Below are 283,378 nucleotides of genomic sequence, written 5' to 3' on the forward strand. Positions count from 1 at the left end.
CGATGTACGATTAAGTTAAACGAAATGAGCTGCGGCAGATCATGCTTGAACATGGTTTTTCAACAAAACTGACTTAGGCTGATACGTGCTTGATGGTTCAAAATCAAGCGTCACGATAGCGGGTAGGACATCGGACTCGTTTGTGACGTTAGATGGTTTGAAGCAACGTGACGGACTATCGACTATTAGCTAGTCAATATTGCATTGGAGGGTACTATTCGAAGGGTTTGCGGATGATATTGAAATCATCAGTACCGGTAACCGTAGAGCTGTGAAAGAAACGTATACGCGTCTTAAGGAGGATCCTAAGCTGCGAGGGTTTGGCTTATCATAAATTCTACCAAAACAAAGTATATGGTGGCTGGTAGAGAGCGTAGCCCTTCGGGTGATGGGAGTGCAGTGATGATAGATGGACATACTTTTGAAGTGGTGGACGAATTTGTTTACCTTGGTACGCTAGAATTATGTAACAACGATATGAGCCGTGAAGTAAAAACACGGGAAGCGGCAGCTAACAGGGCTTTCTGCAGATTGAGGTCCCGTAGCCTGCAACTCCACACAAAACTCGCGCTCTATAAGACGCAAATTCTTCCGGCGGTACTCTATCGTCACGAAGCGTGAACTTTGAAAGAGAGCGAAGATCCTGCGATCAATTCTTGGCGGCATATTAGAAGATGGAGTGTGGCGCAGGCGCATGAACCACGAAATTTTTCAAGAAACCAAAGATGCGGATATTGTGAAGCGAATAAAACACTACAGGCTACAGTGGGCTGCTCGCGTAGCAGGGATGCCGGATGAGAGATCAACGAAAATAATATTCAGCGGAGAACCCTACTGATTGGTATTGGAAAAAATAATAATGTCTACCTGATTTTCACGCTAGCGCGTTAGTATGCGTGCGAACTACCTTAAATTGACGTAAATAGTACATAAAAAGCTAGATGGAAAATATTCACACAACTTTTCCTATAATTTCGACGTGAAAATTATTTTGAGTGTAGGTATTTTGCGAAATTGTTTTTTTCAATTCCTCTTCGTTCCAATAAGAATGAAGCACAAAATAGGGTAAAACAGCGCTTCAACCGATTGCACACACACACACACACACACACACACACACACACACACACACACACACACACACACACACACACACACACACACACACACACACACACGCACACACACACACACACACACATGGTGCCATTCTACCCCAGAAACATCGCTTAACCTCGCTCGTCGTCGACTCTTTCCATAGAAAATACCATCACGGAAATTCGGAAACCGTAGTCAACGAGATTAGACAGCAGTTCTACGTTCCAAAGCTTCGCACGGTCGTGAGAATGATTGCCGGAAGGTGTCAGTGGTGCAAAATCAAGAACTCAAAGCCGAGGATTCCGCGGATGGCTCCGCTCCCGCTTGCTCGTCTAGCGTCGTTTACGAGACCATTCAGTTACGTAGGGCTGGATCTGTTCGGGCCACTCAATGTCAAGCTCGGACGAAGCAACGCCAAGAGATGGGTTGCCCTATTTACGTGCTTGACAATCCGTGCCGTACACGTAGAAGTCGTGTATACACTCTCAACCGAATCATGTATAATGAGCATACGCCGATTTGTAAGCCGTCGAGGAGCATCCTTGGAAATCCACTCTGACAACGGGACGAACTTCCAGGGAGCCGACAGGGTACTACGAGAGCAGATGCGGAAAATCCACGGAACGATGGCAGTAACATTCACCAACACATTTACGAAATGGGTATTCATTCCACCTAACGCCCCACATATGGGAGGATCATGGGAACAGATGGTTCGTTCCGTGAAGTCGGCGATGGAAGCAGCTAATGGGGGACGGAGATTGGATGATGAAGGCTTACTCACTTTGGCGATAGAGGCAGAAGGAATCGTCAACTCCAGGCCACTGGATTCCGAGGAGGCGGAAGCGCTTACGCCCAACCACTTCCTCCTGGGCAGTTCAAGCGGTGTACGACAACCGGCAGCTTAACCTACGGAAGAAGCAGTTGCACTAAGAAGTACTTGGGGCCAAGTTCAACAGCAGATGAATACGTTTTGGAAACGCTGGACGCGGGAGTACCTGCCAACCATAACGCGGCGAACAAAATGGTTTGGGGACGCGAAACCTGCGGAAGTCGGCGATCTCGTCTTCATCGTTGAGGAAACGAGAAGAAACGGTTGGGTACGCGGTCGAATTGTCAAGGTCTATACGGGGCATGACGGTCGAATTCATCAGGCAATGGTTCAAACAAACAGAGGTCTCTTTAGAAGACCAGTCTCAAGGTTAGCAATTTTGGTTGTGGCGCAGGTCGGTAAAACTGGGCACGAGGGTTCCGGTGACCAGTGTTACGTGGGGGAGGATGTTGATACTGGGTGCACTGTTCTGATGTCGCGCGCAGCGCCACAGCGCAAAATATCTGCTGACAGCAAAACTACATGCGAGGTGACTTCCGTCTAGGAGAATTCGACACTTTTTCGATGAGCAGCGAGTAAGAAGGACGCGCCATTGAGTGAAAAAAATAAAAGTTAAAATTTGATTATATTACCTAAAGTTAAAATTGATTACATTTACCTAAATTTGATCCTAATTAAAATTGTTCTACTCAAAACTAATTGGAAGACCGAAATTTGTAAGTTACTACTTAATCTAAAAGTGAAAATTTATTCTAAAATATAATGCATTCGCAGCTTAAAGCTTGCCACACAACATAACCTATGCCTGCTGTAGAGAGCGGTCATCCGAAATACATTGTCCGGTAGAACAATCATAAAACAATAAAATTTAGTACTATCCTGCATAGTTGACGTAAAAACCAAAATGACCAAAATGTACTTTTTCGGTCCTACGCACTCTTAACTATGTTGTTCACATGCCCAATACTCAAACAACATGTGTTTGTTCGAAAATATTCGAGAAATTTAGGAAAATTGAGCTACTCTGCTATTGGTTTCACGTAATGCTAATGGTTGATGTAATTTCTCGTATAATCAATCAGCATGGTAACCCATTTGTTTTTGTAGCTTTACGCCAAGTTATGTGAATAATAATGTGAAAAAACAGTCTGTTTATTCGCATAAACTGGCGTTCATATTTTTTTAAACACAATAAAAATGAGGAATGAATCATAAAACCCCATCAGTCCTGTTTTGATTAATAAACTCTACTAAATTGACAGATTATTGCTGGTTGCTGGTGCTGGTCGTTACGTCGACTATGCATCCATGGGCAGTATCTACGTCGGTTCTAATCTAATGTCTTGTCCAATTTCATGTCTAATTTCAAAACTAGTCCTAAGTCCATTTAAGTCCATTCCCAGCATGCAGCATGTGCGCAGTTTTCGCTATTTAATGTAAAAAAATCATCACGGTGTAATCTGGAAGCTCGAAGTTTTTAATCCAATTGGTCAGTATTTATGCGATAGGTAAAGTAATTGCGTTAAAACGGATTACTTGATTTTTCTACAGGTTTTGGAAAGGTTCTGTTTATGGATGGTCACACCAGTGTCACCAATGATGCCATTTTATTCTATTTCATTGACCAATAGCGTCACACAAAAGACATAGTTTACTTCATTAGACAAGGTTTCTAATAAATTTACTCTTTTTTGTGCAGTGCAAATGAAATGAAAATAATTAATTCACGATAGTCAACTATGTTCAGCAGTGTCTCCTACCCTCCGATGGAAAACTGCCACGAAAATTCCGCTGGTAGAAAATTTCTTTTTTCATGAACGACCTTCAACATCGGTTGAATTCCGGCGGAGGCTGCTGCCTCCATTTGACAAATCCAATCTGACTCAGCCTGATTACTCGTTCCACCATCAACGAAATAATGTGTAATGGGTTGCTCTGGCAAACAAGTTCGCATCGTTTAAAATTCAATGCACGTCGCCATGCGTTCTAACTATGTACATACATACTTACATGCACGGAACAAAGCGCCCCCTTTGAACCCCCCTCAATTCGTTTCCGCGCCACGCAGCGGAGCGGAATTACAATCCTCCTCGCATCGGCAGCAATCGTCATCGTGTTATCCGCCAACAGGGAGGCACAAACCAGAGACACGGCGGCGGCAAGCTTTTCGGTTTGCAGCCAGCGAAATAGAGACAGTGAACGAGGAGCACTCACGCAGCAAATACACACGCACAGCACAGCACAGCCAGACCAGCAGCGCTTGGATGCTGCGACCAAGAATGCGACGACATCGCTCGCCAAAAGATAGGAGTTAGCTTAGCATGTGTTGGCCTTGTCACTCGTGAGTGAGCGCCGCTAACCCCGACCCCGAAAGCACCCACCCGATACAGTGGCTTCCATCAATCGCCCGCTTGCTCCACAGTTCGTAACGAATGATTGATTGTCGTGATCGAGATGATTCGGGTGTGTCCCATTCCGAACCATACACGAGGTGCTACTGCTTGATTGATTACACAAAACATGCATCGGTGTACCTCTAGAGGTTACACAAAGTAACACTGTTGCTGTCGGTGAAGTGACATCTCGATAATGAAGGTTTGTTCTTCCATGGGAAGTACGAAATGGTGAAATTGAACCAGTATTCTTATCGTTTGCTTGTGATTGACAAAATACTAGTACAATTCAGTAATTTAATTCTGTTTGAATAACACTGATGAACAACCATGCGTTACCTCTTTTTGTTGGATTTGATGGAGACGCCTTATTGGCCACAATAAACACGTCCTAGTATACATCCCATTCTGAAAAATGGTGATAAAAGTGGTCCTGGCAATAACGTTTTCTGCCGTGGCACAGTTTTTCCACGTAATTTACTGCAATTGCTTGTTGAGAACGTTTTCAGTTCTCCCACACACCAAGACGAAATCCATCAAAGCACATCAGCAGGTCCGGCCAGCTGCTCCGGCAGCGCACCAAACACGATAGCCACAGTCTGCAAGCAATCAGCTGAGATTTTACGACGAAACATCTCACGCTTCTCGTCTTACGCTTCGATGCCTGTTTGATGAGATTTATGTATAGTAGAGATGCTGCCCACTCGTAAATTCAATCCATTAAGATCACGAAGTTTACCGGCATAGCCGCCAATCGGTGGCGTCGTGGTCGGGCAACAGGAGAGTCAGTCCGTGATTACCGTTCGGACATGATGCTAAGCAGCTGAAGACCATCGGAGCTGCTGTCCTCAAGCGTGACCTCAACGCGTTTTGGAAGTGGGAACGAAATTTGCTTCGATTGAGAAACCCTGCGACGGTCGTAAAAAAACCGACACCGCAGCAGCAATGATGTCCACATTTGCAAACCATTTAATTTAAGTTAAACGGTTCACGGAACGTCAACCAAGCACCGGTGGATGACTTAATTCCTCGCGAGAGTTCACGCCAGTCAAGCAACCAGTTTGTCAGCGAAGAACACGACACGCTTGTGTCCGTCAGTCACATCACAATGCAATGGTTACTCACTGGCGGCTCTTTTTTTTCTGTGTACGTAACGTCAGTAACAAAGTCGCTTGACTCGCTTAACGCTCCGGTGAACTCTGCCCTCGCATGATACTGACTGCTAAATGGCGTTCATATAGGATGCGGGTGGCAATTTTAATATTTTTTTCCAAATTTAACAGCAAACACGTAAAAAGATTGTTTTTTAACGTAGCACTACGTCTTACAGCAAGGTTTGGGATATGGTGTCTTTCCAAAAAATCAAAAAATGCGAGCAGCACGAAAAAATGGTAGGTTTTGAAAAATGGAAGTTCTTCTACGCATCCTCACCAATAAAGAAAACTATTAAGATTTAAGTGCTCACTATTGAAAAATTGCAAATAACTCTAACTCGGTCTAACTGGAAATTCTCGCTACGTGATTGCTTGGAATAATTTCTAATTATTTTCGAACAAGTCTTTATACAATTTACGAATCAACGAGAAAGTTGAAGAAATTTTTTTATTTAAATCTTCTATAACGGAGTAACAGCACAATTAAATGGAATTTTACTTTTTCTCGTTGTTTTATCTTAATAATACCATTACTGCTATGTTGTTCCACTACGGGCAACACGAATGCTTTGACGGTTAAGAGCCGCTTTTGACAATTGTTACATTCCAAAATCTACTGATCTGCTACGAACAAGTGTAACAAGAATGTAACATTCATATAGGAATGTGTTCGTTCTTAAAAGAACGGTTGTCGGTTATTGACGAAAATTTAGGAAACTTGAAACTTGGGCTTTCTTCTCGGTTTTCTTTAGCAACATCACCTTTGGCAAAAATAACCCCATTCATCAATTGCTTGCCGTTCCTTCCAGTTCCAACACTTTAGTAACTCAATCCTATCACAAATGCTAAATAAACAGGTACAGCTGCAGTAGCGCGTAGCATAATTTCTCTTTGGCAGAAAACAATGAACGGGAACACAAGCGACACGAGAATAAATTTAACATTAACTTTGCCTCCTTTGCCCAGGCTGAAATTGAAAATGCATCAAACTCGCTCGTATTGTACCGGAGGAAAAGGAGTGTTCAACGTAGTAATGGAATGACGGACCATGAAAAATAGGACGGACTAAAATTATGCCTAAAACGTGTTGGTAAAAAACAAGGGATAGCTCTCCGGAGCGCTATCTGTTGGTGCGGAACGAGCGTACACAAACCATACGTGTGGCACAAAGGAACAAAGAAGGGAAGCAACACTACGCGGAAGCAAATCCACCCGGACTGCTATTTCATCGTGACTCACGAGTGTCAATAACGGCTTTTTCGATAATATTTTGGATCGCATAGCTGTTGAAGCTTTCCCGTTGGCTCGCTACAACAAATCGTCTGCCTGGTCTGCAGTTTTCGGTACAGCAAAGTGATGTGTTATCAAACATTCAAGTCGATCTGTTGCCGGCGAAAACAGAAGTCTAAATTCCTAACAATTTCAATTATCAGAAACCGTCCTTTTAAGGACGAAAACATTCTTAAATGAAGAATTAGCAATTTTTCTTTGTTCCGTTGTTCTAGTGTAATTTGTAGATTTGTGGATAGTATTTCATGTAAGTTTAGGTCAACAAAATTATTCACACGATTTCTCCAAACCTGGAACTAATAACCCTCTGCTCGGAAGAAGTGACGGTGTAATACAAGGAAAAGAAATAAAACTTCCGTTCGTTCCGTTGTTGCTGGGTGAGTTGACGAAGCACGCCGTCTCGGAAGGTACCAAAGCAGTCAACAAATAGCCCAGCTTCAAGTAAATGTGTTTGGTCAGACTTTCTATAATCATCCAATAGTTGGCTATTTTCAAGGCCAAATATGTAAATATTGTGAGTTTCAAACGTGTATTCAAAATACGCGTACTGAGTTCAGTGAGGTAATTTTACAAGAAAAGTTTTCTAGGCGCAGTAAACTTTTCTCGAGATTGCAATTCTCGAGATAAATACCGAAAATATATTAAGTGTGTTGTGTACCATATGAAGACATATGAGATCCCTTCTAGTAAGATATTTGGGTAGGGTAAGGCGAGATGCTGTAAAAGCGCTAATTGTAAAGGACGAACCACTCGTGTAGTTATGGTTGGGCCACCATAATTATAAGCACAGAAAAGCAATATTGGCTGGAGAACGTTAGTCACGTGAAATGTGATTAAATAAAGCAAAATTAATGCGATAAAACCCAGGATTGTTGTTGTTTTTTCATTGTAGTGGTACATTTCGGACATGGCGATCGTAAAAATATTTATTTTGCAAGATCGCCAAAATTTCGCAGAAATGTAATTAAAAATAAGGTATTTGTACTCATATGAGTCGTTCACAGAATTCATTCTTTTCATGTCTCTATAAAGAATTTTAATACATATTTCCAGGATTTTCAACGGTGGCCCAACCTGTACAACATGACCCGACTCTGACAACATATTTGTCTTCGCGTACCTTTGTTATTTTTCGAGATTTTCCTAAAAATATACCTTAGGTATTATCAACGCTTCTATTGAAGCTACTAGGCCGTATGAATGAAACAGTTCACTTTGCTTTTCCCGTGTAAATCTTATGGGAGAGCTTGCTCCAACTCTTTTATTCATACGGCCTACTATGTTAGGAAATTGAAGGATATTCTTCTATACAGGATGTTAGGCAGCTTAGTGCAGATATTTCAGGGGGTAATAGAGGATCACTTTTGACGAAGAAAAATCCTTCTACGCATATGGTTAAATGTCAATTGTTAGAGATTTATTAAATACTAGCTGACCCGACAAACTTCGTATTGCCACAAATTAACCTGTGTTGTACATAAATCATGAATCTCGGATGATCTTTGTCACAATCTCGAGTTTTGCAAGCCCCCCAGTGGGCGGCGCTTCCGGCGGCGGGTCACCGGCAACACTCGCGACCGTCTCGTCCTGAATGATCTAGTGTTACTATAGATAGTTTTTGTGGTCTTGTATTGACTAATGTTTTATGGAAGAGTCTCGAATTTCTCGAGTTCGATTAGTTTTTGAGTTTTGCAAAAATTTCTGTTTTATTTGTATGAGAGTCCACATCCCCCTACCACAGGGGTGAGAGGTCTCTAACTATCGTAAAATAAATTCAAGGCTCCAAAATCTCCCACATGCCAAATTTGGTTCCATTTGCTTGATTAGTTCTCAAGTTATAAGGAAATTTGAATTTCATTTGTATGGGAGCTCCCCTCTTAAAAGGGGAAGGGGTCGTAATTCACCATAGAAAAAATTTCTGCCATCTAAAACTCCCACATGCCAAATTTGGTTCCATTTGATTGATTAGTTCTCGAGATAAGAGGAAATTTGCATTTCATTTGTATGGAAGCCCACCCTCTTAAAGGGGAGATGGGCCATAACTCGCTTTCTAAAGAAGAGAGGGGTCTCAATTCACCATAGAAAATATTCTTGCCTACAAAAACACCCACATGATAAATTTGGTTCCATTTGCTTGATTAGTTCTAGAGTTATGAGGAAATTTGTAATTCGTTTGTATGAGAGCCCCCCCTCTTAAAAAGGTAAGGGGTCCTAATTCATCATAGAAAAAATGGTTGCCTCCAAAAACACCCACATGCCAAATATGGTTCCATTTGCTTGATTAGTTCTCGAGTTATGAGGAAATTTGTATTTCGTTTGTATAGGAGCCCACCCTCTTAAAGTTGGGAGGGGTCCTAATTCACCATAGAAAATATTCTTGCCCTCGAAAACTTTCACATGCCAAATTTGGTTTCATTTGCTTGATTAGCTCTCGAGTTATGAGGAAATTTGTATTTCATTTGTATAGGAGCCCACCCCCCCTCCTAAAGTGAGGAGGGGTCCCAGTTCATCATAGAAAAAAATTTTGTCTCCAAAAACACCCACGTGTCAAATTTGGTTCCATTTGCTTGATTAGTTCTCGAGTTATGAGGAAATTTGTATTTCGTTTGTATAGGAGCCCCCCCTCTTAAAGTGGGGAGGGGTTCTAATACAACAATGGAAAATATTCATGCCCTAGAAAACTTTCACATGCCAAATTTGGTTCCTTTTGCTTGATTAATTCTCGAGTTATGAGGAAATTTGCATTTCATTTGTATAAGAGCCCCCCTTCCTAAAGTGGGGAGGGGTCCCAATTCATCATAGAAAAAAATTTTGTCTCCAAAAACACTCACGTGCCAAATTTTGTTCCATTTGCTTGATTAGTTCTCGAGTTATGAGGAAATTTGTATTTCATGTGTATAGGATCCCCCCCTCCTAAAACGGGGAGGGGTCCCAATTTATCATAGAAAAAAATTTTGTCTCCAAAAACACCCACATGCCAAATTTGGTTCCATTTGCTTAATTACTTCTCGAGTTATGAGGAAAATTGTGTTTCTTTGGTACAGGAGCCCCCCTTCTTAAAGTGGGGAGGGGTCCTAATTTACTATAGAAAATATTCTTGCCCTCGAAAACACCCACATGCCAAATTTTGTTCCATTTGCTTGATTAGTTCTCGAGTTATGAGGAAATTTGTATGGAAGCCCCCCCTTTTAAAGAGGAGAGGAGTTATAAATCCCCTTATAAAGAGGGGTGGGGTCTCAATTTGCTATAGAATAAATTCTTGTCACCGAAAACACCCACATGCCAAATTTTGTTCTATTTGCTTGATTAGTTGTCGAGTTATGCAGAAATTTGTGTTTCATTTGTATGGGAGCCCCCCCTCTTAGTGGGGGGAGGGGTTTCTAACCATCACTAAAACCTTTCCTGGGCCCAAAAAACCTCTACATGCATATTTTCATGCCGATTGGTTCAGTAGTTTTCGATTCTATAAGGAACATACGGACAGACAGACAGACAGACAGACAGAAATCCTTCTTTATAGGTATAGATTTTTAATTTTCCTTAAATTAACTCTATTACAAAAACTTTGCTAGCTAGTTCAATTCTATTACCTTCATTCGAAGGCTGAGAAAATTTTGTACCAAAAATCGGTCTTAAACGTGGCAGGTTCATGAAATTTAGTAACTTTTCAGAATCAAAAAACTTGGAAATAAATGATTCTCATGCCATTTTTATTAAATTTCTCCTAAAAATGTGTAATAAAACTAATTACTTTTACTCGCCAATTTAAAGCGCTGGTACTGTTCATCAATTCGTTTTTTGACGTAAAATGTCTATCTCGTTTAGTTTCGTTGCAATTTAATTTTAAACGAATCAGGTGTTAGGTGTTGAATTAGTAACTGAAAACTGCAAGAATTAATACATCGCGCATAGCACACTAGATTACCGCGTGCGATGAAAAACAACAATATCATCAGTAATGTTTTTCGTAAATTGAGGGTTCGCCTCTACCCAAGTAACTAATAAGCATTACCAATGCTATTTAAATGCCAGCCAATAAGGATTTAAGTCACCTTACATGCTATATAAAAACTACTTTGGCAAAATATACATCTGATAATGCTTATTCGCAGCTGATTACCGAAAAGCACAAATTAAATAGAATTTTAGATGCCAAATTAATGCGAGTAGGCTGTCAAAAAGCTACTAAACAATAACGCGCAGTATAACATTCCACATATGCTAATAAGCAGCTGATTTACTGCTTATGTTAATGCTTATTGGTTACCTGGGTACTTTTGCTATCATAATCTTGTAAAACTCAAGCCGCTTAGGTTCATTCGCAGGCAGCAGCTCTTAGATCTGTAGTGTGAAAAGGATGCATTTTTATACGGTTCAGCATGCCTCCAGGGTGACATATGGGACTGTGGCGCAATTTACCTTGTGTTTGGCTTGAGATCATTTCCCATGATTCCAAAATTTTATGTCGTTGCTACACAATTAGCGAAGCCAGAACATAAGTGAATGGCGAGTCCTTCCAGAGAATACATTTTAATACTGCAATCGTTTTCACAGCCATCCCAGAGAGACCCGAGAAGTCTGTTTCGTTATTGTTTTCCATATGCGTCTAACCGTGTCCGTCACACGCGGTGCTAAGTGCGTGTGCTATGCGTGATGTATGGATTCGAGCAGTTTCTAGATACAAATTCAACCTCCAAAACCATACATTTTAAATGAAATTGCAACGAAACTAAAAGAGAGAGGCGTTTCACGTCAAAGAACGAATTGAAGAACGGTACTAGAGCCTTAAATTGGTCAAAAAAGCAATTAGTTTTATCATACCTTTTTAGGACAAATTTGATAAAATTTCCTTGAGAAACACATTTTCAATTTCATATTGCTTCTAAAAATTTACTAAATTTCATGAAGTAGGAGGTTTAAGAGCAATTTTCAATAAAAAAGTTTCTCAGCATAGTTTTTGTAATAGAGCTAATTTAAGGCAAATAGAACCGTAAACTAAAAATATTTGACAACACTGTAATAATTGAAATTTGGCCATATGCGCAAAAGGATTTTTTCGTCAAATGCGATCCTCTATCACCCCCTGAGTAATATCTGCACTAAGGTACCTAACACCATGTATTTAATACATTTTCTTAAATAATCGCCTTGCCATACTGAATTACCGTATCAGCCTAATTCTGGACAGCTGCAGATTCTTAAATATTAACAAAGTCTTAGCCAGCTAAACCATTTTAATAGTAGAAAATCATCAGTTATAATGAATAAATTAATTAAATAGAGTCAATGTAGGGAAGGATCCTACTTCTATCTATACCTATAAAGAAGGATTTCTGTCTGTCTGTCCTGTGTTCCTTATAGAATCAAAAACTACTGAACCAATCGGCGTGAAAATTTGCATGTAGAGGTTATTGGGGCCAGGAAAGGTTTTAGTGATGGTTAGAGACCCCTCCCCCCACTAAGAGGGGGGGCTCCCATACAAATGAAACACAAATTTCTGCATAACTCGAGAACTAATCAAGCAAATAGAACCAAATTTGGCATGTGGGTGTTTTCGGTGACAAGAATTTATTCTAGGGTAATTTGAGACCCCTCCCCTCTTTATAAGGGGAATTATAACTCCTCTCCCCTTTAAAAGGGGGGGTTTCCATTCAAATTTCCTCATAACTCGAGAACTAATCAAGCAAATGGAACCAAATTTGGCATGTGAAAGTTTTCGAGGGCAAGAAAATTTTCTATGTTGAATTAGGACCCCTCCTCACTTTAAGAGGGCGGGCTCCTGTACAAATGAAATACCAATTTCCTCATAACTCGAGAACTAATCAAGCAAATGGAACCAAATTTGGAATGTGTGTGTTTTTGGAGACAAAATTTTTTTCTATGATGAATTGGGACCCCTCCCCACTTTAAGTGGGGGGGGGGGCTCCTATACAAACGAAATACAAATTTCCTTATAACTCGAGAGCTAATCCAGCAAATGGAACCAAATTTGGCATGTAGGTGTTTTTGGAGGCAAGAATTTTTTCTATGATGAATAAGAACCTCTCCCCACTTTAGGAAGGGGGGCTCCTATACAAATGAAATACAAATTTCCTCATAACTCGAGAACTAATCAAGCAAATAGAACCAAATTTGGCATGTGGGTGTTTTCGGTGACAAGAATTTATTCTATGGTAAATTGAGACCCCTCCCTCTTTATAAGGGGAATTGTAACTCCTCTCCCCTTTAAGAAGGGGGGCTTCCATACAAATTTCCTCATAACTCGAGAACTAATCAAGCAAATGGAACCAAATTTGGCATGTGAAGGTTTTCGAGGGCAGGAAAATTTTCTACGGTGAATTAGGACCCCTCCCCACTCTAAGAGGGGGGGCTCCTGTACAAATGAAATACAAATTTCCTCCTAACTCGAGAACTAATCAAGCAAATAGAACAACATTTGGCATGTGGGTGTTTTTTTTGGTGACAAGAATTTATTCTATGATGAATTGAGACCCCTCCCCTCTTTATAAGAGGAATTATAACTCCTCTCCCCTTTAAGAGGGGGGGCTTCCATAAAAATTTTTCCTCATAACTCGAGAACTAATCAAGCAAATGCAACCAAATTTGGCATGTGAAGGTTTTCGAGAGCAAGAAAATTTTCTATGTTGAATTAGGACCCCTCCTCACTTTAAGAGGGCGGGCTCCTGTACAAATGAAATACCAATTTCCTCATAACTCGAGAACTAATCAAGCAAATGGAACCAAATTTGGCATGTGTGTGTTTTTGGAGACAAAATTTTTTTCTATGATGAATTGGGACCCCTCCCCACTTTAAGTGGGGGGGGGGCTCCTATACAAACGAAATACAAATTTCCTTATAACTCGAGAGCTAATCCAGCAAATGGAACCAAATTTGGCATGTAGGTGTTTTTGGAGGCAAGAATTTTTTCTATGATGAATAAGAACCTCTCCCCACTTTAGGAAGGGGGGCTCCTATACAAATGAAATACAAATTTCCTCATAACTCGAGAACTAATCAAGCAAATGGAACCAAATTTGGCATGTGAAGGTTTTCGAGGGCAGGAAAATTTTCTACGGTGAATTAGGACCCCTCCCCACTCTAAGAGGGGGGGCTCCTGTACAAATGAAATACAAATTTCCTCCTAACTCGAGAACTAATCAAGCAAATAGAACAACATTTGGCATGTGGGTGTTTTTTTTTGGTGACAAGAATTTATTCTATGATGAATTGAGACCCCTCCCCTCTTTATAAGAGGAATTATAACTCCTCTCCCCTTTAAGAGGGGGGGCTTCCATACAAATTTTTCCTCATAACTCGAGAACTAATCAAGCAAATGCAACCAAATTTGGCATATGTGTGTTTTTGGAGACAATTTTTTTTCAATGATGAACTGGGACCCCTCCCCACTTTAGGAGGGGGGGCCCTATACAAACGAAATACAAATTTCCTCATAACTCGAGAACTAATCCAGCAAATGGAACCAAATTTGGCGTGTAGGTGTTTTTGGAAGCAAGAATTTTTTCTGTGATGAATTAGGACCTCTTCCCACATTAGGAGGGGGGGCTCCGAAACACATGAAATACAAATTTCCCCATAACTCGAGAACTAACCAAGCAAATAGAACCAAATTCGGCATGTGGAGGTTTTTGGAGGCAAAAATATTTTCTACGGTGAATTAGGATCCTTCCACACTTCAAGAGGGGGGGCTTCTACACAAATGAAATACAAATTTCCTCATAATTTGAGTACTAATCAAGCAAATGGAACCAAATTTAGCATGTAGGAGATTTTTGAGTCTTGAATTTATTTTATGATAGTTAGAGACCTCTCACCCCTGTGGTAGGGGGATGTGGACTCTCATACAAATAAAACAGAAATTTTTGCGAAACTCAAAAACTAATCCAACTCGAGAAATTCGAGACTCTTCCATAAAACATTAATCCATAACAAGACCACAAAAACTATCTATAGTAACACTAGATCATTCAGGACGAGCCGGTCGCGAGTGTTGCCGGTGACCCGCCGTCGGAAGCGCCGCCCACTGGGGGGCTTGCAAAACTCGAGATAGTAACAAAGATCATCCGAGATTCATGATTTATGTACAACACAGGTTAATTTGTGGCAATACGAAGTTTGTCGGGTCAGCTAGTTATTGATAAGATAAAATGTTCTTGACACGTGTTTATGTGCGTTTCAATACATTGAGAAAACTTTTCGTATAGTTTCTATGTGTCTCATATATGGGTTTTTGCAATGTGTCCAGTAAATGATTTTTATGTGTAAAACAGTTATCATTTATGTGCACGCGAAAAACTTGCACATACATATATTTTTTATTCGTATAATTGCACATACTATTCATACACGTATAATTTTTATGTGTATTTCTGGGAGGATTGTGTTTATATTCGGCTCATGATAATCATATGGAATTTCATAGGAAAATTTACTATTAGTTATGTGCAGAATATTTTGAGTGTAGGCGCATTGGTCTAAAATTTACTTGTTTGGTTTGTTTATCGGATATCCCTAACCTTCCAGGTATTGAGGAACGCGAGAAAAATGGATAGGAATTCATTGAAAAAACAATTTGTTGATGAGTTAGAAATTTAGATTTTTATTATGTATCAAATAAATTCCACCTAAAGAAGGATTAAAACTGATCCAAAATTTCTCCACGATAGTCACCGTCAAATAAATTGCCGTGCCTACTGGTCGCAATGTACACTAGAGGAAAGTGTTTGCTCGGCGAATGGAACTAGAATAAGATAAAACGAAAAAAACTTGACAGTCAGTTTTTTCGACTATAGGTACCATCGCAAATATTCGGAAAAATCGGATTTGAGGTATTCTTCAACCGCTGCGCTGGCTGCTGTGAAAAAAGAAAACCACTTTGGGTTTCGCTTTTCACTTACCATAGCAACAGCAACGGGTCTGGTCTGGTCTGTGTGTGCTGTGAAAGCGTTGTCGCTGCTATCACATTTCAGGTAAATGTCTGGCGTACGCTTTTGGCAAACAACACCACCGACCGCCGTGCCAGTTTCGAGCCATCTCGGCGTTAAACTAAGCCGGCACAGAGACAGTAAGTAATGTACATCCACTGGCTGGTGCCAAGGATCAGTGCCGGTAATGAAGACGACGACGACGACTGTACGGTGGTGTGGACGTGCGATTTGAAGAATTAGTGTGCTTTAATTTAATGTCACTTTTCTGTTGTTGTGTTTGTTGGTCACATCTTTTCATTCTGCAAGCACATCTCGGTTTACTACGATGACAGCAGTAGTGTTTATTACAACCATTTTGCCTCGAAAAAGCACGCTGGTGCTTTTTAGGCATAAACCAACCTTAAATTAAGACCCTCTCTCCCGTCACTGGCACACTGACACCGGGGAGACATTCTAATTAGGTTGAAGTTTTACGAGACGTTTATCGTGAAAGCTGATTTCCTCCGGGCTGATAGGGGGGGAAATCGACACCGAAAACGGAGCGGTTCGTTTTCGTTCTGTTTCACCCAAAATTGGCCCGAAATTTAGTACGTACGATGATTCAATTATGATCTGTTAGCAATAATCAACTGTGAGTTTTCGAAATCCATTTGTTTTAGCAGCTGGCAATAAATTTTTCAACGAGTACGAACTTTTCAACGCCAATGCAAAGTAAAATCGCTTTATGTACGCTGCAGTAGCCTAGGAGATTACACCAGATAAAATTTTATCTTTGCGCAAACTTTCAAAGAAAGTTTTCCTGAAATTCTATTATTATCTTTTCAATAGAAGTCGATTTCATAAAGATCACCAGCATTTGTTTTAAGAGCATACGGTTTCTCGGTTAATTCAAACGTTGGTTTCGTGTCGGTTATTTTTCCCGTGTTGGAGACTTGAGGCCCAGAAACAGTGCATACGGATTTTTGTACCATTTTTTCCATGGATTTTCTGTCAAATTTCCGCTACGTATTAAAACTCGTATGCATTGGATCTGGGCTGGGATATTTTCGTGGATTTCAAGATAGCATACGATACAGTCGAGCACCAACAGCTATTTGGTAGGTAATTCACGAGTACGGTTTTCCGTACAAACTGACGAGTAATGTGCTACGTGCGTGTTTCGGGGGCACTCTCAAGTCCTTTCTAATCGTGCCGAGGGCTGCGGCAAGGGATCGACTGTCCTGTATGGTATTCAACATCGCCATTGAAGATGTGACCCGACGTGTGGGCTTTGCAACGAGTCGAACGATCTTCAGTAAGAGTAGCTAACTCCTAGCCTTCGCAGACGACGTCGACATCATTACTAGAAAACTGGGGACGGCGAAAGCAATCTACGCCTAAAAACTAAAAACGGAGCCTAGGAGGATTGAGTTACAAATCGGCGCATCGAAAACCAAATATATGGAAGGGTGAGGCTCCAGAGAAAACAACGTTCGTTTCCCACGGACAGTGACTATTGACGGCGATGGGCTGGAAGTGGTTGATGAGTTTATATATTTTAGATTTCTGGTCTCTGTTGACAATAATACGAGTAAGAGGAATAAACGACGCATTCAAGCGGGAAGTCGAACCTACTTTTCCCTCCGCAAGACACTTTAATCAAGGAGTATACGCCGCCGCACAGAGCTGACGAATACTGTAATCTTCTACGATGAGCGTAAAACAAAGAGACACGAAGAGAAACTCTCATTTACACATAAGTTCTTTGCACATGCTACGCAAGACATAGGCTATCTCTAGCTGTAGCCTATCCCTACAATATCGAATCGCTTCAAAATTTGTAACAATAAGGGTCTAGAAACTATTTCAAACATGCGGAATATAAAAGGAAGGAAACCGTTGCAGAGATAAAGAACAAAAACTGGCATGAAAAAAAGAAAGAAACTTCTTCAGTTAGCTGTTAAAATCAATCTTTTTGTAAAAACCACAGAATATGTACACATTTTGTGAATCGATTTGTATGCAAACCATCTAAATCCGTACAGAACTGACTGAGTTATTGTCGTTCAAAATCTATCACTTTTTCGTGTCACGATCAGTTTTGTTTTTGAAGGATGCCACCCTATTAAAATAAGACGTAGTCCTACGTCAAAACAAGTAAAACAAGGAAAATGAGCCTGAAAGTTAGGAAAACGGAACAGAAAAGAGAAAACCAAACTGAAAATTAGGACTCAGGAAAAGTGCGAAAAACGGGACAGCAAAAGAAAAGAACAGCGCGGTCAGTAAAAAACCAGAGAGCAAAAGAAGTTGAGAAACGGAAAAGAAACAGAGGAATCGAAAACAACAGAAATCAAAAGTGGAAAGTAGACTAGTGAGAGGGAAAAGAAACCCGATAGAGGAAATGAGGAATACGTGAAAAATTGATCAACCAGGATACAAAAGGAAAAATATGGGACATAATGAAATGGGAAAATGAGACAGAAAGAAAAGAAAAAAAAGGTACATCGAGAGAGAGAGAGAGAGAGAGAGAGAGAGAGAGAGAGAGAGAAGACGAAACAACGGGAGATAAAAAGCAAACCCGATGAGCAAAGGGTAAAACGAGAGCCAAAAACATAATAAACGTGACAGAAAAAAACGGAGCATCTAAAAGAGAAAAAAACGAAACAGGTGAAAACGAAAATCGATAAGGAAAGGAAATGAAAAGAGTTGAACCAATAACGAAAACGGGAAAAAGGTAAGAGATATGACGAAAAATGGGAAAGAAAAACACAAAAAAAGAGTGAATAATAAGAGAGAAAATAGGACTGAAAATAATAGAAAATGAACAGGAATCGAAGAAAAGCAATGAAACATGACAACATGAAACAACAAAAAGGACAAAACGAAAGAAAAACGAGAAAAAGAGGAAAAACGGAAGGAAAAAGAAGAAATGGGGAGAAGAAAATGGTACAAAAAGAAAAAACGGAACAAAATGTGAAAAAACGGGACTATTAAAAGAAAAAGAGAAACGTAAAAAGCTAAAACGTGTAAACTTCCAGCAGTTAGCTGTAAAAATCCATCGCTTTGTAAAAACCACAGAGACGAGAAATTTCAATACAAATTTCAAGTAATTATTCATGTCTGTTTAAGTCTAATTTACTGTCCAGTGTTAAGTTCAATTTCTAGTCCAAGTGCATGTCTGATTTTAAAGCTAATTTCAAGTTTAATTTAATTTAAAATTTTAAATTCATTTTAAGTCAATTTTAAACGCTGATTTCAAGTCCAAAGTCTAGCACAACATAACACCAGATGAACCGTTGCTTTCCGAAAGATGGCGTTTTTCTAGTGGCAGTAAAATCAAATTTTTTCACTTATCTCTTCCCAAAAGATAATGGCTAATCACATATTATTTGTGGTACAGTTACTTTTCTATGTTTAATTTGCATAACTTCTGCCCAATATGACACCGTCCGAACCGTTGCTTTTCAAGAGATGGCGCTTTTCTAGTGGTATTAAAATCAAAATTTCTCACTTATGTATGTTGACCTACCTGAAAACAATCATTAATCATATTTTATTTGTGGTACAGATACTCTGTTATACTTAATTTTCATGACTTCTGCCTAATTTTGTTAAAAAACAAACTTTTCCTATACCTCTCCATAGTATCTTACTACCATTCATCCGAGAGCCCGGAAAAGTGATTTGATACCGTACGAGAGCCAGGAGATGTTTACCAACTATTTATTGGTTCAGGTGTCACAAGTTATATTGCGATTAGCGATAAACACAAAAGAAACTGAGATGCATGAGAGAGTACTGTTGCTGCGCTGAGCAAATTTATTGTCGCGCGAAATTGGGCTGTTTCCAATATGCGTTACAAAGTAACAACATTTTTTGTATTCAACAGGGAAAAATTGATAGTTTCAAGCGTACTCTTACGCATGGCCCATGATGAAACACCAACTTTTGTTATTTATTATCAGAAACTAGAGGCGGTGTCCTATTTTAAATTTAATTTCAAGTCTAATTTCAAATGTAATTTCGACCTCAATGTATTCTAAATTCCAATCCAATCTACGTCCAATTTCTATTCCTATTTTAATTTCAATTTCGAGTTTAATTTCAAATCCAAATTCAAGTCACGAATGACCCAAACTATTAAAATGACTATAATGTAACAAAAAAATCCAAATTCCAATTATAATTATAACTTAATTCCAATTGCAAGTCCTACTTCAAATAACAATTTCAAATTCTCTTTTAAGTTCGATATCATGACTAAATCCAAGTAAGATTCCAATCCGAATTACTCCAAATTTAAATCCAATTTTAAGTTCAATGTCCAGTTTGATTTGCAATAAAGTTTCAAAGTAGTCCAAATTGAAGTCTAATTTATTGCTTTATATTAAGTCCGATTTCAAGTCCAATTTCTACTGTAATTCCTAGCCCTGTTCCAAGTATAATTTCTCGTCTAATTTCAACTTAAACAATTGCACCTCAAAGGCCGGAGTTTTCAACCCAATCAGCCGGTATCTTTGTGATAAGTATTAATGCCATCGTATGCATAAAACCACTAATAAGCTCTACCAGAACTGCCCGTTGACCGTTATAAAACTTCTTTACGACCAAGTGGCTCACTCTTCAGAAGGGTTTTATAACCTCTTTAAGGATCAGGTTATAAGCTCAAGTATTCGTATCATGCTTCGCTGAAAGCAACAATAAAACCGATTAAGCTTTCGCTGCTTGACAGCCACCGCCATAATTTAATATTACTTTCCGCTTTTCACTCTGGTGAACAGCTAAATATCAGTTCGCCAGCTTCGTTAACTTGAAAATGCATCCGTGAGCAGAAAAGTTAAATTTTACTGTCAGTTTTACTGGGAGTAGATTGGGATGATACCAATTGATTTGGTTTATAGCGACCATAATAAAATATTCCATAAATAAATTATTTATTTATTTATAATACATATATCATTGTAACACGCATAACCTCCTACTGGTTCTCAAAGCTTATGTACAATGTGAGAAAAAATTCCTGCAGATCAGCTTTATGTGGGAAAGAACAATTTACAACAATTTAAACTCCAGGCATTTTTACACACTGTTGGTAGACGGTTCCATTAATAAATTTTGAGCAATTTCCGTTGCTTTGCAGCATACGCGTACGCGCATTTAATTTTATCGTGCATATTGATATGTTAAGTGGTTAATCCATTCATCGCGCCATTAAAATTTTGCAATTTTCGAAAGCTGGTTGTTTATAGGTTTTTAGTAAAATTGAACTATGCATAATTTCCTGCAATGTTGTTCTATTTGATTCATATCAATAAAGTATTCTTGAATAAATTTTATCTTATGACCCTACGTCTTACGGCAAGCTTTGAGATAGGGTGTTATTCCAAAAAATCGAAAAATGCGAGCGTCACGAAAAATAATAGGTTTTGAGCGCTAATAGCTCAACGGTTTTCCGATCGTACTATAACAAAGTTAAAAGAGAACTAAATGGAATCCTATCCTTTCTCGTTGATTGCTAATTGCCTTGATAATTCCTTATTGTGATGTATCCCCAACGGCAACGCGAGCGGTACCGCAGTTTTTTTAATTTCAATAATCGTCACTTTGAAAAATTTTCTGCCGTAAATAGGTGATAGTAATTAAAACCAAGTTAACACTAAATTAAACATTAGTTCACCGCAACAAATGCGCAGGAAAACGCATTAGGATTAAACCGAATGTTTTGTTTTAATAATTATTGCTGGCCTAATAAACTTTATTGTGATCAGCGGAGAACAACAAACTTTTATATTTTCATACAAGCAGTATTAGTATTATGCAGTTTTAGTGACATCTTTTGCATCTTCATATAAGAATTTGTTCGTTCTTAAGAGAACGGTTTTCGGTAATTGATGAAACTTAGGAAACTTGGAACTTAGGGATTTTCACTCGGTTCACTCACAGTAATACGTAGCGTAAGTTTCCTTTGGCAGCAAAAGATGAACGGCTCACTGGTAACTTTGCTCTTTTATTCAGACGGAAATTGAAATGCTCCTGTTTATTCAACGTATTTGATGGAATGATGGATCATGAAAAATAGGAGGGACCGATTCTTGTCGCTTGCTCTGGTATATAATACGAAGTAAGCCGGTGAACAGCATTATTCAAACGCTAACTGAGCTCCTGCCAACATCTCACTGGCATGTCTTGACGCGACGAAGGAGGAAGCATCAAGGGCAAACAAAAGTAACGCTCGAGTCGCGCACGTCTGCAGTTTCCGGCCGGTCGTGTTCATCGGCTGCTGAGGAAAGGAAAGTATGCTGAGCGTTTTGGAGCTGGAGCACTCGTCTCGCTGCCGTGATGGCATATCTGGCTGCTGAAGTACTGGATTTGGCAGAAAGTCGACAACAAAACGACCAGAATTATCCCACGTCACACTTGTACGTCCCACGTCACTTGTTGTAGCATTCAGGGTTATTAAATCGGTTAGCTCCTTTAGTTTCGATAAGCTTAGTAATTAGAGCATGTGCCACTAGAAATTATGGCTGGTTGGCTACGCATACGCAATGCATCTTGCGTACAAGTTAGCCGAGTTTTCTCTTTCCTAGAGTCGCTCATTCGCTATTCGCAAAACTCAAATTTCGAAGCACGAAGCGTAGACTTACTTGCCATGTTCTTCTTCAAATTATCCCGAAGAAAGTTCAATAAACTCTGGGAAATGAAATGGTTAGATGCATAAAACCAAACGGAAAAAGAGAGATTTGTTCGCGTTTAAATTGGTCGCAAAAGTTCGTTACAAAATTCCGCTTTCAAATTTAAAAACCTCGTTCCTATCTGAGGGTTTTCCTAATCTCGCCACGATCATTTCTAGTTGAACAGTCGAAGAAGTCACAGTGTGTAATTTTGTGTTCCGCGAATTAAAACGAGGTTTGGGTCTAGTAGATGTGAGAGTATTTTTAAATTAGTTAGCTTTATTAAGTGTCATTTCATTAGATAGGTAGCGCATTCAGGAGTTGCAAATAGTGGAGACTTTGCAAGCAAGTGTGAGGCACAAAAAAGGTAGGGTAACCAACGTATTTTGGACCCCCTCAGCAACTGTACATAATATGGACACTTACAGCAAAATCAAATGCAAGTGTCCAAATTATGTACAGCTGCTGATGGGGTCCAAAATAGGTTGGTTACCCTAAATTGGAAATTTAAAAATTTGGCTGTTAGAATAGTTGGCTTACAGCGTCGAACAGCAGTTCGACGGCCCGCGCAGAACATCAAACCGCTGTTTGGACTAACCGGCACATGCTGAGGTAGACGCCATTTTGTTGTTGGGAAGCCAGCATAGTGCAGTTCCGAACATAAACCGCTTCGGGCGGTGCATTACTGTAGCCGGAATACTGGAAAAGCAGCATCCTGCGGGAGTGTGAATCTTCGCTAATTCGAGTGAGTACGCTATAAATCCCTGCGCAGGGTGATGATATAAAGTGCTATAGATCCACACACACAGCCATATACTTAGTGAAAGCTCGCGAGCCAAGCCGATCTAAAGTAGAGCAGTAGGTCGAACGTAAAGCCTAAATGTAGGCGCTTTAATCAATTCTCCACCCACGCTTGCATACGAATGTAGATAGTATTAGAATAGTTCAGAATCCTAGGAAAAGTAAGCATGCTAATAGAAAAAAAATGTTAAATCGTAATCTCTGTTTTGTTAGTCCTATTAAAGGAGTGATATTTGATATGGTCTAAAGGTTCTCACGTCTCGCGTTCGTCGTAGTTGTTTGATTTTGTTTGTTTAGTACTCCAGGTTGGACTGCTTGGGAAATCAGTCCCCGCACTCGGACTTTCGAAGCTAGTCAGTGGTCTGTTCGTACAGAGTTTGGACCAGTGATGAGAAAAATGCGAGTCGGATTTTGATTTGGGGATTCCTAAGGAACTTCTGAGGCTTTAGAGACACTTCCGTTCGTAAACTGAGTACCTTTGTCGGATTGCGTCTGCTGGTTTATTTCTCCCCTTTGAGTTTATTAAACTGACCCGCCCTGAGGCAGAGTTTCTGGCCGGGCAAGCCTGAACGCGGCAAGTAACCCTCTCACGAGGTGGCGCTTAAGTCACTTGCTTCAGAGATTTGGGGAAGCGAATAGTGGACTGAATAGGTGGCCATATTATGGCAAGCTACACATACACGAACGGCTAGCTACTGTGGCTTTCCGGTTGGTCAGTTGCAACAAGCGGTGCCTGGTTAGCGGTTATCGGTACTCCAATTTTCCGAAAAGAGAATTACGTTAGGTGCCTTGCACTAACGCACCTTTATTGGAAGCTTGAGTTATGATAGTCAAACAATCGGTCCTTTTAAGGGCCACATAACAATTGGAGAGTTTGTTATATTTTCTTGCCCAGTTAATACCATAATAACACAGGCAACGAGGGAAAACAGACCAAACGTCTGTAACTTGTAAATGCTTTATTATCAGTGTTCTTTTGTAAGCCGTAGAAAAGTTGCGCAAAATTTTCAACTTTTTGAAAACTCGCGCATACCGTCTACCGATACCAGAAGAAAAACACTATTCAACGTAGAAACAGATGATGAAAATTTATTTACTGTATGGTTTAGTGTGACTTCGATTCGTTTTAATAAAATAGATTCAATCAATTCATGGATATAACTCTCGGATTTTTTTCTCGGCTTCAGGATCAGGATATAACTCCAAAATCTGTTAAGGATTGAACGTATACAATGTTACTACTTTGATAAACGTTAGGTATGTAGCTTGTACACATGAAGATTCGAAGAAAATTTCAATGTAAAGGATTACGTTTCACAGAAAGCTTTTTCACACTAATTTATATTTTTTCCATCTCGACTGCTTGCATCTGTTTCACTTACACACAAAGCCGTTTGAGCATAGTTGTAATTCATATATATTGAGCAGTGATTGACATACAATATCAATATCATTAAGATCCTGTTGATATCATTGAGATGCTGTGAATATCATAAATGTTTAATATTAAATGCTGAAAAATTAAATAATTACAAGTTAAATTAACAGTTAAATAATATCAATGAAAATGATATTTGACTTTTTAATTTCAGGCATTCAATATCATCAGCGGCTTAGTGATATTGATATTGACAGCACCATTTAATACGTGATAGAGCCTAGTGAATGAACTCGCCACTACCAAAATAATTTTGAGTGATTGAACTGAAATAAACCTTCACTCGGGTTCAGCGCGTTGTTTTCTTTTTCGATTAGTGTGCTATAATGCCGGTTTTGACTAATAGTTGCATTCATTTTTATCGGAATTTTGATATTGAAATTGAAAATTCGCAGTCCTTATTATTACATACTTGGATACATCCTATTATCGCTACAGTGAGACTTACGTAGTCCTACGTCACCTATGCGTTCGTGTCTTGTGCACAACCCCTCTGATTTTTTAAGGGGGGCCCTACTCTAGAAAGTCGGAAAATCGAATTTTATCTTTTTGCTTTTTCGAGACGCTTATACCTTCAGAAATGTCATGCCAAAAGGTTTTTTTAATATCTGATCTCGTTGAAAACTTTCGGCAAATATTGTGGAGTCAGCTCAAGGGAAGTCCATTACTGTATGAAACTTTGAACGCGTTTTCTCAGAAACTAATAGACTAGCGGACCGATTTGGCTGAAAGTTTTTTTCAACATGTAAAAATGAATTATCTAAAATGGTACGTAGCCGTAGCTTTTGACATAGGACTACGTCTTACGGCATGCTCTGAGATGAGGTTTTGAGCGCTAATAGCTCAGCGGTTTTCCAATCGATTTTCAATATTCTTACACCAATCGATCGGAAAATCTTCTAAGAATTGACCCAAATGAAGAAAAGTATGGATTCTTGATACTGAACTATGGAAAAATTGAAAATAATGAACCTATATTTTACCAGAATACTCGCTTCGTGATTGGTTGTTGGAAATGACGTCATCAATTGATCGGAAAATCGATTTGAAAAATATTAAAAATATAGAAAACTATTGATTTTCAATACGCGTCATTAAAAAATTGAAAATAACTCTAACTCGGTCGTACTAGAAAAGTTTTGAGAGAATTAAATGGAATCCTACCCTTTCTCGTTGATTGCTAATTGGCTTGAAAATTCCTTATTGAGATGTACCACCAACGGCAATACGAACGGTGACGCAGTCGTTGCTGAGGTTGCTGAGGAAAGGAAAGTATGCTGAGCGTGTGTTGGAGCTGGAGCACTCGTTTCGCTGCCGTGATGAAATATCTGGCTGCTGAAGTTCTGGAATTGGCAGGAAATATGCTGCACGCGACAACAAAACGACCAGAAGCATCCCACGTCACTTGCAGCTGGCCACTTGGAGTGGTATTTCATCGTGATTCAGGACCATACACGAACAGTTACCGTCGAACAGTCTGGTTACCGGTTATCGGTACTCCAATTTACGGAACAGAGAATTACGTTAAGTGGGTTAGTGCAAGTTTATTGCAAGCTGGAGTTATGATAATCAAACAATCGGTCCTTTTAAGGGACACACAACGATTGAAGAGTTTATTATATTTTCTTGCCCAGTTAATACCATAATAACACAGGCAAAGATGGAAAAGTTGAATTTTTCGCCATTGCGGACGACCAACAAATGACGAAAATAAGTTTTCTGGCCACGGGCGACATTTTCTGCGACTTCCAAAACGTCTGCAGCTTGTTAATGCTTTATTATCAGTGTCCTGTAAGCCGCAGAAAAGTTGCGCAAAATTTTCAACTCTCGTGTACCGTCTACCGATTAACTGAGGCACTATTCAACGTAAAAACAGATCATAAAAATTTATGTACTGTTTGGTTTAGTTACTGACTTGGTTTCGTTTTAATAAAATAGATTCAATCAATTCATGGATGTAACTCCAAAACCGGTTGAGGATTGAACATATACAGTTTTACTAATTTGATAAACGTTACGTATGTAGGTTGTATACATGAAGAATCGTATTCTTACATACATGGATACATCCTATAATCGTTACAAAGAGACTTACGTGGTCCTACGTCACCTATGCGGTCGTGTCTTGTGCATAACCCCTCTGATTTTTTGATATCTCAATTTTTCAATATTTTATGAGCTTTTAATTGGCGATTTTTGATGAAGAAAAAAACATTTCTTTTGGCAAAATTGCCGCCATTTTGGTAATTTTTCGAATTTTCGCTACGTAACAATTTAGGTATTAACAAAATTTACCCGGAACCCGCACCCGTACCCGTACCCGCCGGATTCGCGTCGGGTTCGGGTATTGAAAAAAAATTATTTGCGGGTTCGGGTCGGGAAGGAGTTCTTAATTTTTGTTTTTGAAGCCGGGTACGGGTGGGGTGGGGTATCTCTTTTGACCACATTTAACACTAAAGATGATCGGGTACCCGAGACCAACGACGGGTTTCGGTCGGGTTCGAGTATCAGAAAAAAATAAACTTGCGGGTTCGGGTCGGGCACGGGTTTTAAATTGTTTTTTCTTAATCGCGTACGGGTCGGGTTCGGGTATTCAAATTTCCATACCCGACCATCTCTAGTATTAACCTAAAGCTTCAAAATCATCCTTAAAATCCGTTCTACGATACTCCATTGGTTCCCGGCATGTACCGCCAGCAAGGAACTATTTTCTAGAGGGCATTCACGGGCCCGCCTGCCACCAGCATAATAATCGCTATTTTGGAATCCAAAAAATACAAAATATATCTTCAAATATACCTTTACCAATAACCAAAATATCCCAACACTTAACTATAATTCTAACATCTTAAAAAAATTTACGAAAATCTATTATTTTTCGGTCGTCCAGAGTAGGGCCCCCTCTTAAGCATAACTTTTAAACTACTACGGTGGCATGGAATCAAGAAAAAAGTTTAAACTACTTGTTTGTTTTTAATAAAACTTCCTAGAAAACTTTATGATAGTACGAGATTTTATTTAGTACTAAGATCGTTGAATTCGATTGTGCGGTTCCGGAGAAAATCGTGTCACGTAGTTTTCACGGTTTTGCTTACAGCTTTCAAACGAAACGTCGGACCACGAAACAATCCAACATTAATCTACTAGATAATAATACATAGACAAAAAATATTAATAAAACTTTCCAAACAAAAGTTACGGCGGACGAATCGATTTAGTCATCTACGAGAACTAGGCGATAGAATAAGTATTACATGCATGCACACACAGACATTGTTCAGTTCGTCAAACCCCATCGATTGGAACATGTGACGAGGCCTAGGACCGATTTGATATTTTTGAACCAGTTCCTAAATTTTTGTTATAGTATAACAAAGGTAAAAATAGTAAAACCGTTTTGAAAAACACAGAATCAATTATGCGAAATATGGTTTCCCATAGAGGCTTATCCACATGTTTTTTGTATCCCTTCGAAAGTCGTAAAAATTGTGTACTTGCAAACTTCTACTGATTGACTGAAGTTTTTGGAGCGTCTTAGTATAATACGAAACCTGGAATTAACCCTCTAGTGCCCAAATTTTTGATTTGCTTGTAAAAATTTTAAAATGCTCATTTCGTGGCCAGAATAATGGAAAAAATATTCTCTAATTGCTAAGTTCAGGAATAGTTTGATTATTTATAAAAATTCGTAACCCGCCAATTGGCGGGGTTGGGCACCTGGGCGCAAAAAAGTTGCGAAATCAAATTTTTCGATTTAATTCGAGACATTCATTTTAGAACATCTATAACAGTGCTAGTATTTATGGAACTAGTTATAATGGGCTTCAACTGAAATTTTTGGCCATATGGCCGATTCAAGGTCCCGGACAAGTTCCTTCGAAATCCGTTCCATGCTTGAATCAGAAAAGAAACTCTCCCCAGGCCCGGAACCGGTCATACGGCCTCTGAGAGACATGAGATGATCGCCGATCGCTATTCTGTCGAGTGCTGATGTTTTTTGACATGTGACATGACATCTCACCGTCAATGTCCCTTTATGGGAACCGGTTCCGGATTTATGGTGTCCCCCCGGATTCGGATGGCGCGCACCACGGCTTATAACTGCGGCAAAGTAACTGATATGTCCACAGTAGATGATATTTTTACACAAATCAACAGATTTCAAACAAATTTTAAATATTTGGCAATTTTATCCAAAAAAGACATGTCACGGTCCCCTAAGGAACTCCGAAATAACTCCGGGACCATATGACATATAGCTATCTATACCTATAAAGAAGGATTTCTGTCTGTCTGTCTGTCTGTCTGTCTGTCTGTCTGTCTGTCCTGTGTTCCTTATAGAATCAAAAACTACTGAACCAATCGGCGTGAAAATTTGCATGTAGAGGTTTTTGGGGCCAGGAAAGGTTTTAGTGATGGTTAGAGACCCCTCCCCCCACTAAGAGGGGGGGCTCCCATACAAATGAAACACAAATTTCTGCATAACTAATCAAGCAAATAGAACCAAATTTGGCATGTGGGTGTTTTCGGTGACAAGAATTTATTCTAGGGTAATTTGAGACCCCTCCCCTCTTTATAAGGGGAATTATAACTCCTCTCCCCTTTAAGAGGGGGGGTTTCCATACAAATTTCCTCATAACTCGAGAACTAATCAAGCAAATGGAACCAAATTTGGCATGTGAAGGTTTTCGAGGGCAAGAAAATTTTCTATGTTGAATTAGGACCCCTCCTCACTTTAAGAGGGGGGGCTCCTGTACAAATGAAATACCAATTTCCTCATAACTCGAGAACTAATCAAGCAAATGGAACCAAATTTGGCATGTGTGTGTTTTTGAAGACAAAATTTTTTTCTATGATGAATTGGGACCCCTCCCCACTTTAAGAGGGGGGGGGGGGGCTCCTATACAAACGAAATACAAATTTCCTTATTATTCGAGAGCTAATCCAGCAAATGGAACCAAATTTGGCATGTAGGTGTTTATGGAGGCAAGAATGTTTTCTATGATGAATAAGAACCTCTCCCCACTTTAGGAGGGGGGGCTTCTATACAAATGAAATACAAATTTCCTCATAACTCGAGAACTAATCAAGCAAATAGAACCAAATTTGGCATGTGGGTGTTTTCGGTGACAAGAATTTATTCTATGGTAAATTGAGACCCCTCCCTCTTTATAAGGGGAATTGTAACTCCTCTCCCCTTTAAGAGGGGGGCTTCCATACAAATTTCCTCATAACTCGAGAACTAATCAAGCAAATGGAACCAACTTTGGCATGTGAAGGTTTTCGAGGGCAAGAAAATTTTCTACGGTGAATTACGACCCCTCCCCACTCTAAGAGGGGGGGCTCCTGTACAAATGAAATACAAATTTCCTCCTAACTCGAGAACTAATCGAGCAAATAGAACAACATTTGGCATGTGGGTGTTTTTTTGGTGACAAGAATTTATTCTATGGTGAATTGAGACCCCTCCCCTCTTTATAAGAGGAATTATAACTCCTCTCCCCTTTAAGAGGGGGGACTTCCATACAAATTTCCTCATAACTCGAGAACTAATCAAGCAAATGCAACCAAATTTGGCATGTGAAGGTTTTCGAGAGCAAGAAAATTTTCTATGGTGAATTAGGACCCCTCCCCACTTTAAGAGGAGGGGCTCCTGTACAAATGAAATACAAATTTCCTCATAACTCGAGAACTAATCAAGCGAATTGAACCAAATTTGGCATGTGTGTGTTTTTGGAGACAATTTTTTTTTCAATGATGAATTGGGACCCCTCCCCACTTTAGGAGGGGGGGTCCTATACAAACGAAATACAAATTTCCTCATAACTCGAGAACTAATCCAGCAATTGGAACCAAATTTGGCGTGTAGGTGTTTTTGGAGGCAAGAATTTTTTCTGTGCTGAATTAGGACCTCTTCCCACATTAGGAGGGGGGGGGCTCCAATACAAATGAAATACAAATTTCCCCATAACTCGAGAACTAATCAAGCAAATAGAACCAAATTCGGCATGTGGAGGTTTTTGGAGGCAAAAATATTTTCTACGGTGAATTAGGATCCTTCCACACTTCAAGAGGGGGGTTTCTACACAAATGAAATACAAATTTCCTCATAATTCGAGAACTAATCAAGCAAATGGAACCATATTTGGCATGTGGGTGTTTTTGGAGGCAACCATTTTTCCCATGATGAATTAGGACTTCTTACCTTTTTAGGAGGGGGGGGGGCTCCCATTCAAACGAAATACAAATTTGCTCATAACTTTAGAACTAATCAAGCAAATGGAACCAAATTTGGCATGTGAGAGTTTTAGATGGCAGAATTTTTTTTTCTGTGGTGTATTACGACCCCTTTCCCTTTTAAGAGGGTGGGCTCCTATACAAATGAAATACAAATTTCCTTATAATTCGAGTACTAATCAAGCAAATGGAACCAAATTTAGCATGTAGGAGATTTTTGAGTCTTGAATTTATTTTATGATAGTTAGAGACCTCTCACCCCTGTGGTAGGGGGATATGGACTCTCATTACAAATAAAACAGAAATTTTTGCGAAACTCAAAAACTAATCCAACTCGAGAAATTCGAGACTCTTCCATAAAACATTAATCAATAACAAGACCACAAAAACTATCTATAGTAACACTAGATCATTCAGGACGAGCCGGTCGCGAGTGTTGCCGGTGACCCGCCGTCGGAAGCGCCGCCCCCTGGGGGGCTTGCAAAACTCGAGAAGTGACAAAGATCATCCGAGATTCATGATTTATGTACAACACAGGTTAATTTGTGGCAATACGAAGTTTGTCGGGTCAGCTAGTTATCTATAGATATTATGAAAATAGAAAATATTTTTGGAAAAATTCCCAAATTTGGTGAAAAAATATTGAAAGATAAAAAAGTTACGGCCATTTTAGTGAATTTTGCGGTGCTAAAAATGAAGTGGACCTTACTGCCCATGGATGCATAGTTGACGTAAAAACCAAAATGATCAAAATGTACTTTTTCGGTCCTATACACTTCTTACTATGTTGTTCACATGCCCAATACTCAAACAACATATGTTTGTTCGAAAATATTCGAGAAATTTAGGAAAATTGAGCTACTCTGCTATTGGTTTCACAAAATGCTACTGGTGGACGTAATTCCCTGCATAATCAATCAGCATAGTAACCCGTTTGTTTTTGTAGCTTTACGCCAAGTTATGAGAATAATCGTTCAAAAAAACAGTCTGTTTATTCGCATAAACTGGCGTTCGCATTTTTTAGACACAATAAATGAGGAATGAATCATAAAACCCCATCAGTCCTGTTTTGATTAATAAACTCTACTAAATTGACAGACTATTCGATTGAAAAAGTTTATAGCAAAGATTATATGGCTTTAAACGTTTTTCACGATAAAAATGCGTTTTCTCAACAATCATGGTGTTGGTCGTTACGTCGACTATGCATCCATGGGCAGCTTAGACGGGTTAATCGAAGCGCCTTGCGGAGGAAAACTAGACTTGGCTTCCAGCTTGGATGCATCATTGAACCTCCTTACCCGTAATATTGTCGGCGGTGACCAGAGTTCCCAGATATAAACTCATCGACCACTTCCAGTTCATCGTTGTCTATAGTCATTGTCCGTGTAAAGATCCGATAAAATGTTAGAAAGGCGAACATCAACATTAGTAGCTGCTCTCAAGTCAGGATTGCCTACACCATAATATAAGTATAAGCATAAGCATAAGCATAGGATACCGCCCGTGTGCTGCTACTCCGTTATTGACCAGGACCGATGAAAATTGCAAAATGATGGCTGGAAAGAGCATACTTGGGACAGCACGCTATTCCTCATTGTGCAACCTTATCAGGTCCCTGCATGCTGATCAATACCGACGCCGGCCACGTCCGAATGCGGGTCCTGGTGGGATGGGAAGGAATGTTAGTCCAATACTTGTTGCTACTAAAGACCAGGGAATCCTCTGCATCTTCACAAGTATTTCGGGAAAGGAATTGTTGTTAGTAGATGGGGGGAGTTACATAAGACTAACCTGACTATTCAAAAATTTTCTGGTAAAGCCAGTAATTACGAAAATTAAGATACCTTTAAAAATACCTTTTAATAAATTTAACATAATGCCATTGGTGCTCATATACAACCATAATTTGATAATTTATATCTAAAAATACTATGCACATGCGAGATTTAAAATGACTCGCAAACCTCGTGACAAATTTGAATTTATTATACCTGAAAACAAAAATCAGACATAATGAAACAAGCCAATATAGTTCCTAAGTTGATAAGCATTTCCTCCTATCAACGCTAATATGCAGAGATATAGCGCCCTACACGCTTTGGATTGCCTACACCATAATATGCTTTGAAACTGTAACCATTGAAAAACCATTAAAGTCTAGAACATGAAACTTAAATCCTCATTTATGTGATTTGTTTGATAAATTGGGTTTTTCATTTTTGTTGTACACATTTGTTCACTACAATCTTTTATCGACTGATAAATCACTCAATTTGTTCATTAACACAAACTTATTAAACTGAATCGATTAAAATTTGCGGTTAAAATGGTTTATGATAGATCCCATTTTGAATAATTGTCTTGCTTATCAAGATTGTGTCCTTAAGCAGCAAAATTCGCCGGGTTTCATTGAATCTGTTTCTTGGTTATAGGGTTATGGTTTAAAATACCATAAAATGCAAAAATGTTTTATGATATAGCTATAAAGCGCTATATTGCAGCTCGTCAAAAAGGCGCACTGAAAATTATGTGATAAGTCCTATAAATTCCCCTTCCGTTTTAATGCCACTGCTTGTTTGTGTATTTTTCAAGGCATATAAAAGAAGCTAACAAGGCCTATAACAATAATTTTTAGCTTAAACTCGAAAAAATCAATAGATACAACGGAAACAACACGTTGTCAAATTACCAAAAAAAAGTTGACGTTAATGCCCAACCCCGCCAATTGGCGGTGTCAGTTCCTTGACAAAAATCGACCAGTTTCTAAACTTTTTATCGCAAATTTCCTTTTTTACCATGAAGTACAACTCATCAGCTACTAACCAATAATTTTTTGTTCATTTATTCCAAGAAATAAGCAATTTACAACAATTTGAATTTCAGTCTGCAGAGCAAAATAATTTTTCTCTCAGTTTTCCGGCATTTTTCAAGTTTCGCACATAATATCTGTTTCAAATTAACGTAATAAAACAAACACAACACTCGAATAGTTAGATTAGACCATAATGAGAAGGTATCAGTGGATACCAACATAAAACGAATAAGCATAGTAGATTTATAACGATTTTCCTGAAGCCCGCCAATTGGCAGGGTCGGGAACTAGAGGGTTAAATACACCCAATTCTTTTTTTGCACGGATTTTTTTTACACGGATTTTTTTGCACGACTTTTTTTGCACGGTTTCTCGAAATAGCACGGATTTTTTTTACACGGTTTCTCGAAATAACACGGTTTTTCGACAATTTCGCCAACAATAACTTACTTTGATTTATAAACCACTTTTAAAGCGTCCGTGGGAATTTTCCATAGATTTTTTTTGTTTAAGCTCGATTGCTTTAGCTTTACGGCTCCCGTTTTTATTGTTAGTTTTACAACAAAAAAGGGCCTAATTCTAAGTTTAGAAGTTGTTGGGCCAATTACTTGCGTTATTTATTAATGTAACGAGTATTAAAATAATGATTTTGTCACCACGGGTCAAAATGTCCTTATAAGGTCATTATAACGCACATTATGCATCTCATTTAATTTCAGTTGCATAATCTACTTCGTTATAGCACTCTTTTATCAATAGAACAAAAATTAATATTATGACACTGAAGTGCAAACATATAGATTTATCGTAAAAATGGTTTGGCTTTTTGATACCTTGTACCTGCAATTTCCAGTTGTCTGTACTAAAAATTGTCCGTATCAGTAATGCAAACAGCAGTTTGTTCTGTGGTCGCTAAGCTGTTCCCACGAGGCTCTAGACCTCGAGGTTGAGCCGCCGCGTACGTTGATCCCCTCTGTTCTAGGTGCCAGGGGAGTTGTTGAATAGAACCGTTTTCTCTACGACGTGTCCAGTTCACCGTAGCTTATCGACTTTCGCCAAATGTACGTTGGTATTCTCCCAAAGCTGTTTCTGTTACCTATGATTCATACACTTCCGCAACTCTCCGCTTTAGTCTTGTATTCTGCCAAATATCGTCCGCAAGGACGCGTAAGTCTTTCGTAAGCATTGTCAAATCCATAAAAACTATCGCTCTAATAGGGATTTGTACATTGTCGGCTTCGTACGGCGGTTTATGCCACTTGATCGTAGCGTTTTGGGAAGGGTAAAGTAGCTTCGATGTCATGCTTGAATACGTAGCTGGAACTTCTTATTGGTATTGCTGTTTGCGGCCACCAGCGCTCATACACGTATTTATCTACCACTTCTCGTTCATCGCCGTCAACGATTACCGTCCGCGGAAGGTGTACGTTCGTCTCGTTTGAGCCTCTACCATGAATGTATTTGGTCTTCGATGTATTTCTTTTAAGTCTAATCCTTCTAGCCTCAGTCTAGCGCATATGTCCTCCGCCGTGGCAAAGTTTCTGGTTTTAATATCAAAGTCGCATGCGTAGCCAATAAGTTTGCTACCTTCACTGGAAATCAAAACTCTCGTTTCGATATCTGCTCTTCGGATCACCCCCTCAAGAGATGTTGAAAACCAGGCGGGATAAACTGTCAGCTTGGCTCGACGGCCGCCGCTGCCAATTCTATAGACTCCAACAGCCTCTCCCAGCTGAGATTCGAACATACAACCTACCTCGCTGCCAACTGGAAGGCAACATGTTAACATTTGACTTCTTTTTTTTAATTTGATTTTTTTGTCAAATGTAGAACTCTCAATCTCAACCATAATAGCTCTTAACTGAAAATAATTCCTCATCCTGAATAAACTCTTCAAAGTTAGGCTTTTCTGATCCCCCCCCCCTTCTGGAAACATTTTTAGCTAGGACCGTATCTAATATTATAATAAAAACTTGAAGGAAGGATGACTGAACTTCAAAGAATTCTTTCTGAGACTTCAGTTAAGTTCTTGCACATATCCAGAAAGACTTCGTCAGAGCAACAAGAAAAAATTCTTTCAATTTTTCCGTATTTTAGCTGCCGTGTTGTTATACGGTGTTGTTATAATACTTAATAATGCAATTCCAAACTTTTAACGCCCATTACATACTAATTAGACTATGTTAAGATATTTTTACACGGTTTCTTGAAATAGCACGGATTTTTTTACACGGTTTCTCGAAATAATACGGTCTATTTTTGCACGGTTTTTTTACACGGCACGCATCCTCCGTGTAAAAAACTACAAGGTATGCAGCCCTGAGGGTTGTACGAAAGGGTGACGTAGGACTATATCAGATCATTAGATCAAGGACTAATGAAAACTGCACTTCTGGCATATGTATGTATATAAGAATCTGTTCGTGCCACTGTTTAATTGAATTTTTAAAAGAGAAGAATGAAATATTCAAATTCAATTCTTTCTTGAATGCAATGGTAGCTTTGAAAATACGTGGACGGGGGTTTATAAGTACAACGCCTGCAACCAATCAATCATAGAGATTTCTGTTAAAAATCACTTGTGTGCATCAAAGAGGTTGAAATGGTAATGAATGACCAGTCCACAGACAGATTATTGCATTGAATATGATTACGTGTAGTTTGACATGTTTCAATAGTCTTACTTTAACTCGTTTGTGGCCTTTAAAATGGCCATTGGTTACAAATAACATTAAAGCCAAAGCCCGTTCATCGCAAATATGATGTGCCATTCGAATGTCCTTCTCTTTTGACATGAATGGCAACAGGCACGTAAGTTAGCGGCGTTTACTGTCTTTTGCTCCGAGAAAATTTTACTACTTTTATAGCTTAATGCTTTTTACATAGCAGAAAATATGGCTCATACGCTAAAATTTCTGTTTTATTTGTATGAGCGTCCTTATCCTCATACCATCACAAAATAAATTCATGCCTCCAATAACCTCCACATGCCAAATTTGGTTCCATTTGCTTGATTAGTTCTCGAGTTTTGAGGAAATTTGTTTCTCATTTGTATGGGAGCCCCCCCTTTTATGCCCATCTTAAAATTGGTCTCTAACACCCCCATAAAATTGCTGGTCATTTTATCTATCCAACGAGATATAAATTGATCAGTTTCGTTCAGTAGTTCAGTAGTTATTAGCATTTGAAATCTTTCATTCCAACGTTACACTTCTATTTTCGTTTTCCCAAAGTGCTACCCAGTCCCAGTATAGTAAACAAAGACGTAGTCCTACGTCAAAAAGAATTCGGTGTAAAAAGAAAATTTAAAAATAAAAAATAAGAAAACTTATCCAATTTAATTAAATTGGATTAAATTAATACTATGTGTATTTTATTCACGACAGATACGTATTTCGCTTACGACTTGCAGGCTTCCTCAGTGTCTGATTTCGAACACAGACAAGTCGTAGGCGAAATACGTATCTGTCAAGAATAAATATACATAGTAGAATTAAATTGGATTAGTTTTCTTTTTATGTAATTCCAGGTTCTACTGATTGATTACAACAATTCATACTGAAAACTTCTCTTTAGTTTTCTCTTGCAGATAAAGACAGCAGTTGTTGACAAATCTCATGAATCACTTGTTATCAAGCGTCAGTTTCTTTACGCTGAACCTGCGATGGCTGATAAGAATAGTTTCGCATATGATAAATCTTCCAACTTTCTTCTCGTGCGATATTGCATATAACAAGGGTACTTGCTGCGAAAGTTGAGTTCCAACTTTGGGTTGTTATAGATGCCATCTATCATCCCAAATTTATTCTCCTTCATATATGCTAAAACGGCTGCTGATAATAACTGCTTCCGATGTTATCGCAAACATGCGCCCCTTAAACGAGCATCGCTATGCTACTGTACGACACATATGATTAGCGACGCGAATCAATCTGTACCACATGAAACCGCGTTCGGTCCACTCTCATCGAAACACTTGTATCCATATGAACTTATCAGGTTATCAGGTTGCAAACACTACAGCAGCAATTCACCAGCTGATTGACGGCACGCCTTGTTCTGATAGCAGCATTTATCACTGTGGCCATCCGAGGTAGAGCAGGCAGGAATCGAAACTCATCGACCAAAAATGAATTGACCTTGCGATGCGCTGGAGATAAGAGCCGTAATATCGCGTTTGGACTAAAGCGATTAACAAACAAGGAAAACCACCTCCGGCGGATCACACAATTGTTGTTTATCAATAATTTTTTTTCTCGAAAACCTACCCAAATTAAAACATCACAACAGCCTATCGCCAAGTTAAATTTCTCCACACGCACTCGCTCCGCTGCACTTTGTCTCGCAGCCACGACAAACCGTAATAAGCTGCTGCTGCTAGTGGAACGCAAAAAATTGCGACTCCGTTTTTCTCCCCCGTGCAAATGCAATTTGTAGTTGTCGTTTGGAATTCACCACCACGCGTCGCACGCAATCGTAACAACCCCCGAAAGGCGACGTCTTTTCGGCAGGCACACACTCGTACGTACGCACTTGCTGACGGACGGACGGACGGCCGTCGAACCAGCTCTATGGCAACGCTCGTCGTGACGCTGCTGCTGCTGCGTCCAAATTGTTGCGATGCCACTGCGATGACGAACGGCACCACGACGACCACGACGACGACGACGACGACGGCGACGGCAACGACAACGACCACAACTCTCTATAGTCACAACCACCGGACGGTACTGACTCACGAATGAAACTGAAAACTCTGTTTTGGAAAACGTAGAAATCGCTATACACTATAGGGTAGGTACAGCTTTACGGGTCACTCACTACGGGTGGGTTCCTGGCTCGTACACCCAGATCCAGCCCACTACACAATGAATGTCGTCTGCCAGCTTTCTTTCGCACGCGTGCATCACGACGTCGGTCGGTCGTCGCATCAGGCGTCCCGTTGCTGCTGGCTGGCACTCACCCGGTCTTGTCTGTTGGTGCCGATTCAGTGCGAAAATGAAAGCGCGCAGAAAGCGGCACATCGACGGACACACCGTCGGTCGGGACGACGGGTCGGGTCGGGTCGGATCGGTTCGGGTTGGGAAAACTGTGTGCACTCACTTTCTTCCGAAGCTGGTGGAAATCCTGCCCCTGGAGGACGTTCGACTGGAGAATTACGGTAAAGTGGCCTAATTGCAGCCCGTTGTCGATAATTTGCTGCTGCTAGTGTACGGGAAGTTACCCGCATGATGTCATCCGCTCGCGGCATCCGACTGTAAATGAAAGCCGTGGAGGTGGTTGATGGAATTCAGAATTTATTAGCAGGTGGCTAGTGTACGTAACGTGAGTTAGGCCGTGTATCTTCCTAGGTCGTGTTGAATTGAATATTCATCATCGGTTACTCATATTGAGTCAGAGATCATGTGCAGTCAAACTGGTTTATTAAATACAATATCAATTCTAGAGAAGCGTTGGCCATTGGAACAATAAGGACCAGGCAGATAAATGGAAAATGAACAATATCGCAGTTAAAGTGACATGACACAGAGAAAAAAATCTTTGAAAATTATCGTAAAAAAGAAAATGAAGAGAACTAGGTAATCTGGCAGCTGTAGGAGCTGCAAGCAATTTTGTCCTTCAAATTTCCCTTTATTTATTTAGCGTTATAACGGACCAGAGATAAGTTTATCCGCGTCCTATATGGACCTTGGTAGCACCTTGACACAGCAATACACGCTGGTTTGTTTTTATCGAACATCAGAAGCCAGCCTGAACTGCAATCGATTAGAGGCGGTGAAAATTATGCTTTCAGCATTCGGCATTGTGCTGCCGTGAGAGATGTCTACACAGCGATGTTCGCTGGTTCATCAACCAAAAGCTAGGTATTAGATTTTTTTTGTCGAAACGGTAGTAGGGCGATTAGGTTTCTTTTCTTTCCCCGGTTTCGTAAGGGCATCTAGGAGGAAGATCTTCTGAAATGCATGGCTTATGTCCCGTCTGCGGTGCATCATCGTCCATCAGTCCATAAAAACACCCTGTTTTCAAAGCTGCAGCCCCGATGGGAATACTAGATTGTAATCGTCCTCCAAAACGTCGCCGCTGTGATGTGAAGACTCCAATTAAGTTGGTCATTGGGAGTAGATCTGTTGAGAATCACGAAAAACTTGTGACTAGTTTGTCGCCTAAGTTGTTTTGATGTATTTCTCGCGTTTCCATCCCACCGTGACCACCAACGTCGTCGAGGGACTGATTCGAGATGGCCTAGAAATCCGAAGCGACAACGGTACCAAGATGCACCAAGACTTCAGTCATAGCTGTCAAACCTTTGCTTGCGGCAAGTTTATGATGATACACCTCAATACTGCAGTTGCCGGAGGTAAATCAATTACGGTGAATTATCCCTTTTATCGAAGGGACGTGAGTCCAGCAGATCTATGACATTTAATGATCATCTTTGGAACAAAATACACTCAAGTCGCTTTTCACGCGAAGGATAGGTCCCGCGTAAATCAAAATCGAGTAAATAAAAAACCGCGTAAAATCCAAAATCCGCGTAAAAAGCGACTTCAGTGTCTAAGCGTTGACTGATTAACGAGAAAATGAAAATTCAAACATATTTCGCGGTATAAAACAGTAGTCGATTTAAAGTTATGTCATCAACTCGACAAAATTACACGAACAATGTGTCATCAAAAGAATTATTTTTTATCTCTTATTGATTGCGGTAAAGATAGGTTATGCATCCGTCTGCTCATATTTCTAGTAGCAAGATGCTGTTGATTCATTCGTGACTCTGTGCACGAATAATAATAAAAAATAATTTAGCACCAACTTTTCAAACAGACGTAACTTCGAAGTATAAATAAACCGAGTGATGAGCGCAATATAATAAGCGCTTTTTGCACCATATGAGACTCCTGTGCAAAAAATTTCTGCACAGTGAATATTTTTACACACTCATACTTGGACTTTGTAATGCTTTGCACACTTACACTTGTACTGTTTTCATCTACTGTCAGACGATTTATAGAGTTGAACAAATGTAAACATGATCAACATTATTGATTGTCACCACAAATATTTAGTAACGCGAAAGTTTAACTGTCATTGGAATTATTGTGCGGAAGTCTTAGAATTCTTATTTTTTTATATTTTCTTTAGACGCTTAGTTGGTTTCGAGGTACGATGCTGGTGCAACAAACCAATCGTCGTATGTTCGAATCTCGGCTAGGCGATGCTGGTAGAAAGAGTCAGTAGGATTTTTGCACATGCACCGTAACTGTCCTGTACTCTAATAGTCGGCTGCGAAGTCAGTCGATAAAGAAGGGCCAACTCTTAGAAGTCTGTAGCCTCATGCGCTGTTACTACCAGAACGTGCGAGGATTAAAAAGGACTAAGTTTGATCCATGCTTTCTGGCTGCAAGCGCGCGCGGCTTCGATGTTATTGTGCTCACCGAAACATGGATGGACGAATGTTTATATAGTACGCAACTGTTCGGCAATGGATTTGCTGTCAATCGCACCGATCGTAACCCCACGAACAGTATAAAAACCCGTGGCGGCGTTGTCTTTCGCGTTGACTGGCAGACAATAAACGCGGCTATATGTAATGAAGCAGCCGTCGATTATTTTTTAGAGAACAATCTTGAACGTGATAACTGAGTTTGTACTCGACGCCCACTCGTCGCCTAAGGTTCCTTGCTCGGATAATCACCTATCCGGACTAAAACAACTGAGGGCTAGAGCTCTACGAAGATACTGCCAGACTCGTTCTTACCTTACAAAACAGGAATTCAACTATGCGAATAATGACTACAAGAAACTCTACAGATTTCTGTACCAACGATATGTTCTCCATACGCAGGCATCTCTGTGCAAGAATCCAAAGTGATTTTGGTATTTTAAAAAGAAAGAAGCTGCTCTGCCAGTAAAGCCGGCGATTAGGCCGGCAACGCACAGAGCCTCGCGCTGCGCGGAGAAGGGGCGGGCTCGCGCTTGATGACTACAGAAAAATGTTAAAAGAATTTTAGTGGACAATCCCTGGCTATATACAACAAATTGGCTGTTCAGAAATATTTGCATGATTTCCATTGTTTTCTTTTCTCTCTTATTTAAATGCCGAGTGTAAAGTGTTAAGCAAAAATCAATTAAATTAAGCCTCGCTGCTTCGGAACAGGTTGTTACATAATGTGTGAAAAATCTCAGAACCGACTCATGCACCTTCCAGCATTGGACAAAAGGTAGGAGTCAAAATGACTACTTGTCAAGCATAGCTACCCCCTTCCCCTCCTTCACCAAAAAAATTTTCATTTCTTTCCCCTACCGTCCCTTCATCAATTGTAGAACCATTGTTTCAAAAAACCATTAATAACTATTTATCTCATAAGTAGAATCAATATATATAGAATGCCAGTGTCGCTGTTTTTCTATAGGACTCATTGCGGTAAACATGATGCTAACTTTCTGTATCAAGTCTGTGAATCGGGAACTTCATTGTCAAAGTTACTCATCTGTTCTTTATCTGTGCGCTGGTTGGTGCTGTCATCAGTGCGTTCTCTGCTGTGTTTTTATGCCAGTGAAATGGTTTTAAACGTTCTTTTTATTTTCGTCCGGATGAATAGAATCCCACAACTGCGCTCTTTTGTACCGACTTTTTCAGAAATTTGAAGCAAGCGAAGTTTCTAATCACACTACTTGGCAGCCATATTTGAAATTTTAAACTGGTTGTCAAAGTTTGACAATGAGATTCCCCTTTTGATGAATCTCAGACACACGCACATTTGCATATATAATGTAAATACATTATCTGAACATGTGTGATGTTTACCACGCGCACAGCAGCGACACTGGCATTCTATAAATATTGATTATACTATCTCATACCGGTTCCGAAATATTATGATGTGTTAAAAAAGAGCACTTAAAAATCAATTTTGCTCAATAACTTTGCACACAATTTTATTATTGCTTTCCGGTGTTCTACGAAGTTATTCAGTATGCTAAAATACACAATTTCTCTGAAGACTGTTGGTCCCCTAGTAGCACAGTTGTTACAAACCGGTTGTGGCAACCGATTTGTGACTAATTTTAGTCGTAAATAAGTTGTTGCAACTAAAATTGCCAAATAAGGCTTGTTAGCGACAAAATCTGGACACCTCAATTTTGCAATAGAACAAATATGCTAGAAGTTTAATCCATGAAACAATTTTATATCATTTACGTGTGCATTGTTAATAATTATCAAACAAATTAACATTACTTATTTGGTCTGCATGAAAAATTGGCTAACTTTGGAGTTTACCCTTGCCATGAGGGTCAGTGCAGACTTGTTGGCAACCAATTAAGCTGCGTTTGTCCAAGATTTTCGAAATTTATCTATAGTTGTTGCTTGTTGTTTGTGCTGGGACAGCTCTCTCTTCACCAAAGCCCAATACCGTTCGATGGGGCGTAGCTCTGGACAGTTAGGTGGATTCGCCTCCTTCGGTACAATATGGACTCCATTAGCATCTTACCATTCCAAAACATCTTTGGCGTAGTGACAGGATGCCAAATCAGGCCAAAACAGCAAGGGTACATCATGGCTGTGTAGGGACGGTAACAATCGTTTTTACATTCATTCTTCACGGCATGTTTCCTTGTTAACCGTTCCCGTAGTGATGTGACTTTTGCTTGCTCGACCACAGCTGCATATGGCCTGCCATACTAAATATTTTTTGGGGAACCTGGCTTTCTTCTTTGTCCTAAAACGCTCTGAAACGCCATTCCGTTTCATGGCAGTGTAAAAAGACATACCAGGAAGCTGTTTAAAGTCTTCTAGGGCATACGTTTCATTGTCCATTATCACGCATGGAAACTTCGTTAAATATTCGCGATAAAGCTTACGAGCGTGTGTTTTGGCCGTTGTATTTTGCTTATTACAGGTATACCTCCATAGTACGTACCCTCGTTAGTACGTACCCTCGATATTACGTACCCTCCATAATACGTACATTTTGCCTCGATAGTACGTACATTTTCCAGCAATGATTTTTTTTATTTTCTGTATAAAGCAGAAACTTTTTTATGAATATTTATGAGTCAATACAAGCAAATACGTATTCAATAATTCTAAATATTTGAATAATATCAGTTATTTCTGTTATGTAAAAACCATTATTTTAAAATTAAAAACAGTTTCTAAATAGTAAATTAATCAAATATACGTTCTAAATAACAGTTATTTTTTAGCATTCTGACTTTGCAGATTTTTGCTTTTGGGGAATTAACCTTTTCTGTGATTCACAATCTTTCCAACTGCGATGGGGGGAACAGTAGGTAATGTTATATTCGTTTGTTTGCAGATACTGGTGTTCGTCAAATACGTGTAATACGATGGACAAAAGTGAAGTGTGGAAAAATGAGACTGCAAGCAACTGACTAATTTATAAATATATATGTTGTGCGTCATTATATAAGAATTATTTTACTTTCTTTGGAGGAAAAATCACGTTGCGCTAGTAATTAAACTATCCATATTAATTTTGTTATAGAGTAAAACACATATGCAAATTTTTTCAAAATTTCGAAGATTGGTCAGTTAAGCTTTTATTTACAAGCGCAAGCTGCAAAAATAAAAGCACGTCTGTTCCATAAAGCATAGCCTTGGGCAACATCTTTCTAAGATTTGACCCTTCTTTATCGACAGACTTCGCAGCCGGCTGTTAAAGTACAGGACAGTTACGGGGTTAGTGCAACAATCCTACTGACTCTATCTAGCAGCACCGCCTAGCCGAGATTCGAACATTTCAGCTTATATTGACAACTATGTACCAAACGTTTACCTAGATTTATTCGATTAAAATATGTAAATTTTCAATTTGAGAGAGAATTTTGCAAAAAACTAAATGTTTTTGGATTCCTTTTGCTTTACTTTTCAACTATTTTTTAACATTGGTAGTATTTTTTCTAAAATAATTTTGCCAAGATAATTATTTATTTTATAATTAGCTTAGCTTAGGTAGACTGCCCGTAGTTGCACTCCGTGATTGGCCAAACCAGTAAGATTGCACAAAGAACCAATTGAATGGTGCTTGGGAGTAGCATGACATACTCGTGCAATTTCTACTGATTCAATACTTTGAAAATTGACCAATAATGACGCCGGCCACGACCAAAACGCTGTACTACATGGGAAAAGGAAGGAATATTAGTCCGATACTTGTTGTTGCTAGAGACCGCGGGTACCACTGTATCTCCACAATTATCACGGGATAGGATTTATGTTAGTAGGGGAAGGTACAGATCAGGGTTCATTTTGGTAGATGATATGATCCAACGAAACAACGCGTCAGCGAATACATTTCATCTCTACTTTTCGCGATTACCATTGCAAATAAATAGTCGTTTAGAAAGCGTATGCGACGTATTTGGGCCTGAGTTCGTTTCGATGGTATGAATATTATGCCTTGGACATTTATTTCCGTAAGCAAACTAGTTCCGCGGGCGCCCACTGTGTGGGCGAATAATATTGCATCCGTCTTGTTAGATGAGGATGAGGTTTCTAGCAAAATTAAGATAACGACATCGAGGTGGTCATCAAAATAACGCGTTCTAATTCGTTTACAAACCGTTACATACAAAAATTTGCTGCTCTGCGATCTCGGCCCTTCACCTGAGTCAAATTGTAAATTGTATTGTAAATTACAATGCAAACTACTATTCCAAAGTCCAAACTACTGACTCGAATTTAAAACTGGGTAATTGTCACGGCTCCGAAAAAATTTTGTTGTCAAAGTTTTGCAATGAACGAGACACAAAAGCAAGCGATGCTGATCCCTCGCAATAAAATATTCCGAACTAGAACACCTCAAACACTATTAACGAAAACTGAGAATAAAAATTTGCTTCAATAATCATTAGAATTAAATTAGGAACATTGACCATTGCCAAACCATTCCAAATTCTTGGCAATTTTAATGAAGACGTAGATAATCACACATTGCTAACTGGTCACAATACCTGACAGCAACAACCAGGAACAGTGAAACCAATTAACCATTTCTTGAAGCAATGGGTTGAAGTATTGTAGCAATACAGAGTTCCCACGCATCATTTATTCGTTGACTTCAAAGCCGCATATGATACCATCGACCGGAAAGAGCTATGGAAAATCATGGACGAGAACAGCTTCCCCAGGAAGCTCATCAAACTGATTAAATCTACGATGGATGGTACGCAGTGCTGTGTTCGGATTTCGGGTGGATTGTCAAGTTCATTCGAATCACACAGAGGGCTTCGTCAAGGTGATGGTCTTTCATGCCTGCTGTTCAACATAGCGCTACAAGGTGTTATGACCCGAGCGGATATCAACACGCGGGGCACGATATTCAACAAATCTAGTCAATTCGTCTGCTTTGCCGATGACATGGATATTATCGGCAGAACATCTGTGGCGGTGGCTGAACAGTACACCAGACTAAAGCGCGAAGCAGAAAAGATTGGGTTAAAGGTAAATACGTCTAAAACAAAGTACATGCTGGCCAGCGGAACCGAGGCCGAACGACACCGCTTGGGCAGTAGTATATTGATCGACAGCGATGAGTTTGAGGTAGTCGATGAATTTGTCTACCTTGGCTCACTGGTAACGGCGGACAATGATACCAGCCGTGAGATTCGGAGGCGTATTATCAGCGGAAGTCGTGCTTACTATGGGCTCCACAAGCAATTGCGGTCGAGCAGACTAAGTCCCCGTACAAAGTGCACCCTGTACAAGACGCTTATTAGACCGGTTGTTCTCTACGGGCATGAAACATGGACAATGCTCGAGGAGGACCTGCGAGTGCTCGGAGTTTTCGAACGAAGAGTGCTAAGAACGATCTTCGGCGGCGTACAGGAGAACGGAGTATGGAGGCGGAGGATGAACCATGAACTCGCACAGCTCTATGGCGAACCCAGTATCCAGAAGGTGGCTAAAGCTGGACGGATGCGATGGGCAGGGCATGTTGCAAGAATGCCGGACAACTGCCCTGCAAAGATGGTGTTCGCCTCAAATCCGGTAGGAACAAGACGACCAGGAGCGCAGCGAGCAAGATGGTTAGACCAGGTGGAGCGAGATCTGGCGGAGAGTACTCGGTGTCCGAGGAATTGGAGAGCGGTAGCCCTCAACCGAGTTACATGGAGAAATTTTGTTCAACAGGCTTTGTCTTAGGACGGCAAGCCACCTAAGTAAGTAAGTGAAGCAATGGGCCCTAAGTTGATAAGCATTGCCGCTTACCAACTCAAATATGTAGAGATATAGCACCCTACACGCTCCCAAAATAATTATTTATTTTATAATATATTAAAATTTGGAAATTTTAGGCAATATTTAACATAATAAAAACAATACTTGAGATTAAAAATTATGATTCGATATAACGTACGTTTCGATAGTACGTACGCTAAACGATACGCGGGTGTACGTACTATCGAGGTATACCTGTATTACGGTTTGGCACAGTCCTCATCTTGAATGATTTCATGCCTTGTCGTTGCTTAGAAGTGTGCACGAATATTGGCAACATTTCTATTTTACGAGCAATGGTACGTACAGAAAGATCTGGTCTCCTCCGTAATATTTGTTTTACTTTCGCATCCTTGTGGTGGTTCCTTAGATCCGTTTTTGTTCCACTTCCCTTCTTCCTAGCTGTTGTCAAGCGAGTATCTAACGATTTTAAAACACTGTGAACAGTGCTTGGAGGATATCCAAGCTTTTTGGCAACTTTTCTAAACGAGATCCGGATTTTCATTGCGACCGCACAAAATTGCTTTTCGCACCTGCTCGATGCTATTTTACGCTGAGCACTAGTAATATAAACAAGTGTTATATTTTCAGAAAGAACAGACATGCGTCTACCACTCTGCAAAATATTTCACTCATTGTTAATGTATTTCCGAAGCTGTGTGTTTAGAGGTGTCCAAATTTTGTCGCGAACAAGCCTTATGTGCTGCTTGGGTCGCTAGGACGCATGTTAAATCAGTCCGACTTTCAGACTTTCTAATAAGTTTCCCGAAATTTTTTATTTAATTTCAGGCAACCTCGCCGAAATCAGACACCATTAGGTTAAAGTACTATATTTTGTCTATAAAAAAAATATTTCCATCAGGAGATTTCCAGACGAATCTCAGAAAAAATCAATTGAAAAATATTTTTTTTAACAATTTATTAAATATGCGTCTTAATGAAAAACAGTCTTCACACAGAAAATGTGTATTTTAATGTGTAGATGTTGGCTACTGTCAAACACAGATAGGGATAGGGTTGCCAGTCCCTTGGATGGAAATGAAGACGTCAATGATGATGACGAAAATGATGGAATGATGCTTGAACTAGTAATGATGGAAATTGTGATGATGGACCTGACGGTTATTGAAATAATGGAGGAAATTTTGACGAAAATGATGATGAAATGATAGTGATGGAAATGATGATGATTGAAATAATGATGTTCATGATCAAAATTATGATGCTGGAAAGAATGATGATGGAAATGATGATAGAAGCAATGATGTTGGAAATTATTAAAATGATGATAGAAAGGATGATGTGATTTTAGTTTGTTGCAGTTTTAGCGCTCTTATGTGCAGTCGCATTTTCAAATAGCGGAGTACGGTTTAGTGAGAAATTCGGTATAATAATGATAGATATTATGATGGAAATGGTGATGATGAACATGATGATGATTATGAATAAAATGATGAAGTTGATAAAAATGATAAGAATGATTTTGAAGATAGTATTGTGCTTTGCAGCTGTACCTGGATTAATCCAGATTATTTTCTCTAATGCCAATGTATATGACGAAACAAAACAGCAACATTGCAGTTGTCACTCTTTCTCTTTCTCACTCACAGCATTCCCATTGTCGCACTTTTTGTGCCAGTCGCACTTTTAGACTGCGGTGTCCAGTAAGGTGCAAAATGCGGGATAATGAAGTAAAATAGTTGAAAAAACTGTTAAATAATAATAAGTTAATTTATTTATTTATACACTCAACCCCCGCTAATATGAAAAACAGCTCGTTCAGATTGGGCGAGTTTATTTTTAATCTGAATATTTGGTAACTCTATTCATATTCACATACGCGCAAGACGCGCACCCTATGAGCTTGTTGTTTTGATTTGACGAAAACTGAAAATTTTATTGTTATGGTAATCAGCGGTGTTATAGCGGTGATGCTGGTTACACTGGCATAAAATTATATAAAAATAAGTATAATATATAAGTATAATAATAAACATAAGTATAATTTATAAACAAAACGTTACCTTTGCAAATTTACATCTTTCACAAAAAGAGTAGAGAAGGGGAATATTGAAGAGATTATAGTAAAGATTGAAATTAACTGAAGTTGAATTTGCAGTTTATTGTGGTAAGTCGTTTTAAAGTGTTAATACAAGAGCGTTAAATTCTTAACGTGTGACTATATACAGAGTGGCGACAATGTCAAAATTGGAATGATAATTATCTGTCAGTGTCATTCCAATCGAGCAGACGACCTATCTAACGCGTATGCAGGAAAGAGAAAGAAAAACCTTGGAAAAACCCGAAAAACCGCATTGCATACATTTGGGATGACTTGTCGCCACTCTGTATATAGTCACTAGCAACAATGCAGCTGCGTCTGTCAGTGTTGCCGCACGCACAGATTATTCTGTGATCAACAGATATTTGAAATAAATTACTTTTATAAAATCTGGATATGTAATTCCTTTTCATGATAATTTTACCACAGTTATTGGTCGTACCGTAAATAGTTATGCTGCTGTTGTCTGTTATTGCTAATTCTTTTGAGAACCAGCGATTTAAATTAAAGATTTCGAGTTTCTCGATGCCATATATAATAACAACATACTAGAGAAATTTTTCTCTGAAGCTTTTATTTTGAATAATACATAAGAAGCTGCTAAAAATTCAAAAAAATCTGCTCAAAAAATGTTCTTGATTTGAGATGGCGTCTCTCTATCTTTAACAGGCTCTCTAGTCGTTACTTTTTTTAGGGATCTCTAATCGGTGTTTTGACAAGTCTCCTGTTCGATTGGACTTACTTTTGACAACTGATTCTGTTCGATTGGAATTTTCGGTTTAAGATGGCGACTCTCTAAGGCTCTCTAGGGTGAGAGAGGAGGAGTTGTAAAGAAACTGACTAAAGAAACTGACTAAAGAAAAGACATTGGAGCTCAGTCACTCGCGGCCTCCTGTCATCATTAAACCTGATTTGCTCAACGATGATTGTTGTGCGTGACTCTGTTTAAAGTTGCTAGGAAAAGTTCGAACCTAGGTTCGAACAATATTTTTTCGAGTTCAACATTTAGGCGATTTTATGAACTGTACGATACAAATTTGATTGCCTGGTGTTTTCGTTAGACAGCACGGATCGATTTCGTGATGATACGATAATATTTGTTGCTGTTTGCTTGCAGTCATTATTTTCTGTCGCGTTCATCGACTGATACTCCGCAAGTTTTCGAGCAAAAGATTCAGAAGGTTTCATCGAGATTCATGCGCACTTGGTTTCGACGAACCGAAAATGAGTTACTTGCCATTTCTTTAGTCAGTTTCCTTAGTTCAGATTGGCATGAAGAATCCAGTGAATACATTTCTATGAACAGAACCCAGCTTTCGGGCCCAAAAACTGCTTCCGAAAAGTGACTTCTAATTTCCCGTTAAGAGTGTACATTATTTTAGCCGGCGAGTGACTTAATGCGCCATCTAGCTACCACTAGTAGCTTCAATTGGTAATTGAACTGTGGTCACTTTTTGTGAACACTGTGGTAATTTTTTCACAGCGTAATAAATTAAGGTCAATGTAATCAATAATTATGCAAACGTCAACGAAACAGAACGTTAATGATTTTTAATGTTTATTATTTTTAATTTATTAAATTAATTATGCATCTGTTCTTCAGTGCGCAAAGTATTGTATTATAAACGTTCCACGTTTTGTTATTTTTTTTACTCATATCCTTATCCAGACTTCGCTAAAAACTAGCTACATACTGTGTTGTTAACAGAAAATGATAAAATTTAAATGTTGGTTGCGTTAGTAAACAAAATGCTAATGGGCAAATACAGGGGTTAGACAAAATTATCGGGACAGGCAAAATTTTGGCGAAATTCAAACGGCCATAACTTCTACAAAATAAGACATTTTTAGATGAAACCAATTGCATTCGATGGGGAAATTTTTCTACTTTTTCTAAAATGTTTCAAGATTTGCAGTAGTCAGAAATATTACGGATTGTATGTTTTACGGTATGTTGCTGTTTCGTCGTAATTGCCTATTCCCGTCCTATCCAACGCAAATTATTAAAAATATCCGCGATTTTTATGACACACAATGCAAAGTTAGTTATTCCCTTATTTTAATTTGTTGACTATCATACGCGATCAATCAAAGTGAGCTGAGATCTATTGAAATGCTTTTTTTCATCAAAGAATTCCTTTGCGTCATGTCCAAAAATGGCCAGACCAATTGATGTTACTAGTTACTGATTTCACGGTAATGGCCATAATTTGGTTGTTTTTCGACGGATTACCATCCTCTTTTCACCAACCAACTGAAAATGGAGGCAAAACAGTGTTTAACATACCCGCTGACAACCCGGAATATCTCCGCACTGGCACTGTGAATCTTGAAATATTTAAGAAAAACTGGAAAAATCGTCGAATGCAATCGGTTTCATCTAAAAATGTCCTATTTTATAAAAACACTGACGAACTGACATGACACTTAGAAGAAAATCCTTTAAAAATCATCGTCCTGCACATTTTGCTTGCACACTAGCACCCTCTGTTATGCATGTTGCGGAGTAGCTTGCATTTGCAGGGTTTTATGCTGTAGGGGTTTGTACATTTAAATGGTTTTATACTGAAAACTCAAAGCAACACTTGCACGCCGCGGTGTGGCCATGTTGCGAAACATGTTTTTTTAAAAAATGAGTGGTTTTTGATTGGACGATGGAATTATCGCGAGTGTCTCGTCTGTTTGTCTGTGGTAAAAAGTTATGGCCGTATGAATTTTGTCAAAATTTTGCCTGTCCCGATTATTTTGTGTATATTCTCGGTGTCACGCCGCGTGCGATTGGCGCTTTTCCGCCCGTGAATTCCCTTTTCTGTAATAAATTATGAAAAATGTGGGGATTAAAGGATCCTCCGGACCGGTATATCGGAACAATACCCAAATAAACATCCAATTAAAATACGAATGTGGATAGTTTGCTGAAAAGCCCTAGGCAATACACCAACATAACCTACAATCAGGGCTGTCCTGCACTCAGTGCAGCTATTTCGCTTATTTAACTGTAATACCCCAACCAAGTAAAATTCGAAAATGCTTTATATGGGACGTTTATAGTCAATTATTATCCATAAGATTGCTGAACTAAATATTGTTCTATCTTAAGTATGTACGGCGCACTCCCAGTTCTTGCTGCACATCCTAGTGTGAACTGGAAGTGCGCCGTAAATATTTCGGATAGAGCAATACTTAGTTCAGCAATCTTATGGATAACAATTGACTATAAATGTCCTGTCCATACTTACTTACTTACTTACTTAATCAGCTCCAGGCCGTGGTTTCCTCTGCTGTACGAAGAAGTCGTCTCCATTCTACTCGGTCCATGGCCGCAATTCGCCAGCCACGTAGTCTACGTAGGGTCCGCAGGTCGCCTTCCACTTGATCGATCCATCTTGCTCGCTGCGCGCCCCGCCGTCTCGTTCCAGTCGGATCGTTATTGAGAACTTTTTTAACCGGGCAGTCGTCCGACATCCTCACGACATGCCCAGCCCATCGCAGGCGACCGATTTTTGCAGTGGCAGCGATGGGTGGTTCCCTAAGCAGCTGATGCAATTCATGGTTCATTCGCCTCCTCCACGTTCCGTCTTCCATCTGCACTCCGCCGTAGATGGTGCGCAACACCTTCCGTTCGAAAACACTAAGGGCGCGTTGGTCCTCCACGAGCATAGTCCATGTCTCATGGCCGTAAAGGACTACCGGTCTAATCAGCGTCTTGTAGATTGTTAACTTCGTGCGGTGGCGAATTTTGTTCGATCGCAGCGTCCTACGGAGTCCAAAGTAGGCACGATTTCCTGCCACAATGCGTCTTTGTATTTCTCTGCTGGTGTCGTTGTCTGCGGTAACCAGTGAGCCCAGATACACGAACTCTTCTACCACCTCGATTTCATCACCGTCTAAATGAATTCGGGGAGGGAGGTCAGCATTCACTTCTTTAGAACCTCTTCCTTTCATGTATTTTGTTTTCGATACATTAATGACAAGTCCTATCCGTTTGGCTTCAGCTTTCAGTCCGATGTACGTTTCCGCCATCCTCTCAAAGGTACGTGTAATGATGTCAACGTCGTCAGCGAAACCAAGAAGCTGGACGGACTTCGTGAATATCGTGCCACTCGTGTCTATACCCGCTCTTCTTATCACACCCTCCAAAGCGATGTTAAACAGCAAACATGAAAGCCCATCACCTTGCCGTAACCCTCTTCGAGATCCAAAGGGACTCGAGACTGCCCCTGATACTCGAACAACACACATTACTCGATCCATCGTCGCCTTGACCAATCGCGTTAGTTTATCCGGAAATCCGTAGTAGTGCATAATCTGCCATAGCTGATCTCGATCGATCGTGTCGTACGCCGATTTGAAGTCGATGAATAAATGATGCGTGGGCACGTTGTATTCGCGACATTTCTGCAACACTTGCCGAAGTGCGAAAATCTGGTCCGTGGTGGCACGGGCACCCATGAATCCCGCTTGATATTGCCCCACGAACTCCTTTGCAAATGGTGATAGTCGACGACATAAAAGTTGGGAGAGTACCTTGTAGGCGGCGTTCAACAGTGTGATTGCGCGGTAATTGCAACAATCCAACTTGTCGCCCTTTTTGTAGATCGGACACACGATGCCTTCCGTCCACTCCTCCGGTAGTAGCTCATCCTCCCAAATCTTGACAATGACCCAGTGCAGCGCTCTAGCCAGTGCGTCACCACCGTATTTCAGCAGCTCGCCGGGTAGCTGATCAGCCCCAGCCGCTTTATTGTTCTTCAGCCGACCGATCTCTTCTGCTACCTCCTGGAGGTCAGGGGCTGGTATTCTGTCGTCTTCTGCACGTGCTCCAAGATCTATTGCCATATCGTCACCTCCATGTTCAGCTACATCGCTGTTAAGGTGCTCGTCATAATACTGCTTCCACCTCTCGATCACCTCACGTTCGTTCGTGAGAAGATTACCGTCTGAGTCTCGACACATATCGGCCTGCGGCACATGGCCTTTGCGCGAGCGGTTTAATTTCTCGTAGAACCTCCGTTTATCGTTAGCACGGTACAGTTCTTCCATCGCCTCGCGATCCCGATCTTCCTGTTGGCGCTTTTTCCTCCGGAAGACTGAGTTTTGCCTGTTCCGTGCTTGTTTATATCGATCCACATTCGCCCTCGTACGGTATTGCAGCATCCTCGCACGTGCTGCATTCTTCTCCTGCACTAATTGCTCGCATTCGCCGTCGAACCAATCGTTTCTTCGGTTCGGATTCATTGTACCTAGTGCCGCTAGTGCAGTGCTACCGATGGCGGTCTTAATGCCTTTCCAACCATCTTCAAGAGTTGCTGCGCCAAGTTGCTCTTCCGTTGGTAGCGCTGCTTCCAGCTGCCGCGCGTATTCCTGGGCAACTCCGGTGACTCGTAGCTGCTCGATGTTGGGTCGCGGCGTACGACTTCGACGCGTGTTATGCACCGTCGAGAGTTTTGAGCGCATGCAAACTGCAACTAGGAAATGATCCGAATCTATATTCGCACTGCGGTAGGTGCGAACGTTTATAACATCAGAGAAGAATTTACCGTCGATTAGAATATGGTCAATTTGGTTTTCTATTCGTTGGTCTGGTGATCTCCAGGTGGCCTTGTGGATATCTTTGCGGGGGAAGAAGGTACTTCGGACTACCATTCCGCGGGAAGCTGCAAAATTTACGCATCGTTGGCCGTTGTCGTTCGTTGCGGCATGCAGGCTGTTTGGCCCGATTACCGGTCTATATATAGCTTCCCGTCCTACCTGCGCGTTCATGTCACCGATGACGATTTTCACGTCCCGTCGCGGACAGCCATCATACACCTGCTCCAGCTGCGCGTAGAACGCCTCCTTCTCGTCATCGGGTCTCCCTTCGTGTGGGCAATGCACATTGATGATACTGTAATTGAAGAAACGGCCCTTAATCCTCAACTTGCACATCCTTGCGTTGATCGGTTGCCAACCAATCACACGCTGGCGCATCTTTCCCAGTACTATAAAGCCGGTTCCCAGCTCGTTGGTGGTGCCACAGCTCTGGTAGAAAGTAGCAGCTCGATGCCCGCTTTTCCATACCTTCTGTCCTGTCCAGCAAAGTTCCTGCAGTGCTACGACTTCGAAGTTTCGGGGATGTAATTCATCATATATTATCCTATCGCAACCCGGGAAGCCGAGCGATTTGCAATTCCATGTCCCGAGTTTCCAATCGTAGTCCTTATTTCGTCGCGTGGGTCGACGCCGATTGTTCCGATCCCTATTTTCTTCTTCGTTGTTGGTAACTTTTAGTTTTCCAGGGCGGCTTGTTGGGCCTGCCCCTAACCCCCTGTCTCGCCGGAGGACCATCGTGCACAGCACTGTTTAGAGTCCCTGCTGGCATAAGGACGAGTATAATAATCAGCCGCCCCTAACATGGAGAACAGACGCTGTTTGAGCCGCACCTCCTTGGTGAACAGACGCTCGTGTTTGACGAAGCATTTCCTCTACCGCCATGCTATGGTTACCGCGCCAGTATTCGCGTCGCACCTCCTCACTTCGCTATTGTCAGATTGACAACATTGCCCAGGCTACGCCGCATTTGGTATCATATGACTCGTGGAGGCGTGAGGCGGGAGCTTGTGAGGACCAGAGCTGTGTTTGACGCTCCTTCCAGGTTGTCAACTCACCATTTGAAGCCCATGTCCTGTCCATAACGTTTTCGAATTTTGATTGGTTGGGGTGTTACAGTTAAATAAGCGAAATATGTCACATAGTAAATGTACTACGGATGACAACAAGGGTAGAAAACTACGAATCATTTCCATTGAATAATTTTCCTTTCACAGTAAATTTTTGTCATTTACCCCAAAAATTACGATGCGCCTCAAATGTCTGAGATTTGAGCACCGTACGGAGCTAAACGATGTGAAAAATGCACTCAAAGACACGAGAGTGACGAACAATACTATACCTGTAACAAAGCTCAGTGGGGCAAACATTGCCGATGTACAAATCAACAGATCAACAGTGCCCAGAACGAAAACACAACTCCTCCCCTCTTACTATTTTAACAGCATAGAACCGGGGTGGCTCGCTCGTGCTGTCTCAAGAACTTGTCTCCATTGTATTCGATGTCCTGGGCTACTCATCGTCGTCAATTCGTAGAGGGTCTCGACACTCGTAAATTAGCTTCAAGCTGGTGAAGTCATCTAAGCACGTTGGGCCTCGCCATTCCTGGTGCCGCGCCGGTGCGGTGGTGGGATCCGTGAAGCGAACAGATTTTACTGTCCAGTCGTCCGGCATCCTCGCGCCGTACAAATAAACTGTACAAACAAACTCATACTGCAGTTAAAATACCATAAAAAATTCCACAATTAGAGTTGGGGAGGGACTGTGATACAGCGCTTCCGCAGAGTAACCCCCCCCCCCCTCCCAAACGCCAGCAAGGAATTACTACGCGACCGATAATTTTTGTTAAATACTATTGTTCTGATTTTATTCTGACAATTTTTTTTTGTTTCGGTGTGTTTTTCTGCTGATTTCATCCTCGGTTGGTTTGGTGGTTCTTGCTATCGAAACAGTCGGCGTGTGTATTGTGTGTTTTCTTCTGTTTATTAGTTGTTTTGTTGTTCGTTTCTTTTTTTTTCTGCTGAAGTCAATTTATTTAAACCTTCTTCCATTGGTTGGTTGGTTTTGTTTTGTTTGTTTTTTTTTCTTTGTCTGCTGCTGCGCGTGAGAAAGTGGTTTGATGAAGAGAAATATTGTTTCCTTTATTCTTAATTTTATTCTGTGTGGTTTGTTCTGTTCTACAGCTGTTATAACGATTTTTCTCTTTTGTTTTTTTTTTTGTTTCCTTTATTGGTATTAATTTCAAATAGCCTGCTTTTTTAAATTTAGCTAACTTGTTTTATCTGCGGTTGGTATTTCACTTTACATTTAAATGGGTTTGTTTTCCTCTTGCTGAAATACTTTTTCTTATGCTGTTTTTCTTGTTTTTAATTAGTTTACAACAATCGGGCAGTTTTATGTGACGCGTTGCTTACTTTTTCTGCTTCCTATTTTTTATTAGACGCTTGGATTTTTCAGCTCCTTGTGTTGTTTTTATACTTTTTCAATTTTCGTTTTGTTTGAAATTGTTGCTTTATATCTGCTAAAAATCAACAATTTTCGCTTGTGTTTCATACTGCACTAATAAATAAGAGCTTGTTCATTAATGTTTTTTTACTTCTTAAAAATCGACCAACGCCGCGCTCCGCGTTATCGCGTCACCGTTCGCAGTGAGTGAAGGGGGTCGCGGGCCGTCGCGTCGGTCGGGAGTATCAGGCCGATCAGGCCAGGCCGAACTGCAGCAGACTGCCAACATGACAACATGGGTGGCTCAGCCGAAGCCTGATCGGCTGCAAACATCGTGCTCTCTAACGAGCACAGGAAGGAAGGAAGGAATGAACCAAAGACAGAAATAATATACAACATTCGTTCGTGTGGGCGGGGTTGCAACGGAACACAAAACAAGGACGGAAGAGGGAACTTTAGGGATTACCGAAACGATAGAATCGATAGGTGAAATGCAACAGAACACTTGGGGGTTGGGGTTTTGCTTTATTCTAGGATGGGACACAGTACGAGTGAGGACTTAAAACAATCATTAAAACAACTTTTATTCTCTTCTAATATATTCACTTCTTTCGTTAACAATTTTTCCTTGCGCTTATCCTTGTTTTTTTTCTTAGTTTCTTCTACTAAATTTTAGTTCTTTGTTGATTCTTCTCACTACTACTAGAGTTTCATCATTATGTTTAAATTTTTTAAATTAGCTTTGTAACTAACAACGAGTTGATTTCATTTCTTTTAATTTTAATTTATTAATAATAAGAGAATGATGAAATATAGCGGACAGTGATACGAGGACATGTAACATGCGCTGGATCAGGGTTGGGGGGGGGAAAGGTTGTTTGGGAAAATTCGTGGCAAACGATGATGCTTTGATGAAGAGGAAAGCACAGCAAGACAGCAAGAGAATTGAGAAGTAGATAGGACAGATATGGGAAGACGTGCATTACTGAGCGTGTGTGTACAGGTTTTTTTTCCTTTTTTTCGACTGTCCGTCTCTGTGTGTGTGTGTGTGAGTGTGTCATTGTCGCGCGGTGATGATATCTCGGGGTTTGCTTCGGGTGAGTGTGTGCGCGTTCATGGAAAGCGCGAACGCAGGTGCCGAAAATAGTAATGAAGATAATGCACACATATCTACTTATTGGCATTGTTTTAGTTTCTACTCTCCGATTTTTTCTTCTTCTTTCGCATGTCTTTTATGCCAGTTAAAAACTACCACACACGCAATTTATGTAACGGCTAGAGCGGCTCCGAAAAAAATGCGTAATTGCTGTGGGTGTCTGTGTGTGTTTGACTGCTGTACTTGTGTAACTGTGTGTGTGTGTGTTTTTTGTTTGCGACAGTGACTACGAACACATCGCTAGCGTTTCGTTAGGCACGCTTAATATATGGCATCTGTTTTGTCGTACAAGAGAACGTGTGTTAGTGTCAAGACTTCTATTGTTTTGCTTTTGCATACGTTGATACACGCGGGGGGTGGGGTCAGGTGGCTGCGGGACGGGGCGTGGGGGTGGCGAAGTCGCTGTGTGTGTTTGTTTTGTGCATATGTGACAGTGATGCGGAGGTGCGAGGGGACTTTGACTTGATGAGGACGGGAGATACTGCTTCTTATAATCTTCACGATTTTCTTTACTATGTTTATCTTTTTGCTTTTTTTTCGTGTGTGTGTGTGTTGTTGGAAATCATAATTTATAACTTTATATAAATTTAATAATTAAAAAAATATAATTACTTTTTTATGCTCATTTTTTGTTATTTTCACTGTTGTTTTTACCTTCTTTTCTCAGTTTTTCTTCTTTAATTAATCTTTTTAAATATAAATTTGTTGACCTAGTAGTACGTCTCTTGTTCTAACCAGCCACCCGGATTGCGTCTCAAATAGAAACGACGGATTTCATCGTACACAAAGATGGACAAGCTGAACGGCAAGGCTGGCAGCCACCAGACGAATCTACAAAGGGAAGAGTGCAGTTCGATTAGTTTGATTCCAACAAGCGCACCATGCCGTCGGATACAAAAGCCGGTTACTTACTTGAGTGGGAACATGCGCAGGCCCTTGTCCATGCCGGGCGTGTACGACAGGATGGCGGCTAGAATCGTCTCGAACACGATACCGAAGTTGAGCGCCCAATTTCTCATGCCCTGGTGAAGGATCGAGTTACGGCGGGTCTTACAAATGATCAAATCAGCCCACTGGACAATGACAATGGACACGAAGAACGCAGTGTGACAGGTGAACTCGAGCGTCTTGCGGTCACGGTAGGTCTACGGGGAAACAAAAACCGATTACTAGCTGTTGTACTAGAAGAACTAGAAGCAGACTAGAATTGTAAATTCTGTAAACAAACTTACCCATTCCTGTCCGTACGAATCGGTCAGATCGTTGACGGCCTTCGAATCCCAGTGCTTGCGGATGCCGAACAGTTTCAGTGGCAAGAATCCATTCTCGGCCATAATGACGAAGTACACGAAGAAACCGGCAGCGGCTTGAATCATACCGATTTGACCGTAGGCCATCGAAATAAGTCTGTGTTTTTTTTTGTTTTGGCGGTGACGGAGGCGACGGAAACCGAGCGGAAAAGAAAAATTTCGGATTCGCGGAAGGAAAACATAACAAGCGTCAATTTTGTGGGCATCGTTTTGTTTCTCATTTGGGCAACAAATGTATTCGAAAGCCTGAACCGTCGAGTTTCTTTTGAGTAAGCATCATTTGAATAAGCATTTGAGAAATCGAAGGTTCAGGCTTTCCGTTAAGATTGGAGTTAGTAAACCTTAAAACTATTCCATAACCAAAGCGTAACAAATTAAACTATCAGATAGAATTAATTTGAAGCAATTAACATGCAACGATTAGAGTACTTTTTTTAAGACTATTATAGGCATGCAAAAGCGAGGTTCATTTACAGGATTGCTTGTTGCTATAATCAATGCTCTGAAATTAGACTGATCAAAGTAGGTTAAGAGATTTTTCTCTGTCATTCTCTCGCACAGTATTGTAGTACTAGAGCAGACCGGAGCAGTCGGAGGTAAATTTGACAGCGAGAATGAAACAGTTGTGGCAAAAGGCAAACGCGCGAGAGAGCGAGAGAGAGAAAGAAAGAAAGTAAGGAAGAAAGGAAGAAGCTACTGTAAAAGAGAATCGTTTCGAAGAAAAATCGTAGGGTGCGTACTGAAAATACGAGAAAGGAAAAACAAAGCACGGAAGGAAGCGAATCGAAGAGGACCGCTTCTTGTCTGTATACTCACATTGTCGAACCGGGGGACACGAGAGATGAATTTTTGATTGTAAAATAAAGTTCGAACGGCGAACACAATTGATAACAACCCAAGAAATGTTACGGCCCAACCGGCCATACTTGATGAATGGGATCGTTGTGTGGATGGGAAAGCGTGAAGCTCGCGGGAAGCATCCGGGAGCAGGGATTGATTGGTTTGTTTATAACTGGAGGGAACAGCGGCATCTAATAGTTGGACGCACAACGTCCAGGTACCATCTGACAGACTTACTGTGCGCTGTATCTTGGCGATGGCACCTGGCAGGGTCACATTTTGATTGTTGGTTTTAGTTTCTTTTTTGTAGTTGATTGTGTCGTATGTTGCCAGATCTGTTGTTTTCGACTTCTAACTCTGCGTACTAAATCTATGACATGTACAGAACTTTACTACGGGGTGTGGAGTCACCGACAACCGTGGTCACTGTGTAAATAACACCTAAGGGGTACTTAAAACATGAACGAACAAACATCACAAACTACACACTGTAAAATGCTGTTCAACTAGCAGCGTTCGTATAATCAAAACATCTAAAGCTGTACTAAAAACGATTGGTTGTCTGTAGGGTGTCGTCTGCATACACTGGACTATCAAAATTGTGAAAGTGTCTGTGTCTGTGATACTATAAAAATTCATTCCTTCTACAGAAAACCGAAACACCAACTAAGGTAAACATCAATGGTGTGGTAGAAAAAAGCGAATAAATCTAGTACCTAAACAAAACTGTCAAAAAATAATTAAAACATCAAACTCTCGAGCTAGAGTAGACAGATACAGGAAGAAACATCGGCAGTCAGAGATGGGATAACATTCTAGCTCTCTAGACAGACCAGTACACGTTCTAGTACTTTATAGTTATTCGTTTGGTTTCCTAGGCTAGGACTAGGACTAGGTTATGGAGAGAGAAAAAGTGTGAGAGAGACAGGGGACTCAGAATCTAGTACGTAGGTATTCTCGTGATACGAAAACGGTTTGCCAGGGTGAAAAAAAAACTACGGAAGTTGGTTTTTGGTGCCAGTGCTGGATGCAATGCGCGGTCAAGTTGTGTGCTTTTGTATCCCCGGTTTGACACCGTTGACTCTGTGATTTGAGGCAGTGTAATTCGACATCATCTGGCAAACTATGAGCAGTCCAGACGGGGCAGGTGGTACTAGATGAGGGGGGGGGGGGGGTCAGTTTTTCGGTCAAACGGAATCCGGAACACATTGTGTGTGGTCAGTGATAGTTTTATGGAAAATACACGACTTTGAAGCTGACAGTACTAGAGAGCAGGTGGTCGTCGGAGGGACAAATATCAGAGAAAAAAACTGTATCATATTTCCATCGAGATATAGAGAATAAAAAACACATAATTTTTTTCTGTTGCGAAAATAAGATAAATCAAAACCGAAAAAAGGTGTTGGCAGACACGGCGGAAAACGACTGACGAAGCCGATTCCCGAACCTAGGTACAGCACGTTATCACTACCACAAAAGTTACAAGGAGAAAAACTCTTTTGAAGACACTGCAAAAGAGATTTCCTGTGTGTATGTAGTTTGTTTTTAAACATTATTTTTTGTTTTGTTTGGTGTTCAGTGAAACAAATCGTAAACTAACAGAAACAAAAAGGAAAATAAATTAAACGAAAAAAACGATAAACATTGCATTGAAAGTTTTTGTTTTGCAGTAAATTTGGCATTTTGACGTTTGGTGTCCTGACCTGCGGTTGACCAAGTTGTCACGGTACGGATCTCTCGGGCGGCGCTTCATAATGTCGCTCTCGGGTGCTTCGTAGGCGAGAGAGATGGCCGGTACCTGCGGTGGGTACATTCGGAGGTTCGAAGGTTCGAGCGTCGTCGCACGCGCAGTATTTGTGTCGAACGGTCAGTAAAGTCAACACCCGCCACACGACGAGCGCGTTCGCGTACGGGTGGTTTGAGATTTTATTTTTGTAGTTGTTTCGAGTGTGATGACATTAGCGATTGTAGTAGTAGAAGAGACGCGGTGGTGGCAGTAGTAGTAGGTTGTTGTTGTAGTTTGTTGTTGGTTGACGGTTGAGTGATGATGATGGTAGGTAGTAGAAGTAGTTAGATAAAAAACGACCGAAAGAAAAAAAAGTGATGTTTTGAAAAGTATTCTACTACACAGCATAAACGTTCGACAATTTAGTACGATACGGCACGGTAGAATCAACTTGTTCCGCCTTGGAATAATTCGTTTCAGCGTGTTCGACAGAATGCTAATAGAAACTTCAGCCTAGCGACGGATGAAGGTGCGGAGAGCGGTAAAGTAGTAGCAGATTAATTGTGCAGCACACGCGAGAGCGCACTCTATAGAGAGAGAGAGGAGAAAACTAATCCACTATGGCAGTAGTAGTTGGACTCGCATGTAGGAGAAAACTTCATTCTATTCTAGCATTCACGGTGGTTACTCCACCCAACCAACAGTTGATAGATACTGGAAAAATGTCTATTCTAACCTCAAAAATTAAACGAAAAACTGGTTCTAGTTTCATAAAAAGTAGTTTTTTTTTGTTGTCAAAATTGTACATAGCCACAGGCTAGTGTTTGCTGTTTTACTACTACAAGAGAGAAGGAAAAATGTAGCAAAAAAGTATGTTTGACTATATTCAACTCGAGTTTCAATCAGTTCCCACGAGGCTTTTGTGTAAACAGTTAGTATCTGCGAGTGTAAAGGACTGGTTTGGGTGTTCTCTTGGTGACGGGTAAGGGGTGGGGGTTTCCAAGGGGGTGAGGGATTGTGCATTAAAAAGAGTGACGTTGCTTGGGGATGGAACTTAAAGATGAGTCTTTATGACAGATGATGGTCGCGCTGGCGAACGACAAATTAAAGGACTTACCTTTTCTTACAAGCATTAGGGGGGGAGAATGATGTGCTCATAGTGCTATCATCAATATTTTTTTTGTTTCAATTGTTGAACATTCAACTACTATGGAGACGTAAGAGATAAGGCTACTAGGACTATACCAACAAGCAGTTCTGGATTAGTTTGGATTTGACATTGATGAAAGATGTGTGAAAATATACAGATGATTGCAATTGAAAGATATAAGAGAAAGGTCTGGAGAACTTTAGTATACTGATTATTAGATGGTTTACACAATACACACGCACACAACACCCAAAAGCTAATAACAGCTTCGCTGGCGATCGATCAAAGTGGACTTGAATTCCGGTAGCCTCTGATCGAGCACCACGGAAGAACTAACACAGATGACCATGAGAAGTAAAAACTAAAGCTAAACTTCAACCGAGTGTAAAAGAGATTGAAAGTAGAGAGTTCGAGTAAAGAGGACTACAATTAACTAGGAGCTGAGAAAGTGAACCAATCAATTGGTATTGTTTAAAAAGAAGTATCGAATAAGTGAACAATTGAACGAAACGGAAAAGGGTAGCCAATTCTTTATTGTTGAAGAAAACAATAAAAAAGCAAAATTAACTTCATTACTCGGCGCAGTGGATGTGTTGTTTGTTTTAATTTTTTAATAAAAAAAAGATTGGTTGGCACGGAAAATGGACAACAGAGAAAATGGTTTATTGTGCTATTGAAAACTATAGCGCATCTGTCGAGTTTCAAAACTGACGATCACGGTTTTTAAGGATTAATTTGGCCAAATTTGTCTAAACAGTAAAGACAGGTTTAGTCGCCTTTGTTTGTTTGATATCCAGACATATCTGGAAACATCAAGATCCTCTCCGGACCCTATCTGTAACCCGTTCGAACACATTTGGACACATCTGAGTACATCTAGACACATCAGAATACTTCCGATCGCATTTTGACTTATCTAGACCCTATTAGGACCCAGCTAGATCATATCTGGACGCACCTGGATGCTACTGGACGCAGCTGTACCCCATCTGGACACAAGTAGGAAACATCTGGAAGCATTTGGACACATCCAAACGTTATGGACAAACATAAGGTCTCACCAGGATATATCTGGACGCCAGCTGGATCCCATTTGAACACACCTGGATGCATTCGTAAATACCGGACACATCTAGCCACATTTGGACATGTCTGGATCCTATTTGAACTCCAGCTACATCCATTTGGACACAGCTGGACTCTATCTGGAACCTATTAGAACATATCTGGACACATCTGAACCCTATCCGGACTCCTTCTGGATCTGATCTGGCCACTGGACGCATCTGGACTCCGTCCGGGTGTCATGTCAATCCTATCTGAACCCCATCTGAATTCAGTCGGACACATCTGCAAATATCTGAATCCTACGTGGACTCCATTTCGATCCTATCTCGTCACAACTGGACACAGCTAGCCGCATCTGTACCCAATTGATCGCATATGGATCCCACCTGGATAGCATCTGAAGCCCTCTGGACTCATCAGAATACATCTGGTAATATTTAAACATATTTGCCTAATTCCTTCTAGACACTGCTGAAAACAGGGACATGCCAGCGGAAAAAATACCGTCTGGACCATACATTGATAAGTCTGGACATGTCTGTGGTCATTTCTAGGCAAATTAGTAGACATATCTTGACAAATCTGTGAACACATCTGCACTCAACTGGACACATTTGGACATATCTGGATATATCTAGACTCTATCCGAAACCTCTTTTTCAGATATTTGGATGCATTTGAACACATTGGGACACATTTGGACAACATCTAGTCACATTTCGCTAAATTTCGAAACATCTAGACGCATTTCGACGTATCTGGGCCATATATGAGTTTCAGCTAAAAGCATTTGGGCACGACTGGCCTCCATCTGGAACCTATTAGGACATATCTGGACACATCTAAACTCTATCTGGGCTCTAACTGGATTCGATCTGGTCACTGGACGCATCTGGACACATCTGAGTACATATAGAATTTCAAGTAAAATTTGGATACATCTGGACACACGTGAGATACGTCCGGATGTCATCTGGATCCTATCTGACTTCTATCTGGATTCATTTGGACGCATCTAAACTAATCTACACACATCTGAATCCCACCTGGATTCCGTTTTTATCCTATTTGGTAACATCTGAGCTCAGCTAAACGCATCTGTACCCAATTGAACGGGTGTGGACCCAATCTGGATAACATCTGTATCCATTTGACCTTATCTGAACACAGCTGTACGCATCTGGTAACATTTGTACATATCTGGATTCCCTTCTAAACACTACTGGAAACTTGGACATCACAGGAATAATACAATGTGGAATCCTTTTGGATCTTGCCTTGATAAATCTGGACATTTAAATATGTCTGTCTCTAGTTACATCTGGGCATTTGGACATATCTGAACACAGCTGGACCCTATCCGAAACGTCTTTTCCATACATTTGGACCACAACTTTATTCCAGATAAATACATCAGGGCATGGGAGGACTCTATCTGAACTCTATCTGGAACCTATTGGGACATATCTGAACCCTATCTAGACTCAATCTGGACCCGATCTGGTTACTGGACGTATCTAAACACATCTGAGTACATATGTAATTTCAAGTTGAATTTGGAGACATGTGGACTCTGTCCACATGTCAACTGGATCCTGTCTAAATCCCATCTGGGTTCATTTGCATCCTATCTCGTCAAATCTAGACACAGCTAGCTGCATCTGTGCCCAATTGAACCCATATGAATCCTATTTGGATAGTATCTGAATCCGTCTGGATTCATCAGAACACATCTGGTAACATTTGAACATATATGGAATCCCTTCTAGACACAGTTTGAAATAGGGTCACACTACAGGAATAATACCAACTGGAATCCAGCTGGATCATACCTTGTTACAACTGGACATCTGGATAAATCTGTGGTCACTTCTAAGCAAATTTGTGGACATATCTTGACGTATCTGTGAACACATCTACATGCATCTAGACGCATCTGGACCATAGTTGAACTCCAGATCAACGCATCTGGACACGTCTGGGCTCTATTTGAACCCTATTAATCTGGACATATCTAAATCCTATCTAGACTCAATCTGAACCCAATCTGGTCACTGGATGTATCTAGACACATACAAAATTTCAAGTGAACTTTAGACACATGTGGACTCCGTCCGCATTTCATCTGGACGCATCTGAACCATTCTATATGCATCTGAACACATTTGAATCCCACCAGGACTCCATTTGGATTCTATCTCGTCAAATCTGGACAGAGCTAGATGCATTTGTGCCCAATTGAACGCGTATGAATCCTTTCTGGGTAGTATCTGGATCCATCTAAACTCTATTGAGGCTTTATTTAGCTCCGATCTAGTCGTTGAAAACATCTGCATACATCTGAGTACACATGGAAGTTCAAGTTAAACTTGGACACATGTGGATTCCATCCGGATGTCATCTAGAGCCTTTCTGAATCCTATCTGGATTTCTTTGGACGCATCCAACCCATTTTATACACATCTGAACCCTCCAGAATCCTACATGGACTTAATTTGGATCATACCTCGTCACATTTGGTCGAATATGACCCTACCTGAATACCATCTGGGTAAAACTGGACTCATCTGAACACAGCTGCACACATTCGGAAACATTTAAACAAATCAGGAATCCTTTAACACTGCTTAATCCATCTTGATCTTTCCTGGATAACTCTGGCCATGCCTGTAGTCACATCTAGCCAAATTTGTTAACCACATCTCGATATATCTCTGGATCTAGACACATTTGGACATACCTGGGCAGAGTTGGACCCTATCCGGAACCTCGTTTTAAAACATTTGGATGCATTTGAACACATCTGGTCACATTTAGATATATTTGGACACAACTGAACCTTATTTAGACTTTGTCTGGTCTCGTTCGGACGCATCACACATAAGGTATTTCAAGACAAAGTTGACATCTGGTCACATTTGGACATATACGGACACATGTGGACCCCGCCTGGACCCCGTATGGGCAAATCTGGATGCATTTATACCTATCAAATCCATTTGGACGAATCTGAACATAGTTGGACTCCATCTGGACTCTATCTGGAACCCACCTGAACTCTATCTAAACATTAACTAGAACCTGTCTGGTCACATCTGAGCAAATATGGACTTTCAAGTTAAATTTGAATACATCTGGCTACATTTGGATATAACTGGGCACATGTGGACTCCGTCCAGATACTATCTGGATCCATCTGGACTCATCTGAACACAACTGGATACATTTCAACTTAACTGGACACATCGGGATCCCTTCTAGACGCAGTTGAAAATATATGAACAGCCTAGGAATATCTTAGATACACCTGACTACCATCTGGATCTTAACTGGACAAATTTGCACGCATCTAGACCCATTTGGACATATCTAGATAAATCTGGACACATCTAAATACATTTAGATGCATTTGGACCCCTATCTGACCCCTATCTAGACTCCATCAGAATACCACCTGGTCACATTTGGACGCATCTGGGTATATCTGAACACAAATGGAACTTCATGAAAATATCTATTCACATCCGGACACATGAGGACTCCATCTGGATCGCAAATGGATTCATCCGAACTCATCTATAAACATCCAAATTTCATCTGAACTTCATTTGAATGGCGTATATAACGTATAAACTACGAGTTGCAGGCACAGCTTGGAGAGTTTTCCACCGTACACTTGGCGAAAGTTGCGAAACTATGGTGAGCCGGCCACATCGCATAAATGCCGATCGACTGTGCAGTGAAATCCGTTCTTTTCAAGAACCCCAACAGCAACAGGAATAGACGGGTCCAACGTGTTAGTTAGCTAAGCAAGGTTGAAGCCAACTTGCGTGTGTCGAGACGCCCGCAAGTCACCCACCTCCCTCCCCCGCTCTCTGCTGGTAGAAGTAAGAAGTACTCCTATCTGGGTTCGTTTGGGTACAGCTATCTTGATCATCTTAAACATCCGGACCCTATCTTGATACCATCTGACCACAGCTGGACAAATTTGGACACATCTGGCATCCATCTTGAACCTATCTGGGAAAATCTGGACACGTTTTTGAACCCATTCGGGCACATTTGTGAACACATCGGTAGACACACCAGGACGCATCGGAGGGCACCTCTATGAGCACATCTGGATGCATTTGGTCTGCAACTTGACAGATCTGGACCCTATCTGCATGCTATATGGATTATTCTGGATACACACGTCGACACGTGTGGACGTTTCGACACAACTGTGGAAACAAATGGGACGTCTGTAACCATATTTGAACATGTCTGTTGACAATTTTTTTTTGTTTTGTAAAATGTAGTTCAGAAGTAACTTGCTGGATGGCCCTCTAGAGCAAATAAAGATTATAAGAATATAGGATGTTATTTTCTTGGCAAACTTATTTTCAACCAAGCAAAACGTATGTGATAGCAATGTTGCAAATCGAGCGAGAAGCAAACGATGCCGAAACGTACATGAGCGAGTGTGAGAAACATAGTATCTCATGCTTACTCCACTGACACCACGTACGACAAACAACCGCTGTTGCTGTGGGCATACATTCTGCTACCGACATGCTCGTCACAAGCATACAGCCTCGTAGCGTCGTTCTACCCAGTCCACTCACGAAACCAGCAGCTCATGAGATGTCGACAGCCCGTGAAGCTGAGTAGGATGTGTGACCGCAGATTTTTCTTTACTGCTTTTTTTTCTATTTCATCTCACTCCATCGCTTCATTTGCGGGTAAGAGTGCTTGGGTTGCAATTAAATTACACACTCGCAAAAAGTCGTCGCAAAGCATGAAAAAATAAGAAAGAGAGTCCGAAAGAGATGCTCATGCCAGAGCCTGTTCGTTAGAACGAGTACGTGCGTGTGAGAAAATCAGATCAGATCAGATCACACGATTGTGGGCCTCGCAACACTGTGTGATAGGATAACCGGAAGTCAAGAAACGAGGCATGGGACTAGCTCTCAGTTTCGTGAACCTGACGAACGAACTTATCATATGCGAAATAGATTTGAAAGTAAAGGAGTTTTCCCCAAAAAGAACAGAGAATATGCCAAAAATAAAATCTGGCTGAAGAAATCGGTTCCGGGCGCCCTCGATGACTTACAAGTGACCAAAACAATTTTTTTTAGTTTTTTTTTTCCAGTAACTCAGCTCTATTGCAACTTCGGTAAAAAAAGCAACTTCCTATCTCATTACGAGAGATTACCAAAATATTTTCACTATACCATCAATGGTTCTTAGTAAATTAGTTCTAAACTACTGTTTTGTGCGAGTCCAAACACATATTACGGAGAATGTGATTATTTGTTACTCATAAGACCACTACAAATATTTTATAAAATGTTTGCCCTTCCGGTGTTGGGCACTTGAAGGCGGGGTGCAAAAAAACGAAACAAAGAAATTTTATTAATCGAGCAAAAATAATGCGTTTTGAGCATTTTTACTCTAAGGTGAAAACAAAATCTATTCTTGCTTTTTACATATAGATACGTTATTATTTTCTAGGTAAAACCTACAAAAAAAAAAACAAAATTGAACGAAAAAAAATTTTCTGCCGATTTTCGGAAACTCCATTGCTCGAATTTCCATTTCTGCTTCGTGTTAGAAGCGTTAATACTCCGTACACTAATTTTTCGAGTTCGAGGCTGTAGAGCCTACAAACAATGGATTTTATAACAAAAATTGACTGAATTCCCACAAATTATATTTTGCCCCCCGATTTTTCAAGCCAGTTTCAGACACTTTAAAAATAATTTGCAATGGCCTAATTAATATGTACGTACGTATGGCAATCTTATTAACTGTTTGACGGCAGAACAAATATGTTGTTCAACAACCAAATGTTAGGTAATACAACTTTTAAATTTTTCACGTAAACAACACATCCTTCACTTAGTACCAATAGAAACGATAAAAAATAAACAAACCCGCCACCACCCAGTAAATGCTAAGTAGTAGTCACTAATTAGAACAGAACGGATTAGAACCCAGATACCGGAGGAAACGAAAAACAGGAAAAGAAAAAGCAAACAGAACAAAACAAAACAAAACAAAAACAAACAGAGCAACAGACGTGTTCCGTCAAAACGTTACTTGGGCGACGGGGGACACAGATAAGACACGGCGCTTCGTTTGGTTTTTCGTCAGTTTTTTTTTTGTTTCTGACGAAACCTTCCGAGCGTAACAAGAGAGGGAAGTACTAAACTTATGTGGGTCGGGGTCGGGTTTTTTTTTGTTTGTTTGTTTGCTTTATTTTAGTTGTGTGTCGTTTTTTTTCGGGGGTTTTTACCTTTCATTGACCAATTTATCAGTGAACGGATTTCGGGGCTGACGTTTCATGATATCGGACTCGGCTTCCTCATAGGCTAGCGAAATGGCAGGGACCTGTACGTGTGAGTAGGCAGTTGTTGTGTAATCTTTTAGTTTCGTTTTTTCTTTCGTTGGATGCCGAAAATATGAGAGGGTGATATGAGCGTTTTTTTTTCAAAAAAGGGGAGATACGATTTTTTTTTTGGTTTTGCTGTGGGCTTTTCTAACGTATATAAAACACATTGATAGCAAACTAAATGCAGAGATCGATTTTCTAGCTGAACGGCAGAACAAAGCGTTGTTAATGATTTTTAACAAATGTGCTCCTGTTCAGCGATGGGAACACGTGTGAAGGCCGAATATGACGGATGAGAGGTCAAAGATGGCGGCGCGTTTTGGTGAGAAAACAAAATATTTTGCATTGTTTTTTTGTTTTATCGTGGAAGTAAACTAACAAGACATAAAAATATGACAAAGAACTTAAACGAAGAAAGTGCAGGAACAGATGACTTGTCAATTCTCCGAGGCTGGGAAGGAGCAGCTTGTTGGATTTATCAGTTGAGGTGTGTTCTCTGTACTGTTTGTCTGTGTTTTATGTTTTAGCGAGAGGGTGTTGTTCCCAAATGTGGGACTGTAGAGCTTATTTTTGTACTATTTTACAAAAAAAGAGAGTGATTAGTTTGTATATATACAGCGCTTCGGCATCGGTTAGTTTTTGCTTGCGCCAGAATATTTATCGGCGCCATTCGCATGCACTTTCGAAACTGCTGTCGGGTTAATTCCTCGGGCGAAAGTTTTTTTATATAATCCACCTTAACGCTAGGGATTAGTTGGTTGCGTCAATGCTTTTTCATTCTCGCGAACTTCCGTTTAGTAGAGCAGGCAAGAGTTGCTAGGCGTTTATTGTTTGGTATATTTGCGGCAAACCATGAAACAATAGGAAAAAATATAGAAACCTTTCGTTCACGAGTTTGTCGTTGAACGGATCACGTGGCGGCCGTTTCATGATGTCGGATTCGGCGTGCTCGTAGGCCAACGAAATGGCGGGTACCTACAGGTGGTTGAACATTTAGTTTCCGAAACAGCAAATCGAACATAATCGTAAGTGGTGATATAATAAGGAGCATGTCGAACGAAACGTAAAATGGCACTTCGAACTGAGAAGGAATCACAATGTTGGAGGATGAGATAATTGAAACTTTCTTTTCTTGAATAAAAACCATTAAAATAATTTAGCTGGAAAAAATGTGCTGGAATCTTTAGCAGAAGAAAACTACTCGAAAGAAGAGAGAGAATAAAAAGAGTGAAATAAAATAAACTGTGTTCTAAAGGCAAGCGGAATTGTTTTTTTTTTGCTTGGTTCGGTAGTTGCTGTTTCACTGAATTTTACTTCTGCACAGGAATTACACATTCTAGCGAGAATCTTATAGAAATAGCGATACCACGATAGGTCACTGGCGCGTAGAGAAGATGGTACTCGAGCAAATTTGGTTTTTGTTCATTCTGAGAGTTGCCAATCGTCGATACAAAGGTGGCAGCAAAAAGGATCAAGCTAGTGAGTAATTGGAAAAAAGTACGTAATAAATATATGGAGAAGATAATAATATCAAGTACAAAAGGCAAAATAAGTGGTAGTTCAACAAACTGGCCAGCGTATTGAGCTCGCACAGCGATAATTTAGGGTAGGCCGTTTGCTCAGCCTATGGAGTACCTTTCGTTGACCAGCTTGTCTTTGTACGGATCGCGCGGCCGGCGTTTCATAATGTCCGATTCGGATTCTTCGTACGCAAGAGATATGGCCGGAATCTACCGAAAAATTAGGTTACCCGCAAGTCGGTGTTTTGTGTTGTGACAGGCCACAGTTTGGGCCAGTTTTTTTTCGATTCCCAGTGTGTAAGTGTATATTCAAAACAGAACAGAAAAAATTGATTAGAATTTGAGGTTAACTTTCTGTTTTCGAAATATTTGCTCTGAGCAATCGAACTGAAGGGCCTTAATCTGATTAAATAATGTTCCTCGAATAAACCCTAGTTTGTCGAAAAACTTACAAAACAACCTGGCTTTGTAACCGTGTCTTTTCCACATCGAGGCAGACACAAGTAAGACAAAGTAAGGAAAGGTACGACGAAATTCAACCGCAATGTGTTTTTTTTTCTTCATTTTATCATTTTTTCGGGGTGGAGAGAAGAAACGATGTGAGAGTGAGGCAGCAGAATGGAACGTCTTCTTGCGGCGCGGCCGGGTTCAACCGGGCTCGCCTAAACTTACCATGTCAGTTCCCAGATCGATGCACAGAATGGTGACGGTACCGAGCGGGAGCGGAATGTCGCACAGGATGAACGCCAGGAAGGGCGAGATCTCCGGAATGTTGGATGTCAGCGTGTACGCGATCGACTTCTTCAGGTTGTCGAAAATCAGACGGCCCTCCTCCACGCCGGTAACGATGGAAGCGAAGTTGTCGTCCAGCAAGATCATGTCGGCGGCCTGGTTCGTTCGGGTTGAATCGTTGTTTTTGGTTTTGGAAATAGAAAACATTACCGGAATTAGAATGGGTTTATTATAGAACACCACGAAGAACGAAGAATCGTTTTGTTTCCGAACTCGAAACAATACAATTCATCGCCCGACATCGACAACAGCTAGGTAGCCCATTTCGTAGTAGGACGTAGTTGAGTGTGTTATTGAGCAACATTGGAGGGCCGGCACCACGACCTCGGTTATTGTGCAACTTGTTAAAAGTAAGGATGCTCCAGTTTAGCCGAGTGTACCTATTTACAGTAAAGTTAGTGATCGTTATGATGAAATCTTTCACTACACTATGGTGGTGCGCATTTGATTAAAGTGGTGCTTTAAAGCGGGGAGCGAACGAACTGGCGACAAACAGTATTCCATCATCGTTAGTAACGTTAGTACGGTAGGAACCAAGCAGGGAAGCGACTGGTTCAGGGAAGCTTCCTTGGTCGGCCCTGGCAGAAACTGTGTTTGTGTGTTTTCTACTAATGAGCTGCGAATTGGATAGCGTCATTATGCGAGCAACACTCACCTGTTTGGACACGTCGGAACCGGCGATACCCATGGCAACACCGATATCGGCCTTCTTGAGAGCAGGTGAATCGTTCACACCGTCACCAGTTACGGCAACAATGGCACCCAGTCGCTGGCAACCTTCAACGATGATCAGCTTCTGCTGCGGTGAGGTACGAGCGAACACAATTTCCGTATGGTAGCGTAGAATCTCATCAAGCTGTTCCCCGGACAGATCACGCAGTTCTGAACCATGCACAACGGCGGCCTTAGCCTCACGTGGATTAACCTCCGAAACCGGAATGTTGAGACGCTGAGCAATGTCTTCAACGGTTTCGTTACCCTCCGAAATAATACCCACCGATTTGGCAATAGCCTTGGCAGTAATTGGGTGATCACCAGTGACCATGATAACCTTGATACCGGCAGAGCGGCACTTAGCGACGGCATCTGGTACTGCGGCACGTGGAGGGTCAATCATGGACATGAGGCCGACGAAGCGCAGGTTCTCGACGGGGAAGTTCACATCGTCCGCATTGAATTTGAAACCGTGGGGAAATTTATCCGATGGCAGCATGAAATCGCAGAATCCGAGCACACGTTCTCCGAGACCTCCCAGCTCCAGGTAGGCATTGTTGAAGGCTTCCTTCATCTCTTCGTCCATCAGCTTCTCCTTGCCGTTGATGAAGATAGTCGAGCAGCGTTCCAGGATACGTTCGGGGGCACCCTTCATGACCAGCAGATAGCGCGGATCGCTAGGGTCCTCAGTTTCGTGGATCGATACTTGGTACTTGTTGGTTGAATTGAACGGAATTTCACAGACCTTCTTGTTGCGCTTACGGATGCTCAGAATGTCTCCGAGTGCCAACTCCATACATTTCAGCAAAGCAGCTTCCGAAGCGTCACCGCTAACTTCCTTCTTCAGAATTGGAACACCATCTTGACCTCCCTTGAATTCGGCGCGGTTGCACAGCGAAGCAATTCGGGACAGGGCCTTGAATCCGGGGCTAGTACGATCATACTGAACGCCACTCTGATCCTCAGTGGTATCGGCTTCGATGATTTGATTATCGAACCACATGTGAGCGACTGTCATACGGTTCTGGGTAAGTGTACCGGTCTTATCGGAGCAAATGGTCGAGGTCGAACCGAGGGTTTCTACGGCTTCCAAATTCTTGACCAGACAATTCTTCGATGCCATACGCTTGGCAGTCAGGGTCAAACATACGGTGACGGTGGCGAGCAAACCTTCCGGTACGTTGGCGACGATGATACCGATCAGGAAGATGACAGCATCCAGCCAGTGGTAGCCGAGGATGAAAGCAATCACGAAGAAGGTGACACCGAGGAACACAGCCACGCCGGTAATGATGTGAATGAAATGGTGAATTTCCTTGGCGATCGGAGTCTCGCCGGTGTCCAGACCGGAAGCGAGACCGGCAATACGTCCCATCACGGTGTGATCGCCGCAGCTGATGACGACACCCTTGGCGGTACCTTCGACGGCATTGGTCGAGAAGAAGGCCAGATTCTTGGTTTCCAGTGGATTATCGTGGGTGAATTCGGGACCGCGCGACTGGGGTTCGGACTCGCCGGTAAGGGACGAATTGTCAACCTGTGGGGGGAAGCAAAACGGAAGATGTTTAGTTTAGTATAATGAGTAACACGGACAGCAGGTAGTTTTAAAATTCTAGAAATTATCAAATAACACCCCCGTCTGTTAGTTTGTCTATGGTGATTGACGACGCGTTTATACGTGCAACGTGCCAGTTCGTTGCCAGACTGCCGCCGCCGGAGTTTGAGCGATGATACCGGGCCATAAATTAAGCCGAATGATTTGTGTGATGAGTGTCACTGCCATCTGGGGGATGGGATTTACCAGGCTACACCGCTTAATGCCAACTGATAAGGGTGAGAAAATACAAATAGTACTGACTGCCGGCAGATAAATTTTGCAGCGGAATGACAAAGTTGTTTTCCGGATCAGATTTCTGCTGAACCCTGTTAGGTTAAAATAAAATATTCCAATGAAATATTCTTGTTTTTAAAATTAAAATTCTCGTAAGAAATGTTTCATTATTTAGCAAAATCTAATGATTCATTTAACGAATTAAAATAGTTCAGTTTTGATGAAAGACTACCACTTACAGGGTTTCTTCCGATTCCATAAAATCTAAAAATTTGAGCACCAAGAAAAGTGGTAAGGTTTTGAGCATAAATAATTCAGCAATGTTCTGATTTTCAAACTTTTTTTAATCACGAAAATTCATGATTTACCATCATGATTGTATTTAAAAATGCAATATTATTTTCTTGTATGTTTTTTTTTGCAGGAGAAGAAATATAAAGATACGACAACAGAAAAAGAGGAAAAAACGGGACAGAAAGAGCAAAAAAAAGAGAAAAAGAAACATAAACTGAAAATAAAAAGAGATAAACATGATAGAAAAAGAGGAAAAGCAGGCCATAAGAGGGAGGACGGAACAGGCGAAATCGAAAAACGAGAAATTTAAAAAGGAAAGAATATGAAAACTGGGATCGAAAAAAGGCAAAGACGAAACGTGACAGAAAATTAAAAAAAGACGAGACCTGTTGCTCTCCAAAAATAAATAAAAAAGGAAACATGAGACAAAAGGAGAAACCCAGGAAAAGCGTATGGGGGAAAACGAGACCAAAACTGGATACACGGAATAGAAAAACAGTAAATACACGAGAAAGAAAAAGAGAGATAAAATTCAAACAAAAGAAAAACGAAACGGTACATACAGAAAAAGAAATGAAACTAACAAAAATACAAGACAGGGAAATAAAAATGGAATAAAACGACGGAACAGAAAAGACAAAACCAAGAGGTCATAGGACTTTAAAGGGTGAATACGAGACAGGAAAATAAGAGAAACGGAACAGGGAAAGAGAAGGAGGCAGACAAAACGGAAGACGATAAATAGAGGGACAGAGATAAAAAGAAAGACAACAGGACAGGGACAAAAAAGAGCAAAAACGCCACAATAAAAGGAAGACGGAACAGTAAACAAGAGAAACCAAAAGGAAAAAATAGAATTGTGTGAGATAGAGAAAAGAAAACTCGATAAAGAAAACAAAGAAATCCCGAAAAAGAGGTCAAAAGGGATGTGAAATAGAGAAAGATGGGACAAAAAACGAGAAAATGGAATAGAAAGTAAAGTAAAGAAAAATAAAAAAAGAGCCTAAAGAAACAAGTTAAACGAGAGCAAAAGACAATAATGGAAGGGAAAGAGAATAACAAAAAACAAGTAAAAAATCAAAAGGAAAAACCTGATACAGGAACTATACTAACCTGATACAGGAACTATAACTAACGAGACTATAAAAGAAAACCGTTAGAAAAAGAAAAAAAACTGAAACAAAAGGCTGTCTGTCAGGTATGTTTGTCCAATCTGTCTATTTTACTGTCTCCGTTCGTCTGTCTGTCTGTCTAGCCTTTCTATCTAGTCAGTATGTTTTTTCTATCTCTGTCTGTCTAATTTTTCTATCCAGTCTGTATTTCTTTTGTGTCTGGCTGTTCTGTCTGTTTGTCTAGCTAGCCTATCGGTCTGTCCAGTCTGTCTCTCTGCCTGTTCAGTTTGGCTATTTGTCCAGTCTTTCTGTCTAGTCTGCCTATCTGTCCAGTCTGAAAAGAATTTGAAAACAGGGACCAACAAAAAAAAAGAAGAAGACGAAACGGAACAGACAAAAACAGGACGGAAAAAGAGGAAAAACGAGCCTGAAAACGAGGAACAGCGAAAAAGAAAAAATGAAAATCGGGACAAAAAAGAGCAAAACAAGAAGACAATCCTGAGTAAAAAATCAAAAAGTCTACAATAAAAATGGAGAAAAGGGATAAACACGGAACAGGAAAAGAAAAGAAGCGGAACAGAGAAAGAGCAGAAAGAACGAAAAACTAGAGGAAAAAAGAGGTACAACGAGACAAAACGAAGGAAGACAACAAACTGGGACAGAAAAAGGAGCAAAAATGGAAGGAAAAACGGGACGAAAAAAAAAACGTGACAGAAAGGAGATGGGAAAATGAGAAAGGAAAAGAGAAAAACCAACAATACAAGAAAAACGATAGAAAAAGAAAAACAAAAGATACAAAAGTCTGTTTTGTCTGTTCAGGCTGTCTGTCAGGTCTGTCCAGTGTGTCCATTGTCTTTAGTCTTTCTGTTTCGGTCTATCCGTCCAGTCAGTCTGTTTATCTGTCTGTTTAATTTTTAATTCAGTCTGTTTTTTCAGTCTGTTGTTTCTATGTCTCCGTTTCTGTCCAGTCTGTCTCCCTATCTGTCCAGTCTGTCTGTTGTCTGCTTCTTCTATGTCCAGTTCGGAAAGAATATAAAACAGGAACCAAAAAAATAAAAAAAAGGATGAAACGGGACAGAAAATTACAAAAAGCAAGACATTAAAAGAGGAAAATGGGTCTGAAAACGAGGAACAACGAAAGAGAAGAGCCGAAAATTGGAACAGAAATGAGAAAAAAAGAGAACAATTCAAAACCAGAATTGCCAAAAGGGGTTAAAAGTGGGACAGGAAAAGAAGAGAAACGGAACAGAAAAAGAGGAAGCGTTACAAAAAACTTGAAACGAGAGAGAAAAGGAGGAAAGGAACAAAAACACAGAAGAAGACGAAAACGGAAGGGAAAAAGGTAAACAATATAGGGTAAGGTAAGAAACATGACAGAAAAGGCCAAAAAGTATAAAAAGATTAAATAAAGGAGGACAAAAACGGGACAAAAAGGAGAAATACAGAATAATAAAGAGAATAATGCGGGAGAAGGAAAATAAAGAAACAGAAAAAGTGGTTTCTTCGTTTTCTCTATCGATTTTCTTTTCTTTCTTGTTCTTGTTATTCTTTTTTCTTTTGGTCACTCTTATTTTATGTTTCGTCTTACTTTTGTTGTGTTGTTAAACGTAGGAAAAGGAGAAGAAATAATGTGACACAAATTTTACCATTTGGAAAAGAGAGCATAAACGACACAACAAAAGTAAGACGAAACATAAAATAAGAGTGACCAAAAGAAAAAAGAATAACAAGAACAAGAAAGAGAAGAAAATCAATAGAGAAAACGAAGAAACCACAAAAAAGAGGTCACGGGATATAACGACAACGGGAAAATGGGACAGAAAAATGAACAAGAAAACAAGACAAATAAGTGAAACGGACGCGAAAAACGAAAAAACAAAACGGATAACAAAGAGATAACAAAACGGATAACAAAAAAAGGAGCCAAAAACAATGAATGGGACAGAAAAGAGGAAAACAAGTCTGTAAACTGAAAAGGATGGAACAGAGAAACCTCTCCTTTTTCAGAAAAAAAAATGATGATAGTTTTAACTTTTAAAATAGTCATTTGAGTCCGTACAGAATAAGTAAAAAAAAACGAGACAAAAAAGAAGAAGGACCGGAAAAAGACGAAAAACGGAAGGGAAACGTAGGAAAAAACGAGGAAAACTACAAAGAAACATGACCGGAAAGGTGTGGAAACGGGAGAAAGAAAAAAACGGCACAATTAAAGGTACTGACAGTACAAAAAACAAAGGAAACCGACAGGGAAGAATAGCGCCAAAGAGAAAAAAGAAAACGGATAGAGAAAACGAGCAAATCGCAAAAAGTGGTCAAAGAGAAAGATGAAAAATGGGACAAAAAATGAAGAAATAAGTATAACGAACGGGATCGAAAAAGCTTGAAAGCGGAAGATAGAAAAGCCATACCGGAGAGGAACGGGAAGAAAGGAAACAGAACTAGAATAAATGTGACAGAACAGAAGGAAAAACGGGGAATTCATAAGATGAAAAACAGACGAAGACGAGAAACGAGACAAAAACGATATAAAAACAGTTAGGAAAAGACAAAAACTAGGAATGTTAAAAGGAAAAAGAAAAAAGAGAAGAGACGGAAAACTAGAAAGTAACAGAGAAACGACTGAAAAATCAGCGAAAAAACAGGACTGAAAATAAGAAAAAGGCTACAATAAAACAGGAAACACGAGAAAAAGAAGAATAACGGTATGAAAAGAGGAAAATAGAAAAAAGAAGTAAAGTTTAAATGAAAACTAAGGAAACGGTACAGCAAAGAAGAGAAAAAAACGGGACTTGACAAAAGAAAAAGTTGAACCGAAAAGTGGTAAAATGTGTGACAGAATAATACGAAAACTGTCAATCCTAGTTTAAGTAAAACTTCGTATCCTTGTCCAGTTTGAAGTAAAACTTCAAATTCAAACTGCAATATGATGCCATGTTCAATTTCATGTGTAATTGATTGTCCGCTTTTAAACCTAGTTTCGAGTCTGATTTAATTTCACTTTTAAGTCAAATTTACACTCTGATTTCTAGTGCAATTTATAATCCCAAGACCAATTTAAATCCAATTTCAGGCCTAATTTCAATTCGAATTTAAAGTTTCAAATTTCAAATGAAAACATCTGTTTTTGGCCTGATTTCATGTCTAATTCCAAGCAAAACTTTCTGTTAAATTACTGTACATTTAAGTCCAATTTCCAGTTCAATTCGAAGTAAAGTTTTAAATCTCAGGTTATTTTAATTTAATGCCGTATATCATATACGATTTCATGCCCAGTTTTAACTCTAATTTCTAGTTTAGCTCAAAGTCTGCCTTCTAAGCCAATTTCGACTTAGATTTTAAATCCAATTGCACTCCGATAGTTCGGACTTGTCAACCTTTGCCAAACCTAGGATTCCTCGATTTTTCCAGTCTAAAACATTCTTCTGAAAGATCGGGTCCCCCACCTTTTGTTTATATCTGGTTTTACACCTTGTTTTTTACGCTTAGTAGGAAATGAATCGCACAATCCAGTCCAAGAACATTGTTTTTATTATAAGTTACTAACGTCAGGACATGAGGACTGTTCGTGAGGCTAGGTTTTCCGGTGTCAACGAAATAAATCACACGATTCACGCAAGCCAATTCAAACCGATCGAGTGGGTGTCTCATCGTCAACCTTGTCAACTCAATTTAAAGACAGCAATATGCAATCGTAAATTCTCCTGCCTGGCATTGCGCCCGGCACCGGATGCTTACTGGTTTTAAGGTATAACGAGAATCGTCACTTGAAACCACACACACACACACCCACATTCTCGCGGACATGGACACGGACACGGAGACGGCTCAATTGCTTTGTGTTCTACATTTTCGTTTGTGAATTGAATTTAGCGCGCCTGCAATTCCGCGGAATGAAATTCAATTTATGGACTTACAGCAGCAACGTACGTACCTTGAAACTGCGGGCTTCGATGATGCGAATATCAGCGGGTATCCTGTCGCCAAACTTGACCTCAACGACGTCACCGATTACGAGATCCTCGGCGCGCAGCGTCAGCTTCTCGCCTTCACGCAGTACGGTGGCAAATTGGGGCACCATGTTCTTGAAAGACTCCATAATCTTTGAACTTTTCGATTCCTGTAAGGCAAGGCATACGAACGAAACGTTGGTTAAGTTTTGTTTTTATTTATTTGAGAACGACTGAGCCTACCTGATAATATGAGAAGATACCGGTAACTATCACGACAGCGGACAGCACAATGCCAAGGTACAGGTTATCGTCAGCCGGCTCCTCGACGGTACTGGCCTGAATCGAGTAGGCGACGAAGCAGAGGACAGCGCCGATCCACAGTAGCATAGCGAAGCCACCGAAGAGATTCTTGCAGAACTTGACCCATTCGGGTGTCTGTCTAGGTGGGGTAAGTGCGTTTGGTCCATCTCGCTCTAGATTTTCCTTTGCTTTCGCATGGCTGAGACCCTGTGAAGCGGAGGTAAAATTTAGGAAAATAAAAAAAAACTTAAAAGTTTGGCCTGAAACTTACATTTTCTGGGTGCGTCTGTAGCCGCTGGTACAGTTCTTCTGGTGTGATTTTATGAAAATCAATATCCAACTCCTGCTTCAGGTCATCCAAATTATCTCCTTTCTTCTTTGGTGGCATTTTGCGTCTTGTCTGTTGATCGAATTGAAAAAATCACGAAATAATAAGTAACGGGTATGGGTATGGACTAGAAATAGAAGTAGATCGAACGAGATCCAACCGTTGATTGTCACAAGCCGGATACTACTCAATGCACGGCTGGTGTAGGCTCTTGATTGACTTGCCCTAGAACACACGCGATAAGATAGTGGCCGCCGATGATGGCAATCAGGCTGGCTTTAATTGGGCTTTCTTACTGGCGACTCGAGTACGGTATTACCTTCACCTTGTTTTCGAGACACGATGTAACACTTGAAAATAGCAAACGCTAATAACAAGTACGAGCGTGCATGTGACGTTGATGCAAGACATTTTGAGAAGCCTTTCCCGGGGGAAAGACAACCAGAACAAAATTGTATAAAACAATGAATATCTAATCGTAATTGAACCAATTACGCAAGGGCGCGGATCAGCTTGAGTAGTTTCACGTGCTGTGCTTAGCAAACCGGATTGGATTTCGTTCGTCCTGTGCTCGTTCTGCAAATGTGTCTTATTGATACCAATCACCAAGTATTGCGAAAGATAGTGTGTGCCCCAGCATTTCTGTGTATTTTTGTCTTATATATTTTAGGAATAGGTTAGTAAATTGCTGTTCACCAGCGCAAGGCAAGCCTTTTTGAGATGGAAATACTCGTCCTAAACTGCGAAATTGCCAGGCGCTAGTGATTGCAATTGACCATCAATAAGTTCCGAAGAGTAACAGGCCAAAGTAGAGAATTTACTGTTAGTTGGATGGAAACCATAATCATAAGATAAGGTTAAATAGGATTTATTCAACTTACAGGAACCATAATCCGACGATAAAGTGAAGCTTATTAGTTAGTTACAATTCATAGTAGCAATAGAAAGATGTTTGATATAAGCAGGATGTCCAGATAATTGAATGATTAATTAAACGACCGTCTTACTGATGGTGAATAATGAAATTTTTCACTTGGTTAGATTTTAAGAGACTAGTTACTCAGAGCTGGAAGGAAGTTTATTGATTATTTCTTCCAATAAATCTCAATTAACCCTGTTGTGTTACAGTTAAGCTACCGGAAATGTAGGCATTTAAGCGCATCACATGCAATACTTACAAAACAGTATTACAATAGCTGCAAAAAATACAGCCATTTTCGATGTTGAAAATCGAAAAATACGTTATACAGATTGTGAAAAATAATTGACTGGGCAGGTGCGACTTGAACCCACAATGTCGACTGTTGGTAAACTGCGCGGTGGTGTAATTAGAGACGCACTCGACCGGCAATCATGAAAACAAAACTTCCATTTTTCCTCAATAAAACTCAATTAGAAATAAAACATGGTATGCGTATTTTTGGTCACTTCTGTTAATTATAATATGCGAAACTTTGTAAATTTAACATTAATCTGATAAGTTTGTTATTTTTATAACAATTTAATTTTATTTCTTTTTTATTAAACCTATACGGTGCTGTGTCATTTCTAAACAAATTTCAACCAATTGATCGTGGCATAGTCGCAAAATTTCACCAACCAAGAGCTAAAGGGGGATCAAGCTCGGTGGATCTATCAGTAAATGTGTATAAACTTCTTTACACTGTATTTATGTGCAGGATCGAAGCTACTGGAGACTTTCGTAAAAAAGCTTCAATTTCTAGAAGTAAATCGCCATATCTCCTGTGACCAGTATGGATTTTTTCCAGGACGGTCGACTTCGACAAATCTCACGCAGAGTTCACATAATTCTGCATCCAAAACATGGAAAACGACTGAGATCATAACTGGTTCTGCGGCGTCTTCCTGTGAGACTGGGCAGCGCACATTCGAATCAATTTTGTAATCGCTCTGGTGTCCCGCAAGGGAGCAATCTTGGACCTTTGTTTATTTTTCACTATTCTTTAACTATATATGCGCTATGTTCTCTCTAGAATGCAGATTTCTGTATGCGGATGATTTGAAACTTTTCCTCAGTGTAAAGTCTATCGAAGATTGTCGCTAGTTTCGAAAGCCATCAACATCTTCGTTGACTGGTGCAAAACGAACGAGCAGTCCTCATCAGTGTACGTAAATGCTCGGTCATGCTCTTTTAACCGCAAAAACCCCGAAACACTGGAAGACCAATATCGATGGTGAGTCACTGGATAAGGTCTTCGTTATCAAAGACCTCGGTCGTCAAAGACACCTGGACGAGAAGCTGTCGTTCCTTTAGCATTACTCGTACAGTCGTACATAATAGCGAAGACAAATAAAAATCTGGGATTTATCTTCCGAATCACCAAGGAGCTTCGGGATCCCTATTGCTTGCGCACTCTTTACTACTCTCTCGTGTGATCCGTAAAGCAATACGCAGCTGTGGTGATGTGGAGCCCTTATACAGGTATTTGGCCGTCTAGTTTGGAAGCCATTCAACGCAAGCTTCTGATCGTCTTATTACTGTCAAATTTTAACTATTCTATTCTGTACGCCGACAAAGATCGTTCTTAGTACTCGCCCATTAAAAACTCCAAACTCTGACAGGTTCTCCTCGAGCATTGTTCACGTTTCACGCCCGTTGAGAACAACAGGTCTGACAGGCACAGTTTTTTCGACCGTAATTGTTTGTGCAGCGTACAGTACAGTGGACTCTCGGAAAAGTTAATCGATTGGGGAATGGGTCGATTAACTTTTCCGAACTATTAACTTTTCCGAGTAGTCCTAAAAATCACTGAAAATGATAAATACAAAAGCGAAAAATACATTCTGGGATATCTAGCTTTTCACGAGCCATAATGGCGGACGTGTTCGTAATATTTGAACTGTATTTTTGACATTTCCCTAATACATCGCACGTTTTCTTTCCGTACATTCCTCTAGTTTTACAGTGAACGTGCGGAAAGAAAACGTGTGATGTATTAGGAAAATGTCTAAAACGCTGTTCGAATATTACGCCATTATAGCTCGTAAAAAGCTGGATAGGATACACATTTTTATGTATTTGGAAATTGTAATGGAAAGAAATATGTAGCAAGATCTTTATGAAACAATACTTAGTTCCTTTCAGTAAGTTCAAAATAATCGGTTACACAAGTTTACTTTTGTTTTTTCTGCGACTACGTTTTGATAATGTTCGCGCTTATTTTTAGTTCCTTGCTGTTCCTTCTTTGGCATTTAAAATTCATCTGAGTTTGCGCTTTTCCAGTATGTTATCAATAATCCTGAAGTAACTATGTGCACGTATTGAACTATTGTTGCGACTGTCCGGTACAAAAGTTTAATTTAATCCCAGTTATGATGCGGCTCTTTATGAAACTGTTGAAAGGCGACAATAAACTGAAAAATGAGAAATAATGATAGAAGTGTGTGAACGAACACTTGGACAACCAATAAATTCAAACTCTCAGAAAAGTTAAGGCAAAAATTAACTTTCTAGAGCGTTGCATGAGAGCTGATATTCGCTTAACTTTTCTGAACAATTAACTTTTCAGAGAGTTAACTTTTCCGAGAGTCTACTGTAGTATGACATTCACCAGTTGTCCGTCGTTACATTGCTGTCCACGCAGCGTCGGTCGTCCTCGGTTTCGCCGGTCAGCCTCTACTTTGTTTTAGACTTATTTATTTTTAACCCAATCTTCATAACCATCCATCATAGATTGAATCAGTTTGATAGCCTCCTGCGGAAGTTGGTCGCGGCTATGATTTTCCATAGCTCTTTTCGGTCGATGATATCATATGCGGCTTTGAAGTCATCGAACAAATGGTGTGTGGGAACTCTGTAGTCAGCCTTTTCGGAAGATCTGCCACAGTGTAAATATGTATTTAATTAGTTGTTGACCGTCCTTCAACGAATCCGGCTTGATAAATTCCCACAAATCTGTTCGCAATTGGTGATAGACGACAGAAAATGCTTTGGGACAGCACTTTATAGACGGTATTGACAACGGCGATTGTTCGGCAGTTCTTACAGTTCTTCTTGTAGATCGGGTTGAGCAGATCTGGTCCGATTTCGTTTTCCCAGCCGGTTTATTGTTCCTTAGCTGCAGGATGGCCTCCTTGACCTCGCCTACCTGTGGGACTGACACCTTTTCTCCGTTTGTCGCACCGTCGAAATTGCGTTTCCCGTTGCCATGGCGCTTCGTCTGAGTGCCATTCAAGTGTTCATCGAAGTGCGGTTTCCAGCTTTCAGTCACCTCACGTTCGTCCGTCAAAATACTGCCACCCATATCCCGACACATTCCGGCTCGCGGCACAAAGCCTTTGCGGGATCCGTTCAGTTTCTGATAGAACTTTCGTGTTTCCTGAGAACGATGTAGCCGCTACAACTCCGTATACTCCTGCTCTTCAAAGCAGTGCTATTTCTACCGGAAGATATGAAGTCGCTGCATCTTCTTCTGTTTGTGTCTTTCTACGTTCCGACGTGTGGCACTGCGGATCGATGCCGCCTGCGCAGTGTTCTCCTCATCCATCACCCTCCGACATTCATCGTCAAACCAATCGTTCCGTTGATTGCGTGTCACACACTCGATGAAGTTCTCCGCTACACTGTTTATGGCTGTTTTGTTGATGTTTCAACAGTCCTCAAGAGAGGCGTCATCTAGCTCGTCCTCTTCCGGCAGCGCAGCTTCCAGTGAGTGCGTGTGGTTTACGGCGACATCTGGTTGCTTCAGCCGCGCTGGCGTCGGTGCCGAATGTTGTTCATAATGGGCGAATCTTGAGAGCATGTTAATCATCACTATAAGGTAGTGGTCCGAGTCAACGTTAGCACTTCGAAAGAATCTGATGTCAATGATGCCTGAGAAGTGTTGACAGTCGATCACAACGTGATCGATCTGTGATTCTGTCTGATTTGGCGAACTCCTGGTGTACTTGGGTAAGAATCTATGCTGGAAGAAGGTTCTACCTTCGACCGTGCCCTTAGAGGCGGTAAAGTCGATTAGTTTTAGGCCCTACATGTTCAATACCTCTTGTACTCGGCGACAGTCTTCATCGGATCATAATCGTCGGCGTATTGCGTATACAAGTTTTACGCCAACACCTAGTACAGTAGTATAACATCGTAGAATAGTGCGAATAACAGAGACCTCATGTTACTGCCTTGTGGGACACCAGAATTACTGGTAAACTCTCAAGAACGAACTCAGCCGTACAGTAAACTTCTGGGATGCACCAGGCCGCGACATTTTCTTAAACAATATGGGTCTATCCGATCAAACGCCGCTTTCAAGTCGGTATAAGACTTCATCACCCTGAGTTATCTGTTCCATGTGACGTCTGGCTGCTTCAGCAGGCGCGAGATTTAAACAAGGATGGCGTCGGTACTGAATATGGTTCACAACGGGTGAGTTTTTGGTGCACCTTTACCATCACTAAGTAGAGTGATCCGAGTCAACGTTAGCACTTCGGTGATGTCTGAGGAGTGCCGACAGTCGACCAAAATGTGGTCGATCTGTGAATCTGTCTGATTTGTCTGACCTCCAGGTGTACTTGTGTGGGAGTCTTTGCTAGAAGAAGGTTCTACCTATGGCCGTGTTTTTGGGGGCGGCAAAGTCGATAAGTTTTAGGCCCTCCTTGTCCAATACCTATTGTAATCGGCGGCAGTCTTCATCGGATCATACAACCAGGTAGAGTTTCTAATCAACACCTAATAAGAGTGTAACATCGTTTAAACATAGTGCGAATAACAGAGGTCCCATGCTGTTACCTTGTGGAACACCAGAATTATACGTAAACTCCGTAGAACAGCATTTGTCGAGATTTGCACGCAGAACTCTACGCCGTTAGTACGACCTCAGCCATACAATAAACTTCTGTGATGCACCTAGCTGGAAAATTTACTTTAACAATACGTTACGGTTTAACAATATGCCACGCATAAATTCGTGATGACAGTCGAGAAATATGTTTTTATTCGGAATAAAACGAAAGTGCTTACAATTCTTTCGAACAGCTTCCAAGTAGCAGAAAGTCTAGTAATGCCACGATAATTCCTTACATTCCAACGACCACCTTTTTCAAATATCGGAAACATAAAAGACTCCTTCCAGATTGTAGGAAATATGCCTTGCTCAAACGATTTGTTGAACATAAACCGCAGAGGATCAGCCAATAAAGGTGTACATCGAGAAATACTATCCGGTCCGGCAGAGAACGAGCGATATCAGTAGTTATATCAAATGTGTACGCATCAGCATCATGCCAAACAGCGGCCCCTCGTGATGATTCGTGCGGCCCGCGGACTGATTTGAGAAATGGCACACTTATGAATAATTTTTTTGATGACACATGGGCCAGTCGTAGCACCTCGTGCTTTCCGGTTAGATCTTGTGGTAATTCCTAAAAATCGGCTTTTGCGGCCGCCTATTTTACATTTTGGTTTGCGCAAGAATGGCCAGAGGTCATTACGGCCCGCGGACTCATGGGGAGATCTGATTTGGCTCGCAGCACGCTTATGCCTGGGCACCACTGAGCTAAATCAACAGGAACAGACTGTGAATCCATCTCAGATTTCACCTCGGATGCAGTATCAGAGACTCGAAAATAATTCACACGGATTCAAATTCGACGTTAATTCCGTGTCGTCAATTATGTTCAGAAAGCAGGCATGAGAGACCATCATCTTGACGATGGAATGAACTCGACAATCCGCACACAGCCTTATGTAATCAGTCTGCAATGTTTCCCGGATAAGCCGCTCTCCTTCATGATTTTCCATAGCTTTTTTCGGCGGATGGTATCATATGCCGCTTTGAAGTCAAAGAGCAAATAGTGCGGGGGTACGTAAATATCTAATCCATCGTTGACCGTCCTTCAACTAATCTAGCTTGATAAATTTCCGCAAATCGGTTCGCAATTGGTGATAGTGGACGTCGTCAGCAAGCTAAAGCCGAGGACCACAGAACAGAAATGGAAGAAATGGTAACAGAGTCTTTTTTGCTTTTATTTTTCTTTGGGAAGGTTTCCGCATAGAAGGGAATAACAGCAATATTAGCAGAACGCTTGCTGCCTATCGCATAGCAGCTTCCACATGCTTTCGTGTGCATTCATTTGCGTTCGTGTGTTTTCGTGGAAAAAAGTGACTCGCTACCGCCAGGTTCGCTAGTATCTGTAGAAAGTAGCATGTATGTGTTTGGATTTCTCCTTCCACTTCTGTTCTGTGCGTGTTCTGCTCGTGCTGTATTAAGTAGTCGTCTCCATTCAACTCGATCTTCGGCTACTCGTCGCCAATTTCCCAGTCATCTCAGAAGCCGCAAATTACTTTCGACGTGGTCAAGCCATCTTGCACGTTGAGCCCCTCTTTTCTTGATGCCGGTGGGATTGTTGAAGAGAACTGTTTTCGTCGCACTGACATCCGGCATCCTTACGACGTGTCCGGCCTACCGTATCCTATTGACTTTCGCCAGATGTGCAAATGGAATCATTCCGAGCAGTGCCTGGAACTCGTGATTCATACGCCTCCGTCACTCTCCGCTTTGAGTTTGTACTCCGCCAAACATCGTCCGTAGTACCTTCCACTCGAACACGGCAAGGGCGCGTATGTCCTCCGTGAACAACGTCACGGCTTCAAGTCCAGAAAGCGCTACTGGTCTTCTGGGTCTGGACTGGGCTTGTACATCGTCAGCTTCGTACGGCTGCGTATGCTTTTTGATCGTAGCGTTTTGCGAAGGGCAAAGTTGGCCCGATTTCCTGCTTGAATGCGCCGCTGGCTCTTCTTACTAGTGCGGTTGTCCGCGGTTACCAAAGCAAAGCAAAGCCTAGGTGCGACATTCCGTTATCGACACTTGACCTTCTGTTTTTTATACGACAGAGTTTGCAGCCAGCTGTTAGAATACAGGACAATTGCAGGGCCACTTGCTAGCCTGTCCGCGGTTACCAGCGATCTCAAATACACAAACTCATCAACCACTTTCAGTTCATCGCCATCAACGGTTACCATGCGTGGGAGCCAGGAAATTGTTTTCTTTGAGCCTCTTCCTTTCATGTATTTGGTCTTCGATGCATTTATCTTTAGCCCAATCCTCCTAGACTCCGCTTTCGGTCTTTCGGTCCGCCGTCGCTAAGTTCTTGGCCTCGATCATCTGCAAAGCCTAGGAGTTGACTACCTTTAGGAAAAATTGTGTCTCTCGTTCAGATGCCCGCTGGTTGGAACACCCTTTTAGGAGCGTTGTTGAATAGCATGAGCATAAGTGGTCAACTTGTCTCAACACTCGCCGCGTCTCAAATGGACACGAGAATGTCCTCGAGATTCGCACGAAACACATCACTCGATCCAACGTAGCTTCGACCAGTCGCGTCAGTTTATCCGGAAAACCGTGGATTATCTGCCATAGCTGCTCTTGATCGACTGTATCGTATACAGCTTTGAAATAAGATATGATGCGTGGGCACGTTGTACTCCCACGTGCTGCTGTACATTTCTGCAAGATCTGTCGGATGGTAAAAGTTTGCTCCGTAGTGAAACCCGCCTACGGTAATTCCCCACGAAACCCTGTCCCTGTAGGCGGCGTTTACCAGCGTTATACCACAATAATTGCGGTCACGTGTTTTGTAGATGGGACAAACCACTCCTTCCATCTATTCTTCCGGAAGCTTCTCCTCTTCCCAAATCTGGGAAATAACCCAATTGTTAGCGTTTCTTGGCCATGCTCATAAAGCTCTGCCGGTAGACGGTCTTTACCAGCAGCTTTGTTGATCTTCAGCAACTCGATTTCTCCTTTGACTGTCTTGGAGATCAGGTGCTGGGACATTACTATTTTCCATGGGCACTCCCAGGTTAACTTCCGTTCCGCCTCTTTCTGCAACTTCACCATTGAGGTGTTTATCGAAGAACTGCTTCCACCTGTGGACCACCGCGCAGAAGTGGCTCTCCCCGTGTCCAAAACATTTTTTATTCAATTTCTTGATTTTTTCGTTGTTTAGGTTTCACCTGCAAAGTAACGTATATATTTATCAAAAAGAAACCAAGCGTATTCGTTTCTTTTTCAGGTAAAAACAAACCACGATGCGTCTCCATTGTGTTATCGAGACTTTTTTAAAGAACTGTATCTCAAAAAAGTAGAACATATATGTCTGAAAAAATTTACGAGATTAATTTCCCCTTTTCCCAGCATCCTACCTGGATTAGATCAGCGATTTCTGTGCAAGTAAGTACAGTCAGTTTGGGTTAGTGGAAAATTCAACACAACAAGCCGGGTTAGCTGCGAACATCCCCCCGCAGGCGGGTCAGAACACTAAGCGAACACACGTTGTTCGTTACTACTACAAACTATCCTACCTTAAGCTGACCGTCAGCGGTGAGGTTGTCATCCTTCAGCGGTGCCACGGTGGCGACTCGGTACGAGTCTGTTCTACCCGTCTACTCGCGGACACACACAGGAACACACGGCAGGCGTCACGCATGTCACGATGATGTTGATGGGGCAATGATTGGGTATGTGCGTGTGTTTGTGTTGTGTGAGTTTTTTTTATGTATTTTAATACGTATGCACAGGCACAGGTCGAAGGAATGCAAAATTATATGCAGGAAAATGTGGCGCGTAGCAAACCAAATCACAAATCAAACAATCAAGGACGATGTATAGTAGCGGCGATAATGAAGATGATGATGATGATGATGATGGTTGTTGTTGTTGTTGGTTGTTGATAATATACACGAGCACACGTACAAAACAAACGGCAAACAAATGCATGAAAATAAATAAAAAATTAAAGAAAATCATCATGATTAGCGTTTTTTTCTACTTGGATCTAAACATAGAACAATGCATTAACAATTAAACAGTTGAAAAGGAGTTTCGGGACGGGAAGCAAAGGAGTAAGGATTTTTCGAGATTCGAGTACGATGTCAGTTTGATCTATGGGGGGTGCTTTTGAGAGAGACCTGCACCCGCAATGGCAGCAGGACTGCGTTGAAAATCGATTTCCCATGATCATCCGCAAACTTCGAAGTGGCAGCTGCACGCTTTTGGATGGACTCATTCTCACAGAAGGACTTTTCCCCTATTTTCGTGCACAGCACAACGCCAGAACTCAGAGCCACTGAGTGTGTCCGTCGTCGTCGTCGTCGTCACTCAGCTTCCGTTTCGAGCCATGGAGAGACACATGCGCAGTCCAGATTTTCACGTTACATAATAGAGCGCGACTGCGGCGGTTACGCCGTTTCGGTGGGGGGAGGGAGGAAGTTGGAAGTGTATGAGAACTGGAGAAGGTGTAGTCCCGTCTTAATTAGACGACCCACGAGTCACGAAGGATCCATTTTTCACACCGAAAACCAGCTGGCATATGCATTATTGAGCATCAGCGTAAATCAGGTGAGCAGCGATTACGTAACAGAATCGGCTCCCTATATGTCCTTGGCACTTATTGAGCGAACCAGTCTGTAGGGTAATAACACGAATGCAGTAGCATTTCCTGCTAGCTAGCTAGCTAGCTAGCTAGCAGATTAATCGAACATGCAATGAATACAGTAGAAAAAGTATATATAACAGCACCTCGAAGCTTAAGGTCAGTGGAGGGAAATATGATTAATGCTCTGTGCTGGCGTGTATTCTTGGCCGATGGCCAGTAAAATATTTGCCATCCGTCCTGGTTGCTTCACTAGCCAGTGATGTTTATGTAATCCTATCTCTTTCTGACAGGCGTCTCGGGTCGCGCGTGTGAGTGTGCAAGTGTACGCTACTGCTCGCTGTACAATTAAAATGACAGTTCCGACGCAACGCACGATGCGCCGTGTGCTGCCGGTGGAGACGCACGGTGGCCCGAGACTTTGAAAATAAAATTTTTGTTATTAGTACCTACTGGTCGTGACGAGATGAATGGCAAGCACGTAGGTATGCCGCCGCGACCCTCGAGGAAAGCAAGAACGTGCCTCGGGCGCGGGTGTGAAACCGAACCTAGTCGCGAAGAGGAGGTACTTTTAGACACAGCTTTTACGACTCTGAACTGACATCGATTCGTGCTGAGCTGAGAGTCTCTACATCTATTAAGGAGGATGGGTGTTGGCGTAGCAGCTGTGACCTTAGGGAGGATTTTCAGTGAACCGATCAATTGTTTCGCACGAGCGATGAGGTGTTTTCTTCCAATCATTAGAGGCAGTTAAACATTTTTCATACAAATCTACTACGCGAACGAAGTCGCGTCCATGATGGATGATAAGCGAAACGGTGAAACGTGATGTTCGTACTATTTTCAGCAAAACGACACGATCACTGATTGGATTTTATTGGCTTTGTATCTAAGTGAACAATAATCTAAAACAGCAAACCTTAACTTATCGCAGGATGCTTGTTTGTTTAGATTCACCCGATCAATCAAAAATACCTGCACTTGAGTACGAACCGGATCTCACCGCCAGCGGGTCAAGTCATGCAGCCAGCCGAGCTTGCGATAAGACACTCTCTAATCTACAACCTAAATTTTAGTCGGGTAATCGACGTAATAGGAATTTTTCTGGTCAGTGATTCTTCTGGGGCAAACGACGTCAGTTTCTTTGCTATCACCGAATTCGAATTCAGTTCAAGGAAATACAGCTTAAGTCGAAATAGAAAATGAGAAATAAACACGAGAAGGGCAGAAATATTTTCGTTTTCACTCGAAAAATCTTTTGTTTATTTACAAAGATATTAACCCTCAAATCAGGACGGGGGGTAGCGAACGATTTACACCTTTACTGTCGATCAAAAACAGAAAATAAAAGTATTACAAGCCGTGCCAGACCCTTGGCTTGTTTAGCAGCAGCAGCAGCATTCTACAAAATTCGCACCGAGATCTTCTGTTTGTTTTTAGATTATGACGGGAGAATGTGTCTATCTGTTTGCTTAGGTGAGTTTATCACCCACCCAGAAGGCACGCGAAACGTTGGATGACAATTCAGCTTTTTTTTTTTCTTTCAGATAAAATCAAATACAATAAAAAAGTGGTTGCAATTCTGCTGCTTGATAGGATTAGTTAAGCTGATTTACTGTAGGACGAACTGCTTTTGATAGTGTTGACGACCGACCGCTGCCCTCCCCCTGCTTTACACAGCGTACAAACTGAATCTGGACCGTTACGAGAAAATGACAGAATTGTTTGTCTAGAAATAGAAATAGGAAAAAAGGTTTCAAGTTTTCACCGGTTCACAGCGCAGCGTAGGAAAGCAGCCCGTCTGTTTACGTCTGTTTGTTCGGAAAGGCAATAACCACGGTTGTTTATTTTTAATCTGCTACAGCTGATGGGAAAAATATTTCCACTTGCCAATAATGTATTATACGTATTGATACGGACGGTGTTTGAAAAAAACCTGGAGACGAGTTTGCGAACTAATGAACAAAAAAATTTCCAGAAGCAGGGTTTAGTGCCCATCTCCATCGTAGTAAAGAAAGTCACATCAATTTTCACCATTTCTTGGGTGGATTTTAACGGATAACCCGAAAGTTTTTGTGCTGATTTGACTCAAGCACACTTACCTTCCGATCCGTGGATTTTAATTTCACCAAAAAGATATTATTATAAGCATTTCATCAAAATTATGCAACTGACTTTACTTTTTAAATCCGTCTATCGAAACTTTCCTTCGTTCGAACCAAAAATCACAACAATGCATGTTCCCCCTGGATTTCCAGGAAGGCGTATTTGCATTTTTGTAATCTTTTATGTAATCACTAGTTGAGCCCGAATCTTACGATCCGGAAAATTTCCGTGTCTGTCAAGAAAACTGCAGATAAATTCCATTTGCCAGTGTTTGCGAAGATGTTTAACCTTTGTATTATTTTTTTTGTTAGATTTTACAGTAATGTTCAGATTTTGTCAGCTCCCGATTTTATCAGCTTTTTATCCTGATTTTGTCAGCCTATAAATTTTGCTTAACTTTTGTGCTTTTAAACATGATTTATAATACTTTTAAACCTGCTTGAAACTATTCTGATCCTCTGGGGAGAGTTTTTGAATAAAATGATGCCTTCTTGCGAGTTAATCGGGGTCAAAATTAGGGTATTTTTATAGTAAAAATTCTATAGTTCCTAAACAAACAAAGATACAGGTATACTATATTCAGCAATGTTGTGTATTTGTACTATTTGTATAACTTTATAAAACAGGAAAAAGTCATCCAATCCCAAGCAACAATGTGAGTTTTATTGTACTCTTAGGGCGGTTCTCATGACCAATTTTGGTCCTAAATGCCATCATAAGAGTGTAATAAAATCCAAATTGTTACTTGGGATAACTACAAAAACAGCTAAAATAGAAAAACTGATTTTATGATTTTTCATTTATGAGAAATAGGATTTTTCTATCTTTGCTGAAGGGATAGAAGGTTACTGTCTTCAGCAAAATTTCTTGTAATAACATACTGTAAAACTTTGCAGAACACATTAATGTGTTACATTGAAACTGAAGAAAAAAAATTTTTTATTGCACTTTTAGGGTGATTAATCAAAATTTGAATTGCGCTGGACGATAGGACGTTTAATTTTAAGAAACTCTTCTAAAGCTTCCATTAACCTAAAACCAAGTTTTCCCACTCAAAGCTAATGTGCACCAAAAAAGGTTCCAGGCCAAAATTCAACATGGGGCTGACAAAATCGGACTGTAGTCACTTCAACAGCTTGGGTCATTCGCGACTTCTGTGGGGTTGGGATTTGAACCCGGCTCCTCGGCGTGAGTGGCGTGCATGCTAACCACTACACCGGGACTGACCCCATAAGCTTTGTATTAGTTCTTTGAGCTTTATATTAAATTTATTTGCATCACGGCATGCGATGATCTTACGATTACAATAAAACAGCTTTAAGAAGTTGTACATAAGAGTCACAGCCTGAAACTGAAACGAATAATTTTTATGCTCGCATTGGGTTTTATTTAACTGAATAAAAACCTTATCTCCACTGTGCTGCTTTTATCCAGCTTTTTACGAGCCATAAAAATTGACATTTCATTAAAACATTCGCTCGTTTCTTTTCCGTACGTTCCTTTGGTTTTACGGTGAACGTGCGGAAACAAAACGTGAGATGTATTACTGAAATGTCAAAAATTAGGGCTCGTAAAAAGCTGGATGGGTGGGCAAAATGGCTCTTTTGTGTGAGTGACTGTAAGCCGTCCATTTTCTGCCGCGAACCGATTCAAATGATATCGTGACGAGCAATCGAGTCGAACAGTCGAATCAAGCTGTCGAGCCAAGCCGCTGAGCTGAGCAGTCAACTAGACTAATCTAGTCGAGCAGTTGAATCAAGCGGTTTAGTCAAGCAGTCCAGTCGAGCTGTTTAGTCGAGCAGTTGAGTCGAGCTGTCAAGTCAAGCAGCAAAATCGAATAGTCTAGTCGAGCAACCGATTCAAATAGTAGAATCGAGCAGATGAGTCGCATAGTACATTCGAGCAGTTTATTCGAGCTGTTGAGTCAAGCAGTTAAATCGCGAAGTCTAATCGAGCAGTTGATGAAGCAGTTCATTCAAGCAGTCGAGTCGACTGGTTAAGCCGAGCAGTTGAGCATCGATCATGTTCAGTCAAATAGTCCAGTCGAGCAGTTAAATCGGGTAGTCTAGTCAAGCAATCTTGTAGAGTAGTTGAGTCGAGTTGTTCAGTCGAGCAGTAGAATCGAGTAGTTGAGTCGGCTAGTCCAGTCGAGCAGTTGAATCGGATCGAGCTGTCAAATCGAACAGTTTAATCGAGTAGTCTATTCGAATTAAGCAGTTGAGTCAAGCAGTTAAGTCGAGTAGTTCAGTCGAGCAGTCCAGTCGACCGGTTGAGCAATCGAGCAGTCGACCAGTGAGGTGACTGAGAATAGAACCCATTGCTATGAAAGTATGACGTCCTGTCTGGGGTATGTTTTTAGTTACCGATAAGCCTCTTATGACGTCCTGTCAGAGGCCTGGTTTTGGCTACAGACAAGCCTCTAATATATATAGATTGGTAATCAATATGATAATCAATGATAAGCTTAGGTAATCATTAAGGATCATTATAAATTTCTAGTAATCGTTCGAGCATGCCCGGAAAAAAATAACCATAACACGAAGATAAAAATTAGACAGTAGAATACAAAATACAGTAAAAACAATAAAATTTATCGACAGAAAAGATAACCAAACCATTAAACTTATTGATGTCCACCATAACTTTCATGGTTTTCAGAGATTCTACTATAAAAATGACGGGTTGTTAAGTATCTTAACAATAAAAAATTCTGGTTTTTTGCGAACAAAAATTTTCATTTACAGTAAAAGTTATCGTCCTTTTATCGTAAATTTTTTAGGCGAAAAAACAAAATATAATTAAAAATGGGAGCAAATTTATGATGAAATATGGCCAATTCTATGGCATAAAAAATTAAACAAAAATATGATGGGGATGTACGGCACATACAAAAAGTGATGCCAAATTGATAACCTCATGGTTTCCGAGTTGTTTTTTAATTAACAGGTGTTAAATACAATGCACTGTACAGTGTACAGTTAAATAATATCTTCTATTTTTGTGAATAAACATGCACTGGTGATAAAAACAACTAATTACAGTAAAAAATTATTCTATTATAGAGTTTCAAATCGCCGATAACTATGTAAATAAAGTGGAAAATTTATTTCACAAAATTTGCTAGCAGCCAAACTGGCAACAAGGCCGTCCTTGACACAATTATTTTGATCGAAGAAAAAAATAGTGATAAAAGTAAGCTGATTTTGAAATGCTTAAAAAAGTTGATTGTATTGGCATTATGGACTCAACAGTGATGTTAAATAGTAAAAAACCATGTGTTTTATAAGGTCAGAAGAAAATGTTGATTTGACTCGCTTCGAACACTCTGTGCATCGAAAATGTCTATCTATTATAAACGTCGAAACTAGCCCGACTACGTACGTTATTATAAGCAAGCATTCCCTTATGTGCGATGATCAGTCACACAAAATGTCACATAGAAATCTCACGCAAAGCAAAGCTGTGAGCTTAAACGTCTTTCTAAGACATGACCCTTCTTTATCGACAGATTTCGCGGCCGGCTATTAGAGTACAGGACAGTTACGGGGTTAGTGCAAAAATCCTACTGACTCTATCTAGCAGCACTGCCTAGCCGCAAGACTGACTTGTCAGAGCAGCATCGTACCACGAAGCTAACTGGGCGGCGGAGAAATCTCATGCATTCGTCGCTTTTTGCCTACAGTTCTTGCTGAAATAGTATGGACAAATGATAGAAAATAAGGTGTGTTTATTACTCGAAGCCGTCCGTGAGAACGTTTTTATTCAAAACCCCGTTGTTTGAGGGAAAGCTGTATCTTGTGCTTATCAGTGCTTTGAAATCTCGTGATAAATTTATGCAATACTCCTGAATTAACTGCTCATGCTTTGCTGCTTCTAGTATAGATGATAGGAACTCAGCTTTGCCAACCTGAAACCAACAATTCTACTGCGAATCACTTGCATTCATGTTCGTGTTGTTCGACAATAAGTGAATGAAATCAAATGTCAATCATTTATTCATTTTAAACTGCCGACAACGGCCAACGAAACTACAATAAACGTAAACATTGCTCCGAAGTTTCAATTGATTCAATTGGTTGATTGACATCAACCAGGTTTGGGTTGATTTTAAAAAGCAGGCCGTTCAAAAAACTAAACTTTAAGACCTGATATATCACTCAAGAGCAAGAAAATTGACTGATAGGTTAGACAAAGCATCATTCAGCACTACAATTCATGAATGAATTGTATTGAAGGGAAGAAAAACTGATGAAGATAACCACTGTCAGCAGCTCAGTAGTCACGTTCATGGACTGACACATAAAAAATACCACCAGGGGTAAAACTACATGCGCTGAATGCGTTTTATATTCGCCTTCATGCAGGGCTGTCAATTTTTTCGAGTACTGGTACTTATATGCAAGCAACAAAAAAAGAGAATACCGAAAAAAGTGTCTCACGAGTGTTGCTAAGTTCTCTACCATACTGAAGGGTGTACGACATGAAGATCAAAAGATGTTTTTGTAGTTCTAGCATTTCTTGGTGGTTGTGTACTAGAAACAAAATGGTAAATGTCTTCAAATGTGTGTCACTAAACAGTACATTTAACGACCCTGGTCAAACGTGATAACGGCTTGAAATGAGCGATGTACGAGGAAATCGGAATTCCCATTGGAGTTCGCCGTGAAAATAATGTTTTCATTCATAAAATTCTGAGAATTTCCGACCCGCATTTCCGAGTAAAATTTTGCAAAATTGCCTCAAACATGATTTTCTTTCTCCACTGCACTGAGTAATGGCTTGTATCTTGAAATTTTAACCAACGTCACAAGGTCAATGTAATGTAAATAGAATTTGTAATGTCTATTGGTTACCTGGGTATTTTTTTAATAATTCCAGAAACTCTGATCGCGCAAAAAGTTAACCCATTTCAAGATGCTCTGAAATAAATTTGTATAATAAAAAGGCTTCCGACTAAATTCACTAAATTAACGTTCCTCAAGGAAGTTTTGCATGCTCTACTATAATGGCTATCTACCAGCAATTCCACGAAATAAAGAGAGACCAAAAATTACATATGCTCCTATTTGTTTCAAAACTTGTTCCTGTTTGGAAGTTTTTAGACCCATATTTTTTTATTTGGTGCTAAAATTGCCCTCCTCTGGCAAGGGGTGGTCCCAAAAATCGTTTTTCTGAACCATTCACTGAACTGGTTTTAATGAAAAATGAAAGATAGTTTAGTGAGTTTTTTCGAAAAAATATTGAATTGCAGCTTAGTTTTTTATAATTGCAAGAACATTGCAAATAATCCTTTTTTCGTGTTTCCACGGTGTAAGAATCAAAGCACAAAGGAACCAATACACAAGCTTCGAACGAAATCGGACGACATGCCAGCTTACACGATCATAATCGTTATCTCCCCTAATGGTCGGTTCATTAAGGACAAGCCGGCCGCTAAGACAATTTTTCTCACATCAATAAGTCGACGCACGTAGGCAAAACGACCGCAGTGGCATTCACATCACTAAATGACTGGCATATTCATATGACAAGACGGCCTCTAAAGTACTAAAGTACTAATCGTCCCTCACAAAGCCCGGTAAACGCGCGCGGGCAGGTATATTTTTTAAAATTTAAACTTTTGTTGCCATTTTTTCATATTGAAAATTAATTGTAATACCGTTTTATGATGTTTAATATTTATTCTAAGAAGCTTAAGCAGCCTCGGCATATTCTGATTGTTTTTCCTGAAAGTCTTTCAATGTAATCTAATCGGATAGAAAAATTGAATGAACGAAAATCGTACATTCATAGTACGAAGAGTAGGGAACGCAGATGGCGTCCCTGTGGGACAGTTTAGTTTAACTGTCAGTAGGAAGACAGAAATTAGATCAAAATTCACGTTCCCGTAGTAGGAAACTGGTTTTTAACTGGACATAATCTACGTTTTCTCTGTACAGATCATGAGAACCTTAATAACAGATCATGTTGGTCGCTTGATCGCGCTGAGGAATATAATCAAAGCAGACGATCGGTTGAATGCTGTACATAATCCTCAAGACAAACAAAGCGATCTCACTTCTACGTAAGGGATAACTACGTGAGCGACTACTGAGAATTGTTACAAGAACAAAATATTGTAATCAAGGCTAAAGATTCACTGTACAGATCCTGATCCGTGAGTGTGGTGTTAACTAACAGATTAGATCAATGTCATAGATTTTCCATCTCTGATGGTGATGGAAAAGTACATTTTGTAATAATGAAGTTAATTTTTATAATCTAGTTGTGCACAGCTAATATTCTTGTCAAGAAATCCAGTATGACAGTTATGATTTTCTTATGTATTACTTTAAAAAAAACTGTCATTACGAAAGTTATAAAAAGTGGGAAATGATGGCATTATAAACCAAAATCCCAAATGACACGCCTATACAAACTCGTAAATTTACACTATTTTAGCCGTTTCATAAGCACAATGGTAAGTATCACGTAAAAATAACCATATAACTGAAGACATCGCCGTGTGAGTAGTATAACTCAATTGTAGCAGTACAGCGTGCCTGTTGATGTATGAAAGACCCTGGTTGGAATTTCTCCCCCGTAGAATGCAAAATGACCTTCATTCGTTATCAAACAATGTGATTACACCGGTTGCAACTCAGCTGGTGAAGTCTGGTGAATCGAAAACAGGTTTTATTGATGTACGTGAGGACGTGCATGGTTACAATCTCAAAAATTTACTCGCAAAGCAAAGCGCCCATCAAAACATCTACATTTTGAATTTGTACAAATATAGTTTGTACACCTATTTTGTGGAAAAAAGTAGTCGGCATAAGAACCGTTTTGAGTTATTCAGCAACTATAGATGGGCCTGTGTGCTCTTTTCTAACCGGGATGTTTAAGTCGACATACGTCGACGAGATTCGTTCAAGTCAAAAAAGAAAAAACGAATTTCTAAAATATATCCGAAATGAAACAAATTACAGATTGGCACTACTGCGGGATTTGAAACAGTGATTATTCAGTTTCCATTGAATACCTATTAACCGACCAGTACCGGTTTGGGACTGCCTATTGGGTAGAAATATTCAGTACAGACTGGTCGGCGTTATAACAAAAGTGATTAGCATGTAGATATGAAAAGAGCTTTTTCTGAGGCCGATAGCAACAACTATGCTCAGAAAAATGTTCCGCACAAGTATAGTTTGCAGGCAAGTACTCAAGCCCCTATTTTGTCATAAATAGGATAAAAATTCAATAGACTTTTAGAACAGAATCATGATATATCATTTGCCATGGAGTTCAAAAAAAGGTCAATCGGGGCATCATTTTTTTCTTGACTTCGATGAACAAAAAAAAACACAAACAGTTTTCATGAACAATACCTTCTCTACTTCTCCGAGACTCGATAATCAGTTCGTTTGTCGGGTTTAGCTAGATTAGTGTGAGCCTGCCCTTCCGTTGGCGGTGGCGCACGGTCACGCTCGTCGATTGAGGCACGATTTGAACACGATCGACACTCCGGAGAGATAGCCGGCAAGGCAACGATTATGAAAAATGGGAAAAGCGCGGTGGTACAACCCAGCACGGCTGCCTATAACGACACGACTGGTAAGAATCACTTGTTGGTTATTTCTTTTCCGTGTTTTTTTCTCTCTTCTGCTTCCGGATGCTCTCGGCCTTCCGGCTAGCTACTGCTGAAACTTGCTAGCTGCAGGTTTGACGTGAGCTGGCAATCCTCTCAGGCAAGCAACGGTAGTACGGACTGCCAGGAGACGTTATCCGGGTGCCGCATTTGTTCGGTGGAGGATAGATAGATAGAGATAGATACAGAGATATAGAAGATTAAGATTAATGTTAGTGGGAGATTTATTGGTTTTACGAGGAATGTTATGTTAATGGAAATCAGTTTTAGATCCAAAGTGGTATCGATTGACCTAGATTGGTATTTTTGGGGAAAAATTCAATGGGGAGCTGGTAAAATATAAGTTGGAATTGGGTGATCATGTGACAGTTCCGAACCATTCAGTAATTGAGTGAGCTTGTGCGCTCTTTTCTAACCGAGACGTTTAACTTAATATATTCAACGAGGTTCATTTTTACGCAAGTAAATAAAAACGTGTTTCTAAAACATACCCGAAATAAAATACACAAATTTAAGACTGGCACTGCTACTGGATTAGATATTATTCCTCTAGCTAATCCAGTTTCTATTAGATATTGTCTAACTGACCTACACCGGTTTGGGAGTGCCAACTGGGCAGAAATTCCCAGTGTCGACTGGTCGGCGTTTTTACGAAACTAATTAGCATGCAGGTTCGAATGACGCTTTCCAGAAGGGCGATAGCAACAGTCAATACGCACTTATCACTTCGGCCAAGCAGAGCTGCGCTAATCAGAGCGGTCAACATGAGCAGCGCCGATGTTTCCGCAAGTCGGGTGTAGGTCGCGGGCAGAAGAGCTTTGTCGCGTTGAGGAATGTCGTTAGTGTTACGTTACGATCGCCGAGCTGCTCAGACGGGAAACGGGAATGGGGAAAGGTAGCAACCGGTTGGCATCAATTTCTGGTTCGGAAAATATACTGCACTTTATTTGCTGTCACTACCAGCCATGTGACGGCATTTAATTGGTTGAAATTCACTTTGGCATTGAAAGTTTTCCGGTTCAGTGAGAAGGTGATAAATATTTATTCAACTGTTCACTTCAATCAGACACAGTGAAGCGACGCGAAGCGGAGCATAATCGGATCCGCTGCCAATTGCACGCAAATCGGGACGTAAATATCAGCCAAAATATGTACGTAACGTGGAACTGTTTAGCACAGTGATACGAAACGGGTTGTTTACAGCTGGATTCTAATTTGCAAAGCAAAATTGGTCCAACGAACGAAATGATTTTTCTTATGAGATAGTCTTTCCGGAGCGAAAAATGCTGTCTCTTATGATTTATGGAAATCAGTTTTGGTGATGTCTGCAAACTAAAAAATATGTTTCAACTGAATTTCCTTTAGTCAACCCGATAGGTGCTATCAATTAAGGAATTAATTTCAGTTTGAAGTTGATAGACATTTTCAAAACAAAAACCACAATCAGTCGCTGGCACTGACAAAAAAACCATTTGCCAAATTAAGAACATTGCGAACACAACCATATATGTGTCAGCAGCAGGAGGGTCTATTTTAAGCGCTTCGAAACCGTCAAAATCCGCACATCCAGTGCGCAGTCCGGCGGTCAATCAACTCTCCAAACCGGGAACCAGTTTGAAATCTCCCCTCGACGTTTGGCATGGCAACAATGGACACGGACGCCGCATTGAGTTTAGAATGTTTTTGAACAGCCAATAGTGTTCGCGTAAAAAAAGAAGCCAAATCACGGTCGAGGTTATGCAATTTAGCCTCACAAAAGCCCTCCGCTCCCCGTCGTTCGTCGTAGGTTTTTTGGGTCATCGATTTTAGTATCTATTTTTTAAATCACAACGTTTTGTTATATCTAAATGACCGCCAAATGGAACAGTTTATGTCCACAAACGGAACAACGCCGGCAGGTGCGCAGAGTGGTTTCAGGGTGAGAACGTTTCAAGCGAAAAAGCAACGATTCACGCGCGCACCCGCTGCTTCACAGGCCAGGAACAGGCACTTCGGTGATTGATTGACTGATTTGTTCAAGAGCAACAAGCCGGCGCGGTCTGGGGCAGAAATAACGACTGTGAGTGAGGAATAATAAGTCGGTAGTTTTCAGCTGTTTGCTGTGTAAACTAACTAGCGCTAGTATATGTAGTGCCAGCGACCGGTCTGCCGCTTATAAGGCATAAAAACGTACTCCGCCTTCGATTCATTAGAGGTGAAGTACCCACTTTCGGACTCAACTCGTTTGGTGTCAGCCACCAGAATGTCCCGTTTGGTGAACCACCAGAATGTCCAGTGATAGGCCATCGACTCGTTTCCTATATACTACACACTCAGAGTAAAAACGTTGATTGGGCTAGATTAGACACCGCACACAAACACGCACACAGCCATGGAAAAAAACATCAGGCGCCTATGTCCATGTTGCATATTTAATTGATTTGCAGCGTAAACGATCTCCATATTATTATCGGAATCGGTTTGTGTGCTCCACGGCCAGACGGTTCGCATACAAAGAGTGTGACAGGGCGACCTCGACGGAATGGATATCGAGACGGTGGTGCCCGGGGAGCAGCAGTGAAGCAGTGGAAACAGCAGTCAATGGAGATCGAATCGGTTGGGTCTCATCGCCGATAAGGACAAACAGAATAATTGAATGAACGGAACGAACGAACGAATCTCGGGCAAGGGCCCGCCGAACCAACTTTGCCTCTACTCTCGAACGAATCGAATGGTGCAAATAGACTGGCCAATCGAAACCCGGGACGGGGGTTGGGGAGCATTGATGGGAAAAACGTTTAGTTGGAGTGGAGATTCCATTGAAAGAAAGAAAATAATGGGGTATGGGCTATTTTCTGCGGTTAAATGGCTGTCCGGAAAAAAAGTCCCCGCCATGTGTAGTTTGGCGTTTTCGAATGGTAACGTTGGCAGGGATACAATCGGATAACATCTGAGGTTGGCACTGTGGTTGGTACAATTTATGCTTAATAAGTGGAAAATGTAATCTATCTCAAAAACAAGAGAAATATAGCTCTCTGGATTCTCAGGAAGCTCAGCTTTTCAGAATAGTATAAAAAGCTCTATTATTCAACGTAGGATAAGGTGCAGCTTGAAATCGCCAGTATAAATAAAAATCAGCTTAATAATATAAATTAGCAGATGTCATTAAAAAAAAGCAATGGCCCCATATTACTTCCTTGCGGTACATCCGAATATCTACTGTATTCTACTGTGCAAAGAAGTGTGTTAAAAATTGATTAGAAACAATCGATTTGAGAACAAATTCTAAGCAACACCGTAGCAATTTTCGATCTAAACAATATTCCAAGAAAAAAGCAAATCTCCAGTTCATCCGGTGATTCCAACAGTAATGGAACTTACAACTACTGGTAAACAGTTCAAACAGACAATTAAATTTAGGCTTCGTACACAAATTACGTAACGCTTAGAGGGGTGGGAGGGGGGTCGAGTTAGCGTTACTTGTTGTTACATAGGGGGGAGGGGGAGTCATGAGAATAGTTACGTAACAAATTTATGAATACCAAAAAGGCAGTTTCCAAATGAGGAAAGGACGTGTTGGAGGTGAAAAACAGTGAATCGGTTTATACTAATGAAAATTATGATATAAAATTATGGTTTGTAGCTGATGAAGATAATCCTACTAAACTTTCTGTTATTACGGTTGAAGACCATTTCAGGCTGCCCAGTTTGCTTAGGGGTACGATGCTGGCCTAACAAGCCGTCGTATGTTGGAATCTCGGCTGGAAAGTGCTGCTATAGAGTCAGAAGGATCGTTGCACTAGCCCCGTAATTGTCCTGTACTCTAATAGCCGGCTGCGAAGTCTGTCGATAAAGAAGGGTCAAGTTCTCAACAGGACGTTTATACCCATGACCAGGCTTGTCCTGCACTCAGTGAACTTATTTTGCTTTTTTAACTGTAACACCTCAGCCAAGCAAAATTCGAAAATATTATGTATGGGGCATTTATAGAGTAAATTATTATCCATAAGATTGCTGAACTAAATATTGCTCTATCTTTAGTATTTCAGGCACACTCTCATTTCACACTGGCTGGTGCACGAAGGTGCGATCCCAGTGTGAACTGGGAGTGCGCCGTAAATACTAAAGATAGAGCAATACTATTGCACTCTATAAATGCCCCATATATGAGATTTTCGAATTTTGCTTGGCTGAGGTGTTACAGTTAAAAAAGCAAAATAAGTTCACTGAGTGCAGGACAAGCCTGCCCATGGCTTTGCTTTTTTACAATTTCAGCTTAACATGGGCCGATACCTGATTGTTGTTTTTAATATGAAGCTTGCTAATTTGCCTATCTTGCTAATTCGGTTAAATTTCTTAAAAATTAAAAGAAATATGCGATTCAAGTCATTTTTATTGAATGTTGTGGTACGGGGGGGAGGTTTGGTTGACGTTACGTAATTTAATGGGGGGGTTATGCCAAGCGTTACTTAAAGTTACATAGGGGAGGGAGGGGGTCAAAAAACCGGAAATTTTGCGTTACGTAATTTGTGAACCACGCCTTACTCAAGCATTTCTCAAAACTTACAGAAGATTGTGAAAAATTAAGTGTCTAATTCAATACAGCTCGCATGAACAGGACCATTTCTTCCGTCTACTCACGGAGTAACCGACAGCAATTTTCCTATGCACCGTTGGATTACTTCGCGGAAACAGTCTTAAAATGAGGTAGTAAAATGGAAGGTTGTAAAATACCTTGGTGAGTTGGAAGGTTGTACATCTTGACCAGCAACTGATTCAAGCAACACCAGTTCTTAAACAGCTTCAGTATCCGCTGCAATTTTCTGCAGTTTTCCACTGATTGGATTTGATTTTATTGCATTTAAAAAATAACAGTAAAAATCCCAAGTGGCTTCCCTGTGGCACTCCAGAATTGCTAGCAAAGCTGTACGAACGTCGCGAACACAGCTTGACATTTATTTTACGATCCAACGAAGTGTGAAGGATCCCCAGATGACTTAAGGTGAGTGTAAGTTGTGCCCATTTGGCTCCGACTTCAATAGCCGTGATACAGAGCGTTGAGGTTTCAACAAGATTTGTATTTATTGACAAATCTTCAAAGCACCCATGTTGGACATACGAAATGTATGATTCGACTGCAGTAAAATGTACGTCTCCTGCTAAAATTAGCAAAAGTTTGGATCCAGCACACAACGAGGTGATCCCACGGTAGTTAATTATGGATTCTATTCATCTATAAGGAACTTTATCCTGTGATTGTGATGCATTAAAAATGTTGATCAGCGGAATTGCAACAGAATTAGCCAAATCTCTTCTGTACAATCAATACCGTTCGAATACCGTCCGGTCCAATGGCCATGGGAGATCTCAATTGCCAAATGGTAGATGATAGAACGTGCTGGACAGTAACGCTGATATTTTATGTGAATTCTGTTTAATTTGAATAGTTCACTATTATTTTCGTTCTAATTTACGTATTATTTTCTGAGTAAAGTGTCAAAAATAAAAAGATTTTAAATCAATATGCTTCAAAATAGCATAAACTTATCACGTGGAAAGTCCGTGCAGTGAAATCACCTGAACTATGTCATTGACGTCCGTGCCTGTGAAGTACGATGATCGTGAAGAGCACGTAATTGAAGCTTTTCGTCAATTTTGTGCAGTAATACAAACTTTCTATACGAATTAATTTTTAAGTCAAAATGCTAATCGATTTGTGAAACAATCTCATGATTTCGTTGAGAAATAGTTTTGTTGTGTTGTGTTGTTTGTTTGTTTATTAGAGACACTTTACACCTTTTGGTGCATTCGAGTCTGTGGAGTTGAAAACATTTAACTCTGAACAGTTTTACATTTTAAAATATTCATTACCTCCTTTCATCGCATTAGTCAGGCCATTATCCCGTACAGTTCGACTGTTAACTGACGACTGTCGATATTGAAAGAGGATGAAGTCTCTGGCAGATGTTTAAGCCAAAGGCTGCTATGGTCAAATAAAATTTATAAACTTATACGGAAAATTTCCGTAAAATTTCGGAAATATGGAAAAAATCCAAATTGAATGGTTTTCAGGGACCGAAACGGTTACACTTTTTCTATTACATTTGCCAGCATGCAATGCCGTGTCAGACTCTTAACCAATACCATCGCTCTGTACTGTTTCTGTATCGACAGTGTCTATCTTATAAGTGTCGAGACTAGCCAGAATATGTATATGATAATAAGCAAACTTTTTCATACGTTAGCCGACCATTCACTCAAAATGTCGTGTAGAAATGACATGCATTTGCCGCTTTTTGCTTACAGTTATAGTTGAAATAGTATGGAGAAGTGATAGAGAATAAGATGTCTTGGGAACCTTCTTATTTAAAACCGTGTTGTTTGGGGGAATGCTGTATGTTTGGCTTACGGACGCAAAGCAGCAAAAGAGAATACAAAGAAAGTGTATCCAAGACTGGTGACACTTTTTCCCCCATATCGAAGAGTGTCTGACATGTAGAACAAAAGATGTTTTCGTTGTTCTTGCATTTCTTTCCGGTACTTGTGTATCAGTAACATGTCGCAAGACTGGTAGCAAGATAAAATGGTAAATGTCTTCAAATTTTTGTCACCAACCAGTATATTTAACGTTTTTAAAAATTTGACTTTGGCTCTGAAAACCTTATACTATCTCGATAAAGATTATCTCAGGACACTAAAATGTCTCGTGAAACAAGGAAATAAATGTAGTAAATTATTAATTAATGATACTTCACGACTTCTATCGACGAGTAAATGCAACCCTGGTAAAATATGAACAAACAGTAAAAGGAACCTGGAGCACACTGGATTCACCAGTGCAGGCATGCCGTAGGACTACGATTAGAAATTGTAAATTGCGGAATTCCAGATTTACGCACTAATGAGACCAATTGTATCTGTGCGTACGTCACGTTGAATAGCTTACTCTAATCTATAATTGGTCGATAAATTTGGTAACTTCCAAGAGCATTTCAGTGGAAGTAATCATTTTCATGTGATTTCTTAATTTTTCAAGCACAGCCATCAATTGGATACACCATTTCACTGAAGATTCCATGTATGGACGAGTTGAACAGTGCAAGTGATTAACCCGTTTATTCCCTGCTACGAACCCATTTAAATGACCGATATGTTTACCGCTGCTACTCGCATAACAGTTCCATTTATAAAGGAAATTCCATAGAAAATGGTACTGTTATACGAGTACCGGCGTGTAATAAAATAGTTATTGCGGTTTTATGACGTACAGATCCAGAAAAATAGTTAGAAAATTGTGGTCTCCGAAGAGCAATAATATTTCAATGAATTTTAGCTATTATAAAAAAAGTCGTATTGATTTTTATTTGAAGCATTTGTTGCATCACAGAACCCTGGTTACTGACGAGCCCACCAGACAATCGAAACAAGGGTTTTTCAAGAGGTTCCTGTTTTATGCAACTAGACTAATCGATGGGTAAACCAGAATCAGCTCTCTGTCTCGCCAGCCGAGCCGTACCGAGGGTATAGCTTAAAATCGATTTCTACGGAGTCCGGTTGGTCCACGCGTTGGATTACATAACTCCTCGGTGGTCAACCTCGCAGCTGGTAGCTCCGATAGTACAGTTCAAACTTCCACGATGGTTCCAAATAAGTCACTAACCAGAAACATTTGCCATTAATCAAATCCTCAGAACTAGGAAACGATTCGGACGGCTCTCGGGTCTAGCTTTAATTGTCGCAGAAATTCACACCAAATTAAAGTTACCGCAAGTTTGCGCAAAATCGGTCCCCGTCTTCAGCACACCTTTTCCCGGTGATTCCGGCCCCATAAGCAAGCTGGATTGGCAGACGGTTTTCCGTGGTGAGAGTTTGTGAGTTCAAGAAAAAAAAATGTGCGAGAGAGAGAGAGAGAGAGAGAGAGAGCTTTCTCCACCCATCACACACGTGTGTACAGTACAGTACAACCCCGTCTTCCTGCGCCTGCTGAGTGGCTCTCGCGCGGGTAACTCATTCTCTTCCCGGAGGATGAGTGTGAAGTTTTATGTAATACAAAACGTCCTTTTTCACCCATCTGATAAGAGCTTTCTGATGGGGGTGTGGAACAGGCACCACACCAACGCGACGGGCAGAAGAGTGACGCTGGGATGCCCGGGGGTGCTAACGACAAGAAGACAATGCTCAAATATCAGCAGTACTAGCAATCACTTGCGGCAGTGGATGACTCGAAACACGTTACATAAAAATTGATACCCAATCAGGCTCTGCGTGTGTATCGTTTAATGTTCGTTGAAGTGCTTGGTTTTGTTTTTTTATGTTTTCGAGAGTGTGTATGGCTGTGATTCGAAGTGGAAACGACAGCTTTTGTGGTTTAGGTCACATGAGTACGCGTCACATCCCGCGGATCCTACGTGACCTACTTTTAGCAGCTCCTACGGGAATGGAGAAGCAGCTGGGCGGCGGCTGACGAGGGTTTCCGCTTTTCAACTTTTCCAAGGGGGTTGACTTATGGGGTCGCTTTGTTTTGACTTCACAATTTATATTATACAGCCTTCGAGCTTCAGTCGTTATGTTCCTCCTGGCTCGGCAGACACCCTTTCGATGCCATTATTATTATTAGAAAATGCGACGACTCCTTTTTTAACGATGGTGGAAAACATTTTCGTGATTTATGAGTGGGCAGATCTTGGGTAATAACTCTTATTAAATGACCACCAATATATGAGAAGGGAGTCGAATTTTATCCTACTACTTACTACGAAAATTGATCGCTTTTTTCCTTTCATAAATATATGGAAGGCATCTTTGATACGCTAGTAAGACATTTGAATATGTCGGTTTAAGGGACGTTGTAAGTTGAACGAATTCAATTTAACTTTAATATTGAATTTATAAAAAATAATGAACTAAGGTTTGGTTATCACGTAACACATTGCTTTTCTCCAGTAGACAACCGGAAGTCCTACCAACAGCGTAGGATTTCGTTTTACGCAATCACGTGAACACGCAATCAATCAGGTAACCGATTTTAAATTTAGGTGTGAGTCCCCATATTCTTTCACGGTTTGTCAAGACATTTTGTTTTAAAGGTGAAGGAGCATTTGGTGAGGGAGAATGGTAGACTGGATGATACTGCGAAACTTCGATGGGGGGCCAAAAATATGTTGCGTAATTCAATAACTGAGTGGGACTCTAACCCACACTCGCTTGGTTTGTGCCCAAGTGTTTTGACAATTAAACTATCAGTATACGACACCCTGCATTAGATAATCTCACATCTAGTTTCGATCATTACCGTCTAACCATTCGTACGCACACACATACGTTCCACCCGTCGACGGTAATGACCGGTAAACTCATTACTTTAGAATCGAATTATGCCGAGTTAACTATATATGTGTTATCCAGTCAACTTTGTTACCGATCGAAGATTCGGGCTTGTGCCACGTTAGAACTTCTTGGGTGGTTATCCTAAAGAACCGAGCTCAATTTACGGGAATGATTTAATAACAAATGTACCATAAACCTTCTTGCATTCTTAAGTTATCACATCAATAGCAAACGGATTGTTACCACTCTTTGATGAGTAGCCTTGATCGTAAGTTATTTATGTTGCTATCTCATATTATTAATTCGTTGAGAAAAATGTTTTTACAAATTTGTCCCCCATCAGCATCAATTGAATGCATATTTTTAAAAGTTTTGCCGCATTGTTTGAATACAAATTTTCCAATAAAGCTTGGCTTCAATTGCAGTTTCATCAACCTAAATTAGATCAAAAAAATTATTTAATTTAATTCACCTAGTGGTGAAAGGAACCTTTGTTATGCCATTTGCAGTATTGAAACCTCCCATTTGATGTTAAAATAATATATAAAACTATATAAACTATCTTGGTTAAAATCGTTATGAACTATTGCAAATTTTAACACGATTGCTAAAACTTTCAAATTACACAAGCAATCGAAAAATAATTCAACAGTGATTTATGAGGCAATATTACCTTTCAAATGAGACTAATAGTGCCTAAATCGGTTTGGCCATCTCTGAGAAGTAGGCGATAACTATTACCTAGTAAAAACATTTTTAAGCATATCTTTCAAACTGTTTATTTGTTCTCAAACTTCGTATGAAATTTTAATTATTTATTGATAGCCTGAGCATGAAAGCTGGTATCTTGGTATCAATATCGATATCGTTGAAATCGGTTGTGTGGTTCCGGAGAAAATCGAGCCACTTAACTTTTAAACGAAACGTCGGGCCACGAAATAAATCGATTAATTCCGGTTTTATACAAAAGAATCGGCACTATTGTGTGTTTTAGGCGACAGAATTTTATTATAGTGGTCACTGGAAAGTCTTCGGAAATATATTAGGACAAAGATCTGCTGTTCTCCCAACGTTTAGACACTTGACTGGAGTTTTTTTTCTTTTGTTCTTTAAAAAAACCAGCAACAAAGTGTCCAAGTCAAGATAATTTTCCGAAGAGTCCTCCCGTAAAAAAATTTACATTAAATTTTGTAGTATAAACAATGCATCTACAACAGTTTCTGTTGTAGACATTGAAACTTATGGTAAATTTATCGTAAAAATGTCTCAAATTCATTTATTTTTCATGTTATTGTTTTTAAATTTATGCAATAGAATTGGACATATTTCATCACAAAATTACTGTTTTTTTTTAATATTTTATTTTTTTACTAAAAAAATTATCATAAAAGGACAATAACTTTCACTGTAGATGAAAATTTTTGTTCGCGAAAAAATAGATTTTTTTATTGTTAAGATACTTAACAACCCCGTTATTTTTATGGTAGAATCTCTCAAAACCATTAAAGTTATGGTGGACTACAATAAGTTTGATGGTTTAGTTATCGTTTCTGACGATAAGTTTTATTGTTTTTACTGTATTTTGTATCCTACTGTTACCATAATTTTTATCTTCGTGCTATGGTTATTTTTTTCCGGGCTGTGCCAAATGACGTCAACTAGAATGGACAACATTTTAGCACAAGTTTACTATATTTTGGCGTAGGATTACGTCTTACGGAAACGGAAGGGTATCATTTCAGAAAAAAATTAGGATTTGAGCGTCACGAAAGGTGGTCAGGTTTTGAGCGCTAATAACTCTGCGATTTCCTGATCGATTTTCAATATTTTTTGGCACTAATCGATTGAAAAATCTTCTATGCCAATACAATTCAATAAAGAAAATAATTTTTAGGTGCACGTTACAGAAAATTTGCTATATCTTGTGCCATGTAATTTTCAGCACATTTGCTAAGAAAAAGAAATGTTTTACTGCCACAGACATTAGTTTCATAGCTGTCTGTGCAGCTGCAAACAAGCATGCGCTTGATCAAGAGGACTTTTCTACTCGCTTTTTGAAAATTTAAATGAAATCTTTGAACTAATACTCTCAGTTTCACAAGCACGGACAACAAAATGCTGCATGGTCTTACTACCTTTTTATGGTCACCAACCAATATTTAATTTTCAATGTTTGAACTTCCTGGAAATGTTTCGGAAGAACATATTTATGTAATGGAATGGAACAAAATAGAGTGGGAATAATATTTCGAATTTGACTCTAATAAAAGTAAATAGCTCACTTACCAAAACCATGGTAAAATGCTAACCACTGGTAACATGTGTCCTAAGTCACTTTTAGAGGAATCTGCACTCTAACTGCTTATAAACAGCCTTTTCTCTGACAAAACACGAATCGAAAAAAAGAAAACCGACGGACGCAATTTACTTTGGTTCTTTTTCATGTTCAGGCCTAAATTTCAGCTTTAAATATTTTTCTTTGTTTAGATTATAGTCACTTTAGCCAGTCGCTACATCGGAAATTATAGTCAACAGTTCGCTACATCGAAAATATTCCTCAACACAGACAACCTGTTTGTTCAGCGTTCAAGGATATTGCATTTTAAAGTTAACCTTTCATTTCCGTTTATCTCCGATTAAACGTAGTCAAGTGATTCGTGGCGCTGAATGGCGCACTGTTTGTTCATAATATATAATTGTTGTCATAAAACACTCATTGTGACAATGGATGGATTTAATCGGCATTTAAGTTAAGTGGCGAATGTCGACGAAATTATTATGAGTTAAAAACCATGAATAATAAATATTTTATAGCCTCACTGCTGCCCTTTAGAGGACGGAATCGTTAAAAAAAAGCTATAGAAAGGAAAAAACTCACATTTTGCTAAGTAATGCACCATTTTTCAAGATATAAACTAGATCGTAACTTTCTACATACGTAGCAGAGTGTGTTGTTACAAAAAACGAATAAAAATTAGAGGATTGACCCCGACATTATCTACAGGCGATATATTTAAATTAGTAAATTTAGAAGTACGATGCGTTTGCTCTATTTTTAAGATTTGGTGCTCTATTTTGGTCATTTGGTTAAGCAGCCTTGTGTTTTCAACCTACTTTACTGTCAAGACATCATTTTGAACTAGACCGATGAAGATCGGTGCTTTATTGTTTGGAATAGAGATTCATCAAATGAAAAGCTCTCTGAAAGTAACTATCAAGAAATCACATTGGTCTACGATGAGGAACCTTGCCATTTTCTTCACATGAGTAAGTAAATCATGCAGTAATCTATTATTTTATCGCCAGTGTAGGCGTATCGGCAATTTAGCTAGAAATTGTGGTACAATTTTCGCTGCCTAATAATCGTTATCATCATCAATATACGGTTAAATATAGTATTTTTTCTGTCAGAAGTTGCATTGAAGGTGCTTTGTTTCAGTTTTGAGTCCACTAAAATAAAACAGTGCGGTTTAAGGTAATGCTTGACCATATAAACAGCATTGAAATACAAAATGGTTAGTAGTAATGTAATGAAATGCTGTATTCTTCGTATTCAAACAGCTGATGAATAAGTTTTCTTTACAATTCTAGCTTGGATTGATCTCTCATTGTGTCTCTCGTTCTTTGGCATCGGCATTTCAAACGTGGGCTTTTAGCTATTACTTTTAGTAACTTGATCAGACCTAGATAGAATAGATTTCGGTCACAAATTGCATTCAATCACAAAAACACACGATTTTTTGAAAGCGTTCTTTTTTTCGAGGGAAACTTCTCACAGCCCAGGTCACTGGAAGCAAAGTTCCAATGGAATTAAACTTTCAATTTAAAATATCAATCCGCGACTCGCGAGGAATCCTAGTATGTACTAGTGTAATGAAAATTTTCTGTTCTTACAGTGTGACTGTAACAAGATCGCCGTTATACAGAATCTGGAGAATCTGGAAACTCGTGCTTTTCACGAAATTACGTAACGGACTCCATGAATAATCCAACCCGATGGAAACCTCTTGCGTGGAGCGTGGCAAAACGTGTGACATTCATTCTCGGATCTCGAGGGGAGGAACCTTTTTTTGCGATGGAACGGATTTTGGAGTAAGGATCAGTTTTTCGGGTACCTACCTCAGCAGGCATTATAAGCTTCTTTGTTGGGTACGGGAGGGTTGCGCAACTTCAACAACCCTTCAACAAGCGCCTTCGCTTTCAGAAGGTATGGTTTTCGAGCGTACTCCAGCGGGGAGCGTGAGTCCGGATGGAAAAACCTGACGGTCACAATACAGTCAGTCACCTAATGTCCCTCCTATGAAGAAGGAACAAATGATTTGTTTTATGCTGCTTATTCCAACGACTGCTAGCACTGCCAATATGCTACCAGCGAAAAATATCGTTAATTTGCTGGCATTTGGCGGTTTGAAAAGATTCGGAAAAGAAGAAAGAGACGGCATAAATCTCTGGTGAGTGCTTAATTTTCTAAGAGAAATACGAGAGTGTCGTGGGAAAAATCGGTTCAAAGTGGCTTGAAGCGCATACGGCGGGGGGGAGGGGGTCTCCTTTTCCGAATTTTCCTTCAACCAAGCCAGCCGCAGTCAAGCAGTGGTGGTACCCAAAGCAGCAGAAAAAAAAACTGCGAAAACTCTTATTATTAAATACCCTAAAAATAAACTTTCTGCTTTGGCTTGTTTCTCGACGGTTTGACACACACATGCAGAATGAATATTAACGGTCGAAGACATATTTCGTTTATGAAAACATTTTTTTTGCGGTAAAAATAAGTTCACACATGACATGTGTTTTTTTTCGGGGTTGATTTTTGATTGGAACACATACTTGTTCAACTCCTGTTTGTCAACTTCAACTTGCTTTGCGCGAAAGGGGTGCTCCGAGGAAATCCTTTCTGCCTTCGTGGAGGCAACCGATGATGACGGTAGGTCTCTGTTTCGTTACTCCTTAGGATCTTTCCTTCGTTGCTTTTCTTTATGGTAAATCTTCCTCACCAGGGGAAAATCGATTTCCCTCAAACACTTTTCCTTTCTGCCTTCGTCAACTCACACTCACTTCACACTGCTCTTCGTTTCACACTGTCATTTTGCTTTGCTCCGAGGGGGTAGTAAATTGAACACTCAATCAAGAGACTCTGCAATTGAACAAGAATGATTTTTCCTTCGACTATCAACTAAATTCACTCCGTCACTAGTATCATTCAACTTTCGCACAGCAACTCCAGAAAGGATCACACACTATCCCCAGCTGGGAAAAGGTTTTTTTTCTAGTAGTCTGTTGCTGGTTTCTTGCTGGGAACACAAGTTGAAAAGTCGAAGAACGATTTTCAAAAACTCCTTTTTTTCCTACTGCTGAATGTCTGTTTCCGATTCTTGGAAATCACGGACCGTGTACTCGCACCAGAGAGCACACGGAGAAAAATGACCATCCGTTGATGGACAGCGACAGTCACTAGGTCTTACTGGGGATCCCACGGATTTTAGCTCTCTTTATATCTTTCGCTCTGTCTCTGCGCTGCCATTGGAGCAGCTGGTTCAGCCACTCACTCACTCACCTGTACTCACAGGAGTTATCGTAATGTTCCACTGTTGAACTGCTCACAAATACCTGTAACTTCAGAACCAAAAGTCCTTTCTACGGGTGTCCTTTTGGAGTGAACGCAATCCGTAGGGTGTGAGCAGTAGATTCGACTGTTCCACTACGAGTCACTCTTGTTCCGCGAGCGTGAATGAGTGAATGAGGGCTGAGCTCCGTGAAGGGGGGATTCGCAATTATCCTTCGGTATCCACCAGCGGATCAGGCGAGATACTCACACTAGCACACCGTTCGCTACAGTGAACCACACGTATGTTTGTGTGCCTGTGCGTGCAGGGACACACTTCCTGCTAGTGACACGACCACAACACTACCGAACCTCACACCAGCAACGGGGAAGTAGGGCTGATAGTAGAGTAGAGGAGTAGAGCACAGCACAACACCACCACACCACTAGAGCAAGAGACTTTATGAAACGCGACCTGCTCCGAACGTGTACGGCGCTCAACTGAACGCTGGTTTGACTTGGTCACGGCGTTTAAGCTTCAACCGTCTCGTCGTCGTCGAAAAGCTTCCATTTGCGCTCTCCCAGTTATGACGTCACACTGCGTCACGTTCTCGTTCAACTAACTCCCTCTCGCAGCAAGTTGGGTTCGACGATTCGCTCCGAAAACCTACAAGATGACGATTGTGTAAACTGGAGCAAACATCGATAGCCATAGAACCATAAAAGCACACAAAGTTTCTGGCGTCCGTGCGGCTGGAAATGAGCGCTCCGTCCGCCTGGAAGGGGACTGGACTGGTGTGCTGGTGGTGACACGAGCAGATCGACTACCTTCGTTCGAGTATAGGACGACCGGAAAGGATTGCATAATAACTCGCCTCGCACTTCAAAGCTTCCGGCAAGGATGATGGTCCTTCATCTTATGCATTTGCATGATTCAAAATAGTAAAAAATAATAACGGAAAAAGATGACATGTACGGAGAGAGAGAGAGTACTTATATAATAGTTAGTTTGCTTTAAACTCAGGTTGTGCACAACCCCCGTGATGGACACGTGCATAGGCCTTCTTGTGCGTGTCCTCAAATTTCACTAGGTATTCCACCACTGGACTAAATGAAACACCTGGGGAACTGGGTAGCTGCAAGTTTGACACGAAGGAGCAGCACGCTAAAGTTGTTTGGTTTTTGACTGTGAGCTTATCGATACAATCTCGTTTGCTAAAGTCGTTCAGATCGGAGGACTGAAACATGAATCTGATTTCCGGTCGCGGGTGGTCTCTTGAAATGACAATAGCAGCAAAATATGTTTCACCAGAATGGGAACTAAACAACTGCAGCCGGTAGGACTCGGAGAGCTGACTGCTGACGCTGAGTTATGTATGTTCCAACGGTTATGGTTGCGCTGTGAAGAACCACCTTCTCGCTAATGCAAAGAAAAGTTTATTTTAATTTGAGCTCGTAAACATATCAATGTTGTTTTTTCGGAAGTTGAGCCAAGGACTTGTATTTTGCGAAAATACACGATGAAGATGTATTGGATTGCAAAACAATGCGAAAGATAAAACTATGTTTTCAGTAGAAATTGAAAAATCAGCTGAAATTAAAAATGAATTTACGGATCGAGTTCTCTTCCTGTATGGATATGTCACTGCGACCGGTATCGTTGATCTATTGTGATATCGCCCGGATGCGTGCGTGCTTGTGTGTATTGGGTTTTCCCTTCCTTCCGAAGTACTATCAGTACTATTCCATATTATAGCTGTCCCTGGCGATGACTCATTGCATTCCTCTGACCAGTACACATGAAATATAAGAGCGACTTTTGCACTGTCAAGAGGTTTCATCCGGGTAAAATAGAATGCAGCATGAAGGAAGGGTACTTTGCAACCATTATTAAGGTCTTTGGAATAACAGCTTTTTGTAACAGAGAATTTTCAATTGCTCGAAAGCTTTATTGATTACGATTACTTTTTTAATTTTACTTTTTTTAACGATAATTTTGAGGTAGGTTTTACAAATTTTGATTCCCAAGCCACGTAGCTAGCAATAGTAGAATATTGCATTTTCAGCGAAAACATTTTTTCAATGTTTACCCGGAATTTGAACCCTTGGCATTTGTCCTCGGCGCGAATGCTAACCACTACACCGGGACTGACCCTTAATACATACCTTCGCTTGATAATAGTTCTAGTGTACCACAGCGGAGTAATCTAGGACCCCTGCTGTTCTGACTGTATCTATGTCAACTTCGATCATGAAGCTTCCGAAACCAAACTGAGTAGGATAGAATGGATGAAAGATCTTGAACGAAAATGAATTACAGTAATGTTCTGATTTTGTCTACTCCCGATTTCATCAGCTTTTTATCCCGATTATATCAGCCTATAAATTTTGTTTCACTTTTGTGCTTTAAACATGATTTATAATACTTTTCAGCCTGCTTGAAACTATTCTGATTTTCTGGGGAGAGTTTTTAAATAAAATGATGCTTTCTTGCGAGTATTTCGGGGTCAAAATTAGGGTATTTTTATAGTAAAAGTTCTGTAGTTCTCAAACAAGAAAAGATAGAGGTACACTATATTCAGCAATGTTGTGTATTTTTACTATTTGTACAATTTTGTAAAAGAGGAAAAAGTCATACAACAACTACAAAAACAGCTAAAATAGAAAAACTGATTTTAACGATTTTTATTAGGATTTTTATATCTTTGGTGAAGAGATAGAAGCTTACTGTCTTCAGCAAAATTTCTTGTAATAAAATATGCTATAAAACTTCACAGAACACATCAATTTGTTATATTGAAACTGAAGAAAAATAAATTTTTTATTGCACTTTTAGGGGGATTAATCAAAATTTGAATTCCGCTGGACGATAGAACTTTTAATTTTAAGAAACTCTTCTAAAGGTTCCATAAACCTAAAACCAAGTTTTTCCACTCAACGCTAATGCGCACCAAAAAAGGTTTTGGACCAGTGTGCTGTGCCGGGTTCATTGAGCTTTCGGATGACCAATTGAGGGTTAAAATTAAATTTTTGACATTTTGTCAGCCCAAAATTCAACATGGGGCTGACAAAATCGGAACATTACTGTAAGAAAGTCTCACATTTTGCTGACGCATTACGTATGTTGGCTTGTTGGTGGGAAAATTGAGGCTCTATTGCAGCTAAAGAAATCTCACTAGCAGCCGTTCTTGATATTGAAGGAGCATTTCACAACACTTCACATTATTCAAGTGAAAAGCCAACGAGAAAACACGAGGTTTATCATAAAATAATCAACTGGATTGAGGCCATGCTTACTAATCGAGAATTTGCTGCCCAGTCGTTAATGATCTGCTCAAAAACCTGAATGACAAGGGCTTTGAGTTGATTGGGTTCGCGCGGACGCTTTAGTAATTCTCATTAGAGGAAAATTTGACAGTGTAATAGCCTATAGAATGCAGTCTGCATTAAATTTCACCTTTAAATGGTGCAGACAGGAAGACCTAAATATAAGGCCCTCGAAAACAACAATTATTCCTGTTACAAGCAAGAGGAAACATAACATTTGGGAATTACAACTCGGTGGAACAGAGATGCAAATGTTCACAGTCCATAGTCAGGCAGCACTCAAGGCTCTAAAAGGCACAATGTGCTATTCCAAACTGCTGTGGGAATGTATTCCTTGGGTGTAACCACTGGCTTGTAAGAATCAGGTCAATCTTTACTGGGTTCCGGGTCACTATGGAGTCGCAGAAATGGATCATCTGCAAGATTTATAGGGCCCGAACCTTTTCGTAGAGTCTTGTCAAGTGCTATAAAAACGGAACTTGACGAGTGGGAAAGGATAAACGGAAAACAATCATCAAAAAGGTTTAAACAACTTAATATCGGCAAAAGATAAACACTGACTAGGTTCAACAAAAAACATCGAGCACAATGCCAGGACTAATTATCAATCACTACCCGTGCAAACATCATCTCATATAGGATAGGCTTCTTCATATAGAAGATAGGCAAACTTAATGAGGAGACTTGCCGCTTCTATCATCTTGAGAATAAGACCTTGGAGAACACCTACACTGCCAATGCCGAGTATTGATACAATATAGACTGTGTATCCTCGGGAAGGGAATCCTAAAACCTTCTGACGTCTGGTATGAAAATCCCATTCAAGTACCTAACTTCATACGAAGTGAAATATCAAACAGAGATACATGTGCAATCTGACACGACCATCAACCCGCTAATAATAATGAGCCACGCAAATGCGCTTAGATTAAGACGGAGTATACCACAATAGATTTCCCAAAATGGTCACAATGGCTTAACCTCCTACAAGGAAAAAAGGTCCATCGTATTGTTGGATTCATGTTTAGATTTAAGTCAATAACCCTTAAAGCTCTGTACTATTCCATTGGTCGTTTGACGCTGCACCTTGCAAGCGTTGCTTAGAATCACCATCACGAATCTTTCTGGGTCCACAGATAGAATTACCACTTTCACGGATTTTTCATCATTTTACGGAACCAGTCCGCTGTGATTCAAAGTTTCACCATTATCTGCGATCCACAACAAGGGCTTGGGATGAGAAGTGGGCTCGAATCCGGTAATAATTGGCTCCGGTTATAGGTTGTTTTGATCTGCCGACCCCCCAGCTTCGGCAAAGAGAAACGGTACACCACCATTTCTTAAGCGTTGCTTCAATGACACTCGCTTAGCTAATTTTCCGGTTTTTCCCCGCTTCTCGCCTTGTCCCGTTCTGTTTGGATACTATCAACTTTTTTGTCACTTTCTTCGGCCGTCCCCTCCGTCGATTGTAAACAACTACCGTTATCAAAAAAATAGATTGTTGCTTAACGTCAGCTTCTCTGGAGAGATCATCAGTATTTTCAAAATTCAAAGTGAAAGAGACAAAGCGGTAGATAGAGTGAGTGGTGCTGTGGTTGTTTTGAGTGAGAGTGCCTTCAATGAACGGGTAGAGTTTTATAAAGAGCGTGAGAGAGAAACGTAAGAGTAAAGGAGAGGTGCAAGAGTATAAGAGAGAGGAATGAGCTAGAGAGAAAGGTAAGATCTAGAGATCTAGAAGGAGAGAGGTAAGAGCTAGAGAGAGAGAAAAAAAAGAGAGAGATAGAGAGGTAAGAGCTAGAGAGAGAGATAGAGAGGTAAGAGCTAGAGAGCTAGGGAGGGAGAGAGAGAGAGAGAGAGAGAGAGAGAGAGAGAGAGAGAGAGAGAGAGAGAGAGAGAGAGAGAGGCTTTAAGGCGAATGACCGTTCGGCGGTAAAATCAAATTGATTTAAGCTTTTTAGGAAAAATGTTGGATCGAAGCTTTGCAATGTTTAGAATACAAAAAGAACGAATCGATTCGTCTTTTGCGTTATCGAGAAAAAATATTTGAAATGAAGCAAAAATCAGAGGGGTTGTGTACACGACCGCATAGGTGACGCAGGACTACGCAAGTCTGTTTGTAGTGATAGTAGCATGTATACACGCATGTAATAATACGATTCGCCACGTACATCATGCTAGATGCAGCATTTGTTGAGACTAACTGCAGGTTGAGAAAATTCGATTATTTTTAAATGAATGTTAATAGCGTCTCAAATCTTACTTCAACATCACTATTTACAAATTTACATAGAGTAAGGAGGGGTAAAAGTGCGATGGAGGTAAAAGTGCGATTCAATGATTTATTGGTGCAGATTCCGAGTAGATTGATGGGTGACTACTTTGACAGCTTGAATCAAACGTAAACTTTGGTTCCTTACGAAGCATAGTTGCTGAGTTATGTGCAAATGTTATTTTAGGGCGGTTTTGATGTAATTTTTCGTTATACGGCAAATACGATATCAACAGGAGGATAATACTTGTTGAAAATTTGTGGCAACGTTTTACATCACTTGCATATCTGTTTTGAAAATACGGTAAAAAGAATTTACAAAATATATTTCGCTTTTTCATAATTTAATCAAACGCCGTCAAGCGTCTAGCGGGGTATAAGTTCGATTCACGGACGGGGCAAAAGTGCGATTCATGGATGAGGCAAATATGTATAGTTAATTATATGCAGCGTTAGACACTATATTACAGATACTAGAAATGGAAGATCTGCAGAAAACTGTGCTCTTCAGATATTGGCCGAAGGAAAACGATTTTTTCCACTGATGAAATAAAAAACTAACGTTTGGAAACGTTTCGATCTGACGGAGGCTGCAATACATCAGCGCAAAATAGGAAAGGTGCAGATAAAGAATTTTCCGTACCGAAGCATACCGCAGATTGAAGATAATATGGTTTTGTTAGATATTGCTGTGCTAGTTTCATGGATTCAAGCTTCGCACTTTTGCCCCGCGGTATTCGCACTTTTGCCTCGCTAGTGGGGTAAAAGTGCGAATCGGCACTTGATCAATAGAATGAAGAATTTATTTTGCATAACACTATTATTCCAGATGATTTATAGTTTAATGTGAAGACTTAAAATTCCGGCATCACTATAAAATATATTTTATTGTTGTCCTTCTTTATATCTCAAGAAAATTGATGATAACTTCAAACATCGCACTTATGCCCCGCCCTACTCTATATCTACGTATTTTGATGACATAAAAAAATTGTTATCTTAAAATGGCTTGACTGAACTTCAGGTTGAGAAATTCAAATTTTTGAAAATCGATAATTTTTTTACAAGTTTTTACTCATTTTCATGATTGAAAGCTACTATACACTAAAGTCGCTTTTTACGCGGTTTTTTACGCGACTATTTTTACGCGGTTTTCGGAATTTACGCGGTTTTTTTACGCGGTTTTGATTTACGCGGGACGTATCCTGCACGTAAAAAGCGACTTGAGTGTACATATAAGTTAAAGTTGTTTGGAATTTTTTTTGTACCTTACTGCCTTTTATTCCGAGTTGACGGTCAAATAAACATTGACATCACTACGGGTCCCTTCTACCTTGTCTTGTCCATCATTTTCGAAAGAAATTAATCTAAACGAAATGCTTAACTATTCTATCTATGTAAAGAATTGCAGACAACTAACTGACGCAAAGGTGCAAATGAAACGTTCAAAATCATTCTCGGATAAGAGAGTCGCCCTCTCTTTGAGAATTGTTGCGTCACGTCCCATGCACAAATATCCCTTCAGCACTGTTTCCGAGCAAGACAACAGTTCCAAACAAATTCTTGCAGTATTTGGCCATTTGGCAAAAGGAAAGGGTGACCTCGCTCATTTTTTAATGAAGTTTCACTTTCAGTACATCAAATTGGACTAGGTTGAATCTTGAATGTTTAAAGGTGATATCGGTTGAAGGAATGGGGTGGTTTTGCACTTCAACAAAATTGTTTACGTTCAGGACATCAAATTGAACTAGGTTTAATGTTTAAACGAAGAAGAGAGGTGGTTTGGCACTCTGGCGTACTTCCCGAGCACAGATATCAATTTTGTCCAGGTTCAATATCGTCGCAAAGAATCTTTGACCTGTTGGGGGGACGGGGATATTTTGTCACTTTTATTTTCTAAAAATACGTTAAAACTATGATGGCATCTTTTGCAACCAATCACGAAGCGAGGATTGCCAGTTGGACAATGCTTCATTATTTTCAATTTTTCAATAGCGCGTACTTTGAAATCAATAGGTTTTTATATTGGGGTTGATGCGTAGATTTTCCGATCGATTTGTGCAAAAATATTTGAAATCGATCGGGAAACCGCATTCGTGACGTTCGCATTTTTCGATTTTTCGAAATGACACCCTATCCCAAACCTTGCCGTAAGACGTAGTCCTACGTCAAAACATGGTGTTAATAGTAGGGGCTACCCTATATGGCCAATTTGGTGCACATTTTACTTAACATAAGAAAACCTACTTAACATAGGGGGGGGGGTCCAAAAAGTGGAAGACCATAATACAAAGAGCGGGTCCGTAACGGGGTGAGCGGGGTTGTGGCCGTAACTCCGAAACGCCTGGACGGTTATTTATCAAACTTGGCACACATCTTCCTTGACGTAAGGGGGATTGCCAACCAAGGGGGAGGTCCTAATAAGTAAAAGGGGTTGCGTTTCTCTTGCATTTGAATCGATTGCAGTTGCACAAGTGGCCGAGAAACAAGATGGTCCACCGAGGTGGGATATATAGAAAAAAAGCCTTGGTTTTCTTTCGTTAGCGAGATTTCCAGAGAGCAAACAGATACATAATTAGCAACGAGACAGGAGGGGGAGCTGATTGGGAAGGAGCCGATACCCCCTGTCGGAACGTGAGTATGATTGCATGTACTACCATAGCTCCGAAACGTCTAGACGGGTCTTCATCAATAGTCGTTTGTTAAACAAATGTTTTTTGACCTGAAAGAATCAGCACAGGGAGGCAGACAAAGCAGGAAAACGGTCTCTTACAAGGAGGAGGAAGGTCCAAATGGGTAAAGGGGTGCGTTTCTCTTGCATTTGGAACGATAGCAATTGTACAAGTGGCTGGATTTCTGAAAGGGGGAATAGGGTGGCCATTAACTAGGGTACTAGCGGGAGTTTAAAAATCGTAAAAAGGCTTTGTGTCGTTTTATAGGGATTACCGAGAAGAAGACAGATTTAAAAGTGGCTGAGGGACAACAGGAGGGGAACAACACTCGGGGCCTGCGGTCGTCTCGTCCTAAATCCTAGCGACGGGAAGCGACCATATGATCATAAAATGATGTTTGAGGAATTATGCCATATGGCGTTATGCCAAATGGCCCCTTATATTTATACCAAATGGATAATGCTAATTGGCGTTATACCAAATAGCATTATGCCGAATGAGCGGCCTATTTAAAAGTACTATGCTTCCTTAAACTCCTTTTTGTATATAAAGGATAGTTTAAAGGTTGTACTGTTTATTTTCTACATAATGTCTGTACAATGAAAACGTTATTGGATGATATGGTTGAAAATCTTGATAATTTTCACTTTTTATTCATGATAAATAGTACAATGGAGACGCATGGTAATTTTTGATAAGTGCTGCTACCTACTACTAAAGTGTAATAAAATCGGAAATTTCTCCGAGCTTTCTCGCTGATAAATCAAACGTTCTCGTTGAACGGCCAATTTTTAAAGTGGAAATATTTCATTCCCGATCTTCTATGAAGGCCTCGAAATATCGGCTCTCTCAGGAGCAGTCGATGAAAAACAGGACCCAGGCTATACATAGTGAGATCAGTATGTTTACAGAACATTTTATCACCCAATGCTCTAAGTTAGCTTGCTAACCAAATGCTATAGCGCACCAGTGAGTGTACCCCTTTCCATCCGGGCAGATTTGATGTTGTTTTTCAGTCGCATCCTACCAGCAGCAGCCGGGTGACATCAAAGTTGTTGACATTTGATCCAGCAGGACAGTACGAGCGGCATAAGCAATTTGTGATTTGTTTGCAGTGTTCATCAACGCAACAAATTGATTTGACGTTTGAATGTAGCTCTGGGTTGATAAACAACTTTTTTTAGTAATTAAATAACAGCTTACTAAAAGCGCTCATCTTGGGTGCATTTTAAGTGCTGATACATCCCACAGCGTAGTGTTCACTAGCGACAGGTACCTTCAGAAAAAATTCCTATTTCATAAATCAATGATATTCTCTAAAGTTCACCGTCAAACAAAACACCTCAAACCGCAGTTCAGGGTCACCGCAAAAAAAAAATAATTAAAATTTATCTAACCGATGAGTCGATACAACAGGCATAACCCTATAAAAAGTCCCCGCCCCGTCCGATAGCCATTACCAGTTAGGTTATACAATTGAAGTTTTCCTACGGTATGACAAGCAGCTATATAACAATTGCGCCGGTCGGTGGTTGGCGCACACAGAAAAAAAGAACCAGGCCGCAGGCCGGACGGCAACCGGGCGAAATGTGACGTCAATTGTGCTGGGTGTAGGTATTCTTTATCACTCTCAATTGGTGGTGCAATTCCGATGCAGCCCAGTTCACCCTCCCATTCCCGCTTCTCCATAATGGTGCCACTATCTCGCAGTCGCAGCAGCTACTGTTTCCCGAAAAAAGCAAAAAAAAAATGGTACAATATTTGAGTTTAACATATATAGATAAATCCGACCAATTGTCCACGACGACGACGACAACGACGACGTCGGGCGGCGAACGGCACGCAGCAAGGAACAGTCACGTGGTGATTCCATCTTTTTCAGCGAAATCTCTGCAGGGCGAAGAGGCCGCAGGAGATAATGTTAATGCAACACGACGACGTGCAATGGAGTGAGAAAATTAATAATCACGAAGCTTGCAAGCAAAGATTGCAGTTTGACGATAGCGCTCGACGGACGCCGGGCGATGATGGATCTTCTTCTTCTCCACCTCTCTAGGCAACTGAGCCGCCGCCGCCGCCGCCCGGTGCCAGCTTGACATTGTGGGAGGGATATGCCTGTGCATGTGCATACAATGTGTGCAGTGCGCGATGCGACCGTTTCTCCTCTCAGGGTTGAGTGTTTGTATAAAATGGTAATAAATTCCTGCTGCATGGAATATAATGACCGGAGCAATAAATCTCCGCAAAGTAGGCCAATGGGGCGGCAGGTGTGGGCGGTAGCAAGAACAAAATATTCCATTTTCCAGAATCGACACGCAAGGTTGTTAGAACTGACTTTGAGAGAAGATTTAGCAGCAACAACAACAACAACAACCTCCAGCGCCACTTGGAACAGATTTGCTTTCCAGGAAAGTCAGTAAAAGGATACAAACAAGCGAGTGAATGTGACCTTGAGACGGTCGCTCCTGCGTTGTCGATGGCAACGCAAAATCCCTATGCGAAAATAATTGGACCCGTAGTAAAAATAGAATGTCGCAGCGAAGGTGCGACGTACGGCCGGAATGGGTCGACATCATTATCACCATTGGTATCGTGGTGTTAAGCTGGGCAGCATGATAAGGGCAAACCAATGCCAAACACTGTCGAAAATAGAAATCCCGAAGGGAGGTTGAAGTAAGCACACCTAGGGCACGCATCAGATGCCAAAGTTACCGAAGCAGCCGTTTGGAGTGCGCGGGGCAGGGGGGTAGCAGAGGGTGCATTGGTTTGGCCTACCTGTACCCCGATGATGACGACAATGACCATGAATCATAATTGCGACATCATTACCGACCGAATCGAACCGGTTGCCAGCGGAGCAATAGCTGGCAGGGCAGCTTCTGGCGGTATCAGTTCACTGAATTAAGCTTAATTTTGCAGTGAACCAGAGCGCCGCTCTTTGTCGCATACATACACACACACATACACAAAGTCCGCGTACGGAAATGAGCCGTAATTGGGTTTAATTTCTATGAATGGACAATAAACGAGCGAGTGCGCGGCGGCAGATCGGATACCAGATTGATGCGAACGCGTGTTGGAGGGCAACGCGAGGGGATAAGATGGGTGGGGGTTATGCACGTGGGGCAAGGGTCGACGAGGGTTTGGTAAATTGTGAATGACGAATTGTTCCCCTCTTCCCGGGATGTGCGGAAAGGGGAGAAAAACGATTGGTTCAGATTTGTAATTCCCAGTATGGAGGGTAGGCGTAATTTGGTGGAGAACAGCTGCCAGCAAAATATTGTTGTGCAAATTGTTGAAAAGTTTTTACTTTTCAGGAATTAGCGCTAGACAAAAAGAAAGCATTTAGATCAAACCAACAGACAAGCCAATCAATTACGTTGTCTTTAGAGAAAACTCAACAACTTTACGTTCATGATCAATACAAATGCGAGTATTGTTTTGCTGAATAATTCAATGTTCAGAAAAGTATTTCCTGTGAAATAGCCAGCTCCTGCAGTACATTCCGATATTCTTCAATTTTCCATTTTCGAAACTCGAAACAGAACGAGTTCACGCAGAATGTAAAATCGAGGCAATTATCATCCGTCTATCATGCATCCTTACATGGTCCAATAAACCAGTTGTTCACTGTCCATCTATTCATCCGTCCATCCGTCCGTCGTTCATTATCCATCTTCCATCATTCACCATTCTACTGTTCATCCATCATCAATCCATCTACCGACTACCATCCAACCGTTCATCGTCCAATAGCCCAGTCGTCCATTGTTCATCCGTCTATCTGTTCATCGTCCAGTCATCCATCTGCTCATCCATCCGACAGTCATTCTTTCGATCCGTCCTATCGTCGTCCATCCTTTACTTTTATTTCTGATTCCGGACAATGAGCGTAAGCGTAAGATATGTTTTTGACAATATGCTACTTGCGATTCTAATATTGTTAATTACTATTGCGACTCAAATAACACTAATTAACAATTCTCGGATTTTTTTCTTCGGTTTAAGTATGATCTCTACATCCGACACTTTCGATGATTTTGGATGATGTCGGATGTAGAGATCAAACTCGTTTTTGACATTTTAATACTGGTCAAGGCGAAGAAAAAAATCCGAGAATTAATTACCACCAGTTTGTCAAACATTCTAAAAATTGATGCAGTGTCTCTTGAATACTGCTTCCTATGATGAACGGTTTATTTCGGGCGGTAACGGCTAACGAGTTTCAGTTTCAACCGCCCATGCATTCATCGTCCGATCCGTGCATTCTATTCATCCGTTCATCCATTGCACAGTGGGCAAAATCGCCCGAAAAAACGGAACTTTTTGTTGCCGCTGTTTTTTAGGGGTAAAAGTTACTTTTCTTATGTAAAAAATCGCGAGAAATCGATTGATGATGATCTCAACGCGCGGAAATGACGGGAAATAGGCCATTTTGTCCCATTCACGCCCATTTTCTAATAGTTTTGAAAGAATTGTGTACAAACTCTCTCTAATTTGAGATTCTATGATAAAAAAGATGAAGATTCTTTGGAGAAAGGTACACGAACAATTTTTATTTAACACAACATAGACCCCATAACAAGAAGACTGGCAGCTTTGCCAACATTCGCGAGACACTGATGGTAGGTCGCTCTACCGGCCAAGGTTGTCCCTAGATGCATCTGTGTGAGTGAGTGCTAATATTCATACTGCCATACCAACATAGACGAACAAACACGAATACAGAAATTTGGTGAGCTTACTAACACTCATGCAAAATTTACCACCTTTGCAAATAGAAGCGCCGCTGACGCATTGCGTTTAAATGAAAAAATAACGGAGAGGTCTGTCTTGTTAATAATGCGGTATTCGATTTTACTCAAGGTTTTTGTGCTACAGGAAAAATGCCAGTTCGATACTTTTACCAGAGATTTTCAAGAAGGTATGCCTGTTGGATAGGTTGAAAAAGTCAGAAAATTGAACAACGATCAAGCTTTTCTCAAAAATATCGTGGAAGGGAATGTTTTGCCCTGTTTCACCCTACAACTTGTACTGAAATCTGAGAAAGTATTGATAGAAAAACGAGCAACTGTAGAAATACTCCGATTTCATTCAAATTTTGTGTGTTTGTTCCTAGTTGAAAAATTTTAGACCCATATTTTTTTATTGGACGCTTAGTGTTCCGCCTTCTGAGTTTTTTTTTTTTCCTTGTTGGGGACCTTGGACCACTGCGACCAGTTCTTTGATCTATTGTGGTGTGCGCCTTCTGAGTTAGGGGGGTCACAAAAACCACCATGTTTGTCATTCTCCCTTTCTTGAAAATTTCAATGTTTCTACAGTCTGGAATACATTGAGCTACAGCCGAATATATTTTCTAAAAAGTCAATTAAAATATCTTTCATTTGGAACCAAAATCATTAAAATCGGTTCAGTGGTTCAAAAGTTATGAAGTTTTGAATGAAGAAAAATCAGAAAGCATGACGATTTTTGTGGTCACCCCAATAAAAAAATATGGGTCTAAAATTTTTCGACTAAGAACAAACACACCAAATTGGAATAAAATTGGAGGACTTTTAAAGTTGCTCATTTTCCTATCAATACAATCTCTGATTTCAGTACAAGTTGTAGGATAAAACAAGGTAAAACATTCCTTTACACGACATTTTAGTGTAAAATTTGATCGTCGTTCGATTGACATTTTAACTCTGCACAACAGGCCTGTCTTCCTAAAAATCTCTGGTAAAAGTATCGAATTGGCATTTTGCCTGTAGTACAAAAACCTGAAGTAAAATGGGGCAAAACAGACTTCTAGATTATGTTGTATTAAACTAAATTTGTTCGTATACCTTTCTCCTAAGATTTTCTTACCATATAATCTCAAATTAGAGTTTGTACACAATTCTTCCAAAACTATTAGAAAATAGGGGTGAATGGAGCAAAACGGGCTACTTCTCATCATTTCCGCGCGTTGCGACTATCACCAATCGATTTCTCGTGATTTTTTACATAAGAAAAGTCACAACGGCAACAAAAAGTTCCGTTTCTCGGTCGATTCTGCCCACTGTGCATTGGCTATCCGACCATCTATCCATCATCGATTTGTCAATTTTTCACCCATCGTCCATTGTCCATGTGTCCGTCGTCCAACCGTCAATCAAATATCTGTGTATAGCCTAGTCGCCCGTTGTTCATCGGTCCATTGTTCATCTGTCCATCGTCCATCTGTTCATCACGCCAGTGTCCATCTATCCAATGATTGTCCATTTATGGTCCATTCATTTGGCCATCAACCATCCGTAATAATTCTTGATTTATAAGACATGAATTTTTGCGGGTGGTAAATGATTAGGAAAATCGAGTTTTACAGCCATAACTCAGGAGTAGAAAACGCAATCGTACACCAAAAATAAAGCATGTTTTATAGTACGAAAACGAACGTTTGCTTTACGAATTGTTTTGCTGTTTTCTATTACGAAGTAGATTCGTAAAATTAGTCATGATGCTTCGTACATAAAAATAAAGTTATATCCGTATATCCAACAGCCGACGATGCTGCAAACCACAGAATCACACAAACTGCACATTAAGTAGGACATAATTGCATACATTTTCTGTTATCTACAATCTTCGCAGCTTGATCTAGTCAATAACGAAAGCGGCAGTTACAGTGCATCAAATGCGCTCTGATGCAAAATATGCTACGAATGTGTTCTCGTACTAAATACAAATCACTCGTAATAGCCTGTGCAGCAGAAAATAATTACACGAACATTCGTAAATGAATTTTTTCATCAGTTACGAATATAATGTTACGAATATTTTTTCTAAAAATAGTATGAAGATTTGTGCCTAGGGGCACAAACGAGGGGCTCACGTAGGACTACGAAAACATGTGCAAATGATTGTCATGCAAATTTTCAATTAACTGTATTGTAATGTATTCCCTGAACCATTCCTATACTTTTAGAGAAAAATATAAGAACACAAGTTAAAATTTCCTGAATGCCCGTGCTCTGAGCTCTGATATCAGTTTTTTCCGTTCCACCACTAAGACTTTCATCAGGCCGCAATCACACTTCTTCTGGTGATTGACGACGATATCGCATTTTGAAAATTTTTGTACGAAGTAACATTTGTCAACTCTAGGTAACTGAGAGCAATGCAATCGAAAGTATGAAAAGAATTACATGCAATGGTAAAGCAAAAAATTAAACGCCCAAAACTTTTTTCGGATCAGACAGTCACTAATTCTTCCTCACCTTGAAAAGTGCTGCATCACATCACTGGCATGAATATTTCGTCTACCCCTTTTTCATACAGGACATCAGATTTGAATAAATGCTTGCAGTATGTGGATACAATCGGGTAAAAGAATACAATCGGGCTGGTCGCTCGCTTTTTTATAACAGTTTACCTTCAGGACATCAAATTGGACTAGGTTCGTCGCGGTCCTAAGAAATCTCGTTAGGACGAGAGGACTTTATCGCTCTTTCTGGCATACTTCCCAAGCACAGATTTCAAGTTAGTATAAAAGTCTAAATGTCGTAAAGAATCCTCGACCTGTTGGGAAGAGGGGGTTTTGTTGCTTTTTTTCTAAACATAAAGTAATCGAAATCACAGTAGAGAGATGGTGTATTGGATTGTCGTCCCTGCCTGTAGAGCAAGGTGATCACAAAGAAAATGTAATGGGGATATTTGACTTTGAAACTTTTCGTTAATTTTGACTATAGTAATTGAAAAAGAATGTTATAATAGAAATCACATAATTGCTACATGAGTCGATCGATATCTCAACCACGAAAATCCATTCATAATTGGCAGATCTATTAGCGTTCAAAATCTTTCATATTTTCGTGACGCTTGCACTGTTTGATTTTTTGGAATGTCACCCTATCCGAAACATTTCCGTAAGACGTAGTTCTACGTCAAAATACGAAACTATTTTCTCAGTATAAATTCTTCACCGCTAAAAGACTAGAAATTAACAAAAGAAAAAAATATTTTGAAAAATTGCCATGATTTAGAACAGCGTTTTTCTGCGTTAGGCTGCGTTAGTATGAGATTAAAAGAACGAGAATGTGATTCAAGAATTTGGCGTTCAAGTGAGGATATATGTACCATCGATCCGGCCATGTTGGATTCTGTACCGTTTCACCTTAAGGTCCAATATCATTAAACCAGTTCTTCCCTTAGATGACTGTTTTACTAGAAATTTCATCATTTCTGAGTTATTGAGTTACTTGGCCATTCTTCTTTAGAAGAAATGGGTAAAACCCTCCTAGACCACAGTTTTTTTCGGTATAAAGGTAGGTACCAGAACATCCCACAAATGGCACGAATTTCAATGGTTTTGTGCACAAAAATTCACAACATGTGATTTTCCATTTATTTAGTAATATAATAAATGAATATACAAATGCCAAGCGTAATAAACTGCTGGAAAACTACAGTTTACATTTGGCCTCCTGATGAATAGATGAAAAAATTCATAAAATATTTCAACAGGATTCGATAAGGTCACAACTTTTTCATTTATGGAACCGATCGCTCACATTATACGGAGGTAAGAAAAATCCCCGCCGCAGAAATGGCGCATCAATCCGTGTGCCCGTGGCCCGCGAAAGGTGGACGAACAACAGCAGCAGCGAGGAGCCTGTCTGTCGGTTTTATCCAGACCAATCCGGCCGGGCCCGGGCTGTCGTCACCGGCGTCATCCGTTCGTGATCGGTTGATTCTTCGCTGCATGGTTTGACGTTTTGGCTGATTATTACCATTTTGGGTGCTATTATTATGGTGTAGAGCTTTTCATACTTATTGACGCAATGGAGAACCATTGGTACGGCAGGTACGGCGATGGATGGGTTGATTTCCAAAAACAAAACCGTTTTTGTTTTCGAGGCAGGACGACGCGACATTCCTGCGTGATTGGTCATGATTAATGTTATACGATGCATGTTAATTGGATCGGTAGGGCTGTGGCAAGGTGTTTTTAAGTGTAATTTGAATTGTTTATTTTTCGTAGGGCCTGGTGCGTGTCACACGCATAGCGGCGGGAACCTCAAACAACACAAAGTTGTGTCTACGACCTCGGTCCTATCGGAAAATTTCAATATTTCTTACTACTAGTCAGGGCTGGGTGAAGGTTGAAACCCGAATCATCTAACCGTACTCAAACGTTCCACCATTCTAACTGAACTGACCCAAACAGCCGCTTTATTATCAGCGTTTACAATGCAGGTTGAGCCGTTTGCCAATCTAGCGGTTCCGATAATTGCAGCAATTTCACAATCTAGTGTCACACTACGCTTGTCTGCGCGCTGTGCTTCGACGCCTTTGTGGTCGCCATGTTGAATGAAGGACAAGTTCTGCTTCAGCTAGCAACAGCCTGTCGTTCTTCATACGATATCTCGATTTTCACACTCAACTCTCGGAAGTGTGTGATAAACGATCTGACAATGAGAGCGCGTGAATAGTTATTAGTTGATTTACATTATCTTACCGAGCTAACGTGTATATGCATTTCACACTATACATATATCTTTTCCGCTGGGCACATCCGAACAGATCAGTCCGCTGGAAGTGCGCAAATAAAATGATTAACAAGTCCATTAATTCACGAAGTCCGCAGCATTCAGCCCACTCGAGCTAAAACAAACCCAACGGCGTGTGCACACTGGTGTCTCCGGACATCAGCGATACTCAGTGCTCATGAAATCCATTCTATCATATCTAATTAGAATGGATACTGAAATTAGCATAGACCTGCCTCGGATAACGTACGGCCTCTGATCTGGCCTAGAATTCTATCATTATATTCCTCCCATTTTTTCCTACACGCTAGGGTAGGGAGGGAGGTGCAAGGAAAACAATAGGAAGAGCGAGGAGCGGCGCACTGATAAGAAGACTCGTCCGATCGGTCGCTCTCCACATCGCCTAAGGTCGCTCGCATGAACGCACGAATCGACAATTGGTCGTTTCCGGTCTCGAAATCATCCAGCGTGTCGCTCGTCGTCATCCGCGCAGCGTCCTGGTCGTGTCAAGATCATTCCAACCATTCCAGTTCCATACGATCATTTGAGACAATTTAGCGCTAGATTTTATCAATTTACATGCACATCGTTTCTTATCAGAACGAATGCTCGCTCGAGCTTGGTGGATTACCGCGCTACCTTCGAGACGCTCGCGCTGCCCGGTCGGGTCGGCCTTTATGCGCGCACTCGGCACGGGAATCCTCCGACGGGGACGCGTGCACTGGGACCATCTATCCATCCTTCCATCCGGCAGCAGTGGAGAGGAGAGCGCACGAGAGGAGCAGAATGGTTCGATGTGTTTCTCTTGGAAATTAGCGACATTCCGTTGAATGAATTGATTTTGGTTGAGAACGAGAATGGTTGAGCCTGTTGTTACGACTTGTTACGGGATCATTCACATGTTGCGAAACTCCGTTGTGAAATGTTCTACCTTCTCCAGTGCTTTTACACAAGTTCTAAATGTTGATTGCAATAATCATTAACATTGCTGAGGCAATCAGTTGGTCAGTTGTTTGAATTTTATGTTTGAGTTGTCAACAGGTTGTCCGTTATTTACAAATGTTGAAATTGATCGTTTAAATGATAGTTCTACCCAAGTAGCACACGTTGTCACAATTGAGTCGCAGCGGCTGATATGCGACAAATTTAAATGTAAAACTTCGGTTACAGTAACCTAAAATATAACAGTTGTGTAACCGAAATAGCGCAACTTATGTAACTAAATCTGGTTGCATTAACAGTTACTCAATAGCCAATATGTAACAGGTATAGTTACAAAATGGTTACTATTGAAGTTACACATAAACTGTAAATTGACTTTCAATTGGTGGCAAATTAGTTATCTTGTAACTTTTATTGCATAGCGAAAATGTAGCAGGTTTATTATTTCAATCTATGGCTGTCAACGTCAAGCAGTAAATTTAACTGTTGAATATAGAAGAGTGTATAAATTATTATTTCAACACAAATTTTAATGCAGTTTCAAATTTATGGTGAAATGCATGATTCTAGCTTTGAAAAATTCACGCGCTCTTATTTAATATAGCTTTTCGTTACTTACTTCTTTGAAAAATTGATGTTTTGTAAATCAAATATAAAAATTTTAATTTTAATTTTTTGATTTTTTAAATTTATTCTTAGCAATAATGAATTAGTGGAGCATTCACCTAGAAACCATTAAAAATCAAGTTGTTTTTGCTATCACTTCTATCACAGTAAAATTCATAGCCATTTTGCCTTTGGTTCTAACTACTACACCATCGTCCTTGAAGTTTTGTATCGTTTTCGGCATATTGCATGAAATGATTTTAAGCAGCCATTGTTCATTGTTCACATTGTTGATATCGGGAAAAGGTATTTTTAGTGATTGTTGTGAAAAGAAAGTGTTAATTTAATATCAAAAAATAGTTTCAGTTTGAATAAAACAGTTACCACCAGTGTTAATCATAGAAGGTTACATTTCAGTTACATTCTAGTTGTACGTAACCTTAGCCTTCGACCTGGTTACGGTATCGGTTATACGGTAACCAATATTAAATCTGTTGTAGTCACTTATTTCTTATGTCGTCATTTCTAAGTTACACTGTAACCTATTTTCATTGCCGGTTTCGTTTCGATGTAACTTGATCGTTTTGACGTTTGAGAATAATCATCATTTGTTTACTTAATACCAATGTTTGGGCCGAGAAGATTCCAGGTACCATCAATTAAGTAAATAAACGCATTTACAAGAGCATTTCACAACCCGTGTACCAATTGTTTATCTTTACCATTAGCAATATTCTTCAGGTCTAGTTTTTCCTTAATCCGTTGTGTTTACAAGGAACAGTGAACAAATTGTTACGAAAATGTTACTAGCCGACTTTTTTTGACTTCGTAACTACTCGTAACGGAAAATTAACTGTTTTGCGACCAGCAAGTTGATGACAGTTCGAAAAAAAGGTTTCAATTTGGTCATTTGGTAACTACCTGGTAACTTTTTGAGATTTTTGTCACTAGAAAACTAAAAAGTAACTATTTTTAATTTTATGTAACCTAACTCGTTACAAGTATCCTAAATGTAACTGCTGTGCAACCTTTTTGTATTTTTTTTATTTTTATGATTAGTTACAAGTGCTACTTGGGTAAGATCTAAACAAAGCTTATGTTAGCAAGACCGCATTACTCTGCTCACGATCAACTCAATAATCTGGTATATCCCATTGATGTCTGTGTTTGAAAACTAATGGAATAGTTTTTGACCATTTCGCTTCGACTTGTATTCATGCTCTTGTATTCATGCTAGTTTATATGAATTCATTTGAACGAGAATAGACCAACAACGTGTTTTTGTCTTGACCTTTTAATGAGGTCAGGTATATAATTAATTTTTTTTAACTACCGTTTGGTTTCCTGTTCGGTATCGTGTCGTGCTGGTTTGATGGTCTCCGTATTTTCACCAATCAAGGCGGTACAGGTATTTTTTATGAGGATGGCAACGTTATCAGAGTAATTCCAGATTACAGTATTGAGATACTCGAACAAAGAAGTGTTTGGAAAAACCTTCTAAAATATTTCATACGTCCATTGAAATGGTCGATTTTTTGTTATATAATGTTTGAGTACTGCCACAGATTGTATCGGACGGGGAAACACAAACTTTATACAACATCTAAAAACAAAAGAGGGAAGTCGTTATCTTACGGTTTATAAATTTAAAAAAAATAGAAGGGTCTGTGTCTTAGGATACAAACGCAGGCTTGGCGTACGACTTCTAGTGTATACACCTATAGGTATAGTTCCTCTTTTAATGTTGATCGCTAAACGCTAATCGATAAACTCAGATTAGCGAAAGCGATCGCTAATCGCTAAATTTGAATTACCCAAAATTATATTTTTGATTCAACATATACCGTAGATATAGCGCAAATAACTGTCGGCAATTGTTAATTTTTGGACATAATATATGTATAAAAAATGAACTGATCTGGGCGATTTTTCGTGCGGTTACCCAGCCAACTGGCGATGAATCCGCTTATGTACCGCCAATCGTAGCAACCCGAATGTGTACAGAAATAATTTGACAGCATTATCAGTTACTTTGCAGCAGCTAGACGAAAACAGTTAACTACACTCGATGCTTTGTTCGTACTGCCTGCTGCAGCCCGCAGTGAAAAGGTGGGGCATCGTGGTGCACTTCGTGTCCGCTGGATATATCCGATCCGGTACACACAACATCCTCTCCCTTGTAGAGAAAGTTTAAGCGCAGCAGACGCTGAAAAGGAACATCGAGAGGAAGCTTCAGCCTTCTGCGCCTTGGGAAGTTCGGAGCTTTTTTTTTTCCCGTGTTGGGGACTTACCACCGCGACCATTATTTTGATCTATTGTGGTGTGTCCTCTTTTAATTTACGCCATGTCGTATCGGTGAGCTATCAAAGTTTGATGAGCCACCTCAACTACTGTCGGCATTTATCCCAATCGGGTGATGCATTTCGTATGAAATTTATCACCTGATTAGGAGCAGCATTCCAAATATCGCAGGGCTGAGTCAGCCCCTTATCAAGATATCTACGTCGTTTATGATATAGTGCAACACAGTCGCACAACAAATGTTCGGAGCTTTCAATCTCATGATTACAAAAGCGACAGTTAGCTTCATTAAGTTTACCGATGAGTTTCAGGTGGTACTTACAAGGACAATGTCCTGTTATCAAACCGGTGTATGTGCTCAAGTCGGGTTTTGAAAGGTTTAATAGTTTTTGTGATTGAAGAGCATTTGGCTCTATAAAACGTTTCGATTGCCGGGCATTCGAGGTAATATTCCAGTTAGACTGTACCTTTAGTTTTTCCCAATTCCTAAGTTCCATTTTAAGGGCACATGAAGATAGTCCAAAAAAGGGTTCGGGTCCTATGAACTGCATAGATGATCCCTTCTTTGCCAATTGATCAGCGGTTTCGTTCCCTTTGATTCCGCAGTGACCAGGAACCCAATAGAGGTTGACCATATTGCGACAGGAAAGTTTTTCCAACAGTTTTATGCATTCCCACACCAGTTTAGAAGTGTGAGTTTTTGATTTCAAAGCATTCAGTGCTGCTTGACTATCCGAGCAAATACAGATATTTGCATTTTTGTAGTTTCTTTTTATGCATATCGATACACATTCTAGTATTGCATATATTTCTGCTTGAAATACAGTGGGATGTTTTCCCATTGCAACTGAAACGTTAATCCCTGGGCCTGTTATACCAGCACCTGCCATGTTATTTTGTCTTGATCCGTCTGTGTAGAACACCAGTGATCCTGAGCGAAAGTTTGGTTCTCTGGCATTCCAATCAGAGCGAGTAAAATCAAGAACACGAAATTTGTGATCGAAGTAGTTACGCTTAGGCATATGATCTTCGTTCATTAATATTAAGGGATTTACGGAAAACTCTTTGAGAATACTCAAGTGTCCAACGAGATCACCATCGAAGAACCTCATGGATCGCTTGAGCCTCAAAGCATTTTTCATAGCATCCAATTGGATGAATTGATGTAGAGGAAGAAGATTGAGTAGAGCTTCTAAGGCTTTAGAGGGAGTGCTACTCATAGCTCCTGTTATGGAGATGGTAGCAAGCCTTTGTAGCTTGTTCAACTTAATTTGAGCCGTTTTTTGTTTTGTTTTCGGCCACCAGATAAGCGATGCATAAGTGATTCTGGGTTTAACTATTGCTGAGTATATCCAGTAAATCATATTTGGTTTAAGACCCCATTTTTTGCCGAAGGTTCTTTTACAGACCCAAAAAGCATTTATTGCTTTACTTGTTTGTTGTTCGATATGCGTGTTCCAAGAAAGTTGTTTATCTAAGGTAACGCCCAAATATTTGACATCTGTAGATAGAGACAACTTAACGTCTCCTAGTTTTAGATCAGTGAAAGACACTTTGCGTCTTTTAGTAAATGGCACAATTGTTGTTTTCGTAGGATTTATGCTCAATCCCTCGCTTTTGCACCATGATAATGTGAAGTTTAATGCGCTTTGCATTCTATCAGCGATGATAGTATCGTACTTTCCGCGGACTATGATAACAATATCATCCGCAAATCCGATTGTTTCAAATCCTTTGTGCTTCAGTTTAACGAGAAGATCATCAACTACTAGAGACCACAAAAGAGGGGATAGGACACCCCCTTGAGGACAGCCTTTGACAGCTATTACTTTTACTTCTGTGTCTCCAAGATTGGCTGATATTTCTCTGCTTGATAGCATTTCCACAACCCAATCGATTATACTTACATTGAAGCCACGATTTCTCATGGCATTCTTCATCGATAGGAAAGATGCATTATCAAAAGCACCTTCAATATCAAGAAATGACGCTAAAAGAATTTCTTTGGCAGCGAAAGATTTTTCAATTTTTGTTACAAGAGTGTGAAGAGCTGTTATCGTTGATTTGCCTGCTTGATAAGCAAATTGCTCTTTGGTTAGTGGATTTTTAGGAAGTATTTCAGATTTAACGTACTCATCGATCAGTTTTTCCATTAATTTCAAGAAAATTGACGAGAGACTAATTGGTCTGAATGCTTTGGGAGAGGACTTATCTTTTTTATTAGCTTTTGGTATAAATATTGCCCTGACTTTCCTCCAAGTTTTTGGAATATATCCCAATACAAGACTTGACCTAAATAGTTTTCCTAAAGCGGGAATTATTACCGGTTTGCACTTTTGAATAAGTGCCGGAAAAATTCCATCTGGACCAGGTGATTTGAATGGACTGAAAGAATCGATAGCCCATTCAATTCTAGAGTATGAGAAAATTAAGTTTGCTAAATTTTTAGGTTCTTCGCTGAACATATCTAGTGACCTAGTAGGTTCATTCCGGACCTCTTGTTCTTCTGTAGCATTTTGCATGCTATTAAAATTTTGCACTTGATCGGTGAGTAAGAGCGATCCTGGAAAATGAGTATGCATCATTAGTTCCAGAGTTTCATTTACGGTTTTCGTGAATTGGCCGTTGGTCTTTTTGAGGGACCCAAGGCCATTTGAATGATCTTTCGAGAGAACTTTTTGAAGTCTTGCAGTCTCAGGAGCGCTTTCTATGTTTTCACACATATGCCTCCAATCTTTCCGCTTCGATCTTCTTATTTCTCTGTTGTAATTACTCAGGGCCTCTTTGTACTCAGACCAGTTTGACGTTGTTTTAGCACGATTAAACAGCTTCCGTGCTTTCCTGCGTAGTTTCCCTAACTTATCATTCCACCATGAGACATCTCTGTTAGTCGTACGCTGTTTTAGAGGACAGCTGGCCGTATAAGCTTGATTAATATTTGTTATTAGGTAATTAGAACTATTTTCCAATTCTTGGATGGTATCTATATCACTTAAGATGGGTTTATATTGATTAATATTAGAGATATATAGATCCCAATTTGTTTTTCGGGCATCTCTATAGGTTTCCTTGATTATATCACTAGCTGCAATTTCAAACAAAATTTGTCTATGATCAGATAGAGAGATTTCATCTGATACATGCCAGTTTATCACACGATCGGAAAGTATAGAACTACAGAGTGTAAGATCCAAAACCTCTTCCCTTATCGCATTAACAAAAGTGGGAGAATTTCCCTTATTACATATATCTATGTCATGTTTAGAAATGAAATCAAATAAGGACTCACCCCTCTTGTTGATTCCTGAGCTGCTCCATATTGTGTGATGCGCATTTGCATCACATCCGATGATAAAAGCTCTATTTTGGCTTCTGCAATAGTTGACGAACGCTGCAACTTCTGGAGGAGGTACATCTTCAACATCGCCAGGAAAATAAGCAGATGCCACGTAAAGCATCGTTTTTCCTCCCGTTGTTGGCACCTCTAATGAAACTGCAGCGATATCCCTATTAATAAATTCAGTAATTGGTGTTACTTTCACATTAGTATTGACCAAGATGGCGGCTCTTGGTGCAAGTTGAGTGTTGTCGTATATTAACTTACAAGCTTGTGTAGGCATTCCTAGGATCCTGCTGTTATAAGTCCAGGGCTCTTGTAAAAGAGCTACGTCCAATTGACCTTTGATGAATGTTTTACTAAGTATAGCTGAAGCTGCCTTTGCGTGGTGAAGATTTTCTTGCATGAATTTTATACTTTTTCCGGCCATTTTATGTCCCTTTTGTATTTGTGTTTACTTACATAGGCATATCTAACTGCCTTCCTACAGATTGCGGTGGATGAAAAAGACGTTTATCTTTATCCACTTTAGATTCAAAATTGGAGGTGGGCGCTGCAGAATTTCCATTTTTCTTTCCTCCGCTAACTCCTAAAGGACACTCATTTGCATCGTAAGAGCAACCCTCAACATTTGCAGTAGCATTGCGGCCGGGACTGTCGTCCCTTATACCAGTAGCTACTGTGCAGCGTTGATTAGCCTCATGCATCTCAGTATCCTCGGAGTTTGTGTGGGATCGAGAACTTTCGCTGGACTGTTCTGTGCTGCCCTTGGCCGTCCTATCGTTTGAATGCTTTTTATTTTGACCATGATTAGCCTTTTTCCGTAAGTTCGGAGCTTAAACGGTGACGAAGCACATCGCCAAAGTGGGCATTTTGATCAGTCGAGGTCGGCCTTCAGTTCATAAAGATCATAGCCCGCATTGAATTTGTGGATTTAAATTGCACGCTTTTGAGCTTTAATGCATAATGATATTTAAACCAAACCACGAGAAATCGTCATAGTTGCCCTGGAAAAAATGTGCTTTTGGAAACAATTCAACAAAATCAAGAACTCCACTACTGCTGTCCTACATCACTGCTTCCCCCACGTTGATATTTTATCAGTAGTACAACGTTGCCACAACACAATACATTATCTTTTCACTGTTCTCCAAATGCCATGGCAACATGCGCATACATAATTTACAGATATCAAACTACTCAGTGATTAATCGTCGTACGTAAACAATTTTCGACTTGTTGGAACGTGGGAGGTTTGTCACTTTTATTGGCACACTTCGTTAACACAGATATTACATTGATTTAGGTTTAATCGTCGCTTCCAAAAAAATCTTCAATCTGTAGGAGCGACTGCATTTTGTGACTTTTTCTGGTGCACTTGCTAAGCAGAGACATCAAATTGGTCGAGGTTTAATCGACGTTAAGAATCTTCGACCTGTTGGGACAAAGAGATTTTGTCACTTTTTTGCTAAAGGCATGTTAAAACTTTGATGACGTCTTTTCCAACCTAGTACTTTGTCTTTGTCTTCATTTGGGTCAACGCGTAGAAGCTTTTCCGATCGCTTGGTACAAAAATATCGAAAAATCGACCAGAAAACCGGTATGTTAATAGCGTTCAAAACCTGATCGAGACAGATATTTTGGAATGACCCCCTATACCAGCTACCTCGTAAATTGAATAGAGCTTTCATAAGTAGAAATAACTGAAATTCCAGTAGCTAAGGTGTGTGTCTAGCTACCGCCTCCTGTGCCTGGGAAACAAGAACCGAAATTACACTTTTTCTATCTACAGTTGGATTTCGAATTTGGCATGGTTCGATTTTGGCTGCCTCGATTTTGGCAACAAAAGTATTCGTTTTTGGCAACACAAGATATTTCACTTCCAAAAATATGCTTAAATATCAATCAAATCAATGCTTCAAATCACGAAAAAATGATACCCTGAGTATGTTCATGAAAAAAAGTTATGTAGTTTCGAATCTTTATTGCCGTAGGACTACGTCTTACCGCAGAGTGTCAATAACTTATTTGCACCGCACGGAACGGATAGCTCTTGTCGGACTTTTTAAACATAAAATGGTTGCAATCGTTGATTAATGATATTTAGTCAACTTCTAAAGCATTTACATTTAATTTTTTCATATGGAAAAAGGGTCTCAATTTTGGCACGGTATCGATTTTGGCAACATAGGCGACACGCATTTGTTGCCAAATTCGAAATCCTACTGTATTTACCAGCACTCAGTGCCAAGTCAGAATCTCAACCAATACTGTCGCTCCGTATTGTTTCTACATCGAGAGTGCCTATCTCTTGTACAGGTCGATACTGGCTGCTTGATGATAATAAGCAAACATTTTCTTACGTGCGATGACCAGTCACACAAAATGTCATAGTATGCAAGCGACAAGTATTCGCCGATTTCTGCTAACTAGGTAGGTAGGTAGGGTGTCGGATAGGTCCGGGACGGCGGCATAAGGCCTGGAACTGCAAAGGGACAGATAGGAGCCAATTGTGCAGGAGATGTGGCATTGCTGGCCATAAAGCAAGGGACTGCGCGGAGCCTCCCCAGTGCTTGATCTGTACCGGTAAAAGGGACGCAAAGCACGTAACGGGAGGTCCAAGGTGCCCGGCTGGTGTGCTGGCGACCAAGCCACGATCATAGTGCAAGTGACACAACTCAACTTGAACTACTGCAGCACGGCCCTGCAGCTGTTACACCAAGCAGTTTCCGAGTCGGCAACGGACATTGCCATCATCTCGGACCCACATCGCGTCCCTGCCGGAAACCGCAACTGGGTGTCGGATGGGTCCGGGACGGCGGCTATATGGACGACAAGCAGTTTCCCGGTTCAAGATGTTGTGTCAACTGCAGACGAGGGATTTGCGGCTGCCAATGTGGGTGGAGTGTTCTACTGCAGCTGTTATGCTCCGCCGAGTTGGTCTATCGAGCAGTTTACGCGGATGGTAGACCGAGTATCAGTTGTGCTGACTGGTCTAAGGCCGTTGGTTGTGGCGTGCGACTTTAACGCTTGGTCGGTAGAGTGGGGAAGTCGTCGCACGAACCATAGGGGCCGGATTCTGCTTGAAGCTCTGGCAAAGCTCGACGTAGATCTGGTCAACGTCGGCACCACAAGTACCTTCAGTAGGAACGATGCGGAGTCTATCATCGACGTGACATTCGGCAGTCCTGGTCTGATAGGAGACTGGAGGGTAGACAATGGCTACACTCACAGTGACCATCAGGCGGTCCGCTATGGTGTCGGTCACATAACGAGGCGGCAGGCGGCAGCCGGCGAGTAGAGCCGACACTCCAACCACCCGTGGATGGAAGACATCATACTTCGATCCCGAAGTATTTGTGGAAGCGATCCGAAGAGAGTGCGGTGATCGTGATATGCCCGATCCGAACGCTAATCATTTGGTTGAGGTACTGTGGCGAGCATGTGACGCTACCATGCCTAGGAAAGGTCGACATAGGTATGGCAGGTCACCGGCTTACTGGTGGACAGATGAAATTGCGGAACTCCGCGGAGCGTGCTTTCGTGCGAGGAGAATTATGCAAAGAGCTCGTTCGGACGAAGGCAGGGCTGAATGTCGAGTAGCACTTGCTGCTGCACGCGCAGCGCTTAAGAGTGGGATAAAAGCTAGTAAACGAGCCTGCTTTGAAAGGTTACGTGCTAGTGCCAATGCGAACCCGTGGGGTGATGCCTACAGGGTCGTAATGGCAAAGACCAAGGGAGTGATGGCGCTCTCAGAGCAATCGCCAGAGATGCTGGAGCGGATCATCGAGGGCCTCTTTCCGCGCCACGAGCCAAGGCCCTGGCCCCAGGCCGCTGAGTCGTCCCACGGCCGACGTTCCAGTATCTCAGACCATAGCGTAGGATGGTCGGCCTCCCACCCAGAGATGCCAGGTGATTTTTTGAAAAGTCTTCACGAATCAAGGAAAAATGTCTTCATTTGTCTGCTTTCGGCTCTCCGCCCATTTAAATTGCATGGTGAAGACATGTCTTCACATGTCTTCAAGTGAAGACATTTCACTTTTTTGTAACAAAAATGTCTTCAAAATGAAGACATGTCTTCACTTCTGGCATCTCTGCTCCCACCCGAACATCCAAAGTAACGTGGGCGACGGCGGTTTGGCGGTCGGGGACGAAGTGACGGTTACGAATGAGGAGCTCATTGAGATCGCTATATCTCTAAAGGTGAGCAAGGCGCCGGGGCCAGACGGAATCCCGAATATGGCCATTAAAGCGGCTATGTTAGAGGCTCCCGAGTTATTCGGGGCAGTAATGAGTAGATGCCTGGAAGCTGGCCACTTCCCGCACAGATGGAAGCGACAGAACCTCGTGCTGTTGCCGAAGCCGGGAAAACCTCCGGGTGTTTCCTCGTCATATAGGTCGATCTGTCTGCTCGATATTGCCGATAAGGTGCTGGAGAAGGTTATCCTTAACAGACTCGTACAGTACACGGAGGGTACAAACGGTCTGTCAAGGAACCAATTCGGCTTCCGAAAAGGCAAATCTACGGTGGATGCAATCTTGTCTGTCACTAAGACGGTCGAGGTGGCAATCCAGCGCAAGAGGACAGGTATCCGCTATTGCGCAGTTGTCACGCTTGACGTGAGAAATGCGTTTAATTGCGCTAGCTGGGACTCCATAGCCAACTCGCTTCGGAAAGTCCATGTGCCGGTGTCGCTGTACAAGATTCTGGAAAATTATTTCCAGAATCGTGTCTATGCTACAACACGGAGGAGGATCAGGAGTGCGTTCCAATCACCGCAGGGGTCCCGCAAGGATCCATACTGGGCTCGGTGTTGTGGAACGTCATGTATGACGAGGTGTTGAAGCTAAAGTTCCCGGTAGGGGTGGTGATAGTTGGCTTTGCGGACGATATCACCTTGGAAGTCTATGGTGAATCTATCAGAGTCTGAGTTGACGGCTGCACACTCTATAAGCATTGTTGAAGATTGGATGCGATCCAGGAAACTGAAGCTAGCGCATCATAAAACGGAGGTTATCGTGGTGAGCAACCGCAAGTCGGTACAGCAAGCAAATATCAGCATCGGGGACTGCACTATTTCGTCAACGCGGTCCTTAAAACTTCTGGGAGTCATGGTCGACGACAAGCTCAAGTTCGGGAGCCACGTCGACTATGCCTGCAAGAAGGCTTCCACAGCTATTTCGGCATTGTCTCGTATGATGTCTAATAGCTCTGCGGTATATGGCAGCAAGCGAAGGCTATTAGCCAACGTGGTCCAGTCTATACTTAGGTATGGCGGACCGGTGTGGTCATCGGCGTTAGGTACCAAAAGCTATCTAGCCAAGCTGGAAAGCACCTATCGTCTCATGTGCTTGAGAGTGGCGAGTGCGTATCGCACAGTTTCACATGACGCAATCTGCGTCTTAGCAGGTATGATGCCTATTGGCATCGTCATCAGCGAAGACGTAGAGTGCTTCCACCAACGTGGAACTAGAGGCATACGGAGTACCACAAGATCGGCCTCGATGGCCACATGGCAGCGGGCATGGTCTAATTCCACAAAAGGTCGGTGGACACACCGACTTATCCCGGAACTATCTGGGTGGGTCAACAGGCGCCACGGCGAAGTCAACTTCCACCTGACACAGATTCTGTCAGGGCATGGTTGCTTCAGACAGTATCTGCATAAGTTTGGGCATGCGGAGTCCCCCGCGTGTCCCGAATGCGTGGATGTTGAGGAAACGGCAGAACATGCTTTCTTCATATGGCCTCGTTTCGCGGGCGCGAGAAGCAGCATGATGGCAGTGAGCGGACAGGACACTACCCCGGATAACTTAGTCCAAAAGATGTGTTCCAGCTCGGACATCTGGGGAGCGGTCAATGCGGCTGCTACCCAGATTGTACTCGAGCTACAAAACCACTGGAGAGCCGATCAACGGCGAATAAACAGCCTAACTACCATAGTCCAAGGTAGTTATCTAAGCGAGTGCATTAAGCACAATAGCCCCTCCCTGAAGTAGTACCGATAAGGTGGTCCAGGGGGGATTGAGGCTGGAGACTCGAGTAAGGTTTTAGTGGGTCGGGATCCTCACGCCCCATTAGGAGGGTTGGGATACCTAAACCCCACTCCCTGAGTTATCTTCTCAGGTGTCTGATAGTACCGTGTCTTCTAAGTTGCTCAGCAGATTTCCCAACTCGTAAAAAAAAGGTAGGTAGGTAGGTAGTTCGAATAGCATGAATAAGTGATAAGGGACGAGCGATGTGGCATACATACATTTTACATATTGGTGTTATGTTACTAGTTTCAGATGTTTGATTCATATTTTTACCAGTACGAACAGTAGAAATGAAAAGCGAATCGTCTTAATGGAGTTGCTCGAAACCGTCTTTATTGAATACTAAAAACTACTACACCACACCGCACAAGTAGTAATGTGAGTTTTATTGCACTCTTATAGTGGTTTTCAAGATCGATTTTGGTCGTAAAAACCACCATAAGGGTGTGAAAAAACCCAAAATTGAATGGCTTGTCAACTGACTTTTTCCAACTTGAGAGCAAAATTTAAAAAAAATTAGGTTTTTTCAGTTTTGCTTCTTGGTGTCCAGGGTGATTTATCTATTTTGGACAGGCCTTATGCATACCCAGCCCGTACCAACTCGTATAACAAAGTACAAAATATTATCGTAAATTTGTCATAATAAACTCGGAATCGAAACTAATGCTTAATAAAGTGCGCCCAAGTTGATTTTCTGTCGTATCTAATGACAGTAATTGACACACATACGATATTCAGTACAGAATCGTATAGCAGTACGGAGCGAGCCTGGCTTAATCGGATGTCATCGTATGTACTATACTTATATAGCTGAACCGCGCATATTTATTCCTCATCACGAATGTCACCTCCAAAATGGTACGAATATGTCAGTTTTGCTGCATCAAATACGATTTATTAGCATGTATATATGTGTCGTAATGCTGATTTTCAACTTTTTTATACATATAAAAATGCAAGCTCGAATGGAAAAGGGTATAAAATATGGAAGGCAACTAGGAAAAAGCGCTCAAAATCAGCTCTAGCCATCCCAAGCCCCTACCTAGCGCCTCCACGTGGCCATACCTGGAAATACTTCAATTTGTATAATTGAGTAACCAAACCATGGAGGTGCGGGACCGTGTGGTTTTCAGTTCCTAACCTTACAACTGTAGTTTTAGACAACCATTAAACCACATGACTTTATCCTCAAGTGTTATATTATTCAAACTAATATTTTTGGCAGATTTATCTATTTCCAGAGAACAAATAAGGCGCTATATCCTTGGCCAATTGCAGCCTGCCTTCGGATCTAAATGCCATTAGTTCATCCCCAAGGGTCCGGAGTATTATTTAACCTTTATTAGCAAAGATACACCCAACAACTGTAAATAAATCACTATCTATATGGGAAGCGTTTTGGTACGGGAGGTCCACACTTTCTTCCCTCCCCTTGATTTCCAGGAGTTGGATGTAATTAGGTATAATATCTGGTACCACTTGAATCCTTGAAATTCTCTCTGCGGTACATGCTGCGCAGTTGGCCTGGGCAGTTGATAAGAAAAAAATGATTGGTTCAAGTAATTGTTATTTTCCAGGATGCTTTCAAAAAATGGCTGCGTTAGTGGAAGATTAGATTAGATTTTCAGCTAAATCAAATGGAAATGTCCAAAATAGCATACGCGTTCTGTCCAAAATATATGAATCACCCGAGTTGTTTATTAAAATTATAATAACATTTTCTTCCGAGCTGGAGCCGTAAAACGACGAGGCATAATTACTCATAATTACTCATCGAAAAATGCCATCATAGATTATAGATGATTATAGATTATGCGATGGAAATCTCTCGAAGATGAGTTTGATTTCATCAACGTAGTAATATAACGATGGTGAAAAGTTGGTTTCTCTGACGTTGGTCCGACTCACGTTAAAGAATCGATTGCGTCGCGTCGTCTGCCCAACGTCCAGTGGACAATTTCACTGAGAGAAATGGCTAAACTGAAACTGTCTCACGTCTCGACCACTGCAAAACACTTTCCAATCACACCTCTGACGAATGTGATGGACCGTCAAACGGCAGAACAACGTACACATCACATCCCGGCGTGGCGCACCATTCTAACCTAATTTCTTTCGAGTTCGACCGACCTTTTTCGGGCTATTTTTAGTTCTGCACGACGGGGGAGATCTTTTCACGGTGATCTGCGAGAACAAATATCATGATTTCGGAGTCGCCGCCATTTGTGAGTATGGATCTCACACGAACGAAAATCATCAGCGACAATCCGAAGTAGGAAAACCGCGAACTGTGGTCATGGACCGGATTTGCAGTGCACGGCCCGTACGTTTGTTGTATACAGTCGGGAAAATCAAGGTTATCGTTCGGCAGTCGGACAGTTGCGCGTCCTCAAAACAATTGACGTCATTCGGAACCGAAGTGGTTTCGTCGGATGCGCGGTCCGAGCAGAATTAGACGAACCCGGTTAGAAACGGCTTGCGTACTTCTGTCTGGCGGTTAGAGTGTGTACTCGCAGATTCCGCATGCGCCTAGGACTTGACGGATCGACATGACGTAGGTCGTGGCGAAATGCGCGCCAAAACATAGACAATTTTCAGTAGTGTTGTTACGACTAACAGCGTCATCAATGAACTTGGTTGAAGGTGGGGTGGACAGTTTGGAAGTGAAATGATTTTCCAAAGGTAACTGATAAATATAAAGTGATGACAACATCATCATTTCGACTGTGACGACAATTTCCCAAAGTGTTATTTGAAAATGGTGGTAAAATTGCTGTTTAGAAACCGTAACTCAACTTAGTTTTAAACTCAATTTCAATCACAGTCGCAATATATCACGGCAATTGGTAATGTAAATCTGAAATACAATCACATTACTCGTTTTACACCGACCGCAAAATGAATGGGATATGAGACCCTTTAAAGCCGTGTCCTCAAAACCGCTAACCAGGCAGTAGCAATTGTCATTGCTTCCTTCTCCTTCTCCTTTTCCTCCTCTATCCATTTATCCCCACAGTTCCGAGTTTACCGCAGAACACTCCGTCAGTCGAACTTCGAACTACTTCGAAACAACGATATTCCAACGAAGAAAAACAACCTCAGCAGCAGACCTGTCTCTTTCTCGCTCTCTGCCGTAACACGAAACATTACCTTCAACTTATCGATTTTACAGTTTGCCTCGCATCCACACACCAATCCCGGCACGTACATGAACGTACCCGAGCGGCACCATCACAATCCACCCACTCGACCCGACCGACGCTGCTGCCACAGTTCACATATTGATGCAATTGCAGCAGCTGCCGGTTGCTTCCCCATCCCGCCATTCGGTCATCGAAGCCGGATTATCCGCCGCCACCAGCAGCAGCAGCAGCGGCGAATTGCTGGTAACGATTGCTCAGAGCCGTTTGTTTTCGTTGCACAATCTGCAAGCCTCTTGTTCCGGAAAGCGCGGTTTGGGGTGGAGGATGAGAGGGTGGTGGCTGCGGAACGATGGAGAATTGCCAACAGTGCTGCTGTAGCCTGGTGAAAAGCGGAAAAATTTATGTTCCATTCGTCCTTTCCGGGCACCGCCACCGGATAGAATACGGGACACGCAGCAACTGGAGCGAGGAATGACTGAGGGCGCCCGCTGAGTGCTTCAAGAATCCTTGTATCTGTTTTAGGATTTAAATGTTTGCCTTCCAGTGTGCGCAGCCCATGCAGTACGGTTGTCTATAAATGATATGAATCATAAACCATTGGGTCGAAGCCGAACGTTGTTTGTTATGTAACGCTTTTGTGAAGCTTGCTGGTATCTCTCTCTCCGTGCGAAGTTTGCCTTTACCACCCAATGGAACCCCGGTAGAAGCGTAGGGCGATGATGCGATGCACTTGGTCAACAGCTTTTGAGTGCATACTGCAATTAATTTGCTGCCGATATTTAAAGTTTTACGACCATTCCACAACCACACGAACGAGAATGACAAACTTTTGTGGGCGGCGGCTGAGACTGAGACGTTACAGTTGTAAAATACGGTATGAAATTTAATCACACCGAGAGGATCGTGAAAAAAGTAAACAACCAAATTTGAACTGTTCACTGGGTGACCTTGCTCGTGATGGTTTTTCAGTTTAATTGCTTCGAAAGAAATGATCGTTTAAAACGAACACTTCAGTAAAGCATTCAATGCCGAGTAAATGCAATCGTTTCCAAAAGATTGGTTCAGCATTACGGTGAACTTTTATTTTCAAATATTCAGTTTATATTTACATGATTTTTATTAAGGAAAGATTAGCTACAATGGCTATAAAACTAACGATCCTATGCAATAATTTATCGTTCCCGTAGTATTCAGAGATATCTAGACTGAGACCGTTAGCGGAGTCCTTCGTCGGATGTCTTCGTCCTGCGATCAGATGTTGACCCAGCGTCAGTCACTATCACTAGACAAGTTCCGGGAGTACACCTTGCAGACTCATTATCTGTTTGTGAACTTAAAGCAGCGTACGATTCAGTTAAACGTAAGGAGCTGTGGTACGTACGCTGATTCGTACAACGCTGAGGATTTCATGACAACGACATAAGCTGCGAAGTGAGACGACGAACGACGAAGAACGGGGACGCGAATCCGACTTTTTACGGATTACGACAGGGCCAGCTAAAGTCCCGTAGTTGGCAAATTAGCACAAAACTGACGCTCTACAGAACAACAACCCTCCCAGTGGCCCTGTACGGACATGAATAATGGACGCTAATGAAAGCTGACCGACGAGTGCTTGGGGTTTTTGAGCGTCAAATACTGCGATCAATACTTGGTGGCACAATGGAAAACAGAGTGTGGCGCAGACGCATAAACAACGAGCTGCATCAGGTATATAAATATGCAGCAGAGAACCAGGAAGAGGCCGTAGACTTCGGGACAGACCTCGCACCCGATGGATGTGCGCAGTCGAGGACGACGCACGGTCTGCCGGTGTTCGAGTGGATTCGAGAACGGCAGCCCAGAACCGACAATACTAGAGGACCATACTTCGTTCGGCGCAGGATCGATGACGGACCATCGCATAGCCCTACTAGCACAGTTGTTACAAGCCGGTTACGGCAACCGATTTATGACTAATTTCAGTCATAAATAAGTTTCTGCAACCATAAGTGCGAAAAGTGTGCTGCTTGGGAGTGGTTTGAATGCTCGAAATCGTGAACTTTTCGATAATCGACAGATACAGATCGTTTACAACCATATAGAAGATCAGAGGACCAAGCACACTGCCTTGCGGTACACCAGAAGGAATTTGACAGGTATCTGATTGTGTAGAATTCATCAACACAGATGTTGAGCGATCCGTTAGGTAGGAGAACAGCCAGAGCCGTAGCGTGACATTGTGGCGCCCCTGGCGGAAACCCAATTTGGAGCCCCCTCATTTCTTAAATCAGTGCTCGTTCCAGGTTTATTACTATTTTGTATTCGCAAAGCAAAGCAAAGGCATGGATACTGTACAGGATAATTAAGGGGCTAGTGGAACGATCCTACTGACTCTATAGCAACACCTCCCAGCCGAGATTCGAACTGGGCCCCGAAGCTAACTGGGTGGTTTCGTATTCGCTCCTTATCCAATACATAGATGAACTTAACGATGGAAAAAATTACAAAAGATAATTCAGTGAAACAAATTTGTTTTAAATCCTACGTTTATTAAGCCTTCTATAGAAATGCTTCGACGCCCTGCCAGGTGGCTTTATAGCTGTCCACCGGAATCTTCGCTATGACCGATCAAAACATAGACGTCGGCATATTATTCAACTCTTTCGTGGCCTTGACGATCAGGTCCTTCAGTCATTCTCTGGGCAATTGCCTGCTACTCAGACACGACCAGCCTCGAATGACGCTTCCGCATAAAAATGTCCATTTTGGCCAAGTACTTCTTCACCGTTTATCCGGTTTCTCTGACCTCCCGGCCCAAGACGCGGAACGATGAGACCTTACTGCTCTCGGTCTTCATCTTTAGCTTCTACTGCAAGGCCGCGCAGCACTGTCGGGCGGCCAAAACTAGGCTTCCGTACAGCACTTTCGCCTTTCTCGCGGGAAAAGTTGTTGCTAATGTTAGATTGCTTTATTCGGCGGATACGAAGTGCTTCATCATGTCCAACTTCTTCGCTACGGGTGGAGCTGGAAGTACGAACAAAGCATCGAGAGTAGTTGTTTGACAGTTTTCACTATGGCTGCTGCATGCAAATCAACTGATAATGCAGGCCATTTTTGGCAGGTTTTTTTGACGCCCTTAAGAGCTTGCTACCTGGGCGGGGGCCAGTCTGGCCAACCGCTAGCTACGGCGTTCAGGACAGCAGTCATTCTACGAGTTACACCGGAAAACGTAGTAGTTGAACGACACTTCATAAATCCATTGGGGGTCTCGGAAATGATTGGTGAAACTGCAGTAAATAAGACACTGTGTATCATGTTTTTCAACACTTTACTGAGGCAGCTGAGTGTAGAATTACCTCGGTAGCTGGTGTCGCACGTTTCTGATTGCCAGATTAAGGGGAAACCGAAAGTGGCTCAAAGATGGCTGGGTAAATGGCTACCATTCGAAGCATGTATTGTTTTGCGCCTTAAAAATGCATCTGTATTGGTAGAGCACGCTTTCGCCACGTAATCAGTGCTTCCAGTGCTGTTATAATTTCCTAAAACTTGTAATTCAATTTATCGATCTGCTATGTATCAATAAACGCTCAGCAAAACATAATTACTAATGGAAAATAAATTTAACCGATCATATCGATCATTACGTGTTCATAAAAGCGACCAATGTATAATTTGGAATTAGTTCATAGATATTTGGTTGCGCACATATTTCGTTGAACTAGCGATTTCCGAAAAAGCAGCAACACAGTATCAAACTTTCGTCACATCAATGAGCTTTTAAAGAGCTTTCAACTTTCGCCGCATCGATGAGCTTAGAGTGAAGTAAACAAGCAAAGCACAAAGGCAGGAATCAAAAACGCAATCCGATGCAAGCGGATTAATTAAACATCCTAGTGATCCTACGCATTATTCAGTTGCTGCTATTAATTTTGATTGAATCGGAATGCCTTGATAAAGAAAACAAACCCTTTTTCGGGATGTTCGTAGTCAGTGCGGTTGGCTGCGGATCAGCTGTTTATGTTTGCAAGCTCCGCTATTTGACATATATTACCTATACTAATGCAATATTCAAATAAACTTTTAGGTTTTTAACGAACACATGAGATGTACAGTATAGTGTTTGTCGCACTAACACAATAGCGTTAGCCACTTTCGGTTCCGCCTTAATGGATCGGCACGATGTAAGCTGACTTTCAGGCAGTCGGAAATAACCTATCTGGCAGGGAGCGATTCAAAATTAGTGATATCAGTAACTAACAAGACTAACAGCATAGTATTTTAAAAGCATCGCAGGGATATTGTCCGTGTCTAATCCTTTGCTCACGTCGACCAGAGCATGAAGAACTGCATAATGGGGAGATTGAAATCGTGGAATGGTATATGATCGAAGCAGTTGCTATTTTGTACCGGTGCGACTCCCCTGGTAGCCAATAAGCATTTACATAAGCAATAAGTCAGCCGCTTATTAGCATAACTGGCATTTTATACTGCACGTTATACACACCTTCACAGAAATCCGCGAAGAGATTAGCTTAGATTCATACTGTTCGGAATGCCGTTATTCGATGTGAGTACCCTGAAGAAGTCCCAGAAGCGTGCTGGAATCTGTTTAACGAAAGATTGGATCTTCGAGATCGGCGTTGGTTAATTTTACCCGTTCGATGCAGGTAGCTTCAGCTCTTCGAAAAGATTCGCGATCGTCGTTAGAAGTTGTAAATGAAAAGCGCGCTTGGGAGTTTTCCTCAGAGTATTGCGGAGATTGCGTAGCTCTGAAGGTTGATCGTGGTGCTGTTGACCTCTTTGGAACTAGGCCTCAACTCGTCTCGTTAAGTTTGACGTAGAATATGTGTAGCAATTCCTTCAGGTGGTCGCTATCCAGTACGTATTGACAGTTAATATCGAACGAGTCATTTAATGAATTAAGATTTCTAGTTGAAACAATCATCATGTTCTTCGTCCAAGCTGGCTACATCACTGCTGTTGTCAAGTATTAAAGTACACGGTGGATGATGATTGTCGACTGGCAACACGGGTATACGAGGAGAGACCACGTCTAGTTGTTCAGAAATATTGACAAAACCCAAGTCAAGAATACTGCGATTACTATTACTGACACGCTATCTTCCCGCATCTAGGTCAAAATTCTTTAATATCTTATGGTATAGGTCGCCTGGAAAAAATGGAGTGCGAAGACATGGAACAGCTGTATCATTCTCAGGAAACGCGTAAATTTTAGTCACGATCTGGGACACAGAACGGCTACCAGAGGAGTGGAAGAAGGGGGTAATATGCCAAATATACCAAAAAGGGCGACAAGTTGGAACGTGAGAGCTATCAAGCAATCACCATTCGGAATGTCGCCTATGAAGTGCTTGTTCAGATCATCTTTTGTCGTCTATCGCCGCTAGCAAGTAGATTCTTGGGAAGCTATCAAGCCGGTTTTGTGGATCTTTGTGTTGCGACAGATCCTCCAAAAGTGTCGCGAATACCAATGCCCTGCGCACCACCTGTTCATAGATTTCAAGGCCGCCTACGATACTATCGACCGTAAAGAGCTATGAAAAATTATGAACAGAACGGCTTTTCCGGGAAGCTGTCAAGACGGACTAACGTTACGATAGATGATGAACACTGCTGTGTGAAAATATCGTGCGCTATATCTTTGAAACTCACAGGGAAGATTCGGCAAGATGATGGTATTTCTTGCCTCCTGTTCAACATTGCGCTACATTGGTATTATGAAACGTGCGGGTTTTAACATACGGGGCAATAAATCTAGCCAATTATTTCTTTCGCTGACGATGTGGATATTGCCGGAAGGACATTTCAGGCGGTTGCTGAGCAGTATACCAAGCTGAAACGTGAAGCAGTGAGGGTTGGATTAATGATGAATACGTCTAAAACCAACTACCGGTTGCCAGGAAGGTCCGAGCGCGATCGAGGTCGCATAAGCAATAGAGTAATCGACGTGGATGAGCTCGAGGTGGTGGAGGACTTTCTATACCTGGGGTCGTTGATAACGTCGGAACACAACTGCAGCAGAGAGCTACGTAGACGTATTCTTGCCGGAAGTCGTGCTTACTACGGACTCCACAGCACCCAAAGGTCTGGTAAACTTCACTCCTGTACAAAATGTACCATGTATTATATAAAACACTAATAAGACCGGTAGTCCTCTACTGGCACGAAACGCAGACAAGGCTCGATGGTGACTTGAAAACACTGGCCGTTTTTGAACGTTGTGTGCTTAGGACCAACTTTAGCGGGGTATGTGAGAACGGTGTTTGGACGAGAAGAATGAATCATGAACTGACGCAGCTCTTCAGCGTACCCAGTATCCAACAGAAGGGTACAATGGGCGGGTTTTACTTAATTGATTCCCAGCTGGTAATCAGTTTGTATTGTTTTGTAATGCTTGTACTGTAGATCGATCATTACAGAGCAAAGCTAACCATACAGAAACAACACTCACTGTACCCGAGAATCTTTGCGAGTAAAAAAATCCCACTGAGCAGAAGCACTATCCATACCAGAGAACTGTGATATACCGATTTCCACTTTTTCCGCTCAGCAATGAAAAAAACACCCTTCCCGTCTTAACTATTTTACTGAAATAGATGAATTTTGTATCAAATTAATTTTTGTTGTTAGCTTTCAATATTTGCGTTTCTTTCAGTGTTAAGTTTATAACTTTCAGGTTTTTCTTTATTCAATTTTTGTCAGCAATTTTTAGTTTCCAGACAGAATTTTCGAATTAATTTCATTAGATTAAACGCTTAACACCGTCACCTTAGATTGAGACTTTTAAGAATATAAAAAAGAATGGTCCCAACTACGAGCCTTGGGGGCCCTTTAATTTCAAGTAAGTTCAAAATTTCACAGGTCAATGTTTCCTTAATTGTTACGTTCCCGACATAAAAAATAAGGGTATTTGTGGTTAAAACGTGGTAAATGTTTCTAGATTTCAAATCACAGGATTTTACGAAACGATTTACGATTTTGGATGGAAATTGGGACATATTTTGAGTCAATCTGGATCCTCCTGAGTATACGTTATCGCCCCACCAGGACCCGAAACTGTGCGAAATCAGATGAAAAATTATCTGAACCAGACTGTAATAGTTATCCGAAACTTTCAGGAATTTTCCCAATGTGAAATTTATGATCAAATTTTTTTGTGTTTTATTTTATGATTTTATACCTCTTTTCCCAATTAACCCAGTAACAATTTTGGTTTTATTACACTCTTATGATGGCATTTAAAACCGCAATAAGAGCACAATAAACCTCACATTGTTGCTTGGGTTGGCTGTTCATTTATATTCGCACAGCTATTCACGTCTTTTAACAAACAAATGATAACTAAGGCGCTTGACCTCCTGTCATCATAATCATTATCTTTGTTGTGCTCAACAATAAAGTATCGTTCTTGTTAACTATCAACCGTTATCAAATTGGAGCGATCACGCGGTGATTGATTGAAGGTTTTTTTCCAAACGAACCAACATGAGGTATTTCAGATAAAACATTCCACTAGCAGAAATTTTATCTTCCACTATACCGTGGCAAGTTGTATACTAGCTCAATACCGCGAGCAACCTTTTCAGAGTAATTTGATTTACATAACAAATCGCTCACTAGCGGAAAGAAATTTCCTCAAGCTACAGCGCCAAATTTCGACTGCGTCACCGAAATAACACCGGGCAAACCGATATTTTCTCCCCATTAACAGTAATTATGGGAACACGGGAGCACATTAACGGCAAAACCATTAACGTGGCGAGGAGGAACCGTCCAAGTTTTTGTTTGGCTTCCCCTTCGATCGGAACAGTAAATATACAGACCAACACACATTCTGCGGCTATTTTTAGCCCGTTCGGCGTTCTCATTACTAACCGCCGGCGACGCCGGCACCGAAAATATCCTCCATCCATGACGTATTCATTCTATTTCACAACTTGGTGCGGTTATTCCCATTACACAGCGAACGTCATACTTTCACATGTGATTGGGAATCGTCAGAGCACAAGTGCATCTGTAAGAAAGCGTGACTGATCCTTGTAACTGCTGAATGATTCCGATCCGAAATTCAGCTCGAAGTCGGCCTCCCAGTTCCGCCCCACAGTGATCTCGAGTAGGCCTGCCTGGCTGCCTATCTGAGTGCCTGCCCGTCCGTCAATGACGGAATCGACAATCGACGGAGCATGTCGATGAAGCCAAAGCGGTGGCAGACTACCGGTCGCAGCGGGGCGAATCTAGCCCAAACTGGCTTCGGCGGTGAAAGATTTCCGGTTCGAACTGACTGGGCCGTCGTTTACTACGCCGGGGTCGTGACGAGTCGAACACCTTCAACCGAACGTCGAAGGAGATGGCGTATGCGAATTCGAATAACAACAACAATGCCACACGGCTGCAATCGGAGCGGAGCGGCGCGGCTTAGGTTGGGTTGGGACTTGGGAGTGATTAAGTCATTGTGGTTGTTTGACGCTGCGAGACTATATAGTCACTGTATAGTCTGGCGGATACAACGTGGGGAGCAAATTTAAACGTCAAAAGCGGAGCCAATCGTTTTTCCAGATCCGAAATCTAGGATCAATCTTAAGAAACACATTTTATTTTCTTAGAATTAGGATTCATTTTCAACACCTGCTAACGATTATTTTCCGTAATAACCTGCACATTCCTCCATGGTACGAAGTTTAATTGATGCCAATTTGTCTGGTTTTCTATCCACCGAACTATATGCATAGTAACTGTAGTAGATATTTCCCTTGATTGGAGAACTTATCCGGCTTCTCGATTATCGCGGAGTATGTTGGCGAATGTCGTGATACCAGAGAGCCATAGCAAAACAGTATCACGCCAGAAGAATCGAGTTCAAACGGGAACCATTCGGTCGGTGATGCATTGTGTTCTCGTTCTCGGGAATGCGTTGCGCATACCTTGTCCGTCAGTGTATGGCACGCCGTAGTAAACAGCCATTAGTGACTAGACGGGTGACAGTGGAAGAAAGTTGACTTTCTGGTTTAGCAGTGGGATTTGTTGAATCTAGTTGTTCGCAGAAGGAGCACTAAGAATTGTTCACAGTATATACACGCTAAAAAGCAACTCGCATCAGCGACGCTCAAAATTGTTTGAGAATGAAATGAAACTTTTAAGGCAATTAACGCCGTTTTATCACAATCTATTTCTATTGCCACTGTATTTTAACAATTCAATACTTCAGTAATCAAGATCGAAAATTGGATGGAGAAAAAGCATCATTTTGATCGACTCCCAGGTAACCAATAAGCATTAATATAAGCAGTAAATCAATCATTTATTAGAATCTCTGGCGTTTTATACTGCACTTTGCTGTATATCATATCAGCCTTTTGACTGCACAGCTGTTGTAAATTGGCATCCCCAATTCTATTCCATTTCTCCTAGTCAGTGACCAGCTGCAAATAAGCATTGCTAGCACTATAAGAGGGTTAGCAGTAAAGTAGCCGTATATTTTGCCAAAATACTTTTCAAGTAGCATATAAGGTGACCTAAATGCTTATTGGTTTGCATTTAAATTGCATTACTATTGGTTACTTGGGTCATTGCAAATATTCAAGCCCAGGCATTTTTACTGTTAAGACCCTTGTTCCGATTTTTATTCCGACTCTATTGTTTTTACCATTATCATGCTATAGAAAAGGTTTAGATTTTTAGCTTTGACATACACACTTACACTATCAGATTTAATTCATTTAGGGTATTTTACTTACCATTGAACGATTCCAATGATTGGACAGCGTCCAACAAAAGGCTAATTCTAGAATACATAAACGCTCAAACCCTATTAAAGTGCACGAATTACTCACTTTGATCAGTTGTGGGTAATTTTTTGTAACAATAGCATTACATAAGGCAAGGCAAGGGCATAAGGCATTCATTGTAATGTCGTCCTCTCGGTCAATACCGTCGCCCCGTACTGTATTTCTTTCAATAGTCGAGAGCCAAACGTACATAACGACAAGAAAATTTCTCTTAGGTACGGCGATTGGTCACATAAAATGTCGTCACATTTTTGTTCCTGTCGTGACAGTTTTCGTCGTATTATATAAATAGCATGGATTCATCACTTACGTCTATCAGTCATAGGCTCATAGTTGCACTTTTTGTCTGACGACCCGCAACAAAATGTAAACTATTGATGCGGTGTTCAATTAGTATTAGCATTTGACCGTTTTAGGAACTTAAAAGTTTAAGGAAACTGCATTTATGTGACCAAGAACAAGATTGATTCAGGGGCCCAATAGTTGCCTGTTTGCTTGAGGAGGTGGCACTTAGCCGACTTCACGGCAGCCTCCCAAAACCCTCCGAAGCGAGGAGCGAGTGTGCGGTGAAAATCAAGTCGAAGAAATCCGCGTGATCTTAGCGGTCGAGGTATAACGTTGATGTTTACCATTGCCAGGAGCTCAGGAGTGCAGGAGCATCGATTTCGAATCTTAGCGCGTGTCTAATGAACCTCCGTTGCACTGCTTTGATTCTAGCTGACCAATTATTTGTACGCGGGCTCCACACCACAGAAGCTGTGTCCAAAATGGAGCGTACAAGCGAGAAGTAAAGAGCACGCAGACAATATGGGTCACGGAAACCATTGGTCATACGCATGATAAAACCCAAGTTGCGATTCGCTTTAAAAATGCTGTTCGAGTAATGGTTGTGAAAGGTCAATTTAGCATCAAGTTCAACTCCTGGGTCTGTAGGGGCTCTGTAGCCGCAAGGTTACCGAGTCTGCTTTGACAAGCGAATGGTCATGGGTTCGAATCTTAGTAGAATCAGGCCATTCGATGTCAAAGTGACTTTAGCATGGGTTTATTCTCAGGCCCCTCATCGCCCTTCCTTCATGCTGAGTTCTATATTATCCCGATATGGCCTATTGACAGTGCAAAAATGAGACCCTTATAGTAAAAATGCACTGGTTTGCTACGCCAGGGATGACTATAATTGGGGACTGTGCGCTGTCATGTGGAACAAGGTGGGTAAAGTAGAGTAAAGTATTGAAAGAAGGGTACCCAATTACACACAAGCACGCATAAAAAAAAATTCAATAAGCATATCGCTCACTCAATAGCGACTATAGCCAAAATAAATGCAGTGCGGGTTATACAACAAACACCCGGGCGATATCACAATAGATCTAACCATAATGGTCGCAGTGATGAGTCCATACAGGAAAAAAAACTCCTGGGTCTTTAACAACACTGACGCGTTCCAGATTAGCCCCATCGATTTGGTAAATATACACGATCGACAATTTAGCAGCGAGTGAATGTGACAATTGAACATTTAGAAACACTGATGATAAGGTTGCTTAAGCGGCATTATTCAGTAAATTTGTCTATAAGATCTTGCAGTTGTTTGCAGTCTTCAACTAATCGCACTATGACGAATATTTTAAGATCATCAGCGTATAACAACTAGCAGTCAGGTGGAATAGCAAAACAGATGTCATTAAAACAAATATGGGGAATAGTAACGGTCCCAGGTTATATCCCGGTGGAATTCCGGACTGATTGCAGAAACTGTACGAGTCAACGGAGCCTAACTTTACTGCGAATTGACAATTTGTAAGGTACATCTGAAGCCAACAGACGAAGCCATCAGATGCGCCCAAACGACTCAGTTTGCAATGCTGGTCAATGCTGTTCGTCTGTCAGCGTGTTAGCCGCGATTTGCAGCGCGGGTTTTCGGAGAAAGGCTCCGTTCTTATGAAATAGACCAAACCTCGTGTTTTTAGTCTTGACCTGAAATGCGGTCAGGCATATATTATTTTCACACACGCAGTACCTTGTACGTCGCAAGGGCCTGCATAGTGTCGTCGTCCCGCCAGTAAAAACAAGGTTAGATTAAACTTCTCGGTCGGTGGTTTCTACAGTAGACGGAGGAAGAGGCATAATTTGTGTCTAATAACCCAACCCATGTCGCTAGCTTAATAAGGGGGGTTGTGCAGTCTCCTTTTGTCCAGGGCCTTTATACCAAGAAGTACCAGCGAGCACGCTTGGTCACAGGATTACGCCTATAAGCATATCTTCTCAAGGCAGCAGCCCTCTGGGGCTTTGAAGATCGAAGCCTCGCATCATTCGCAGACCATGCGAAAATCTCAGCTCGTACCGCATGGTCGCTCATGAACGTTTCGTACAAACGGTGAAGTTCGTTGAAAGTACCCTTAAACGTATTGCTACATACACCTCCGTTGGCCGTCTTTTCCGGATTTCACGTAAAATGGGCCACAGATGGCGAATGAACGTGAAGGAGTTACTCGGGATGATGGCAAGCCAGCTGCACTTTTTTGAATCCGGAGGTCGAGCAAGCCATGGTGGTCCATTCCACCAACGTGTTTTATTTAGGGTTTCGGCATGGCTCAAACACCCCCGGATATATCCAGCTGCCCATTGGGCTTGAAAGCTGAATGTGTGTGACTCAATCGGTCATGAAAGCCGTCCAAAATGCAGTTCAATAATGATTGCGAGCGGAACGGAAACAAAATATGGAGTTCGTACTTGGCCTAGTAGGTCCATGGTATTGTAGAACTCTTTCCACTCAAACTGCAGTTTTTGCGGTAAAGGCTGGTCCCAAACAAAAAGTTTGCCATCGGAGGTTAAGCGTCCACTTGCGCTACCTGGAGAGATTTGCTTTGGTAACGGTTGAAACCACTAGTCCTAAGGGATCGATAATTCGTGCTAAGTACGACATGATCGTACGCTACGTTAGATTGGTCGCAGGCAAGGAAGTTGTAGCTTAAAACCTTAAGTAAAACTTAAGTATCGGATCCGAGATCCCACACTAAGCCGAGAGTGCTGACGTACTGCTCATCTGGGAGACCGTATCGAGGCTAGTCTTCCAGTGGAATGTCTTCGAGAGCTTCGATGTATCTGGATGTCCACTTCTTGATTGGGAGTCCTGCTGACTCGAGCATTGCGGAAACTTCTCGACGAAGTAGGAGTGCGGTCTTGACGTCTGGGATTGCAATGTATAATCGTCCACCTAGAGTTGTATCTGACGTCAACTAAAGCGACTTCGTGAGACTTCGTAAGTGTCCAAATTATGTATAGCAGCTGTACATAATTTGGACACTTACAGCAAAATCAAATGGAAGTGTTCAAATTATGTACAGCTGCTGAAGGGGTCCCAAATAGGTTGGTTATCCTACCTATTTCAATTTGAGTTTTTTCAAATTACATTTTTTATTGCGACCAGCCATGCGACATGTCTCTACCATACACGTACCATGAAACAATGTCCTAAGAACGCTGACTTCTTTTGCTCTCTGGGTTTTTTCTTTTTTATTTACTCCTATATGGCTAAACGCGGTCATTACGTAAACTGGTTTGGAAAGAGAGGAAGTGTCTGATGCGAAGAATTAATTGGGTGAACTAGAAAATTTCGCTCCCACGCTCTTTCGGTTGGTACACGAATGTTTTACTCACTAAACTACTGCCGTCGTTACATTAGGTAGTTTAATACCTTATTTTGTTTCATTCCCCCAATTCTATAATTCCCCGTAAGTTTACCACACACTATCCATACGACGATATAGTTTGTGCCTCGATTTGTTGTAAGGTATTGAAAATATTGGTTTTATCATCTTTTAATGTTGTTGTGAGTCAAAAAACAACAGTTTTTTATATTTTTTCTAAAAATTGTCATACAAAACTAGTAGCTTTCTCTGTCGACTTTAGGCAAATTTCGTACATTTCTGTGAACTTTCGTCAGAAAGTACATTAGAAAAGGAATTGAGTTCATTTTGAGTCCGAAAGGTCGCTCTATTGTTTGCTTCGCAAAAACAAAGCCATTTTGTGGTTGTTTAAACAACGTATATTATTTTGGGAAGCATAACATTCCCAAAACTTTAAACTACTTAGAAAAAATGTGAAATGACTTGGAGACTCCAACAGGACCTGGACCAACAGACGTAATAAAGGCTAGCGCTCGGTGCAAGCAAGTGAGCAATCGGGAACAAACAACCCTGTCTCGTTCATCCTCCCCCTGCAATAAAATTATGCACAATTACACAGTCAATACAATTTTCACTCGCCTAGCAGGCACCTTCCTGCCTTCTTCCTCGCAACGTTTCGAACATTTTATAATGTTCGTGGTTCGTGAAGGAAGAAAATTGCATACGACGACGCCATCGCAGCTACCACCACCACACTACTACACCAGCCACGCTCTATCCTGGCAAGTTTGGCGCCACCATCATCGTGCTGACGGGGACGATCCAGCTATACAGGAGCATTCTTCATAAGCGTTCGTTAGGCACCAGCACCACGTACTCAATCTGCATGGTACTTTACCGTGAAGCCCCGTAGTGTGAATGGTGGACACCACGAGGGTATAGACACGTCAGGATGTGTTGTTCTGCCCCTGTTCTGGTTCCTCTGCGAGGCAACACAACTCAGTCGGTATTTCTACACTAATTCTTCCGTGCCAATTGTTATGTCATCAGTCAACACAAGCGAGCAGGCCAGTTGTGCGGCAGTACAGAAAAGCACTCTGAAGAATGACAATTCTGCCCTAGGATTCAAACTACTCTGACTGGTACAGAAATAACTTTCCGGAGGTTTTATTTATTCTATTCCTGTCTTTCTTCTCCGGCACCCCTCGGACCAGATCAGCCTGTCTACCCAGTGTTCCCGAAACACAAAAGCCCTGCTCGGTGACGTCAATACAACAGCCCCGACTACTCGTGATATAATAGAACAGGGAGAACATCCCGAAGGATCTAGGCCAAATTTTCCCCATTCCTCCTCTCGTACAAATTCTCGCTGGTGGTTGCCCCGTCGCCAGTACACTGGAGCTGCTGCGATTGTTGTTATTCTTTCCGTTGTTATTGGAGAAATTGAGATCGGGAGACACATTACGTAACCGTACAGAGGAATGCCAAACAACCAAACCACCCACCCACCCATCTACCGCTGGTGGAGCCATACGTCACGGCCTGGCGATGTTCGCTACCCCAGAGCGAGCTTTTATGGGGTGGCAACTGGCAAATGTGATTAAGCACCTCTCCCTCTCTCTCTAATTCTCTTTTTGTTTTTCAGTTTCGAACAATCTCTCACCAATGTAGACACACTCACACACGGTACCGCTCACCCACACAACCGCCCGAGAGCATTGAGAGTTCCTCTAAAGCGTCCGATCCTAGAAGAGAAGAGCACCGATGGCAAAATTTTTCCAATCGATTTTTGGTCGTTTCCTTGCTTACCTCTCGACACGAGGCTGTGTATGTCGATATGGTGGGAAAGGATTATATAATTTGATGGAACAAAAATCCTACTGGCAAACTATTGGAGGCTGGTTTTCTAGATTTTTCATGCTCCCAGCCCACTTGACGGGAACTGCAGAGCTCGTGGGCCATTTATCATATTCTGTCGCTTCCGGGGACGTTATCGCGTTTGTACTGTCAGTTATTACATTAATAGCTTTTTGCCTAACCTCGCAGAGAAGAGGAAAAAATAGCTAAAAGCTGTTCCCCTTCTTTGTGGAGATGGATGAAGTGAACAGGGGGAGCCTGCCAGGTGCAATGGGAATTGGGAAAGGAGCGAAGAGCCGCAGCAGTAATAAATTGGCTATTATGTCACAGTCAATTTTTTGGTCCCTTTCGAAAATGGCTCATTTTGGGTCGGTACCTTTTTTCCAATCGCCTTACTTGATGAATGCAGGCATTTTTATGTTCTCCCTACCGGAACTAGCCACTGTATCCGTTAGGCTTCGATCCCAGATGAATGATGAGGACAATGGTAAGGAAACGTTAATAGAGTTGTTCGGTAGCCAATATTGCATAAGAGATGAAACAGAGGGGCAGTTATCGGCGGTTATAAGAATCATCAAGACAAATTTTGCGCGATAAACTAATGACAGCTGCTGCTGCTTTTTCAGGCGAAAAAAGGAACTAAGCTGATCGGACTCATAGTGGAACTTTCACTTGAATTTGTTTTAGAAGTGGAAACATTGTTCAACACTTCCTTCCGGATTTTGGCCGATCCGTGCCAAATAGAGACCGAGAATGGGAAACGAGAGATGGCACATTATTGTTGAACGACAGCGTACGGCCCGGTATTGAGGGCTTCTACTTTTTCAGGCCAATCTCGTAACGTGTCCCATTTATTTAGCTCGAAATTTGAGGCTTTCTTTTGAAGGAAGCCGGAATTCAGGGAGGAAGAGACCGGGCCACTGCTGGATTATGGTGGAAGTTCATATTAAACATTTCCGAAGCTTGGAGGAAATCGAACGAGCAAGTTTCGCTGCGAAAGTGATTCTATGAATAATAATATACCTACTTAGACACAGTCAGGTTGAGTGTCATTCTTTGGGGGTAATTAACGCTTGCGACAGAGTGGTTTTCTATATTCTTCTTTTTTCAATCCCACTGCAGAAATTTTCAAGCATACATTTTAACATTTACAAACTTAAAATCTCATCATACTCAATTACTTTCTTTCATACTATTGAAGTGAGTAGGTTAATAGGTTTTCTCCACTGAGTTCGTTGTAAAATGCAAAGGACAAAGCAAAGCCTTGGTGCTACATTCCACATTCGGAATTTAACGTTACGTTTTTTGTTCGACAGACTTTGCAGCAGCTTGATGTTAGAGTACAGAACAATTGCGGGGCTAGTGCTACAACCCTATTGACTCTTACAGCATCATCCAACCAAGATTCATTGTATTTCATCCGAAGTAGGCCGATAAGTTTTTGCCGCCAATATTGCCACATTTATTGTGTTTGGCATCTCTATTACGAGGTGAAAGTTTGTCAACAAAAACTTGCATAGGAAAGGTGAAGTGGGTTTCCCATAGGTGTTTCTATGATTTGCTTATAGATATCATTCAAAACGTAGAATAATTTTCCTTCGTGAAAAGTTTAGTCGACATCAAGCGCTTGCATTGCTTGTATTTTTACGGGAAGCGGCAGCTTCAATTTGCATAAACAATTGCTTACTTGTTACTTATTTGCTTCTACTAGCAGAGAGCCGAGGTGGCTCTCGCTGTTGGGGCGTATCAGAAATTGCTCTCCACTGTAGTTCTTGCTGGGCTTCAACCTGGTCAAGCATTCTAGCACGTATCATAGATCATTGAAGAATAGTAGAAAGAGCAGATGACCGAAATTACACCCTTGTGGCACCCCAATGGATATTTGTTTATTTGTTTTATAAAAATTCATCAGACTGTCAGAATGAATAAAGTAACTCTATCTTCTACAGAGAACACTCACTAAACGCTCACCAAAAACGATGGCACATAACTCTAACTGGCTCATGAGCTCCAAATAAGCGGTTCCGCGGTTCCAAGTGCACGAAATTTCGTTGACGTAATGGTCTGATAGGAGCATGTATGTTAAGCTGTTGAATACCGACGGGCAATCAACGTGGCTGGATAATAACTTCGCGGCAAAAATCACTTGGGCAATGCGTCGTCTGGATTTCAAAGGCAGGATTGCCCAGAAATCGGCAGCGATCTTCATACGACGGCAGATTTAGCGGATCTCGCCAGGTCAGATGACGAAGCGTGTAGCGGATGAATTTTTTGTGGACCATTTGGACATCACACAACGGAATTCGTTTCGAGGATTGATCTTACCAGGGAGCAATAAAGCGATTTTAGGCATAGGGGATCGCGAAACTTATCAGCGATTTTAAAAACGAATCCGTGTTGGTGGTTAGCCTGGGATATGATGTTATCATTGTGGTTCCTGAATGCCAGCTCGTAATTATTAGATGGCAATCGATCGATCTTATTAGATCTAGACACACTGTACACGGAGGAGACTGTGGTCGGAAGTAGTGCAGTTATATTCAATTGGTGCACGCTTTCGAAAAAAAGAAATTACGTTGCACCTGTCAATACTTAACGTTAAGCAGTAACGTAACGTAAGAGCCATCATAAAAGTATAATAAAACCTAAACAGTTGCTTGGGAATCGACGGCATATCGTCAGCACAAACAAAGCGGCAGCAAAAGCGAAACGTTAATAAAAATGGAGAAAAGAAACGGGCCCAAGTTGCTGCCTTGCGGGACTCCAGGAGATCTATTGAAGCTGTTGGAAGCAGTAGATCCCACTTTGACACACAAACTTCGATTAGTCAAGTATGATCTAAGCCAGCAGGTGGCGTCCGTCGAAACATCTAGTCGCTCCATTTTATATTAACAGTATTTCGAGGTCTACACAGTCGAAAGTAGCTTTCAGGTCTAAATAGATAGCATCGCAATTGCATCGGTTGGAAAGCTGGGGCTCAAGGTTTGTACACAGCGAGAAACCAACTGCATCAGATTAGTGGTAACCGATCTATATATACTGACCCGGATAATTCTCGAAAGTGCAATTTGAGAATCAAGGCTCACTTCTTCAACATAGCTTCCTTCAACGTACACAACCCTCACCTCAACCCTCATAAGCAAAAATTGTGTGTGCAATTTGGCGACCACTGTCTAGAATTTTCAACGCTCTGGTCGATCAGGAGGAATACAAACCGGTGATTGGGAGGTCCAGCGTTTAGCGTACATCAGCTGACCATCGAAATCGGCCTACGACTTGAACATGGCCCGTACGTAATACCTTCTTCCAGTACACCAGCTCTTACACCACCAAATCAGACAAAAGCACAGATCGAGCAAAGTTATAGTTAGGTTCGATTGAAGCACTAGTAACCTGGTGATGGTTAGGATGCGCCCAAAACTCTCCATTCTGAACAACACTCGGTACCGCCGTCTGCCTGGTATAGCCGACGCACGTTGTGGAAAACTACGCCCATTCCCTCAATGCTGCACTACCGGAAGAGGGAGAGCTGGACGAAGTCTCTGTTTAGGACTGTTGAAACACGATCATAGCAGTCGGCGTAGCAGGAAGCATCCCTGGAAATGCCCAGCTAGCATCAAATCGTACGTCAATATCTGAAGAGTATCGTAAATACAACTTTGATTTTCAGCCGTATATAATTATAATGGCAGACACACACACGATTTTCAGCACACAATTGTAATTGTATAGCAGTATGGAGTGAGTCGCGCTTCATCGGATTTTATCGTATATACATACTTATATAGATGAAATGCGTATAACTATTCCTTATCAAGTATATCGCTTCCAAAATAGTACGGATATGCCAATTTTGCGAATCAAATACGATCTATACGCATGCGTATCTGTACGTAGTGCTGATGTTTTACTTTTATATACGTATAAAAATGCTAGCTGGGTGTGGTACGGAAGCGGTATCACAATAAATGTAGGAGGGTGAAGGATAAAGAGTATGTGGAAACCCAAATAGAAACGCATAGCGAATATTAATGCAAAAACATTACGATTACAATGAATTTTACTGTTTCCCACACTTTATGCTATAACTTCACTGTACCGTTCTTGGAAAATTTTTCATATAATTCGGCAACAATGCAAATTGTTTCGAAGCGAATGGTCGCCGGAAATCTTCTCTATCTAAGGTCCAACCCTTGGAAGGTTGAATTATTTTTAGACACAAATTGTGCATCTTCTTCCGTCTACTGTGCAAATCTCTAGGACCTTTCCTTACAAAGTTATCGCTTTTGGCTCGTGAAGTTAAGGAAAAATAAAGCTTAAATAAGCAATAACGTTGTTAGGACAGGTCCAAGAGATTTGCAACCTTCTGCAAAAACATGTATTTTGAGTCTTTCAATAATCGCCTAGAACCATATACTCTTGTAAAATGCAACCAACATACGCTAAATATGAAAAACTTACATTTTAAGAATTTCCAAAGAAAATGCTCTACACCTCTGCACTCGATAAAGATAGAAATGTCATTTCTTTGGCAAAATTGTTTATCTTTATATTTTTTATTACTTTGCCGAAGAAACCATGTGTCTATCTACGAACACAAAAAAATGGACGTGTATCGAGCCTTTAGTGAGCTCGAAACACATAAAACGTATGCTTGTAGTATTCTCATTTGGGTGGTTGGAGACAAGCGGGCCCATACAAGTTTATAGTACTCGACTGAAGCTTTAAGATGAAGCACTGCTTTCATAAATCCACTTGCCCCATTTTACCCCATAGGTTCGTGAAGCTACGGAAATTTAAAGCTTGAATATGCGATAACTCAGGAAGTAAAGGTTCAAGGAAGAGACTTGCGGTCTTCTGCAAAAACGTGTATTTTGAGTGCTTTGATAATTGCCTAGAACATTGTATTCTTGTAAAATGTAACTAAGAAAACCTAAGTATGAAAAAACAATTGTTAAGAAGTTTTAAAGAATGTGCCCTATAATTCAGGACTCGATGGAGATAGAAATTTTATTTCTTTAGCAAAGTTTCTTGTTTTTACAAGATTTACAACTTTGCCGAAGAAACTATGTCTATTTTTCCTAACAATTTAAAGTTATATTTTTATTTTCATTATAGTAAGCAATGACTAACTTTTAACAGTTTTAGATTGAGGGGGATATTCATACGAACCAAAGTGATGAATACCATAAATGATAAAGTGAAAACAAAAGACACTAGGAAAAAAGTTCCACTTTTCGCTCTTTTGAACTACTGTGCGATGAAGAGGAAAAAAGTGCTTGGAAAAACTGTTTAAGCATTGCCACGCACGAGGGAGAATTTGGCAAAGTATTGACGAGCGTGGAATGAGTCGACAGTCGACCACGACTCTGAGCCCCCTCAGCTATCGTGAAGAGCTACAACAACTGTTTCGGGCTAATGAGACGCGCCAGTTCTATGAAAAGGTTAACCAATCTCGTAAAGTTTACACACGCATGAAAAAACACAACAAGGACACTCAGCAGTGTTATCGAGAACAACATATTCATAACTTTTGGTAAATCTGCTAAACAACGTGTAAAAAGTATCGAAGGTTTGCTGAAAAGAAGACAAAGAAGCCAGTTTTTACATCTCATCTACCCCCAATAGCAAGAGAATTCGTAGGGCAGCATCAGGCGGACTTCGTGGGGGCCTCCAGAAATGTCGGGAGGACAACGGGCACACGCATTATATTTTCGTGGATTTCAGGGCAGCATACGATACAGTCGAGCGTGAACTATGGCAGATAATGCACGAGAACGGTTTTCCGGAAAAACTGACGCGACTGATCTATGCAACTCTGGAGCGAGTAATGTGTTACGTGCATGTTTCGGGGGCATTTTCGAGTCCTTTCAAACCATGCAGAGGGTTGCGACAAGGGGATGGACTGTCTCGTTGTTATTTGACATCGCTATTGAAGGTGCGACCCGGCGAGCGGGCATCGAAATGAGAGGAACGATCTTCAGCAAAAGTAACCAACTCCTAGCTTTCGCATACGACCTCGACATCTTTACTACAAACCTTGGGACGGCAGAAGCAATCTACGCCAGACTAAAAACGAAGGCTAGGAGGATAGGGTTACAAACCAATGCGTCGAAAACCAAATATGTGGTAGGAAGAGGCTCCAGAGAAAACAATGTGCACCTCCCACGGACAGTGACTATTGACGGCGATGAACAGTAAGTAGTTGATGAATTCGTATATTTAGGATCTCTGGTCACTACCGACAATAATACCAGTGAGGAGATTTAGGAGACTTTGCCTATTTGGCAAGGGCCGCTTTTGAGGAGATTCAACGAGGCATTCAAGCTGGAATCGAGCTTTTTTTCCTCCACAAGACGCTTCGGTCAAGGAGCATACGTCGCCGCACAAAGCGGACTTGAGATAGTAATTTTGCTTACGGAAGACATACGTGCACATGCCGAATTTGCCCATATAGCCCTAGTAGTGCTGGCGGCCGACCAAATGGAAATAAACGCGGACTATTTTTGACGGAGTACAAACAGAAAGCGGAGATTGGCGGAGGCGTATGAATCACGAGCTATAGGCACTGCTTGGAGAGATTCTCATCGTAAGTTAGGCGAAAGTTAGGAGACTACGGTGGTCCGACCACGTGGCAAGGATGATGTTTATGATATTAGAAAGTATAATCAATATATATATATAGAATGCCAGTGTCGCTGCAGTGCGCGTGGTACATCACGTGGTACATCACACTTGTTCAGATAATGTATTTACAGTATATATGCATATGTGTGTGTGCCTGAGATTCATCAAAAAGGAATCTCATTGTCAAACTTTGACAACCAGTTTAAAATTTCAAATATGGCTGCCAAGTAATGTGATTGGAAACTTCGCTTGCTGCAAATTTCTGAAAAAATCGGTGCAAAAGGGCGCAGTTGTGGGATTCAATTTATCCGGACGAAAAGAAAAAGAACGTTTAAAAATATTTCACTGGCATGAAAACACAGCGATGAGCGCACTGATGACAGCACCAACGAGCGCACAGATAAAGAACAGATAAATAACAATGAGCAACTTTGACAATGAAGTTCCCGATTCACAGACTTGATACAGATTGTTAGCATCATGTTTACCACAATGAGCCCCGTAGTAAAACAGCGACACTGGCATTCTATATATATTGATTCTACTTATTAGAAGCAAGAAGCAAGTGAAGTGACGAACGATCGTTACCAAAAGATGGAAACAGCACTGCAACGAACATTTTAAGGGCACCCAAGCAGAGAACCATGACGACTACGGAAGCCATTTCAATGATACGACACACGTAGAAGGGGTACCAACCGCAACGATAGACAAACTTAAGGAGACCATCACGCAGTTCAAGAACTGACTGAAAATTTGGGATACAAAACAGCTAATCGAGGAGTAAAAAGATGGAATTATCTACCCAATCTGCAAGAAAAGAATTAAGTTGGACTGTAAAAACGATCATCACCGTTGTACACCGTTACAAAGTACTCTTTTAATCATTTTCCACCGAAGCTTTCCGGCTTTTCCATCCAGTGCTACATGGGTTGATTTCGGGTTCGAATCCCACTGGGGTTTTGTCGAGGTGATGATATCTCGTGCCCGCTATTCAATGTAGCGCTACAGGGTATCAATGAACTAAGTGAATATCAACACCCGGGGCAAGATTTTCAACAAATCTAGTCGATCTATCTGTTTTGCTGGCGGAACACCTGCGACAGTGGCTGAACAGAATGTTCTCATGTTAAAGCACGAAAAGATTGAATTGACGATCGGTTCAACCGAGGTCTAACTGGACACCGCTTAGGCAACAGTAGCAACAAAAACTAGTGCAGCTTTTAGTTATAACTCGTCAAGTCCTAAAAACAATCGTACACTTATCAGCATCATTTGGGGAAAGAATTCTTTAAGGATATATTTTAACTTTGCTTGGATTTCTCGTATAGAAAACGTAACGGTGGATTTCCCATGGGTACTCCTGTGGTTTGCTTCAGAAGATTGTTGTAATAATAAAAGAAATTCTTTTTCAAAAGCTTAGAACGTTAGGTAACAATTTGTCAGATGTCGGCAATTTGGTGCTAAGTTTCACCGTTGGTGTATTCCAGTCGAGACTAGAGCATACCCCACGACCGCCTTTTGATGGGACGGTCTCGTACCTCGACGTCAAATGAACCTCATTTCATTATATTTGTGGTGTTTTTGTGCATGATTTATACGCTCATGGTTTCCTTTTTTCGTGGTAAAGACTACGTTGGACTACGATTACGTTAAACAATATTGATATGAGTTGAGTACTTGAATTGACGTGAGTTTTACAAACTTTTAAGCCTTACGTAACCCAGTGAAACGAATATCTGAACCTAGAATCTAGTCTGCCCGTTTTATAGATAGCGTTTAGCTCATAATATATCTGAAGGTCAAGAAAACGGAATTGGTGAATACATTGTATGTGAAATTCATGAATTGAGGCGCACCCAACGGGTGCGGCCACATTATAGTGGCACAGATATAAAATAGTCGTGTCAAACAATGACAGGTAGTCTACACACTACCAATACAGTGTTGTGGAAAAGAAAAACGAAAATAGAAAACTTGGCCGACAGCACAAAAACACATTCGTTAAACATTTGCTGATCTTTACTGCAGATTACAGATCATAGATTAAATGTTGCTTCAATTAATCATTTGGACGCGCCAATTTTTGTCCGGTCAAATACAGGACCTTTGGAAAAAGGCACAGGTACCTCTCATTCATAGGCTACCGGGTGCATTTTGCGACTGCACACCATCGTCGTCGAGTGCAAACTAGACGACAACGACGGCGGCCAGACTTTTGGTCTCCACCGTGGTGTGGAGTGGAAAAAAAATCCTGTTACGACATACCTACCCACTGCGATGGTGCGATGGCAGGCGAATGTACACACCCCTCGGGGAAAATCGGTGAATACATACAGCTAAAATGTACTATCGATTTTTCCAGCGCCACCGAAATAGCTTGCTGGAAGTGAAACAATACTGGAGCACTTTGAATATGCATTAAAACTGAGGTGCGGATAGAAATTAAAATTTTTAAGAATTGTCGTTTATTTTTAGTATCTTCTGCCAGCACCAGCATGAAGGTCAATCCGTTCTTTTTTATCCTTATGCTGTACTGTACAGATATGCAGTGGCTGTTGTATCGGTGTGCAAAATCGATAACGCACTCTCGTGTAGTGACATGAGACGGTGGCTACTGGATTTCGGATGGAACAAAAAAAAATCTGCACTGCCGTCAACACCGATAACAACGACCATCGTCGATAGGGACGGTATGTTGTTTAAATAGTCTTATCAGTATTCATTGGCAGGAATGGTGCGATAGCAACTTGGGTGGAGAGTTTGGGGAAGTGAAGCAGGTTACGTCATCGAATTGATCCACTGCATAGGGGAATGAATGCAGCTTTATGATAAGATTAACGTACTCATCGGTCACCGTTGTTATTTTCATTCCAACGCGACGATGAACGGCTAAAACCGAAGCAAACTTCAGCAATGCGGATAAATCGATTACGAATAGGTAGCGGATTTTTTTTCTATCATCGCTTGGTGTAGAAGTTTCCTAACCGTGGCACTGAAGAGAACAGTGACGCCAAATTCTCGATAGCATACAGGTGTCAATTAACCCTGCACGGCATACCTCGAGGGATTGGTTTTAGTGGCAGTTTTAGCGTCGCATTGTCAAACTATACGACCTTTAGACAGTTGAAGGAATTTTGGAAGGGCAACTGCTAATTACAACCGTTGTTTTTTTGTTTTTTTTTTGCCACTTATTTAAGGTTGAAGGTTGAATATTTTTGATGAACAAACCACGAAACCACAATTTAACACAGAGAAATGCGTCAAAATTTAGATTTCCGCAGGAAACGTGATTCCAGTTTGTTAGCGCCATGATACCGCGAGATAACACCGATTATCTAACGCACCCATTGCGACACGGTTCGAGTAGACCGGCAGCGCATTTTGATGGAAATCCACCCGAACCCAAATTGAGGACGATATTAGGTTTAAAATATTTTTTCCCTAATCAAATTCGACATGCAGGCAGCAGTCTGTTATTCAATTAGTACTTCCCAAGCGGGAACTCATTTTCCGGCACTCTTCACTAGTGCACTAGACTCGGAGAGGAGTAGTAGAGTGGCAGAGTGCAACGAGTGACTCCCCCTCCCAGCTTCCCACCACCGGTGTGAGTGCTCTGAGCTACTGTAACCCTGATTGTCACACTCTGCAGACGTGCGTCCTGAGCAAAAGAGTACGAGAGCGTGTAGCCACGCGCATCGCAATGCTTCGCAGGAAAAATGCGCAGCAGGGACACTCACCCGCCGGAGTGAAACTTTCAAATGACCTCTCTCCCGACGTTCGAACGCTGAGAATTTGACGTTTTTCCAGCACCACATGCATTTTCCCCACCATTGAAGGAGAGCAAACTTGAAAGCTTCCGAGAGAGTGAGTTGATACTGCAATTGCATCACTTCCGAGCAGGATGTCTCCACCCCCAGAGTGTACCCCGTACGTACCTAGTTTAATCAATTGCTTCTGAAAACGCAGGTTTGTACAATTTACTCGTTCGACCTGTGCCCAAGTGATACCACAGTTACATAATTTTATGCAGAGATATGCAGAATTCTCGGTTCACTCTCTCCGCTTTAACCATAAGAAGGCATCCACCAGTTCGTCCCTTTTGTAGGGCAACCATTCATACACACACTCGCTCACTTAAATTTTCAACAGCAGAAAGGACGGTTTGGGGGGTGTTAAGGAACCTGCCTTTTCTTTCTACCGCCACCCACTAGGCGACCGCCTGCTGATTGCGGGAGCGAAAGAACTGCAACTCTCGCTCACTACTGGTGGTGCCGGCCATGTGCCAACAAAATTTTATCGATTCAGATATCACATCATGTGATGCGCTGTTGCTGGATGTTTCCTTTGCCCTTCGCCGTGGTCCCGTCGTGGTTCGTTATGTTCGGTGGTCTCTGCAGAGTTTAACGTTCATGAAATTAATCCTTCGTTCATAATGTAATGAGATTTCCTGAAACACTGCTTGCGCAGAGTTTTCCCACATTTCAATGCAACCACGACAGTAGCAGTATTGTTAGATAATAATCGATTGTGAACCTCAAGGTTCTAAGATTGGAATCAGTTTAATTAGATGTCGATACGGCGGAGCCGGTGGGTACCGTTCTTATCGTTCGAACGAATCAAATCAATATACACATTCAGATATCTGCTGGAAAGTTTATTAATTTTTTCAGCTGACAGTTTCGATCGAACCGTACGTAAGTACGGGTTGAACAATCGAATGACGTCTTGCCTGCGTCCCGTGAACATTGACGAAAGTGGAAAACTGAAAACGATGATTTTCGGTTTATATTTGTGATAAAGTTAATTAAAAGAATTTGTCTGGTTTACCATGCAAATGTGTTCAATTACAATAGGCTGCAATCGTACCTAAGAATTTTAGTCTGGTACCTGATATAAATAGATTAAATAATAGATAATAGAATAGATTAAATTTTGCAAGGAAAAAATTAAACAATATAACACGTAACTTCTATGAACAAATCAAAGGAGCATCCATGGGTAATCTTTCAAATTCGTTATATCGCTGCTCGCAATATGTGGATGATGATGTTACAAATCAATGCGCCAAAAACCAAATCCATGGTCCATTGAAGTGGCTTCAGCGAACAATATTCTCTGGGCAGTGACTGTGACCTTCTATGACTGTGACAATAATACTAGTAAGGAGATTCAACGACGCATTTAAGTAGAAAGTCCGGTCTACTTTTCCCTTCACAAGACGCTTGGATTAAAGAGCATACGCCGCCGCACAAAGTTACGATGTACAAAACACTAATCAGATCGGTAATCCTCTACTGGCTTATGATTGAAACTTTGCTTACGGAAGACATGCACTTGTCATATTTGAACGAAAGGTATTGCGATGTACAAACGGAAAGCAGAGTGGCGAAGGCGTACGAACCACGAGCAGCACAGAGCTAGCACCAAATCGTTTATCAATGTACGAAAATTATCGTAAATATCTCTTAACAAATTCGGAATCGTCAGTAACTAACTAGCTTAATAAAGTGCGCCTAAGTTGATTTTCAGTCGTATATCATGATAATAACTGACACACATACGATTTTCAGCACAGAATTGTATAGCAGTATATAACGAGTCGCACATAATCGGATAAAATCGTATATACATACTTATATAGATAAAATGCGTATAATTATTCCTCATCACGTATATCGCCTCCAAATTAGTACGGACAGCCAATTTTGCGCATCAAATACGATCTATACATAATGCTTATTTTTACTTTGATAAAAAAAGCAAAGTCTACGTGCTACATTCTGTTATCGAAACTTGACCCTCTGCTTTTATAAGACACTAGCTGACCCGACAAACTTCGTATTGCCACAAATTAACCTGTGTTGTACATAAATCATGAATCTCGGATGATCTTTGTCACTATCTCGAGTTTTGCAAGCCCCCCAGTGGGCGGCGCTTCCGACGGCGGGTCACCGGCAACACTCGCGACCGGCTCGTCCTGAATGATCTAGTGTTACTATAGATAGTTTTTGTGGTCTTGTTATTGATTAATGTTTTATGGAAGAGTCTCGAATTTCTCGAGTTGGATTAGTTTTTGAGTTTCGCAAAAATTTCTGTTTTATTTGTATGAGAGTCCATATCCCCCTACCACAGGGGTGAGAGGTCTCTAACTATCATAAAATAAATTCAAGACTCAAAAATCTCCTACATGCTAAATTTGGTTCCATTTGCTTGATTAGTACTCAAATTATAAGGTAATTTGTATTTCATTTGTATGGGAGCCCACCCTCTTAAAAGGGAAAGGGGTCGTAATACACCACAGAAAAAAAATTCTGCCATCTAAAACTCTCACATGCCAAATTTGGTTTGCTTGATTAGTTCTAAAGTTATGAGCAAATTTGTATTTCGTTTGAATGGGAGCCCCCCCCCCCCTCCTAAAAAGGTAAGAAGTCCTAATTCATAATGGGAAAAATGGTTGCCTCCAAAAACACCCACATTCCAAATATGGTTCCATTTGCTTGATTAGTTCTCGAATTATGAGGAAATTTGTATTTCATTTGTGTAGAAGCCCCCCCTCTTGAAGTGTGGAAGGATCCTAATTCACCGTAGAAAATATTTTTGCCTCCAAAAACCTCCACATGCCGAATTTGGTTCTATTTGCTTGATTAGTTCTCGAGTTATGGGGAAATTTGTATTTCATTTGTATTGGAGCCCCCCCTCCTAATGTGGGAAGAGGTCCTAATTCATCACAGAAAAAATTCTTGCCTCCAAAAACACCTACACGCCAAATTTGGTTCCATTTGCTGGATTAGTTCTCGAGTTATGAGGAAATTTGTATTTCGTTTGTATAGGACCCCCCCCTCCTAAAGTGGGGAGGGGTCCCAATTCATCATTGAAAAAAAAATTGTCTCCAAAAACACACATATGCCAAATGTTGTTCTATTTGCTTGATTAGTTCTCGAGTTAGGAGGAAATTTGTATTTCATTTGTACAGGAGCCCCCCCTCTTAGAGTGGGGAGGGGTCCTAATTCACCGTAGAAAATTTTCCTGCCCTCGAAAACCTTCACATGCCAAATTTGGTTCCATTTGCTTGATTAGTTCTCGAGTTATGAGGAAATTTGTATGGAAGCCCCCCCTCTTAAAGGGGAGAGGAGTTACAATTCCCCTTATAAAGAGGGAGAGGTTCTTATTCATCATAGAAAAAATTCTTGCCTCCAAAAACACCTACATGCCAAATTTGGTTCCATTTGCTGGATTAGCTCTCGAGTTATAAGGAAATTTGTATTTCGTTTGTATAGGAGCCCCCCCCCCCACTTAAAGTGGGGAGGGGTCCCAATTCATCATAGAAAAAAATTTTGTCTCCAAAAACACACACATGCCAAATTTGGTTCCATTTGCTTGATTAGTTCTCGAGTTATGAGGAAATTGGTATTTCATTTGTACAGGAGCCCCCCCTCTTAAAGTGAGGAGGGGTCCTAATTCAACATAGAAAATTTTCTTGCCCTCGAAAACTTTCACATGCCAAATTTGGTTCCATTTGCTTGATTAGTTCTCGAGTTATGAGGAAATTTGTATGGAAACCCCCCCCCTCTTAAAGGGGAGAGGAGTTATAATTCCCCTTATAAAGAGGGGAGGGGTCTCAAATTACCCTAGAATAAATTCTTGTCACCGAAAACACCCACATGCCAAATTTGGTTCTATTTGCTTGATTAGTTCTCGAATTATGCAGAAATTTGTGTTTCATTTGTATGGGAGCCCCCCCTCTTAGTGGGGGGAGGGGTCTCTAACCATCACTAAAACCTTTCCTGGCCCCAAAAACCTCTACATGCAAATTTTCACGCCGATTGGTTCAGTAGTTTTTGATTCTATAAGGAACACAGGACAGACAGACAGACAGACAGAAATCCTTCTTTATAGGTATAGATTTGTCAGTTATTCATTTAAAAATTAAAAATTATAATTAATTAATAATAATAATGGAAGAACAAAAACTTAAACACAATTACTCTACACACGAAAAAACACATAGCTATTGTATCTGGGAGAGTCGTCATCTAAAAGTAAGTAAGATGGAGATGTCGAAGTCAAATAATTCGTAGACTGTGTTGAACTGGGCTGCCATGTTGGGCTAAATAGACCATAGTTGACTCTCCTTGCTTCGAGATGGAGAAAGTTCCCTGTTCGAAGAGCTCGTTCTGGGGCGTAAAGAATGAGCTGTTCCAATAAAGTAGGACAATCAATTTGTCCGTTCAAGTGCTGAGCAACGAACACAACTTAGGCGATTTTGCGCCTCTTTTCGAGCGTTTCGAGTCCCAACAGTAACAGCACCGTGCATCATCTGGGGGTAGGTCCGACTCCATGGCAGCATGCGAAGAGCGTAACGTATAAACTTTTTTTTCTCCGACTCGATCCTTGCAATCCAGTTAGCTTGAAACGGGCACCAGACAACTGAGCAGGACTCGAGTATTGAGCGTACTATGGCGCAGTAAGGCCAGCGGAGACAGTAAGGATCCTTGAACTAATCAGCAATTTTAAATATAGATCTCCTGAAAATGCAGGCGAAAGGTAAGCGCACAATCAAGATATACGCCTAAGTCACGAACGTGGTTAATTCGTTGCAGACCCAGAATGCAGTAATTGAAAATTATCGCGCTCTGGTTGCGGTGGAACGTGATTACATTGCATTTGAGGACACTAATTGTCAGCAAATTTTTCGTCCACCAGCCCTCAAATGACTCGATCATTTGTTGTAGTCTCGAGCCGTCAAGTACGGTCTTTATAGACAGGTATAACTTGACGTCGTCAGCATAAAACAAGCGGCATCCAGTTGGTAAGACTATAGAGAGCTCATTGATGAATAAAGTAAAAAGCAATGGGCGTAAATTGCTTCCTTGAGGAACTCCCGATAGATTGCAAAACAACTCCGACTCTTCTTGACCGATTTTATTTATTTATTTATTTATTTATTTATTTATTTATTTATTTATTTATTCCCTAACATCATCGGACTACTTGGTCTACATGATAAATTCACTTTACAATAAATTACGCAAACGACACTTAAAAATTTCACAACTAATCGAAAAATCAAACAGATGATACACATTGTTAAAACAAACACACATTGCACGAATAGGTTCGTTTTGTCCATACATTGTCCGACGATAGGGCAGGCGTAGAAAATCTGTTGAACGCAGAAATATTGATGTAGCAGTGATGCTTAATTTCGCCAAGATGTTCGGAGCATCAATTTCACCACAAAGCAGCTTCGCAATAAACATTGCTCGCAAGTCTCTTCTCCTTTTCGCCAAAGTTTCCATGTCCAGAAGCTTGCAACGGTCTTCGTATGGGGGAAGTTCGAGTGGATTGACCCACGGTAAACGCCTTAAGGCATACCGTATAAATTTTCGTTGTATAGCCTCAATTCTATTGGACCAGATTGCGGTGTAGGGGCTCCAAACTACTGCAGCTGTTTCCAGTATCGAGCGCACTAACGCATAGTATAGTGCTCTCAGGCAATAAGGGTCTCGAAACTCTTTGGCAACTCGCATGATGAAGCCAAACTACGGCCGGTAAGGTAAGACCTCATCCATCTTGTGAATGCAAATCGCGTCTACTTGCGCGCCTTTTTCTAGGCTATTCAAACAGAATGAAACAAATTGCGTAAGATTTGTTGCGACAGACATTTTGGAAATAAAACCGTGCTGCTCGAGAGATATGTAATGTAAGCTACTGCTGAGAAGTGTGTTATGTACAATTATTTCCAAGACTTTCTAGCAGGCACACAGTGATGTGATGCCGCGGTAATTTTTCATGTTTCTCTTATCGCAGCCTTCGCATACTCCGCAGCCAACTGTTAGAGTATAGGACAATTACAGAGTCGGTTGCTACAATCCTATAGACTCTAACAGCCTCTTCCAGTCGGGATTCGAACATTCGACGACTGGCTTATTAGGCCAGCGTCATACCTCGAGGCCAAGTGGGAGGCGCGTAATAACCAGCAATATCCTTAAAAATGTATGACAAGTTTAATCAATTGTTTTTATGAAGCAAAAAAAATATATCTTATTGATGACTTTGTAGTCAGAAATCTTCATGCAATTAGTCATAACAGCGACAAAATCTTCTGAACATGAGTCTCAACTGCGCGGCTACTCAACAAACGAATGTTGAACAAACTATAACTAACAATGAGACAGGTATAAACAGTTGCTGATAATGAAAAACGACTGTTTGTTTTTGTTAAAAATTTGGATAAGCTATTGGTCACGGGTTGCGTTTAAAAATATTTATTTTCTGTTTACAGTTCTGGGAGTTGAATACACCTGATAAGAGCAAGTCGGACGCAACACACCATCCCGGTGTAGAGTTACGTTGTGCTACCGTCGCGACAAACAGTATGAACAACTAGGTATGTCATCGTGTCGGCAATCATCGGTATTATCGCTAGATTCCGATAGATCGTGTGCGTTTGCATTGATAATCCGGATCCATCAATAAGAAAACTTACTAAAAAGCTTGGATTTTCTCCAAGCACCGTTCACAGTGCTTCAAAGTCGTTCAATATTCGCTTGACAACAGCTAGGAAGAAGGGAAGTGGAACAAAAATGGACCACAAGGATGTGAAAGTAAACCGAAATATTACGGAGGAGACTAGATCTCCAGGGCCAGATTCCAAGCCTGATTTGGCGGCCAGTCATACGGCAAGGATGTTTTAGAATGGTATGATGCTTATGAAGCCCATATTGTTTTTTTATAGAATCCTGAAGCCCATATTGTACCGAAGCAAGCGAATCCACTTAACTGCCCAAAGTTACGCCCCATCGAGCGGTGTTGGGCACTGGAGAAGAGAGGACTGACCCAGCGCACAAACAACAAGCAACAACTTTAGAAAAGTTTCTAAAATCCTAGAAGAACGCAGCTATATTGTTTGTTGCCAATAAGCTTTATATAGTCCGGTACGACCATAGATGAATCAAATGATTCGGTACGATTATTGTTGAATGAAGTATTTGGTTTAGTAGGACCATGAACTATTCAAACGGTTTGATACGATCATTTATGAGTAAAATGATTCGGAGCAATCATAATATTATGAAGTACGACCATTTATAAGTAAAGTTATTCGGTACGATCATTGTTAAGTGAAGTATATCGTTCGGTACTACCATAGATAATTAAAAAGTTCGGTACGACCATTTGTAAGTGAATTGATTCAGTGCGAAGATTATTGAATGAAGTGAATTGCGCGGTACGACCATAGCTAAATGAAAATATATGGATTGCTAAGATCGTACACGAATGAAATAAAATGATTCGTCCATTGATAAATAAAATGGTTTTATGCGATCGTTGCCGAAAAGATGGCTGTATTCAGTATGAATCTAGCGTCAGATTACGTGTATAAGCAGTTATACAGATTTTAGCTGTTGATTTATTTGAATTTTTGGCAGATAAAGTTGATCTTGATTTTTAAAGCCAGAAAGCAAAAGTGACGGACCATCACGGATGTCACGGAGACTCTTATATTAAAAAGAGAGACACAGAAGAATATGTTGCAATACGTTAAGTGTAAATGAACAATAATTCGACAATCCTTGGCATTAATAGCAAAATAAATAGCAAAGCCCTTGCTGAAAAAAGTGAAAAGTATACATAATGCCGTCATTCAACCTTTTCTTCCAAAGATAAAGAATCTACCAGAAGTTCATAAGCCCATCGGTAATGGGAGAGCCAATTTAAAAAATGACAAAATGACTGGTAAAAGAATTCCAAGTTACGGCTTGGAAGTTTTCGAGTCAATCAGTTGCACAGACAATTTCGGTAAATTTTTTTATTAAATTGTCCTCGAAAAATATCGATGCAGTGGAGATAATGGTTTTATTCAAGGTGGCGGCTTTGTTTCCGAAAGTTCTGGTGAGTGTCGTCTTGACTATTTTAAGAGCCAAGCTATTTTCATAGTACAGTGATATTACTATTGAAAAAACGAAATTCGCCTGGCGCCTGGCAGAAAATTATTCAACATTTAAGGGGAAAGTTTTATAAACAAACAAAAGGGGCACCCATGGGACCGAGCTGTCGGACAGCTGTGGGAATGACCAGCGTTGGCAATCTTCCAGATTTGACTGGATCTCCCATAGTTTTTGATGCCCAACCAGATAAACAAAGTGCTTACATTCCATAACGTTTATGTTCAGGTATTTGACCCTGACTCCTATCCCAAAAGAAAACATCTTTGTTTGCAAAAGGTTAATCCTCTAAACCTAAATAAGTGTAGTAAATTATCCAAAGCTAAAAATCAGCAGCTGGCCTCAAACTACTTTCTTCCAGCAATATATTTCTTTCCATCAATTCGACCAGAATGTTCTCAATTGATGCATCCGCGCTTTTGAAACCGTTTCGGATACGTAAAATTATTCTTCCACCGTCCGCCGGTCGCGAATGGAACTAGCATTGCTGCTAGGTCTGTGGTTACACTGACAGACTTGGGTAAAGGGGTCCTACAATGCATCGTATGGCTGCGAGTTTCAGCTAGTCCGTTGGCCAACGTTAGTCCCTTCGGGCCCGCCAGATCGAATCCGTGCTAGAGTGAAATCACAATAGACACTACCCTGGCACACAATTTACGAACTAGCGCTATAAATCTTTCCGGCTAATAAGCGTACCATTTTCTGTTTGAAGAAAATTCCACTCGCTTGTTGTGAGGGCACGGAGATAACGAACGATTCTCCTCTAGTTATGTCAATTTGTGCGCCAAGCTAGAGTCGCGTCGCCCGCGCTGATGGTCCTCCAGCTGTTTTTCAGTGACAAGTGAGGATAAACAACCTATTGAAAGGTCCGCCGAGTGCACGCTGGTCTACTGTTTCGCATGAGATAACCGATATTTTATGGCACCTTTTTGCGTCACTCCTCAATCCGGTTCTGAACTTCGCGACGTTGCTCCGGCAGTGATTTCTGAATGAAAGCATTTACTTCATTAGGTGGAACAATACACCAAGATTTACCGCAAGCCGCTCGGGCAAGTTATTCAAGTTTGGCAAGTATCCTAATTGTCTCCCGTACTAGTGTTGGATGTATCACTTACGTACATTAAGCTAAAATATTTTATTTAAATTTGACTGTAATATATTTCAACATAATTGGAAGCTGGCTTTTCTCTGGCCCCTTTTTCCCACTGATTGTTCAAGTGTTCTTCTTCGTGCAACAGTAAAAAGCTCTCGATCACGAGCCACACATGTGATAGCCTTCGCACCGATAAATGAATTTGACGTGCGAACAACCCTACACATATTTCTGGGTCATAACGATGGCCCGCACAAGCCAAATCGTACACACGCACACCTAATTACGTCCAATGTTGTCGTCGTTGTCGCTGTCGCTGTCGTCGTCGTCGTCTTGACTACGATCTGTCGTCACACAATCGGCCGTGTATACGCGGATGTCTTCAATTGAGCGTAATGTATGCATAAATAATGACTACACATAAAATAAATATCTATCTCGCTTTCCAGAATGCCAGTGCATCCATCATTTGTGGACTGTGGTTTGCTCGTTTGCGGAATGGCTATCGTAAGAATCATAAACTTTGCGATGGCAATAAACAGAGATAATCGGTGCAGATTATATGCCTAGGCTAGGGATAGAAAAACGCACACTCGGTAAGATTTGCCCCATTCATTGGAAAAATACCGGAATGAAGCGTGCGTTACAAGATATGTCCGGACGCAATTGGATGCCGTAATCAAGGTATCATATTTTAATTATTTGCTACTCCGCTGGACCGAGAAGTTCGCAGGTAACTTTCATTTAATTGCTTCTAATCGCAGCACTGTGAAAGAGGTGTAATAACTTAACTTTGTAAACTACATATAGATCTTTCAAATGCGAGAAAACACTAAGGAGCTTGGATTATGTTTTAAGATGTTTATTTTGTACTAACAACCCGCTGTTCCGAAACCTGAAAGTTACAGGAAATGAAAGAAGAAATCGATCTGGATTATTGACATTGATCTTTAATATGAAAACACGGACACGAATCGGAACATGGAATATACTGACCCTTGCCCAGCAGGGCAAGCTGGCTCAACTTGCAAGGGAAGCTAGCTGCCCGAAGCTTGAAATCCTGGGGCTGAGCGAGGTCCGCTGACCGGGTACTGGCGAACACAAGGCATCGTCGGAACAAGTCTAGCTCTACTCTGGCATACAAGGTAAAAATGCTACTCGAGTTTTGGATTTCTGCTGAGCCCAGAGGTACATGCGACCCTGCTGAAGTGGGAACCGATAGATTTAGAAGTCAGGTACCCTTACTGCAACGTCAACAGATGCTGCCGACCTGCAGAACCAAGAATTTCTACAGTCAGTGAGCAGTGGCTGAAAAAATCCCGAAGGGGACATTCAGATCCACTTGGGCGACTTCGATGCGAAGATTGGCACAAACAACACGGACCTTGGCCGCGTGACGGAATGTGATGGCCTAGAAGACATGAGCGAAAACGGAGCACTGCTTACAGAGTTTTGTAGTAACAACATGGCCATCGGTGGATCGCTCTTTCCCCATAGACCAGCACATAAGGTCATGTGGGTTTACCGCGACGGGCGAACAGAAAACCAAATTTACCACATCTGCATCAGCCGAAAATGACGAAGGAGCCTTCTTCATGTATGCAACAAGCGCAGCGCTAATATTGCATCCGACCATCACCCTGTTATCGCTAAGATACGTTTGCGCGTCGCACGTGTCCAACATCGGGAGGAGAAAGTTGGATGTCGTTACGACGTCTGCTGATTGGAGATTCCCGAGGTGAAAAGGGCCTTTGTCGAACTACTTGAATCTCGAGTCTCGGAGCGTTGAGGTGCCTTTGCACGTCTGCAAAACATTCAAACTAGATCACTTTACATACAAAATCCAAATTTTCAACTCTAACGTTAAATCCGGATTGCTGTACGCCTGCGAAACGTGGTGCATCTCAGCGAAGACAACGCCAAAACTGCAGGTAATATCAGCAGATTTCTGGGCCTTAGGGTTCTTTCCGGTGCATACATATTAAGCTAAGATATCCGAGATAGCTGCCCTGTGGAATGCCTGAGAGATTCGGTAAATTTGCAGACTGCTGAGATGATGCTGAGAGATAGGATCGAAACCTTCGTATTAGCGCAGAAAAAACCCCAAGCTTTTCCAGTTTAGCTAGTAGAATGTTGTGATCAACTCGGTCAAATGCAGCTTTTAAATCGGTATAAACCGCATCAATTTGGGCACCTACGCTCATGTTTTGCAAGCACGTTGCGGTGAACTGCACAAAAACCGCCAGTCGATTTGCGAGATGACATTATTTAAAGAGTCAAAGTTCGCTTTACGGAAGTCCAAACATATTTCCATTGGAGTGTCTTCGAATTGTACGGGCAAGGTTTGATGTACCGTTATAATCAGCGCCGGATGATTAGAGTCGACTGGTACCATTGGCTCACAAGCCTCGAACAGCTCACACAAAGTAACGTTGTCAGTTAGTACCAAATCAAGAAGGCGATCGTTGCTATTTGACACGTAATTAATTTGAGTTAGACCGTGCAAACTGAAACCATCCAACAAGTCGGAACTAGCAGGAGTAATATTTGCATGGAGATAGTCAATAGCAGGTACATTATTGTTCGACCGAATTCACCGCAATCCCGGCTAATTGTAATCGCCGAATAGCAATGAAAAATCATCAGGCTGCAAACGTGACATAATCGACCTGATAGAACTGATATGCTGCTCAATGGCGTTGCCATCGTTTCGTCGATCTGGAGGCAGATAAATTACACCGACATTGATTTTGCGAATTATTCCCAAGTAACAATTTGGATTATATTACACTCTTATGATGGCATTTAAGACCAAAATTGGTCTTGAAGACCACCATAAGAGTACAATAAAACTTACATTGTTGCTTGGGTTGTTACGATTATTACCCACAGTTGTTCAATTGTATCGCAAACCGGAGCCGGATCAACAATATAATTCCTGCCTAGCAGCATGCCAACTGGATATCCAACGAGGAACTCCATCGTCGATGTAACTAACGACCGATTGCAACAAAAATTCGTGAACATAAGTGGAAGTGGATCGGACAGGAATGGATAGGATAGGATAGGAACATTAAGCAAACGAAAAAAATAAACTAACAAATTCATAAAACCTTCAAAGCGGAGCCTACTAACGCTTACACATTCCCAAGGATGTCAATCGCATAAAAGCTGCTTATTGTGGCACTCCGAACAATCCAGAAAACTTCTCTTGCGTTTGATTCGGATCATCATTGAGTAACGCTCCCAACTCTTCGTTTTCGAACATTTTTGGGGTTATATTCAATTATAAATCACCATCCTTGAAACGTCGAAACCTTTCTCTATACAGTTTATCAGTAGGAATATTCTGGCCATAAACTACATTCTATGCGGTTTCTTCCGACTAAGGCAAAAAATCCGCCAATACCGTTTAGTTACCACAAAATGTGAAATTTTCACAACAGTAAACCGCAGATTAGTCCGTGAGTAAGGTTTAAAAGCGAACTGAACAAATTTCTACACCTAACTGTACTGTTTGCTTTCTAGATACAAGTCATCCCCGTTCCAAAAATATACATTTTATACTAAATATTAAGCAACAGCATCATTTTTGTGACATGCGAAGGGATAAATTCTGACGACACCACTATGTAGTAATCGGTGTCGATCCCTGCTTCAACGAAAAGTAGCGAAAGTTTGACATTCTGTAGAAATTTAACATCAAACAATCAATCTGGACACATTTTGAAACTAATGGACCAACTTATCTTATCTTATTACTAAGCGTCGCTGTCTCGCTATATTTAAAGGGTGTCCCGCATCAAATTGCATCACGGAACAAATGCTGTAGAAAATTACCTAATTGACCGATCCTTTTCAAACTTCAATACCATAACCGTATGTTCGCACCTTACGCTTAACTTCACTCAAAAAGTTTTGTACAACATCTGGCTGTAGCTTCTTCTGTATGGAAATCAACTGGGTACGAAAGTAACCCCGTTGGTTTCGTACCACTCCAGGACATCCTTTGAACACAATCCTCCACTCCAGGACAATCCTTTGACACGAAGCTAGATCCGGCCAGAAGATCGTATGGCCCTTGTGTTGCTTCAACAGAGGAAGCAGACGCTTCTGTAGACACTCCTTGAGGTAGATCTGCCCGTTTACTGTCCTGGTAGTCACAAACGGCACACTCCGTTTGCCACATGAGCAGAACGCTTGCCAAATCATGTATTTCTTGGCAAACATTGAATGTTTCTACATCCTTACTTCATCCAGAACATCAAACTTGTGCTGGGCGGTGAAGTACAGTAACCCCGAAACCTGCCGGAAGTCCCCCTTGACGTAAGTCTCATCATCCATGATGAGAGATTTGAAAATTTTCCAGGTGCTTGCGCAAAATAAATTCGTGACGTTGCTTTTCGGGTGACGCCATTTTGTCCAATTTGCGAAAAAAGGCAATGTAAACAATACACTCTAAACTACTTCTACCCAAATTTTGAAGAGAAAATACCCAATGGATAACACAGGTCTGCATCAAAAAAACTGCATAGGATTTTTCAACTAATTCTTATAGATTTTTGTCCGCTGAATTCAGAAATAATAATAAAAATTGTCCATCACGTCACGTTTTCATGCAATACTTGTTGAATAATCTTGAAAGTTGGTTTTAGGCATAAAGCAGTAGAAATATCCCGGATGTAATTTATTATAAACAACTAATTTTTACATCAGAATTGTATTTATTATCTAAACCCTTCCATGTTTTGGAAGAAAGCCGTATATGATGGAGAAACTACGGAGAATATTATTTTAAAGCAGATTTGGTGCGCTCAAATACACCCACTTGCGCTCAGCCGACTATATTGCCTTATAGAAGCAAATTCGGTAAAAGTCATGTATGAAACATTTGTAGAGCTGAATGCAATCTAAAAATCTTTCTGAATTGAGTATTCCATTATTTTTTGTATTTACGCAGTAATGTTGCAACTTTATCCATAGCGCAAACAAACGTTCTATTTATATAACAAGATTTAAAGGCCGTTTCTATTATAAATAGAACAAATAATGCACTACTCTATTCAACAAAATTGTAGATTACATTCAGTTCTACAAATGCTTTATACATGTTTTTTACAGATTTTGCTTCTGTGAGGCACTGGAGTTGAATGTACGTAAGTGAGCGTACATGAGTACAGTAACCCTGTGTTGAAGACAAAAATAAATAGTGAAGATAAAATATTTCAGCCCAGTAGTATTTTTTCTGTGTTTATTAGGTAAAAATTTACCGAAAATAATCAAAAAAGATTTTATTTAGGTTTTTTATGACGAATCTGTGATAATAATTTTCCACCTAATTTGTGACTTTTCCATATAAGAAGCATAATTTGCAAAAAAATCTGTACGGGGTGGAGAAAAACGAAAATCAGTTTTGGATTCAGCACCCCAAAAAACATATAATTCACCTAAAATATCTCATGCATCTGAAAAATTTTTTTTTGCAGACCTGTGTAATCTACATTTTCTACAAGTGTTTCTTCCGTGATGCTATTTGATGTGGGACACCCTTTATGATCATTTGCTGGTTGTATCTTGTGGATATTTTTTTGTCGTAATAAGATATTTTACAATCACGATTGAGACATATTGATATCCTTCCTCCGCATTGTCCAGATTTCCGGCGAATTCACCCCCTAAGTGGTTTTATCATGATTTTGGATTGGGCCTGATCGGAACGCGTAATATTTCAGGGCTTTGAAATTCTTTGCCAGTCCTTAGTACCATTCCCATCGAGTTGCCTTGTTGATGATCATCTCATAATGTTGTCTAAACATTATTTGCTCATCCAAAATAACTCCGAGATCAGCAGCCCTTTCACCACGTTGTAAAACTTGATCCTTGATGCGGTAGTCGTATTCCAATGCATGGTTTTTTCAGGAAAAACTGATGACGGTACATTTTGGGATGCTTATAGCCATACACTTGCAAACGCACCATTCAGAAAACCAGTTAATCAGTTTTTGGAGTCTCAGACAATCGTCAGAGTTGCGAACGATCGTGTAGATTTGATATTGGCATCACCCGCATACAGTAATCTACTGTCGGACGACAATAGACGGGATTTATCGTTTATAAACAAAAAACAGTAGTGGTCCTAACGTGCTACCCTGAGGTACTCCCGAATTATTTTGGAACCAACAAGACAGAGACGCACCAAGTTTTTTGCCATCCTGCAATCTCGTAGATAAGAATCAAGCCAGGCTTTTAAACCAGCGGACAAACCCAGTCTATCAAGCTTAGCCAGCAGAATTGCATGATCCACGCAATCAAATGATGCCTTCAAGTCTGCCTTGTAGACTGCATCAGTCTGATAACGCTGGTTCATTGCACGCAAACACAGAGAGGTTAACAGGTTAGTTCAAACGGATATTGCAGGAAAAAAATCATGCTATGACGTAGAAATATAGTTCCTAACATGAAACCAGAGATGCTTATAAACAATTGCCTCGAAAATTTTTGAGCAAGCGCACAGAGAATTGTTTCCTCGTTAGTGTTCGACATTCCGTTTCTCGTCTTTCTTGAACACAGAAAACATAAACAGATGTTAAACAGTTCCACCCCGGATGAACAATGAGTTATTTGCCGTTTCAGCCATTTTCAGCCTGTTGTCAACCAGTACAGCTAACATTGAAGATAGCTTTGGAACTTAAATTCCTTACTAAATTTTTCTGACAACTGAATATTCTTGCAGTCAATCTTGATGTTGCGCATCGATGTATTGATTCGTCGGTGCTTCGACGGCTGCCTGTAACTAACAGTGCACAGTGGTCCAGGAGACAATTTTAGGCGGAAATTAAGGTTTCTAGCCTAAAATTGAGCTTCCAGACAAACATTGTGTTCGACAAAGTTGTTGCATGCAGAAAGGCGCTCATTTGTGTGCTATCAAATTTTAGGGTGGTTCTTATTTTCAAAAAAATCGAAAATCTAACTTTTTTATTTCGAAAAATAGAAGTAAACATTGTTCGTCAAAGTTGTAGAGCTGTTAATTTTATGCAATTTAAAAAAAAATTTTTTGTTGTATCTCTGAAATTGACTGATTTGGAGCCTTTTTCCTGAATCGATTTAGGGTGACTCTTAAAATAACGGTTTTTTCGTTGTAACTTTTTAATAGCGAAATTCTCGCAAAAGTTGTCTTCAGATGACTTTTAGAACTCTTTAAGACAAAAATTTTGCAGCATAGAGCGTGCTTATCTATTGAGCCAATCATGAGTAATTAGCATTTTTATTTATAAAATACGCCTTTTTCAAATGTTGATATCTTTAGTGGGGGCAAACGAAAAAAATATTTTTTGATGGCATTTTAAAGAACATACTTTGCTCTTTACTATATAAACGACTTGAAGATATGTTATTTTTTTATCTCGAATAAATTAAATTTGAAAACATCAAGTTTTACATATAATTCAACGCTTTTGAATCTATATTTGAACGCAAGTATGAGCTAGCGAGTACTAAATCGCATAAAGATGGGTTTTTTGGTTCAAACATTATTCCAGTGTGACAAAAAATTACCTTTCTTCACTATTTCTTTTATTGAAAACATCGGCAATGCTTCGTTTCTTAGCAACTAGTCTAGGCATCTATGTTTCGTGACTTTTTTGAACAGCGTGATTTTTTACAGAAATACCCATAAAAAATTACTAAATCAAACACTTTTATTGATTTATTTATCTGCCTCAATTGTGGCCTGATTATTGTATGCGGTTGTTTATGTATTAATGTTTGAAACTATTGATTTTCAGTATTTCAATTAATTTGAGATACTGAATGCGCCTCCCATGTACCCCCGATGTAAGACGCTGGTCCAAAAAGTCAGTCATCGTATGCTTGAATCTCAGCTGGGAAAGGTTGTTTGAGTCAATAGGATCACGAAGCTGCTCTCCGATTCCACACAACATTCGCAGTCCGCCGTAGTACGTCATGAATTTGTCATTGTTAACTGAATGATCGGCCGACCACGTGAAAATGAGCACAGTGAGTTTGTAGACTTTTTAATAAAAATAGTTCTGTGAGTAGTAAGTGGTGAGATTTTGATTCCTTGATTGAAAAGTAGACCCGGAGCCAACTCTGAGAGCCTTCGTGCTTTTCACAGCTAGCCTGAAAAGAGGTCGTGAGAGCCCAGCCCCTACGCGGTTCCTGGTAGTTCGACCAGGAACTTGGGGTGGATTCAGCAGATGCCCCTCTGGCGTCAGCAATACCAGGCAACAACTTTTTTGTCTCTTAAAAACGGCTGCCAACGTTTCCAGAATTGGAGTTTTCTCCTTCTAGCGAGGTTTGCTTATCCGCTAATCCCCAATTGTTCTGTAAGGCCTGAACGAATGGTTTCTCTGCGGTATTTGACATCTTTAGCACTTTTCAAGTAAATAAGCGCATAAACAATTGAAGCAGATAAATAAATCAATAAAAGTGTTTGATAATTCTGATAATTTTGTAATTTTTATGGGTATTTCTGTAAAAAATCACGCTGTTCAAAAAAGTCACGAAACATAGATGCCTAGACTAGTTGCTGAAAAACGAAGCATTGCCGATGTTTTCAATAAAAGACATAGTGAAGAAAGGTAATTTTTTGTCACACTGGAATAATGTTTGAACCAAAAAACCCATCTTTATGCGATTTAGTACTCGCTAGCTCATACTTGCGTTCAAATATAGATTCAAAAGCGTTGAATTATATGTAAAACTTGATGTTTTCAAATTTAATTTATTCGAGATAAAAAAATAACATATCTTCAAGTCGTTTATATAGTAAAGAGCAAAGTATGTTCTTTAAAATGCCATCAAAAAATATTTTTTTCGTTTGCCCCCACTAAAGATATCAACATTTGAAAAAGGCGTATTTTATAAATAAAAATGCTAATTACTCATGATTGGCTCAATAGATAAGCACGCTCTATGCTGCAAAATTTTTGTCTTAAAGAGTTCTAAAAGTCATCTGAAGACAACTTTTGCGAGAATTTCGCTATTAAAAAGTTACAACGAAAAAACCGTTTTTTTAAGAGTCACCCTAAATCGATTCAGGAAAAAGGCTCCAAATCAGTCAATTTCAGAGATACAACAAAAATTTTTTTTTTAAATTGCATAAAATTAACAGCTCTACAACTTTGACGAACAATGTTTACTTCTATTTTTCGAAATAAAAAAGTTAGATTTTCGATTTTTTTGAAAATAAGAACCACCCTAAAATTTGATAGCACACAAATGAGCGCCTTTCTGCATGCAACAACTTTGTCGAACACAAGTTTTGTCTGGAAGCTCAATTTTAGGCTAGAAACCTTAATTTCCGCCTAAAATTGTCTCCTGGACCACTGTGCAGTGCCTTGCTTTTGTCAGGATTTATCACCAGTTCATTCTTGAGAACCATCGGAACATCGTTTATGTGGCAACAAAACAACAAAGGGCCAAGAACTGAGCCTTGGGGTACACCATACATTGCTTCTCACATATGATGCATTAATTCTGTTGCCATGGAAAATGGTTAAGGTAACAACTACATATACTGACGATATTCACTAACGCTTGAAAATATCCCCTTCTAAGTAGAACAATTATTCTATTTAGTGATTTAATTTCTGAATCACAGTGCTGGTCGGGTTAATTAGAGACGCTGACCGTCCGGTATAAACCAGTTACAAAACGGAGCCCTAACTGGTTTCGTTACTCTCGTCGCCATAACTTAATAGCATTGAAATAAAAAAAACCCTTGAATAACAAACACGTGCCTCAAGCAAAACCTACCTGAAAAGGGGATTACCCTGTCTGATTAATAAAACGAAAACAGCTACAACTTGCTGCCACAGGGAACGAAAACAACAAAATACACCTGTATTTGGGGAAGTGTGCGAATTTAAGCAAAACGGAAAACAAAAACAAATTAGTTTGACCGAAAAGCCAAATCAGCGACGATCGCTTCTGGAAATTGCGCATAACTTGATGGATAATGGCAGACGACTGGGGTACTGCCACAGAACTCCTGCCGATTGAATACTTCTTCGCTAAACCGTACGTTGGCGATACATGTGACAAGTACGTGTCCGAAGGGAATGCATGCCATTGCTGGTCATTTTTCTCACTCGAGCTCACTCACTGAGAAGTGAAAAAAAACATTCCTAACGCAAATGAGGAGGAATCCTCCGGTGGCCGGTTGAAGGCAAGCGCAAGCGTGTAGCAAAGAAAAACTACACCGTTTCTTCGATATAAAACACTTCGGAATGCGAAGCGGGAGGCAAATGTGACGTAAGCGACTAACAAGTTGTGAAACTTTTGCCTTCAGTATGTGATGCTTTTTGAGATAAAACCAATATCGGACCCTTTGACAATTTACAAATAATTGCGTGCATTTTTTAAAAGAAATTAACAAATTTCTGAACTGATCCAGTGGTGGAAAAACCAGCGAATCACTCACAAGCTCTGCAAAGTTAAACAAAGTATCATTTATCAAAATTTCCGAAAAAAAAACATCTTGTTAGCATGGCTTTGAACTGAAAACAAACCATTTATTGTGACTTCGCATCGAACTGATCGCAAAATATCAAAGTAAGGAATGCGATAACCGGGTACGAACGGTGGTGCTGACTGGTGATGTTTACGCCGATTTCGCTATCGCATGTTTCCGACGGACGAGCAACGAACGGCACACGGACACGGGGCTGACCGACCGAAGCCGCGTTCACGTTCTTGCACTTCGTATGATTGCTGGCTGTCTGTAGCAGAACCTGTTCCATGTCAATAATTCACACACACACACGCGCACTCGAACCGACACCAACAGCCGATTCGAATGATTATGTCTGCCACTTCCAACACAGAAAGAGAATTGCCTGATTAATGGTTGCCTGGTTGCTCGAGGTGAGGTTTGGGGTTTACTTTTTTTCCTCACCAAAACGACCTCCTGGATCTGAGACGTCTTCGATAAGATTCAGCAACGTTGGGCAAAGCGATTTAAATTTGTCGAACATAAGCTGCAATCGCCCGACTTGGCCCCAAAAGCTTCTGGATTGAAACGAACCAAAACAAAACCCTACGTCGTACGGCGATACGAGCTCGCAGGCGAGGCCAAAGGAAATCCCAGAAGATCCGGAAAAATCCGGATATTTCCCTGTGTTCGATCGATTCAGCTGACTTTGTTGTTTGGCTTTTTTCGCATTACTACACAACCTCCGCTCGAACCGGCGAAAACGTAAACAAACCTCTCTTCTTGCCAGTTGCAACCAACCGGCAATCATCGAACCGAGCTTCGCTGGTTGCTTCCGGACTGGGCAGACAATTTATCGCCTTTGGCCGGTATTGGATCACGGAGATAATTCCCTTTCAGTGATACGAGTTCTGAACTGGAACTGATGACGGCGCCATCCCGTGGCGATTAACTGGAAGCAAACATCGCCGGAGCCTGACATTGATAAAATCAACGTCTTAGAAATTAGACCCAATTTAGAGCCGAGTTGATAAACGACAAGTCACATCAACTTTTGAACGCAGGCAGACCTTGAAAGCCGATCGACCCAGTTTTCGGTGGTTATCGGCAAGTCAGTACTGACCGCAGTGCGGTTTGTACTGCGCCGTACCGTCACAACGGATGCAGATTCAGATCTACGGTCAGAAAGTTTGGTTATCGTCAGCGCGATACCAATATCGGAATCGAGTACAAACGATTGATAAAGGCCATAATAAAGGCACGAGCTGTTCACACCGGTTTAAACCAGAAGTGTTGCCAAGCACCGGACCGGTTTCGGAACTTGTTTCGCTTTGACGCGTGTTACGTATATGTATGAATGTACCGTGCTGCTAGGAGGAATATGTATGCACGATACCTCAAAGCACGGATGTCGGATCGGATCATTAATCGCGAAGATGGAGAATAGGTAATCCGAAGGATATCAACGTTGCATACGAAGAAACAGATGAAATCGAACGTACATCTACACATGCGGACAGCTACGGCTACGACCGTTCGACTGACGTGCAGTTCTGGATTTCATTGGCTCTCATTTACTGGAGGGATTTTTTTTCGCATAAATAATAAATATTTAATATTAGATTGTCCATGCACAGAATTGTTGAAAATAGATGCGCATATTCCGTTCCGCGATTCTTAACATGTTTAAATGGCCGACTGGCCTCAGTCATCACTTCCTACTATTTCGTGGATATAGAATATACAATATTTTCTATTTGATTAGACTTAGCAAATCGAGAATAGTTTGTTTCAATTGAACTTAGACCAAAGGCTACATCTATTTATAGTCTTTTCGTCATTTTGTATTTCGGTTTATTTGGCATTTTTCGGCGTCTTTTATTCGTATTTTGTCGTTTTTCCAGCTTGTCTTCACTTCTCCGTCACATCTTTTCGCTAGCATTTCACTGCCTGTTAGTCGTTTACTAGCTGTCGTTTCATGGTCTTTTCGTCAACTTATCGTTGTCTATTCGTCATATTATCGTTGCTGTTTCGGAACCTTTTCGTCGTCTTTTTCCATCTCTTTACTGCCTTTTCTCCGTATTCATTGTCTCACTGGCATTTCTGTGTTGTATTTGTATTAACTTCTCATGGCCCTTTCCTCGAATTTCCACCGTACTTTGTTTCTTTGACATTTTGCTGTCTTTTTTTCGTTTTTATTGTCATCTGTTCATCATCTTTCGCCCTGTTTGTTTCCAAGACAACATAAATGTTGCCATTTTCTTGTCTTTCCGTTGTTCTTTCATCGCCTTTTTAATGACGTATATTCGCCATCTCTTCGTTGTCTGTTTGGTATTTTTTCACCTGTTTAATAGGTTTTAAATGTCTCTCTTCCATTTTTTGTTGTGTTTTTTGTCGCAGTTTTGGCAGTCTTTTCGTTGTCATTGACACTGAATCACATTTTCGTGAACATTCCGCTGTCTTTTCGTTGTATTTTATATGTATTCTAGTTACCTTTTCATCACTTCTTGAAGACTTAAATGTCAAACAGTTTTTATATATCGCGTAAAAAGAGCATATTGAACATTAATACATATAGAACAAGGACTCCTTCTACTCGATTATAAAGAACAACCTTATTTGCATGATTTTGAAGTTCTATCGCACTACAGAAATCATAAACTGCTAAAATGTGGAAAAAAATGGGAATGAAAATATTTTGTCATTTTGCCGTACTCCAACCAGGAAAATATCAGTATCACTATATAAATGTTAATATTTCAACGATCAGAAAGCGAAAGTAGAGAAGTGAAGAATTTCACGCATATAAAATGAAAATTTCTATCTGCCGTCAAAGTGAAAAATGCTAGTTGCTATTAGGACGGATGAATAAAACAGTTTGCTTTGCTTTTCCCCTGTGAATCTTATGGGAGGGTTTGGTCTGTCTTTTTTATTCATACGGCCTATTAAAAGTATGATAGCATTAGAGTAAATCTTTTATTTTTAATACACTTCTCATTAAAGTAAACTATTCTCTTCGCTTCTTTGTTCTCAGAAAGAATAAAGTTATGCATTTCGGGATATTATTCACTGCATGTAGCGTACTCTCGCTTTTTGTTACTAAATGAAACTTTCAATATTTTCTGTAAAGTTTATGAAAATCCGTAGATTTGAGCACTTGATCCGTAGAAAATTCCTAAATCCGTAGAAATACGAATAAATCCGTAGACCTGGCATCACTGCCCTACATAACTGCTACATCTATTATGATCAGTATTCAAACCATCAAAATCCATTCATAATTAGACGAGTGGTGCGTTCAAAATCTTTCATATTTTCGTGACGCTAACTAGAGTCGGAATAACACCTTGCGAAAGTACGTAGTCTTACGTAAAAAAAACGATGAAAACAATACAAAGTGGTCCGGTTTCAAAAGAGTGCGGACATTAGCAACTGGGTAAATAATGCATAATTTTTCATGGGTGATGTCTTCAATGAAGTTTATTAATAAAATATATCGCATCTTTCTGCACTATTAGGGTGACCGTGAATTCATCTATTAGGGCGATACGAACTGTTTTTTAAATAATTCCGGAGTGATTCGCGATTGGGACGCAACTAGCAAAATGTAAACAAATCGTTTTATCACACCATCAGCCTTAAAAAGACTTACAATATCCATAGCAAGAATCCTTTCTTCTGTTTTCATCGATAGAATTATTTATAACAAATTTTTAGTGATGGGCGTGTTTAATTAAGAAGTGTTTAATCAAAACAAAAGACAAATTGCAGTTTAGCCCCTTTCCTTATTATGAAGTAACAGACTTATTTGTAAATCGTTTCGTAAACAGGCGATAGTAAAGAGCGAAACTGCGTTGTTTTCAAAACACAGGCGTATGTAAACAGGCGAAATTAAATTAAAAAACCAAAACAAGGCGAAACAGGGCTGGGCGAATCTCATTGTCAAAATGCTTTGAGGCTCATTTCAAGGGGTTCAACTAGAAAACTAAGATTATCAGCATGAATGCAAAGATTTAATGCAGTATAGTTGGGAAACTATAAGATTGCTTTATTCTACGCAAATTTATGTCTTTAAACCCGATTTTTGTCACTTTCATTTTAATTACGACTTGAAAATGTACTTGCAAACCATCACAGTGGTATTCCTCATTGTTTAAATTTTGCTAGTTGCGCCCTAATCGCTAATCACTCCGGAATTTCAAAAAAAGAATGAAGGTCTGTGCCTAAGGTCACGAACACTGCCCTAACGTAGAACTACCAATGTAGATGAAATTCGATAACGCTGGGCATTTTTCAAATGTTCCAAAGTTTGTTACGCAAATTTATAACTTTGTTCCAAATGCCTATATCTTGTGTATCAGTTTCTTATAATTTGTAGTTCTATAAACAATTAAACCACCAAGTCACAATCACACAGATTTTGGTGATTGGTGGCGATACCACATTTTATAGATTTTTGAGTGGCGAACCAGGTAACTTTAGATAACTGACTAGAAACTATACACCAGTTGTAATCGTTCGCTTAAAAAACTACAAGGTATACAGCCCTAAGGGTTGTACGAAAGGGTGACGTAGGACTATATCAGATCATCAGATCAAAGACTAATGTAAACTGCATTTCTGGCATAAGTATGTTTATAAGAAGAATCTGTGACTGCCATTGTTTAAGTGAATGTTTAAAAGAGAAGAGCGAAATATTCAGATTCAATTCTTCATTTAATGCAATGGTGGCTTTGAAAATACGTGGACGGTGGTTCATAAGTACAACGCCAGCAACCTTTGAGACATAGGAATTTCTTTTAAAAATCACTTGTGTGCATCATAACGGTCGAAATGGTAATGAATTATCCTCCTGCCACAGGGGTGAGGGGTCTCAAAGCATCATAAAATAAATAAGGCCATTGCAAATCATATTTAAAGTTTTTGTCACCCCCTCCCCCCTTGGAAATTGGCTTGAAAAATCGGGGGGCAAAAAAATAATTTGTAGGATATGAGTCAAATTTCTTTTTATAAAATCAATTGTCTGTAAGCTCTACAGTCTGAAAATTTCGAAAAATGAGTCTCCGAATTAACGCTTCTAGCACGAAACAGAAATGGAAATTCGAGCAATGGAATTTCCGAAAATCGTCCAAAAAAATTTTCCTTTGTTTTTGTCTTTTTTCGTAGATTTTTGCATAGAAAATAATAACGTATATATTAGAAGCAAGAATAGATTCGGTTTTCACGTTTAAGCTTTAAATAAAAATTCTTAAAATCCATGTTTTTTTTGCTCAATTAAAAAATTCACTTTGTTTTTTTTCGCCCCCCCCCCCTTTAGTGGCCGAACACCGGAAGGACAAAAACTTTTCAAAATATTTGTAATGGCCCAAATTCAAAATAAATTCATGCCTATAAAAAACCCCACACGCCAAATTTGGTGCTATTTGCTTGATTAGTTCTAGTGTTATGAGGAAATTTGTATTTCATTTGTATGGGAGCCCCCCTTCTTAGAAGAACAAGGGGTCTCAGTACACCATAGAAAAACATCTTACCTCCAAAAACCCCCACAAGCCAATTTTGGTTCCTTTTGCTCGAATAGTTCTCGAGTTGTGAGGAAATTTGAATATTAGTTATATGGGGGCTCCCCATCCTAAAGAGGGGAGGGGTCTCAATTTACCATAGAAAAAATTCTTGCCTTCTGAAACCCCTACATTTCAAAATTGGTTCCATTTGCTTTATTAGTTCTAGAGTTTTGAGGAAATTTGTGTTTCATTTGTATAGGAGCCCCCCCCTCTTTCGCCCCCCTTAAAATTGTTCTCTTAACCTCTTAAAAATTGCTGGTCATTTTATCTATCCAACGACATATAAATTGTTCAGGTTCGTTCAGTAGTTTAGTAATTATTAGCATTTGAAATCTTTCATTCAAACGTTACACTTCTTTTTTCGTTTTTACAAAGTGCTAACCAGTCGCAGTATAGTAAACAAAGACGTAGTCCTACGCCAAAATTTATTCAGAGCATAAAATATTTGTCATTAAAAACATTTTTCTAAACAGTAAATAATAATCAATTGATCTGGGTTATCATTCACAAAACTAAATCACTCTTAGCAATTTATTCGAAAATAGTTTAAAAAACGCCGTTTATTATGGCATATCGCTTTGATGTATGTTTGTCTTTCAACTAACATGTAAAATGCCAGTTAAAATCTCGCAGGTTTGAAGATTTTCAATTACTATTATCGTTCTAAGTATATTGGAGGTTTTCTTAACACTCTGCTTTTCAGTTATTTTTATACTTTAGAGCAATTAAGTCAAAAGCTTGTAAAGAATTTCATGGCTAGACTTCAAATAAACATTGAAAATTTGTGCCTTATGTGACGTGCTAGAATATTCCATTTTCGTTTTTATACAAGACTTCAGTTTAGAAAATATATTTTTAAAGTATATCGCTATAATCGGTTGAAGAGGAAAGGTAGGTGCATTCTTTTCTTCAACGATTTACTTTTAGGACATCAACTTTGTCTAGATTTAATGTTCAAATGATAAGATCGATCGAAGGGTAGGGATAATTGAAAAGATAGTTTTACAGTCTTGCAAACTTATTTACTTTCAGGACATCGAATTCGTCTAGGTTCAATGATCAAATAATTATATCGATCAAAGAGCAAGGGTAGCTTCGAATTTTTTCAAAAATTTTTACCTTCAGGACTTTAATTTTGTCCAGGTTTGCTGGTAATGAATAATTTCTGTCCTGTTGGAAAGCAAGAGTTCGATTACTTTTTTAGAATCGAAATAAACGAAACCGCAGGTATATAAGATTGTCGTACCGGGCAAGAGAGTGCTTCCATGCGATTGGCAGATTCGTTCGTTTTGACAATGCCTACTATTTATGCTTTTTTCAATAGTGATATTACAAATTATTATGTTTGTTATATTAATCAGTTCTTAGAAAAATTTCTGAGCGATTGATGCAAATATCCCTAAAATCCATTGAAAAATGGCTGAGTTATAAACGTGCACAAATCATAACCACTTTTCTTTACATGCTCATTTCTCGAACTAAAGTGCACCCCAATATAGAAAACAAAAACGTAGTTCTACGTTAAAAAAAATCAGCAAAGTTGTCATAGCGATTTATCGATATTAACAAGAAAAATGAAATCGAAAGATTTCCCATTCGTAATGTATTATGCATGATCATGATCCAAGTTATGATCGCTTTATCAGGATCAGTAGCAGAAAGGGCCCATATTTTCGTACCCCTATATTTACCCGCCCCATTTTCATCACTTTTCTGTTTTCCAGCATAGAAATTTTGCCATAACGACCGCAAAAACGTAAACAAACAGTGCACGATCGAAGCACAGGGCCACTACCTGCTGCAGCACTTCCCCTCTTGCCTCTTCGTCTACGAATTGCGAAACTTTTGCTCCGGTCCGGCCTCGCGGTCGGTTTGACGGTAGCACGCAGCTGACCGACCGAAGATCATTAAAACTAATTAGTGTTTGAAAGTTTCCACTGTCGTCGCATATTTCTTCCGAGCGACTAATGAATCGTCTGTAGGAGACGGTCGCTGACGATAGTTGTTGGCAGAACCAAAAAATATTAAAACACGATTGGTAAATGGTAAACTTTTAATTTTTGGCAGCAGAATCATGCTCTGTGATACGACATTGCCTGCCAAACATTGTTGCTCTGATCAATAAATCGATAGCACGGATAAATGCGAACATATGTAAGTACCTATAAGTTTATGATTGTCACGGTGCCAGAATTGAAATGATTTGCAAAACACAACATAACAGGTAAAAGAATTCCTGCTCGAGTGCGCTTAACGGGGCGTTTCCTCTAGACTGATTATGAAACCTTCGCACCGTTTATTATTGTTGATGGAGAACTGACGCATTTTTAAGCCTGTGCGAATTGGGGACAGTTTTGTTCTATTTAGAATTTACAAGCACATGAGTCATCAATCTACTGAGGGAAATATTGCTGATAAGCTAGCACAAGATTAAAAGAAATGTTCGTACCCGATTCCATGCAATCGTTCATCCGAACTGATGCCATCCCTATTTGACAAGCTGTGTTGTGCCTGGTTCGAAACTGTCATCGCGAATAACATCGATGGGTGGGGATTGTAGGGCGGGACCATGGAAAAATTCCGCGGATGGATACAGAATATAGGAGCTATTCCGCTCGTGGTAAGGACACAAGATTATCTAGTTGATTGAGAAATGTGCAAAACTTACCTCCTCATCGATCGATCTCGCCATATTACACACAAAACACACTCAAAGTCTCGAACTAATACTTGCCTTTGCTCGCTAAGGTATATTCTCACCACACACAGCACAGCACTGAGCCGAAACTGAGCTACAACGACCGCGACCTGTCGGAGGCCCTGAGTTTGCTGTTTTTTCGTCTTTTTTTGCTTCTTCTTGTTCACACCCTACTGTTCTCAAACTTAACCAAAGAATAAAAACTCGTTGACTGATAGTTTTTGATTAAATAACACACCAACCCTGCATGGGAATAAAGTACACTGTCAATTTCACACCTGAAATCCACTAGCAACAACTTTAACTTTAACCTCCACCTGACGCGAACGGCAATGGCAAGAATTCTTGGTACAGAAGTTTTCACAGTACGACGGAACAGCGCACCATCAGACAGGTTCGTGGCTGGACGGACAGACGAACTCGAAACCGCAAGAAGAAAACCTGTCTCTCTCGCTACTCCACTCGTGCAGTCAAACAAGGCAAACACACAAAACAAAGCGAAACGTCAAACCCACAGCATTTGCACAATGTTTTGATCCCACTTGGTCAGATCGGAAGTTTTCCCAAAGGAAAGAAAGAGAACAGCCAACCTTTTTCTCTTTTGTGATCAACTCGACCCGTTAACAACCAGCAGACACTGATGGTAATGCACGACAAAGTGAGACAAATAGAGTATACAAAAAAGTGACGCAGTGATTGGCCTTGCCAGCGTTGCTGATATTGTTCAGGGGTTTGCGTGTGAAAAAAAGAAAGGGAAGTATTTTTGCTTTTGTCAACACTCACGCGTTGACAGTTCGGCACGAGATTTCCTGTAAGTGCGAGCAGCCTACGAAATCTCTTTCAACGCTGGCAAGGCCAATAGTTAATTCTGGCTTGTAACAACGAAAGGGCGTAACGCGCAAAAAAAGACTCGAATAAATTAAAGTTGTCTTCAGGTTCAGGGTACTGACACCTGTAACTTCCATAAGTTTGTAACGTAAATTTTAAGCCCACAACAAAACCTGTCTGGATTAATGGATAGTGTTTGCGAGACCGAGTCTCAAAACAAGCAAAAATTTCGCTTTTGTCGAGCGACTGTGTTGATTCATTCAATTTCAACCTGGATAGAATGAACAAGTTCGCTATAAGCGTTGCGTTGGCTTCATTTCTCGCCCTTCTGGGGTAATTTTTCAAATAGATCAAAAAGAGAGGAGACTCAAAGAGTATCTCTCATTGTCCCATAGGTCTATTTGAAAAATTACCCGAGATTTGTTTTGTTTAAGTCAAGGTTTTAGCGGTTTTAGCGTTTATTCGTCACTCGATTTGCACACTTAAACGATTCGGTAAAATTTACCGAAATCTAAACAGCTGAACGTTCGGTAAAATTTTTTATTGCACCAAACATTACTAATGATCTGTAAACGTCGATTGGCACCATCGAAATTTTTACCGAACGTTCAGCTGTTTAGATTTCGGTAAAATTTTACCGAATTCGGTGCTTTTTATTAAGTGTGTGCATCTACTTGCAGAGATTCTTTTGTGCAAGATAGTTCAACTTGGAAGCAATCGGCACACCAGCGCCTCTATGGTCTAGTAGCTATGGACTGTCACTTTAGTGTGTTGGAAATGAATATACGCTAGCGCACCCTTGTATCTGATAGCTGAAACTATGAGTAGCTCAGTTCGAGACAGGGATGCCAGATATGCAGATTTATCCGAGTTTCAATTTCCAATTCGGGACTAGAGTGACTATATACAGAGTGGCGCCAAGTCATCCCAAATGTATGCAATGCGGTTTATCCTAGGTTTTTCTTTCTCTTTCCTGCATACGCGTTGGATAGGTTGTCTGCTCGATTGGAATGACACTGACAGATAATTATCATTCCAATTTTGACATTGTCGCCACTCTGTATATAGTCACTCTATTCGGGACTACCCATTTAAAGTTGCTGGCCTTCTTCTGAATATTTGATAGAAAAGTACAAATGAAACCGATAGTCATGATGAAGTGAAACCCGTTTCACTAACGCTGACTTAAGCCAGTTGGAAACCGAAGCGGTGCTGCTTCTGGTGAAACCGAAGCTTCACTGCTTCATCGGTAAGTGACGCTATGCAATTGAAGGTGACGTTGTCGGGTCCTGCTTATTAGCAACTAAAGTTACTTCAGAACTTCATGTAGCATCCTAATAGCTTTGAAGTATCTATGAAGTACTCACAGCACTTCTTAAAGCATTTAGTTCCACGTATACTTGATATACACTACTAATCAGTAAGAAAGTTCCACGGAACTGAATTTGAACTAATTGTGAACTTTCGAGTTCGCGTGTCAAAGTAATATTCGAACTTCTGGTTGCTTGGGCAGTTATAGTGCTTTTACTTGATCGTTTGATTCCGATGGCAGTTTAGTTACTGTTTCAAACGTTCCAAAGGTAAAAAATGACTATATTGGCAACACAGTTCGTAATGTTTTATCGTCATAACTGGCAACATAGGTTCATTGCGTTTGTGTCGCAACCTTAATCGTGACTTCGTGCTAATCAAGCAAAAACATTTAAAAAAATTGCTTTCAAATACGAACATTCTTGCTTTGTCGTATACGATTAAACAACTGTCTAAACATTCTTGGGATAAGGAAGGATAAACTACGCTTTATTCACTATGTAATTTCGGAATGGAATTTCGATCCATTTCTTCTGATAGAACGGTTATTGCTAGGTTTATTTACTTAGCTCGATTGGTTTCAATAATGAAACAGCGATGATGACACAATTTGGCATTTTATCTGTCAAAAGCTAAAAATGACTATTTTTACGACCGTTCAGAAACACGACTGTTGCAATGCAACCACCCCGCTGTCACAAATGTCATTCCCATACATTTTTCGTGTAGCCAACATCTCATCTAGCCCACAACAAACTTTGCCTCGGACAAAATGTATTTGTGAGTAGCCCGCTCTAACTTCAGCCTCGGATGAATCAGTATTGGTAAGCTCCCGAACAAAGTTACACTCAAAATAATCCACACGTCCTTTCCACGTGATAAATCACGTAAATTTCTCTACAGGGATTTACGTGACTTTCTGGTGATTGTTATTGGAAAAAATAATAACATCTATCCGATTTTCACGTTAACGCATTAGTATGCGTGCGAACTACCTGAAAATCACGTAAATAGTACAGGAAAAGCTGGGTGGAAAATATTCACATAACTTTTCAGGTAACTTCGACGTGAAATATATTTTGAGTGTACTTTTTTGCTTTTTTTCTTTTTGTGTCGGACGTGTAGGAAGCGTAAAAAGATGTTAGCTACTTCTTTACCCTTCAGTTTCATACGCCTGGTTGCAACCGTTGTGTCCAGTAAGAGAATGCGCGCACAATACAACTCTGATTTGCATTTGAAGACAGAATTAACAAAAGGGCGAATGTCGCAAGCGTAAACAAACCGAGTGAGGGTTTGTTTTCCTATGGTGGTCCAGCAAAAAATAACTCTCACCCGCTTTGTTTACATTTGCGACATTCGCCCTTTTGTTAATTCTATCCAGATTTGTCAATTTCCATGAAATTGTTGATAGTACCATTCATTGTGATAGATAGATTTGAATTATTATTTTCTTACAACCAGCATGTGGACAGCCAGTTAAAATATCAATTATCTAACGTCTGGTTGGGTTCGTGCAAAAGGAAAGAATGACCGCTTACTTTTCTATGATGTTTCACTTTCAGGACATCAAATTGGACTAGGTTAAATGTTCAAACCTAGGACAGGACGTGCCATCTGGCTTCTTACTCTTCTTTTCATTATGGCCGCCATCCCGATTGAAAATTCTTTGTACACTCTGTGCCATGGTTCCCTGCACAAATTATTTTAAGAATCACTTAGTTTGCTCAACAACAGCTCTACAAATCGCCGCAGTTTCTGTCACTGAAATCATGTTTTGTATTCCATTTTGAAAATTAATATTCGTTTGCAAACAAAACTAACATACAACTACTAAAGAAATCAAAATTCAGAAATAATATTACTCATCTTTGTATTCCCACTAATGAGTTTCAGCAACACTGAAAGCGAAACCGCATCATATTTTCCAGCCAACGGTTGCATGCCACCTTAAGCATTCAGAAATTGGGTTAATTTTGGCTCAACGCCGCGGTTGACACTTGGCACGTCCTGTCCTAGGTTCAAACGATGATAAAATCGTTTGAAGAAAACGGATGGTTTTGGACTCTGCTATGGCGTACTTCCCAAGCACAGATATCAAATCGGTATAGGTTTAAACATCGTAAAGAATGTTGGGATGAAACCACACTAAACAGTGGGTGTGTTTAACTGTTGTCCCTGTCTGTGAAGCAAGATAATCACGAAGAAAATGTATGAGAAAATTTGACTTCAAAACTTTTCTTTAATTTTCACTATTTAGTGATTGAAAATGAAAATTGTAACAAAAACCACATAATTGCTACATCTATTATGAATCGATTGGTATTCAAACCATCAACATCCACTCAAAATTGGCCATTAGCGTTCAAAATCTTTAATTTTTTCGCAACACTCGCATTTTTGATTTTTTAGAATTAACCCCTGTACCAGCTACCTTCCTGAGAGACGTAGTACTACGTCAAAAGCGATCATTCAAACGTTGTCCGCATTAGAGCAGAATGTACGACGGACAATGTATGAAGATTAATTGTAAAATTCCAAGTGACTGTTTAACTGTTGCATAATTAATATTAAATCGTTACCCTTCGCAGACTTGTTAACCTTGAAAAATCACTTGCTAAAACCGGCATTGGAAAGTGAACTAAATTAGCATTTAAACTGTCCGGATCGTCAATGGGATGGACCGGCGAGCAGTACGTCGATCAGGTCAAAGTCAAGGCTTACAGTTGAATCTGGTAGGCGCCTTCGACGCATGAGCCACCTATCGGCACACACAGACAAAGACCAGATCAGAAACATCGGACACTTTGTGCTGATGTAGGCATTGAGCAAGCATGGGCCGAGAAAAACCGAAGCTTAATTAGCCTACGATAAGATGATTGACGACGTTAGCATTTACTACTGGTTTGCCGTAGATCGATTTTTGCGGGCTTTGCCTCGCGTGAGCTCGGTATAGCGTGTCGGACTTTACAACAGCCGCTGCCAGCCAACGTCAAAATCTACAGACTTTCGTCTAGTTTCGAAATCAGGCTTTATAGTAGACGAAAACGGGCCGCGAAACAGTGCTGGTGTGTGCTTGAAATTCCAACCGAGCTGTGGATATTGTGTTCTAGTTGAGTTGTGACTTGTGAGTATCTATCAGGAAGAAAACATACCCTTGCACGAGTTGGCAGTTACGATTGTTTACGTGATTTGCCTTTTAAGCTTCTTTTCCACCAAAGACGATCGACCGTTAGGCAGTGTGCCGTTTGAACCATCTCGAGCGTTACTGATTTTGAAAAAATGTCTCCGGATAGTGGAACGAACCTGACGGAAGCCATTAATGCTATTCACATAGGTCGAACGTGATAGTAGAGTTCTCGCGTCGCGATTTGCGCATTATGAATTGATGTTTATGACTCATCACTGACGAGTGCTCATATTAAATGATAAATTTTATTTTTTTTCCATTACACTAAAGTCACTTGTTACGCGGTTGTTCATGTGACTATATTTAGAATCCACGAGGGTTTTTATGCAACTGTAAGAATTAAGGCGTTTTGGGTATTTGGGTATTGCGAATTTGGGTATTTACATATCCATTGCGTAATTTTCAGAATTTACACCGTTTTGATTAAGGTGGAGCGCATCCTTCGCGCAAAAAATGACTTGAGTGTAATTGCAACACTACCTATCATCAGGAGTCAGCAGCTTCCAGTGTTGCCACATGTACAGATTTATCTGGAAAAGTACAGATTTTTCCGATTTTTTTGGTACAGATTCTGTACGGTACAGATTACAGATTTTTGTCATAAAGTACAGATGGGTGCAGATTTTTTGGGTGTCAAAAACTAATTTTTTTTCTTTCAGTTTTGTTACTTGAAAACAATAGAGGAGCACCTCTTGACATAAATGCAAACAAAACAAAACGTGTTTGTCTATAGGCGAATAAACGCAAAACTAATGAAGCCCATGCGACTCCTACATTTGGCTGTCCGAACTAGGAAAATGATGATCAGTTACAAATTTTCGCTGGACGGATATACAAATCAAAACATTTTTCATTTAAATCTCAGTAAAATGAATATTGCGAACATTGAATTTTCTGCAGCGGGTTAGAAATCTTATTTACCAGCTAGCGCACTGGTGGTTGCAAATGAAATGTGTACTTAGGACAAGTAAATTGAGATCCGGATTTAGTTTAGGTGTGTGTGGTTATGTTTATAGGTTCCGGACCGAAAAATTTAGATCCAGATATATTCATGAAAGTGTTCTATATATTGTTTAAGGTAATTTCAATGATTTTAACCAAAATTATAACAATATTTCATACAAGGCATGTTGAATCAATGTCCTTATTGGTTAGTATTTATTATGTAATAAAATTATAAATGGTTTTAAATAAAATGCAGGCAAATAAAAATTATAGTGAGTATATATGTTATTTTCTAACCCAACCATAACATTTGATTGATTCCAAAGCGCGCATTTTTAAAAAAAAATTCAAATTCGCTTCTTATGATTTTAGTTTTCTATGTGTTTTGACAGCTCGAAATAAAAATATCATCATTTTTACCGCGGCGCCAACTACTTGTCGAATGAAGCTTTTGTTCACCTATAAGGTTATGTACCAATATCATCAAAGAAATCAGTAATTTGCGATTTTTGTATTTTTTAAAGCAAACAAACCAGGTTTCCCTATGTAACAAACCAACTTTGTGGTACAGATTTTGGTACAGATTTTTGAGAGCAAAAGTACAGATGAAAAAGATTTTTTTACCTTCCAGTACAGATGAATATGTGGCAACACTGGCAGCTTCACGCTCTGCAAACGTAAGTTATTTTACAGTTTATGAGCTGTTTGCATTGGGAGCGGTGTATTGCTGAATGCTTGTCAGATAAAGAGCATCCGCTAAAACTCGTTTTATACGATCAATTACAGGAAATCTTATGTCTGAGGAAGTCACTTGAACGAAGGGCGTTTTGTTTCCTCGCCAAATTGTTTTTCTGGAAAAAAGTTAGAATGACGTAAAACTAACAACATCTTAAATTTTTTTCGCTTTGATAAGGAATATCTCAACTATGAATTCTCACCCAGCTCAGAACGAAACTCGTGTTATCTTGACATGACAGGATTGTTGCGCACGTGTAAGACCTAAACATGCGCCTATTTACTTATACAGAAAGTAGCACTTCAATTAGTTTAATATCCAACGACGTGCAGACAAAGAAGTTGATGTCCGTGATAGGGTCGGAGCACTTAGCGCTGCATTTCTCCATGTCGTATCAATGCAGGGGAATGCAGTTCAAGCGAGATAAGAATAGCTCACGTGACGATGCTCAGCTGTACAGTGCGATGGTAATATTCTGAATGTTCCCATTTGACATGTACTTGAATGCAGTGAAGCATCTCATCTCGATAAGGTATTTTTGAAGGATCTACATGGAGTTGGCGAACAGGTATTGCCACTGAAACAAATCAATGATTCGGTTTAGTTATCAAATGGAATGTTTAGCATCAGTATTATTAGAATGAACATTTTATTAGAAACAAATTCCATTAATATGATTACTTTAAATGAACTAATGGAACATTCCAAACAGGCGCTAGCCTTTGTTTCAGTTTCCTCTTGACGTAGGACTACATTTTTGTTTACTATTCTAGCGTACCTATACTTAAGAAATCCCTACGAAAACTAAACATCTAACAAGAACTGGTCGAGTTTTAAACGCTTACGGGCCTGTTCACAAGCTTTTAACAGGTAAAATGTTTAATTAATAGCTATGCATATGCTAGATGAAAAGTAAAATTGTTTTATATTTCTATCAAATTTATCAATAAGGATAATGTTTCAAACGCTTTATTCTTTCCGATCGGATTATTAACAGCAAATCAGCATTTTCTACCCAATTCCCCCGTAATTACCCAGTAATAACTGTTTTCGTTTTATATCCTTTAACGATTATTTTCTTTTTAAGCTGACTTTATGCGCTATCTATTGGATTTCAACTATTTCAGTTTAAAATTTTTAGTTGGATGGTAGCGTGGGGAAGTCGTCGCACGAACGTCGCATAGGGGTCGGATTCTGCTAGAGGCTCTGGCAAAGCTTAACGTAAATCTGGCCAACGGCGACACCACAAGTACCTTCAGTAGGAACGGTGCAGAGTCTATCATCGACTCGACATTCGGCAGTCCTGGTCTGATAGGAGACTGGAGGGTATACAATGGCTACACTCACAGTGACCAGGGCCGGCTCTAGACAATTTTTCGCTCCACGCAAATTCTCAAAATGGCGCCCCAAGAACAAACGAAAAACAGCCGGCGTTGCTGTGTGCAGACATTTTACTACCTACACACTCGCAAACACACAGTCTCGCGTCTTTCTGCAAACCACTCACGAGGCAAACAACTCGTAAGCAGCCAGCTACCCGTGAGGACTAGCGGCACACTGGGATATAGATTTTGCGTTACTTTTTGTTTTCTTCTTCATCTTACGCCCTCGATTCTACACGCGGGTGGGAGACTGGGAGTGCGAGTCCTCACGAGTTACCGGTATCAGTTGCTCAGGCTGCTATGACGTGCGAGTGCGACGACGGTGGCTGTTAGCTAATCACACACTTGAAAAAGTCTTTGCAGTGCATGAATAAACAAAAGCGGGAGTTCGAAAGGAATGCTTATGCCGGCATGTTCATTAGACCGATTACACGTGTGTGAGAAAATTAGCCCACACAAGTGCGGGTTTCGCAACACTGGTCACAGTCAACCGCCATTTCTTTTAAATAATTGTTGGATTCTTGAAACCCATTGCTAGAATGATAAGCCTTCAAAAAAGTTCGGTTCATATTTCCTGTTACTTCAGAAACTTTGTCTTCATATCTTGCTACTTCATCGAAGATGAATCTGCTGCTTGCGGATTCTGAAGAGATTCGAAAATCTTCCGAAAAATTCCTAAATAATTTAATATCATCAATGCCACTTTCCCACCACATTTATCTGAGTGTTTTGATTGTTGTGTTTGCGAATAGATTTTCATCAGGAGCAGGGATGCCAGGTGATTTTTTGAAAAGTCTTCACGAATCAAGAAAAAATGTCTTCATTTGTCTTCCTTCGGCTTTCCGCCCATTTAAACTGCATGGTGAAGACATGTCTTCACATGTCTTCAAGTGAAGACATTTCACTTTTTTGTAACAAAAATGTCTTCAAAATGAAGACATGTCTTCACTTCTGGCATCTCTGATCAGGAGGAGGGGGAGCGCAAACGGAAAGCGAAGAATGGCGTAGACGTATGAACCATGCACTGCAGGCACTACTTGGAATGATTCTCAAAGTACAATCATCAAAATTTGGGACAGTACGATGGGTCGGTCACGTCGCGAGAATACCGGATGACCGTGCAGGGAATATGTTCTTCTAGACCTTCATTGGTCTTAAGCGCCCATACACGTACGTATATGTTGGGTTGGAAACGAATAAAATGTTGGTGGGTCATTCAGGTCGAGCGACAAGCCCAACATCTTCTGCCTGCTTGGTTCGTAGCGCTAATACTCAGGCGAGAGTGTTGACCGAACATGAATTCACCAACATTTTCGGCCAACATGGTCGTACGTGTGTGAGGGTCTTTACGAATAGAGAGACCCAACTTACTAGATGGCTCGACCAGGTTTAAGCTGATTTGCTTGTTTCGAGATGCTCAACGAATTGGTGGCAAATAGCCCAGCACCCAATACAGCGGAGAGTAACTCTAGATACACCACTTGCCATCCCGACTTTATGCTGCTAAAGGAGAAGGAAGAAAGTTTTATGTTAACCACCACATTTAATGCTACAGTTTTTTTAATGTAGGCGAAATGCGCCCCCTCGAAGTGGCGCTCCAAGCAGCTGCTTGTTTTGCTTAAGGGAAGCGCCGGCCCTGACAATGACCATCAGGCGGTCCGCTATGGTGTCGGTCAGAAAACGAGGCGACAGGCGGCGAGTAGAGCCGACACTCTAACCACCCGTGGATTCCGAAGTATTTATGGGAGCGACACGAAGAGATTGAGGTGATCGCGGTATACCCGATCTGAACGCTGATCATTTGGTTGAGGTACTGTTGACACCACCATGCCTGGGAAAGCCCGACCTAGGTATGGGAGATCACCGGCTTACTGGTGGACAGATAAAATTGATGAACTCCGCGGAGCGTGCTTTCGTGCGAGGAGAATTATGCAAAGAGCCCGTTCGGACGAAGGCAGAGCTTCGCCGACGATTTGAAAATCTTCAGCTCTATCGCCGACGCCCACGTGCTTCAGCAACAGTTAGACAACTTTGCAGACTGGTGTTGCACAAACTGTATGAAAGTTAAACCGAGTAAATGTGCCACCATCTCTTTCTCAAGAAAAAAAGAACTTATCTCTTTCAACTACTAGCTCTTAGGTACTAGCGTTGGAAGAACTAACTGCATCAAAGATCAAGGCGTACTATTAGATAGCTGTCGTATCCGAATCTAGAAGACGAACCACACGTCTGTCATTCGCGAAAGTAGCACACAGAATGTTCTATCCGATTACCGATCTTTCTAACGATACAGGACCTTACGGGATATGTTGTACACACGTCAAAGAATTCTATGCTTGGTTGCCAGACAATATGTCGGACTTCATTAATGTCTGAGCAGTGCTACCATTCAAGTGTCATTTTTATCTTATGTTCAATTTTGTAACAAAGCAAGTTTCATAATTCATATATTCAATGAGTGTTATTGATTTCCTTAGATTCTACCTTACTAATGCTATTCACTACATCCGCCCTCGGCTATACTCTCTATAACTTATTTCATCAAAAAATTTAGAAAACTTCTTAAGACTTCTACGCGAAAATTATTAGCGTGTTTTTTTTTGTGTCTCTCACACATATTTGCAATTTAGCCATTAGGCGCCTCAAGCCTTTTTCAATGTATTCACTAGAGGTCACTAGAGGATAATTAATGTTTAAATATGAATTAGCATAGAACTCGTAAAATTGTTGCAAAGCACTTTCCATTGTTGTATTATTTTAATTTCATTCTACTGTTTATCATCATAAATCAGAAGTAAGCTATCCGCATCTTAGTGCTATGTGAAGTAGTAGAGGTGTGGAACAACGTACCGTTTGATTGTGTTAGCAGCGCAAATAATGTAAACAGCAAGGGTGACGTCAATCTCGCCCTATTCTTCTACGGGCATAAAAAAGCATAAACATTGTGCCGTACAACGATGACACTAATACACCTATACTTTTCAGCATATTACGAACACAAACATGCCGCGTTTGCCGTACCTAAGTAATAGTGTACATAGATCTTAGTGATCTGTGCCCTCAGTTAGGTTAGCTGTCAAGATTTAACTTCAACCAAGAAAGCTATTTTAGAAATCTAGCATAGCACTAGCACCCATCGAGAGCTGAGGCTGTTGTTTACACGTACGCGTAGTAAGGGTAGCTAGCTTTTTTTTTCGCAAATTTGAGATGCAAAAAAAAAACAAATATGACGGTATTACATTGTACAAAGGGAAACAATATAATATTGCCTTTTCTTATGCTAACTTCAGGTTCATACCAGATTACCTCTCAGCCTCTGCTACTACCACTACCACTGCTGAACTGTAACAATATTACTCAATAATATATCCCGCATTTTGCACCTTATTGAACACCGCAGTCTAAAAGTGCGACTGGCACAAAAAATATGATAATACGAATGCTGTGAGTGAGAAAGAGAAAGAGTGACAACTGCAATGTTGCTGTTTTCTTTTGTCATATACATTGGCATTAGAGAAAATAATCTGGATTAATCCAGGTACAGCTGTAAAGCATAATACTACATATAGGTACAGCAATATACTACTGTAACAATATACTCAACTCCAAATTGATTTGTTTTTTTTTTTTTTTTTTTTTTTTTTTGTCAAACAACACTCTCGTTAGTAATTTAATTCAGTGTACCGAACTTGTTTTCATCTGCTGCTAAACTCACCGCTGGGCACTTGGGAGTTCGTTTTGACGGTTCTGACAATGACAACATTGGGGAACAAAATATTTAGCGCATATTTAGTGAGAACACCGCTACTGATGGTTCACTATATCATGTTGAGTTTTATCTCGTGTCTTCTCTCACTAACCAAAACCTGGCCAAAACGGAGTAGGTATGTAAAATAAAGTGCTATTTCAAGTTGAAATGTTTTGATTCAAGTTGTATCAGTCAGCCAATCGCTTTGGCTCCTCACAAGTATGTTCCGACCAATAAGTTAAACAATCATCCAATCCTGCATGACACCGCAGTGTGTCCATCAACGATTTCAGAAACTCAACTCGAGCATAATCACTTTAAGTATTATGTCTCGTCGGTGGTTGCGCACTACCTATACGATTCCCGCCCATCAACGCGAGGGAAATCGGCCAGCTTGCATCCTTGGATGTTTTCAGTTCATTTTGGAGAACTCTTGCGACAGTTACCATAGTGCTTTCGTGAATACCGCTCGGTCACTAGAACCCAACTTTTCGTTTTAAGACAGTCAACTACTATTACTATTGCTCAGTACCGTATATCAGGTAATCAAACTTCTGCGGCACACGTTGATTTTGCAGCAGTACCAAAATAGGTAGACTGCCTATCGAAACCATTCAGACTCCACGAAAACAAGACAATCCTATGCATTTTGCCACCCTCGCAGTTCTCCATTGAACCTGGAAATGCATACTCATGAAACTTGCACTCTTCTGAGGGGAAAGGACTCCCATTTTGAAACGACTACCAGTCAGGGATGTTATAATATAGTTCTGACGATCGAACTGAATGTCGATCAAATGAGTTATAAAAGCTAGTTCCAGAAATGGGATCTGTGCGAGCAGTCCAATGTCCAACATAAAGCCATGCTGGCTATGCTGCTATAGTAACACAGATGCTACCGCATTTGTCGAAAATTCAGCAGACAAAGACGGCTGCACCTTGGTGGTATTGACCAACTTAATGTGACTGAAGTGGCTATATACGTTGAATACCCGAACGAACGTTCTAAATGTTCTACGACCAAATGCGAACATGCGAACGTTCAGAACAAGCGATGATTTAGCCGGCGAATGCTTTACACAAAGAAAATAATTTCCTGAGACACTATTTATCAACCTTTAGTTTTTCAAACGAATTCATTACCGGACCCAAAATGAAGCTGCAGAAACCTTCGTTTATCTAGTCTAACGTTTTCTATCACGCCGGCTGCAAGACCTAAATCTATACATCGTTAATTGCCAGTCAATAAAACAAATAATGCAAATGTTTTTAGGAGCTAAGCCTTACATTTTCATCTTGTTGCTCAAGATCAATAGAATTAACTGAGAGAAACAAAAGTCGGTATAAGGAAACTGCAATACTGTGCTGGCATTCCAACTAAAGCGACTTGTTTCTGCTGCCAATTTAATTGCGTGATAATGCTTAAGTACATATAAAGAATTCGTTTGTCCCAACAGGTGGCCTCATGATAGCGAGCTCTGACAGCGTTGACATTGCGTTCATAAACGATAGAAGTGTATATCTCTGTATTTATGAGTTTAAACTATATCGATCAAGCACCGCATCTTAGAGTTTGCAGTACTGGGAAAGTGTTTGACCTTCGTATCCGAGAAGGAATGCTTCACATCCGTACCAAGCATCTCTTTTTTTAGAGAAATTTCACCATGATCACCGTTTTTGCCATAATCGCGAACTGAGAATCGTGATCATCCTATATCACTCATTATTTATTTTACCTTAGTTAACAAAATCTTGGCAGTTTTCTTACATTTTTCCAAGTTCTTAGTCCGTTTCGCTGTCATTTAGAATTTGCTGAAACCACTTCGCTAAGCGTTTTGATTGCTTCATGTAGTTCATGTATGTAGTATCTGCTGAGAAAGCTTCGCTCAACCTTTTTTTCTTGCTGAGACCGCTTCGCTCAACTTTTTTTTTTTTTTGCTGAGACCGCACCGCTCAACTTTTTTTCTTTTTTTTTTTTGCTGAGATCGCACCGCTCAACTTTTTTTTTCTTTTTGCTGAGACCGCTCCGCTCAACTTTTTTTTCTTTTTTTGCTGAGACCGCACCGCTCAACTTTTTTTTTTTGCTGAGCTTGCTGCGCTCATGTGACGTATTATAATTATTATGTTTGGGACCGCTTCGCCCATAAAAATAAACTTTTCGTTCGTACAGTTATAAACTTTTCGTTCGCACAGATGAAATTGAGTAGATTCAATATCTACTTTTCACTTTACTTACCTACCAGCTGCGCCATGTCGTATCCGAATCTAGAAGACGAACCACACGTCTGTCATTCGCGAAAGTAGCACACAGAATGTTCTATCCGATTACCGATCTTTCTAACGATACAGGACCTTACGGGATATGTTGTACACACGTCAAAGAATTCTATGCTTGGTTGCCAGACAATATGTCGGACTTCATTAATGTCTGAGCAGTGCTACCATTCAAGTGTCATTTTTATCTTATGTTCAATTTTGTAACAAAGCAAGTTTCATAATTCATATATTCAATGATTTCCTTAGATTCTACCTTACTAATGCTATTCACTACAATAGCAAACTATCGTTCAAGCAACATTCATATGTAATCGGGAAAGCCTCTAGAAATCTAGGTTTCATGTTCCGGATCGCTAAGGATTTCAGTAACATCTATTGTCTAAAGTCCTTATGCTGTTCGCTGGTGCGTTCATCTCTCGAGTATTGCTGCCAAATTTGGAATCCACATTACCAAAATGGAGTTGATCGTATCGAGGCTGTACAGTGGAGGTTTGTGCGCATTGCTCTTCGACGCCTTCCATGCAGGGATCCATTTCAGTTACCTTCCTACGAAAGTCGTTGCCAACTAATCAATGTGGATACATTAGTTGTCCGTTGCAATGTTGCCCGTGCTATTCTCGTGTCTGACGTCCTAACTGCTAGAACAGAGTGCCCAGCATTGCTCAACAGTATTCGGCTACATGTCCAACCAAGAGCTTTGAGAAGTCAAGGATTACTACAACTTCTTACGAAAGAGTGGGATAACTACAAGCGAGCCTGCTTTGAAAGGTTATGTGCTAGTGCCAATGCGAACCCGTGGGGTGATGCCTACAGGGTCGTACTCATAATGGCAAAGACCAAGGGCGTGATGGCGCTCGCAGAGCGATCGAGATGCTGAAGCGGATCATTGAGGGCCTCTTTGCGCGCCACGAGCCAAAGCCCTCGCCTCAGGCCGCTGAGACGTCCAACGACCGACGTTTCAGTATCTCAGACCATAGCGTAAGATGGTCGACCTCGCTGCCGAACACCCAAAGTAACGCGGGCGATAGCGGTTTAAAAGTCGGGGAGGAAGCGACGGTTACTAACGAGGAACTCAGTGAGATGGCTAAATCCCTAAAGGTGAGCAAGGCACCGGGACCGGACAGAATCCCGATTTTGGCCATTAAAGCGGGTATTTTGGAAGCACCCGATTTACTCGGGGCAGTAATGAGTAGATGCCTGGAAGCTGGCCACTTGCCGGACAGATGGAAGCGACAGAACCTGGTCCTATTGCCGAAGCCGGGAAAACCTCCGGGTGTCCCCTCGTCATATAGATCGATCTGTCTGCTCGATACTGCCGGCAAAGTGCTGGAGAGGGTTATCCTTTACAGACTCGTACAGTACACGGAGGGTACAAATACAAACAGACAGACGTCAACGTCAAGGAAACAATTCGGCTTCCAAAAAGGCAAATCTACGGACGTTGGATGTCATCTTGTCTGTCACTAAGACAGCCGAGGTGGCAATCCAGCGCAAAAGGACGGGTATTCGCTATTACGCAGAATTGATGGCCGCCCACTCTATAAGCATTGTTGAAGAATGGATGCGCTCCAGGAAACTGGAGCTAGCGCGTCATACAACGGAGGCAATCGTGGTGAATAACCGCAAGTCGGTACAGCAAGCAAAGATCAGCGTCGGGGACTGCACTATTTCGTCAACGCAGGCCTTAAAACTCCTGTGAGTCATGGTTCAAGTTCGGGAGCCACGTCGACTATGCCTGCAAGAAGGCTTCCACAGCTATTTCTGCATTGTCGTATGATGTCTAATAGCTCTGCGGTATATGGCAGCAAGCGAAGGCTATTAGCCAACGTAGTTCAGTCCATATTCAGTTATGGCGGGCCGGTGTGGTCATCGGTGTTAGGTACCAAAAGCTATCTAGCCAAGCTGGAAAGCACCTATCGTCTCATGTGCTTGAGAGTGGCGAGTGCGAATCGCACAGTTTAACATGACGCAATCTGCGTCTTAGCGGGTATGATGCCTATTGGCATCATGATGAGCGAGGACGTAGAGTGCTTCAACCAATGTAGAACTAGAGGCATACGGAGTGCCACAAGATCGGCCTCGATGATCACACGGTAGCGGGCAAGGTCTAATTCCAAAAAGGGCCGGTGACACATCGATATATCCCGGAACTATCCAGGTGGGTCAACAGGCGCCACGGCGAAGTCAATTTTCACTTGACGCAGATTCTGTCAGGGCATGGTTGTTTTAGACAGTACCCGCTCAAGTTCAGGCATGCGGAGTCCTCCGCGTGTCCCGAATGCGTGAATGTAGAGGAAACTGCAGAACATGCTCTTTTCATATACCCTCGTTTTGTGGGCGCGAGAAGCAAGGTCTGGGGAGCGGTCCATGCGGCTGCTACCCAGATTGTACGTGAGGTACAAAACCACTGGAGAGCCGATCAACCGAAGCCGAGTTGTCTTCGCAGATGTCTGACAGTTATGTATCTTCCCAGGTCAAACCTGGACGAGGTTACTACGGCAGTTGATCTGCAAAATGCTCTGAAAGACCAAATCAAAACCGAGATGGTGCCCTCAGTCAACAGTCAATGTCTGACAAAAGGTAGATGGTGGCATGCAAATCGCAACCATTAATGTGCCAGAGGCAATCGCCAATAAATTGTTGGCGTCTCGCAAAATCAAGATTGGTTGGTCCGTGCGTGCATCCCCGGACAAGCAGCGCTTCGAGCGCTATTTCAGGTCATGGGTTTCGGTCGTCGAATGGCAGCGATTGCTGTCATGGCCATGACAGAAACCCATCCAAGTGGACCGACCAAGAAGGGTACGTGATTGCGATGCGTCTACATCTGCGGCTTCTAGGTGATCACCGGAGCAGTTCGACCAGATGTTAAATAAGCTGGCAATGTCCGGGCAGTCGAGTGGGATAGTTGGCACACTACTCCTAGAGGACAAAGCTTATTGGAAGCTTTGTCCAAGCTGGATGTGAATCTGGCTGGCAAGCGAGAGCACCGTTAGTGCCTTCTGCTGAGGGGTACAACAATCGATCATCAATAACACAATGTCAGGTTGCATAGTACGCCTATATAAATAAACATTTTTAACCGTTATGTGTGCGACAAAAAAAACACCTTTAGCAGGGCGACAAGGGTACCCGGGTACCCAAAATTGATATTGTTATAACATCAACAATTTTAAACCGATTTCGACGAAATAGGTGTCATTTGATTCGTTTATTTATCTAGTTTTGAATCATTTGGCCATTTGGCCACTAAAAGACATACGGGGCCCGAAAATCCGGAATTCCGACAGAGTGTCCGCTGTGAGGAAGAGAAATGATTGTATTGCAGGAAAATCAGTCATGCGGATATAAAAACTCTAAAAATTCATACAATGTACTATTTCATATAATGAGATGAATCAGGTTGGCCATTCCGGAGTAGGTTCCTGTGGGGTCATGGGTGGCCAGTCCAGGATTGGAGGTAAAACCTAGCAATATGGGTATCAAAGTTCTTGGAATTAGTTCGGTAGGTGATATTTTTTACATTTCGATGTATTTTGATTGGTTATTTCGAAAATGGTTTCTACGGGGTCACAGATGATACCGCAGGATTCAAGATAATGCTTAGCATTATCAGAACCGTTCAAAACGTAGAACCATCCGTTATACATTTGGAACCAGTTCCCAAATTATCAATCAGTACTAAACTGACCATTTCAGTTCAAAACATCTAAAAGATCCGCTAAACCAATTCTAATATTGGATTAGGCACCCAACTCGCCATCTGTATCCCTACAGGAACCAAATTCTGGAGTGGCCAATGCGATCTAAAGTCACCAATTTATATAATTAGATGAAAAATGGGTCCACAGTGTCAAGTTCAAAGCTAATAGGTTTACTGAAAGCTGATATTCTTTCAAAAACATGCGGCTTCCCACATTTTACCGGATGTTGCTCCGGAATTACCGATTCCCGGGAACTACTTGTCATTTGATGGCCAAACGTTTTATCTAATCAAAACTAGATAAATGTACGAATCAAATGCCACCGGTTTCATCCAAATCGGTTCAACATAACTAAAGTTATGAAGATAGCAAATCATGGGTACCCGGGTACCCTTGTCGCCCTCCTACGTAATAAAAAAATTCAAGTGACTCTCATGGCTAATCCCCTTTATGGATATGCACCAAAAAAACCTCAATTACTTAAGATCAACGAGTTTTACGATGTCGCAAAATTTCAATGACGTATGTTTTAAATTGAATGAGTTATAACTATTTTAAAACTGAAAAGGTACCCGGGTACCCTGTCGCACACATAACGGTTAAAGTCAGAGCAATACATTATACTGCAATTTCTTGTTCTTGTCGTCGAAACAGTATATCAAATTTACAAATTACAAATTTTTAGAGATACTAACTCGCTTTTTCTTAGAATAGAATTTAAATTTGAAACACTGCGCTGGGTTTGTTCTTACGAAATGCATACTATACGAGTTATGATAAAACTCAGCACAGGAAATGTATTCCTTCTTACATCCAAAACCGTGCTTTTTCACACAGAATAAATGCAATGTATGGGAAAGACGCATCTCCTGGCGTAAGTAGCGAAGGGTTTTCGATGGTAGATTTAATGTTTTCCCCGAATACTGCTGTTGTAGTCCGTCCCATAGAAAACGTTCGATCGTTCAATTCAGGCTTAAAAAGTATCCGCCTTATATTGCTCAAGTTTGATTTATCTTCACCTCTCAAACAGGTAATCATTTGCTTCTCTGGTGATTGCATCGAATCGATTTTTGCGCGTATCCTCTTTGCAGTGTGCGGTGTGTGCATGTTAGAACAGTCACTGTTGGGCGTATTTGGCAGGTGTGCTGCATTTCGTTTTTCTCGCAAAAGTAAAGATTCTAACCTCTGGTGCACAGATTATTGCATGCACTTCTTTGTGACGTCTTCCTTTTCGATAGAACGCCCGCAGCGTGTTGAAGTTTGCTTTAATGGGATTTTTTTTTTATTCCATTTAGTAATCAAGATTCTACACACGTCTGCTACGTCAGACACCGCCGCCGCCGTTTTACCGTACACCATTAACCGATCGCGTCTAAGTATTGAGCTAGCTCTCGGCTCAGCACCACAAAAAGCAAGCCTGCGCTCTGCATCGCATCGGCTTTCAGACAGCCAGCAAGCAATTGGTTGTATAAAATGAAACGCACTCGAAGATTGTGACTTCAGTCATTACGCGAAACATCCAGAAGCTCGGTCGCGCGCGCACGTGGCGGAGAGTCCTCCTAACACCGTTTAGCGAATATCGGCGAAAAGACTCGCAATTTCACACCCGAAGCCTGTCGCTGAAAGTGAAAGTCAATATCGAATCGGTTAACGTGCCGTCAGTGTTTACGAAGAGGTGAAGAAAATAAATTAGGAGCAACCTGAGGTTGTTCTGGTTTGGAACTGGCATTGGGAACTGGTTGCTGGTGCATGGTGTAACCCACTAATCTGTTATCAGAACATTTCAATTCCACATTTCATTCATAAAGTGAATATAATATAATACCCCTTGAATAGTATCTGAGTGACAAGTTGAGGCCCCTCAACCAATCAATGAACCTAAATGCAAGCGACACAAGAAACCTGTTGAGAATCTGTGTGGGAAAATCAAAATCTAAGCAATTCGATTTCTAGCAGGTTTCTGTTGGAGTTATCACAATCAGTTGATCTAAGTAGACAATGTTTGAAAGTGTAACGGAAGCAACTTTAAAGCTACTTAAAAGTCTATTCAATGAATGTGTAACAGCCGGTGAACTGCGCGGTGAATGCTACCACTGACTATTTGCTCTTTGTTTGTTGAGTGAATAATGCAGATCTCTATTAATAAGGCAGGCACGCAAGCGATAGTAATTTGCTCTTAACAGAGATTTTCCTGCACAAAAAAAAAACATGATTAGCTATTTCCGTGTTTGAAGTAAATTTTTTGTTTAGTTAAAGCCGCTTGTAAAATCTGCAGATCTGCGCCAACAATGAGTTTGTTGGCTGTTATCGTGTTAAAGCCGGTACAGACAGTTTCAGACCATTAGCGTGTGACCGAGGGGGTGCACTATTCCATTGCTTTGTATGCATTTGATCGAGAACAACATCGCGTAAATGTAAATTTTGTTGCTCTTCCGGAAGTGTCAATTCTAAACGGATATTTTTTGACTAATAGAAACATGGGTACCAAAAAAGACAAACATTCCGCTTCAGCACGGATTGCTTATACATTTTTTCGTAAGACATCATCTAAGTTAAATTATTTTTTCATCAATACGGTAGTTTTCTTGTATCAGTTTTTAAAGTTTTACTTGACACTGATATTAAACATTTTTTGAAGATTGGAAGTTTTACTTGACACTGATATTAAACATTTTTTTAAGATTGGAAGTGCGCTATTAGCAAATGTTTTATTCTTAAGCGTCTTTTATTCTTAAGACCGGTCAGTTAGCTTCGAGATACGATGGTGGTCTAACCACGGTCCTGCTAGGCAGCCATGTTTTTACAGTCAACATCTAACCATTTGCGTAAATGAAACAGCATGACACCGCTATACGTTCTGTTCGTTTCACTCTGCAAAGCCGGTATGCTGGCAGATGGGTAGTATTTTTAAATCTTAGCCAGATTTTTGCAAATAATACCCACGCCGGCAGTAGATGTTGGCTAATGTCAAACACATTGAGTAGGGATAGGGTTGCCAGTCCCTTGGGTTTAACAAACCAGTCATCGTATGTTCGCATCTCGGCTGGGCAGTGCCGCTAGAGTCAGCAGGATCGTTGCACTAGCTCCGCAATTATTCTGTACTCTAGCAGTCGGTTGGGAAGTCTGTCGATAACGAAGAGTCATATCTGTAACGTTTATGTGCAAGACTTTGCTTCGCTTTAATCTAAATCTGAAGAAGCAACATGAATCAGCTGGCGCCGCGCTCTAGGGAACATCAAATGACGGAAATACTACTTCAGATATGATGAAGAGTGTAATGTTCTAGGATGTTAACGAATCGATCGATACGTTAAACAGTTCATAGCTAACTGTCTTGAAGACCAATTGCCTATTTCAATAGTATCTATACCTATAAAGAAGGATTTCTGTCTGTCTGTCTGTCTGTCTGTCTGTCTGTCTGTCCGTATGTTCCTTATAGAATCGAAAACTACTGAACCAATCGGCATGAAAATATGCATGTGGAGGTTTTTTGGGGCCAGGAAAGGTTTTAGTGATGGTTAGAAACCCCTCCCCCCACTAAGAGGGGGGGCTCCCATACAAATGAAACACAAATTTCTGCATAACTCGACAACTAATCAAGCAAATAGAACAAAATTTGGCATGTGGGTGTTTTCGGTGACAAGAACTTATTCTATGGTAAATTGAGACCCCTCCCCTCTTTATAAGGGGAATTATAACTCCTCTCCTCTTTAAAAGGGGGGGGCTTCCATACAAATTTCCTCATAACTCGAGAACTAATCAAGCAAATGGAACCAAATTTGGCATGTAAAGGTTTTCGAGGGCAAGAATATTTTCTATAGTAAATTAGGACCCCTCCCCACTTTAAGAGGGGGGGCTCCTGTACCAAAGAAAAACAATTTTCCTCATAACTCGAGAAGTAATTAAGCAAATGGAACCAAATTTGGCATGTGGGTGTTTTTGGAGACAAAAATTTTTTCTATGATGAATTGGGACCCCTCCCCGTTTTAGGAGGGGGGGATCCTATACACATGAAATACAAATTTCCTTATAACTGAAGAACTAATCAAGCAAATGGAACAAAATTTGGCATGTGAAAGTTTTCGAGCGCAAGAATATTTTCTATGGTAAATAAGGAACCCTTCCCACACTAAGAGGGGGGGCTCCCATACAAACGAAATACAAATTTCCTCATAACTCGAGAACTAATCAAGCAAATGGAACAAAATTTGGCACGTGGGTGTTTTTGGAGACAAAATTTTTTTCTATGATGAATTGGGACCCCTCCTCACTTTAGGAGGGGGGGCTCCTATACAAATGAAATACAAATTTCCTCATAACTCGAGAATTAATCAAGCAAATGAAACCAAATTTGGCATGTGAAAGTTTTCTAGAGCATGAATATTTTCTATGGTGAATTAGAACCCCTCCCCACTTTAAGAGGGGGGGCTCCTATACAAACGAAATACAAATTTCCTCATAACTCGAGAACTAATCAAGCAAATGGAACCAAAGTTGACATGTAAGTGGCTTTGGGCGCAAGATTTTTTTCTGTGGTGAATTGAGACCCCTCTCTTCTTTAGAAAGCGTGTTATGGCCCATCTCCCCTTTAAGAGGGTGGGCTTCCATACAAATGAAATGCAAATTTCCTCTTATCTCGAGAACTAATCAATCAAATGGAACCAAATTTGGCATGTGGGAGTTTTAGATGGCAGAAATTTTTTCTATGGTGAATTACGACCCCTTCCCCTTTTAAGAGGGGAGCTCCCATACAAATGAAATTCAAATTTCCTTATAACTTGAGAACTAATCAAGCAAATGGAACCAAATTTGGCATGTGGGAGATTTTGGAGTCTTGAATTTATTTTACGATAGTTAGAGACCTCTCACCCCTGTGGTAGGGGGATATGGACTCTCATTCAAAAATAAAACAGAAATTTTTGCGAAACTCAAAAACTAATCGAACTTGAGAAATTCTAGAGTCTTCCATAAAACATTAGTCAATACAAGACCACAAAAACTATCTATAGTAACACTAGATCATTCAGGACGAGACGGTCGCGAGTGTTGCCGGTGACCCGCCGTCGGAAGCGCCGCCCACTGGGGGGCTTGCAAAACTCGAGATTGTGACAAAGATCATCCGAGATTCATGATTTATGTACAACACAGGTTAATTTGTGGCAATACGAAGTTTGTCGGGTCAGCTAGTAATCAATGTATATAGAATGCCAGTGTCGCTGGTGTTTCATGGATATTTTGGTGGCAAACATGTTGCTGGTTCGTGTCTTGGATACGGGAACTACATTGTCAAATTGCCCAATAGAAAATTTTCCTCCCGACGAAATACCCCAAAACGACCAAATCGGGTGATTTATCCTACGTGATTTACGGAAAAGCAGAAGGATTTTTTATTGGGTTGCCTTTTTAGTTTGACAATCAGATTCCCGTTTCGAATCGATCACTCACACATATGCGCATACAGTGTAAATACGTAGTTTTCAAATGTGTGATGTTTACCACGAGCACTGCAGCGACACTGGCATTCTATATATATTGATTCAACTATTTCAATCCTCTAGAGACTCCACAGTCATCGATCAATAAACATTTGCATTCAATAACCAAAATAAATTAGCATAGTTGGAACAGCCCATCTAAGTAGGGTGACGGAGCCATTTTGTTATACGTTATTTAGAGTTTTTAAAGGAATTATATCTACAACTGCTCATTTTTTAGCAGAAGACCAGGCGGATAGAATATTTCGGAAGTTACATTTCTTAGTGAAATAAATTTTCATGCAACAGTGGAAATTGTTTGAATCACAGCTGAACATTTCCAGTGTTTCTACCGAGTGATCAACAGATTCTCTGCGTCATATTCAAATAAGGTAGAAAATCTAAGAAAGCTTTTAGACGAAGACCCGCCGTAGACGAACTCATCCAGCACCCTATAAATCAAATCAAACTGGCGGATTCCGCAAATAATGCCGAAACCGGTTGAGAGTGAAGTCATTACGAATGTCGTAGGTAATGGTCATCGCACGAGAAGCGCAATAACAAGTCTGTCTGAAGTTCAGACTCTGAACAGAAGGCAACGTTTGGTTTCAGATTTGGCATTATGCAGTCACTTCATAATAAATAAATCGTATTAGAATAGAGTTGAACAACAAACATTGAAGCACCGACGAATTGAAGTCTACAGTAGCGATCGAATGAATAATGCACAATTCTGCTTTTTACGAACTATGCGGAAAGAAAAAGTACGGTATAAAAACAGGAATATTATTATTAAAGGTGCGTTTAAACTGGGCAATTTTATGGAAACATGTGAAATGCAACATGTGGTATGCGATATGTTACTAGTTGTTGCTCAATGTTGCTTCTGTTGCCACCTGAATATTTGTTATACGTTGCCATGTTGCTTGTAAACATCAGGCAACAGTATGGAAATGGTTGCATCACACCAAAAAACCATATCACACCAAAAAGTGTTTTCATCGACAAAAAATTTGGTTAACCAGTAACGATTCGCTTTAAGTTAAGGTCCAGACACAGTGCAAGAAGATTTTTTTAACGGGTGGTAACTAAAATTTTGGACTTTATTTCTCAAGCTGTCGAAAATAGACAAAGATACTTGAAGAAGGTCTTATTTACTGAATTTACCGCCCAGTTAGCTTCGAGGTACGATGCTGGTATAACAAGCCAGTCGTCGTATGTTCGAATCTCGGCTACTGTGTTACTGATTCATAACCTAACTCATAACGAATATACGTTATATACGGCGTCGCGTCAACTTTGCGACTGCAACTCTTGATTCTACCAGTCAATTGTTTGCAAGTTGTGGTTCTCCAGCTAGCTTTGTACACCGAGGAGCTCAAAATCCCGAAGAACTCTTCGATTGGGCGACACTGAGACAGATTTGTCGGGTTGTGATTTTTGGGTACAAATGGGATCGGATGGTTATTTAGGAACGCTTGTATTTTTTTGGCGTAATAGGATATGGTAGGATATGGAAGCCGCAACATTTTCGTTTTTAAAATGTTGTGCCGTATACTTTTTGTCGAGATCTTTGTGCGATTCATACACTCAAAATATGCTGCAAATAACTAGTGGTAAATTTCCATATGAAATTTCAGATGATTATTATGTGCCACATATAAGCACAATTCGTCTAGAAGTACACATAGAAATTATACGCATATGAATAGTATATTCAAAATTTTAGCGAACACATAAACTATAACTGTTTGGTACATAAAATTCATTAACTGGGCACATTGCAAAAATCTATGTGACCCTCGAGGTTGTTGAGCGTTTTTTCCTTGTTGCCTTCCCCATTTCGTACCCTGGGAGTAAATTCGGTAAAAGTATAAAAACACTTCAACCAATTTTATTGTTTGACCGTTGAACCGAGACCAACTTGATATTCTCAAAGTGAACTGTTATAGACAAGTGAACAACCGCCCTTTGCCCTTACCAGGATGTATCCGTATACTTCAAGAATTTATTGTAAACTGATATCTTGCACGAAAACAGGGTTAAAAGAATATTCGTGAATGCGACGTAACGCAGTATGCGAGAAAGAATTAGTGACTGTTTTATCCGACAGTAGGCTTTGGGCGACTGACAGAATGGAAAACCTATCAACTATCCATGGAAAAACTATCGAATTCCCGCAACGTAACGGGTGACAACTAAAATTTCGGAATTTTTTTAAGGCCCCCATGCACAACAATAAACGGCCTCAGAGAGAAATGAGAGTGTGTATGCCCAAGTAACATTTTTGTTGTATAGTAGCTTATCAAGCACTTGTTTCACGGGAATGAGCGGTACAATAGTTTAATAAGCTATTATACAACAAAAATGTTACTTGGGTGTGTTAGCTCTTTTGCCAGTATTTTTTGTTTTGTTTCTGCTTGCCAATTTTTGCACAAAATGGCGTCAAAACAAAAATGCACTGAGAAAACTTTTCGTATAGTTTCTATGTGCCCGAGGATCCGAGGGTCCGGAGTATCACTTAACCTTTATTAGCAAAGATACTCCCAACATCTGTAAATAAATCATTATCTATGAATATGGGAAGCGTTTGGTACGGGAGGTCCATGCTTCAAGAATTGACTGCATTAGTGTGAGATGCGTTAGTGTCCATGCCTTCAAGAATTGACTGCGTTAGTGTGAGATTAGATTAGATTAGATTTTACCGAATTGTTTACTCCTAGGACATCTATCTTGGTCTAGCTTTGATCGAAAAGAATTAAAACTTTTTTCTAAAACCTATCGTCATGGTCTTGGAAAGTAAGACCGTGTTTGTATGTAACTGATTTTTGACAGCGCCTAGGATTTATGCCTATTCCAATAGTGACTTGCTAAGTAGGAACAATTTTTCCTTTTATTTATTTTAAGATTTACCGATCAATCGGTGAGCTATTAACGTCCAAAACTTTAACAAAACTTGCCCCACCTTCTCCATAAAATTTAATGTTTAAAAACTCCCCGAGAAATTATCAGTATTAGTATTTAGCAGCCGAGAGCCGGGGTGGCTCTTGCCGTATCAAGAATTCCTCTCCATTGTACTCGGTCCTGGGCTACTCGTCGCGAATTCGTTGCGCGTCTCGACACACGCAAGTCGGCATCAACCTGGTCGAGCCTGGTGCCGCACAGTGCGATGAAACCCAAATCTAGGTGTTCATCAGAATTGAAGAACATTAAATTTTGAGTAACTTTGACGAAGAAATTAATATCCTATCTCTTACCGTTGATAGGCTGGAGCAAATTAAAGTTTTTTGGTCGGGGTGGACCTAAAATATCCGTTTTTTCTTTGTATCTCCTTTCGTGTTAATTTCTCACAAATCATGCCTTTTCAGCACTTTCATATCCATCAAAAACGCACATTTTGTTTGAAGAAATCAAGTCGCTATCTACTTTGGTTCTGAAGCTTCAGGCATTTTTTCTAAAAAATGTGCATTTTTCAAATGTCAATAACGTTAAAACTATCTCCCACCTTTCGCCAGGTGTACGATGGGAATCTCTCCAAGCAGTGCCTGTAGCTCGTAATTTCTACGCCTCCGCCACTCTCCGCTTTCCATTTGTGCTCCGCCAAAAATAGTCTGTAACACCTTTCGTTCAAATACGGCTATAGCACTATAGTGCACGTATGTCTTCCGTAAGCAAAGTTACTGTCTCAAATCCGTAGAGGACTACCGTCTAGCTAGCGTTTTGTATAGCGTCAGCTTTGTGTGGCGGCGTATGCTACTTGATCGAAGTGTCGTGCGGAGGGAAAAGTAGGCTCGATTTCCAGTTTGAATGCGTCGTTGGATCTCCTTACCCGCATTATTGTCGGTGGTGACCAGCGATCCCAAATATACGAACTCATTAGCCACTTCCAGTTCATCGTCGTCAATAGTCACTGTCCGTGAAAGGCAAAGGTAGCTTTCTCTGGAGTCTTTTCCTACCATATATTTGGTTATCGACGCATTGATTAGTAACCCTATCATCCTAGCCTCCGTTTTTAGTCTGGCGTTCATATAAGAGGCTTGTCTGTACCGAAAACCAGGTCACTGACATAACGTCATAAGAGGCTTATCGGTAACTAGCAATGGGTTGTATTCTCAGTCACCTCACTGGTCGACTGCTGGACTGCTCGATTGCTCAACTGGTTGACTAGACTATTCAACTAGACTGGTCGATTAGACTGCTCGATTTCATTGCTCAACTCGTCTGCTTAACTGAACTGCTCGACTGAACTGTTTGATTGGACAGATCAACTTGACTGCTCGACTGAACAGCTCGATTTAACTGCTCAGTGGACTACTCGATTCGACTGCTTGACACATTTGCTTGACATTACTCGACTCCACTGCTCGATTAAACTGTTCGACTGGACTACTCGATTCAACTGCTCGACTCGACTCAACTGCTCGACTGGACTACTCGACTGAACTGCTCGATTAAACTGTTCTACTGGCCAGTACGACTTAACTATACGATTGAACTGCTTGAATGGACTGTTCGATTCGCCTGCTCGACTGGACTGCTTGACTGCACAGTTTGATTTATCTGCTCGACTAGACTGCTCGACTCTTGACTTAACTGTTCGATTCGACGCTCGACTCAACTGCTCGATTCAACTGTTTGATTTCACTGCTCGACTGGACTACTCGACTCAACTGCTCGATTGAACAGCTTGATTAATCTACTCGACTAGGCTGCTCGACTCAAATGCTTGACTTAACTGTTTGATTCGATAGCTCGATTCTACTTCTCGACTGAACTGCTTGACCGGATTACTAAACTCAACTGTTCGACTGGACTACTCGACTGAACTGCTTGACTGAACTGTTCGATTTAACTGCTCGACTGAAACGCTTGACCGGACTGCACGACTTGACTGCTTGATTAAACCATTCGATTCGAGTGCTTAACTCAACTGCTCGACTAGACTACTCGATTCAACTGCTCGATTAAATTGCTCGACTGGATTGCTCGATTAAACTGCTCGACTTGACGCTTGATTAAACTGCTCGACCCAACTGCTTGACTCGATTGCTTGATTCGACTGCTCGACTCGCCTGCTCAACTCGATTGCTTGTCGCGATATCATATGGTCGGTGTTAAATCACACCGAACCAAGCCGTAAAATTTTACAAAATAAGTTAATGATAGCAAACGATCAAGAATTTTCTAAGCTAGATTTTACTTTAATCAGACTATATGAATGTTGCGAACAGCCTGAGTTAGAAGATTTATTTATTTATTTATTTATTTATTTATTAATTTTCTATCCATCCGACCTAAAAGGTCTACATGGAGCAATGGTTGGATGGGGAAAAGCCAAGCTGAGGCCATCCTCACGTAGGCATAAAAACCCCATCATCTTCATCAGATGATTTCGAAGTCAGAATTTTGTCACTCGGTTCTGTCTGACTTAACACTGACCATGTGAATCGGCTCGCAGCAGACAATGGACACAAAAGAGCCATTTTGCCCACCCAAAGAATCAGCACTGGAGATGATGTTTTCATTCAGTTAAATAAAATCCAATGCGAGCATACAAATTTTATTTCAGTTTCCGGCTATGACTTTTATGCACAACATCTTAGAGCTATATTATGCAATATAGAAACTCAAAGAACTAATACAAAGATTAAACATCTTCGCAAACACTGGCCAATGGAATGTATCCGCAGTTTTCTGAATTCTGAACAGACATTAATATTTTCCGGATCGTAAGATTCGGGCTCAACTAGTATACTATATATAGAGTAGGGCGGGGCATAAGTGCAATGTTTGAAGTTGGCATCAATTTTCGTGAGATATTAAGATGGAAAACAACATAATATATTTTATAGTGATGCAGTAACTCAATGTCTTCTCCTTCAACTATAAATCATCAGCGGTAATAGTGTTTTGCAAAATAAATTCTTCTATCTTCTGATCCAGTTCCGATTCGCACTTTTACCCCACTAGCGGGGCAAAAGTGCGTAGCTCGAGTCCATGAAATTAGCACAGCAGTAGCTAACAAAACCATATTATTTTCAATTTGCGTTATGTTTCGGTAAGGAATATTCTCAATTTGCACCTTTCCTATTTTGCGCTGGTGTATTGCAGCCTACGTTAGATCGAAACTTTCCAAACGTTTGTTTTTTGTTTCATCATCGGAAACACATTGTTTTTCTTCGGCCAAGATCTGTAGAGCACACAGTTTTCTGCAGATCTTTCATTTCTAGTATCTGTAATATAGTACCTAAAGCTGTATATAATTAGCTATACATTTTTGCCTCGTCCATGAATCGCACTTTTGCCCCCGTCCGTGAATCGTACTTTTAGCCCGCTAGACGCTTAACGGCGTTAGATTAAATTGCGAAAAAGCGAAATATATTTTGTAAATTCTTTTCACCGTTTTTTCAAAACAGATATGTGAGTGATGTAAAACGCTGCCACAAATTTTCAACAAGTAATACCCTGCTGTTGATATCGTATTTGCCGTATAACGAAAAATTACATCAAAACCGCCCTAAAATAACATTTGCACATAACTCAGCAACTATGCTTCGTAAGCAACCAAAGTTTACGTTAGATTCAAGCTGTCAAAGTAGCCCATCCATGTCAATGTAGTCAATTTACTCGAAATCTGCATCGATAAATCATTAAATCGCACTTTTATCCCTCTTTACTCTACATACTTTATTATTGAATTCTCATGATCCTTACTAATACGATATCCTCTGTTTTCGTGTAACATCTATGAAAGTAGCACAGAACAGAAGTGGAAGTAGAAATCCAAACACGTACATGCTACTTTGTACAGATACTAGCGAACCTGGCGGTAGCGAGTCACATTTTTCCACGAAAACACACGAACGCATAAGAATGCACACGAAAGCATGTGAAAGCTGCTATGCGATTGGCAGCGAGCGTTCTGCTTATATTGCTGTTATTCGCTTCTATGCGAAAACCTTCCCAAAGAAAAAGAAAAACAAGAAAGACTCTGTTACCAGTTTTGATCGCCGAATCGTTCGGACTTCCACTTCTGTTCTGTGAAAGTAGTATGGGTTCCCTGCACTTTCAGAAGTAGATGATCTCATTAACATTCCTACCCATTTCCCCTGCGGTTGTTCGGACGTAGCCAGGAATATAATGCGATTATATAGCCATCTACGATGTGTGCAACCTCATATGCTAATGCTAATGCTAATTTTACGTCCAATTGTGATTGAGCTTAAATAATTTTCCAGTCCAGCTTCAAATTAAATTTCAAATTAGGTTTTCAGACCGTTTTTCATTTGATGTCAAGTCCAATTTCAACTGCGATTTTAATACCAATTACCAACTAGTGTGATTTTAAGATCAATTTAGGATGCGATTGGAAATTTATGTCCCGCTTTAATTCGAGGTCGAAAACCAAATTCAAATCCAATCTTGAGTTGAATTTAAAGTCCAATTTTCAATTTAATTGGAGGTCAGCGTTTAAGCACAGAACGGAAGATCAACTTCAAGTAAATGCGAATTCAAAAACTGACCACAAAAGGAATGCAAAAATCAGCAACGATTTTTTCTTACTTCGAGTAAGTTTCACAGACCGTGCACATTTATGCCACTTTGACTGTGGTATAAAGTGGTATAATATTTTTCTATGTTTTGAATTGACCGTTAGCACTACAGTTCAACCTGGTTAATAGGGATTGTTGTTATTAATGACAACTTAAAGAAGATATTATTGAAAAATTATAATCGGAGCAGAAAAGTGATGCAGTATAATAAAGATTTTACTGTTTTGAAATCTAAAATAAAATGTCGGCTTGGCACATATCAGTAATAATTGAAACTGAAATTAAGATGTCAGTTCTTTGGAACGGAGATGATTTGGAACTTGGAAGCCGTTAATAGATAAAATGATTTTAGTGGAAGGACTTTCGAATACAGGTTGTTCCTCTACCTGCTACCTGTCAAAATTGCACAACTTAGACGTTTAGCAAAATAGAACCTGCTTGTTTTTTCCCTAAGTTCAATAGATCAGTTCGTTTCATTTTTGGCACCGATCGTTTTTGGTTCATCACTCCATGTGTCTAGACCAATCAGCATCTATATTAACGCACACGTGTATGAAATTTGACACCAATAGAGCCTCTTTGTTCGAAGTACAATTCTCCGATAAGAACGCTAAGACGGACCGCTGTAACGGCTGGTAACGACTGTAACGCTCTGCGGTTGGTTCGCCTTAACCTATTAAATGGACATAATTCGACCCCCGGTACATGGCCATTTTTCTTTGGTTGAAATCTGGACATCAAAAGCACTGGGCGGGAAATCATTTCATAGAAATTCTATGGAGCGGGCATTGTTGTTTCGGGGCCAGCATCGACGGGCCCATCAGTATGGGGCTATTGTCAAATCATATGTGAGAGTGTATTGGTGATACCGGACTGGCTTAATTGGTTCCAACATGTAGAAGCATGTGTGTTTGAAAATATGTACATGCTTATGGTAACTTTGCTCGCCACAATTTGACACTTTGACTCATTAGCAAATCATTGCGTACTACTGTCACTTTAAATGTACATTTCTAGATAGAATTAACAAAAGGGCGAATGTCGCAAATGTAAACAAAACGAGTGAGAGTTACTTTTTGCTGGACCAGCATAGGAAAATCAACCCTCACTCGGTTTGTTTACGCTTGCGACATTCGCCCTTTTGTTAATTCTATCTTCATTTATGTACGTTATTTTCACAGTTTAAAATTATGCGAGGGACCGTTGCTCATAACGATTTGTATCGGATCGATTTTAAGTGCGAACATAAGGTATATTCATTATGCTTCTGGTAGGATTGAAGTAGTTGTGTGAAAAAAATTATAAACATCTTCAAAAAAAATTCACACAAAACACAAGCCGCTTTTGCTCTTTGCATTAAAAGTTGGATTTTGTACACACTTGTTCAGTCACACATTTTGTAGGTGAGAAAATGTGCCAAAATTTCGTGGGAAAAAAACCTGAATCTTGGTTGATTCCTATTTGAATTCTAATGCTTACGTAGAGTTGTTATCGACGCTAAGAATAATATAAAAGTAGTTTCTAAATGAATAATTTCACGCATAATTCATAACTTGAACAAATATGCAGCATATATGAAATAAATGAAAACTTAAATACTATTTGCTTTTCCTACAACTGGTACTGGCACCACTGCTAAATCAAATGTCAGCTCAGATGGGAGAGTTGTAATGATGGGAAATGCCGATCAAAATCTATAACGATTATTGATAAAGTTTTCTTATCGGTAATAATTAATAACGATAATATGACAGTATAAGCAAAAATACGCAAGAAATAGAACAAAAATGTTAAAATAATAACAAGTCAAGAAGCAGATTTCACTTTGAACCCTCCAATTTTTGATATTCTTCCGTGACGATGAAGTTTGATGGTATTATCGATATAAGATTACTAGCGATATTATCAGTAGCACACTTTTCATCACAGTTTTGGAGGTTGCACTTAATAACTGTGCAGTCCAATTGAGTGCGAAGAGCGCAATACAAGGGTGAACCTGTTATCTCGCACATCGTTAATTTATACCAGAATAATTGACAGGTCTATTGAAAGTGGTATAATTTTTTCCGTGTAAAAAGCGTTCCTGTTACCACTAGATGGCAGTCAAAAATGAACTGAGTTGTATCCAGTTTTCAAATCGAAGATGATATTCCTTTCTTTGGTTTAAGCCTAAATTTGCCCAATTTTAACTCCAATTTCAAGCCGGAATCCAAGTTAAATATTGTTTTTTTTTGTTTGATTATAGTTACTTTAAAAAGCTTGGGTCATTCGTGACTTCTACGGGGTTGGGATTTGAACCCGGGTCCTCGGCGTGAGAGGCGTGAATGCTAACCACTACACCGGGACTGACCCCAAAATTTTATGTTTAATTTATAATCCAATTTTAGGTTCCCTGCGATGCCCAGACTGGGACGGGAGTTGATCGGTCGCACTACTAACTATTTAGCCACCAAAATTTTGGAAAAAATGAGATTTGTTTCTATGGACCAAGCACTTCGTTTATTTGTTTTTGTTATGCTAGAGAACAATATCAAGCAAAATTGAGGTGGCTATTTTTTATGCCTGCCACCGTAAATTGCGCACGAGAAGGTGAATTACACAAGAGCCGACAAACAAACAAAACCCTCCTGATTTGTTGATATTCGTTTCAGCCGTGACATTGAGTGCTCATTATAATTGCTGGTATCTAATTAACAATATTGAAAGTCACGACCTCCCTTCGTTTCTCTTCCGAAGAAATAACCGCAAGTTGCCCTAGGTTTTTTACCTCGCTCCAGACCATTACCGTTTCCAGCAAGGAAACACTCACATATAGTTCCGTTGCTGAATGAAGTTCTTCTCATTTATTCCGCAGAATCATCTCGCATCGAAAGTGTTTGTTTGAGGCAACCTGCTACCTGTTCGAAAGATGAAGTCGCTGTTCGTTGTGCTGTTAGCGCTGAATTGCCTTTACCTTTATGCCGAAGCGACCGATGTGAGCGCGTGTCCTTGTAAGTTGCTAAACCAAACCAATTATTGTGATTCCAAGCACTCTTACTAATACCGGCGCTGTTTTTTTCGTGCGTTCCACAGCCACCAAGAGCTTAGTGCCGGTCACGGAAAATACGATCGACATCAGCAACTGTTCCAAACCACCATGCAAGCTGAAGCGGAAAACCAAGGTTTCCATCAATCAGAAGTTTACGCCCAGTAAGTGTCGAGCTATAATATACTTTTACTTACAAAGTCATATCGATCGCTACCTGAACCTGACCTAATAGATTTTAAATTCTAATCCATTTCTTGTAAACGAAAACAGTTTGATATTCAGGAAAAGTTTGAGTATAAACTAATTCCATCTTATCGTCTCATTCCATAGCCGAGGACATCAAAACGCTGACAACGACCGTGTACGCTCAGGTCCTGTCGCTGCCGCTGCCGTTCATTGGCGTCGACGGAACCGGTGCGTGCGATTTCATCTACGCCGAAGATGGTGAAACCAAAGCTGGCTGTCCGCTGAAGGCCGGTGTCCCCGTTGTGTACAAGCGCGAATTTCCGGTGCTGGAAATCTACCCGAAGATGAGCCTGGTCGTGCACTGGGAGCTGCAGGGTCGTGGTTCCAAATCGATTACCTGCTTCGAGGTGCCAGCGAAAATCGTCTAAACGAGCTAGCGAACGAGCGAGCGAACGGTGAATAGCTAGTAATAAGTTCAATGCTAAGCCAGCACAGTACATGATCTAGATGTAGTACAAGCCAATCAAATAAAATTGAGATTTTTTTACATCGTTTGTGTTAATCGAGATGGAACAAATCACGCAAATCCAGTAGCTTTTGAAAACAGATCATTTAGTCATGAACTTCCTGACGGTATATGTAACCGTGTTCGGCGTCGTTCTGCTACTTTATCACTTTGTCAGCCGGAAACCTCCAACGGAAATAACATTTGATCAGTGGGAACAGTTGTTCGGCATGGAAGTAGTCAATTTTACGCAAATTCGTTTAGTTCATATGAACAACAGCTTTGTAACCCTAAATGGAACGTGGGAACTACTGGAGGACTTGAATAATCAATGGATACTATCAACCGTCTTACGAAGTCGCAATGCTACCGGGAAACCATTGATGGTTCAGTACTTTCGGATTTGTGACTATCTCAGCAGCTATCAGTATAGGCGGGATTGGACAAATTTTGGTAGGGATAGCAATTTTCCTCAACCGCCGCCGGCTGTTGATGCGAAGCTGTGTCCGTTTCGGAAAGGACGCTACCATTTGCGGAATGTTGCACTAAACTGGCGGTTTTCCGAAGGGATCCCCAATGAGGGACAATATAGGGCGGAATTTTGCTTGTCCAAAAATGGGACTGCCAAGGTGGTACAAATTTTGGACTTCAGTATCAAGAATATTTCGCACGGTTATGGAGTGTTTTAAATATTTTCCCGAATAAAGCATCTCCGAAAAAGATTTTTCAAAAGTATTGTGATCACGTTACGTGTAAAATGAATAAAAAAAATCCCCAATAGACGATAGAAAATAGACGTTCGTTTTCCCTTTTCTCCTAAAAAATTAGACGCCTGTACTGGAACAAACGCTTTTAAGCGTTTTTTCCACTCGCCGATAGCTGTTCTGTATCTCAAATTCTAACAATGCAGTAACGGTGCAGAAAAGGGTCCAGCTTTTCTGGTCCCATTTTAAAGAGCAGATTTATTGTTCTTAAGCCGCATGATGGCCTCTTTAACTTCGCTTTTCGTTGGGGGTGACGCCGCTTCTCCTTTTGTCGCACCGTCGAAATGGATTTCCCCGCCGCCATGGTTCTCTGGCTGGGCGCCATTTAAATGTTTATCGAAGTGCTGTTTTCCCCTTTCTGTCACTTCACGATTTCCGTCAAAATACTGCCATTCTTACCCGGACACATTTCCGGGTTAAGTTTCTGGTAGAACTTTCAAGTTTCCTGAAAACGATGCATCCGCTTCAAATCCACATACTCCTGCTCTTCCAGGGAACGCTTTCCCTCTCGGAAGATTTGGGTTCGCTGCATCTTCTTCTGCCGGTGTATTTCCACGTTCTGACGTGTTGTACTGCGCACCTTTGCCGCTTGCGCAGAGTTCTCCTCATCCATCACCCTCAAACATCTATGATCAAATCAGTCGTTTCGCTGATTTCGTGCCTAATGTAGCACTCCGCTACACTGCTAATTGCTGTTTTGATGGTGTTCCAACCAGTCTTGCCACATGACGGATTTCACGCCAACTCGTCTATGGGGTTGGCAGCACCCTCTCAGATTTCAGTGAAACTTTTTGTGTGTAAAGAGTTCATGTAAATTGTAAATAAACAACTTTGCATACTTAGTTTTTCGAAAATTGGTCTAGATTAATGTTTGGAAAGGACTTAATTTTTTTTCTCTTTTTCATTATAAAAAATATAACTCGAAAATTATAGGACCTGAAAAAAAAGATCTATGGGTGACCTTTAGAAAATCTTCTGAATTTTCATAAAAAGATACTGAAAAAAAAATAAAAAATAATTTCTACACTGAGAAAAAAGCATTTTAAAATCAAAAAAACTGCATAAGACTTTTCAACAGATTCTTATAGATTTTTGTCCACTGAATTCAAAAAAATAATAAAAATTGTCCTTCACGTCACGTTTTCATGCAATACTTGTTGAATAATCTTGAAATTTGGTTTTCGACAAAAACCAGCAGAAATATGCCGGATTTAGTTTACACTAAAAAATTAATTTTCACATCAGAATTGTATTTATTAATGGAAACCCTTTCTTGTTTTGGAAAAAGAACATATATGATGGAGAAACTATGGAGAATATTATTTTAAAGCAGATTTGGTGCGCCCACTTGCGCTCAGTAGACAGTCACTACCTTATAGAAGCAATTTCGGTAAACGTCATGTATGAAACATTTCTAGAGATGAATGCAATCTACAACCTTTCTGAATTGAGTTATCCATTATGTTTTATATTTACGCAGTAATAGTGTTGCAACTTTATCCTTAGCACAAACAAACATATTTCCGAGATGCGCTTTTTTGGAAAATAGAAATTTAGTTTTTAAAATGCTTTTTTTTTAAAGTGTAGAAATGATTTTTATTTTTTTCAGTATTTTTGTTATGAAAATTCCGAAAATTTTCTAAAAATCACTCATAGCTCATGTTTTTGTCCTTTTTATCCAGAAAAAGTTTTTGTTAGAAAAACTTTTTTCCCTTCAATATGCCCATTTTGCAATGTACGAAAAATTGAATGCCATTTAATATCTATCTTCAAAAAAATTTCATCAATTTCTGAGATGGCATTTTTTGGAAAATCGATTTTTAGTTTTAAAATGCTTTTTTTTCAGTGTAGAAAATAATTTTTACAATTTATAACAAAACAAAACGTGACTATGTTTAAGTTTAACAAGAGTATTTATATAAGAGGCTTATGTCTGTACCGACAAGCAGGTCTCTAACAGGATATTATAAGAGGCTTATCGGTAACTGAAAACAGGTCCCAGACAGGACCTCATGCTTTTGTAGCAATGGGTTGTATTCTCAGTCACCTCACTGGTCGACTGCTGGACTGCTCGATTGCTCAACTGGTTGATTAGACTGCTCGACTGAACTGGTCGATTAGGCTGCTCGATTTGATTGCTCGACTCAACTGCTTGATTGGACAGATCGACTTGACTACTTGACTGAACAGCTCGATTTAACTGCTCGAGTGGACTACTCGACTTCGATACTCGATTCGACTGCTTGACACATTTGCTTGCCTTACTACTCGACCCGACTGGACTGCTTGACTGGACAGCATGATTTATCTGCTCGTCTAGACTGCTCGACTCAACTGTTTGATTCGACGCTCGACTTAACTACTCGTTTCAACTATTTGATTCCACTACTCGAGTGGTCTACTCGACTCGACTGCTCGAATGAACTGCTTGACTCAACTAGTCGATTGAGCTATTCGAATCGGCTGCTTGACTCAACTACTCAACCGATTGCTCGATTCAACTGCTCGACTAGACTACTCGATTTGATTGCTCGACTCAACTGACAGCTTGATTCAACAGCTCGACTAGACTGCTCAATTTAGCCACTCAAGCCGACTGCTCGACTCAACTGCTTGGCTTAACTGTTTAATTCGACAGCTCGACTTAACTGCTCGATTCAACTGCTCGACTGGACTACTCGACTGAACTGCTCGACTCAACTGTTCGACTTAACTGCTCGACTGAACCGTTTGACCCGACTAGATTGCTCAACTCAACTGCTCGACTAGACCACTCGATTCAACTGTGCGATTAGACTACAGTGGACTCTCGGAAAAGTTAATCGATTGGGGAATGGGTCGATTAACTTTTCCGAAACATTAACTTTTCTGAGTAGTCCTAAGAGTCATTGAAAATAATAAAAACAAAAGCGAAAAATATATTCTCGGATACAGGATACACATTTTTAAGTATCTGGAAGTTGTAATGTAAAGAAATATGTAGCAAGGTGTTTATGAAATAATACTTGGTTCCTTTCTGTAACTATAAAATAGTCGGTTATTCTTGTTTACTTTTGATTTTTCGTAGTCTACGACAACGTTTTGACAACGATTTTCGCACTTATTTTTTGTTCTCTACTGTTCCTTCTTTTGCATTTGAAATTCAATCTGAGTTTGCGCTTTTCTAGTATGTTATCAAAAATCCTGAAGCAACTATGTGCCCGTATAGAAACTGTTGTTACAACTGTCCGGTACAAGAGTTTAATTTGATCCCAGTTATAATGAGACTCTGTATGCAATTGTGAAAAGGTGATAATAAACCGACAAATTAGAAATGAAGATTAGAACTTAACTTTTCTGAACAATTAACTTTTCCGAGAGTCCACTGTACTCGATGCAACTGCTCGACTCGACTGCTCGACGGGACTGCTTGACTGAACAGCTTGATTTTACTGCTCGACTGGACTGCTCGATATGACTGCTCGACTTGACTGTTCGAATCGACTGCTCGACCTAATTACTTGACTCGATTGCTTGATTCGACTGCTCGACTCGCCTGCTCAACTCGATTGCTTGTCGCGATATCATATGGTCGGTGTTGAATCAGATCGGACCAAGACGCAAAATTTTAAAAAATGAGTTAACGATAGCAAACGATCAAAAATTTTCTAAGCCACATTTTATTTTAATCAGACTACATGAATGTTGCAAATAGCTAGAAGTGTTTATTCAGTTAAATGAAATCCAATACGACCATTAAAACTATTTGTTTCAGTTTCCGGCTAGGACTCTTTTATGTACAACATCTTAGAGCTATATTATGCAATATAAGAACTCAAAGAACTAATACAGAGATTAAACATCTTCGCAAACACCACAGTAAACCAACAATCGTACATCAAAGTATGAAAATCATCATAAATATTTCTAAACAAAATCGAAGTCGTACATAAAGATTATTAAATTGCACCCTAGATTATATTTAATCGTACAAAATGATGACAACTGCTTCACATATGATTTTCATTACAGAGTTGTATAGCATTATGGAACTAATCATGTTGAGTCGGATCGCATCGTATACAAAAACTTATGAATGTGAATTGTTCTCACATAATCTGCAGTACGTATATCGCCTCCAAAATAGTACGCATGTGCTGCTTTCATGCAACTAATGCGATTTTTCTAGATATATATCAGTACATATTTCTCATTTGTTTCTTGGATATACGTACGAAAATGTTAGCTGGGACTGGCCAATGGAATGTATCCGCAGTTTTCGGAATTCTGAACAGACATTTATATTTTCCGGATCGTAAGATTCGGGTTCAACTAGTGTATAAATATCAACATAGAAATAAGTATTTTATTTCGAATGTTTGGATCACCGTTCAATTATATGTTTGGGTTTGGTTGATTTTTTTCGGTGAGGAATGAAACAGTTTTAGATTTTCTGCGTTACGCGTTTCAGCCTACTATATTTCATTCAGCCATCTTCGGACGCAAGAAATTAATATGAAACACTCGTAGGAAGACGTGTTTTCTTGCGTCCGAAGATGGCTGAATGAAATATAGTAGGCTGAAACGCGTAACGCAGAAAATCTAAAACTGTTTCATTCCTCACCGAAAAAAATCAACCAAACCCAAACATAGAAATAAGTAATTTGTGACTTATGTAGGGGAGTGTCGTCGTGGTTGGGCCACGTTTTGGAATTCGCCCATAACTTTCGTTTCAAAACGAATTTATGTAATCTAGGTATATTTTAGGTATATTTCCGGAAAGTTTTGAACAGATTGCTTGAAAAATAAAAAAGTTGTAGCCATTTACGTGAAGACAAAAAATGTTGTCATAGTCGGGTCATGCTGTACAGGTTGGGCCACCGCAGAAAATCTAAGACATACGTATTGAAATTCTATATAGAGACATGAAAAGAATGAATTCCGTGAACAACGGCTCATATAGGTACAAATACTTTATTTTTAATTTAATTTTTGCGAAATTTTGGCGATCTTATCAAATCAATATTGCTACAATCGCCTTTTCCGAAGTGTACAACTACAATGAAAAAAAAAAATAACAAAAATCTAGGTTTTTATCGTATTAATTTTGCTTTATTTCATCACATTTTACGTGACTGACATTCTCTAGCAATTATTGCGCTTCTGCGCTTAAAATTATGGTGGCCCAACCATGACTATTCAAGTCGCCCGACCTTTACAAATAGCGCTTTTCTAATATTTCACCTTAGCCTTCCCAAACACCTTACTGGAGGGCATTTTCCTATAGTCTTCGTGTGCTGCACAACACACTTCATACATTTTCAAAATTTATCTCGATAATTGCAATCATTTCTTGAAGAAAAGTTCAGTGCGCCTGGAAAACTTTTTTTGTAAGATTTAGTCACTGAATTCAGTACAGGTGTTTTGAATACACGATTGAAACTCACAATATTGTGAAAAGTTAGCTATCACAGTAAGAAGTTTTACAATGGTTGTATCATAGATATTATGAATTACTAAAACTGTAAAATCGTAATGGCCCGACCATAACAGTGGCCCGACGATAACGACAATACCCTATCTTTTAAAGCTAATAAACCAGGTTTTTCTATGCAACAAATAAACTTAGTGGTACAGATTTTTGAAAGCAAAAGTACTGACGAAAAAGATTTTTTTTCCTTCCAGTACAGATGAATATGTGGCAACACTGATTCCAACAGTCGTCGGGAAGGGCTTTTTTTCCTGTATGGACTCATCACTGCGACCAGTATCGTTTGATCTATTGTGATATCGCCCGGGTGTTTGCTTTATAACCCGCACTGCATTTATTTTTGCTATAATCGCTATTGAGTGAGCGATATGCTTGTTGAACTTTATGCGTGCTTGTGTGTAATTGGGTACCTTTCCTTCAATGCTTTTCTCTACATTACCCACCTCATTCCACATGATAGCGTTGCCCCTAATTATAGCCCTGGCACAAATAAGGGTCTCATTTTTGCACTGTCAATAGGCCATATCGAGATAACAAAGAATTCAGCATGAAGGAAGGGTGGGTGAGGGGCCTGAGAATAAACCCATGCTAAAGTCACTTTGACATCGAATAACCTGATTCTATTAAGATTCGAGCGTTCCCATGACCCATGAGCGTCAAAGCAGACTCGGTAACCTTGCGGCTACAGAGCCCCCCGTCGGGAAGGGCTTAGTCCAGCTAGTCCTCTTCAGGCAGCGCAGCTTCAAGTGAATGCACGTAGTTTACGGCGATGTCTAGCTGCTTCAGCCGCACGATACTATGCCAAGGCTGGCTTATTCGACCTAATTCGGCTGGATTCGATCGGATCAACGGATTCGTTGAAATCTATGACGTCCGAGAAGTGCCAACAGTCAATCAAAACGAGGTTGATCTGTGATTCTGTCTGATTTGGTGACCTTCAGGTGTACTTGAGAGCAGTCTTTGCTGGAAGAAGGCATTACGTATGGCCGTGTTCTCGGAAGTAGCAAAGTCGATAAGTCTTAGGCCCATTTTGTTGGTCAACGAGTGTACGCTGAACCACAAGCAGACACAGGCATATTTAATGCTCGAAGATTGTCGAGGATCTATGGCCCCCAAATACCACATGAGTATTCGCCATCAAAGGTACGCTGCCTGTGGAACAAGATGCGGGAGAGAATTTCGTACGTCAGATTGAGCAGAGTTATACCCGATTATTTATGATTTCCGGTCGATGGTTAGACATGGCTTAAGAGACCTTCCAACCAATCCGCTGGAAGTTCTTGTTCGGAGAAGCCCCCGAATTTCGAAGTTTCGGCACGAATGCCGTCCTTTTCAGCTTTCTCGCTACTATCGGCCAATCCTTTCCGTAAATCATTATCATGTTTCTATCAACAAATCCCATGTTTTTTATGTTTCAACAACACATGGAATTATTATGTTCAATGCCTTGTCACCTCTGAATGTCAATCAGCAGTACAAATCTCAGGAGAAGTACAGTGCAGCAACTCCTCCCGCTGATGATGACGGGATGTTCGATACAGCTGAACCTGGTTCCTTGTTGGTTTCGATTTAAACATTTATTTTACACCATATAAAATCAACGTGCACCTCTATTCCGTTGCGCTTTCACAACAAAGTGAGTCTAATTATCCGATCTGAGCCCTTTTAAAACCTTCCAGTTTTCCGAATTTTACTGAATTTTTATTCTAGCAATATTTATCCCGGTTGACACCCTGTGGTACTGAATCCCCTTAATCGTATGTTACAGGGCATCTGTGGGTGATCACGATATGGAGGGGTCCCAGGCCCTCCCAGTCCCAGGCATCAGACGTGGAGGAATACCACTCTTGCATCTAAGATTAATCGTATTTGTGTTAGAGAAAGCATTGCCGCGTGAGGGACCCCTCCGTCCTAGACGCAATGCGACTTGGTCTGGTCTGTTTTAACACCGACCATATATTGAAAAAAAAAGACCCAAAAAAACCTAGACAATAATTCAGCAAGGGGATATATTTGTGACGTTCATATGATCAAGTTCGATACAAAACTCACGTCGATTTGAAATACTTTAGAATATACCTTTAGCCTCAACTTTGCCGTATAGATCGATCTGCAGTAAAATACTGTCGTCATTGGCTTTCGTCAAGATGAAACTCACTCGCCACAGTCCTCGGGGCAGATAGGGCGTTAACATCGAGGAATCAAGCCGGTGATTCTTCAGGTAATATTGCTTATTCATAATCGGACACTCGCCGACCTTCGGCAGATTAGTATTATGCTCAAAATATGGTTGATACGTTTTCCATGTAGTGCCGAAAAATTCGCATAGCCTCTGTGGGGCCAACTTCATCGGGTACTGATTGAACTGATTGTTTCCCAACGAGCTGTACGCCATTTTGGCACTCATCTGAAAATATTGCTCAGTCAGTCAGCTTTTCCTGTTTTGCTGTTTAATTTCAACTCACCTCATATTTGTCATCTAATGGTTTTAATAAATCGAACGTACCATCGAGAACCGCTAGTGTCCGATTGTACTTGCGGACCCGTATTTGTTGAAAATTTGCAATATCCGTTCCGTTAATCTGTTCGATTCGCTCATACATCACATCGATTTGGCCCAAAATGACATCCAATAGGATCAGCAATATTGCCAGCATCAATGAACCTAACGGTTGGCGACCAGTCATCGTTTGGGTAAGGAGGGAAACTATGCTTCGTTTCATTTCATTGCAGTGCGTTTTATTGGCGCTCTCTGCGCGATAAGAGCAGTCACCGACCATGTTTGACGCGAAAATCGCATGGCGTGTTGATAATGAATTGTGTACTTTAGTATAGTAAATCAAATGATGGATTTCTGTTAAACAAGTCAAAGGGATCAAAATGAAATAAGATATTTGGCTGAATATTTGGGTAGAATTCCGTCGTCAGCTCATGTGACAGTCACACCTTAAATATATGCATAGAGATCTGGTATATCGGCATCATTGAGTGTAAGTGTAAGATGTGCAAAGTGAAAATCTTCCACACAGCTGTGAGGAACGTGCTGGTGGTAAATTTGCAAAAAAGTTTCGAAAATTAAATAAACAAGCATCGAATATGCAATAAAATAAAAGCCATAAAATCTAAAGGTAACATGGTAACGGCTATTCCTCATAAAATATGATAGAAAGGAGTGAAATAACCACAAATGGCAGGTTTAGTTTTAATTTGTAACCAAAACCAGTCCCCTGACGGGACGCCATATTCTGGCCGTAAGAATCGCGTTAAGCGAAGACTCAAACCAATCATGCCAGATTGTAGTCAAGGCAAGCATCGGTAACGTAGTTGCAGCTTATTGAGTTACATCTTACATAGCGTTAGAGATACATTTAGGTGTTTTGGTCATACACTCCAGATATCTCCGTTATAGTGAAGCTATATTATCACATCAAAAGTACGTTGTTTGGATGACATTATTGAAAATTAGATTACACGCGAGGCGACGCACGCGGGTTACAGCTAGTTAATCACAGTTGCCGGAAACTGTTTTTTGTTCGGATTAATTTTGATGAAAAACGTCGGACACTTTGTTCAGTCAGTTAGGTTTTATACTTTCCATGTTCGATATTTTATAAATCAACAAATCGTTGTCGTGTTGTCGACCAGCTATGAGCTTTAACTTCGACTATCTGTTCGCTAATTAAAGTAAAAGCAAGTTACGTGATTGCCTAAACCAATACGATAGAATGGCGTTTTTATGCATAGAAAATAAATCGAATTGATTTATTTCTATTTAGATGACACTTCATAGAACCTGCAGCTAAACAAATCATATCGGATCTAATAGAAAACACCTTTAGCTACAATTTTGCCGTAACAATCAAGCAGCAATAACGTAATTTCAGTATCGACTTCTACCAAGTGAACACGCAGTCGCCACAATCCTAGAGGTAGTTGTGGTGGAAATATTGCAGAATTTATCACGTGTTTCCTGAAGTAATATTGTTTTGGCATCATGGGACACTCTCGCAACATCTGGCAAGCTCGTAGATTCTTGATAATAAGGCTGATAATCTCGACAAGTGGTATTGAAGAACTCGCACACTTTTCGCGTGGCAAGGTTCGTCGGATATTGAATAAACTGGTTGTTCCCCAATGGGCTGTACGCTGCAGAAACACCTAGTTGAAAGCAGTAATTTTACAAGATTAAATAAGAATGCATACCACAGTAGATTTATCTCATAACTATCGTTCAACTGGCTAAAAAGCGTATACGTTCCATCTAAAACGGCAACTGTCCGTTTAAATTTACGTACCCGAGTCATGCTGAAATCTGCTATCTCCAATCCGTGGATAAGTTCCATTCTTTCATACATTACATCGATCTGTGCTATAACAAAATTAAATATTACCATTAGAACTAGAACCATGCAAACCAAAGGCTGTCGAATATACATCAACCATCACTAACTAATGACAAAAACTATTATTTCTATGAATACTGAAACATGTTTTATTGAAGCTCGATAATGAATTTCCACTTCTCATAAACTTAACAATTCCTTATCCGGTGAATTGTCAAACATGGTCGGTGAGTGCTTATCGCGCACTGCATTTTAATAAAGCACGCTACAACAATGGCATGAAGCACAGTTTTTCTTCAACCAACAATGGATTTTCGAGCACCGTTGGTTTACCTGGTACTCGTTAAAGCACTAATCTGGGATGTCGCTGTGTCTCATATCGATGTAATGTATGAGAGAATCGAACAAATAAACGGAACGGACCTTTTAGACATCCAAAAGGTTCGGGTGCGCAAGTTTAACCGGACGATTGCGGTTTTAAATGGAACATTTGAACTTTATAGGGCGTTGGATAGTACCTATGAAGTAAGGTTGGGCTTATGTTAAGTTAATTCTATCTAAGCGTGTAGTACTATCGTTTTCAGATTGACGTTAAAACAGCGTACAGTCCACTGGGGAACAATCAATTTATCCAGTACCCAATGAAGTTGGCCTCTCAAGAAATATGCGAATTTCTCAACACGACTTGGAGGGAATATCAACCGTATTATCAGGATGCTTCGAACTTACCGCAGATTGGAGAGTGTCCGATGATGCCAAAACAGTACTACTATAGGAACCACATACTGAACTCAACGATGTTTTCCAAATTTTTACCCCGAGGACTGTGGCGATTGAGTGTTGGTGTAACAAAGTTCGGTAGAGAAAACCCGGCGATGTTGATTGAGGTGTACGTTAAAGTTGAGATGGAAGGTATATTCTATTGAAATCAACTTTTCACGTGGTTTCGCGGATTTCTTATTCTAGTTTCAGTGTAATTAGAACACAATAATATAACTAAGCTTTCCGAATCTTTACGGGTATTCACGTAGTGCTTGCTACGTTGCGTGTACGGCGTATTGCGTATTTATGCTGCCGCTACTCGCCTAACAGTACCATCTCCATAGAAACTGGGACTTTTTAGCGAATGGCGGCAGTATGTATCACGGAATACATCGATGTAAATAACATAGCAAGCGCTACGGGAATACCCCTTTAGTAAATATAAATACTAGACTGCCTGCTTGATGACGTCATAGACTACGCGCACCTCTTGGTGCCAATACCTTTGGTTGTTGATAGCATTCAGATAGATTTGACGTTTCCTTCCACCGAACTTGGTAAAACGAGAAAAAAGATTTTTGCTGTGTCAAGAACACATTCGCCTAAAATTTGTAATTTGTAATACAAATTTAATTGATTCATTTTGATCATTTGATAGTTCTATATTAGAGTGTCCCAAAATAGCACTATGTCAGAAAATCCGGGGGCTCACCCCTCAAATGATAGCTTAGGATGTCACAACAAAACTTTTATATGACGTCAACACCGTCGCACATTTGAGTATTATGGAAAAACGGCATTTTTCAGGAGTAAATTCAAAAATATATTTTTAGAAATGTTAAAGTAGGTGAAAACAGGTACTTAACTATTTTTTTCACAATCATTGGGATCTTATACATTCATAAAAAAGTTATGGTGGCATGTCTGGAGTCATATTTGGTTACAAAAATTTATTGAATTTGGCAAAAATTTAAAATTTTCGAAATTCCATTCAAATAAACGTATAAACAGGGTATCAAACAGTGTCTCAAAGCAACGTATCTATACTGTATAGATGGGCAATTTTATGACGAACAACTTTGTCGAAGAAAGTAAGGACGTATCTTTAAATCTCGCTGAGATATGTACCGTTTTCTGAAGGCAGAACAAAACACATTTCTGTAATTTTCAAATTTTAGCAGTTTCAGGTGAAAGAGGTAAATGGAAAAACATGAACAATTTACTCTAAAAGTCTATTTTCTGTAAAATTAAAATATACAGGAAATGGTAACTTCGATTTTTGTTTTGGAAAAATAGTGGTGATTTGATGCATTTTGAGACTTTTCTGAAATGGTGCAACATTTATCAAAGGATTTTGTAGAACAACGACTTTTATGAATATTTTGTAACCTAAGATTATTATTATATTTTTTATTATTATTCTTATATTTCTCGTTATACATATATGTAATTTGAATTTGAAGAACAACTTCGTACAACAACTTGTCAAGCAACACGTGTTCAAAATAATAATTAGCTTCAAAATGCATTATTTTTTATTTTAAACGTGCCCTTTTCATATGTTATCCGTGTTATATTATCAAGTTAGCAATTAGAATAAATATTACCTTTCTATTTGTCTGAATACACCTTGCTGATTCTACCATCTACTGATAGTACAAAAAGGGTGAAAAAATCGGTGTTTATTTTTTCATGTTTACTCACGCTTAGGCATCATTTTGGAGCAACCCTAGTTTCGGGAGAAACGATTTTTCAAACATAGTACCTATTAAAATAAATACGCCCTTTTTTAAAGTGATTCTTGAGCCTAAATGGTGCTAAATTCCGTGGAAGGTGCATATTTCTTCCTATTAAACACGTAGGTAACGTTTAGAATAAATACTTCAAGTTTTATCATTTACCTTTTTCACGTGGAACTACTAAAATTTGAAAATTGCGAAAATATGTTTGGTCCCGCCTTCAGAAAAACGTGAATACCTCAGCGAGGTTTGAACGTGCGTCCATACTTTCTTCGGCAAAGTTGTTCGTCATAAAATTTCCCATCCATACAATACAGCTACGTTACTCTGAGATACTGTTCGATACCCTGTTTTGACGTTTATTTAAATGAAATTTCGAAAATTTTAAATTTTTGCCAAATTCAATAAATTTTTGTAACCAAATATGACTCCAGACATGCCACTATAACTTTTTTATGAATGTATAGGATCCCAATGATTGTGAAAAAAATAGTTAAGTACCTATTTTCACCTACTTTAACATTTCTAAAAATATTTTTTTGAATTTACTCCTAAAAATGCCATTTTTTTTATAAAACTCAAATGTGCGGCCCCTAAATCGCGGCAACCAATATTGACGTCATATAAAAGTTTTGTTGTGACACCCTAAGCTATCATTTGAGGGGTGAGCCCCCGGGTTTTCTGACATAGTGCTATTTTGGGACACTTTATTCTATATAGATTACTTGATAGCTCTATATAGATTAGTGTGGTGATTGGTCTAAATTGAGGTAACTAAAATTAAATTAAACTAGAAATAAACACCTAATTATGTACAATTTGCCTATCAGATACGGCTTAACCAAAAACTACGAATATTCTAAAACTAAAGGTGGCAAAAATTGTCTAGCAGTCGGCAGTAAACGTAAGAGCTATATTATGTATAAAGTTTACACTGCTAAAATTCAATATTATTAAAAAAATTTTAACCAGCCAAAAATACCTGTGGTTGTTCACTGTTTCGGAAACTTCCCTCCCGCTGCTGGTACAAGCAACACCCATTAACATATAAAATTTGGACAACCAGTTGTTTATATTGTGTATAATAGCTCTGCCAATTATGAATGGACTTTCATGGTTAGGATACCGATCGGCTCATTAAAGTTGTAGCAATTATGTGATTTCTATTATAACTTTAACTTTGTTTTAGAAAACAAAGCAACAAAACCACCTCGTCCCAACAGGTCGAAGATTCTTTACGACGTTCAGACTTATACTAATTTGATATCTGTGCTTGCGAAGCACGCCAGAAAGAGTGATAAAGTCCTCGAGTCCTAATAAGATAGGGATGGGAAAACTATTATTAACTACTGATAGTTATCAGTAAGCAATAATATCACTAAGTATCAGTAAGGTTTCGCTATTATTGATATTTACTGATATAGTTACGTTGTCCCGTTAGAAAAATTAGTTAGATTAAACTTATTGGTCGGTAGTTGCGTACGATAAACGTGGATGACACAATATATCGTAGTCAACGTCAGTAGCCTAAAGCCGGGGTAGCTCGTGCTGATTCAAGCAGTCGCCTCCATTTAACTCGAACTTTGGCCACTTGTTGCAAATTTTCTAGTCGTCTCAAAAGTCACAAATCACTTTCGACGTGATCGTGCCATCTTGCACGTTGAGCCCCGTGCTCCTGGTGTCAGTGAGGTTGTTGAAGACAACTGTTTCCGTCGCACTATCGTCCGGCATTCTTACGACGTGTATGGCCCACCATAGCCTACTGACTTTCGCCAAATGTACGATGGGGTTAACTCCAAACAATGCCTGTAGCTCGTGATTCATACGTCTCCACCACTCTTCGCTTTCAGTACTTCGCCAAATATCCGCAGTACCCTTTCGTTCGGATACGGCAAGGGAGCATATATCCCCCGTGAGCGGCCTAACGAGTCCATAAGAAACTACTGACCTAATAAAAGATTTGTGCATTATCAGATTCGTACGGTAGCGTGTGCTTCTTGATCGTAGCGTATAACGAATGGCAAAGTAGGCCCAATTTTCCGCTTGAATGCGCCGCTGGATTTCCTTACTAATGTTGTCCGCGGTCACCAGCAATCCAAAATACACGAATTCATCTACCACTTCTAGTTCGTCGCCATCAAGGGTTACCATCCGTGAGACGCACGCGTTTGGTTCCTTGGAGTCTCTTCCTTTCATGTATGTGATCTTTGACGTATGTATTATTAATTTGATCTTCCTTCCTTCAAAATGAATCAATTAAATTTGTATTACAAATTACAAATTTTAGGCGAATGTGTTCTTGACACAACATGAGGTTGAATGCAATGAGGGGACAGGGGAGTTGTTTTCTACTTTAGTTTGAGGGAAAATTGCAAATTTGTATATTAAACTAACCATTCCTGGTAACTAATAAGCATTAACATAAGCAGCAAATCAGCGTATCTGGCATTTTATAATGCAGGTGGTTATATATTAGCTTTTTGACTGCATAGGTGTTGTAAATTGGCATCCAAAATTGTATTCAAATTCTTCGTGTCGGTAATTAGCTGTAAATTAGCATTGTCAGCACTATAAGAAGGTTAGCAGTAAAGTAGCTGTATATTTTGCCAAAATAGCATTTAAGTAGCATTTAAGGCGACTTAAATGCTTATTGGCCTACATTTGAATAGCATTGGTGATGCTTATTGGTTACCTGGGATGCTTTCATAGTTACGTAACTGCCAAAATGAATCATCTAAGGTTGAACTCCTCAGAAACTTGCAAAACTCGAGATTATGACAAAGATCATCCGAGATTCATGATTTATGTAGAACACAGGTTAATTTGTGGCAATACGAAGTTTGTCGGGTCAACTAGTATAATATAAAAGACACATTCCATCAAATGAAAATTCGAGGAGAAAATGGTACATGGTAAATGATAAATGGCACGGAAAAAATGTTGGCAAGACAGATTCTGCCGTACTGCTTGGTGCGACTGTGATCAGTGGGAATACTAAATGGCACTTCATTCCTCCATCGGTTTCACATATGGGCGGCGAATGGGAACGGATGGTGTACTCCGTGAAGCACGCGACGTTGAGCGCCTACTACAGTGACCGGAAGCTGGACGACGTGTCACTCAACACCCTGGTCATCATACCGGAGGCCATTGTCAACAACCGTTCCCTAACAGATGTGCCTTTAGACTCAGACAAGCTGTCATTAGGACTGCAATGGACCTTAGCTAGACATTGGTGGAGAACTTGTACCTGTGGCAAGTTACAGTTACAGTGACAGTTGTCAACTGACGACTGACGGCGAGACGGATAAAAAGTAAACAACCGTTTGGAAGACCAAAATGTCCATTGTATGTCACACACAGACATTGCTCAATTCATCGAACCCTATCGATTGGTATATTTCACGTTTTTCAACCAATTTCTTACCCTTGGTTATCTAGTATAACAAAGATAAAATACTGAATTAATCCACCTAGCGGTGCGACTTAGCTCATTTGCTATAACAATTCTATTTTAAATTTCTAAGTATGTGAATGTGGGTCATTCCAGGTGTGGTGACAGAGAAAAATTTCAAACGTGTAATCGACCTGGAATACTGCAAGGATAAGCTAATTCAATTGCCGACTCTGGTTGGACCAAATATTCCTCAGTCACGCGATCTTCAATCGAGACATGACATATCTTGTAAAGAGATATCGCAGAGAGCCTATATAACGCTATGCACTGTGCTGAACGAGCCAATTCTACAATTGGCAGCAAACTAGACATGGAAAAGGTACGTCACGTTGTCCTGCTCATTATAAGAATATTTGCCATCACAGCCACGGTCGTTCCCTCCATCGATGTGATGTTCGAGAGAATCGAGCAGATAAATGGAACCGAAATAATAGACGTCAGTCGACTTCGGGTACGCAAGTTCAACCGGACGGCAGCGGTGTTAGATGGTTCCTTTGACATCTGTATTGATTTATATGATAGATATAAGGTAAATTAATCAAATTAATCCTGTCTGGTAAATGTGGCTAATGCTTGATATTTCACAGATTGGTGTTACTTTCGAGCACAGCTCCTTAGGCAATAACCAGTTTAACCATTATCCGATGAAGATTCCGACGCAGGAAATTTGCGAATTTTTTGATACAACCTGGAGAGCATATTACCCCTCCTTTATTGAGAATACTAACCTTCCAAAACCAGGAGTGTGCCCAGTTCCTGCAAAACGATACTGCGTTGAAAATCGGTTGATGAAGTCGGGAAACGTTCCGGTATATTTACGAAGAGGTCTATGGCGAGCGAGCCTATTCTTGAAAGCGACCGCATCGGAAGATATTTTGGTGCTCGTCCACCTATACTTTAAAGTGGAGGAAAAAGGTATTTTTTGGTGAAACTTATCTAGTTGTACTTCACGACTACATGGGGGGATGGTCGTATAATACAGTCTTCCCATACATTCAATACTTAATACGATTTTGAGCAACTGAATATGCTTTGAGGGAAGGTTTATTTCAGCCTAATAAAAGATTGTCACAAATAAACGGTTTTCGTTGCTTGCGTTTGAAATCAAGACACCAAACTAGGGTAAACGATGTATTTTGGTCCATGCGTTACGCGCACTTTATTTTGGTTCATTACGGCAAAAACTAAATGGAATAAGAAAAATTAGAGCGCGCGTAACGGATAGGCCAAAATATTTCATTTACCCTATAAACGCGTAACGCGCTGTCCAAAATTGATTAATCCCCGTATATTTTCGAGTATAAACTCCCAAAGGAAAAAACCCGAATTAATTCACATTAGCAACAATTTTCGATTATCACGTAAAAAGACTTAAGGTGAAGGTCGTCAGGGTCCAGTTGCTTTTTTACTGAGTTGCCACTATTGTTTTGTTGATAGGCTAGTAATAGGTAATAATCTTTTATGGACAATTATGAAACGTAGAATCGCGTATCTATTTTTGCTGTTAAACTAGATCCGACAGTAATTCTATCACATAAAGCGAACGTTGTTTACGGTGAATTTTATAAGTATATTATCGAAACTCTACGACCTTTAATTTAATAGCGAAAATAATTGCTCAATTTCAAGCGCAAATGTTTACGTTGGCATCACTCCATATAAACGTCCGTTCCCTTGGCAACGTACAACAACAACGGTCGCGGATTCGGAATTGCAATCGAAACGAAATGAAGTTTTTCCTATTAATTCAAGTTAACAGTTTGGGCAAAATCATTATAATATCTTACTAAATAACTGTTCCGGTGGTAAATTAAAGTTTTCTGTGCCTCAAGTTAAGTTTCGTGAGTGATGTGACGAATGGAACGGCCGATAAAAATTAACGAAAAATCGACGGCGAAAAAGTGTAAATATAGTGATGAATTTTAGTTGGGCAGAAATCTCAATATTTAGTGTAATTTTTGGCCCAAAAAGTAATAGAACCTGTAGAATACAATGTTTAGTGCTTCGAGTTGCAAGATCTTATTGCGGCTAGCAGGTTAGTTGAACTAACTTTATTTTTTTTCAATGGTTTCCCGAGTCTATGGGAGCATGTTGGTACACAGAAGAAGGGAAGAGAAGGGTGATATTCGGTGCCATACTGACTGCCATAAAAGTACTCTGACGAAGCTAATTAATGCAAATAGAACAAGAATATTAGCTACTAGTTACTTTATGTACAACTATATTCGCTTGACAGTAGTAAAGGATTTTAAAGTCCTATCGCACTTCCGAAATTATATTGGGAATCATCAGAATGTGCGAAGAAATTGAAACGAAAATGTTTCACGTTTTGCGAGCAGGGAGATAATATAAATGTGAATATATTACGGTCAGAGAAGGAAAATCCAAAAGTGAGGAATGTTATGCTATCAACGCATAAAATGGTGAAGAGTTTTATCTGCCGTGAAAGTGAAAAATGCAAGTTCATATTGACAGTCTCATTAGAGTACTTTTCTCTTCGCAAGATGCTTCGATCAAGGAGCATTCGCCGCCGCACAAAGCTGACGATGTACAAAACGCCAATACGGACTTGAGACAGCAACTTTGCTTTCGGAAGACATATGTGCACTTGCCGTATTTGAACGAAAGGTATTTTTGGAACACAAACAGATAGCGGAGAGTTGCAGGCACTGTTTGAAGAGATTCCTGTCGTACACCTGGTGAAAGTTGGGAGACTACGGTGGACCGGCCACGTCACAAGAATGCCGAACGACTGTGCACTGAAATATGTTCTCTTCAAGAACCCGACCGGCACCAGGAATAGAGGGGCCCCACGTGCCAGATGGAATCGTCATTTCTTTTTCATCTTACGATCTCGCTTACACATGGGGTAACTAAGAGTGCGGGCCCTCAAGAGTGATGCCGTACCAACTGCTGGGGCGGATAACTAAATACATACTCGCAAAAACTCGTCACAGTGTATAAAAAATAAGAGCGCGAGTCCGAAAGAGCTGCTCCTGACGATGTGTTCGTTAGAACGAGAAAATGTGAATGTGTGAAAAAATTACACTACACGAGTGCCGGCTTTGCAATACTGTTCTCTTTCAATAATCAGTTGATAGTTTACATAGCTCTTAGGCGCTTTAAAATCAAATTGAATTTTTATTAGACTAATGTCGAATTTGTTTATTCAATCCGGATTGGAACTGGATGAACTTTTTGTATTCATTTGCTCCTATCTGACAGATAAAATTCATCCAGTTTCAACCCGGATTGAATAAACAAATTCGACATAAGTAAAGCAAATCAGCAAGTACAACCTGTGAAAAATTTATGATGTCACACACTCAAAAAAATCAGCACGTCAAGTTTACGTGAAAACATAGGTAATTCTCATCCATCACACTTTTCATGTAACATTCACGTGAATTGTTGGTAACTCGCACTCATACTAACCAGTTTACGTGCGATCCCAGTAAATTTTATCAATTTTCCCATTACTAGTACATGAGGTTCACGTAAGTTGCTGTACAGAAGTTTACATGATTTTTCACGTGGATGCGACGTGTCGATTTTTTTGAGCGCACGCAAGTGTTCCTTTAGAGAAGAGACGTAAAACCATCAGCACTTGTGGTGGTTTTATTGTAGTTTTGAGCGAATCTTGAAAGACACTATAAATAAATATCAACAAACTCAAACTTATGATGAGGAGGACCATTGGTAATATTCTTGAGAATCTTCTTCAACTGTTTTATGGCCATTTTGTAGAATTACAAGTCGTATGCCTTGTGCTAACACTAGGCTGGGAGAGACAGTAAGATTCAATAGGATCGTAGCACTATAGCCCCGCAATTGTACTGTACTCTAAGAGCTGGCTGCGAAGTCTGTTTGCGGACAAGTTTTCTAAGCAACATGTATGCCACGTCATGTCAGTACATCGGTGGGTAAACTTCTCGTCTACGAGTGTGAGGCATTGTACCTCAGATTAGCGGGGCTTCCACTGCTGGGTTGATTAAATAAAGCAAGATAAATAGAATGACACCGATCCGGTTGTATTTCAAACCGGAAAATTTGCCATAATGCCGACACATTGCACAACATTAAGATGAAATGGATCTGAAGATTGAATATGAAGATACACACATTACCAACATTGGTTTTTGTGATTCGCAGAGTTGGTGCTAACGTCCGCGAAGTCATGTTCGGTTTCATGATATTAATTTTTAATTAATTTTTGCAGGTTTTGCCTAAGTCCCCTGCAACTGCAAGGATAAACTAACACAAATGCCGACTCTGGTGGTCGAATACTCCTCAGTCACGCGATCTTCAATCGAGACATGACATATCTTGTAAAGAGATATCTCAGGGGCCTATATAACGCTATGCACTGTGCTGAACGAGCCAATTCTACTATTGGTAGCGAACTAGGCATGGAAAAGGTACGTCACGTTGTCCTGCTGATTTTAAAAATATTTGCCATCACAGTCACGACCGTTCCCTCCATTGATGTGATGTATGAGAAAGTCGAGCAGATTAATGGAACCAAAATAGCAGACATTAGTCGACTTCGGGTACGCAAGTTCAACCGGACGGCAGCGGTGTTGGATGGATGCTATGACTTATATACTGATGTAGATGATAGATATGAGGTAAATTAATCAAATTTGTCCTATCAATGAGTCTAATGCTTGATATTTCACAGGGTGGTCTTACTTTAGAGCATAGCTCCTTGGGCAATAACCAGTTTAATCACTATCCGATGAAGATTCCGTCGCAGAAAATTTGCGAATTTTTTGATACGACTTGGAGAGTTTATTACCCCAGCCTTACTGAAAATACTAACTTTCCAAAACCAGGAGTGTGTCCATTTCCGGCAAAACAATACTGCTTTAAAAATCGGTTGTTAAAGTCGGAAAATGTTCCAGTATATTTACGAAGAGGTCTATGGCGAGCGAGCCTATTCTTGAAAGCGACCGCAACGGAAGATATTTTGTTGCTCGTTCACGCATACTTTAAAGTGGAGGCAAAAGGCATTTTTTGGTGAAACTTTTCTAGTTGTACGTTACGACTGCAGGGGGAGTCTTCCCATACATTCAATAATACGATTTTGAGCAACTGACTATGGTTTGAGTGCAGATTTATTTTAACCTAAATAGAAGATCAATTTTTTGTCACAAATAAATTGTTTTCGTTGCTTGTGTTTTAAATCAACACAGGTTGTTGTGAAAAATTTGCTGCAGAAGTCCAAACTAGGGTAAACGATGTATTATGCGCATTTTATTTTGGCTAATTAGGGCAAAAACTAAAGGGAATAAGCCAAAGTAGAGTACGCGTAACGCCTAGGCCAAAATGTTTCATTTACCCTATAAACACGTAACGCACTGTCCAAAATTGTTTGATCCCCCTATAGTTTTAAGTAAAAACTTGCAATAATCACTTTAAGTGCCGATAATCGGACAAATCAAAAGTAGCTTTTGAACATCCAATTGAATTGTTTACACAAATTTTACTTGCCAGGAAACAGGACATCGAATGTTAATGTTTTTGCCTATTTTACGTGGATGAACAATATGAAAAAATGTGTTTAGAACATTTTTGTACTAACATCTCAATATTCTGACCATCCGTTCAAAAGTTATCGTGTTTCATCGTGTTGTGAACTCAGACTTTGCTCAATTCGTCGAACCCAATCGAAGCCTCGAATCAATTTCGTGTTTTCGCTAGGATAAGTCACTCCAAACATCGACCCGGGTAGCTAGATGCTCATTTGTCACGCAATCCCCAATCGAGAGATGACAAATCTTGTAAAAATATGTCGTAGTGGGCTAATATAAGGTTCTGCACTGTCCCGAACGAGCTGGTTCTACTACGGACTGGTTCTACTGTTAGCAAGCTAGCCATGGCTGAGCGTTTGCACATTGTCCCGCTGGTTTTAGGAATATTTGCCATCACAGTCACAGCTTTCCCAGTCATCGATGTGATGTACGAGAGATTCGAGCAGATAAAGGGATTCGAAATTTTGGACCAGCGTGGACTTCGGGTACGCAAGTTCAACCGGACGGCAGCGGTGCTGAATGGAACCTATGATCTCTATACTAAATTAGATGATAAATATGAGGTAAATTAACCAAATTTGTCATGTAAATGAGTCTAATGCTTGATATTTCACAGCTTGGTGTTACTTTAGAGCATAGCTTGTTAGGCAATAACCAGTTTAACCACTATCCGATGAAAATTCCGATGCAGAAAATTTGCGAATTTTTTGAAACGACTTGGAGAGTCTATTATCCTTATTTTAACAAAACCACTAACATTCCAAAACCAGGAGAGTGCCCAATTGCGCCAAAACATTTCTACGTGAAAGATGTGTTGCTGCCATCGGACGTTATTCCACCATACCTATACAGAGGGCTGTGGCGAGCGAGTCTCTCCGTAAAACGGTTTTCATCTATCGAACCGCAAGATGTTTTGGTGCTCACCCACTTATATTTTAAAGTTGAGCCAAAAGGTATTTTGTGTTGAAACTTTTCTTGTTAATCTTAACATAGGGAAAGTGAAGGAAAAATACGTTCTGCCCCCAAGCGTTGTTGTGACGTTAATCGTGAGAAGTATGATTGAGAAATGCTTATTTATTCTTTAGGGTGGGGGCATATATACCATCTTCCCCTGTAATCGAAAATACAGTTTGAAGCATATGATGTGAATAAAGATTTTTTCAACTTGACTGAAGGAATGGTTTTGGTTCCTTATCTTTAACCAAGATAGGAAACCGGAGGATATTTTCAGTCTGTTGCAAAATTCAGCCTTCATTTCTTTTTTTTTTTTTTGATACGCTTCCCGAAAAAATACTTGCCCGGTATATAACTATACCGAAAAGAATGTAGCACTTATAGGCTTTAATGTGTTATAAGGCAACAAATCACAACAATTGCAATGTTGCAAATCATTTCGAAAGTTTTTGTCATCCCCCCCCCCCCCTTTTTTCACAGGGTGGTCTTACTTTAGAGCATAGCTCCTTGGGCAATAACCAGTTTAATCACTATCCCCAGTCCGGTGAATGAGTCTAATACTTGATATTTCACAGATTGGTCTCACTTTAGAGCATAGCTCCTTGGGTAATAACCAGTTTAACCATTATCCGATGAAGATTCCGACGCAGAAATTTTGCGAACTTTTTGATACGACTTGGAGAATTTATTACCCCACCTTTACTGAAAATACTAACTTTCCAAAACCAGGACAGTGCCCAATTCTGGCAAAACAATACTACATTAGAAATCGGTTGTTGCAGCCGAAAAATGTTCCAGTATATTTACGAAGAGGTCTATGGCGAGCGAGCCTATTCTTAAAACCAACCGCGTTGGAAGATATTTTGGTGCTAGTCCACGTATACTTTAAAGTGGAGGCAAAAGGTATTTTTTGGGCAGGGGGATGGAAGGTCATATTATACCGTCTTCCTATACATTCACTAATACGATTTTGAGCAACTGAATAGGGTTTGAGTGAAGATTTATTTTAACCTAAATAGAAGATTGATTTTTTGTCACAAATAAATTGTTTTCGTTGCTTGTGTTTTAAATCAACACAGGTTGTTATGAAAAATTTGCTGCAAAAGTCCAAACTAACGGGTAAACGATGTATTATGCGCATTTTATTTTGACTAATTATGGCAAAAACTAAAGGGAATAAGCCAAAGTAGAGTACGCGTAACGCCTAGAGAGACCAAAATATTTCATTAACGCGCTGTCCAAAATTGTTTGATCTCCCTATAGTTTTAAGTTAAAACTCGCAATAATCACTTTAAGTGCCGATAATCGGACAAATCAAAAGTAGCTTTTGAATATCCAATTGAATTGTTTATACAAACTTTACTTCCCAGGGAACAGGACATCGAATGTTAATGTTTTTGCCTATTTTACGTAGATAGTTAACGGGTAAGGCCACCTATAGGTGACATGCGAAATTCGTTTTGAATGAACAATATGAAAAATGTGTTTAGAACATTTTTGTACTAACATTTCAATATGCTGACCATTCGTTCAAAAGTTATCGTGTTTCAAAAAAGAGTTCACAGACTTTGCTCAATTCATGGAACCCTATCGATTCGTAAATGTGAATCGGCCCTCCGAGCCTGAAAATAATTTCGTGTTTTTCAACCAATACCTAAACCTTCGTTCGTTTGGTATAACAAAGGTAAAAAGATAGCACATGGACAAGTATCTTCCGCAAGGATAAGTCGTCTAAAGCATCGACCCAGGTGGCTAGATGCTCATTTGTCACGCAATTCCTAATCGAGACATGACATGCCTTGTATAGCGATATCTTAGAGGGCTAATATAAGGCTCTGCACTGTCCCGAACGGGCTCTATAACGGCCAGCGAACTAGCCATGACAAAGCGTTTGCACATTGTCCCGCTGGTTTTAGGAGTATTTGCCATCACAGTCACAGCTTTCCCGGTCATCGATGTGATGTACGAGAGAATCGAGCAGATAAAGGGATTCGAAATTTTGGACCAACGTGGACTTCGGGTACGTAAGTTCAACCGGACGGCAGCGGTGTTGAATGGAACCTATGACCTCTATGTCGATTTAGATGATAGATATGAGGTAAATTAATCAAATTTGTCCTGTCAATGAGTCTAATGCTAGATATTTCACAGGTTGGTCTTACCTTAGAGCATAGCTCCTTGGGCAATAACCAGTTTAACTACTATCCGATGAAGCTCCCGATGCAGAAAATTTGCGAATTTATTGCAACGACTTGGAGAGCCTATTACCCTCACTATAGCAAAACCACAAACATTCCAAAACCAGGAGAGTGCCCAATTACGGCAAAACAATTCTACGTGAAAGATATTTTGCTACCATCTGATCACTTTCCACCGTACCTACAGAAAGGGCTGTGGCGAGCGAGTCTCTCCGTAAAACGGTTTTCATCTATCGAACCGCAAGATATTTTGGTGCTCACCCACTTTTATTTTAAAGTTGAGGCAAAAGGTGTTTTTTGGTGAAACTTGTCTTGTTAATCTTAACTTAGGGAAAGTGAAGGGAAGAGAGTATCCCAATCGTAGTTGTTACGTTAATCGTGAGAAGCATGGTTGAGAAATGCTTATTTATTCTTTAGAGTGGGGGCATATATACCATCTTCCCCTATAATCATATACTATAATAAATATGATAAATATGATATAATAAAATGCATTTAAAAAATGATAGTTATGTTGGGTACTGCTTTCGTATGTGGGGCAAGATTGACACCCCTTCGGGGCAAGTTGGCCCTGGGTAAACATAGTAGAAATGCATCAGAACAAATAATTTCTTCTAGACATTTTGAATGTTTTTATATAACTTTAACAAGCGTAAGTCTATAACCGAGGCTATAACAAAATATTTATACAGAATTGTTCAGAATTTAACAACAAAAAACCATTCTTTGGATTCGGATTTTGAGTTACCTTCAACAAGCTTAACGCGGCAAACGAAATGTTTATAGAGAACCAGTCATTGCAAGATGGACATCGATTCCCGGAGCACTGATGAAACCAAGAAATGCATAGAAAGCATTTCGACCAGCCTTCCCTCAATTTTTATTGAGAATTGACTCAATTTTTATTGAGAACCTTTACGACATATTTGCAGAAGCATCCCCCCTTTGTGCTTTATTACGAGCTTGAGACGTTCCTCAAAAGAATTACACGCGGCACGCACCTGGTCCATGGGCATCTCGTCCCAGATCTTGGAAATGTAACCGATGGTTACAAGTTTTTGTATTGTCTCCGCCAATTTAGGATGCTATTTCAAACTGCTCGAAAACGCCCCTTCCTAAGTCCACCCCCGAGCAAACTGTCGACAGTTGGAGTAATAGCTCTCCAAGTCTGCGGACGGAGAGATGATTCTGAGAGGAAAGTTTGCTCCGATGTGGATAGCGAGTACCCATCGCCGGGCGAGCTGTCATCTGTGTGGGTTATAGCGCTCCACGTCTTATAGACGGATCGGTAACTCAGGCGGGACGGCTCGACCAAATGGAACACAATGACCGTATGGGTTATAACATTCCATGTCTGCGGACGGAACGGTAACTCACGGTGGTAAGCTTCCTTAATACAATCTCGAAGACTCGCAACAGTATGGGTGATAACCATCCAAGCCTGCGGGCGGACGGATCACTCATACATAGCCGTGTTCAGAGGTATCGAAAATACAACTAAGGTATTCAATACCGCAGGGGAATACTGCCGAGGGAATTATTACCAAAAACGGCCTATTGTTTGAAATCGGAAAGCTTTTGAAAGCCCGATTACAAACATAGAGAAGCTTTAAAAGGCTCAACGCAAATATTCAAACTTAATTCGATCTCGAAAATCTAACGAAGTTAGAGGTGCGCACGGTGAGTCGTAATAAAAGTTTTTTTAAATTTATTGTGAGTTGTTGTATTGTTGTTGTTGTCTTTGTGCAACGAAAAAGTGTTTAGTTTAAAGTGGAATAGGTAATTGTCCATTGTAAAGGAATAGAGTCGAGTATGGTGTACAATAATAGCTAATTGTCAAGAATAATTTTAATTGTAGTTCTACGATATAAAACCCACAAAAGGGAAACGAAAGAACCATATTAGTGAACCCAAATCATAGAAACAAAAGGTAAATTAAGTTTAAAAATGTGAAAGTTGCTGCTGGTGTACATAAACCTAAGTTTATGGTTAAGTTGATACTGTTTCTGATACCCTCCGACAGGTCCTAGAGGGCCTTTTTGTTCTCGGTTCTATTCCACAGTTCGACTTAAAGAAAGTTGAGGTATAAACGGAGTGCAGTGGTTAATCGCCTCCGTATTGATCGTCAGTGGCGGCAAGGGCCGGTTACGTCTACCATCGGCGCCGTTCGACGTTATTCATACCACCCGCGACCAGGGAGATCGACCCGTGCGTCCACGGGCTATTGAAGCCAGCTTCGAAGAGAACCATTCGGGGGCCTGGACAGGCCTAGCACGTCGGTGGAATCATCGCCGAATGGAGAGGAGCATCGTGTAGAAACCGAAACCAACTTAATGGTACACCAGCAAAGTCAAAAGCGCAAGTACAGTAGAGTAAGAATTATAGGGCCTAGGGAAAGAATAAAACGGTACCGTAAATTGTTAAACAAGTCTTTGCCACAATAAGCAACATTATCCGCAATTTTACATCCAGTTTGCTATTCGTCTTCCCGAACACAAAAAGGAGGTGTCAGTCCTCGTCGTTGAGTTTTCATTCGCAATTTTGATTGGTTATCTGGTTGGTCCTCGACAGCATCAGGTCAAGTGGTTACATTTTCCCTCTGGTAAGATTAACACCCATGATTAATGGTTGATTTCGGCGTCTGCTGTGTACGGGTGAAGTTATGTGCTTGTATTAATTTAGCCCCGAGACACGCACCCTATTTCCCATCTGCATTTCCCTTCCCTAACCGCTGAGCAGTTATAGGCTAACAGAAAAGAGCTTCCTCAATTGGTCCATAGTGCTCACTTTTTGTTCGCTCTGCTTGGTCAGCATGTACGACTACACATAAATGTCCAGGGGATTAAGATCCGGGGAGCTGGGAGGCCACAAAGTCTTATGGAGAAAATCAGTCAAATTCTCCCGACACCACGCTTGGACGATATTCGCCGGTCAGTGGGCCAGTGCGCCGTCCTGTTGGAAGACGTAATAATCTTTCCCGTAGAGGTCATGAAGTGCCGGGGCCACAGTCTTCTCCAGAACCTCGGTGTTATAGTACGCGGCGTTGATTTTCACGTTTCTCTCGATAAACACCAGTGGAAGCTTCCCACACTTGGATACGGCCCCCAAACCATCACCGACGCGGCGCTCTGGAACTGCGGGATGTTTATGTGGGACGGGGGGATGCTGGCCAACGTCGGCGCCCACAGCCGATCATTCTTAACATTGTGCGGCTGTTTCAAGATGAAGATTTTCTCATCAGAAAACACGAACTCCTGACCAGCGTGCCGCGAAAGTATCAGTTTTGCTCTGTCCAGCCTCTTCTTCGGTGTACCCCGTGAACCTTGCGTTCCTTGTACGGCTTGCATCCCAGGTCCTTCCCCATGATGGTGTGGGCAGTCCCGATCGACACATTCAGGTCAACAGCGGTCTTCCGGATCGAGCGGCTCATTTTTCGACGAACCTGCTCCCTTACCACCTTGATGGCTGCTGGACGGTTCCTAACCAAGCCCGTCTCCCGGTACCGACGGATGGTGTTATAGATGAAATTCCGCTTTACCCTGTGGGATTTCAATATATAATGTAAGGCTAAAATTGACACCAATACCAGTACATTTATTACATTTATGACCATTAATTCATCTGACCACTACGTCTACATGAATAAAACATTATTTTACAACTAACTATAGTACACTTAATCTTCGTAAGCGGCGTCTAAAACTAGAACACTAAAACTAGAATCACTAGAACAATAAAAATAAAAAAAAACTGTACACACGATTAAACAAGCAACACACAGTTCTAATTGGCTCATTTGGCCGTACTCGGTTCGTCGGAAGACCAGGTGAAGAAATTGTATGTCTAGAAGCGCACGTAGTGTGGCATTGAAATTGATTTGAGCGAGGATGTTTGGAGAGTCCAATTCGCCCACTAAAACTTTCCTGATGAACAGAACTCTTTCAGTTTTTCTCCTATTGTTAGGAGTTTCAATGTCGAGTAAGTTGCAGCGGTCTTGATACGGCGGAAGCACTAAAGGATTTCGCCAGGGTAAAAATCTCACAGCATATCCCAAGCAACCAAAAGTTTGAATTTCACTTGAGGAACGAACTTAAAAGTTCATATTTAGTTCAAATTTAGTTCTGCAGAACTTTCTTGCTGAACAACCAGACATTACATTTGTAAACCGAACTTCATTCTCAATAAAGTACCGTTAATATCTGTAGCAACTTAAAAGTTTCACATGCAACTTGAAAGTAACTAAGAGTTCGGATAATGGTGTCTAAGGAAAGTTAATAAGCTTTATGTCTATAGCTCTATAGCTTGGTAGGCAGCTTTACCTGTCACTAACCGAACTTCAAAGTAGCCTTGAGTTCGCTGCAAAGAGCGCTAAGCATCCTCTTAAGAAACTTTGTCAAAAAATTATAAAATAGCACTTGAAGTTATATTTTTACACTTTTCTATTTTCAACCTCCGCCTCCTCCTTCCATGAACTTCTGTAAAGTCGGTTCATGCGATTAAGATAGACCATATAAAAAACTCTAAATAACACCTAGCGCTGCTAGATTTGAACCTGAACGTTCCGCGTTGCAAGCTTATCCTGATGCATTGCGCCACCCCTGCCCTGATGCCGCTAGTGGCATAAATTTTGCCGATGAGTTGTTCTTGAGTGTAAGTTCGTTTCGGGGCTGTGGTAAATGAGCACATCGAGTAAAATCGATGCAAATCGCATATTCCAGCAATGGGGCAGTGGTATGCATCCAAGTCACCGAAAGGAAGTGAGTACTCGAGTTCAAATCCCCGAGGTTTGGTTGGTGGTGTGTGGTAAGTTGCAATAAATTAATATTTATGAAAAAAGGCAAAAACCTTCGATTATTCTTCTGATGATCTTTCATTAAATAAAATTATTGATATTGGTTATCACTATTAACCGAAATTAAATGCCTTAGTTGGGAAATGTCATGAATCTACAAAACAGGAAGAAGTGGGAAATTTCTAGTTCTGTTAGAAGTTGCTTTGCATTCCCTTCGAAGTTTAATCATCAAATACGAACTTGAAAGTACGGCTAATTACTTAAAAATTAAGCTGAATAGAGTTCTATTCATGATCATTTCGTTGGCTGATTAGCCAAAAAAAAACCCTTTTATCGGAACTTTTGGTTATTTGGCTACCGTAAGAATTTGTAAACCTGGAGGATCAAATTTCAGTGTAGGGGCTCCAAACTACAGCAGCATACTCTAAGATCGAACGCACAATAGAGAAATACAAGGCACGTAAGCAATATGGATCTCTAAATTCTTTGGATACCCTAAATATGAAGCCCATAGTTTGATTGGCTTTAGATATTATATATGAGTAGTGTTTCCGAAAACAGAGGCTCGTATCAAAAAGCACTCCCAAGTCAGTGATTACATATACTCTGTCCAGTACTTCGTTACTGATGCGCTAGTTCCATATAATGGATTATTTCTTGCTACTAAAAGAGATTACCGAACACGTGCGCACGCTAATTAGGAAAGCTCATTCTTTAGACACCAGTCTGCCAGTCCGCCAGTGTCGATTAGTTTTTGTAGTTCACAGCAGTCTTCAATCGATTTTACCGGCACAAACGTTTTAAGATCGTCAGCGTACAGCAATCTGGATCCTCGTGGAAGTACAGCACAAACGTCGTTAACGAATAAGAAAAACAATAGCGGTCCGAGGTTGCCTCCTTGTGGAACGCCAGAATGATTAGAAAACTCGCTAGAGAAGAGGCATCGCCTAGTTTTACTGAGAGGCGACGAGTAACCAGGTATGACTTTAACCAGTTTACAAAATTTAATGCTGCACCCATATGTTCTATTTTGGCTAAAAGCAGGTTGTGATCCACACGGTCGATCCTTATATACTGTGTCGATTTGAACACCATTTTCAAGGTTTCGTATGTAGTATGATGTAAACTCCAGAAGATTAGTGACAGTAGATCTCCCAGGGTAGAATCCATGCTGATCACAGGAAATGTGTCGCTTAGCTTCGTACATTAGTAGCTTGCTCACAAGTATCTCAAGTAGTTTAGAGCCATTGCTCAAGGAGATGATTCCACGGTAGTTGGTGCAGAATGCACATAGAATGCACATGATGCGCACATACACAACGATGAAAAGTTGTATTCGAACTTATTGAACACCTTGTACAACGTAGTCAACAGGAAAGAAATCGCGGCTTCATCATTCCAAGACACACAACTTCTGGGCGTAGAAGTGTGTTGATCTCCCGAATAACCAGTGACTTTATGCACTATTTAAATTAAATATCTATATTAAACTCTATATTTATTTATATCCTTGACCCTGAACAAAATTGTAAACTAAGTGGTTAACGTATCTCTAATAAATTACAATTACAAATTAAAAGTAGGTTTGAACATCTACTTAAATACTTTACACAAAAATTTTCTTTCCAGGTAACAGGATATCGAATATCAGGGCTTTTGCACGTTTTACGTTAACGCAAATAATTGATTTATTTTTATTGATTTTATTTTACATCACTTTCGACAAAATCGTACAAACTGAATTATTGAGAGTGGATCGGTGGTACGCTATGTAATGCTAACACTATGTAATTAACTGAAATGTAACTACGTTACTTTTGCTTGCCACGAATGCAATCTGGTCTAATTGGTGTGAGTCTTTGTTTAACGTGTGCGATTCATACCACGAAAATATGGCGCCTTCTCGGGGGCCTGGTGTTGGTTGCAGATAAGGATTTTATATATATCTAGATGGAAGATCCGACTTTCGAGTCAATTGTGACGCCTAAGTCACAAATTGAGTAAATGCGATCTACAGTATCTAACCCCAATGAGTATTGATGGTGTAGAGCGTTGTTGTTTGGAGTGAAGGTTACTGTTTTACATTTTTTTGTATTTGATGTACATGCCGTTCTTGTCACACCAAAATAATAGATAGTTAAATCCTCCGCCCGACAATATTACTCGAAATTTTTTTAAATCATCGGGGAATGAAAGTATGGGAGATGACCCAAGTGCTTTCATGTTGCTAACGCAATTGAACATTGAACAGCAATGGTCCGAGTGTGCTTCTTTAGGGTACATCGGAAGGAATAAGAGCAAGTGGATTGCACAACGAACATTTTTGTACTAGCATCTCAATATTCTGACCATTCGTTCAAAAGTTATTGTGTTTCAAACAAGAGTTCACAGACTTCAATGCGTGAAACCCTACCGATTCGTAAATGTGAATCGGCCCTCCGAGCATGGAATCAATTTCGTGTTTTTCAACCGATACTTAAACCTTCGTTCGTTTGGTATAACAAAGGTAAGGAGATAGCACACCTTGCAAGTCGTAAGGGCCTGCATAGTGTCGTCGTCCTGAAAGTAAAAACACGTTAGATCAAAACTTCTCGGTCGGTGGTTTCTACAGTAGGTGGAGGAAGAGGCACAATTTGTCTAAAAATAGACCAACCCATGTCGCAATGGTTAATAAGGGGGGTTGTGCAGACTTCTTTTGTCCAGCGCCTCTGTGGTTCAAAGGTACACGGGTACCAGTGAGCGACACGCCCTGGCAGGTGTTGCGGGTTCAAATCCGGTTATAATCTCTGATTACAGCTTGGTTCGACCCATGCACCTTCCAGCATTGGACAAAAGATAAGAGTCACAACGACAACTTGTTAACCATAGCTACCTATTACCCCCCCCCCCCTACTTTCCACCCTTCCCCTTCATTCCCGGTAAAAAATAAAAAAAAAATCCTTCATTACTTTCCCTTACCGTCCCTTCATCAATTGTAGAATCATCGTTTCAAAAAAATATTTATATATGCCTGACCGCATTTCAAGGTCATGACTAAAGTCACGAGTTTGGTCAATATATTTTTTATTTCAGATTTTGATTCTGCAGTCTTTTCCGCTTATTTTGATAGTAATTTTGTAATGAGTCGACCACGGGAAGTGACCGAAAAACGATCGAACACATAAGCATTCCAGTGCGGCGTGGAAGAACTTCGCCGGAATAAAACGTCGCTCCTGTAAAACCACGATTTTCAAAATTTGTGTGAGTCTTTTTCTCAGAAACTACACAACGTATTAGAACAAATTTTTTTTTTGTTTTGTTGGTAGAAGCTTAGCAAAGACTTTTATAACTTTTGCAGCTTTCCAAGCAAACTGGAAAGAACTTTCACGCAGTGAACGATTGAAAATCAGTGCAATCGGTTCCGCCAGGGCTAGGTTATCAACACAGGTTTAGAAGCACAGAAGGAATGTCATTTTTGCCTGGCCGAAACCTAGGTTGAAACCAACTTTTATTCAATCCACAACCACACTCATTTGCTAAAAATCATATTTTCACCTAAAAGTTTCTGGAGAAGCCCATTAGTTTCACCATAAAATGCCTTTTGGCTCAACTTTAAAATATATGTGGATGAGCAGCAAAATATCTTCCCGTATGGTAAATGAAGACGATTTTAGGAATAGACTTGCTCGCCACAGCCCTCGACGTAGGTACGGTGGCACAACATCCGGGTTTAACAATAGATTTTTCACGTAGTATTGTTTTGGCGTAACTGGGCACTCTCCTGGTTTTGGAAGGTTTGAATTTTCAGTAAGGCAGGGGTACCAAGCTCTCCAAATCGTATCAAGAAACTGGCAAATTTTCTGCGTCGGGATCTTCATCGGATAGTGATTAAACTGGTTATTGCCCAAAGAGCTATGCTCGAAAGTAACACCAAACTGTAAAAAAACATCAGAGCTAGAAATTTTTCAAGAACGTATTTTATTAATTTACCGCATATCTATCGTCTAAATCAGTATAGAGTTCATAGGATCCATCCAACACCGCTGCCGTCCGGTTGAACTTGCGTACCCGAATTCGACTAAAGTCTGCTATTTCGGTTCCATTTATTTGCTCGATTCTCTCGAACATCACATCGAAGGCGGGGGCAGCTGTGAGTGTGACAACAAATATTCCTAAAACTAGCAGGATAATGTGCCGGCCATGCTTATCCATGGTTGGTTTGCGACCCGTAATAGAATCGGCTCGTTCTGGACAGTGCAGAACGTTATATTAGCCCTCTAAAATATCTCGTTACAAGGCATGTCAGGTCTCGATTAGGAATCGCGTGACAAATGAGCTTCTAGCTACCAGGGTTGGTGTTTGTATCGACTTATCTTTGCGAAAGATGCTCATGCATGTGTAGTTGTTTTTTTTTTTGCATAAAAGCACTCTCAAAAAGCGACAACGGTAGTGATGAAAAAGTGACCGAATAAATGGAAATTGCATTAAAAACGGCTACAAAACCAATCTTACGTTAAAACACTGGTTCCTAAGCTTCTTTTGGTTCGCGAACCCCCTGGCGGAATTCCGTACACTGGTAAATTATAATTATGTATACTTATAGTTTATAAATAGTCTAAGAGCTTTAAAGAGCCAACAGTCGTGGCAAATTTAGAATTTACCGAAAGCATACAATGTAAATAGGGACCGGAGCAACTGGCATGGACCAACGCAACGAAAAAGGACTAACGATTGGAAGCTTGGAACGTGGAACTGCCTCTCAATCTCTCAATTTCCTGGGAAGTACCCGCATCTTTTCCGACTTACATATTGAGGGCCCGCAAGTACGACAAGATCTTTCGCCAGATTAGAGCTTTACGTTGATCATCGATAAAGAAATCGCTGAGTTATTAAAGCTCAAAACCTAACCACTTCACTCAGATATTTACGAGCAGCCCTAAGTTAAATGAAAGGATTCGTCAGCAAATAAATGTAATATTTATTTTTGATCAAAATATTCCTTTCTTTTCAACTTTAAAATAGATATTAGCAAACACTATGATATCACCATCAAAAACCCTTTTCAAGAAAGCACTCGCTCGCCATAGTCCCCTCGGCAGATAGGGCGGAAACAGACCGGCGTCCAGCACCATATTATCGATGACGTACTGTTTAGGGGTTATCGGGCATTCTCCCACCTTCGGAAAATTTGCTGATTTTTCGAAGAACGGCTGATAGGCAACCCAGGTTGTTGCAAAAAAATCACATATTTTCTGCGATGCAATCTTCATCGGGTACTGGTTGAAATTATTGTTTCCAACAGAGCTGTAGGCCACCGTAGCGCCTAGCTGTGGACGAAAATAGGTTATGTTACGACTTTGCTACAGCCTTCGAAAACTCACCTCGTAGCGGTCGTCTACTTGTCGGAGCAGATCGTTGTACTTACGCACACGAATGTGGCGTACATCCATAACATCCGTTCCATTGATCATTTCGAATCGCTCAAACATCACTTCCAGTTCGGGAACGGATGCCTCCGAGGAGACCAATAATATAAGACCTAATAACTGAACTAACTGAACTAACTGAAACTCCATATCGCTCGCCAATGAAAAACTACACTGTTCTAAAAACTTTGTGGTTTGTTATGAGTAAGAACTGGTCATGTCTAAAAGTTATAAAGCATGGGCAGCGGTGCGATGAATTATGTTCCAAGTCGAACAACATTGCCGATAATCTTGTACCTACCTGCACTTCTACTATCTTTGGAAGGGTCACGCAAATACACAGACTCACATGGTAGTAAGCTTATAGCACTCAGTTAGGGAAAGAAAGAATAAAATGTTGTGTAATGTGATGTTAAAAGTAGTAAACCGAGTTTCAAAAAATTCCATTCTAATTAGTGATATCATCATCGTCATGATCATCATCATATTGACGGGAAATTAGCAGTCATTAACTTTTCGTTGGAGAGCCCAATTTCGGAAGCAGTTCTTGGGCGGGGTTCTGCTTATAGAAATGTATTCACTGCATTCTTCTTACCAATCTGCACACAGCGACTATATTTTCATGAACAGAAATTTTGTTTCAAGCAAAAAAATTGATTTTGAAATTTGCGAAATCGATGACGACTAATTTCACCTTAACGTAAAATTGAGCGTTGAATGATCCCTTTGGATCGAAGTTCTGGTAGCGTTCAGCCGCTTCTGGAATCATTGATGCTTCTCCGCCGAGCTTCTTGAGGCTTCCCTTCACAAACGACAAGTATTATTTGATCGACCGGAGTTTTAGACAGTTACGTAGGTTGGAGTCTTTAAGCAAGTAAAAAACCATGCCTTGGGCTTAAACGTCTTTTCTAACTAAGACTCGACCCTTCTTTATCGACAGACTTCACAACCGCCTATTAGTGAACAGGACAGTAACGGGGCTAGTTCAACAATCCTACTGGCTCTATCTAGCAGCACCGCCTAGCCGAGATTCGAACAGACAACGACTGGCTTGTTAGACCAGCATCACACCTCGAAATCAACTAAGCGATACAAACCTTAGGCACGTAAATAATGTTATTTTATTGATACCCAGCAATTGTTTTGCCCAGCACAACTCATTGTGGGCAAAAACGAGCCAAAAAAGCCTCTTTCCCCTTTCCTGGTTGTCATCGGGAAGTGCCCCATTTTGCTCATTATCCCCTATTTTTAACATTTTTTACTCGTAGTAGTAGTAGTAGTAGTAGTAGTAGTAGTAGTAGTAGTAGTAGTAGTAGTAGTAGTAGTAGTAGTAGTAGTAGTAGTAGTAGTAGTAGTAGTAGTAGTAGTAGTAGTAGTAGTAGTAGTAGTAGTAGTAGTAGTAGTAGTAGTAGTAGTAGTAGTAGTAGTAGTAGTAGTAGTAGTAGTAGTAGTAGTAGTAGTAGTAGTAGTAGTAGTAGTAGTAGTAGTAGTAGTAGTAGTAGTAGTAGTAGTAGTAGTAGTAGTAGTAGTAGTAGTAGTAGTAGTAGTAGTAGTAGTAGTAGTAGTAGTAGTAGTAGTAGTAGTAGTAGTAGTAGTAGTAGTAGTAGTAGTAGTAGTAGTAGTAGTAGTAGTAGTAGTAGTAGTAGTAGTAGTAGTAGTAGTAGTAGTAGTAGTAGTAGTAGTAGTAGTAGTAGTAGTAGTAGTAGTAGTAGTAGTAGTAGTAGTAGTAGTAGTAGTAGTAGTAGTAGTAGTAGTAGTAGTAGTAGTAGTAGTAGTAGTAGTAGTAGTAGTAGTAGTAGTAGTAGTAGTAGTAGTAGTAGTAGTAGTAGTAGTAGTAGTAGTAGTAGTAGTAGTAGTAGTAGTAGTAGTAGTAGTAGTAGTAGTAGTAGTAGTAGTAGTAGTAGTAGTAGTAGTAGTAGTAGTAGTAGTAGTAGTAGTAGTAGTAGTAGTAGTAGTAGTAGTAGTAGTAGTAGTAGTAGTAGTAGTAGTAGTAGTAGTAGTAGTAGTAGTAGTAGTAGTAGTAGTAGTAGTAGTAGTAGTAGTAGTAGTAGTAGTAGTAGTAGTAGTAGTAGTAGTAGTAGTAGTAGTAGTAGTAGTAGTAGTAGTAGTAGTAGTAGTAGTAGTAGTAGTAGTAGTAGTAGTAGTAGTAGTAGTAGTAGTAGTAGTAGTAGTAGTAGTAGTAGTAGTAGTAGTAGTAGTAGTAGTAGTAGTAGTAGTAGTAGTAGTAGTAGTAGTAGTAGTAGTAGTAGTAGTAGTAGTAGTAGTAGTAGTAGTAGTAGTAGTAGTAGTAGTAGTAGTAGTAGTAGTAGTAGTAGTAGTAGTAGTAGTAGTAGTAGTAGTAGTAGTAGTAGTAGTAGTAGTAGTAGTAGTAGTAGTAGTAGTAGTAGTAGTAGTAGTAGTAGTAGTAGTAGTAGTAGTAGTAGTAGTAGTAGTAGTAGTAGTAGTAGTAGTAGTAGTAGTAGTAGTAGTAGTAGTAGTAGTAGTAGTAGTAGTAGTAGTAGTAGTAGTAGTAGTAGTAGTAGTAGTAGTAGTAGTAGTAGTAGTAGTAGTAGTAGTAGTAGTAGTAGTAGTAGTAGTAGTAGTAGTAGTGCGTTCATTTTTAGCAATTATTCCTATATGCACGATAAAATTTAATGCGCATATGCTATGCAACTTCTGAAACTGCTTAAAATTTTCCATTGGATTTTCCATTAATTTAACAGTAACTCTAGAATTTTTATTCTCATGTCTTTCCAGTTAAATAAAGCAGGATCGCTGCCTGTTTTGAGTCATTGAGCTTTATGCTTTATACCTTGAAAAAAATGGAACGAAAACCCGTATCTGTTCAAGGTGCCTGCTGTCAAGCAGCTAAATATCCAGTTAATTTTATTGCTGCTTTTTATGGAATAATAATAAAATTACTTAATTCTCTTAAAAATGCAAAAACCACAACCAACTAGGTTTATAGCAGCAATAATAATAGTTCCAGTTTGCGGGCCTCGGATCACTTTCGTGCTTTCCGATCAAATGTTGAACTATGTCATAGCATAACAAAGGTAAAACGATAGCACATGCACAAGTATCTTCCGCAAGGATAAGTTAGTTCAAACACCGACCCTGGTGGTTTAGATACACATTTACCAGGCAATCCCCAATCAGGGCATGGCCAGCCTTGTTACAAGATATAAGATATCACAGAGAGACATTATAACGCTCTGCACCGTCCCAAATGGAATGATTCTACAACGGTCAGTAAACTAGCCATGAATAACCATCTGCAAGTTATCCTATTAGTTTTGGGAATATTTACCATTACAATCGCAGCCGTTCCAGCCATCGATGTAATGTTCGAGAGAATCGAGCAGATAAATGGAACCGAAATACTCGACAGCAGTCGACTTCGGGTCCGCAAGTTCAACCGGACGGCAGCGGTGTTAGATGGAACCTATGAGCAGTACGTCGGTTTAGATCAGAGTTATGAGGTAAACTACTAAAATACGATCTTAAAATATGTCTAGTTTTGATTGTTTTTTTTACAGTTTGGTGTTACTTTAGAGCATAGCTCTTTGGGTAATAACCAGTTTAATAACTATCCTATGAAAATTCCGACGCAGAAAATTTGCCAGTTTCTTGATACGATTTGGAGAACTTATTACCCCTCCGTTACTGAAAATACTAATCTTCCAAAACCGGGAGAGTGCCCAGTTGCGCCAAAACAATACTACATTAAAAATGTGCTGTTAGATTCGGATTTGGTTCCACCATACCTACAAAAAGGGCTGTGGCGAGCAAGTCTATTCTTAAAATCATCTTCATCTAGCGATCAGGGAAATATGTTGGCGCTGATTCACATATATTTTAAAGTTGAGGCAAAAGGTGTTTTTTGGTGAAACTTGTCTACTTATGCACCAACCTGTAGGTTTTCGACCACATGATTTTGGGCAAATTAATATGGATTGAAGGAAAATTTGTTTTATCCTTGACGCATGATTTTCTGTCATAAATAAATATTTTATTGTTGTTTTGATTTTTTACCTTTGTTATAACACCTGTGTGTGACGCTTTTTTTCTATCTCCAGTTCCTTGGAGATGGCATGAGAATTTCCGAAACGTAAACAGATGATTAAGTAGCTGAAAGACAAAGGGGTGGTGCCCTAACACGAAGTTCAATTCTTCTATTATATAAAAGTGAATAAGTGTTTGTGTGTAAGGGTAAACGGGGTAACAACGCCCGCCGGGGTAAAACCGCCCACCATGGTTTTACAGGGCCTTGCTCAAATTGGTGTTAAATGTTGATGACGGTCATATTACTGAATGCGTACGCAATATACTACAATACCTTGTACAGCAATATCGTATAAACTATCGGAGAAATAAATAAAAATAGATTTTTCGTTATAATCGTTTCGTTTTTTATAACTTTGTTCCCGCAGAACTTAGGGTTTATTTTCTTCAAAACGTTAAAACTTTCAGTAAATCCAACCCACATCGCTTCTCTGATCCTGTCTTCATCCGACAGTACCTAAATTAGGTAACTGTTCATGCAGTTTTGTTGAAATAAATAGTGAAATGTGCAAATCGGTCATTTGGGGGTAAAACCGCCCACAACGAACGGCGCAAGACCGTCGTGTATAATGCTAGTGCGATAAGGAGATTTTTAAAATAATTGCATAGTTTGGACCAAAGGATCTCAGATTTACATAAAACAATTTAAATGTGCTTTGTTTATAGCTGGTGGACTGTTTAGAAAAATCTAAATCGCCAATTTTCCCTGCGGGCGCTATGGACATTATCTTGTTTTCTAGGATATAGCTTTTTTTAATAATTCCTCCCTCTTGGAACCAACAACATGGAATAAACATATTTTTTATGAAAATACAGCAAAGTTTCGTTTATTGGTGGTTCGTTAATTGGGCGGTTCGTTAATTGGGTGTTCGCTAATTGGGCTATGTGACAACTTGAATGTCAAAATTGTATGGAATTTTCGAGTTTAGAAATTTCTAACAACTGTCAGTCGGCCCAATTAGCGAATCAGCTAGAGTGCAGTCGTGGCCCAATTAACGAATTCAGGCTGTATAGCAAATTATCTTAGCAATGGAAAAGTAATATGTATCTGCTTTATCAATCAGAACAATTTGAAAGGTCAAAAAATGACCTACCGGATCAATTCCAGGAACTTTAATACCCATATTGTTATATTTTATCTTAGATCCTCTCTAGTCCTTAAAGATTGACTCCAGGATGCCTAACCCGATCCATCTTGTTGTCTAAGGAAACTACACGGTATCAATTTCAAGACTGTTGGTACCTATATTACTGATATTCTTCCAATACGTGTGGTTGCCGGACACTCTTTCGAACTTGCGAATCTCGGGGAACTACAATTTGTTTAAATTGTACTGATTCAAACTGATTCAATTTGTTTAAATTAGATAAATTCATGAATCCAATGCCACCAGTTTCATTCAAATCGGTTGAATATTGTTAAAGTTATACGCTATGGCGGTTTTACCCCGTTAGTGGGCGTGTTTCACCCCGCTTGGAAAAAATACTCTATTTTTTGGACGTGTTTCCAAATCGCAATAAAAAATAGAAAATTATTACAGATATTTATGTTTTTATTTTTTATATGTAGGTAATAGATCAATTGTTCATTTAAAACAGATAAATTAGAAATTGACCTACAACTTTTTTTTATACATGTGGTTTTGCTTAGGCGGGCGGTCTTGCCCCGCTTACCCTTATATATCGCCATAACTCCGACGGAGTTCAGGACGGCTTCTTATGAAATTTGGCATACATGTTTCTTGATATAAGGGAATCAGCATAGGAGATTTGGCAATGGGTGAGGTGGTCTCTGTAAGGTGGGGAAGCCTAAATAAGGAAAAGAGGCTTTGTTTGTCATGCGTTACGTGATAGTCAGGATTGATTAGACATGTACGTACAAGTGGCTGGAAGTCAAAGGGGCCACGCAACCCCAATCGAGACATGACAAATCTTGTTACAAGATATAAGATATCACAGCAACAACAATATAACGCTCTGCACCGTCCTAAACGAGATGATTTTCCTACGGCCAGCAAACTAGTCATGGACAAGCGTCTGCACGTTATCCTGTTAGTTTTGGGAATATTTGCGATTACAATCACAGCCACTGACATCGATGTGAAGTTCGAGAGAATCGAGCAGATAAATGGAAGCGACATAGTGGACATTAGTCGAATTCGCGTTCGCAAGTTCAACCGGACGGCAGCGACGTTAAATGGAACCTTTGACGTGTACATCAGTTTAGATAATAGCTATGAGGTAAATTAGTAAAATGCGTTCTTGAAATATTTCTAAGTTTAATTGTTCTTTACAGTTTGGCATTACTTTAGAGCATAGCTCTTTAGGCAATAACCAGTTTCATTACTATCCGATAAAAATTCCAACGCAGAAGCTCTGCGACTTTTTAAATACTATTTGGAGCGCATGGTACCCCGCCGTTGCTGAAAATACTAATCTTCCAAAACCAGGAGAGTGCCCAATTACGCCAAAACAATTCTACATGAAAAATGTGTTGTTAGACTCGAATTTTTTTCCACCATACCTACGAAGAGGGCTATGGCGAGCAAGTGTATTCTTAAAATCGTCTTCATCTGCCGAACGGGAAGTTGCTTTGCTGCTCGTCCACATATATTTTAAAGTTGAGGCAAAAGGCATTTTTTGGTGAAACTTGTCTACTTATGCAATAACCTGTACTCGATATTCAGCAAATGAATAATAATTGGAAGAAAGTTTATTTCAATCTAGTCACATGATTTTCATTCGCAAACAAATGGTTGAATGTCGTTTTATTTTTTTTACTCAAAATAGTTGTAGAGGATTTGCATCTATTTTCGGTAGCGTTTGACGGTGAGCGCTATATCTATGGACTAAAAGTAGATCGGCTCAGCCGTTGTTAAGCAATCTTGCTCACTGACTTTGAAAACAACATTTAGAGAACCACACGTTCAAAGTTTCGTGTTACTTCTCCAATTTCTCGACACGTCGTTACAAAATGTGCATGTAATTTTGTCGAATTTGACGAATTGGCATGGCATTGGCTGCGTATAAGTGCTAGTGTATGTTCACCACGATCATGAATCAAAAATGAAATATATTTTTCAAAAATTTTAACTGTATACAGGGGCGGACTGGAAACCAAAGGGCCCACCGGGCCTTTGAGATTAGGGACCCCAGTCTGCAATATTCTCATGACAGTAAATTAACACAAAAAACGGCATCTACTCAAAAGACATCAGCGTTACAAGGATAGTAAATCGAATAATTATGGGCTCTATTTTGTAAGTCGTGTCGTGCAACTCAGCTCGACTTAGTCACTATCGAGTGTCGAGTACGGGGAGAACGCACGATCGAAACAAAACAAACTCACTCGTCATTAGAACCGAGTCACCAGCTTTTAGCGTGTGCGTCATATTAGCGGTTCACGGTACTTTAGTTTGCACGCATTTTTTTCAACCGAACGAAGATTGCTTCGCTACTTTGAGATTTAGTTTTTTCAGCCACCACCACAGATGTTGTTCTATCGACAATATCTATTTCATCGACAAAGCAGACGAATTAACTAGATTTGCTGAAGTTTGTGCCTGTGTGTTGCTCCGTTCATAACATCCTGTAGCGGCATGTTGAACAGCCCACATGAGGGACCATCACGTTGATAAAGTCCCCTGCGAAGTTAGAAGGGCCATGATTTTACGGTTGATGGTATCATACGCAACTTTGAAATCAATGAAATAATTGTGCGTTGAATTCTGTATTCATGTGACTTTTTGGAGGATCTGCCGCAGCGTGAATGTTTGATTCTTTACTGACCGTCCTTCAGCGAACCTAGAAGAGCACTTTCCATATTCCGATGAGTGCACCAATGCAACGTTTTCCTCATCTATCACCCATTTATATTTCTACAGATTTTAAGTTATACATGCAAAATTGCAAGTATCAAATAAGCTAATTTTATATATGATAGGATCTCAACAGTTCAATATATATGAGTAGCTTACTGCGTCTACACGTCAGAACAGAGAAATGAATCGAACGACCAGCATTCCTGCTTTTAGAATCCAGAGGATTCTTATTTCATAGTGCAGTGTAGTGATTAAATTCTTGGATTCTCCTACAAGAACCCTGCTTCTATAAGCAAGGTATTCTGTGCGAATCTACTGCAGAATTCTTTTACACGGTTTCAATGTGAGGAATCCCAGAGACTATGCGAATCTTTTTGGTTCGTCCTGGTAGAGCTGCGGAAAAAAGAACCCACCGTCTAAAAAACGCTAGTACCAAGAGCACGTGCCGCCGGTCCAGAGCAGAGGTTCGCTAGCAACGACACACGAAGTTTCTACAAAACTGACTGGGGCAAGAATTTTGCCATGCCTGTGATGTGCAATGATAGTGCTGGTAACCTGCTTATCGACAAAACGACGGTAGCAGCCAGGTGGAAGAGAACTTCCAGACGCTGTTGAATAGAGAAGTAAACACGAAGGTCAGCAGCAGGAATTGTGAGCGACGGCCAAGCTGTGGAGCCACCAATACAGGAGAAGGTTAAGAAGGCAATCAGTGAGCTGAAAAACGGTAAGGTTGCTGTAAAGGATGGTATCCTGCCTGAACTTCTAAAAGCGGGGAGCGAGCAGCAGCACGAAACCATTCGCCGCCTCATTGTCTGGATATTGGTGGGAAATAAATATCGGAGGAGTGGTTGATTGGCCTAATTTCCCATAATTTTAAAAACAGACATCGACTTGTGAGTAAAAAGTATCGAGGCATTACGTTGCTCAATTTTGCCTATAAGCTACTCTCCCTATCCTGTGTGGTAGAATGAGATTGTTAGCGGAGTTTTGCGTCGGCGAGTACCAAGCTGGTTT

At 40.5% G+C, this 283,378-nt stretch overlaps 3 protein-coding genes across 9 annotated transcripts; 1 reads left to right on the forward strand and 2 right to left on the reverse strand.

Annotated features, from left to right (window-relative positions):
• Positions 1–56,398: 56,398 nt before the first annotated feature.
• LOC128733753 (sodium/potassium-transporting ATPase subunit alpha) lies at positions 56,399–204,667 on the reverse strand. Of its 6 annotated transcripts, none has more exons than XM_053827546.1 (13): positions 116,693–116,908; positions 115,707–116,013; positions 115,002–115,179; positions 90,774–90,854; positions 81,404–81,532; positions 81,073–81,339; positions 80,814–80,999; positions 73,587–75,182; positions 72,812–73,027; positions 70,524–70,618; positions 59,382–59,556; positions 59,062–59,294; positions 56,399–58,980 (listed from the first exon to the last, which is right to left on the reverse strand). In XM_053827546.1, the coding sequence occupies exons 3-13, from the start codon at positions 115,011–115,013 to the stop codon at positions 58,860–58,862; spliced, it is 3,111 nt and encodes a 1,036-aa protein (XP_053683521.1). In that variant the 5' UTR covers positions 115,014–115,179; positions 115,707–116,013; positions 116,693–116,908; the 3' UTR covers positions 56,399–58,859. The 6 variants fall into 6 exon arrangements, with proteins under 6 accessions (XP_053683521.1, XP_053683530.1, XP_053683547.1 ...); XM_053827555.1 differs by lacking the exon at positions 116,693–116,908 and adding an exon at positions 116,229–116,321; XM_053827572.1 differs by lacking the exons at positions 115,002–115,179; positions 115,707–116,013; positions 116,693–116,908 and adding exons at positions 101,317–101,696; positions 204,191–204,664.
• Positions 204,668–209,390: 4,723 nt separating this feature from the next.
• Positions 209,391–239,108, forward strand: LOC128745095 (ecdysteroid-regulated 16 kDa protein). Of its 2 annotated transcripts, none has more exons than XM_053842081.1 (4): positions 209,391–209,483; positions 238,217–238,352; positions 238,435–238,551; positions 238,721–239,108. In XM_053842081.1, exons 2-4 carry the CDS (start codon positions 238,271–238,273, stop codon positions 239,002–239,004), a joined length of 483 nt encoding a protein of 160 aa, XP_053698056.1. In that variant the 5' UTR covers positions 209,391–209,483; positions 238,217–238,270; the 3' UTR covers positions 239,005–239,108. The 2 variants fall into 2 exon arrangements, with proteins under 2 accessions (XP_053698056.1, XP_053698055.1); XM_053842080.1 differs by lacking the exon at positions 209,391–209,483 and adding an exon at positions 223,861–224,010.
• Positions 239,109–247,383: 8,275 nt separating this feature from the next.
• On the reverse strand, positions 247,384–248,002 carry LOC128745433 (uncharacterized). The gene is made up of 2 exons (XM_053842508.1): positions 247,781–248,002; positions 247,384–247,722 (listed from the first exon to the last, which is right to left on the reverse strand). Exons 1-2 carry the CDS (start codon positions 248,000–248,002, stop codon positions 247,384–247,386), a joined length of 561 nt encoding a protein of 186 aa, XP_053698483.1.
• Between the last annotated feature and the right edge of the window lie 35,376 nt (positions 248,003–283,378).

This window comes from Sabethes cyaneus, chromosome 1, assembly GCF_943734655.1.
Source record: "Sabethes cyaneus chromosome 1, idSabCyanKW18_F2, whole genome shotgun sequence".
Lineage (NCBI taxonomy): Eukaryota > Metazoa > Arthropoda > Insecta > Diptera > Culicidae > Sabethes > Sabethes cyaneus.

Excerpts from the sequence above, each read along its gene's own strand:
- LOC128733753 (XM_053827539.1), bottom strand. The coding sequence starts at position 204,214 with ATGGCGAGATCGATCGATGAGGAG. Across the intron at positions 73,028-73,586 it reads GTTCCGACGTGTCCAAACAG|GCCGCCGACATGATCTTGCT; the intron begins GTGAGTGTTGCT and ends CGAACGAACCAG. Across the intron at positions 71,595-72,811 it reads TCGATCTGGGAACTGACATG|GTACCCGCCATTTCGTTGGC; the intron begins GTAAGTTTAGGC and ends AACCACCTGTAG.
- LOC128745095 (XM_053842081.1), top strand. The coding sequence starts at position 238,271 with ATGAAGTCGCTGTTCGTTGTGCTGTTAGCGCTGAATTGCCTTTACCTT. Across the intron at positions 238,353-238,434 it reads CGATGTGAGCGCGTGTCCTT|CCACCAAGAGCTTAGTGCCG; the intron begins GTAAGTTGCTAA and ends TGCGTTCCACAG. Across the intron at positions 238,552-238,720 it reads CAATCAGAAGTTTACGCCCA|CCGAGGACATCAAAACGCTG; the intron begins GTAAGTGTCGAG and ends CTCATTCCATAG.
- LOC128745433 (XM_053842508.1), bottom strand. The coding sequence starts at position 248,002 with ATGACTGGTCGCCAACCGTTAGGTTCATTGATGCTGGCAATATTGCTG. Across the intron at positions 247,723-247,780 it reads CATTAGATGACAAATATGAG|ATGAGTGCCAAAATGGCGTA; the intron begins GTGAGTTGAAAT and ends CAATATTTTCAG.